This window comes from Solenopsis invicta, chromosome 5 (genome assembly GCF_016802725.1).
Source record: "Solenopsis invicta isolate M01_SB chromosome 5, UNIL_Sinv_3.0, whole genome shotgun sequence".
In the NCBI taxonomy this organism is placed as follows: Eukaryota; Metazoa; Arthropoda; class Insecta; order Hymenoptera; family Formicidae; genus Solenopsis; species Solenopsis invicta.
The window spans coordinates 17999214-18276965 of record NC_052668.1 but is presented as its reverse complement, the minus strand read 5'-3'; the positions used below and the strand labels follow the sequence as shown (position 1 = coordinate 18276965).

The window sequence follows — 277752 nt, the reverse complement described above, 5'->3', positions numbered from 1 at the left end:
CTTTACATTGTTTTTTACTTAATGGATATTTATTCTTTAGAGACCAAATGCATTCGCGTGAATTTTCACGAGCTTTTGTGAACACCGGCATTGTATTTATATTTACATATACACGGAAAGTTCTGCAGAAATTGTTATTATTTTGTTTTATGTAACGTAGTTATTACCGATGTCGACTCTCATGTTAAAACTTATTTTCTATGCGAATACGACCGGCAAACGCGGGAAAAGTTGAAACTTTTGTAAACGCGTTAATGTATTGTTCCATAAAGCTTTTTTGCGATTGAATTACGATATCTTGTCCTAAAAAGAGAAAACGGATTCCACTTGTAAAATTCTAATCGAATACGAGGAGTTACGAATTTTATTTTGAAAGTTAGTTATCGCCGCTACAATTCTATTATAATTACGGTTTTTAATAAATCAAGGATATACCGTTTTAGAGACTTCCGAATAAGCGATTCTTAAAAATTAACCGATATATTAATAAGGTGGGATCGATGTCGATTGGACAGATAACAGCAGTAACCGCGTCGTCGAAAGTGCGGTCGGATCATGTGGTGTGGATCAATTCGTCGTAAACGGAAGACCTTAATTCGCGGGAAAACTCATGAAAATAGAAAGACGAATAGCCCCGGGCGTTGGAGAGCGGGACAGAGGGTCAGGTAGATCGTCCGAAAAAGATAATCGGGGTGGGAAGCGGCGACGTTAAAACTTATCGGCGCCTTCTTTTATGCTCGCCGCCGATAGATGAGGCCGGAACGGCGTGAGAAGGTAGGATCGGGAAACCATCTACCCGTACTCTCGGCGGCCACGTGGAAACGGTTACGAGGGACGAAAAGCGGAGGACCGGAGCGGGAGGGCCCGATCATGACTCCACGGCGCGTTGAGGAATTATGGATACCATTATACGAGAAAGATTAGAGGTTCTCGTAATATTTTTATTACCTCATCTCACACGTGCGTTAGTCCGCGTCGTCGAGGGCGAGGCTGGCGGCTCACACAGGCAGGCAGGCAGGCCGGCACGTGCACAGACGAGACACAAATTGCCGCGCGGTAGATCGCGACTTGAGAGATGGAGGTAGCGCGGTCCCGCATTAAGAAGAGATCACGGACGATGAAGGAGACTATATGGATCCCAGAGAGGAATTTGAGACGCGGAAATCCGGCCTCTCTTATTATCCCGTTGTCAGAAACACGGTTAAATCGCGGCATCGTTTAAATAATTTATTATATACAAATTTTTCGTATTATTTAATTATTCTCACGTTATATGAAATTTTGGAAAAGAGCCTTTTAGGATTTTCTTTCTACAAAAATAATGATGGAAAAACCAAAGTTCATACGGTCGCATAACTGATAATCGCGTTGCAATGGCGTGCTAATAAAACTCATTTATGATTTAATTCACATCGATGAATATTATAAGGTTTTAACTATAAATAAAATGCATTTACGCGACGATCAATATTTCGGCCAATTATTTTAATTTGTTCATCATTGAGGTAAATGTAACTTTAGGAAAGAGGTCGTCGCGAATCGCGAAATAAATGTAATCGCTTGATTTGTAATAAAGACGTAATATTGACATGTAGCATTCGTGTGATGAGTTTAAAAGCCAAATAGCGCGGGTGCTGCGCGTAATTACGCTTTTCCGGATTCCGGTATTTATTACGCCCGTCTGTTCGTCGAAGCCCTTGAAACAGTGGGCGATTATTAATTTACCTAACGGAGCGCATGCAGCCGCACAACCGATGATCGCGTTGCAATAGCGTGCTAATAAAACGCATTTACGATTTAATTTACGCCGATGGATATTATACAGTTTTAACTACAAATAACACATTTACGTGTCATTACGCGATGAGACGAATATTTTGTCGAATTATTTTATTCAACGTCACTTCCCCGCGCAATCACGATTTACATTGAAACCAAGGAATGCGAATTAAATTGCAGATTCGTATTCCAACGTATAATGATCGAATTTTTCCGATGACCGACGGTGTCTGTCGATTAAACGGAAATATGTCATTACGGACGAATCATAAATTTAAAATTCATCTCGTCGCGCGGGATTTCATCCCGCTATTGCTGCGGCGAGAAAAATGCAAATCCGCTGTATTTTTCCGATTCGTCGCCAGTGATGTAGTATAATAAAGGCGTGATTCAGTCATCCTTCCGAATTCCTTACAGCCATTGCGATACCCCTCACGAACACAACGGGACACCAAATCGTTTCCATTCGGCGACGAGAGGAATCGGCTTACCCCGCGTACAATGGCAGGCGGCAAAACGATTTTCCTCCCGGAATCGTGAAAAGGAGCAAACCTCCATAACGGACTTACTACATCCGAACAATCCGACGCCGGTCTGAAAGGCTTTATATCCTTTTCATCGTCTCGCTGCACCTGATACCCGTGTCATATCCCTCGAATTTTGCACCACGACAGCTTCGCTCAGCAGCATACGTAATTGCCGCGGTCAGTGCTTCCCTTTAAAGCGCGCTGTAGCTTTATCTCCCTCTAATCCGCCCCTTAATTCGAATAAAAATCTGTCGTAACATTCAATTCATTTTACATTTCTTTCTTTAATTCCGCAATTGTGGAACTCACACACACACACACACACACACACACACACAGACACACACACACCCTATCTTAATAACCCTCTTCCGTTCCCAATTTCGGTTTCAAATTTATTGTATAGTCATATTGTTTGGGTCAATACGATAATAAAGTTTTAAAAAATAAAAAAATTTCATAGAAGAAAAAAGATGCGTTACAAAGTCATCCGGATCCATTTGGATCAAACAAATCCGAATAGATCAGGCTTAATTAACAATTGGATTGCTGATACTTCATGTCTTCACAGCTTGTATTAAATTTCCGATCGGTGCTACGGTGTGCATAATTTTTCGATTATTCTCACGTGATCTTGCAGGCGTCGGCACTTAATGCCAAAAGCGGAATATCGGGAATATTCGACGAGACCGATAATGTGCCTGATTTGAATTCGAACTAACTTTTCGCGCAGCGGCAATTACGGCCCCTTGATACAACCTTTATGCATATCGGTTATTATAGATCAATTAACATTGTTCCTGTCACATTTGTCTTGGGCTAATTCAATAAAGTAGACGGCTGCCGAGAACGAACGCAGTCAACCTGACGTACGAAACGCGAATAAGTGAAATATAACAGAAAACTCTCGATGTATGTCAAACTTGAACGCGTGAAGGATTGTTTTCGAAATATCTGTATTTCTTCGCGCACGTCCGATCGATTGTAAAAAGTGATATACATCCATTTAAACGGCTCGCTGGTTTTTACGAGTCCGTTGATTACGTTTCCGAAATAACGATTGCGAGCTTTCAAAATTACAATATTCGACGCGTCGTTATATCAGCGTACATAGTTTTGCGTGGGAGGTGCGTAATCAGTAATTACCAACGTAATTAATTACAAGCCTAATTGGCCGAATATCTCTCCAAGGGAACACAATGGCAGTGGGACATAACAATGAAACGATTATAGAATTACGTGGCAGGTGCCTTACGATAATACGTACGTCTCATTGTTGTCGTTAACAATGTAATTCGCGAATGTCGAAATAAAAAATGTGTTGCGAAAGGATATCCGAAGATCTGACATAGTTTTTTTTCTGATAAGTCCAGCAGAAATCGATGGGAAAGAAAAACACTCGGAAGACGCGATTTTCACGGACAAAAAAGGCGAACAAAACATTTGGAAGTTTTGCGAAACACGCGCCCGGACGTGGATTGCGTGAGGATAAGTCCGCAGGCAAGGGAGAAAATGAAGGAACTTACGACGAGAAATTTCAAATTCATTTCCGCCCCTTACGATCGCTCCAGGATTGTCCGTCCTCTAACCCTCTTTTTTTTCTCCTTGCACAGTAAACTTTATGGTATCTCGTCGGAGCTGCTCACTCCGCTTGTTTCCCTCAACATACGTTCATGTGAATATTTTAGAAAAAGAACGAGAAGAGTATGAAGCCAGCTGGACGATATTACGTTTGGCGTTTCGCTGTCACGTGGCACGCGACAAACGCAGTCCTTCACAAAATTGTAAAATCTGTCCATGAATACACGAAGCTCCGTTACAGAAAATTTACGTACACTAAGAAATTGGATCAATTTAACTTGCTTTATTTTCTAACAAGCAATTTTATGATCTCTGACGCATGAGTAATGACGTACGTCTAATTTTTGAGAAGCGTCCTATGTAAGTGCAATCTGAAGATTTCTAAAACGCGGGGAAGAAGATATCTAATAACAAAACTTTCTCTACATTCATGCGATGTTGGAGCCCGATATCGATCCGCAGTTCTCGCGGAAGGCACATTTGATGGCACTTGTTTGCATAACTGCGTTAAAGGGAGTATATTTTATTCCGGTCGCGGGGAAAAATAATGCGCGCGGATACCCCCGAGGCGCAGAGCCGGGACCGGGTGGTTCTCTCTAATCTAAATAATCAGAAATATTCTAACATTATTGAATTTACCGCCACCGAAGCTTCCGGTGGTAGACTTCTAGCCGCGCGCGGCAGCACGATAAAAGTGGAACAAACTTAACTTTCACCCCCGCCCATTTTCGCTACATGCGCTCGATGCATCACGAGGCTTGCATGCCTCGCTGATTCTGTTACGGTCCTTTTTTTTGTCCCCCGACTACAAGGGAGAGCACAAACTCTATTTACTCTTCATTACGGCCTAATGAGCGATACATTAACGAATTTCAACATGAGAGCGTAAACGAAGTTGTTTATACTTACGGCCTCAAAACTAGGTAGAGCGACCCGCGCGAGTATAACGAGGCATTATAATACTTTAGCAATTGCCCAAATCGGAATTGGTGAAACTTGATTTGCAGTAATATACCAATAATCATCAGCGACTGTTTACTCTCTTTCAATAATGTCAATTAATTCCCAATTTCTTCATTTTTAGATAACTTTATCCATAAGATACCTTCCAGAGAATACGGTTATTTCTATTAAAATTCTAGTACATTTTGTGTCGAAAGTTAGTAGTATAGAGAATAGCTAACCTTTAGATACGTGGTCAAAGATCTCAGTAAAGAAAACAAATTTTTAGTTAATTGACGAATATCTTTATCTGGAAGGTAATTATCGAGAAGTGTGAAGAAATTAGGCATAAGAGGGGGAATATCTTACTGATTAGAATCATTAAAAGACAGTGTACATATCACTGATTGATACACATAAAGAACAATGCTATCATAGGATCTAAAAATTTAGTTAGATACAGATCAGAAAATAATTCAGTGTTAAACTATCAAAATAATTCTACAAAGAGTTCAAGGATACTAATATTGTTGCAAAAAGTTGTGACATTCTAGCAAACAGCTTAAACGTCAAATATAAATTTTTCAATATAATTATTTTCAGATATCTATTTCAGCAAAATTGTTCTTTCCATGTATAGTTATAAGTATAGCACTGAAATTAGACTATTTTCAGTCGTTCAATGAATAATACATTCCGATTTAGAGAGTATACGGATTGCAATTCGTACTGCTTCGACAAAATCAGGAATATACTTTGTCTTGTGGAAAGCTTTGATACTCATCGAATGCTTATTCGATACAATGCGTTGTATTTACGCAAAATGCCGCAGATCGCGCGGACCGTTATTCTTTGTATGTATATCGAGGTGTCGTACGCATGTAGCACTAAACGTTCAGTGAGCTCGAAACAGATAATCCGGAATACCTCCCAAATAATTTCATTAACTATCCAGGAGAGCTATGTGCTTGGCGGAACGCATCGCAGATAGCGACAGTTTTAATAATCATCTGTTCATTAACTTCGTAATTCAAAGCTTAATAACTCAGCTGCACGTTTGCACAATTATAAACTGCGTTACAGACAAACGGGTGGTTTAATGAGTCCCTTTAATAGTAAAAAAATAAAAAAATAAATAATAAAGGATCTCGTTTCATGGATTCGGATAAAATTTTACGCGGTGTTGATAAAATTTCAAAATATTTGTAATGGATATAAAGAGGAACAATTTAAACTTTTGACCGAACATATTTGTAATATTTATATATCGGGCACAATTCTGTTAAATGCGAGTAAAATTGAAACGTTTGTCCGCAACGACGACAATGTCAATTTAAGCGCTCGTACGAAACGGACGATAAATTTCTGCCTGACATCGGGGAGATTAAGTTCCACTTTTATTTTAACATAAGCCGAATGAGATCTTTGACAGGCCGGTAGCCTTCAATTCCGCTCACGTTCGACGGCTGCATAAATTGTTTGATACCCAGACTTGTCACAAAACCGGAACATGTTTACGGCCATCAGTCTGACTAAGGCTTGATGAATGTGCTCAATTTTATCTCCACCACATGACCAATCATATTGATTGTGAGCGCCATTGATTGGCAAGCGAGATTCCAGTTGCACGCCACCGTTCCGCTTTCGCTGCTTCTCCAACAAACAATAGCTACAAATATCGCCATTTTGACTTTTGTGATATATGTAAGTGTACACGCGGACGCGTTACATCAAGTTACACCGATTATTACAAAAAAGTAAAAAAATGAGAAATTTTAATAAAGATTACAAAAAATATATAGACGAAGTAACGAATAAAAATAAAATCAAATTCCATAGTGAGGAACACATTGCATTATTCGTAGAAAACGATAATACCGATTTTTATAGTGCACAAACGCGCACCAGACAGGAAACTACACACGCAGGTTACGCGCTCGCTATCCAAACGAGGAAGGCATAAATTACGAATCGAATTCTCGCTCCGCTCCGCGCTTAAGGAAGGTAATGGAAATTTAATGTACTCTCCGCGCCGACAATAATAAATAACACGGTGATAAGGCGCGCGATAAGGGCGCCAATGAGCAATGTCGCCCTTTAGGTTAAGGGATGAAGACCAGCGTGGTGGATCCGGGGTGGTGGCGAGCGGTGGAAATCACGACGGGAAGTGCGGTTTTTCCCCGGTCGGTCGTTCGTCGATGCATCGGCTTCCCTCGCCCGAATGACACAAACCAAGATAACTCGAATAAATGTAAAAGCGAGTGCCCGAGTTTTCTCTAAGTGAAAATCGATGGGGTTTTATTGTGTGTTCGGGGAGCGTTCCAGGGCCGCAATTCGCGCGCCCTTACCTCACCCCTTTCACCGGCCGCGCACGGCAAGTCCTTCTCCGCCTCCTCTCTTCCTGTCTCGTATATACGCCGCTTTCTTGTCCGAGAATGCCGCCTTTGTGTCCAGACCCCGTCGTGCTCTAGAGCGATCGAAATCCTATAGCGCTCTCCCCCGCGGCTAGTTTATTATACGGTCACCCCGAGTTCGTATTTGCGTGATACAAACGAGTAATACGAAGTCGTTTCGCGCGAGGTTCGCGCTCCTGAAACTTCGGTAACTCCTTCGGCGAATTTTCTCCTCGGCTAATTAAAAAGCGAGATCTCCCCCCCCCGGGCTTACTTTATTCCTTCCTTAATCCTTTGATTTTCGATATTAAATCGCGCGATGCGGAACGGTGATACAAGGTATTTTGTAAGGTTTGCATTAAACTTCGGGAGAACTTTACGATAACTTTGCAGCCAACCTTGACGTTGCGAAAATTTCTACCCGTGATATAATTCCAAAGTTCTCTTTACCTAAGAGAGAAAATTATGTGTATTTATAATTTATATATAATGAGGAGATGTTCCCTCGTATCAAAATTATATATTATTTTACTTGATAACGCGAAGAATTAATACAATATTGAATATAAAAGACATTTCATTACTGTTATAATAATGGCTTGCAAGCATTAAAAATATAAAATACTATATAATAATTATTAATTTAAATACAAGTAATATATTAGTAATAATATACCTATTATTATATTAAATATTATAATATCTAATTATCTTAATATAATAATATAATATTTATAATATCTTAACTCTCCGTGATCTAACCAGGAAATTGAAAACTCGAGTGTATTTACAATTTTGAATTATTCTGCCTTAAATTTGGACACGTACAAAAAAAATGGAAAATGATTCGGATTAAACAATTGTGAAATCATATTCTGGAATGTTGGAACAGTATTCCAAAATTTTTTTTTATTTTTTAGAGCCCAAAAACCTTTTCGATAACATTATCAGACATTGTGACTCGGTTGAACTAGAAAAGCAACAAAAAACAAAAATTGTACCACGGAAAGTTACAATTTTTGCTATAAGAAAACGTTCTTTTCAAACAGTTAAACTTTTATATTATTTTTTCATACGTTTTTTATATGGTCGAGAGGTATGTACTGTTGCAACGAATGTTGCAACGAGTATCGGACGAAATCAGAACTCATCGATGAAGTCTAATAATGTCCGCGCTGTAAAATTATTTATTGAACGAAAAAGATCGGACAATAAAAGAGCGTAACAACGCGCGATTGCGGATCTGGCTCTTCAGAATATTGGAACGTCGGGATATTTTTCCGACCAAAGGAGTTCATGAAGGAAAAAAACGGAAAGAAGCGGAACGCCCTTCCGGCCCGTAAAAATTTTACGATGGCCACGTTGTTTCGTGTATTGGTCTTTATTTACCCGTAAAAGTTTCACAGTGTTATCACACTTCGCTGCTTGCCGAAGCGGGACGACCTGTGTCATTGGAAAGCGCCGGGCGCCGAGCCGCTTTTACGAACCTGACGCAGTTTTTCCTTCTTCTGAAAAAGAAATCCTAAAGCTTCGGCCATTCGATGGGCGAAGTTCTCTTATCGCCATTCGACCGCGCGCGAAGCGTATTTGCAGCGGCGGATAATTCAAAATTACTTTTAAAGCCGCTCGTGTATGGCTCTAAGCTAATCGATTTCGTCTGAGGCTAATTTTCTTCCGGTCGGGGCGAGTTGCATTGCGGTGCGAATAAGTGGCGTGCGAGCACCATCGAAAGGGACACGTACGTACAGCGTATTGCACGGACTGAAATGTGAGATAGAAATTTCTCAAATACCGAGATGCAACTGATCCTTTCGGACAATTGTAGAAATCGCGAATGTATGGCGAGTGTTCGTGCACAATGGAATATGTAGATATATACTATCGCTCATAAACTCGGGATGGCTCGCAATTTTCTCGCATCTCACAAAAAATTAAATATTTTAGTGAAAACAAATCGTAGAGAAGTTTCCAAAAATAAATTTTAAAAAAGAGAGATAGAGTTGTAAATTTATTTACAAGTTACACAAAATTGAAAGTTGATATTTTTTCAATATTTTTTTTTTTTTTTTTAAGTGCTCTAAGCTTGATAAAGTATGATCGAACAAAAATTAAGAAAAATATTTGAAAGCAAGCTTTCTATTTAAGCTTCAAAAAAATTTTGAAAAAATTAACGCGACGATTTTTTTACAATGATACCGAATTTAATAATAAATGATTGAAACATCGAACTACAATTTTAAACTTTGATTTGCATCCAAAATAGCAGCAAATGCGAAAGATAATGGAAAGTAGCTTCACTGATACGCATTTGGCAACTCTCCCCTAACGATACAATGTAGACCAAACAAATTTTCAATATCGCAAGCCTAAAAAGCATCGCGAAAACACGGTGACAAATCCAGTCCGTCATTTATACGTATTACGAGCAACGCCGTCGCATCTTTCCCCTTGCCGTCCGTCATTATTCGTTCGTGGACCACGCGTCTCGCGAAACTCGGCTTCCGGTTAACGAACAAAAACTCGCGGATACGTGCTCTCGTAGCTCCATCGCGCAGCGCGTGGCCGCGTATATATCTCCGCACGTATTCCGCGATACTACCGCATGCGGTGCAGAGAGCACCGCGCCGTATAAAATACTTCTTCCTTAGTTCATCAATTTCGTATAAAGCGCGAAGGAAGTTTCGGACGGGGAAAAGGTAACGGCGAAGTTCTGTGAAAGCGCGCGGCGGCCGTCAACGGATCGAGATGAAATATTCCGCGGGAGCATCGGCGGACGACAATACGGGCGAAATTTTACAGGACGCGCGCAACACGCGCGCGAATGGTAAAACGTATTTATATGCCCGCACGCTCTCGCGTCGTGCGCGTCTCTTTCTCGCGTTCATATGTAAATCACGATTCTCCGTCGAAGGAAACAACTTTTGGGAACGCCGGTGCACCGCGCTCGCTCGCTCTCTCTCTCTCTCTCTCTCGCAGACTTTCCAAGAAAGTCTGCCGTTCTGCAGGTTTGCGTCTGTGTGCGCGACGAAAGCCATTGTGCAATAATCAAATAAAGTCCGAATAGAACGCAAGTAGAATCTTGTCATACCGATGCTAGAAAGACGAGGAACACTGTTTCGCTATTACGGTAATGAAGTCTCGGTAATGAAGCAAAGACGAAATCACGTCGTGCCGGGTACTGGAGACAGACGTGTCCTTATTGTGCTCGTGCAATGCACGGGGCCACCATCCCCCGTTCGCGCGCGAGAAGGGCGCGATAAATCGCTCGCGGTATTCGCCCTCACGTGACCCATTTGCTTAACCCGGGGGATAATAATTTTATTAATGCTGTTAAGGTATCGCTTTGTCCCTCTGCGTGCGAGATGGCGATTTATCCCGTGGCTATTGTACGTTTCTTCCTCCCCGCCTCCCCCAGGCTTGTTTTTATCCTCCGCAATGGCGGCCGAAAATTTCGCTCGGACACGTAGTACTTTCCTTAATAGGACGCAATTTCCCTCGATGGGAAGAAGCGTTTCATAATTGACGAGTACTCACACTTTAACCCTCGTTACCCTCCGTTCCCCTTTTCTCTCTTTCTCTCTTTCTCTCTCCCTCTTTATCGCTTTTCTGCCTCATCACTCAAACTAATGCGTACACGCGCTGACGCTTCGTCCGTTCCGGCGGTAGTTTGGAAAATCTAAAAAGTCACGTTTCCGGCAGATAATCAAGCGGCACTTATTATCGTACGTTTAATTGCACAACGAAAAAACGTTTGCATCGTACTGTTGTTATTGCTTCGTAACTGGTAACATTTTACGTTGTTATTGCTCACGAGAGTTTGGCTAGACACATACAAGGTGTCCCCGTATTAAATATAAGTCTCCACAAATTAAGAAAAATATAAAATGTCTCTTTTTTTCCGCGAGTACAACAATGATTTGATACGTTTTAATATGTATCGTAATAATTGTGTTTATTAGATTAAACTGAGTAACGGTGGGGTCGCCTCGGATACGAGCAAGTCGCTGTTTAAAATTGCAACGAGGCAGACGAGCAAGTATCAGCGAGCTCATTCAAATTGGACGATATATGAGCCGCATAATGCGGGCGTTGCTACTCTGCAAAATTCTAAATTTATGCCTGTGGAAAAATTTACTGCGCCGTTTACGCGTCGTAAATGCAGGTGGAAGTAGGACATGGTTACCGCCTTTTAATCAAGCACGATTTTTATAACTTTATATACGTTTTGTTATAAATAACGCGAAACACGCTATTGGATACAAATATAGCCACTGCGCTTTATAAACTTGTAAAAAAAACCCAGAGCTCAAATAATTCTATTATGTATATTTTTATGTGTATTTCCAATTAATGTGCGCTACACGCATGTGGCTAAAATAAAAAAAAAAGCGCGACCATTTTCATCGAATAAATCATCCAAAATTTTACGACGAGACTTCTGACGGTTTAATTGATCTCTGCTCCGTGTATATCGACTGTGTTGGCTACACACATATACAGGTTGAGAACGTATATATATATATATATATATATATATAAAAGTACCGATATGCAAAAGGGCAAAAGTTCATAAAAGTGAATAATCTAATTTCAATGTTATACTTATTACTACTATAAGTGATACAAAACAGTTCACTGTGTGTTTTAGTGATAACACACTGTTTCAGGTCAGTGAAAATATATCCCTCTTAATCTTTAAAGAACCAGTATTTTTCCTTAAAAATTTTGAATTTTTTATTGTAAAATGTATGCATATAATATATAGAATCTACTATACATGTTGCGTAAGGTTTTCGAGTTTATTGCTGGCCACTATAATGACCATTCTAAGGGTTAATCGAAATTATTGAATTTATCACTGATGATCACAGTTATGAGTGCAGCACTAGATATTAGTAAGATTTCATTGATTTAGATTTAGAGGGGTGAAAGGTGACGTGCGACGCGAAGGTTCACGTTTGCGCGCGATAAACATAAAACAATCGTATTCGCATTAGGATCCCCCGTCCGGCGTATATACGCGAGCCTGTATACATGATTCAACGACGCCACGTTCATAATTCAGAAATATCCGTCCGGCGGAACGCCGGCCAGCCGCTGGTTTAAAACCGTCGGAAATGTATGCATGTTTTACCAGCACCGAGGAGTCGGGCGAACGTCAAAAAGAAAGGACGGGCGCCGGTAGCGTAGAAGATAGATGCGCGGTGGGGTTTCGGTAAAGGAGTGTATAACCCGGAGAGTAAGCATGGGAAAATTGCGGAAAACAGTTGAATGAAAGGTACAATAGGTTTCGTAGATTTTGCCCCGGCGAGATAATCTCGTCGGATTCTCTTGCAGAGAAACGAGGGCCATGATAATTGTTCGTTATCGACAGCATTGTTAAAATTGTATTAAAACTATATTTTTAAAAGTAGAGAAACGTTATCCCTTTCATAATCTCCTGGCTCCGCTCTTTCTCGCCGTGTCGTTCGTACCGTTTGCATTACGCTACGAGGGGGAAAAGTATGAAAAAGCAAAAAAGCAAAAAGGAAAAAGCAGAACAGCGGATATGGAGTATATTGATGGGAGTGTGCACGGTTCGCAGAGGAACAAAGCGGAAGACGGCGAATGCACCACCTCCCGCCCGGCCAGCGCCACTACGATCGGACCTCCGATATCCCGAGTCCGGATATACCGGTAATAGTACTGAAATTTCTGTTATAGACTGTACACGGGGCCGGCAACCCCTCTACGCGGAATATAAGAGGGTAGGTATAAAGTATCCGGCGCCACGTTTACGATGTGCTTCCTCCATTTCCACTCGATCTTTTTCGAATGTTCGGCGCACCGTGGCCCACGCTTTCAAGGATCTATTTGTCAAAGTTAGTTTGCGGTAAGCACGCGGCTGTCAAAATAGTTAACGGCATACAAGTAGCTTAGACTTTGGATCAAAGTCGCCTGATTTCGACGAGAGCAATCTTTCCCTACCCCTTCGCTCTAGTTTGTATACGGCGACTTCTTTTTATCGGCGTTATAATAATATAAATGCAAGTTGTATGTTTATTCACTAGATATTAAGGACGTTCTACGCGCGATGGCAATTACACGAGGTATTACAGGATAAGATACCTCAGAGTCGCTCTAAATTTAAAACCAGCTTAATGCAACGCTATTTACATGATGCGCAGTGCGAAATGCATACGTTAAAGTCGCCCTTTAAAATGAAAATTAGTGTATAAGTAACGGCCTCTGTCATCGTCGCGATAGAAGCCAGCGCAAATAAGGGCCCGGGAGAGATACGCAAAGTTATTACGAAGAGTTACTTCATGCGCGAAGTTAGTAAATTCACATTTACATTTCGCTGAATTGAGACTGCGGAATGTGCAGTCCCCCTCTCCATGACAGCACAGACACATACCTATACACATATATAAAATGATTATTCAAATGATTGAACTCGCGCTGTGCGTTATAATCTTCTCTCCCCCTTTCTCTCTTTCTCTCTCTCTCTCTCTCTTGAGACCCAACACTCGTGCAAACCTTTCTATTCTGCGAACAGATAGATCTATTGAAAGTCGCAGAATCCATGAACGACTTTAAGCTACATGGTACCTTGTAACGAATATCGTTTTTATTTTTTTTTCGGGTCATCCAATAAGCAGATTACTTCGCGATCGATGGTACCCGAGCAATAAAATTAAACGTGCAAACACGCGGCCACACGGACACCCAGCAATTCGATAGTCGCCCAAATTAATAAAAAAAAAATATACATTGTTACATGATTGACATGGCGCAATTCAATATCGCTCGGGCATATCGGCCGGCTCGTTGGGCATGTATAATTAATTGATCGCACTCGTCACCCAAAGAGGGTCGATTTTTAATAATCCGCACCATTTTGGCGACGACTGTACCGTCAGGGACAACCCGAAGACGCAGGAGTGACGCGTCAACGGCATGGCGAAATCGCACAGGGGAAATGTTCGTCGGAGAAGAGGCGAAGGGGATGTGATCGGCGACGACCGTCGGTCTCGTCGAGAAGAGTATCTCCGGCGCCACGGTTACGACGCGCGGCGTCTTTCTGTCTGCATCCCGCTGTAACCGGCGCCAACCGGACTCCCTCCCCGAGCTGCGAGTATCCCGAGGGGGCGGGTTGGGATTTGGACCCGCGGTCTCCTCCATCCCCTCGAGATTCCGTGCCGAGCGCGCACCCCTCCCGCTAACCCTCCCGTCCTCGTTGTATTTCCGCGCGAACTCCACACGCTCTCCCCCGCGCCCGCCGTAGCCAACGACGACATTGCTCCTTACCCTCTTCTACTTTGGTTCGGTTCTCGGTTCCGCTGTCCAAACACATTCAGACGGCAGTCGCCGTCGTCCCTGGCAAAACAAAATCTCGAACTCTCGCGAGCTGTATGATCGATCACGGCGACTCGAGCTCACTCGACCTTGTCGTAGGAGAAAAGGAGGAGAGATGAAATTTATAGTATTGAAAGTTTTTGAAAGAAGTCACCTGGAAAGAGCGCGAAATATTATCATATACGATCCATCTTATTCTTGTTATTTGTTATCAGACTTTACCGTATGTATATATTATATGATATAATAACATAATAATGTGGATTACGATGTGCAAACATTCTCGTCATCATTTTTCCAATTTTTTCTCTTACATTCATGACTCGTAATTAAAATTTGTCTTTTATATCACTACGTCCATTAATATTATTCCATTTTATTAATACGTTAAAGTTCCAGATAAGCCGACGCGGTCAGTAAATATTCCCGCGTATTCGACATTAAAAGTTTTAAACCGATCATCGGCATTAATGCATTGCCTTTATTTATTTTTGTTATTTTCCGTTATTTATAATATTAAATCCATTATTAATGATTTTAAGGAAATATCCGTTTTAAATATTAATCTTTTGCATGATTTATAGATATTTATTCCCAGTCTCTCTCCTAAGCATTATTTATTCCCAGCCTCTCCTGTATACATATGCCAAAAGGAGATAGTCATCTTCGTTCTGTGTCATCCTCGAGCACCAGGCGACAGTTTTCGGGGTCGGAGGGTGCGACCTGCCCGCCCGCGCCTATCGATCCGCGAATTCCGGCCGAAGAATCTGTTTACCCGAATTTCCACGTCGCCGAAATATTCCGTGTACGTGACCCCGCGTTCGCGCCGCTCCATATACGCGACGGCGGCGGCGGGTCGTTTCCTTTCGCGGAATCGGTGGTATCGAGGTCGAAAACAGGTCGTGAGTGACTCGGGCGGCGAGCAAGTTCCGCGAAAGTTTAGCGCGTCGAAGGACCCTCGAAGCCGCGGCGCGGGAGAGATTTTGACGTTTTCGCCATTATAAAACGCGATATAAAGTTTCCCGAGTAGATCGTTCATTTTCCCGCGACCGCGTGCTTCGGACTCCATTCTATTGTTATTTTTGCGTCTGCTCGTTGAAAAAGTGGCGGGCTGGACCGCGCGCGAGAACATCTCGTTCGAAAGATATTCCGGGGATCGGGCCACTGCGCTAAGCATGTTTACGTCAAAAGACGTGAGAGTAACCTGTTTTCGAGATTGCTCCTCGCAAAGAAACTCGCGCACACGAGTCCTTCCCCGATGCTTGCGCGCGACGCCCGATTCTTCCGATGAAAGATAGCAAAGTAGAAAAACATGTTTACCGCTTTCCGCAACTTTCACACGCGATATCGGTTATTTCGCCGGCGATATCGACACTGGGGCGCGTAGGAGACGCAGCGATAACGATGAAGTTGCAGAGATACGCCGCATAAATCGCACGGTACGACAATTGCGATCGTTATATCCCGGCATGCTTTCCTCACGATCGCGCCGTCTTTTGGCAAGCGATATATAATGTCGATCGTTCATTACGGAACGGCCCGAGCTTGGGAAAACGCGTATCGGTGATTAAAAGATCAGATACCGGCTCCACAGGATTGGATCGCGAGGAAGGGGCAATCTTGCGCTTAATCAGCAAACGAGACCCGGAAACGGGGAAATCGCAAGATCATCGAACCGAGATCAGCGCGACGAGTTTACGAGCAAAACCGGTCGTCGCGCGAAATCACGTACGTAGATACATACGTGTTCGTGTAGGTTGTGCCCCGATAGTATGCATAAAATAGATGTGTGTGTGTGCCTGTGTGTCCCCCGTAGTTACAATGCGGGAATTGCGGTTTACATAAGAGGACGTTAGAGTGAGGAGGGGAAGCTGCGGAAAGATGGCACGTAGGTACGCGGTAAGATTTAGCATTCGCGGTTCTCATGCCTGATTTGTACTAATATCTTATCAAGATGGTCCTCATACATTCCCCGAATTAATATAATAAACGTTGACATTGTAGGGTGCGAAAGCGTCTAGAGGATCGTGGTGGAGAAGTATAAATCATAATCTCAACAGCTAAGAACAAGACGGATGTCTGAAACGGTTTTTTTACTTTTAATTAAAATCTCGATTGTAACATGCTTTATCTTAATGAAAAAAAAAGATAGAATAAAAAGACTCACATAATTTGCTTTCCGATTTCGGGTAAGCCAAAGATGTAAAATATATGGAAACATGACGCAGCAATGCAGAAATAATTTTAGGCCATCAAAATAATTACGTAAAACGCTCAAGCTGGTCGCTGAAACGTTAAAACTGTTTGCAGCATTGTTCATCATGCCTGAACATTCTTCATAAATTATTTCGACAGTTTTCAGTGATTTGTATCAAACTAAATTTTTAGATACCTAAGTAAAATCGTATATTTCTACTTTATGAAACATAGCTTTGACAAAGAAATCGAATTTAACTCGAAATTTTAAGGCTCTGTATAAAAAGATTGCATTTAAAGGAATACGTGTGCTCTATGCAGAAGCCGATGGCAAACTTTCTCGGCGATAATCTTATCCATCCACTTAAACTGTTCGCGCATTTATGGGCGAGCCCGTACATTGTGCAGGCGATTGCCAGATTTCATTCTGGCGCACTCTCGACAATCGTATCCTTTCAATAAATCACAAAGGATTTCTCTATTGCGAGAGCTACTCGCCGCCTGACAGACTGTACTAGTATCAGTCACCTGCAATCGTGCCATTGTCTATTTAACTACCAGATCGATACGTAAGTAATGAGATACTATCCGTAATGAAGAGTTACACGGCTAATTAACATTCTGCCTTTCAACGAGCTCATATATAGAGGATTTTATCGATTTATTTAATTTAATGGATTATGCGGTTTTCGCTGCACAATTTTTTTTCGTAAATTAAAATTATGACGGGAGTTAATTAAAAAAGTAATAATAGAGAACTGTTTAACGCATAAAAATATTATCGTATGAAAAAAAATGTCTTACAAAACCTCGGGCTTACGTGAGCTGTTTAAAACTCGTTCAGCTGTTTGAAACTCGGTGCACGAAAGCCACCGGCTCATGCATCAAGTCAACTTCGATACATATAAAATCTGCGAGCGATTAAAATAACGTATCTCGATAGCGGGAACATAAAGTAACAGGAACGACCGTAAGGCAAATAAGAAAAAGCCTCGAGGAGAAAAAGAAAAGGAGGAAAGTTGAGAGTGAGGAAAGAGGAAAGACGGAGATGGGCTGATGGCTGGTGGAGGTGGTCGCACGCTACGATAATATTCCTTGTGCGAATTCCCACGAAACTCGACCCTCCTTATTCGCCTTAGTGAGATGTCAGACTCGAAAACAATGCGGCCCACGTACCGAAGCCGAGGAATCAAATGGCGCTGGAATACTAAACACGCCGGAATACTTACCTCTCCGGCCCGCATCCCCTGACTTCTCCGCCAAGCACGAGGAAGCGGCTTCTCGACCGCTCTCGTGCACGTACGACCATGTGACATGTGACTGACTCTCTTCGACGACCATCGTCCACGGTACGTGGCGGGATAAACGCTGTGAAGAAAATGTTCTAATCCTTTAAGTGCTAATCCAACAACGAGGGCGCAGGCAAATGCCCGAGTCCACGCTCCGGGATAATGTCTGACACTATGCAGAGTTCACTACTGACTCGTGAAGCAACGTCAGCTACGGCATCCGAGAAAGACGCGGCCTATATTTGGATATGCAATTGTTTCTTTTTTATATGACTTTTTTTACATGACAGAAGACATTTTCTATCTTGTTCTCACATTTTTTCGAAATCACTTTGAACCTTTTATTAAAACTTTTATTATTATTAAAACTTTTAGCAAACATTTTTTTTAAGCATTGGTACGAATTCAGTTACTTATAGGTACATATTGAACGTACATGACATTTTAAAATTAAAATTATGACAAAATGCAATGCAACCGCGAGATTCTTCTAAGAAAAATATTGACAAATAAATGTGCTTTTAAAAAAAAATGTGTTTTGTTAAATTACAGAATCGATTACTAGATTACATCTTTACGACAAAAATATCAATTTAACTGGAGAATAAAAAAAAATTTACTTGTTTGTTATTCTTCGACGGAGCTGCAGTACAATTACGACCTCTTGTTAGTACAGTACAGCCGACTATTGTTTGCACTTAAAGCCAAGGGCGTTGTAAACATCTTTAAATCGAAATCACACGCATGGTACGATATAGGCTCAGGCACGATGTAAAACACAAATGTAAAGCACAAATTTTCTAAAAGTTATTTATGCCTTTCATCGAGTTTACTCACTGTACTACTGTTTTTTTATTTCAAAGTTTAAGGAATTTGTTCATAATCCATAATCACTCGATTTCTTTATAAAGCTAAGAAGAAGCAGATAATATCCGACGCTGAAAATTTCACAATAGCGTAGGGTTTAACTTTCGAGATATGAAATGGTCGTATTTGGATTCTGATTGAAAAATATGCGCTCGCTGCGGACCAATAGATCGTTTTCTCTTGGCGAATGTTGCGCGGCTCGAAGCGGTGTCTCGAATATGATTGTTTCGTCGAATCTCAACGCCGCGCGCGTACGCAGTACGAACGCACGGCCAATTTATTCGGCGGGCACGTCAAAAAGAGCTCAATTAACGCAAACGCGGCGTGCGTGCGTACGCTATCGGTGTCCAGCATGTGAACAAAAATAACGAGTAAAAATAGCGTGCCCGATCTTTCCTCGCGGAACGGACGGATCTGATGCGCGGAATACGAAAAAATGCCAAACAAGCCAACAGAATGTTAAAAAAGAGAGGGAAAGATGGAAAGAAATAGTGAAAAAGAGAGAGAGAGAGAGAAAGATAGGGAAAAAGAGAAGGACAGAAGCGGCGAGTGCGATGGAGGAAATGCGGGAGTAAAAGGGTGGGCGAATAATTAGTTGAGAACTTGGTCGTCATTTCCGTTATTCCGTCATTTTCCGCCACTTCTATATCTGACGGGAAAGTCCCGTGGACGACATGCGCGTTCGCGGTGGGATTTAATGGAGAGTAGCGCGTAGCCGGGCCGTTCATTCGCGTTGCGACGAAATATGACAGTAACCAGCGTCAAACAGTGTAACGTCCGGTCCAATTACCGTCCGCTATGCTATGGTTCGTAAAATGTAGTAACTCAATATAGCGTACATGCGTGCCGCGTTTGTTGGCAGCGCGCAAATTTCGACGGACGGTCTTTCAGGCCATCGTATCGCTGTACCTCTTTGCGATAAAAATCGCTATCCGTGATATGATCTCCGGGAATTTTCAGCTTAATTCGCATCCGACAAAGCTGCGTGTTATCTAACGATAATGAAATTAAATTATGTGGCTTAAAGAATTATCGGATTAAAGAAGTATATAATAAACTCGTCAGTTGAAAATATAGCGCTAAAGTTTGCGTTTCTCGCGCAGGTATTTTTAAACGAATTTACATCAAGCCGAACTGTTTCAAATTGCTTAAAAGAGGCGTTTAAAGAAATACGCTAGAGACGACGTGAAAAGAAATCATCTGGGTAAAAATAGGAGAGAAACGTGAGCAGAGAGGACGAGGGTTGAGGGAGGTGAGGTAGGTACAGCGCGTGTACCACGGCGGAACGGAAGATAGGAAGAGGCCGGGCCGAGATAACTTGCAAAAATAATAATGGCCGTGAATACCGTATTACTCGTCCGCCGGCGTTTCTTCCCGTTATCGCGTATCGCTTCCGTGTTCGCGAGAAGGAGAGAGAGAAATACGAAAGAGTCAGAGAGAGAGAGAGAGAGAGAAAAGCAGGAGAATAAAACAGACGTAGAAAGACGCGAGAGAGAGAGAGAGAGAGAGAGAGAGAGAGTGGTGAGGAGAGCAAGGGAAAGGGGTGCAGGAGAAGCCGCTTTGCAGAGCGTGCAGTGGATTATATCCACCTTCGCAGCTATCGGCAAAGATATTTGCCGTAGGGTACCGCGCGCTCCATCATTAGAATCTACCCCCAGGTAGGTACCCTCGCGGCTCTTTGTGCCCACTGTGGGCGTACACTGCACCCCTCGATATCCGCCGGTAGATCGCCTTCCCAACTTGCCTGTTTCTCCCCTTCCCGCCTCATCGCCCATTTAAAAACCTTCTCGCCCGATTCCCGTGAGCGGTGTGAATAGAATTCTTCCTTATCAATGCTTTGAGATCTTGGCTTTGCCGATGGATATACATGTAAAGGGCGAAAGATGATGTCTCGGGTGATGATGACGGCGGTGGTGGTGACAGGGACCAGAGTGATTGTAAGTGACATAACTATAACACGGAAAGCGGCTTTGAGGGGTAAAATTAGATTTATTAAGGCTGCGAAACACATGATGTTGCGCGGTGACGTTTGAAAGACGCGGAGGCTCCTTCGAGAATACACATTCTCATAAATTATCTTCCACCATCCTGCGCGTGGAAAGTAGCGCCTATTTAACAGCTAACTTCCGTAGAAATTTATTTCGAACAAATCTCACGTAATAAATACGGAATGTCGTTTCCAATAAAAACGAGTAGTACGAAGCTAATCTGGACTAGAAGTCTGTTAAAGTTTGAAATTAAAAGAAAAATAACATGCAATCTATACATACTTCATCCGTTTGGAAATCATGGACTGAATCAGTCGAGGATGACAATTAATATGCTAAAGTAATTACAATATTACACCTGTGTACATTTAAAATAAACTTTCTAATGCAAATAAAACATTATCAGATTTGCTACATAATTAATGACTGCTGGTGCACCTGTCATGTTTGAATAATTGAGAATGTTAAATGTGAAACAGCCTTGCAGCCTTGCAAGTCATACGATATTTACGATAACATGTGCTTCCGTTTAATCTTGTTAAGTCTTGCATTTCGCGATGTCGCTCGTGACATTCTCGGTAAAACAATTTTGCTTTTCAATCCTTTTGGCACGGCTGTTGCCCCTGGTAGCGCCAAATGTTCCGGGGGACTATCGAAAGTGGATTTTGCCCGAGGGATCGCAACCCCGTGACGATGTCGCCCGTCGCAACAATTTCTGATAAATACTACAAGCGTCGCGGCTGACGCTTCGAATCGAAGGTGGTTCGGTGGAAGGATAAAAATGGGATAGATAAAGGCGGAAGCTTTCACGGCGTAAGTGCGAGCTCTTAGAAAATCGAGTGAGAAAGCTTCTTGTCGGCGATTGTTGTACCGTAGCGCAGCCTGAGATTTATTTAGAACGAGCGTTTAATCGAATCAGTTATTTCAAACATAAAAGGTATTGAGAGTTTTCAACTTTATCCGAATTTACTCATATGAAAGAAAAAAAACATTCTGGTTTGGAAAATATTTTTGTATCTTGCTGAAATTTAAAAAATATTTTTTAAAGAAGATTAGAGATATATAGTAGAATTATAGTAGTTATAGATATATAGCGCAATATCACTAGAATATATACACGTAATTCCTCGTTTATACTAAATAGAATATATTTTAGTTTTAATTCAATAGAAATGTTTTCTTTATGCATAATTGCATCGATAAAACAAGATCTCAGCGCGCGGCGTAATTTACAGGACGATTCGCGTAATAATTTACGAACAATAAATTTTGCACATTAAATTACAGCGTTTCCAATCGGGATAAGTATATACAAATGACAAATGACGAAAATTCACGTGGCGAGCACTCGGAAAATTTTCGATGACCGGAACGAGCGCGCCGGGAACGTTACTAAAGTGCTAAAGTAATGTTGATTAGTTTAATGGCTTTTGATTTAATGGCCGGTTGCAACCACAGGCGCAGCCGGTCGGCGTATATCGGTTCGGTAATCGGCTGTCGGATTGCATGCGACGTGCAGTACGAAGCAACGCCTGCCGCTAATACATCGGCGCAGCGCGACGCTTCGTTCGCAATTACAGCAGTACAAATATTTATTAGTTTATTTAAAAAGCGCGTTTCGCCCCGAAACCGAAAAGTGTCCCTGCCAATACGGCGCGGCGGCGTTCGCGTCCCTCGCCGATCCATTTCGAAACGCGCTTTTCGGCGCTTTCGCAAACAGCTCGCGCGCTGTTTACTCGTCATTATTCGATTTGTGTTTTGTTTCAATTTTGCCGGCGTTGTAAACGCGAGTGCTTTCAGGTAACGCAAACTTCAATTAGTGCGCTGTCGATCCTCGTGCGCCACGCCGCGCCGGCCACGTTGCATCGCGCCGCGTGCTACCGTTTTTAACGCGAAGGCCCCGCGAATCAAAATCGAAATTTGTGCAAAGTCGCGCGCCTCCCTCTCTATAAAGATTGGCACGTGCCAGCCAAGATGTTTCCGGTGTCTTCGCCTCGAGAGCGCATCCGCACCTTTCATCCCTCTCTCTTTCTTTCGCGTTCTTTTTTTATTTACCCTTTATTTGACGCTTGACACGCGACGCGCGTAATAGAATAACGGCCTCTCCGGCGACGGAAGTGGCGCGCGACGATCTCCTCTGACGGAAGACAAACTTCAATCAATGCCGCCGGAGACAAAAGACGTTCGAGAGCGAAAAGACGACGACGACGACGGCGACGGCGACAACGACGAAAACGATGGCGACGGCAACGGGCTGCTTCACGGATTTATCTCATAAGTGCCGTCGATTTCCCTCCGCTTTCAAACCTTTCCGCGAAATTTCGCCGAAACTCCGCGCCGAGGAAGATTGGCCGGTGACGCGTTTAGCTTACGATATATTTTATGGATATCGAGTGATTTCAGCGTACTTTCTCTGCACGCACTGCTATCGAACGAGAGCAGTCTCGACGGAAACTTCGCTCGAAGAAAATTCCCCTTTTTTCCCGTAGATTCACCGCGAGAATACTTCACGAGTTATTCATAAGAATTTCGATGTGCAAGAATAGTCGCTGACGAATTCAACGTAAATGCGAAACACAGTTGGCAGTACGGATGCCAATTGATCACTTAAATGTTTTAGAAACGATGTAGCACAGAAAAAATCTCGCGCAAATATAGATCTGTAATTCTTTAATTTCCTCTGCAAATGCCACGAGGTTGTCCATCGCGATTGTTTTTGTCCAAAAATTGTTTTTTTTTTTTCAGTACTTTTCTTCGATAAAATCGGAAACTTCAAAAATGCATTACGTGTATAATGTATTTTCGAACCTTCAAAATTGTGATGTACATTTAATCGAAAAGCTTATTTCCTATACGTTCCCGTTGCGAAACGTCTGCAGCACGCTCGCGATGATATTACTCTCTGCAATATTGTATTAAGACAAATTGCCAACACGTGATTTACTTGCTATTGGAGATCACGCTACACCGGATGAGAGAAACTTTTAATCTGATTACTTATTTGCAGCAAGAATACCGCGCGAGTATGATTCCTATCGCCTGGAATTTATCTCTAAACTTCCTATCTTGATTTACCACGGCTCGGCGTTTGCCGATAAAAAGCAATTGCCGTGCGAAAGGATTCATTTCGGACTTCTGGGCAAATTTTTGTCAGTTACGATTGCGCTCGCAACGGAACGCTCGACTTTTACGCGAAATATTTTCTCTTTCGCATTTTATCTAATTTCTTTTTTTTTCTGTTAGATAACTTCTTTTAACGGCAGTTTCTTCGCATGCAATAGCTCACTCCGCGTTACTTTCTAGGCCTTCTAAAGACTGAAACAGCAAGTGGAATTAAATATATGTGTATGAGTTTCAAGCAAGCTTTTAATTCAAGACCTGACTCTGGCAATCCTATACTTGCACAGCTGCCCGTCTTTAGAAATACAGAAGCGATAGAGGGTGCACACCGATTTCTTTCAAACTCTCTTTGCAGCGATAATGCGCGTCCGTTCCTCAGGGGCCCGGTACAATCACTTTCGGAACGTGTCCGGCGCATTCCTTTGCATGTCACGCGTTTCTCGTGGCAGCGCGCTCGTGGATCGCGCTCGTCGAAATGCGCTTCAACGCGACGCGACGGCATCTCAAACCGTTTTTCATCGGGCTCTTAATTCCACGATAGAATACGAGGGATGAAAGGAGCGGCAGCAGCATCAGCGGCGAGTCCATGAATGAGTCTTTGAATTTATTCCACGCACACGAGCACGTAGCCCACTTCGTGAATTTGCGACGTCCGCTTTTAGAAATCGAGCTTTCACGTGTCCCACATACGTTTGCCCACCCCTGCCCTCCCCTCTCATCCCTTAGTTGACGATGCAATCGAGATATGAAGGAGCTTGTATATTCCAATATTTTCTTTAATATTCTTTCCGTTTCTGCCGACCGACTTCGTCGATTTTACGGAGATGCAAAAAAAAAGAGAAGGAACTGTTACGATATTCCGAATAGAAAACATAAACGATCGTTACGATGATTTCATACTCGTTATTACGTCATAAAAAATGTAAAATGTGGGAAATAATAAAAAGCAGAAAGGAATAAAAAGTTAAGAATGGAGAGAAAGAAAATGATGAAAGAAAAAATAGGAAACGAGTTAGCAAAAAATTCAAGATAGAATAAAATCGATTTTTGATTAGTAACTGTACGATTGTAATTGACTGCGGGAGATTGATGTGCAAAATGTATCCAGATAAATTTGTTCGTGAAACGATGTAAACTATTTTTGTCGTCGCATGTCGATCGGCAAGAAAAACAATCCCCTGTCTATCGCAAAACGATTAAATATCCATATTTGGCGGTGGTGTATATGATGACGTTAACTCTCCGGCTTTATTTCGAATGTAGTATTTTATCGTAATGCTTGACGTTTACGTCGAGCGTGCTGGTTACAGGCAGACAAATAGTTGGTTGAACTGCGTGCACGTATGACAAATCTGTTTTTTTCCCCGAGTTATAAAAAAGTCGCCAAAATGTATGTCGGTCGGTAGTATAAAACTCCGATCGGCCGATTTTGTGGGCGTTCGCGGATATCGAATAATAAAAATATCGAATCGATAAAGTGAAATTAGACGTAATTTTATTTTATCATCAACGCCGGGCACAATTTAAATATACACAGTAACGGAGGATTTATTTGTTTCGTTTCGAAATATAACGCAATCTATAACACGTTACTTCTGTCAGTACTGTTACATTTCGTATCGTTACATTTTATATCCGATCGAATATATTTCATATCCTCCGAGCAGGAATTAATTACGTTTTTGTTAAGAAGTCGTCGAATGGAAATGCATCAACCGGTTCTGCGTAAACCTCGTTTTCCTCTATCCATTTCCTCTATCGCTGCGCCGAAAATCGCTTCGGGGCTCCAGCTTCGCTTTGATAACTTAAACGTTCGGCAGGCAGAGAGTTTGCTCCGAGTCTCCCGCTCTAAAAATTGCATGGGGCTTTTTTTTACCAGATTACTTAATTAATTCGTTCTAAATAAATCGCGAAAAAAATTAACGTATCGCGCGCTTAAAGGAACATATTGCACAATCGCGCGACTCTAAATCCGAGTAGAGTTGAATTCATCGGGGAACGACTGTCGGATCTATGTTAATTCCCGCGGTTACGCGAAACGTAAAGTTTAAGAGCCGCTTTACGCGGCTAAAATTATCTCTTTATTCCCCGAGAGATTTTAATAATGTTTTTGCACAGCGATCGCGCGATCGCGCGCTCGTCGTATCGCATCGCACGCGCCCTTCCTCTCGATCTCGTTTCCAAAGTGCAAACGCGGCCGGACGGCGACGATGCGTTTCCCGCGATTTACGCCCGGGGTAACGCGGACAGATCGGGCCATCAACCAGGGACGACGCATTAAAAACTTTAAAACTTGGCCCCTTATCATCCGGGTGTATTCCGGGCGCATAAACGCGCGCGGCGCGTCCGCGACGTGCGCGACTACTCTTTCCACTGCACCAGAGATCCCTCATAACTCCCCGCATTTGTGAGCGTGTGCTGGTGCATCCGCAGGTGCGCGAGTTGTGTACAGTACGTATATATATGTATATATGTATTTATATACACGAAAGAATTCTAGCCAGTGCCGAGGAGGAGAAGGGGGTGAGGGGTTAGATGGGTATTTTACGTTTGAGGGGTTAGTAAGCCCCTGATGTATTACTGGCTGAGCCTGCGGAGTCAGCGCTGCCGGTCCAACAAACCGGACAATCCGATTTTTTCCTCCTCTTCTTCTCTTTCTTGCTTTCTATCGGTCCCCGTGCCGCGCGCTGCATGGAAAGGGACTGGAAAAAAGGAACGGATAGACTTGAACTCGACTCGCGAAGATAGAAGAGGGCGATGTTCTCTTTTCTTTCTTCCTTTCTGTCGTCGCGCGCGCGTTTATCCGATTCAAGAAAAAGAGAAAGGACTCGACGACCTTTCGGGAAACGATACAAATTGTAATCCTCGTCGGATCGCGTTGGGATACTAATACCTACACGCTGTCTTAATGAAGTATAATGCTGATCGTACTAATTCTTCCAATAAAATCCCCTAAAATTTTCACCACAAGGGGAACGTCAATTTTTTTTCTTTATCGCGCGTTCGACATTCCGTAATAATTTCATTTTCCGATTATTAATCACACGTGAGATTGTAATGATTATTGTATGCCGTGTATTTTTATAATATATTGATTATTATGAAAATTACGCTGGGAGATTAATTATGTAACAAACATAACAATTATAATTTGACTGTAATGATTACCATGCGCTTTTGCATTGTGCGTAAAACTAACTAGTGTAGATCGTTACATTTCCACCTGAATATATTAACATGTATTAATGAAGAAATATTTTGTATTATTATTGGGCAATTACAATCATTCATTAGGATGTCCACGCGATTTTGGGGTAGAGTAGACATTCAAAATTCGATGTATATCGCGATGTAGTTACGATAATTAATTAATAGCAATTTAATATTTGACGTATATGATCATCTTTGCGGAACAAATCGTTTGTCCAACGAAGGTTATTTTATACATAACCTAATTATAATTGTAATTAACCTCCTTTCCGCGATCATAAGGACAATTAAAATTAACATTGTATCACGTATTTTTTTAATGCAATGTTTTTAATTAAAACTCGACGAGGAAATTACAAGCAAATAAGGGACACGGCAAAACAATTGGGTAAAGCAAACGATATTTTTGACACCCCATCAACGAGTAATAGTTTTCATAGTGTAATACATTTTAATTGAGAAAGATTTATAAATTTCATTGGCGTTCTAACCAGAAAATATACGGATTTTGTTGGCTGAAGTCATTTTAGCTGTAAACGTACCTTCTAAGATAATTAAACCCCAAATCTCATTTAATGAGAATCCACGCCTCTGCAATGCTACGGCAAGATGGCACTTTGGGGAAAACACACTTGCGGTTGCAGCAAGCGCTTACTTTTCTTAATTATATTGGTGTAATAATAACAATGCAATGTAACACGAAAAGCACATTGCGCGCGATTGTCTTATATAAATTTAAAAATATTACTCATATTTCATAAACGGTAGATATATTTCTTTTTTTTTTTCGAATAACAACGGTACCAATTTTCGACTCACTAAGAAGATCTGTACCAATATTGTTTAAGAGGGCAATTTTTGAAACGCGAGAATAATATAATTAGATTCTTTTTTCCTCGAGATGCACTTTGTCTCTCGCATTCCGAGCACTGGGAAGATTTTACGTATTCGAGCGCTACAACCGCGCCTCGCTGCTCGAATTAAATACCTTTCCCGAAGACGTAACTTGCAAAGGGCGACGCCACTTCGATACGAATTTGTCGAATCAAGAAGGAGCGCGATGGAACACAAAGGTTGCCGGAGCAACGAAGTGCTGGAACTCGCGCGGAGGACGTTACGTAGGTGCCATGTAAGTAGAAAGACTCATTATGTAGTCAGGACGCGCGAGAGACGTCTTCAAAGGCAGAACCCGGTTAGGTACTTCTGTGAATCACGGAAACCGAGGTCAGGCACCGTCTAACTCCGTCGGCAACCAGCGACAACAATAGTAGAGACACCACCCGGTTGTGGTTACCTTAGGCTCATTGTCACCCAACGGCCGGCACGACCAGGTAGTCGAACTTCCGTCGCGGAAAAGGAAGTTTGGTTTCGTAGTTCCGTGGCGAACTTTGTCCAGAATGCAACGGAGGAAGGTGCGCTTCCTTGTGCCGGCCGGTGAATCTCGACAATCTCGCAAATTGACGCGAAATCAACATCTGCCACGCAGAGAATTGCTAGGACTCAACTGTTGGAAATGTTGAATCCAAACCGCAAAAATAGAACGGTGCGAATAATTTAATTCGTTAATTCGAAAGTATCGAAATAATTTCAGATTTATTTCACTCCAATTGTAAATGACAACGCAACTTTCGCATTTTATACGAATGAACGTAAATTAAAAAAAATTTATATTCATCGCAATAGCTCCGGCAAGCCATGAGGGATAACACAGATGTCGGTCGCCGTCCGAGCGAGTGGTAGAAAATCCGCGCCGGCAGGTGAGACCAGCAGGACTGGCCGCCTTGAATTGGATATTGAAAGTCCGCGAAGTATTGCAATCAAGATCCGATTAATTGCGTTCCTTTGATTTATACGCGGCTCTCGGTCGAAGTTATATAAAGTTAATCCGGACAATTTTCGCAGAGAGAAAGCAAGAGAGAATGAAAGAGAGAGAGAGAGAGAGAGAGAGAGAGAGAGAGGAGTAGCGACAGTGCCGTCTGTAAGGGACGCGCGGGGCTGAAATGAGGCTCGAGTGGCGGGGGAGGGGGAAAAAAGGAGGAGGAGGAGGGCCTTTCAACTTTTTCCAGGTGCCTCAAAGAGAGTGCAGCTTTTCAAGGATTGGACGTCGATCGCGGAGGCCAGATTGCCGACTCGAAGAGAGACAGAGGCGGGCAGAAAGTCGCCTAGATGGAACAGCTTTCTTAAATTTCAGTTTACAAACGTCTCGTCGAAGGAGACGCGAGACAACTTCCTTTTTGCCTCGCGGACGCGACGAGAAAAACGTTTTCGTGGAGTACATAGCGAAAGGCGACGGTGTACCATGTCACGGTGGGGCGACACGCTAACTGGTTGAGAATTCTACTTACGCAAAGAGACAAATTTACTTTCAGAGACAATTTATTCCGTGGCACAGGCGCGTAAGGTTGACTTAAAACTAAGAATGTTGCTGAACGTCCCGGGCCCTCCTCTTCCGAGTGATCTCTTCTTTTGGAAAGACACTTTAGATACGTTCGTTTTTTTTTTGTTTAATTTAAAAGATTCAGCAAGTTTCACCGTCACTCACCGAACTCTTAGGCGTTGTCTGACGACGTTTAACGCGACGTCGCAGAACAAATTCCGAACACAAAGGACACTGTGAAACCAGCCGTGTAATTTCCGGCATTTACCACGACACGATGCTACTCGAGAAATCGCGCCGCGTATACGGAGCAGCAGGAATGTTAAATATTCCGTGGCTTGGCGCTGGACGCTACAGAGAGCGCGCTTGAAATTCAATATCGCGAAAACACGTCGCCAATATTATGATATTTCTAAATTCATAATACCGAGCGAATAACGTGGCAGAGGTTGACGTGGAACCTCAAGACCGGATGGCAAGAGGCTGCGCAGCTGGAGGAGAGGAGGGAACCCGGAGATCATGGTCGCATATTGAAAGATACCTCTAATACCAAGTCACGGCACTCGAAGGCTTCCCATAGGTGCGGCAAACATCCTGAATATACGTTTAATATCCACGTAGACGTTATTATAACGGGTGTCTCCAAAGTTCTAAGATAGATCTAATTTAAGTTTTGCATTAGCACGGAGGGGGTTGTATATCTATATGCAAGGATAATTACATGTCCAATTGGTCCAAGAGAGTTTAATTTAAATTTAAATGACGCTAGCTGATTTTCTCTTTCGAGAGTCATAGGACGGCAGAAAGAAATTATAATTACAATCGAAATTAAACTAACTTGTCTGCTTTCGAGAGCCACCGAAAAATTTAAATAAAGTAATATAATTCTTTCCCCTTTGTCTTTATTTCCTTTAATTATATAGCGAACTGTATAATCAATCAGAGCCGGATTCACCGAAAGAGAACTCAGATAGCGCTCCCCGCCGAGGGCGAAAGAACTCCCGTCAAAAGTCGCGACACGTCCTTCTCTCCCTTCGAGCGGTTAAATTCAATTTATCCGTCGTAGTACACGGGAGGAGACGAGGAAGGACCGTGGCTATTTCACCTGACAGATGCCTTTATAGCTGAAACGTGCCGCGATAATGTAACGCGCGGTGGTGGGTAATGGAACTTATGATATATCATGGCGACGAAGAGAAAACCGCGCGCGCGGCCGCGTATAGAGAAGATGATCCCACACTCGCCCGCTCTAACATCGTAATATTTTTCTGTGAAGAAGCGCGAAGAGGGCTTTTACTCAAGACTGCGCGTCGCGGTGTATATATGTATCTCTTACGTACATGTGTATATATATATATATATATATATATATATATATATATCCGCTGCACTAAATTAAAATATGTCAGCGATATCGCGGCCCTTCCGTAAGTACGTACTTATCGACATTACGAAGGTCGGCAAAGGTGAGATTATGCGCGACCCTTGTGGAAAAAAGAATTTCTCTTCGCTCTTGGCACATCCCTTTTTTATTTTCAAATTAGATCTCTCCTCGACGTAAACGTGCGAACGTGTATAACGTGTTGCTCGTTATAACACAGTAGATGTCTTCTATATTTCAGTCTCAAACTTCTACTTTTACTATTGGAAGATCGTTAAATATAAATTAATCTATTATAATATATCATGATTTTGTTATGATATGTCGGATCATAGTTAAATGCTCTGAAAATTCAAACTTTTAACTTTAATAACTGAAATTTTAATTTCAATTAGTCTCCAATTGCTGCGTCTCTAATCGGTTCATTTCATCTCTACGTCTTTTTTCGTATGCAATCAATTACAAAATACTGAATTATTAAAAAATTAATCTCGCGTTAATGTCGTAGCGTTGAATGCAAAATTGACGCCTAATTGAGGATCGTAATTTCTTTAATCGTTTAATGGATTAATACAGATATCCGTAATGGAATCTCTAAAAGCCCTTCGTGATAGTTCGCGACAACAGCGGCGAAATCGTTAAAAAGTATCCGGCGGACGTCGATCGGGAGATAATTTTACTGATCGCAGGAAGGATGCCGAGTATCCGTCGAGTTTCGCGGGTTAGGGTTGTGGGTTGGCGGAAAAAAAGGGGAGGGCGGTTTCCGAGCAGGGGAACACATCCACGGAACCGAGCCTAATGGGAAGTGGAAGCTTAATTACAGGTTGAGGCGGATATTAAGGGTATGCACGGCAGCGTGGTATAAACGTCGTGGCAGCTGCCGTGTGTGTCTATCGACCGAAATTGACTCGCGCACGACAGACGGAAGGAGATGAGAAGAGACGCGGACAAAGACCACGAAAGGGTGGAAAGGGATGGAAAAGGGGGAGGGAGAGAGGTCTGCAAAGATGGTCGCCAGTGTTGGGCGGCATTAAAACGCCATAATTCAAATTCTCCTGGCAGCTCTAAAATAAACCAATTAGGACGTTCCGTAAGCGGATATTAAGATTCTCATCCCAGATACATGCGGCCTCGTGCGGGCGGCGGTTAGGTGGTGCATCGTCTCTCCTTAAACCGCTCCCGTACACGTCAAAGGAGCCACGCGTGTACACACGCGCCGAATAACGCTGGACCGTTTATCGGGGACCGTATTCTCGCTGCTCTTCGCTCCTACGACGCTATCCCGCCACGAGAGCTGCTGAACCGCAATGGATGCGCCAGCGAGACTAAGATATTACAGGCATATCTCTATCGCGTAATCCAAGTATCAAGCGTAATGAACGCTTTGACGTACTGTACCGTAAAGCGATGAGCTATCCAACGATTAAGAAAACGGTAGGAGAGTAAGAGAATGCGTGACTGAAAGAAAAATAAGTACTCTTTCTCTCTTTCTTTCTGTGCGTCAGCGGAAACTGATCAAGATTTTGTCGAAAACAATAATTATGATAAAATTATAAATGCTTAATACACTGCAAAATATTAAAGTGCTAAACTCGAACACATTTTTAAAATATTTGTAAAATATTTTATGAAAGATTTTATAATTAATAAGGGAAAATTCGTGAAACATTTTTAAGAAAACGTTCAAGAATAACTTATTAACTTTTTATGAACCTATCTTACAAATACATCTTATGAACTTATTTCTGTGCTGGAATTGTTTAATTTTTAAAGTAAGTAAGAATAACTTGTTAACATTTTATGAACCTGTCTTATGAATACATCTTATAAATTTATTTCTGTGATTAAATTGTTTAATTTTTAAAGTATAAAGTAGTGTTCATATTAATGTGTATGTCCCTAATAAACTAAATTTAAGTCAAATTTAATACATTTCTTGAGTTGAAGTCTTAGTTGAAAAAATGACATATTAAGTGGGATGATACGGAAATTGTTTAAAAATAACTTTAATTGGATTTAATTCGACTCTACGAATTTAACAGTGTATAAACTCGGAATCTAATATTGTCGTTTTCAATCTCTTTATATTAAATTTATACTTAATATCAATATAAGGCAAAGTATGTCACAACCGCATAATATAATTACTTAAAGTTAATTTTGCTTTAATATCTAGGATCCAATTAACGAGAATAGCTCCTTCTCAGACAAGTAGCTACCCAGTAGCGACGGTTCTCCGGGACCTCTTTAGATTTTGCTTTGTGTACTTTGTGGTTCTGCCGGCCGCCCAGACAGGGGCTGGTGCATAAACGATATCGGCAAATCCGATCTGAGATCGTTCGAGTCACGCGACAGGCGGACTGCGCGGATTTCAGGAGATTCTACCACGTGACGCGGCAGTCATTTTATTTTCCATGCAAAGAAAATGCAAGCATAATCGCTCAAGCTCGCGATGCGCCGACATGCGATGATACCCCTCCGCGTTCTGACTTAGTTCGAAATTCTGTGCATGCGCTGAGAAGACAATGAATATTCAATGCAGCCAAAGACGGCGGAAAGCGATTCAATTATGCGGTTCGATAACCCACGCGCTATTAATTATCGAAAACGACCTATCGTCGAGACGTTTCGGCGCCGACAAATATTTTCACTCGTTGTGACTTTCGCGACGCGGAAGGCTGATATCTCCGTGAAGCCCTTTAATTCAACGTGACTCACGAAATTTCCAGTGACCATCGTCAACTTGGCGACAAGCCATCAGGCTCGAGTCCGAGTAGAGAAAAAACGCCGAGTGTGGGACAGAAATTAGGGGAGTGAAACGCGGAAGAGGATGATCGTGCCGCCTTGGCGCTGGCGTAAAGAGAGAATAGAGAAATGGGGCGGCGGTAGGGGAGGGGGGAGGGGATAAGAACAAGGATAAGGAAGCGGATAAAAATTACAGATCTGGGTCATATATTCGCCGTTGAGATGGTCTGCCAGTGACTTCTCCGCTCGGGAGAGGCTTGCCAGCCCCACTATTCCGCAGGAGTAGTAGCCGCATACGTCAGGCGGGCCTACATATGCCGTGTCCTCCACTGCCGCGTGCGAGAACCCGGATTGTCTTACCGTCACAGCCAGCCGTTGTTTGCTAAGTCCGCGTTCTCCCCCGGGTGAATAAAACACTCAATGCACATTCTGTATAGCGAGTATACGGCTATAGACCACCGGTTAAGAAATAATAATAATTTTTTAACTTTTTTTTGGCAACTCGATGGCTCAACCGCGACAGGTTTGAGAAAGTGGTTTTCTAACTGTTTTAATTTATATTGTCGCTGAAGATGATTCCGAAGTAAGTTTGATACTATTTATTCATACTAAACTATGCCTTTTATACCCGTTTGGAATGTAGATTAACTTTAATCTCGATTTAACTTGCTTTCTATCTTTTTTCTAATTCTTTTTCTAAAACTATAAAAATTAGATAGAAAGTAAATTAAACCGAGATTAAAGTTAATCTACATTGATGCAAACGGACCTTACATTGCAATTTGCGCTCTAATTATCGCGCCGCACTCTCAGCAGCCTTTGAAATTTGTTTACAGTGTCAAAAGTTGAACGTTATTCCACACATTTCTTTTTTTATTTCAATATAATATTTTTTTTTTTTTTTTCAATTTCTCTGATAATTCTATTTTTTGCTGAAATATTTTTTTCTTTCACCCTAGACTCGAATTACCAACGAAATATTTTATTGAAGTATCGATGGTTGCAAAACATGCAGGAATTATTATTATCCAAAAATGTCAACGGTATCAAATTCAGAAATTAACAATATTGCAAAAGGACCAGAAAGTTATATGCGATAACGTCGTGCCGGTTAGTTCGTAACATTTGTTTTCTAATATTTGCAGAAACTTATTCGCGCTCGAGTTAAATCGTAAATTATCAGTTACGCCACATTTCCGCAAAATTTAAATCAGCCGACAAGTTACTGTGGGCAAGAATTAATATCCTGTTTCACAGTGGAATATGAATAAATTTTCCGTTACGGAATTTAACGGGATCTGTATTGTTCTAGTGTGTCTAAGATTAATAAGCCGCATTTGTCATTCGCCTCCGTTCTTGGTGAAGCTTTTAAATTTCCGCCACCGGGCTCTCGCGTGTCTTTGTACTCATAGCAGTTTGCCGCGCCATCGCTCTCGAAATGGAACGGGGATCTGGATATGCATACCGCGAGTATGTTTCTTATGTTTTGGAAACTTGTAAAAGTGAACGTGACAGGTTGACGGTAAAATTCTCCGACGGGGCAACACGCGGATGGCAGACGGAAATGGATATATTTGCAGCATTGTCGGCCGTCGATACTATCTTGTAAGAAGGACAGACTTCCTCGCGGTACGCCTTTTATCTCCTTTGCCAATTTTATTTTCTATTGCCGTGCATGCACGTGCCGTGGATGCGCGCGTTACAGCGCATATCCAATAAGTATCAAAAATTCATTTCCATTCGGAGAACGGTCGACGCAGTCAACTGCGGTCCTCTTCAAACGTCTAAACGTCCCCTTCGATATCGCTTCTAACTTCCGGATGGAGAGTACGTTAACTAAAAATCGAATCGAATACCGATAACACAACTTTCTCGCGAACACGTAAGACCGCGATCGTATCGCGGTACCGGTTCCTAATTTCGCCCCCGTTAATGGCTTTTTAAATCTATATATCGCACCCCCGAAGTCGCGTAACCACGTACCGGCTGTATCTCGGACACCTTATATATCAAAGTCGTTATACGACGACCAGTAAGACCCTTCGGGACGCCTCTGAGTCCTCTCCGATAAGCGTGGCGAGTAATGAGTAATAGGCTGCTTATTTTCAAAGTTCCCTTCGCGAAGGGAAGGCGAGGCAAGGCGAGGCGAGCAAACGCCGTGAACACCGTACTGGCGTTAGGTGGAAAACGAGGGGAGGGGAAGGCCGCGATAGAGAAAAGCGGAGCGAGAGAGAGAGAGAGAGCGCGGCGGGGGTGGTTGGAAGTGCCAGTAGATAATACTATTAATTTACTTCCAAGAATCGTAAAATTACGATGAAACTTTAAATTGGATATTTTATCTGAGAATCTCACGCCGTGCGCCTCGCCGCCCGCCGCCCGCCGCCCGCCTTGCGCACACTCTTTTCCTTTCGCTTCGCCTCGCTTTCTCGCACCCGTCGGCTCCGACTATCTCTCTTTCCGCTCTTTCTCGATTTATCTATCTATCTATCTGTCTATCGCCATCTCTTTCCCACCCGCGCCGGGCTTATACTTCATCCCCTTGTTTTTCCCTTTCCTTTTTAGCTCGGCGCGCACGCCATTCAAGGGAACAACGTTTCCATTGAACGAGCTGACTAACCAATAGCTCTTATCTGGGATATATCGTTCGCGAGCTGTAATGTGTAACGAGTACTTTGCAACCCTCTTTCTCCCCATCCCCCCCCCGCGCGTGACGGCGCGTGAGAAGTAAGAAAATAATGTACTACGCACAAACGAAGTGCAACCGCGCGTGGTTGTTGCATCAATTAATTCGCTTTGCAACTTGTTACGCTTGCGGTACTGTGTACACTCTCCTGACTTTCGTATTATCCCGAGTGTTACAATTACAACCCCTTTCCACTCGACAATCGAAACCGGGAAGTGTTTCTTATCGTACGCGTACCGTAAAATATCCGAATCCACAGAGGAGGAGACCATAAAGCACGACACGTCGTTGGGGCCGGGTTAAGAGGCGGGTCGGGTCGACGAGATAATCGGTGAATTAACCATTCAAATCGGCGGAAACGAGCGGGCGTACAAATCGCGCCGCCGCAGAGTTAAGCTCCAATTCATCCATCGTTCGGCGCTTATTCCGCGGACCTCTCCAACCCCTCTCATCGACCCCCTCGCCCGCCGTTCGGGAGCTACGTGAGATCCGGCGTCACCGTGGAGCTTAAAGGGCTTTAAGGATTTGGGAGTGCGAAAGGCGTCCTTCTCCCTCTCCCTTTCTCTTTCCGTCCCTCTCATTCTCTCTCTCTCTCTCTCTTTCCCGGCAATCTCGCCTCCTTTTTATGTCCCCGCAAATTTACCATATTACCCGCAAACCAGGTTCACGTAATAAAATTTGTCGACCATAAAACACAATTTCGTCGACATAATAATGCAACGCGGTGCGCCTCCCTTCACGTGCCGGACCCGGTTCGCGATCGTACGCGCGTCGCAAAATTATACGATACGATCGTCTTTCCGGGAAAGTTGGCAAACGCGTCAAAGAGATAATTCAATCGATATAGAATCTAATATTGTATGCTCTGTTCTATTGTACTGTCTAAGTAACAGATGCAAATTAAATTAATCGAGAATATGTCGGTAGCACATTCCGCGCTGGAATTTCAGAACTGTAGGACACTGAGTGGCATCTCCATGTCTTTTTAATATCGCACATTAGAAATTTATGGAAACATGTTATGAGGAAGGCTTTGTGCTGCTTGATTTCAATTTTCTAAAGATCTATAAGAGCTCATTACTAATTTTTGAGTTAAAAGCCATTTTTTTATAAATACGATTAACACATACAGAATGGATATAAATAAAACGATTATTTTTATTCATAAATTTAAATATGCACAACGCAAAAAAAATAAAATATTTTATGTATGGAAAAATGGAACATTAATAAATAAATTTAATACATTAAAAATGTTTTTAAAAAGTGTTATAAATCATAATAAAACCTAGCCGAAACCTATGTTTCGTGCACTATACATTCGATAACATCGTTCGCTATTTGATTTATAAATGACATAACGTAATCAACGAAAGTTTGTAAACTGAAAACTTGTGCATCTTCTAGCTATACAGCTTCATTTTGCTCTGTACGAAGAGAATAATCGCTCCGTTTAATAACAATTAACATCTTGGATGAAACAGCAATTGAAATTATGCGCATTTAGTAAATTTACAATATGCAAATTATACACATTATTCAATCAAACTTTTCCTGTCTGATGCAAATCTTTCATCATATCGCGCGTACGCTATTTAACGGTAACAATTAAAATGTATTATTACATCAAAAGTATGCCTCGCTGGCTACCCGACAAGATCAGTGATTTCATTCTCGCGTCAATATCTGAATATGTTAACGCGATATTTATTATATCATTGTTCAATTATACAAGTTATAAATTATTTAATGGAGTAACGGGCGCAAAAGGAGAACTGTTTTTTCGCGATTGCTTTTCGCCGACGACGTTTTTACGCCAATCGAGCATTTTTTTCACTCAAATCCGATCTAACGACGCAGAATAAATACAATCAGCGTGACGAGACGTCCGTTCTAGCATTTCAGCTGGTCGCGGCACAACGAACATTCAGCGGTCACCTCCACACCCCCGAAATGAACCGCAGGCAAGTAAGCGACGCGCTCTCAGGCCCTCGCCTCCTCGCGGCACATTAACCTTAACGACCTTTTAGCGAGTTCTTTTTTCAAGCCGTCGGGAGGCGGGCGGATTTTTTCCTGCCAGTTCCTGAGATTGCCGTGTCGCCAGCTCAGCGCCTCTTAATGTTGGCTTTTTCATGTCCCTTTTTTATCCTTACTCTTCCCGCATGGTCTGCCCGTGGCTCGTTCTCGACCCGTTTCCCCTTCTCTCTCTTTTCGCTCCCCGGCCGAACGACATTTCGAGACACACTCGAATTTTGTTGTACTACTTTAGAGCTTTTTGTCGGCTTTATCCCGAAAGTGCACAGTGATTACGGAGCGTCTTCCGCGGAATAAACGAAATCGTGTCGTGTATGTGCCATTTGTCTCGGAAGATTTAAGGCGATCGTTCCTGGATAGATCTCTGCCGCGAAATATATCGTCCTGTTGGTTCTTCCCGAAAGGGTTGTTGATATGGCTCGTCCAGTACAGGGAGCGTAAATTACAATTTCAAATTATATTAGCCTCGAGCAAATAGTTCCGCTTCAGTTTGCATGGAGAATGAAAGATATATGGGTAGACTATAACTCGCTTATATACGAAGGTGGGGGAGGTCGATGTAATTTGTCGCGACGCGTTAAAACATCTATGAATTCTTGATGTTTAATATTTCTTCATATACCATTTCGGATGTGTCCCAGTCCTCTGACGAAGCAATTGCGGGTGGAGCGAGTCGTGGTTACCAGAAAATCCCGCGCTCAACGTGCAGCTATAACATTTTCTAAGACGATTCCGCCGTATAACGTCCCTGGTCTTTACAACCTTCCTCGCGAACCAGCTGAAATTTTTTCCCACCTTCCGGCTCCTCGGCTGGTCGGAATCTCGTTTGCAAGATACGCGCGCGGAATATCGAGGAACGTTTCGTCGAGGACGAGGACGGACTGCTCACGAGACCCGGGCTAGAGTTAACTCCGACACCGTGACTTACGACGATTTGGAGCAATCGTGTGCGAATGAACGAGAGCATGCTCCACACTCGGAAAAATTCTCGCGAGTATGCCAATTTGAGTTGGTACGCCAGCGGATTCTCAACTACAAGCATATGGGACGTCCCCGGAATTGGGGGAAAGCAATTATCGTTAGCAGAGATCCGGTTTGTCAAATCTAGTAGTCGATCTCTTTCGTCAGGACGTTCACCGAGATCGATAAATGGATCGGTAAATGAAAATAAAAAAAAGAGAGATCGTTCGCTCGTGCCGCTCGGAGGATGAGAATCGCGTTTACGACGCGGCACGATAAGACGGGGGATGGAAACAAACACGAGGAATTAAGCGGCGCGAATCGCATTCCGTGGTATTGCATGTGATGCGGAGTTGCGCAATGAGCGGGTTATCGCCGCATCTCCGTAAGTCCGCGCCGAGGGAGGATGGTTGGCGAGAGAAACGATACCGCGAAATCACGATTCCGGCGAGAGCGGACTCCGAAACATCCAAATCACGGAGCGAGAAACGGCGCGGCGGCGATAATGACGATAACGGCTGGAGACTGCGCGAAAATGTTAATAGCGAAAAATTAAGAACTAAAGTAAGAGGGTAGATGGGATAGATCGATTTAATCCCGCGGATTCGAAGGGGAGGCCGGAATTGAGAAAACTCTGGGCGCGAGACTGAAAATTGCGTATAGAAAAATTAAGCGCCAAGTAAAATGACGTAAAAAGCAGGAGGCGAGCGCAATTAATCTTCACCCCATCAAAATCGCCGCGCGATCTGTTGTATCGTAAAAATTGTTACGAAACTCACGTCTACGGGAAGAGCGAGTATCGCCGGGGAATCTTTATGAGCCATTCAATGCGCCCGTCTGAAACGAAAGAACAAAAGGCTCCGCGGCAACAATTTTGTTGCGAAAAATTGTTGCCGCGTTTTCTTCCCCGGATCAATGGTTCGATTAATCGATTTCTAGAGCCCGCGAATATGCGGAATATAGTTGCGGGGCGATATCCATCGTTCGCATAGCTCTGTACCGCTATAAAAAAAGAAAAATATACATACAGCGTGTCAAATTAATCCAGTTGCAATCGGTCGCGTGACATCCGTGTCACGCGTGTACGAAGAGTATAACTCAATTTCGATATGCGGCTTAAAAAAAATATATAATAACGACACGCAACGCTTGCACAGGACCGATCCTGTATAGACCGATTTATCGAGCCATCGATTTTTTATAAACCGGCACGATGTATATCCGGATTGATCACAGAACAATAACGCCGGAGTACAAAAAACACGATGTCCGGTGACAATGATGAACGTGGTAATGAAACGTAGAAAATACCGTGTAATTCGTAAATGACGTAAAATATTGTATGTTATAAATATGAAGAAATTCTATATTTTTATATTAAAAAAGATAATGTCTAGTTTACCAAATCGAAGCAATAAATTGTCAAATTAAAAAAAGAAAATACGTTGAAAATACGAAAAAATTGATGGTTGTTTTCTCAAAGTAACATCGATTGCCATGATATATGACACTACATGGGAGGAAAATGAATATTTCTTTGTTAACAAACGTACGTATTTTGCAGAATTACGTACAGAGAGAGTGAGAGAAAAAAGAGAGAAAGGGACAAAGAGAGTAATTGAGGAAATATAAAATATGAAATGCATTCGCTTTAATCTGCAACCCAAAAGCAATTTAATAAAATCTAAAATCTGGATTAATATATCACACATATAAATAAATGAGACGATTTTGATTATCTGGAATAATTACCGTTTTATAACGTTTGCTGTTTTGTTCAAGCCTATTTGGCCCAAAGCATATTTTACTTTTTATTTCACTTTAACTTGAAAAAAACCAATTCGAGAAACAATTTCATCATAATTTAAACATAATTTTTCTCTAGGTGTAGCTTCGCAGAGTTTTGTGCTTCTTCGCTAATGTGCCTAAAGAGAGGAAGATAAGACAAATAAGTATTAATCAACTAGACTAATTGCGATCCTAATTTAATCCCGTGGACAATAACCGGGCGCCCGGATAGCCGACTATTGACAGCGCCACGAGTACACAACAGCCTACACGAGTCACATCCGGTGGTCAAATGTTCCAATACACAGCGGTTTCTGTTACCTGCAACAAAATTGTGCGGTCGAAACGCAGCCGGTGAGCGGCGGAGCGAACGGCCAAAGAATTACGACGTTTTCCACGGTGGTAGCGAAGTGCAGCCATAGATAAAGCGTAGGGGGACCAAGTTGGTCCAACACCAACGTGCACGACAGGAGCGAGCGAGCAAGGGGGAGAGAGAGAGAGAGAGAGAGAAAGATCGCACAAAAAGGAAACCGAAATTCTGCAAAGTCGGCGTATTCCCCTATCTGCCAGCTCCGTCCTACCGTCGCGACCCCCCGTGTAAATTTTCCATGCGAACGCTGCTCGCGTAAACTCGCGCGCGAATAAATTCATTTGTTAAGAGAGAGAGAGAGAGAGAGAGAGAGAGAAAGAGAGAGAGAGAGAGAGAAAGAGAAAGGGGGTACATATACACCCCCGCCCGGATTCACTCCGCGCGGCCGCGCTATTCGGACGTTATCGGACGCAGCGCGTCGGAATTGCTTAACGAAACGGAATCGCCCGCGCGCGATTCGTCCACTCCATCCGCTTCGTTCACCCTTCCCGTGCGTTCATCCCTCGTCGACCCTTCTCCATCTCTCTTTCTCTCTCTCTTTTGGGGCACCCGACGCGTTGCAGAACGCGGCGAACCGCGTGGCGAACGCGCGCTACTACCATTCGACAACAAATTTTAATTATCATACCGCGGCCGAGCCCACCCGCCGCCGGTTAAATTAATCGCGACGCCGGGGCCACCGGAAAACCAACCAGGTCTGGGTAGCGTATCCGTACCATAGGTATACGGTACACCGCAACTTTGCAAACGCGTCCTCTTCAGTTGCGCCTTTAATAATACATCTCTCTCTTTCTTCCCCCTCCCCCCCCACCAATCTAATAAAAACGCGCTTTTCAAAATCTTCCTACCACTCGCTCAGTGTAGGTACGATGCTCTGAAAATGCCGCCGAGATGTATTCCGCATTAGACACTCTGCTTGCGAAGGACGAATTGCCACGATAAATTTTTCATCCCTCCGATTTTATTTATTCTTTAGCTTTCCTCGCGCTCTCTCTTCTCGTATCATTGCTGCTTTCAATCGCCCGCGGCGCGCTACTGATGGCGCTTACACAATAGCATGGAAATGGAACACGGCGTAGGCGAAAGAAATCTTAGAAATAACTCAATACTCGCGCGTTCACAGATGCGTATTTATCCATCGTAGCAGCAGCAGTAGTAGCAGCAGCAGCAACAGCAGCAGCAGCAACAGCAGCAGCAGCAACACGGATTCCGCGTTTAGAGTTCACAGACGGCGCGCTTCATTTGACGCAATCAGAGAGAGAAAGAAAGAGAGAGAGAGAGAAAGAGAGAGAGAGAGAGAGCCAGGACGAGGCTGTGTGATGCGTACCACTCCTCCTCTCCGTGAGCGGGTAAACATTGTTATTCATGGAACCGTGCCGTATTACAACGAACGAGTTCTGCCGGCGTGTCCTGTTGCGTCTCGAGCGTCGCGACGGACGACGGCCACGTACGCCGGATTATTAGATACGGAAATAAGAAGAGCGGAGTCGCGGGAAGGAGGACGATCCGAGAAGACGTCCGTCGTGTGACGCGCAGGTGAGTGCCTGGAAAAGGTGACGCTAAATCAAATTATTTACGTAGCGCGCGAGAGAGATCGAAGTCCGCTCCGTGATTTTATACGTGACTCTCGAGCGCGAGCTCTAATCCCGTGCTCCCCTCCGTGCACTTTGGCAAATCAACTTGGAATGACTTAAATTCCGCGCGTGCGGAGTCACCCTCATCGCGCGGAAGATTTGGAACTCAATAACTTTACCTTATTTTCTCTAATTTTATCTCCCATTCTCCTTCAAACTTTTTTTTTTCATTGGAGATTGGAGACAATTTTTTATCGGCGAAAATCTCGAGGAAGATTTCTCGGCGGGACCAAGTTGGTCAATAATGTTTATCCCGAAATTAATCCGTTTGCGCCGAGAACGAAGTCAAGGCGCGTCTCGTCCAAAGAGGCCGCGATAAAGCCTATGCATAAATTCGTTGTTCGGGTCCCATCCATATTTTATCCGTTCAATAATACGTTTTACGTTTTACTCAGAGAGAGAGAAAGAGAGAGAAGCCGAGTGGCTCGAAATATAACCCGTAACGAAGTTTTTCAAAGGGTTGCGCAATATTCATGGACATTCGGGCCGCAATCGGGGCACGTGCGAAGCTGTAAAGAGGCAAGAAGGGCGCAGCGGCGGAAGGAAGGTAAGATACCCGGTCCGGCTGGCTCTTTGTCGGGTATCCTGTCTATCCTGCCCCGGCAAGAAAAGCGAGTATCGCCTTCCGCGCAGAGCGGCACTCGGAATAACCAATCGGACCTCGCAATTAGAAACTCTCCACGGCTCGCGCTCGGTGAGAAGTGGAAGAAATTAAAGAAAAAAAAAGAAAGGAAACCTAAAGAAGGGGATCTCTCGCGCGTTGGCGGTCACCACCTTAACCAACCTCTTCTTCCTCCCAGGTTCTGAATTTCCAATGCAGATAACTATGAGAGCCACGCCCGCCGTCCCGCTTCCATCCGCTTTCTTAGAGAATAAGGAATAATCAAAAGGAGCGCGAAAAGAGAGGGGGAGGGGGATGGGGTCGCAGAGAGTAGAGTTTGAGCAAGAGCGATCGGCAACTCTCTGAACACGCGAATCAGTCGGCGAGGAAAAAAGGATCGACACGCGGGATCGGGAGAAACTTTAATGACATTTCTTATTTCCACAGTCGGACGGACGGTGCATCCCGTTCTGCAGGGCCTCTCGTCCTTATATCTCCTCGTCATCGACAGCGAAAGAGAGAAAGAGAGAAAACGGGGGCGAAGGAGCTCGTTTCGATCTCACCGCGCGCCTTGTTATCGTTCCCGAGTGATCTTTTACACACCGCGCACGCGGTTTCTTCACTTGCTCTATTTGCCCTGGAAGTTTACGCGCCTCCTTGTGATTAGTGCAATTTCTCGATACCGCGACCGCAATATCGATGTCTAGAGTTTGAGTAAATTGCGAGGTGCGAGCTGCGAATGCGCTGCGGCGCGATTCGATTGAGAAACTTTTAAGTTGTGTATATTTTTTATAGACGTTTTATGTGTACATGTACTTGTACATAAATATAAGTATACTGTGCATCAATATTTTTTTTTTAAAGTACAAATATTTCTTCAAACCGCGCCGATCATTATTTTAGACTATCGGTTTGTATTTGACTGTGGTCTAAGAACGATGTTTCCATGAAGAAAAATGCAAATTAATACGCGAAAGTCGCAGGAGGACGTCTTAAACGAGATTACGAAAGGCGAGACTGGGAAAATCCATGAGATTTGGCGAGAACCAAATCACAAAAGTAAAGACGGGACGAGGGATGATTAAGAATCACGAGCGAGGTCTATACATACAAAGTACTCCAGAAATCACGCGGTTTCTTTAAATTATGAATAGCAAAGTTGTATTTTAAGAAAGAGCGGCGATTACAAAAGACAAAAGTAAAATTTCTGGCTAACTACGCTTTAGAAATAAAGGCAGATAATTACATGAACTTTTCTGTCAATTCGATCCGAGTCACATTAATAGAATTTTTATTTGGAATTTAGTTGAGTATTGAAAATCGATCGAAAGAAAACTAAGAAAGTAATTTTTTATTTAGTATTTATCACAAAAATATTTTATTAAAACCCGAGGAATCTAAAAACAGAATATAACTTTGGGGTCACAGCGTATATAATTCAATCCATAATTAAAACAAGAGGCTAGCTGTTGAGAATGAATCGTTAGCTGGATCACAGCGTCTATTATACATATATAAACAGTAATTGAGAAAATAAAGATCTCCATTTGGTTATCAGATAAAGAATGAACGATCCGCGTGGAAAAACCGCAGCGTAGTAAAATAAACGAAGGTATGTAACAGTAACAACATGATCACAGCTGAATAAATAATGTAGGCGAGTTTGTGAATATAAAGCGTAGGAATTATTGAACGACTCAATCACTCGTGAAACTGGGATACAATTGCAGACTCAAAGGAAAATATATGAATCTGGAGGTAACTTTCATCATTATCGCGCAGCGAAAATTCCGAAGAAACTCTCTCTCTCTCTCTCTCCCTCTCCCTCTCCTTTATCTCTTTCTCTCTTTTGCACGATGCAATAAATGCAAAACTGAAGCCGTCATGTATTTTAGCTCGCGCTATAAGTATAGCGTGCACAGATTCCTGAGCGACTTTCACGGAAAAGTCAATATTTTCCTTTGCAGTTGCGCCTACCTCGAGGCTCCATGTGGGTAGGATCGTGTTTTATCTAGTCCTCCTTTCAGCGTGTTTGCATGGTGCGACATAGGAAATAACGAGAAGGGAAAAATCACGTGCAGCTATCGGGGGAAAAAAAAGAAATGAACCTGAGACATCGTAAATGAAAGCAAACGCATGGTAATGCGCCGACCGTATGATAATTCAACGAAAAATCTAGAAAAGAAAGATTGAGTGGATATTACTAACAAGAAAGATTGCAGGAGGAACATAATTATTGTATCATATAAATACTGTATTATTTTTATAAAATAAAAAATTAAGAAATCCAATTTAATTACGACATATGGTAATTCGTTATGGCAGGAATAATGTACATTGATATTGAACGTTTGTAGACAATATGATGATCTTGAAAACATTGCAGTGAAATAACGGCAATTGCTGGGATCACTGGCAGCGCCAGCTGACACTCGATGGCGAATAGAGTCAGAGAAAAAGACTTTGTCGACGTTAAAGTGATATTGAGTCGATCATCACGAGATTTGAGTCCGAGAAAAGCAGAACAGCGGGCAGAGAATGCGAGACAGAATGCGGGTATTAAACAAATATTGGATCCTTAGAGCAATTCACCAGGGCTTCCTTCCTGGTACTCTCTTTAAGAATCGGGAAAATATATCGAGTGTGCCGTGTTGATTAAACGAATTATACGATCAAATACGTATACCTCCTTCCCCCGGATGGAGTCACGCTATAAGGAACGTTCACCGTCGCTCGATAATTCCACGATAGAGTAAATAAACGTTTTGCAGTTACGGGGAATCAACCCACGACGCGGCGGCATAGCGCGACTGCAGTCTGGCCGTAAAAAAAAGAAAGAAAAAAAAGAGTTGATCCAATCGATCGGAGAACCGGCGTGGCGCGGCGAGGCTCGGCTCTACCGTTAAGATTCCAGAAAACCGCTCAAACTAACGTGAATGAGAAGCGAGTTCACGGCTCGTTCGGCTCCCAATCTCTCTCTTTTCTCGATCCTTGTCATCCTCATCCCTCGATGCTACGTCCTCGGCTAACCGTGGGTACCTAGGCAGAGCGGCGGGGACTCGACACATAATCGATATTCAATCACGTACGACGACATCTTCGGCGTTGCCCCAGTTCCGAAACAGGCTGCGGGTAGCGAAACGGTGCAGGTAGTTTCCAGCGTAAAAGAGGAAACGAAAAATCCAAGGGGAAGAGGAGGAAGAAGATGAAAAGAGAGAGAGAGAGAGAGAGAGAGAGACGAATGTGGGGGATAGGATAGTGAATTCTGAAATTCCAATATGTCTCATAGCTACCCTACGGCGTCTTCTCAATTTCCTCGTCGAGCTATTCGGCGATGAGGCCGCGCGGATCGGGCGGCTGGCGGGATCCTTCTAGGCGATGTGCGGAACCAAAATCGAAACGTCTTTACCGGGGAAGACGGGGGCGACTACTGTAAGCCGCAACGAGGAGAAGCCCGGTCACTTTAGCTACGCCGAAGCCGGGAGAGAGCGTCACTTTTCCATTCTACGTTTATCTCTACGGGGATAAAAGAGAACGGTGGAACTTAACCCTGGAATTAGCGGGGCTTTTTTCGCGAGCTAATTAACGCGAGGAAAGTTTGTTCCACGGAACGTATTCAGCGAGTACGTTTCTGCAGATTGTAACGTGAGACGTAAGAAATTGGGAGAGCGGAAAAGACGGAATTTCCTATTCTGTTTTTACAATATCGCGAGAACATGCACGGAAAGAATGATTTTGTTGAAAGAAAAATCTGAAAATATTTTATTGGATTCATTACAATAATTATATTGGACGTTTAAGCTGCTGGAATGACAAAGCAACTTTTTGCAACATTCATATTTATAAACTTGTTACATAGTTATTTCGAGATAATCCAATATAAAAATATATTTTTAGATCTGTCTCTAGTTAAATTTTTATATACTGAGTTATAAAACTGTTATTCTCGAGCGGCAGTCGGTCGGAATAAATTAACCTGGATATTTATAACGAAGAATATAATTAAGAAAAAGCAAAACTTCTCTCAAGACGGTGGCTTGAAGAAAGATACGATTAATGACAACAATGATTGCTGCGGTCGTTATTCATTTTATTAGGTAATTATTAGACGGATGCAGGTGAAGGGAATGAATGGATATTTCACCAGGCGCGTGTATTCTCTATAACTGCGGCATAAATTATATATACGTACAGCGCGCGAAAGTTATTGTCCGAGCGCGATATAACCAGCGTTAATTCGGGTGGCAAAAGTTCTAACACAGTATCGTTATGGTCTTACGCCGTACTCAGTACGTTAAATGGAACTCAGCCCTTTATGCTAACTAAATCTAACGCAACGTACAATTCACCGCCGGCAAACTCGTGCCCCCGTGCGCGCTCCATGTGTGCGGGGCACACATCGGTCACGTTCAGTTGAACAACTTTGCAACTGCTGAGTGATTTACTGCTGAACGCTCTCTCCCGCGGCGCATTTACTATTTCGCAACGTGTGTTCAATAAACGCGCGCTATTTTTTGTTCACCGCGCGAAAGGTGTCTTATAGCGGAGCGCGCGCGGCAGGGTTGACATTCGGTGTCGCGTCGGAACGTTCGGAGCTTGGCGTTTTAAATAAAAATCCCACTGCACCGTGAGATAAAAAAAAACAAAATAATTTCACGATTTTTAAAATCGAGAGAAAAAGAGCACGAAGAGCAATCCTTCGATTCTCCGACTGCGTTGCGTCTGATCTCTATCGTCCTGCTTTCGTAGATTATTGATAACTTTGGATGGTAATTAGTAAGATGAATTATATGAGAGCGCGCTGCGCATTACACAGTAATAATAATTACAGCAGTTACCAACGCAACGTCACTCAATGCAAACAATCCAACAAGTAAGCCGTGCACTTGCGCTATGTATATATGCCCGGCACGGCCCCCTAAACTATAGTACTTATAGCGCAACAGCAAGTTACGAACCGCTCGACAACAAACCAGTGGCTAGGTTGCCCCACTCTATTGATAGTTTCGGTTATCCCTAATCTCAACTCCTACAACTTCCCGCTGCCGACTGTCCAAACAGTTAAACAGTCTCGCCCGCTAATCCCGGAGATCAAATCATAGATTTCTTATCTCGCGTGTGCGGCTTTTTGACCGATCGATACCGACAGGCCGCCCCGTGCCTGTAAAACTGTTGCAAGCAGCAGAGGCTGCAACACCTTCGCGAAATACTTTCGAAACTTTATACTGAACTTCATATTGAAAAATCATGAAGAATCGCTTACGTGCGTCGCATTAAAATGGAGAGTGAATGGAAAATAAATAATTTACTCGAAAAATATAAAACTCTCTTTAAAAACAATTTTAAAAAGAATGAGAAGAAAGGACAGATAATGCAGTAAGCATAAATTAATATAAAAATCATGGATTTAAGGTATATCAACTTTATCAATCTATATTACGCATTAAGACTTGCATCTTATTCTCATTAACCCTTCTTTCTAATTAATCATTTTTTCGACGTTTGCGATATTTTCTCGGATTGTGAACCTTACTGCAAATTTAGAGCGTTCAGATTACGCATAAGTAATTCCGCGGAGAGAGATAAGGTAGACCGGAAATGCGTCCGTGAATAATTCGAATATCTTATCGGGCCGTTTTCTCATATCATACTCCAGCCGGAAACAAGAAACGGTCAGATAAATTTCACGATGTTCTGACAGTTACCCGGAGGGTAACGATGTCCCTTATCGAGGATTTCTAAACGATAGTAATCGACGTTTGCGGAACAGTCTTAATTAATTCCAGGTGGATCGACCTCCACATATATTACATCTACCCGATAGCTATCTACATTCATTCGCAGCGGAAACCGATGAGTAAGTTAGATGAGAATAATCCTATCACGTTTTCGTTCAATGAGAAGGGCGATCGCAATTAAAAGTTATAGATACGATGTGCATTAAATAATTCTCTAATGTTACTTATTTTCGATCGCAATTAAAAGTTATTGATACGATGAACATGAAATAATTCTGTAACGTTACTTATTTTCGTCGCAGAAATGTGATGAATTACGGGAAACCGATAACTGATACTGGAGAAATTGAATAAGTTACTAAAGTGAATGGATTAAATATTCTGAAACTATAATTAATATAATAATTGATGTATTTCTATATAAAATTAAAGAGATTTAGAATAATATATATTCTTGGAAAATATATATAGTATTATCAAATTTGTCTCTGACGTATAAAATCATAATTATTTATTAATAAACTAATCAATTTATTGTCACGAAATTTAAGATCCCAAATCTGGTACATTCGAAAGTAATAATATTACATAATGTATTATCAAAGAAGTCAGGCACTGACGCGCGAACATATTTCGCCAAACTTTCGGAACATGCGTACAATTATCCTAGCGGTACATAAACTTCTCGAACATCCACTCATGGACATTTTAATAGAGCCATTTACAGGTTTCAACAGAATGTTGCGGTAAGACCAAAGTACTCAAGGGACTTTGCGCATAATGCACCAGCGAAGTTTACCTATAAACCTTGGATGTTTTAACCACATTATTATCGTGGATTCCGGCTATTCTTGCGTAATATTAATTTTCTGGTAATATCTATAGTCGAACGGCGACGCTGAAGAAACTTTAGCTGATTATGTCAGACACTTGCACGATATCTATTCTCCAGAGTACCTTCATACACTCTGAAAGAGAAATGATGTTTCGTCAAGGGGTGGATTTTAAGAGACGTCTCTTTCTCGATTGTAAATTCAATTGTAGCCGGTGGAAGCGCGACTGCCTCGGGAACAGTACGTTCAATAAATCTGGACCCAATGTCAACTGTAACGGCGACCTGTCCTCGCGACGTCAAGGCGAGCCTTCGCGACTCGGTGCAAGAGTAACGGTCCTCCAACGCTGTTGGAACAAAAAAAAGGGGAGGGGGCAGAAGTGAGGGCGAAGAGAATAAAAAGGCAACGGAAGGCAACAAACACGGCGAAACCGGAACGGCAGAAAGGAGAAGCCGCAATAGCGCCGACAAAGCCGCGGTTTTCAATTTAGTGCTTCCACTTTGTATACAGTGCGGAAGGCCTGAAAAGAAACAGAAACGATAAAGAGGGCAAATGCACGGGGAGAGAAAGTGTCGGAGGCAAGGATGGGAATCGATGGAGAGAAAGAGAGAGAAAGAGAGAGGACGGTGGAAGGAGACAAAAGGAGTGAATTGGCGAGAGAGGAGAGGAAGAACACGAAAGAAGAGAGAAAGAGATTGGAGCTTGCAAGTCGACGGTGAAAGCTCGCAGCTTGAATAGTTTGCGCTTTACCCTGATTGCCGCGCCAAAGTTCCGGTCGCTTCCATCGCGTTTTGCACGGGTCATTGCCGCTTTCGTAGCTATTACTGCTCTTAACAATCATGTCGCTCGCTGACTTTTTCATTGACTCGTCAGCCAAATTCCGGAATCGCGGTGGGAATCTGTTGTGGCGGTCTATCGCCTCGAGTTTTGATTTAACGCGGCGGTGAAGAGTTTATTCTTTACAACGATCTCGTCACACAATGTGAAATTTCGATATTCACTGGATGAGTCGTATTTAAACTACACTCGGTGCGCGACTGCTTTATTTCGAATCGATGAAATCTCGACAAGTGTTCTTCTCTCCGTCAGCTACTTGGAATAGAAATGTTTCTTCTCTTGACTATGAGAAAGAGAGAGTGGGTGCAATTCTGTCTAAAGCGTCTGAAGTAACCCAAAGAAAAGTGTCGGATTGGGTGAATAAAGCACTCAAAATTGTTTAGATTAGATCACAATGTAAATTAATTTCCAACTCGTACAAACGTTATTCTCATTAATCTTCCGTTATCAGCATAGAGACTTGGCCGATTTCTGACAGTTTACTAAATTGAGTATGTCTTTATAAAGCGCAATCGAGTCGCGTCTCTCTGCTTTATGGAGTGGCACCTGAGTCGAGACAGGTAAAGAGACCCGAAGACGAAGATAAGATGAGCGGATGAAAAAGGCGAATGGAAAAGAAAAAGTTTGAGAATACGTCTTCCACGTGGTCTAACTTAATTTGAAGGCACAAAGAAACTTCCTCTACTCGGGAAATAGGTGAGGACGTGTTTTTCCATGAGAAAACCTTCGTCTGCCTCCGTCAACGCTTGCTGCTTTCTTCTCACCGAATTCTTTATCCATCCGATACACACACTCCAGGCGCGACTGCATGACTCGCTCTCAACGCTATCTAGCTTTTTCGACTTTTCTAGCTACATAAAATCGTTACACGTAACAGAATTCCGCGAATTGTGCGCTTTTATGGGCCGAACCATACCTGCTGTACACAACATCGATGTAACCTTTTTATCACTTATTTACAACAACGACACAACTAAAAAACTGTCATTTCTAAATTTGCAAAAACAGAATTCTGAAGAGAATTTAATATACTGAATGAAGAGTTAATGTACTTTTAATACTTTTAATCCTCTGCAATCGTAGACCGTTGTCTCCACCACTAAAGTCACATTTAAAAATTATATTAAGAAATTTTATTAATTACATTAGAAGTAGAATGATCAAGCAACATTTCTAATATATATTAATTATTTCGATTTTTTAGATTAATATTAAAAGATAGAACAGCAAAATTATCTTTTTCGTGTAGTGTTTAAAACATTTATAGTTTGTTCTAAAAACGGTTTGATTATTACTAGTAAAAATAATGCAGTTAGCAGAAATGAAAATTACTGGCGTTGCGTTTCGTTTCTTCCACCAGTAAAACCAATAGACAATTCCAAATAGTTCGAAACATTATAAAGATTTTATTAAACAAATTGTTATTTCTCTCAAAATTTCAAAATATTACACTTAATCCAGCGGTTATTAAAAATGTATTGTATATTATTCTTTTGTCTATATTCGCTCTCCTATTTTCTTTTTCTTTTATTCTTTCTCATTTCAAACTCTTTCTTTCCTTTCTTTGTTTTTCCTTCTTTTAAATTTTTTTCTTTTATAACCATTTTTTATAGAAATAAATTTTTTACTTTAATAAAAAGTTAATAAATTAATATTTATGTATAAATTAATATTTATTTTTAAAAATAACTAGTTACAGTTAAAAATTAAATCATTTAAAATTAACCAAATTAAGTTAAGTTGAAAGTTATTGATTTTATTATTTAACTTTTGATTGTTTAATTACCCTACCCTGCAAATGAATTATAAGAGTTTGTAATGCAGTGCGATGCAAGATCTCTAAAAGTTGTTGCGATAGTCTCGCGCAGCGAAAGAGATTTCGCTCGCCTAAAGCGCGCGTGTACGCCGGTTAAAGCCTCTCACTCGGGTCGTTGACCGCACGCGGTCACGTGAGACAGGCGCACGTGCTTGCCGTCTGGGCCGCCTCCCCACTCTTCTCGGCCGACGAAGAGTGGGGAGGCGGCCCAGACGGCAAGCACGTGCGCCTGTCTCACGTGACCGCGTGCGGTCAACGACCCGAGTGAGAGGCTTTAACCGGCGTGCACGCGCGCTTTAGGCGAGCGAAATCTCTTTCGCTACGCGAGACTATCGCAATGACTTTTAGGGAGATTTTGCGACGCAATGCATTACAAACTTTCATAATTCATTTGCAACATTAGTAATTAAAAATTAAAAGTTAAATAATAAAATTAATAACTTTTAACTTAACTTAGTTAATTTTAAATAAATTAATTTTTAACTTTAATTAGTTATTTTTGAAACACATGAACTTTAAGTTATTAACTTTTTACCAAAGTAACGTTGAAATGTCCGTAATTTTAAACCTGAAAACCTTTATGATGTTTCGGATTATATGAGATTATCTACTGGTTCTATTGAGGGAAGAAATGAAACACAACGCCAGTAATTTTCACTTCTGTCAATTATATTATTTTTACTTGTAATAAACAAACTTATTTTCGAACAGAGGGTAAATTTCATTTTCTGAGTTATGCCATTGTGACAAATGTCGTTGTCGTGCTAATCGTCATAAACGCTATTTTAACAGAGCAGCGAGATAGAAACATGAAAAGAAAGATGAAAAAAATTGCCAACTTAAAATCGACGTCAAGATGAAATGCGTACGGTGGCGTAACTTATGTTTGATCATGTTTTACAATGCACGATATAATACGTCTCGAACTCGAATGTACGAGTGAATATTAACTCTCCCTAACAAAGTCCACATCAGCCTTGCCGCGGTACTAATTAGCATGGCACGAAAAGGGTAATAGGACCGCGAAATTTTCCGCGACCATGCCGCCGAGCACGAACAAATACGGCGGCGTATAATATGCGCGAAAGTGCATTTTATGAATGTCACGCGACGCTATTTATTCTATAGATCTCAATAATGCTCGTTCTGCATATATAAGAATTTGATCTCAATTTATTTCCCCGCAATAATTAACATATAGCGTTAATAACTCCTCGAGCCACGGAGCATCCGATTCATTGCGATAAAGCAAAGGCCGCGAATATATATCGATGCAACTGCGTTTTAATTTCAGTAGGGCCTAAATGTCAATCCAATTTGAGTCTTTTAACTTTTTAGCGATCGTGGGAAATTCCGTGGGATTGATGAATAAATTCAGAGCGACATCTGAGCCGAATAAATTGCGACTAGCAAAGCTTCGCGTCATTAAAAAAAATGTGATGCTTTATTTAACATATTTTAACTTCGTTGTTTCATTTGTTGAAAAGAAGACCTGACTGTAGCTTACGTTATACGTAGTTAAAGGTGAGTACCAGGCGACTTTGAATCCGGCATTGTGAACGGATATTCCGTTCGCGACTTGTCTCTCTCGTTTTCGGAATGATTCCCACGTCCAGACGAGTTTTCCCCCTTCTCCCTGCTTTTCCGTTGCTCACGTCGGAGGGCCTGAAACCAGATAAAGTGCGAAAGAGCTCTCTCGTAACGAACCGTTAAACTGCTTCTTCGACTCGATAAGTCACCCTCTGAGATAAAGAGAGAAGATCAACCCCTCTGGTCGCATCGGCGCTATTATCCCTCGATCTTGCTCGAGACACTCGAGCCCTCGAGCTATCTGCGCGTCGCGTTTTGATTATCAAAGCCGTAACACTGACGACCAGTTAAGCGGTATCGCGTGAAATTTCGGACCCTTCTCTCCCTATAGAATATTATAGATACTCATCGATCGATCAAAATACATTCTATTTCACTTTTGAACGGAAATATTGCCTCTCTTTGTATCGGCAATTCACCGGACAGCACGAGTACGTGGGAGCAATCATTTCTCGTAATTTATCCACGTTAATACATGTAACTAATCTGTGTCAACGTTATGCAATAGTATGCCCGACATTGATTTATTTAACCGGCTTGACTGAAGCGGACTAATCCCACTTCCCGCCACTTCCCGCAAACGGATAAATTGTACGTTCGACAGATTATTTCGTCTAGTTCATTTAACAATTATGTACATCTCGTTCCTCTGCGGGTGCATTTCGTGCGAGACGAAATACCGGGCGCATTTATTCGGAATGCTGTGCGCGTTGCAATTTCTCCAGGTGAATCTCAGTCCGAGCAACACAAATGTCTCGAAGGAATCGAGAACGCGTATATGTACAAATGTATTCTAAGCTTGAGAGTCATTCATGTAAAGGATTAATGTAGGTACTCCGCGGAGACATCACAACGCGTTCGTGCTGCATAATGCAACATTCCTATGGAATTTCTCTTTTAAAGTCGGTTTTAATCCCCTTCTTTATTGAAAATACTTTCCTGATAAATATATGTATTTTTTTATCAATTCCAACAATTAAGCACTCGCTCAATTACAATTTTAAATATATCTTAACAATTTTACACATGTATACACAATCCAAATTGAAATATCCATTAAAGTAAAAAAAAAAAAACATTTTGTAAACCAATCAAAAAATAGTATTTCACGTTGCTTTACTGTAGTTAATTTTTTTTAAACTTCGCTAATCTTGAAATACAAAGATGATACGTATTAAGCTAGATCCCCCTCCTTCCCCACCAACGCAAAATTAATTTTAAACTATTTTAAAATTAAGAACTAATTAAATGCTAATTTGGACCTAGAGTCCGAAATTAGGTGCTCAAAGCGTTTAGCAAAAAATTAAAACAAAATTGGGTGGGGCTGGCTTAATATGAACTTTAGCTACAAATTAGCACCTAATTAGCACTTAATTTTAAAATAGCTTAAAATTAATTTTGCGTTAGTAAGGAGAGCAGGCTTAACGGGGATCTAAAGCTGGAGCAAATTAAATTGATAATCAATTCGATAACACTGATACTACGTGGTCGAATTGGTAAAGACATTTCTCTTGAATAACAAGAAAATCTAAATTCGTATCCCAGGTTTATATTTTTTGCAATGAGTTTTGCGGTATTTCAAAAATGTTTATTAGCATATATCTATTATCAAATTAATTCTCAATTTAATCTGTGATATTATTAAAGCTTCGGTTTAAGATTGTGCTTTTAAAATCAAAAAAATATTTGAAACAATCTAAACAGACGGAAAATCTATTGTGAGCCATCAATAATTCACATGACACGGAATGTGTTAATCGCATCACACACTAAAACAGCACGAATTCCCGCGCGTGTACGGCTAAAGCCCCAAAGTCTGAGGGATAACGCGAGACCGTTTCTCGAGCGAGAAACGCGTCTCGTTGCGTCAGCTCTCCCTGTTCTCTAGTACCGTGGGATTCTCCTTCGCTCCAGCAACAACAACAACAACAGTGGCGAGGGGAATCCCAGGTTGCAGATTGCGTCTGCGTTCTCAAAGTGTAAGCACCTACCTATCTTAGGTGTATTTTGCCGGCGCAATTGCGACCGTCTGAGCGTCCGTCTACCCGTATCACTGTTGTCCCGCGATGTACTCATCCTGGCGTCTGGACCAAGAGAAAAGCGAGAGAGTGAAGGCATATCGCCGCGAGACATAATAGAACGAAATCGAATAGAACGGAGACATCGCGCGTTCAAGATATCTCTTTGTATGTCTGATGACTTGACGGAGTCATCCTCTTTCCTCTCGCGCGCTCTTTGCCCCGTGCATCGTAAACTTAACAGTGACTAAATTGGCACTTGTAGTTGTTATCGCTTCGGTTTCTCTCGGATTCTACCTCCGATACTTTTCACAAGCCTCTTCAACGTATTTTGAGAAGTCTCTCGACTTGCCAATGCTTCGGCAATTTACGAAGGATAAATCTCTTGAAGAGAGAGAAGGAAACACGGGGGAAGATTAAAAGGGCACCACCGACCGGGAGGCACAGACCGAAGTCGACGAGGTTGACGAGGAAGCAACGCGCACGTGCCGTAAAAGATAGGAAAGGAAGATCCGAGAAAACCAGAGAGAAAAGTGGGAGATACTCGCCTCGCGCAGGAAAATACGTATCCGATGCCAACTAGCGCTGACTATCCCCGAGGGAACGAAGAACGACTCGTAAATACTGTGTTAACAGGGCGTACTTATAGGGAAGAAGAGAAGGAGTCCACTCCGTGGCGCGTTCCTTCGAATTACTCGACTGCGTACAGTTGCAGTCGCAAATCTGAATATATACCGTCTTGTCTGTTAGATGCCCGCAAGTACGACGCGGTGATTTGTAAAAATGTTCTTAGAAGCTGGAAAAAGAATTATTTTTAATGATCTCTTGAGCTACAATTGCAGCATATAAATTTAATAAGATTTTAAACAATCGAAGAATTTATTTAAAAGAAACTGGAAATATCTTTTGACATAATTTTCAATTTATTCAAAAATATTTATATTTAATGTAACATTAATACATATATTAATAATTTTTATAGATCTATTATACTAAATAGATATATATAGACTCTAAAATAGATAACTTGACAATTTTAATTATTTCTGTCGCTATAAAATTATAATCTGATTTCACAATGACAGCTCGAGTATGATATGCGATGAAGAATTTGTTTAGCTTGAATAAAACACTTTAATTTAATAAAATTCAGCTCGTTAAGTCAAATTTAATCAAATCTTTTCTAGGAACTCTCAACTCAATTGACATAATATCTGCAATTATCTTTGCAATATATTTACGACATGTTTAAATTTATCGATTTAATTAACGAATAACAATATAATAATGTAACAATAAATACAGCTTCTCCGGATGTGTTTTATATAAATACGAGATGTTGTATACAGATACAAAGAACGCGTCACGATTTAGACGTCTAGCTCGACCAAGCTGCATTCTTTAATTAAGTGCAACTGCACAGACACACGCGCGGCTGTTTTAGGTATCTCTGCAGGTGCAAAGCGCTTTAGGGTAACTCCGAGAAGACCGCAGGAACTCATTTCGCGGCAGCAACTTTATGGAGATCGATGCTTCGGAAATAAAAGCTCCGGTATAACAGGGGCCCGCTCTCTCCCTAGAGCCTGGCAGACTCGCTACCAAAGCGGGATGGAGTGCCATGGGATTTGCCTATTTCACTACCCGTCCACCTTTGTCTCTTCTTCTCTCTCTTCTCTCTTTCTCTTTCGCTCCTTTTCTTCTCCTGTTCCTCTCTCTCTCTCTCTCTCTCTCTCTCTCTCTCTCTCTCTCTCTCTCTCTCTCTCTCTCTCTCTCTCTCTCTCTCTCTCTCTCTGTGCCTGTTCAGTGTCCCTGTGAAAGTTTTACTGCAGTCTTGCTTCGTTTTGGGAACCATTCTCGATTCCTACGGCGCACAATCAAAGTTACCGATGAATATAAATGCCGGGGCTAAAAGCAGTCAACTCGATGTCGCGCGTTGACATTTCCGTTCGGCTCTTCGAGAAAGTCAACGACCTATCGTTTCCCTCTTTAACGAGACGACTTCTGCTTTCGTCGTAATGCACCGCTGAAATATTTCTTTATTTTGTAAATTGGCTTCATTAGATTAAAACAACCTCCATGCGTCGCAAAAAAAAGACTTTACTTCTGTAAAACGCGAGCGCGGCGTAGTCTAGAGCCTAATATAAAGTAAACTAAAAACACATTGTCTCTCTCCTTTTTTATTGCATTTATCGCATTTTATGGACCAATTTTATGTCTGAAAGGTTAGCGACGCGTATAAATGGCAGGACTAGGACGTAGTCAATTTGACGCCACTCTCCGGCAATAGACTTCTCTTTCGATTCTAAAGAAGCCATCGATCTTTCCGTACACTCGACGCCACCGCCGTTTGACCCGCCGCACTTGTTCAATATGTCATCGACCGAGAATCTCGGTAAATACAACACAATAAAAAATACAAGATTTTTTCGTGGCACTGGACATGACAAAGAAAAAAATTGATCAGAATAGTGTAGAGGCACTTTTAATTAAAAGTTAGATTTATAGTGTGTAGCATAATGATTATTATATTACATTACAGTATAATATAATCATTATTACATTATAACGTATGGCAAAGAACAAAAATTGAAATGTATTCTGATACTCTTTTTATCTACGATTATAAATTTCTTTTTCCATTTCTTCCAAAGATTTATTCTGTGCAAATTGAATTCAAAATTTTTAAAATATTTTACGTGCAAAGATTATTATAAAAATTTCTTTCTTCTACGAAACAAATTGTGATCGTAAAAGTTGAACATGACAGTGAAAACGAATGACGTAATATTTTATTTTCTATTCCGTTATAACTTAACGTAGCAACTATATTTACACTCAATATCGACATCACGATAACTGTGTTGTCATAAATCAGTGACGTACATACGTGCAAACTAAGAAATCTATGTGTCGAGAGAAAACAAAGTTGTGTACAATCCAGACTTGACAGTTCACTTAATAAGCAACTTTTCGTATTTTGCTTTAAGCAAGAAGTTTCAATAATCGTTAATGCTATATGCAAGATCAGAACACGTATGAGAACGTAACAATATTCGAAATGTTTTACTCAAAGTGGAAAACTCGCAAAAATTTTGAAGTTGCGATGGAGCTTCGAATTACCTCGAATTATTAACGCGCCCCGTCATGGCGAAATCCCTTCCGGAACGATTGAATCGCTCGGATGTCGGCGTGGACATCGTGCTGGGAAACGAGAAAGAGATAGGAGCGGTAGAGCGCATCAAGAACGTAACGGCGACAAATGACGTGTCGGCGAACTTGACTCTACGACAAATCGACTTGTCGCGGAATCCTATTGTTGCCTGCTGCATGTTTTCCCGAGCCTTTTCCCTTTTTGCCAGAAATCCGATCAGACCTCGTTCTACGTCGAACCTGAGCACTGGGGAATGCTTGCTTATTCCACGTTCCGTTCGATTACATTTCCGTTGACAAAAGTCTGCTGTATTTATATATCATCATTCGCCGACGAGAAAATTCCGGAGAATTTAGTGAAAAGGTTTTAATTTTGAATATTCTGAGTCGTTACATAAAGTTACATAAAAATGTGAGGTACATTGTTAAATATTAAAGAAAAAAAAATTTTTTTAATTTCATTGAATTAAATAATATTTTGTTATTTTTAACTTTCGTATGTGTGTTTTGAAATTTATTTTTTAACATACAGTTAAAAAATATAGTTTAAAGACCACATTTAATTAATCCATTTTTGTGGTTGAAACGTTTTGTTTCAAAATAAGCAACATTATATCGCATACCTAGTAAACAATAAATTAAACATGAGTTCATTTCTTGAATTAAATAGAATTTAATTTCATTGTCTTAGTTAATTAACGACATATTAAATAAGACACTGATGACATAGAGATGATTAAACAATTATCTCGTTACAATTTATAACAAATTTAACAATGTATGCTTCAAAATTAAAATGATTGCTACTTTTCCCGATTTTTAAATGCTCAATTATGATAAGCGTTATCGTCGACGTTCGCATTGACGAGCAAATCAAAATGTAATTAATGTGATTAAACGAGCGTGTCAGAAACGGATAGCTTAGTCATCGCCGGAAAATTGCACGGGAGGAGGATCTGCGTCAATCTCCGCTCGGGTCAAAAACGCGAAAGTTTTCCCAATCGAAGTCTCTCGCAAAACTGGTTAATTATCTCTCTGGTTTTAATCGAATTTCAACGCGAGCCCCCTCACGAAGAGCGCTAAGTAAACCTCGCTTATTCGACACTCGAGAATAAGTTTCAATATAAATTCTCTTTTCTACCCCTTGTGTGTATCCTCCCTGGCAGTCTCCGGGATCTGGTCCTTACGTTTCACGTTCGGCTGGTCCCTCCGCTGACCATGCTCTTTCTCACGAGGCTGCTCCACCTGCAGCCCGTACCCCGGAGCTTCCGGTCTAGAATTTCCGGCTTAAACTAAAAGCTAATAGCACAGACCAAAGACTCCGCTGTACTTTTATCTCCTTTGGCGCTAAACTTACCATTTTCCTGTGTATTTTCTCTCTGACTTCATGACAGATTGCAGGTTGGACCAGCGCTCACGGATGGGATTACCGCCTATCCTCGCGCGATCGAACTCGCTTCACACTATTGCCTGAGCACCCTCTGCGAGCTGCTGAGACATCTATTTGCGCCGCCGCCTTGGTTGTATTCAATACCTAGACAGATCGAGATCATTATCCTCTTACCTACAACACGTGGGTAATAAGCCTGATAATTAGGTGCTATCAAATTGCGATAAGCGAGATTACGATCCTTTGAGATATCTTTAATTACGAACTAATATATTACTTATTTTCTTAAATAAGTAATTTTGTGAACAGATTTTCTGTTCTGCTTATTGCTAAAGGAAAATTCTACTTTCCCTTCTCTCGGAGGTCATTCGGTATCTGACTGATATATTTTCTACCTCTCAAGTTTAGTCGTTAGCAACTGTTGCCCGATTGCTATTTAAGACGAACTTCGAACGATTCAATCAGTAAGACATTAATAGGTAATGTGACATCGAAGGCTACTTACGGTTGTAGGGGATAAAGTCGTCTCCGCGAGATCTATTCGACGGCAGGAGGCGGTGGGGGAGGGGGGAGAAAGGGAGGAAGAGAAATGGCCCAAGTTGTCGGTGACAGAAAGAGATGCGCCACCGTGTACTCGCAGGATCGCAGTCCTGAGAGACGGATTGAATATTCCAATGCACCGAGAGGCGATCAATAAATAGACGCGATTCCTAGAGAGCTATCCTACGGGGCCGGCCCTCCTATCCATTACCGATCCCTATTCAGAGCGAGGACGATGACGATTCCTCGAATGACGAGCCGGATGCACGGGGATCCCCCTGGCTGCTGTATTCGCCCGCCTATTAGTATTCAGGCGACGACGTGACGCGCCATGGTAATGACGAGAATGTAAGGCGGGTGCAAGAGGAATAGCCTCGACGCGTGTCAACAATATTCGGGAGGACCACGGTGTATATCGCGCGTTCGATTATTCTCACGAAATGGGACTCGCGAAAATCGGGTTTGTCGAATCACAAAGCAGAGAAAGATCCGCTCTCGTCTTAGTGCGAGGATCTTAGATATTCGAATCGTCGATCGCATTACAAATGCATTTCGCGCTCCATACAAATATTGAAAATTTTAAGGAAACTGGAATTCGATGTTTTGCAAAGGGAAGCGTCTATAAACAGCAGATATAAATTAAAGTTGCAAAGAGATCGCGAGAACTGTCTTGATTGCGGCGGCGACCGACCGTCGCGTCCGTCGCGTCGTCGCTGAAGTTATGCATATTTCGTACCTTTCGAGGGACGTTGATTTCGAGACGACCCGGATTCCTTTTCCTGAGTAGCTGAACTTCTCAGGGTAGATTGACTCCATGTACCGGCATGGGAAGACGACAGTTCGAGACTTCTTTCATCCGCAAACGAAGACGTCTCGGTAAACTTGCCCGCGGTCAGAGCCTTCTCCCGCTCACTCAACACGAAATGATCCAGGAGATTCAGATATTCCGTTTCCAATTTTGTGGACACCGACGACGAATACGTGCTGGTGTCGTTGACGTCGAAAAAATCCAGTAGATCGTTGCCAACGCCGTTCTCGTGTCGCGTCCTCGAGTCCGGCATATTTAATTGGATATAATTTAGCACCACCTCGCCCGGAGGGTAATTCACGCCGTACCGCTCTCTCAGGCTCTTCTCGAGAGTCTTATAACGATAAGAGTTGTAGTTGCACGTTATATCGACGACCGGCAGCTCGATTCGCGTCGCGACGAAGGTCGACGAGTGCTGCACCAGCGGAATCGTTTTTCTAGCGGGCTGTTGCTGCTGCTGCTGCTGCTGCTGCTGCCGGTCGGCAGACGCGACACGCGGCACGGCGGGTGACGAGAGGATAGTCCTTGTCGAGCATACCACCATTCTGGACTCGGAATTGGAGTTTAACAGGTCCGGCAACTTGGGGTAGTGCTGCTGCACTAGGTTGCGCCTGCACCAGGTTGCGTCATCGCTCGCGTTCTCCGTCAAGCGGCATGCCGCAAACAACTTCCAAGGGTGCTGCAGCTGCAAATTTCAAGTTCTGATGTCGGGATAAAGCACGCGCGATAAATAAACGTTTTCGAAAAGCGTGAAGGGAGTGAGAAGGGACGAGGAGACGAAACGAAGGGTGAACTTACATTGTAACTTCAATATTACGAGAGAGATACGGTCAAAATGATTAATGAACGTGCGTGACACTTTTTTTTTCAATTAGTCCCCCGCCTTTAATGCATCGTGTCCTTTTACACACACGGAGGGATTTGTTTCCCCGGTATTTAACCTACATACCCGCGGCGCAATAAATCATTACTGCCCTTAGACGAAAACAATTCGTAGGTGCAATTTACGATCAATTAATCTTGATCACGTACGACAAGCGTCTGCAGTTGTACGAGCAGCGGTAACATCAGGATCAAGCCCAAAATTATGGCGGAAACGCTTTCCATAGTTGTAGCTACCAAGAAATCTCTTTGCTCGCGAGATCTAGGTCGAAAGGGTCGTTTGCGTTACCAAGCCATTTGAAAGCGTGCATCTGGCCTATACGTCGAGCCGTCATCGCAGCAGTCAATTTTGATCGGTGTTCCAGGGGTCGTGATTGGAATACCGAGGCATGTTCAACTTTTGACGCACCGTGAAGTGCGACAAACTTATCGACACGTCGTGAACTAAGTAGTAAACGACTGTCGATCGTTCGTAAAACTGCTATGTTGTTATGCAATCGTATCTAAATGGCGAATTCGATTGGATGCACTAGTGCGCACTGCTGCACACTGTAAAGCTATCGCACACAAATCAATATGTGTTTGATATAAATATTTAATATAAATTGACGTAAAGATATGTTTAATATAAATATATAAACGGGTTAAATTGCGAAATTTTCAATATAAAAAAAAACTTTATTTGTATTACGTGTATATTTTATCATTCACACAACATACTTGCATTTTATTTTTACACTTGTTAGATCGCTATAAAGTGATTTTAATATGTACTAGTGCGCACTAGTGCAATCCAATTAAATTCACTATTTGTATAATCTGTAGTTACCGCAACGAGCGTCAGTCAATAAAAAAAGAAACTAAACCAATAAAAAATTAAACAATTTGTTAATATAATTACATACTTTCCTTATTAATATAAGAGGAAGTTACGGCCAAGTTACGAACATGAAAAGCTGATGTAATTTAAAAAATAATGGGAATTTAGTCTAAAAAGAAAAATATTGATTATTATTTTAATATTTTCTTAAACCGTCTGATTGTCCAGCAACTGGTGCGGTATAAACACGTTTACAATATTGTATAATATCGCCTATTGATGTAATCAAACCGAATTTAGAGCTAAGCACTGTCGAAGGATTGATCCAAAGGGCTGTCGCGCCGCAGGGAAAACCGCAAACTCTCCCTCACCGCGCTCTCCAATCGTTTTCTACAGAGCAAATCGCGAGCAGCAAATAACGAAGGCTCGTACCGCCGCTCTCGATGGAACGCGTGCGGAATCTGGGATTCCATTATAACATAATAACTCACAGGATTCGGCACACTGGAAGAATGGAACGACGCGCGCGGCGTCTCTATAATAGGATGCAATTTAGACGCGGTCGAGACAGACAACGCCGCGTCCTGCGAAGCGTAAATCACGGGCACGGCAGCAGGCTCCGCGGGGGGTTGCTGGGTTGCACGTGGGTGGAGTGGCACGAAGGGGGAGTGGAGAGCGGAAGTGCATATCTTAATTACAATATTCCCACGGGCGGAACACAGGGACCCTCGCCTGCGCTTCGCCGACCACCGTCTCCCACTTGCTCTGCCCCGTGCGTCCTCCCTCTTCGCCCCTTAGACTTACCCAGGCAGCTTGTAGGAATTTAATTAATTTGCCAGTGGCGAGCAGGCTTGCTCCTTGTCGCCACTCTGAAATATTGTATCCTTCCCACCCTTTAAAATCCGAGCCAGCCGTCGGGCGCACCACCCGCCACCTTCGTCGCCTTTGCCTCCTCGCGATCCGTGTGCGATTACCACGTTCGCTCGCTCGCTCCTTATCACTCCCTCGTTCTCCGCCTTTCTTTATTCTCTAACGGATGCGCGACGAATCGTGCCGAGTTACAGATCAGGTACGTTTGCGGCTTTATTAGTTACGGCCGGAAATGCTGAGACGCGAGAAAATGTGGTTGAGCTGGACGAAACTTTCGTTGTCCGTGTACCGTTTCTCGCTGGCCTCTCGGCACGAATAATAAGCGCAAGTTCCGTGCGAAAGAGAAGTTCCCAAAATGTTGCAAAAAACCAAATACTTGAGTAATTTGGAACTTTCTTCCAGAAAAACTCCGCGGAAATATGCCACACGGTCGACAAAGCGAAAACACTCTCAGTAGCCGATGCTGCTGGCAAACACTAAAGATTCTTCGCGCTGTTACCTAAACATTTCTCTCGCACAACAGTAGAGGAAAGGTAGTAGTATGGCACCTATTTACATTTTATTCGATAACTTTGTTAATAATTGATATTTTATATTGAAACGATTACATTCGTTAAAGTATTGTTTAATAGTTTTTAGACTCAAAGTTGTGAAATATTTATTACTTAGGACATGATTTATAAAAATGTGACACTACATAATAGGTGGAAGAGAAAACAGGTGAATCTCAAAAATAAATTTAAAAAATTGGTTTTGTTTAAAAAACGAAGTATTTTGTTAAATGTTATTTTATTTAAAAAACAGTATTTTGTTAGAGAATTATATATTTTTAATTTTCAATCGTTTAAAATTTTTCTGCGGTTATAAATATTAGAGATATCATTTTATTCTTGTTTGAACAACATGGATAAAATAATATTTTTATAGTTATAAACGCAGTTCTCTAGAGTGACAATTGATTTATTGAAGCAATTTTCGAAAATAAAAATCTCGCTTAAGTAGTCATATTAATAAAATGTTATGCTATCGAATAATTTTGCACAACTCAAAATATGTAGCCGAATAAAAAATTAAATAAAACGAATATTCGAATGTACACACATTCGTATGATAAACGTTTAAATTTAAAAACAATGAGAAAGTATAATTAAATGTTAAAATGTACCTTCAAAAAGTTTCAAAATACTGAAAGTAAAAATATTATAATAATTGCCAACTGTTGTATATTGGCATAACAATTCCATTACGTAACAGCAAGCTAAACAAATGATTTCATAAACAATCATTAAAATTCACCATCTAATAATGGAGATAATAGGGAGTAATCATAGTACTACCGTCTCCTCTATTAATTATAATAAGGGAATATATTTCTATATATTACATAATTAAATTTTCATCAAGGAAAACTTTGTCTTTACTTTAACGATAATTCTCTCACAGCACAAATGCATCCTATGTTGCATCCAGCCTCTTACAACAGCGTCGTTTGAATGTTTTCCGTTCACAACTTCCTGGACTCTCTCTCTCTCTCTCTCTCTCTCTCTCTCTCTCTCTACACCGGTTAGTACATAACATATATGTTTCCACAGATGTTTGGGGTTCCTTCGAAGTTCGAAGTTTCGCAGAGTACCGGATTTACCACAACTTCCCGATTCCCGGCAAGTTTTGGGTTTCTCACATCCCTTCGACGACGATAATCAGATGACGTTAAGAACTGTTGCGTCGCGGTGTGAAATTTCATGCCGCGCTTGTTCCAAATCTGGTGACATCTCCGATAGCACGAGTACACGTTCTTAATCTTTCTGATCAACTGGCGCAGCAAAATCGATATCCATATTTAATCGCGATGCGTAAATTAACTACAAATGCGATACAATTAAAGGATCCCGTATATTAGAGTTACAATGTTCTTCAATAGTGTCCAAAGGGATTAATTTTGAACCGAAGACGACGTTGCGATACATATATATATATAAAGACCGGCGGTCTAATCGATACTGCTTGTTAGTTCTGCCTCTACATCAGTAGGTACATATTTACTTGTGTATGACTTCGTGCTTGATGCACCCTTCGTATCGCGGTATGGTATTACGCTTCTATATGCCTAAATTGCCATGTACATGTTTAAGCTTCGTCGGATAGCATTGCGCGATATTGGAAATTACATTGACGCGATTCATGTTGATAGAATATAAACCCGAGTTCTATCACCTTCAATAGAATATATTACATGGCGTTACATTTTCGTGGAGCGCGCCTCCTGATGAGCTCTGTAAGATGTTACAAGAAGAGACGTAAATCTTTTAAACATCTGTTTTTTTTTAAATTATATAATATTTAAATTAAAAAGCATCATACATTATACTCATTCCGTTTGTATACTGGCAATTATTAACACGTCATCTATCTTACCTTCTTGACCATGTTAACGCGAACAAAAATTACGTGTCCGTCAGACCTTGGTAAAGCTATCGGCGCGAAGATTTTCGCCGAATAATTTATCATCGTTGCGCCGATCTGAGATCGCGGCGGGGAGATTAGGCCAGCGTTTAGTAGTTGGAGTGGCCCGGCGTGTTACGACGGCTCGAAAAAAATAATCGTTTAACTAGGTGAGATGTGTGCGGACGCGCCGACGGAACTGGGTTTAGGAGGTTGGCAGACGCGGAGAGCGCGCAAACCGACGACGAAAGATGGATGGCAGCAGAAAAAAGCAACTAAGCAGCGCGTCTACCGTTGAAAAGCTGAGAATCTTGATTCGACCATGAGAGCGCGAATGCTCGGGCTCTGCTCGTAAAAAGCCCCTCGCGAAAATCCTTTGGTCGCGCCATTAACGGTGATTTCTCCTAAGCTCCGCCGATCCTCATCCTTCGTATTCTCTCGTCGGCGTCAACTCCATTTCGACTCATCAGACCGTCATTCATCGATCACTCGAGACGCGGCTCTTCTCGCGACGTCAAAGGTCCACATTTACGTCGCGTTCGTTCGCATTTAGAAGTAAATTCACGGAAAAAAATTGATTAATTGATACGACAAAGTTGCAGCTTATTACACAAGTTTAACATTTATAATTTGAACAGATTTTGATAGTACTGTATAGAATTTATGTTTCAACTATTATAATTATTTTTAAACATCATTTTTTTGCTCATAAAATTTGTCCAGCAAATAAAAATAAATTCAAATAAATTAAAAATCGAAATTTATTTTAATTTATTCGAGTTCGCGGTTTAGAGTCCCGGAGTATTTTTGGATTCAAATGGACTCATATGGATTGTAATACAAAATGTGCTATTCGCCATTTTAAATTCGGATATATTCGTATCAATATTATATTATTTTTAGATTCGAATGGATTTGAAAAAACTGAAATGCGAATATATCGAAATAAATTTATTTTCGTTTTCTGAGCGAGTTCTAACTTTGCCATGTTTTTTTCATGTTTGATTGTTTCATTTTGTGCTCTAATTCTATCAATAGGTCATTGTTACTGAAATTGAAAGCAGTACCGAAGGCTTTACCGAAGAACTTTATTTCGAGATATTCATAGAAGCATCTCGCGTTTCAGTATGATAATAGCGATATTCTCTCTCCCTGTGTACATATAATCTACATTTCTCAGACATAGCTTCTTGCATACTTCATAAACGATGCGAGATGCATAAGGTGAACGTGATGCGCAGGAGGAGGATGGATGGAGATAATTTCCGATTGCATCGCGTAGGAAAGCCGAGTAGTGTCAATCGAGAGGCGGAACCACGCTGCTCGCTTAGTGAATTTTTATGACACTGTCACTGTCATAACCGTTCGCGACGCCGTAGAGAGATCCCGATCTGACTGCCAGGTCCACTCCAACTTGACCCACTAGCCCCGAATTCGCGGCGACGATGTTCGTCGCAGCTAGCATGGATCCGGAGACGAACGGCTGCCTCAGTAAGGGCGCGCCCACGACAATCACCTGCGTAATAAAAGTACGTGCATTTTCAGCAATGTAAAACGTTTTGCAGTAACACTTAATTCCTCTTCCTCTTCCTTCCCTGAGTGTTCTTAATTTAGCGTACAGAATCTCTTCACTGCAAGAAAGATGTTGGTAATAATAATTAAACTTTGGTGAAATAATTTCAAATAAATGTTTGATTAATATAACCAAATATTTAGTAATATTTATTAATTATATTAATAGTAAACAAACACAATAATAGCAAACTAATCGCATACAGCGCAAAATTACAAAAACATTGCAAAATATTATTAAATATTTGGTCATATTAATTGAATATTTAGTTGAAACTATTTCACCAAAGCGCGCGCTTGATAACTATCAGCTAAGCTTATTACTAAGAATATTACTATCAAACTCTTTTTTTCAGTGCCGTATCGCATTTTCTTTGACAATTTTCGGTGAGAAAGTAAACGATCGCGAATCCTCAAATCGAGCAAAGAATCCCGCGATAGATCTCTCTTTCTCTTTCCTCGTCCTTCTATCTCGCTAGGAGACTAATGGACCGAGGGAAAAAGCGCTCAAAAAGTAACTGGATTACCAACCTGCGGGCGGACTGTAACTGCTGCCGGCGCAGCTGCAGCAATCATGGATGGCGTTACGACGGCGACGGGACGCGCCGTTGCTGCAGCAGCGAGGGGTGCAGCTGCTGTGACAGCAGCGGTTTTAACAGTGATGCTGGGGTTCCGCTGCACAACCGCGTTAAAACCGGTGATAGGATCGGCCGTGTAGGAGACGATGCGCCGAGTACCGTCGGGCTCGATTAAGCTGTAACTTCCGTGAACTGTGTCGCCGTTGCGAGTCTCTTCCTGCGCCTTGTTGTCGCCTTCAAAAGTAGTAAGAGAGTACGCGTTTATAATACCCCGAGCGAAGTTCCGCGCGACGCGCTCACGGAAAAGCGCTCATTGTCCCGACCGATGTTTTAATTTAAGTTCCCCGGTGAAGTTCCTGAATTCTAACTCGATGGAGGCACCCGATGAACAGATACAACAAATAGCTGAATTAAGAGATATCGACGGGAATCCGCTCTGGGAATTTGAAACGTTCGGAAACGTCGTTTTGGCTTAACTTCCTCTTAATTAAGAAGTCTGACTTAAATCCGGACACACTTATCAAAGTAAGATCTAATTATATACTACTGTCGCTTGTAATTTTTAATTTCAGCAATTTTCATTCAGTGTAACAATTATTAACTTTTTTTATTATTTTTATTATATTTTATTTTTTATTATTTAAAATTGGCCCTTCTGACATCTTAAAACATACTTTTACTTATTATATATATATATATAGTACATTTTAGAAAAACAGAAAAATCAAATTAAAAACAATTTAAAAACTAATTTCACGTATTTAATTATTTTATATAATTTTTTTAAAAGTAAAATGTACATAATATATAACCATTATTTATACGTGAATAAATGTAGAATCCTTATTGAATTGCATCGTCTGTAAGACATAGATTCAATAGATGTTTTTGTGATGTCTTTTCAACGTTGAATCTACTTTGCGATGTTGCTGCAACATTCGCAAACTTGCAATTCAATGTTGCTGAGATGTTGATCTAACATTAGTATGCTGTATAGATTTGCTCCGCATCAAACGTTTATACATCTTGTGTACTTATTATTTTTGTCCTTTTCGTTATTCTTATATTAATTTTGCTGTCCTGTTCAAGTTTGATTTAACCCAAAACGCAATTTATTAAATTTTTTTTTTTAGTGTTTTAATATTTGTAATAATTTCGTCTATTAATGCAAGATTTCTTTTCTGTAAAAATTTATTATTTTTTATAGCTCTTTCATAAGACTGATCTAAATAATATGCTAGAAAACTCGAATAAAACAGTAGGATTAAATTGTATTTGGCTTTCATTTTCTCTCAAAAATTTATTGCACCATCCACAAAAATGTACGTATATGATGTGTAAATGTACGCGAGTGCCCGCATTGTATTGAGTTAGATTTCATGCAGAGTTTGCTAAGCCTAAATGACTGCGCGGATCAGTCATCCCTGTGGGATACGAATTATATTGCAAAGACGCACCAGTGAGACCATCTGCCACGCTATATTCAAAGCTATACCGAGGAGAATCATAGTTTTCGGCTCTGATAACCGTTGCAGCTGGCTGTTGCGCGACGGCTACTGCAGTTGCACCCGGACCAACGATCCCGGCGCGGACGACAACCAATAAGGCGGCGAAATAGCCGATAATCTGCGCATTCAGGAAGGAAATATCAAATATGATATCGACCAGGTAATTAAAGATGACGTCGGTGAAATTCTAATTAATTTAATGGGTGATTAGTTCAACCTGCAGAATTACTTACAACAAAATTTTCAACACTTATATTTCGTCGTTCCTAAGTCTTTTTTTTACATAACAAATAACAGAAAAATTAATAATTCTATCGTTTACAAAATGGTACAAAGTATTACTTGATAATTGCATTTTTTATCACCTAAATTGAAGAAATATTCAGTTAATATCAATTCAGACATTGCAATAAAATGCATAATAAAAAATTATATAAGATCTCATATATATATATATATATATATATATATATATATATATATATATATATATATATATATATGTATGATGATGATGATGATGTATGTATGTATGTATGTATGTATGTGTATTAATAAAACATCTGAATACCTTAAAAGCCCAAAGTATTTTTGTAAAAAATAAAAAAGTTAAGTCTTTTACACTTTTTATTAGCTTCTTGACTATAATCTCATTAAAAGACTTCAAGGCTTATTATTACAACTTGTAAAAAATCGACGCGAGAAATATAAGCGTAGCCCCAAGCAAATACAAAGTAATGATATAAGGATGTAAAGTTATTACTTTGTAAGACATGACGATCTCACCGCTGCTGGTATCTCGGTGCTCGTTAACGACTGCATGCTTTGCTGGCTTCGGGATAGTGGACTTTATACCAAATGAGTTTAGCCCGTCCCCGCCCTCCACGGATGCTGCATCTCACTCTCATCGAGGTCACTACGTGCATTACTATAAGGGATTATAGATACAGTGTAACGCGTGCATCGTATGCCAACGTGTGCGCAAGCCACCCGATATTACATACCAATGAAAATTCCAAAGTCGTATGAACTGAAGAGTACAAATATCTGATAAAAAAAGCTCTCTAGTAAATTTAAAATTCTTTCTCGAAAGAGAAATTAATATTTCTCTTCGGTAAAATTAAAATATCCGATATATCACGGGTCTCTGTCAGATGAGTTGAATTTTTTATGTTACATTTGACTTTGATATGCAGTGTCGATATCATTGCTACACGTGGAGTGATATCGATAGTCTATAGAAATTAATTAATTTTCGTACTACATAACGAGTAGTGGGAAGAAAAGGGAACAATTGAAAACTCATTACATTTATAATTTTAGACTGATAAGAATGTAGCAGAGAAAGTTGTTTGCATTCTAATTTTTCCAATAACTTGACTTTTTTAATTTTCTGTTGTTTCAGAAAAATAATTAAAACTATTATTTATACGACAAATTAGTCAAACTCAGAACTTTTTAAATATATATCATCCGTCCAAAATTAAAAATTTAATTTCGCAGGAGACACTTGTTGATTACGAATAACAAATTAATTTTGTGTGCATCTATTTTCTGTTTTTTATAATGGTATTCTAATTTTTTATAAATTAAATTCAAGAATAATATATGTACATAAACGCTTATTTTTTTATGATCAACACGAAATTTTAACGATCGCAAGAACTTAGGCTAATTGATCTGTAGCTATACCTCTTGATTTGAACTTTGATTCAATAAAGCTGTTCCTGCGCTAAGAGGATCATTTTGTAACACCGATGTGAATTAATAATTTGATTGTGATATTTGATAACAGAATCTGGTCTTTGTAAGTCGAGAGACTTTAGTCATTAAGCGGATAAATGGATGTCTGATTGAATACCAGTAACAACTTTATATAGGTCAAGTAAATCCAGTAGTAACTCGAGGATCCATTCGAAGAATCATATGCTCAGGCCGGTAACTCTATCTACATTGTACAAATCCATGATGCGTATAAATAGCCATATATTAGGATATTGAATGTCTGAGTTCTCAATCCATTAAGAAATGTCTGAATCGCGGTTGTATTTCGTGCAAGGAAAAGGAAAATATATTATGTAATAAAAGCAAAGTATTCGAAATTAGTATTTAAAAAATAATAAATTACAGACAAAACAATTACAGAAAAACATAAGCACTATTAAAATTCAAAGAAGTTCTGTAGTCTTATTTCTGAGTGTTCTGATCGAGAAAGCTACTAATAGAAAAATTAAATTTGAAAATTAGCAAATATTTTAGCGAAGAGATGAGATTCGCAGAGCTCTAATTTAAGATTTCGTAGAAATTCTTCAGAATCGACGAAGCGTCGGGGGTATATAGGTAGTCAAATAGAAGCATTCTAAGCGTTACAATTTCAAAAACTCCAAATTTATTATAAACTCTCTCGCTGTGTCTACACTTCGTAGCAGTTTGCGCTCAGATCATGATCCCTCAAAAAATGTCGCGTTCACTATTATATCAAGTTTCGCACGTTTTTCGTATCAACAATATGACGTATTTAATTTCTTTTTATTTTCTAAGGATGTTCCAAGGATTAGAACCAGTCTAATTATTTTCTACGTTCGATCATCGCAAATGTGGTGTGAGTCGATCATAATTTAAAAAGATATTTTGTGTACCGGATATAGAGTGCAATATGTTTACCATGGAGGTGTATTCGAAGAAGAATGGCCAGATATCGAGGCTATAGCTAGCACTATGCGAGCGCGATCTATTACTTTTTTTACCTTTATATATTACTTTTTTTGTGGTTCAAAATAGAATATCTGGTAACTAGATAATACACATCTATCTTGTGTATTATCAAAAGGTTCCAATGTCTGGTATCTATAACAATGTGCGATAATTATTAAAGTGTGTATCTGCCGATATCGCTATGCCATATGTCATTTTCTACGAAAAACATCGAATAACGACAGCGATTAAATTGGAAAAGGAAGGATATGAGAGAACACGACACAGAGCTGTATGGTGAAGAAAAACACCATTCTGATACTTTACATATCCTTTCGACAGTAATTTTCTCTTGCACATACCACACCAACATTCGTATATATTTGTGTCTCGTCCTCGGTTTTCAGAGTGAAAACATTTGTTCTAATTACACAATGGTCAGCGATACGACAGGCGCATGCGTCAATACGCATCCTAAAAGTGTAGACCCAGAGACGTTTGTAAAAAAAAAAAAACTGCACAAAACTCTCATTTAGATCTGCACACAAGTGTAGCTTCATAAATTACATGTCTACAAGCCACGCGCATGGTGTTGGCGCACCGTCTGGTTGAGATACTCGGTAAGTCTTCTCAGAGCAGCGTGCACAAAGCGTCGCTTCTTCTTCCTGAAATGTATCTGCTTGATATATTATACAATACGGCTGTCAGTTAACATCAAAGGAGTGAAATTGGCACCCATTATCCATCATTTCAAGAAAATTCTATCTTTCGCAAAATGGCTATGTATCTAAATAAGCTATGCTTAATTTAGGCATCGATAAGGAGGACGCAAGCGACAATAGGATCAGTGTCCTGATCGTGACACACGACTTCGATTAAAATATCAAGGTGAAAGGAAAGATTATACGCGCGCGCCAATGTTATATATATATATACACATTTTTTCTTTACATGATGCGCAGCGCCTAGAAATGAAAAATAGAAGTGAAACGGGTCAAGAGTATGTGTTTCTCATTAAAATATCATGTATGTTGTGTACGTGTGTCTGTTATATTTTCTTTTTATCACTGTGTATCTTCATCATCACCATCATTATCATTATTATTAGGATCGTACAGCACTTCTCGATATAAGTGAAAAAGAAACAAAAATTATACGTTGAGAAGTTGTTAATAAGATTAATCGCATTACGTAATATTTATAAGAGGCAGCGAGTCATCTCCATTACATTAATCGCATCTAAAAGTATATATGTAAAAAAAATGGAAATGTCTTTTTTTCAAAGTTTCTCTTTTCTACCCGTCACCTAACAGGCCACACTTCGCGCGCAATGGAATATATTTTACTTAACTATTCACACGTATAGTTTTCTCTTTTTTTTTTATTTAAACGCTGTTAGGTATGTTCCCCCGAACTCTTAAATCTCTCATTAGTCAATTATAATTAATAATTATATATTTTATATAATTATGTAATTATAATTATAATAATTATTTACTTATTAATTGATCATTAATCGATAAATCGATTCGCAAACACGTAACAAAAGCATATCGCACGTTAATCTTAGAGCGGGCGCGTATATATAGATGATTTCAGCCTTTTTACATATAACTTCATGGACGACAAACAATTATATAATTTTTTTGACGTATGAAATATGTATTTAACAGAATTTCATAGACATTATTTCATTTTTGAAAATAATATCTATGAAAAAAATTGCACTTTTTAAATACGACCGCTCGAGGATTAAATTTGTGCACCCTAAACTACGTTTGATTACTGTCGTATTTCTCCACAAAGCAACGAGATATTCCGTTTCGCAATAACATAAATATACCAAAATATTTTTGAAATATTAAGCAGATTTATAAAGATTGTAATCGATTGATATCTACAGTTTCACAAATCTAAGTTCGTCCAATTGGTATACAATATAAAAAAAAATTAAAAGAAATAAAAATTGATTTTCTTTAAATCCGATTTTTACAAGTATATAATTAATCGAATATATGTGGTGCAATTTGCGAAACGGATAACAAAAATGAGAATGTCGATTCACAATATTATAATCTAAAATCGCATACAAGATTTTTCTTTTTTAACAAATGCGAGTTAGACGTTAATTACGTCGTATGACGAAATACAATGAGTCAAGCAGAAAATATTAAATAATAAATTAATGTCTCCGTGTATACAATTTGCTCAAATATAGCTCAAAAATTTTTATCGAGAAAACCCTCGATGACTTACGCGGTGTATAAATCACGCAAAAACATGCGTGCAAAATGAGCAAACTATATTAAATTATATAAAAGTAATTACACAGGCATCTAGTTATATATATCAAATGTAAGCGTAATTATAATACATATAACGCTGTTTTCTTTTTTGTTACGCTAAAATCTTTTTAGTAATATTGTCCTTATCGAAAAAGTCGCGGCGAAGATATTGTTACATCTCACCTAAATATTTTCAATTGTACAGCATTACCCTGCACTTTCGGTAATACCAAGATTATGGTATTTATAACAATAATTTATTTCACTGTTATGTGTTATTATAAACTAGATAGACGCTTTAAGCACTTTCTAACGCGGGCACGAAATAAATAAATTTCCCCAACTTTGTAATTCCTTACCCTAAGAGAGTACGAAATACTCATTGGTATCCGTAATTTTAATGGCATTCGGACTTCATTGCGAAATTCAACGAAATGAATAAAAATCGTAACTTCTAGATTCGTCATTTGCCTTCTGTGAAATTTTGATCCAGTCAAATTTAACATTTATAAATTCCACGCACTCTTCTCGTTTGTCATACGATAGCAATAATCCATATCGTATGTTCCCTGTAATAACGTGCGGTCATTCTTAAATTTGCGGCGGGGATGTTTTATATTTATTCTCGTTCGAGCGTATAATACGCTGATTTTACAAGCTATATTGTATCCGTTAATAAGCTATTACAATCGGAACGGCGCGCGCTGATCAAGTGGAGTGGGTTTTGTCTTTCGCGTGCTCGAGGTCATTCCCGACACAGACGTGTCGGAAGCTCCGGAGGGTTTTCTCGATAACTTCGAAGATGGTGGTAGCGGTGTACTAGATCCGCTGGACGGTGTACGTATCCTGAAACAAACGATCATATGTGTAAGCAAACGCACGCGTGTAACAGAGCGCTTTTCTTCAACGCCAATAAAGCTCAAACAAATCGCAAATCGACATTAATATCTGTCTTTAGGCAATACCTTCAGCGAAATGAGGAGGAAAAGTAAACATTTCTGAATTAATATTAATGTTTACCTAGTTTGCTTAATGGCTGTTGGTATGTTAGTTGCTGAATTGGTACACAAGGAACTGCTCCTAGCATTGTGAAAGAAAACGTTAGTTGACAAGTTTACGTATAAAACTATTATAATTGAAACTTGCAATGGGTGTAGAGAAGCTAGCGTCAAGTAGTGATCATACATGAATATTTTAGTTTGCAAATTGAACTGCTGTTGATACAATAAATAAAATGAGAAGTTGCATTATTGGGCAAAGAAAAAAAGCGAGCTGTTTTTATCAAATAAAATAAAGCTGTGCAATAGAACATACAATTACAAGAGCAGATCTTAATAAAAGATAACATATAAACATAACAAACACGATGTTAAATCAGTAATGCTACCAGTTGCAAGAAGTTGTATAACGCTTGAAAAGTACAACATTCAACAAATGTGAGAAGAAACGGAAAACGGGTTACATTGTAAAAGAGCGCCAGTTCAGCCATACCCAGTGGAATCAGTAGAAATTGTAGAATGGTTGCTTTGTGTTGAATGAGTCGACATATTGCTGGTGGTCGACTGAGGAGATTTTATATCCACTCCCACATACACGGGTATCCTAGAGCGGCTAAGGCATTACCATCGAAATGTTATTTAATTGCACGACCAGTATTATATCGCGTGAGTGTACGATCATGGAATCTCTTTTCGCGTTACACGAGAATTGGATAAACGTAAACAGAAACGAAAAGGAAGAAAAAACAAGAAAGATCACAGGGATTGAAATAAAGTATAACGATGAAGAAAACACGCATAAATGTACCACCGTCACCATGACCAAAACCTCTTTTTAAAAAGCGACGTTCCACCACAAAATACTTCATAGCTTTCTACTTTGCATGTTGTTGCATTTTTCATTCAATTTTATAGTGATAAGGCGCATAACGTAAAATGAAAGCTGCAGAATTGCTATCCCGAACCAGTTTTACATAAAATTGCCGATTCGTTAATTTGCTTTACCTGATAGGTGTTCCGACACCAGTCAGGGTTGGAATGCTCGAAGCTCTATGGATTGAGCCAAACCTAAAAAATGTTGTTAATCGGATCTGTTAATGATTATGAAAATCTACCCGATCAATTAGTCGTGTAGATGTTTTGTTAACACGAGATGTAATAAGAGGTTCGATTAATCAATATGCGTCGTCGAGTCCATTAGACTTTGTTTCTTTATACTTGAATACCTCAATAGTATTTACGCGGTACATTATATTGTATATAAATACGATGAAATCGTAATGTAGGTAAAAAATAGAAAATAATAAAGTAAAACAAAATAAAAGGGAAGGAGCTAATAAAAAAACTAAGAAAAACAATCAATTCGTTCAGGATAAACATATCGAACATTCCTCGAACTTGCAATTAGTTTGACGTAAAGTGAAATATTATCGTTAATCTTTACTGAGTGTAATTGATATTGCACGCAATTGTGATTACATATATTTCTATTTAAGGCACACTAATGCGAGTTAGTTCACGATTTATATCAGAAATCTTTCGATGTGGGTTAGTGCATGTCGAGGGCTACAAACCTGGAAGGTACGCCACTGGCGGGGCTAATTAATCCTGTTGGAGTGCGAGGTCGAGAGCTCGAACCATTCATCGGTGTTGTAAGTTTCCTACCGGATATGCTGTTGTGTCTACTGGACGTCGGAGTATTACCAGAGCCGCCTACGACGGTCCTTCGCGGAATGCGACTTGGAGTAGAATCGTCTGTCGGATCAGATATATCTCATCAATCTTTCAGGCTTGTCCAAAAGTACAGTATCAGAAAATATAAAACAAAAGTTGGTACGTACCGTCCAACGACTGCGTTGATCCATATCGACTAGGTGGTTTACTTCCCTGTCTCGACGCAGGTCGGCTACTCGGTCTACTAGCTGGTCGGGAAGCAGGTCTTGATGCTGGCCTGCTGGATGGACGGCTACCACCTGTAAAGTATCACGTAGCATATAATTAATTATAAATTACTTCATGAGTAATAGTGTGTTCTGAGTTTTAATTCAAAAGCTTACCGGGCGTCAAAGTAGATTTATAAGGAGTGCTGGTTTTTCTAGCGGATATCCTGAAGGAACTTTCGTTGTCGCTGAGACTGTCGGGCGTGCCGGCACTCAAGGATGAGCGTGAGGCTCGCGATTGACCCATAGGTACGCTGCGAGCACTACGTTCTCTCACCTAGATGGTAAAAGCAAATTATCCGATGAAGTTTAGGTAAAGGCGTGCAAAAACAGAAGAAGCTATCATACATCCAATATGACTATCGAACAAGTACAGTTTTGTATTACGCGTTCTCTGCCGCCTAATTAACGAATTATTAGTAATTGCTAACATTAGCTGTGTGCAAGTTACGTCGCGCGCAATAAAATACTCTCTAAATATTTTTAAAGCTGCTCTAAAGAATAAAAAAAATCTGCTGCTTACAATTAGTCTTATCTTTCGTGATTTATTAATAAAAATAAATTCAAGCAGTATTAGACAAAGACATGTCTGCATTTATATAAATTAACTAGATACCAGTAAATTTTTAGTACATTGGTAATAGAAACAAAAATGTGCTTTCTCTAAAAGATATTCTACGAGAAAATGTACAAGAAGAGTTAATATAACATAAATAATTCTAGTCTTCGATTATTACTTTAACGTTGGCTCATTCTAAATACACAGATAAATGCAGCAGGTGTAAAATGTAGAAGCCTTTTCTTCTAGAAATTTAGATCGTTAAATTAGATCAGTAAATCTATTGTGTTATTATCGCGCAAGGTTTAATAAGCAACACAAACTTGTGCACAGCCGTGGACTAGTGAAGATATACCGATCTGCGGTCCATTACGCTCGTCAAAGCTGTTGAAATATCAAGATTAAATGATACGAATGTAAAATAAAACAGTTATCTGATAATAAGTCAAGCGAGAAGTGTCATGCAGAACTTACCACAAGAAGTTGGGAGAGATATAGTAGCTTATGGTGATTCGAGGTATCTCCGATCAGTGCCACTATGCACGCAGCAATACAGGACACGACATTCGTTATGCATGTTCAGTTAAACTGACTACGTATCTCTCGACGCGTTTTTTGTTTCGTAATATGAATAAACGTATCTACTATCGCGAGCTCATTTCCAAAAATTAAATTCAAATCCACAAAAATTTTGTAATCGTTGTCGACTGATCTTTCAAATACGAGACTGAAAGATGCACGTAAGAATCGAGAGATTAAAGCCTAATGCACAATGAGAAAAGCAATAAGAGGGAATAAGTAACAATTCAATATGTTGAATAGGGAAAATATAAAGTATTTCTTATTCAATATATTAAACTGTTTCTTATTGCCTGTTTCCCATTTCTTACTTCATTGTATCTGAGGCTCAATCTTCGGTAAAATAGTTTGTTGCTCGATATTTGCCTTACGCTCAAAAAATAAGATGAAAGACAAATCTAATCATGCTCGAAATTGAATACATCGCGTTGATCGTTCTCCAAGGGCGAGGGTCAGGGAGTTAAGAGGCGTCCAAATAATTTCAACAAAAAAAAAAAAAAAAATCAGGCACATTCGACGATCAACCAAGAAAAGAAAATCAATTCAATGCAGAGCAATGTGTTTGAATGACTACGACGAGGTGCTGCATTTCGCGGATGTAACGTGCTATGAATCTATCTCGAACGATACCAGACCGCAAAATGGATTTACAGTCAAGGCACGTAAGAGCTCTCCTCATCGTACGTTCCTTTGAGAAAAATGGGCAGGCGTGAGGCAGAGACAAAGTGACGCAAGATACGTGATAATGAATCGGAAACTAGAACTTTTCTTCTGAGCCTCAACACTCCTATCCATTCTCCTTCGCATTACTTGCTCTCTTCGTATACGACATATATTTTTCTGACATGCATTTATCAACTTCAGTACAGTCGGAAGCATTTGCGATACAGAGATATCATGAATAATCATATACTATGATTATTCATAATTATTGTTTACTTCCGACTGTATGCATCATCGGGAAATTTCCATAATGTACAAAAATAGCAGGAGGAGAAAAGCAAACGTAATGACAGTCCATGGAAACGCATAATGCATCCGTCGATCGACTCAACGTGTCACGGCCGCACTCAAAACCCAAATTCAAGTGTGTCACAGCATCACACGAACGGCAAGAGATAGAAAATTGAGATAAGTTTCGTTATTTACCCAATGATAAGAGGGGGCGTGCATGTGAAGGGGATACGAGCACGGAAGGTCCTCCTTTTGCCGCAAATTCTCAAATATCGGCATCAGCTGGCTCATAAACTCCTCCGCTATACCACAAATGAAAATCTTTAGCTTCCTCATGCAATGGTAATGGCCCCTTTCTCGGGAGGCTCACACGCCAACGAGTGAAAAATATTCCTGAAATGAACTAGCTCCGCGCTAAACAGACGTATGATTCTAATGTATGATCTCTCTAACGTATTTTTTTTCTTCTGAATGAACCGACTGATTCGGATCACAATATTAAATCAATAAAAAATATTTTTCAATCAAATATTTCATGTAACATTTGTTTTCACAGGATTTTTCAGGGATGAATGAATTGTATGGAGTTAGGAAGTCCATTCTCCTCTCGCTGTTGCGAAGCGACGAGGTCGGGAAGGATCTTTGCGGAGAGAAGATAGGTAAGAAATTTACGAAATCGCATCTCCTGAGGTCGAACGAAGAGTTTGAGACGAAGACACGACGGGTCTGGCTTTTAGTTGGTGTAATCAAACTGCTTTTTCGACAAAACCAACCAAGTGATGAGAGTAGACAAGCGTCATCTATTTCTAGCTGCCTCTACGTGTTTCAGACAATGCAACTGACTGGAAACTGCCATGCTCATGCGAACGTCAAACGGCTAGACTGTGACGGATGTCGAAAAATCGTATACTTACGCATGTATCGATGAGACCGTAAATCGACCGCCGATAGAATTGTCCAGATAAGAGCTATACGTGCAATTTAATTTTTTTATTACGATGCCAGGACGGCACCCAAGATCTATTATAAAAATTGACGAGTATTCTACGAGTTTACACTTTACAAATTAACGGCAGAGAAACAAGAGGCGCGGCGAAAATGAATACCGAGGGATTTTCCACAATTGGACCCTTGCTTACCTTGGTGATCGGTCCAGCATTGGTGGAGGACATTTGCGTACGTTGAAGCGTCGAGGTCGGACTCGGCTTGGACCGGAAGGCCGTCATAGTCTGGCTAACACCGTCCGCCAGTATAAATTGTTCCCGCAGCTCGATATTCGTTCTTCCCTTGGCTACAGTGTGTTGCGTGCACGCAGTTAAGGAAAAGGCGTTTCGGGGATGCAGGGTACGAGAGGAAGTGTGCCAGAGAGATGTTATTTTGTACAAGAAAACAGTCCGGAGACAGAAAGAACGGGAACGCGGATGAGATGAAATAACGAACGCGAGAATGATATGTTAGTTTAACGAAAAAAAAAATAAATAAATAAATAAAAGCGAAAACGAACGTGTAAATATCGGAACGGCAACATCCGGAACGAGAGTCATGAGTTATATGGAGCGAAAGGTGTAACGATGTATATATATATATATATATATATATTTTTACAGGTTTACAATATCAAGGCATGCGCGTCAATGAGCAGTGGCAATAATGGATAGGAGAAATAGTTTTAAGAGAGAAGAGAGAAAAAAAGGCGACAAAAATATTTCACGGTATGCGTGCGTGTATTTTGAATACATGTATGCATGAGTGCGTGTGTATGGTATATTCAAGTGTGTGTGGTTGTGTCATGGAAAAAAAAGAAAAGACAGCGTATTTAGAATATGATCCAAAAAAAGTTTTGGTATAAAAAAAATCCAGTATTTCACAGAGGTAGAAGCTTATTAAAACAGTCACTCGAACCAAGTTTTACGTTATCATAAACATTACATAAATAAAATTTATGAGGGACCACTAAATATTCTGCCATTGATTCGATTTTGTACAATACAATACTTAGAATATTCGCAAAATGTCCGATTTGTTACGGAATTTATTTTATAATAAATATATAAATATATAAAATATCATTTTTATATATATAATAAGTCGCTCATTATCGTACATTTTACAATATGTCTAAGAAATTAACGAATATAGAGAGCATCCTAGAATGTCTTTCTATTTATTAATAAAAAAATTTAATCGATGCTTATGATTATTTATACTACAACTTTGTATTCTCTTCATTATTTTACTTTTTATATTTTGTTCACTTATCTTTAAAAATATTTTTTAAATTTCAATTTTTAATTGCAGGAAAGTAAAACATTCCTAGAATTCTCTGTATATACATAAAAAAAAACTTTTTGAATTATACGCGCAACCATACCAAAAGAAACCAATGTATCTTGACTTAAATACATTTCAAAATGATAAATTCAAAAAAAGAGAAGAAACAATGAGAAAAGTTTTAATATATTCATATATATATAAAACTCATCTCTTATCATCTCTTAATAAGATCAATAATTGTAAAAACAATATCAAAATTCACTAAACATGCGCACATTGGTTATCTTCTAGCAAGGATATTAAAATTTCTACAGAAAATGGGGGAACTACAAAGAATACATTGAAATTGATTGCAAATCAATCAGTGAAATTACATTAAACACCCTACAAGGATAGAACATTTACATGGAAAATAATCATTAAGGAATAGACTGGTTAACGTAAAACCATCCACCAGAACTAAAAAACAAACAAAAAAAAAACAGAAAAATACAAGACAGGGGAAAGAAAGCGAAACGACTGCAGTATACTACATTCGTAATCCTGCGTCACTATGAACACATTTTTTTTTAAACACTGATGCTCGAAATTGTATCAAAGTAATGAGATTATTAACATTACGTATTAACTATAGCGTTAATTTCATCTGCGCAATCTATTTACCTTACCTAGACAGTAATTGCCAATATTCAATCGTTCCATATAATACAATCGTATGTAGACATACTCAACAAAAAGACAACACTTCGAGAAATTAGTCGAATAAGCTAAGGTCATGCATCATACACGCAGGGATATCATCTTCATGGTCTATACTGCAACAGTACTGCTACTAGCAAAGCATCTCTCGGGCATATCATAATTAAACGTTTAGCGCAATTGAAATTTTAAATGAGACATTTTAATTATAATTGAACGAGCGAGTTTCGTTCAGTGTATAGACCATGAACGAATTATGTGCACGTAAAACAGTTCTCACCGAGCGGACACCAACCCTCATGTTGTTCCGGTTTGTTAGGATCCGGTATTGGCATTAGAAAAACTTAACGAGTTAATTACGATTCGATAGGCGGAACCGATTAGAAAGAACGAGAGTTGTGTATATTCATTCATGCACCCCGAGTTAAAAATTTGTAATTTTAGGTCAACGGAAAAACACATTCGATAAATCAAACGTAAAACACAAACGTAAAAAATATACATGTGAAAATAAAACAAACGGAAATGTTTGTCACAGAGTTAGACGTATGGGATGTAAGAAGGAACGGTACGATGGACAGTAAGGAACATTGTTATGTTAACGTTAGTACATAGTCAACAAGATAGTTAGATATGCCTACTGTAATGTTACCTTCTATCTACTACTCATAAAATCGTACTATATCAGAAAAGGTTCTCTAAAGTAGAACTAATAATTATCTTAAGATTCCGAGATTGATGAATTTACCATTGGAAAAGGCGGAGAGAAAAAGAATAAAAGAAAAGTACAGAAAAATAGAAAAACGACAAATGGACATTATTTTTCACGCAATTCAATGATATGTGATTATATTAAATCAATTATCATGCATATTGTAAATAGCCTAAATATAAACGTAAAATAGTAACAAGGTACCGGATTAATTCTTTTTACTCGTCAATCGAAAGTCAATGAAGTAAACCAATATACCATATACCGGAAAAACGGTTACTAGATAAGCAAAAGCAATAAACAGCGAGTGTGTACATACTCTCAATTGTTCTTTTTAGATGTTAAATTAACAATAAGTTCCATTTAATGTCTGATTAATGGTAATGTTATGACACCTCAGGAGTCGAAATCGTACATATAATATACATATTATATAATCTTAATGTATATTTTGTTAGTTTTACTCTAGGATACAGAGTGTATGAATAGTTATATCAAATCGATGTTCAGATATGCTTTCATTAATGACAATGAATCTCTCAAATGGTACTATATTCCTACATTTAATGCAGCAAAGCAATGTTGATTAATATGAAGAGCGATGAAAACAGAACAAAACGTTAACACATCATTATAACAACAAATACTTAAGATTATTTCCGGATTATTAGAAATATCAAAATTAATCGGGAACGCAACGTTGCCTCTTGGGAAAAGGATAAAGAGGAGACAGTAGAAAATTTCTTTTCAAAGTCACTTCAATTGCTTGCAATTAAGGAATAGTTTGTCTTGCAAATACGTTTCGCATTAACCCAACAGTTATAAGTCGTTTTGATTAATTATTTTCTTTTGTCTTACTATTGATAGTAAAAAACTATTTGTAGATAGAGACTAGTATACGATTTATCTCAGCCTAATCTCGGATCTCCTACATATATCACGCAGATTAAAGGTTCGTGGTGATGAATACTTACCGCGACATGGATCGTTCTTCAAAAGGAATTCGTCTAACGCTACCCAGCCTCCACCGACACGTACCATGACGGTGGAGCGAAGGATTCGAACCAATCGCAACTTTTGGCTGTCACCGAACTGCAATTTCAGTAACAGTTGTTATGATTAAAGTCGTATACGATATGTTATTAATATTAATATGTGATTATAATTGAAATTAGGTATCACATGCTTCATTGAATCGTTTCTTTTACGTACCCTATATTTTCCTTCGCCAACTTGGAAAACACGGAATTTCTGGCGACAGGTACATAACATGACCAGTCGTTTAACTTCGTCGTGTATCTTGTCTGTATCGTTGTAGGTCCGTCGTTCTTCCCAGTCGGGTCGCAGAGCAGCGATGAATTCCTTCCAATCTATCAAGCCCTCGCCGTGACGATCGAAAAGATCAGCAACAGCACCCATTTCCAGACGAGAAGTCTCAAATTCTATGAATTAAATAGGAAATTTTTAAAAATACAAAAGTTCTTGTTCAGGAAAAAATAAGCAATGCAATAAGTACTGGTATTCATAATTCCTTGAATAAAGTCCTCCCTCGGTATAAGCCCATCATTATTCTTATCCATCTTTCTAAACAGATCTGTCAGTCTGGACTTCTTGTGATTCATGAATTTCAGGAACTGTAATTAAAAAGATAAATATTATGTATTTAAACAATTTTATAAATGACAAAAAAATGATTAAATTTTTATTTCTCTCGGACTAATCTGTGTCACAAATCTTACTCGTTTGCGCCAATCTTCCCAGCTAAAGTTAGCAACACGATCCAACTCTTGAATATAATTATATTTATCCTGCAGACGACGTTGTCGTTCCCACGCCAGCATCCAAACGTGACGCCACTTATCCCAGAGAAGCTTAACTCTCGGACTACGGAATTCCGGTTCGGCTCCTTTGCTGCTTGTAGAAAGAAAAATATATATGTATATTTGTACACGAAAAATATATATTTAACATGTAAGAAATACGAGATGTCATCTTGACTAAAACAATTAATTGAAATAAATAAAAAAAATTATAACGGCGAGGTATGATAATAATATTCACGAAAGTAAAGAAAAAAAATTAATAAATTCAAATGTAACTATCGCACTAAAAAACCCAAAATTTCACACTTTTAATACAAGACAGGGGTATTTTGTACACGAACAATAACAATTCGCCAAACCCAGTCACATTTCATCCCGCAAATAAAAACAAGGATCCCATTACCGAACATTAATGAATCGTATATATTGAGTCGTACAATAAGCGTAGTAATGTCTGTATGATTCAGATGAAAAATCATGGTACGGCGCAGAATGAACTGAAATAAGACAAGGCATAACGAACCTTCCTTTGGGTGGAAAGCGTGGACCGATGTGCGGCAATGTAAGATCTGGCGTTCTGTCACGACCTGGGCTGCCTCGGCTAAACAGGAACATGCGTGTCACATCACTCAAACATTCTCTACTAAATAAGGCATCTATAAAATGCTCTTCTTCGCATCTCAATACAGCACTCTAGTATATAGATTGTTTCTCAAATATAATAGATTATAAAAGTGTGAAACTAACGCAAATTTTTATTGAGCGTACGATTTTCATGTACATGTAAAAATTATATTGATAAATATCTATAAAATCAGTTTTATATCATGTTGAAAAAGACTTGTAATCTTCGATAAAATATCTTAAGCTATGTGTACGTATTATAATGTAACGTATAACACAAAACGCAAAAATATCTGATTGAGATTACACATTATTGTATCTTGATTTTAACACAGTGCATTGTGAACAATGGTAAATTTATGCATGTCATAGTCACAAGTGAAAAGCGAATGCGTTAAACACACTTAGCTAAATTCTTGTAGCTGTGAAATTATTGTGCAAATAAGAATTGTATGTGATGAGACTGTTGTGTTTTAAAAAATTATAAAATTGTAACAAATAAACACATACGTATTTCTACTGAAGATGTGCATATTAAATATGAGAATACTTACGAAAAGAATATGCGATTGAGATATAAATAGAAAATATTTACATGTTATGATGGATAACGCACCTTTGTTTATGAGGCTGAGGCTGCTCATGCTCATTATCCTGATAGAGATCCTTACTGAAATTCCATTGCAAAAGCAACATATCATGCGACAGTTAAATACAGTATATAAAATTCAAAACATAAAAGATGATATAAAAACTGCAAGCATCTAGCAAAGTGAAAAATTTAAATACAGTGGTCTGAAACAGGGTTCCTAAAATTGCAATGTGCATAGAGTGTGAAACTCATGAAATAAATCAAAATAATTAATACACAGATGCAAATGTAACACACATATGAACAGGATGCAAACAAGACTTAATGATTCGAAGCAAGCATAATAAAATACAATCCTACACATATTATCAGCAACCATCGTGTATTCATATTTCTTCATAAAAACGAAGAAAGTTTCAGTTGTTTCAATACATTAGCATTATACATATAAATTTTTGTCAATAAATACGTACGCAGGCGCTGGTGATCTGACTTTGGATATTTTTCTCGTGTCCTTTATCGGCTTAATTTGTCGGGCCTTGCATACACGATCAACTTCGTTTTGCCTTCGGCTGGTATTTTCCATGAACTCTCTATGATCTGCGATGAGCATTTCGAGTGTAGCTCTGTCATCGGGCAAGGGTTCCGCTTCCAAGGCATTCAAAGTGTTCTCCAATCCATTGAGCCAGGCTAATAATTCCTCGAGAAGATTATCAAGATCCTGCAAATGCACGCATTATATTAGTTTCGTTTACGAGATAAAATGTGATGTATATATGGCACAGTACAAACCTGTAGTCCCTGCATATGATTCTCCAGTCTTTGGTTTCTTTGATAGGCCCATGTTGCCACTTCCTCCCACCTAGACTGAATAATTGTGATCCAGTGTTTGATAACTGCAGCACCATCGGGATGCGCCTTTCCAAGAATAATGTGTGCCAATTCTAATGTGTTGTCTTTTTCAATTTCCTTGGTTTGTAACTCGCGGAGGAATCTCTGATGCTCCATTACTTGATTCCTGCTGTCCTGTTCATCTTCCGGTAGTGGTCCGGCGAATCGTAGTTTCATTTCCGCGTCACTCAACCATTCGAGCAAAACATGAACAGCTTTGTGAAGTCGTTCGGCTTCTCTAAGAGCTTCTTCTAATAATCTGGACTTCTTCATCGAGAGGCTGGTCACTCTGTCCCAGAGACTGTTCAATTCAGATAACTGCGATCTGATCATCGATGCGTCTTCGATAGAAGCTTTAGATTCTAGTTCACGACCGGTTTTGATGACGGAATCCATTTGTGAGGCGCGTGACTCCAGATCTCTCTCAAAGGTCTTGTGTTGCTCTACCAAATTGGTTACCGTGTCCAAATCGCCATGAAGTGGTCCAGGGTTGGCCAGATATTTCTCGGTCTTGCTCAACCATTCGAGTAGCGCCTGAATAGCATCCTTGAATTGTCCAGAGAATAGCAAGGCTTCTTCCAGTTTTCTTTGTCGATCCACACATTTACCGCAAACCGTGGTCCACTTGTTCTTTAACTCGTTCAAAAGTTCCCTCAAAGCAGGTTCATCGGTCTTTGGCGCCTTGTCCTTTAACATTTTGCCACTCTTCATGGTGTTATCGTATGTGCTTTGCTTAGCACTTAGTGCTTTTTGTACTTCGCGGTGTCTATTAAGACGCGATTTAATTCTGTCTGGATCATTACCGCCAAGTCCGTCGGCAGCGACCTCGTCCAACGTCTTTTCAGTATCGTCCAACCAGTTCATCAGATTCGACCAGCTATCGTGGAATTCTCTAGCTTCCTTGTAACCATGATCTAAAGCTCTCGTCCTTTCGGCCGATTTGGAAACTACTCGTTCCCATCTGTGTTGCACGCTCACAAGCAAATTTCTTATAAGAATCACATCTTGTTTTTGAGAGAAATATTTGAGATGAGTCCCTTTCTTGTCGAGATTCAGCATAGTTTCGCGATGGACACTGACGTCCTTCTGGAATGCTTTGTGTTCCTCAATTTGTTGAAGTATGGTTTCCATAACTCTCGAGACTGGTTTGAGATTCGTTAGAATCTTTTCGGCGTTAGTTAACCAATCAACGAAAGCTTGTAACGCGTCGTGGAATTCGGTGGCCTCCTTCAAGGCAATTTCCAACTTTATCTTCTTATCGCTGGCGCGCGCAAGTACATTATCCCACTTTTGTTTTAACGTTCGCAGATTGTGATTCAATCCACCAGCACTAGTCGAATCTGCTTTCTTCAAGTATTCTTGTCCCTGTTGCAGTACTGTTTCGACCTTTGGACGGTTTATTTCCAGTTCATTGTACACCTCCATGAAACGTTCCAATTGTTCGGATGCGGTCTCGGGCAATCCACCAACAGGCTTGGAGGCAACTATCATGTTATCCACGTCGCCCAACCACGACAGCAAGTCCTGTATTTCAGCGGTAAAGGATTGAGCTTCTCGTAAAGCATCTTCGAGTTCTCGTTGGCGATCAGCAGCACGTTGAAGCAAATCTCGCCAACGGCGATTCAAAGTGCCCAGTTTGTCGGCTGTAGTAGACGCTTCCGCAGTACCTTTACCATCCTCAATTAATTGTCGCCCAGCATCGTTCAGAGTGTCGACACTCGTCTGATGAGCTTGTATATCATTCACTAAAACTTTCAGCTTGGCTAGCTCGACTTCGATCACTTGTGGATCACCCGCTACTGGTCTGAGATTATCCAACGTTTTATCAGTTTTATCGATCCATACCAATAGTTCGTCCAAAGCGTGCTGGAATTGACCAAGTCGCAATAACGAATTCTCCAATAATCGCTGCCTCTCCACCATGCCTCTCAGTAATCCGTCCCAGCGTTTGTTCACTGCACCAAGCGGTTCCTTGATGGCTGTCGCTTGTTCGGAGGAAGTTCTTTCTGTTAATTCGGCCGCTTGCCTAGATACGAAAAGATGATAATGTTAAAAACATTATTTTTCTCAATGTTATGCAAAAACGTATGTTGCTATATATATATTTGAACCACACAACATTGAACCACATCTACAGGGAGGACGGGTTGTAGAAAAATTTCCATAAGTTTAACTACCGGAGGAATTAATATCAACTGGATATTAATCACTGCCGTTTCCACATTATTTCCATCAAAATATAAATTATATTATCATCTACGAATTTCATAGTTGATCACTCGATTTACCTGCTACATGCGGCTGAATAATTCGTCTTGAGGTAATATAAAGAGGAAGGATCCGATTAAATGTGTGACGTAATTTGTTAAGGGGCAGCAAGATTATTAAACTAAATTGGGGAGTAAACACGTTCAGAATAACTTAAAGCCATGCTCTAACTACCAGCGACAACACAGAGAGATGGACTTGCCTTGTCAGACTCCTATGTTCGGGAACCGGCGCAGAGAAAAACAAAAGACGGGATTAGATTTTACGTTTTATCGAACATATCGCTCATCGCAAATAATTCTCGAACAGGAGTTGCACAAAGGGGACAATGCTGCGCACTGAACTCTTTGTAATATCATATAAATTCAATTTTTAACTTGAAAACTAAATTATCACCTGTTCAACGCTTCGACCTTCACCATGTGCGGATCCACCTCGGCCTTGAAGTTGGCTAGCTGCTTGATCTGCTTCTTCACCTCGTCGATGTCACTGCCAAGAGGGCCCATGTCCGCGAATCTGTCTTCGGCCTCTTGTAAAAACTCCAATAAGTTCTGTAGCGTCTCATGAAATTCCATCGCTTTCTCCATGGCATCAATCAGATTCTCCTCGCGTCTGGCATACAGAGCTGTGACATTGTCCCAAGCCTGATCCAAATCTTCGATATGTTTCCGCACTTCAGGCTTGTCCGGCTCGCCGCACAAGCCCATCAATTCGTGTCCCGATGTTCGGACCTGCTCGACATCCGGCTTGGTCTGATCGATCTCTTGTCGAATTTCTTGCAACGCCATTTGCTGTTGTTGAATAGCAGCTGGTTGAGCCGCTGGTGGTGCCTGTCCAGCCAAGGCATCCTGCAATTCTCTCAGAGTGGCCATAACTCCGTTCAATTCAGCCCAGAATTTCTCGGCGACAGCCAAAGTGTCGTCCAAGGTGCGACCGCGATCGGTCGTAGCTTTCTGTACGTCAGTCCATAATTTGTTAAGTTTATCCAGTTTGCGTTTAATGTCCTTCACTGCCGGATCGGCCCTGTTGCCAGCCTTGCTAATCACATCGTTTGCGGCTTTCTTAACGGCCGCGTAAGCCTCATCTCTCTGAGCAAGATCATCTGCTAAAGCGGCGTTCTCTTCCATCTGGTCACGTAAACGAGGCGGATGGGCACTGATGGGTTCGGCGCCATTCACCTGATCAGCGGTAGAAGATAATGCGCGCAGCATACCTTCAAGTTTATCGGAGAACAGAGAAGATTCCTGCAGTGCTTGTTCCAATGCTTGTTGCCGACCTCTCAGCTCAGCTCTCAGTGCAGCATAGCGAGCATTATCATTATCCAGGATGTCCTGCACTTTTATACCTTCTTCCTCGTTGCATAATTTGATAAGTGCCTCACCGGTCTTGTTGAGTTTTTCAACTAAAGGTTTATGCTCATTAATGCTCTGCAAGAGAAGCTCGTTTTTGTCTTGTTGCGCTGCTATCAAGTCGGGTCGTAAGGCGGGCATGGGTAACATAGCGACTTGTTGTTCAGCCTCTTCGAGCCAACTGACCAGACCAGCGTGGGTATCGCGAAGATGTTCCGCTAACGGTAGAGCTTGTTCAAGAGCTCCTAATCTATCAGTTGATAATGCTGATACAATTTCCATCGTTTCGCGTAAATCCTCCATCTTGTCTCTGATGGTAGATGTATCTTCATGCTGAGCATTCTCACGTATCACCTTTTTCGCAGTCGAAATAACATCACGGACTCTACCTTTCTGACTGGATATATCATCATTAAGGGCTTTATGTTCTTTCAATTGTACTCTAATAATTTCAGGTTCGCTACTAGGTGGCTCAGCCTCTCGAAGTTGATTGTCCACTTCTCTGAACCAGTCGAGCAAATCGTCGATATCGCCGATCACTTCCAAGGATCGCTGTTTGCTCAATTGAATTCTTTCTGCCTTTCTTTGAATCTGTTCGGCAATCGCATCGAATCGTCTGTTGTCCCTAGTCACGAGACCTTCGATAGTCGCAGCACCTTCTCCTGGCGACATTTGACATAGCTGCGGACCCACAGCGTTAATCTTGTCCAAGACAGGTCTGTATTCTGATATATCCATCTCGAGTCGGATAATTTCTTCTTCGCGAGGTTCAGCACACTGCAAAGCAGTCTCTGCGCCTTGCATCCAATCCATCAAACGATTGTGATTATCATGGAATTGTTGCACCAGTGGTAAGGATTCTTGGGCGTGTTTCAAAAGATCCGAACCGCGCGTGACGAGATCGTTATACCGTCGTTGCAGAGAATCCAATTTGTCCTTCAGTTGAAGCGCTTCATCGCTCGAGATGTGTTTCATTAACTCTAGACCGGAATCTACAGTACTATCAACTTTTGTTTGTTGCGTGGATACTTCTTCTGTAAGATCTGCAAGGTCTTCCATTTGCTGTAAGAGTTTCTCTGTATGTACAGCCAAGATGCGATATTTTGACAATCGGAATTCCATATTCTCCATCCAAGCCTGTAGATCTTGGTACGTAAGAACAAGATGACGTAAGCCTTGCCTTGAACGTTGTAATAAGCTACCGAGAGCCTCGGATCGTTCAACCAAAGCCGCGTATCTGTCTGCCGCATCTTGAAGCTTATCTGCCAACGTGGCTGCCTCATCTTCGCCTACCAACGACATAAGTTGGCTGGCAATCTCCGTGAGTTCGCTGAAGTCTGGAGTCTTCGATATAATGTCCTCATGCAGTATGTCATGCTCCTTGATACGCTGTTGTATCTTTTCTTCATCGGTAGGAACTAACTCCATATCCCTCACTTTTTTCTCCGTCTTATCCAACCAGATGGCAAGTGGTACTAATTTATCTTGGAATTGTTTTGCCACCGCCATTGCTTGCTCAAGAGCGTCCATTCTTTCTGCGGCGCTCTCCGTCAAGTTATCAAATCTGCCTATTAAATCATTTAATTGTTTCTCGATAGCCTTACGCTCCTTCGGGTCCGCATCGGCAGCTACCTCTCTTCCCATGTTGTATAAAGACGTCATAGAATTTTGTCGGTCCAGTAACATCTTCTTCAGGAATTTTTGCTCTTGCAGTTGCGCCTTCACGACTTTGTAATCTGAGGAAGGTGGTTTTTGATTTGAAACCATTTCTTCTGTATCAGTCAGCCATTTCGCTAAACCATCCAACGCCTCTTGGAACTTGCCCGATTGTAGTAACCCAACATCCAACTTGCGATCACGCTCGTTCAGCTAAAAATAAATAATTATTAATTAAATAAAATAATTTATCACATTAACCCTTGTGTAAATATATCAAACACATATGTATGGGACATTCCACGTGAAAAGAGTTTCACCTAAAAATAAACTGTTTGAGATTTTTAAAATGATAATGAAAACATATTAATGAACATGTTGTATAAGATAGATGATAAAAAGATAAGCATTATATGCCTTGCATAAAAGATATTAAAAACTATCATTTAAGTTAAAAAAATTTTTCTTTTTTTAACATTTGTAACTAAAATTAAAACATTTTTAGAGACATGATTTTTTTAGAATTTTTTCAATATTTTCAGATAAAAACGTTAATTTTAGTGAGAAAAATTTAATAGTATTAAAAAAATAATTTTTTAGTTTTAAGGAAAGAAATAAACAATTATATCCATTTTTTTAAATTTGAAAAAATTCTCACAATTACTTCAAAACATGTAAAATATCATACTATAAAGCAAATTTTGGGATTGCAATGAGATCACAAAATTTGCTTTATGGTACAATATTTTACATGTATTGAAATATTTTTGAAAATTTTTTCAGATTTTTAAGAATGGATATAATTAGGTGGACTCCTTCTACGTGAAATGCCCCATATGTTCCTTAACATTTAGATATAAATTAAATGCTTACCCTGTCTTTTAAGTCGTTCCACTTTTCATTCATTTTATCAACATCTTTTTCGATATTATTAGTATTGACATCTCGTCCTGCAGTTTGTATAAGACCTTGACCGAGCGCGTTGCATTCATCAACGGCGTGCGCCAATGGTTCAATCTTCTTAATTTTAAGAGCCCTGAAGTCCTCCTGCTGAGCTTTAATTGAGTCTACTTCAGATCCAACGGGTTTAAACCTTCTGACGTGTTCATTTGCGTCATTGATACCCTCCATAACGTCCGCGTGCAATTGATAAAACTCTTGTAACTTGTTTAAGGTGGAAGTAAGTTCGTCTTCTCTGGTACGCGCGCGCTCATCCAGTTTGCCAATTTGTCGTTTAAATCCGCCAACCTGATCTCTTGTTGCTACAGCATCAGCAGCAAAGCCATAATCGACCAAACGTTCGCCACGATTCTCCAAATCGCCAATATCTGCATAGAGTTTATTAATTCTGCTAACAATCTTAGCGGTATCCTCCAATTGTCCTCGTACAATCTTAATTTCTCTACCAGGGGCTTTCATGGAATCTAGATCTTTTTCGAGAGCGGACAGATGTTGGCTAATCAATTTCGCTTGATCATTAAATTGCGCGACTGCAGTCGCTGCACTTTGCAATTCATTGCATCTGTCATCCAGTTTCGCTTGCAGATCATTAATGCGATCAGTAACATTGTCAATCTCGTCTTGTAAATGGGTTGCATCGACGCCTTGCTCGCCGGCCTTATTCACGAGATCGTTAGCCTGTTGTCTCACACATTGCAAAGGTTTTTTCAAGCTCGTTGTTTCCTCTCGCAAGTTCTACAAATTACATAATTAATATATATTTTATATTAACCGTAGCGTTCATTTTATAAGAGTACAATAAATCTAATTACCTTTATTCTATCGAGAAGTTTTGGATCTTTGGCCGCTCCGCCGAGAGCATCATGTGAAGCTAATTTATCTTCACAACGTTGTAAACAATGTTGCAAATCGCGTAAGTTCTCATTGAAGTCCATTAAATGACGAGCGGTATCTTCCAAAGACTGTGTTCTAGACAGTAAGTCTGCAAGAAATAATTAAATAATATTACGTATTGTGTAATATTATAATACACACTTAAATATAATTAACTGTAATAAACTATAATATCATAATAGATTTGAACACATACCATTGTTTAATTTATCCCATCTAGTTTTCATAGCACTAAGCTCATTCTTCACGTTTTGTTTGTCGATATCGCAAGCTCCGACAAATGTCTCGCCTAGCATCTTATTATTTTCGTATTCTCCAGAGTGCTTCCACACTTCATTTCTGAACGATGACAATTCCTTCAGTTGCTTCTCGATGTCCTTGCGTCTAAAGGAAGTAGGAATCAAACTATCCAACTTATCCTCAGCTTGTCGAAGCCATGGAAGAAATACGTCTTGAGCTTTGTAGTATTTCTTGCAATGCTCCGCGCAGGTCTGCAAGCGGGTGTGCCTTTCGACAGTATCCTTCTTCAAACGATCCCACTGTGACTGCATCTTGTCCAAATCACGTTGAAGCGAGCGGTTTTCAACTTTCTGAGATCGTGAAAGTATATCGCGTCCTTTGTTCAACAGCATTATGACTTCGTGCTCTTTACCCATCACATTACGATAAACAGGCTAAAAATTATATTTTGTTTTTGTCAATAAAATGAAATTAAGAAAATAAAAATATATATATAAAAAAAGAAAGAAATAATAATATATACCTCATGATGATCAAGTTGTTGTTGCAAGATTTCTCTGTCAGCAGACACTAGCAACTTTTCAGACATGTTTCCAAGTTCATCCGCGAGCCATCCTAAAGTTCTGCTGCAGGAGGCCTCAAATTGTCTTCCGTCTCGCAGATTACCTTCGATCTCTGCTTTCCTATGATCCAACTTCTTCTGTAAATTATTGTACATCTTGCCAACTGTGGCAAGTTTTCCTTGAATTTCGGATCTTGACGCTGGATCACTCAAAACCTCGCACAACTGTGCACCGGCCATTTCCACATCTGCTAACAAAGGTCTCTGACCTTCCAGTTGTCTTTCCAGATTCTCGATCTTACGAAGCTGTTCTTCGGGATCTTTTTCTAAACTCAACTCATCCAAATTATCTGAGATTCCTTGTAGAGCGTCTCGCAGCCGATTAAGACTAGCATCGAATTCACGACTAGTATCAACGGCATCACCCAAACTTTGAGCTCTTTCATCCAATCTTCCCATTTGATCTGCCCATCTCTGTAAGATGTTCTGCAATTTTGCATTTATCTTCTGTCCATCTATCGAATCTATGGATATCGTGATAAGGATACTTTCTCCAACTTGTACCAAATGATCCAATTGCGGTTGCTGAGTTCTAAACTCTTCTCGTAAAACCTGCACTTGTTGCACTTGACTCGCGACCATACGAGGATCGGCCGAAATTGGTCCCAAAGCGCCCAGCATACGCTCTTTAGCACCAAGCCAAGAGTTAAGGCCGTCATATGTATCATAGAAGTCTTTAATGTCTTCTAAGAATTTGATTCGGTCTTTACATCTATCAGAAATCGATCTCCATCTACTGGCAACATCTTCCATCTCATCATTCAATCTATCTACACCATACGCTCCTTTCTTACGTCTAACCAAATCACGAACTTGCGTTCGAGTACTGTCCAGTAGAGATTGTTTCTCGTACATCTCTTCAACGAGAGCTTTAACTTGCTTAGCCGTTTTATCCGCATCATCTTTAGTTGCAGGCATACTTTCTTTAGGCAACTGTCGTTGAATCTGATACAAAAAATTTTATGTATTATGCTCTAATATATCAAATATAATAAAAAATGTAACATTACTTTAAAATTATTACCTTATCCAAGAATTGAGAGAGTACTTTCAAATGGTCTAAATGTTTCTTCAATTCCTCCCTGATATTATCCAACTCCGTTTGGCGGTCCGACAGTCTGACACCAAGTAATCCGTATCTATGATTAATTTCTGAAAGCTGCTGTTGAACGGGCGATAATTCCTCTAGATGGAAACCATCTTGGCTCGAACGGCGGCTACTGAATCCACTGCTACCACCTGGGGAGACCGGACTTTGAACTGCGTAGGATTTAGTGGGTGACGGCGAGCGACCGTCTTGTGACATTCGCAGTACTACAAAAAAAATGACAAAAAAATGATCAAAAATAGCAAAAATGGCAATGATTGTGTGCTGAAAAATATATAATGTGAAAGATATATGAGCTAGTTGTTATAAATAATAAGTTTATGTAAACTGATAACAATTGGTTCACAAAAAACCAATGTGCATAGTTCACATAATCGTGCTATCAAAAAATATTGCATTTATAAAAAATCGCATATATAACAATAGCAAATATAATACCTGGTCTCTTCGTTGGACTACGTCGACGGGTTGGACTTTCGCCGCGTTCCTTCATCAAACTGTCATAAGCAATACCGAGATCATTGATCTTATCGACCGTGTTACCGTAGTCGCGATATTCCTTCTGTATGGGTTTCAATTCCTCCAGCTGTACTTTCAATTTTTCCAAATCTACGGCGACTGACTCGAGCCCTTGCACCTTGTTCTCCGTACGAGTAAGCCAATCGAATACTTGATCTCGCAGTTTCTCATAAGCCGTATGTTGTTCCGCCCTCGATTTACACAATCGTTGTTTCTCATCAAGCAGATTATTCAGTTCTTTCCATTGAGACTCGAGCGCCTTGATCTTATCTCTGATCGTGCCCGCTTCGGTTATATCCTTCTTGGAGATTAGATTCTTTCCGTTACGTATAAGATCCTCAAAGCTTCCGCGCTGATCCTCGCGCATGTCTATCAGTTGAGCCATCTTGGCCTCGTACTCCGACATGTCGAGCTTGTTCAAATCCCTTGAGTCGAGAATTTCCATCATATGCGCGTACCAACTCTCGAACTTGGCTACATCTCCAAGGAACTCGTTAAGGGCTTGCGCAATTTCGTCCAAGAATTCACCGCGCCTCAAAGATTTGTCCATCAGTTTCTCAAATCTGCTTTGCACATCTTTCAGTTTGCTCTCGATACGTTTGGCAATATGAACGTTGCTCGAATTAAGGAGAAGATCCTGAGCATTTCTTGTGATGGTTTCTACGCTCAAACGATGACTATCCAAGTCCGCTTGAAGTAATCGCTGTTCTCTTTGTTGTTCTTCCAAACGTTCCTTTTGCAAACTTGCCGGACGTTGCAGTGATCTGTAAAATATAATTTGTTCAAGTACAATGAAAATAAAGATATACTTAAAATAGTACAAAATAATTCAGAAATAATAATTGTATCTCTCTTATACTTACTTAAATTGACTTTCAACATTGTTCAGCCATGCAACCAAACTGTCCAATGCATCTTGCACTCCTTGACTTCTCACTAAAGCTGTGTCAAGTTCTTGACATTTGTCAGCTAAAGCATTACACAGTTGTTTGTACTTGTCTTCTAATGCTTTCACGGGTTCTTCAAGTTCGTTAGCCTCATTGATCGTCAATTGGCCTTCCAACGAATGTAACAGAGCTTCAAGACTGTGTTTAGCATTGTCAATTAGACGCGCATTAGCGAGGAATTCATTGTTCAATGCCTTGGCTTTGCTTAATTGATCCTCTACTTGTTTCGGCTCCGCGGCAACTGGTTCGGAGATAACTCTGTGTACTTTTGGCTCGACATCTCTCAACCAGGCCTTAGCTTTATTTAAAGAATCATGATAATCTCTCTGTTTGCCGCCGACTCCTGACAATCTGTCAGACAAAAGATTTGCTCGGGATAGTAAATCTTTGTATCGAGCTGTCGCAGAGGATACTTCGGCACGTATTGGCGAATCTTGGCTAGCTGTGGGCTCTTTGTGTGGCAATCTTTGTGGCAAACTGGTCCTAAAGTCATTAAGAACTTGGAGATACTCCTTACTCTCATCAACAAACTTCTGTGCGGCCATTGTAATAAATCTCAAATCTGCTTGATGAGCGATGACATCGCTTATAAAATCACGAGTCGTATCTGTGCTACTGCTGAGCTTGTTCAAATCGGTCAAGGAACGCTCCTTATCCTCGAGCACGCTTCTAGCTTTATCCAACCAAATCGAGAACGTCGTGAGTTCATTCCTTTAAAAGAGCAAGTCAATTAAATGCGAAAAATATTAAATCATTAGCTATTACATGAGAAATACTAACTTGAACTTCGTTAATTCATCTCTGGCACCAATGAGACGTTTCACTAATTTGTCAGTGCGATCTAATGCTTTGTCGAATCGTGTCTTTAGAGATCGACCGTTCTTTTCCAACGTAGACACTTCATCGCTAGATAAAACGTTGCTGCCGGTCAAGACGACTTGTCGAATCTGATCTAGGCAGGATGAGACGGGTCGACTGTGCGATTCAAGATCTTCCTTTATTTCCTGCAAGTAACATTATATTTCATATGTAACAAGTTAAATGTATAAAAAAGCGTATTTACATAAACTTAGATTAATATAAAATACGATTATGTGAGTGTTCTTTATTGCTTACTTTCATGATCATTATTTGTTTTCTTAACTGCTCTACATCTTCTTTAACGGTATCTTGATCCGCCAGTTTATCCTCAATTTCGGAGATCCATTGCAGAAGCTTAGACAACGTCTCATCACAGAGCTTGTATTTCTCCTCCACCGCTTGCTAAAATAAAGTTGCAGAAAAAAAAATTATTTTTATCTACTCGTGCAGTCTATAACTCTACATCTAAAATGTGCTAAAAAAAAACTAAAGTAAATCATAAGAAGAATATCGTCATCTCACCAATGACGACATAGGCATCGTATTAATTAAAGATTAAAGAAACGTAGGTAAGCTTACGACATATCTCACGCATGCAAACACAGGCACACTTTTAACGTACAGGTAAAATACAGTATTAAATGGTAGCTTTAATTTATCTGCAAGAACTGCATATCTCTCGTATCGGATTTTTTCATATGCAGTTTAAAGCATAAACGATAACAGTATGAAGATAACATAATAAAACACGTTCCAACAAGCAAATAAATTAAAACGCACAATGACGGAGTAACGATCGTGTGTGATGATGATATACTGCATATAATAATGCGTATAAATGTATGATGCAGTAATGTACAACGTGGAGAAACTCCCGCTAACTCATGCTAGCGGAAAACATAGGTTCGTGATAAGTAAACATAATCATACCTGAAAAAAAGGAAAACATTTAAATGTATAATAATTATCATAACTCTGAATATTAAAAACTAGTTGGATTAAACGCATATTAATAATTGATAAAATTAAGACAAGATATATTATACATTTGTTAATTTCATGTGTTAATCATTTCAAATTTTTCGCGAATCGGTAAATAAAACCAACTGAGGCTCCAATAAGTTTTCCCTTATATTATTTATTACAAAAGAATCTTTCAATTGTTGAGAATTATTAGAAAGTGCTGATGCAGTGCTTACAATTATTGCGTTGGTCTTGATTACCGTCAAGCATTTCACGTTATTTAACATTACATTAAAAATGATATAGACAACGGTATCAATCGATCACTAGGTATTATCCTACTATTATCTTAGATTTTAAAATACAATTCTGTTATTTCTTTTACATATAATGACTTGATTATTATCAAATTTTATTTTTTATCTACTAATGCCTTTAATTTATTTGCCACAATCGTCTGTCACTTACATCCTGATTAAGCCAATGGTCTATGAAGGATGATGAAAGGTAGAGAGAGCAACACGATATGATTATGGTTGCATGTCCTTTCAGCCAAATCCTTCTTCTCAGATAAGCGTTAATTTTGAATGAAATATGAAGAAAAAATGCCAATTTGCAATTTTTTTTATTACGTACGTACATGCATTAATATGCTCAGCAAATGATATATTTTTTTCCAATCAAAGAAAATCATTAGCGCATTCCATTGGATCAGATAAATTATGTGACCCAACTAAGAAATTACTGTATTTTATAATCTTTTTGAGTTATTTTAATATCTTTTTGAAATAAATAACATAAACGTAATTTTTGGATCGCGCTGCAAGACAGTGAAAGTTTTATCACAAAAAGTAAGATAAGCGAGTTATAAATTATTATATTAATGATAAAATTATAGAATAACGATAAAATTATAAATTAATGCTACTTAATTTATTAAAAGGGGATTAGCGTTGTTGATGCGACAAAACTTGACTTGGGATTAATGACATTCTGCGTGATTAAGGAGATTGTTTATAATGCGATGTTCGATATTGTCCGATAGTCTGCAGATCGCCGATTGTAAATGACGAGCCCGAGGAAACGCGATGTCCAATTAGTGTCGTTCGTGATGATGGCCGACCTTTATTGAACCCACATTAAGGTAATGAAGGAAGGTAAGCACGAAGATAAGTATGGTGTATTAAATAATGTGTAAGGAGGGTCCGAGGTAAATTGTTTGAAGCGAGCATTCCGATAAAAGGAAGCACGGGGATGATTCCTCTATGAAGTAGAGGGAGAAAGAGAGACAAGACCAGAATGAGAACGATTTTAATTCATGACCATGCACATTACGCGTATTATTCCTCTCAATCCTCGACCGAGATGTAATAAAAATGTCATGCGAGTCAAAAACGAAGACTTTGACGTCCGTGCGGGGACCGTCATGCCAGCAAGCGGCTCTTCTCGCGAATGATAATGGTATAAAAATTTACGTTCAGTTCAGGCAAGGCAAGATAAAACGGAGAGAGAATCGCACGACAATAAAACGTAATGTCGATTCGTGTGACAGCGTAATGATAATCACATCCAACTCTCGGAGGAAGCTGTTATTAGAAAATCGTGAGTGGAAACAGTAGCAAACGTAAACTCGGGTGTGAGAAAAATTGGAGAAACCCAAACAGTAAGAGAAAAAAAAAATAAAATAAAACGAACGGAGGACAATGAGTCAATTGGTGCGGGAGTCGCGGGGGTGTGTAAAAGGTATCATTCTGGCTGGTCCTACTTACCCTGGCTTCAGCGGCGAGTATATAACCCCGCTCCAAGGCTCTCACGAAGTCGATACTCTTGCCATCAGTGTCCTCGACTAATCTGCCTCCTATGGAATCTACCTTCCCACTACTCACTGCTTCTAACAGACTCGCGATATTACCCGTGAATGGATCTTTGATTACGGTGGTGGACGGATCAATTAGACCCGAATCGATTGTATCCGCCAGCGTGAGGCGCCTACGATCTAGCACGGAAGTGACAACGAAGGGATCGTAAAAACCGCCCGTGGTCGGATTGTAAAGACCGAACTGCAGCGCTTCGATAAACGAAATGCCGTTCTTCGAGGTGATTAACAGGCCGGTTTCCAGGGCTTTCGACAAGCTGTATAACTTAGACGTGGCAGTGTCCAACACATTGCCCTTCTCCGCGTCCATCATGCCCTTGCGGAACGCTTCCGGTAATTTTACAAGTTTCTTCTTTTGCGAGTCTTTAATCAACGCCGAGTCCGAGTCTACGATACCGAGACCGACCGCCTCCTTGAGAGTCAATTGTTCATTCGAGATCGGATCTGTGAATTTGCCTAATTCCAGCGACAGATACTCTTTCTCGACTGCCTCTTCAAAAGTAACAGGTTCTCTAACAAATACGGTAATGTCACCAAAACGCACGAAACGCGGTTCCCTTTTGCTTCCATTGTTCAATTCAATCGTACCTCTGACGGAGGGATCAACAACTCCGTCCGCAATCGCTCTTGCCGTCGCTATGAATCGACCGGTTCTAGGATCTCTTACAACCGACGTGTTCGAATCAATCAATTGATAGTTGATAGCTTCTTCTAAAGTGCATTCTTTGACATTTTTGTCACCAAATCCGGTTTTAGAAGCCTCTAAGGGTGATCTATGTGCTATTTGTTGCGCCAGAGGCTTGTCGATCGTGACTAATAGGCCTCTTTCTAAAGCTACATCAATATTAAAAGCCCGTGTCGTTTTGGGATCTAATATTCTTCCCCGAGACACATCGACCGTCCCATCCTCGATGCCCGTCAACATTGGTTTAATCTGTCCGGTCGTCGCATCTTTCAAGGCGGTAGTATCGGGATCTATGAGACCGCAGTTAATCGCCTGAAGTAGGTCGTAATACTCGTTAATGATGGGATTAGCAAATTTGCCGCTATCACCGCGATAAAGGTGACATTTAACTGTCTCCTCGATCGAAAGAGGCGTTTTCGACGTGACGATGAAGCCTTTCTTCGCCGCTTCTTGTAGATTAATTGCCTTGTCAAGCTCACAAATGATATACATGCCGCGAATGTCATCGACGATACCTGAAGAGATTGCTTCAGCCAACGGCATGTATCTATTAGACTTGGTGCACTTAACGATCGATGTCAGAGGATTTATTAGATCTACTTGGCATGCTTCAGCTAGTGTTAGCTTGCGGTTGTTGGTCGGATGTACGAATTTGCCTGAAGAAACGTCATACATGTTCATTAATATTGCCTCGTATAGGCCAAATCCCATGCTCTCTATGTCGACGATAAGACCGAGCTGCAATGCGACCGATAATGAGACCGAACCACTGGTGCCCGGTTCCTTAAACATACCGGTACGCCGGTCGATTACGCCAGCGCGACATGTCTCCGCCAATGATAACAAACGTTCGCCACGTTTGTCCCAATAGCATGGTAACGTAGGGCTGATTACACATTTCCTCATCGCTTCATGCAACGTTACGGCTCTACCCGTACTGGGATCAATAATTTTGCCTGTGTTATCATCGTATAATCCTTGATGAATGGCACGTTGCAGAGAAACGGCGGCTCTATTGTCAACAATGAGGCCAGATTCAAAAGCGTCCCTCAGAGATATGTTTCTGTTACCCTTGCTGGGATCTTTGAGGTAACCAGTAGTGCCGTCCATATAATCCGATTGTATAGCCTCCATTAGTGTCATTGTTTTCCAGATGCTGGACCTCGTATCTTTGACAGTAACCGAATCAGCATCTATTAAATTCTTTTGAATAGCTTCTAATACTGTCAAATAAATGCCTGTTTGTGGATCTAAAAATTTATTAGTCTTTTCATCGAGAATTCCTTTTGAAATTGCTTCGCTGAAACTCATGGGTCTTCTTGTTTCGAGAAGCAAACCACGTTCCAACGCTTCCTGAAAATCTATAGGCGGTCCTCGAGCATGACTAACTGTACCGGACTTAGGATCAACTATGGACGTTTTAATAGCTTTATTGAATGTCATCACGTCACCGTTGGGATCTCGTACAATCGCGGTTGTGGTATCTATCACGCCCATTTTAATCGCGCGGTCAGTAGGAAGCTTTTCCTGAGTGTCAGGTATTGTAAATTGTCCGGTCTTCGGATCGTACAAGCCTTTAAAGACGGCATCTGGTAGAGATATTTTTCGTTTCGCTGGCACTATGAAACCGCGATCCAATGCGTCGGTTAATAAAAGAGGTGCACTGGTACACGGATCCACTGCCGTACTAGTCTTCGCATTAATAAAACCGAGCTTAATAGCATCGCCCAGAGATATAATATCGTTGTTTCTTGGATCTTTAATGGACGGACTATCCTTGCTAATAAAACCTTTGTCGATTGCTTCCTCTAAAGTACAATTATTACCATCAATATTAAAAGTGCCGGATTTTGGATCGTAAATTTGAAGAGCTAAAGCTTCTTGTAGCGTATGTGGTTTCACGGTACTTAAAATGTATCCTTTCTCAAAAGCGACGTCTAATGTCATAGAATGCGGATAGGTCAATGTTCCTTTTACTAAATCTATCAACTTGCTTTCCTCTGCTTCGTTGAGAGGAATAACGTTATCTTTTCTATCATCTTTTACTACTGTAGTGGAACCATTAACATAACCGATGGCCAATGCATTTTTCAACGTTAAATTTTCACCCGTCATAGGATTTAAAACTAAACCAGTTTTCGGTGAATAGTATTCTTTAACAATCGCATCAATTAGCGTAGGTATGAATGGTGTTGTGATAATCAAACCTTTATCAAGCGCAACATCTAAGGGTAAAAGCTCTCCCGCTTTTGTGTCGTGCAAACGACCTGTATTTGAAATCAACAAGTTCATCGTCAACGCGTCATCCAATGAAACAGACGAGCCGGCTTTCGTATCCACGATCTCGGTGATAAAAGCATCGACGACGCTTCTATGGACACCCTCTTCGACATCTATCAATTGTTTAGTCAGAGGATCTTGTATTTTTCCAGTCTCAGTATCATAATGACGTTGCCTAATAATGGCTGCCAATGAAATCGGTTTGCGAGAAATGGGCACAATTAGACCTCGTAGAAACGCACTTGCGATATCGATCTCCGTTCTCGTTTCTGTATTGATGACAATATCTTTGCGAAGATCCACGATGCCAGTCTCCAGTGCCTCAGAAAACGGTACGATCTCGTCCGTAATCGGATTTCTCACGCCGAGTACATCAGCGTCGATGAGACCCGTGTTAATAGCTTCGTTCATAGACAACGTTTCTCCTGTTTTCGGATCTCGAATCGTTCCTGTGATAGGATTACACATGCCGGTGTCGATAGCTTCTTGCAAACCTAGAGTTTGAGATTCTGCGAATTGTTCTCTCTCTGTTTCGTCCTCCGGCTCTTCTTTAATCCATTCCAAGCGAACCGCCTCGAAAAATGGTATCTTCTTACCGGTCTTCGGATCAACCATATAAGCAATATTTCTATCTACGAGAGGCCGACTAATAGCCTCGCGCAATTTAACGTACGAGTCTGTTTTGGATGACAGATCCTTGACAAGTACTTGATCAGGATCAAAAACGTTCAGATTTAGCACCAGATCGTTAAAAGAAGTGACAGTACCTGTTTCCGGGTCTAAAAATTTCTCTATTACAGGATCGAAAACTCCGAGTTCCGCAAGAACTTGAGGCGTTAAATCTTTTGTAATGGTTATCGGAATGTGTCTCGGTATTTCCTCATCTGTAATTCTCTTCAATTGATTATCGTCCTCCATTTCTATTTCTGTAATTTGAACCTCTCCCATCATTCCTGTATCTGAAAGCGCTTGTTTCTGCATTTCCATCATACTTAATGTTTTATTTTTAATTTGAACTTGACTTGAAATAATTGTTGCAGGCGGACTTGATTCCTCCTTCGCTGAGACGGATAATTTCATCGGTACAGATGCACTCGGTTTTGTCTCTTTAGACTTACGACTTGAAATTGCATCAACAACTGCTTTTCCAGCCAAGACTGGTGCGGCTACGACTGCCAAGAGACCCATTTTCGTAGCTTCCGCTATGCTAATCGGGCGATTCTTTTGATCTCGCATGGTCTTCATTTTTCCAGTGACGGGATCGAGCAAACCTTTTTCGACTGCTTCTCTAGTGGTAATAGATTCTTTGGTTTTAACATTATAAAGCACGGAATCAGGTTCAATTAGGCCTACTTTCATCGCTTCCGTCAAATTGTACGGTTCATTCGTCTCGGGATCTTTAAACGTCCCAGATTCTTCGTCATAAATTTGCTCAATCGCTTCTAATATAGTTAAACTGTTATTAAGCGATTTCTTGAGTGTTTCAGATTCGCTCTTGTTAGATGAAGTATCGAGGATTCCTTCCTCGACAGCCTTAGCGATAGGCATTGTAGTACCAGTGCAAGGATCAGTATAAATTCCTTTTTTCATATCTACGAGTCCTTTCTCCACCGCGTTATCAAAGGACATTTTGATGTCTTTTGTCGTAAATTCCTGCTTAGTTTCAGATTCATCCTTAATAATGCCTCTTTGTCGAGCCTCTTCGATGGTAATAATATTGCCGGTATTAATATCTTGTACTTGCGTTGCACTCTTCAGCGCATAACCTGGCAAAAGCTCAACGGTCTTGGTCGTGATAGAGTGATACGACGTAATCGTCTCAGTGATAGCTGTATTTTCACCATGAGTCGGTGATTTAATAATAAGCAAACCAGATTCAACAGCCTCGGCAATCGGAATCGGAGTTCCTGTAGTGGGATGGAAAAAGACAGCGTTGTCTCTGTCGATCAATCCTGATTCCAAAGCCTTCGTTATTTCGATACTATCAGGGACAACTGGATACGGTAATGCCATGATAAAGTCTTCTTTTATAGCGTCCTCCAATGGTAGATGCTCTCCGGTAATTGGATGACGTATTTCTTTCTTATTGATGTCTATCAATCCACGTTTTAGCGCAACAGGGAATGTCATTCCCGCCGGCGGTATGTTGAAAGATTTAGCCGGTTCCTTCAACTCGAACACTTTGTTCTCTATTGCGTTGACTAGATTCACGCTACCGCCCTGTGTTTTAACCAATGATTTTTCCGCATCGATAGTGTCGTTCGCAATAGCAGACTGTAATGTTTCTGTACGGCCATCAATGGTGAACATCACATTAGATAGCGGATCTACTATTTCGCAAACTATGGCTTCATTAAGATTAAGATGCGCGCCTGTTTCTGGGTGGACGATTTTACCTTCCAAAGGATCCAGCAAGCCTTGACTGTACAAACTATGCACGGACAAGCTTTTCGCCAAAGGTACCATTATGTGTGCGTTCTCTGGATCCAAAATTCCGCGATCGATAGCCTGTTTGATACTGAGCACGTCGCCCCTTTGCGAATCCACGATTTGTCCCTGATTGGCATCTATTCGGTTATCGCGAATTGCTTCCGAAAGAGTGATTGGCTCTCCTTTCTCGTTGCACATTTTCGTCGCGAAGGTATTCGCCGTTTCTACGTCGATGAGACCGCTCTTTAACGCTTCCTCGACTTTTACTATCCTCTTTGGCATCTTTTGCAGAACAATAGGTCTCGCCTCTCGCTCGGGACTTTGTGATACCGTTCTCGCTTTACCAATCGTTACTTGATATTTTGGTTCGACAGTCACACGCGATCTGGTCTTTGTGCTCAAACTCTCGCCATCCGGAACGTCAATTGACGAATCAATCAAAGTTGTACTCTTAGTATTCTCTTTTGGTACGCAAATTTTTCCAGGTTCATCATGTAAGATGTATTTTGCGATATTTTTTTCATTTTCTTCGGGTGTGCCACTTGCAGATTCAATTGGTGAAATTGCATTGTCGTCCATCGGAATGATGCCACGTTCAATAGCGACTTCTCTCGGCACTTTCTTGCCGGTTACTGGATCTTTGACCATCGTTCTTTGTACTGCTTCTATGGCGGCCGCGGTCGCTGCAAGAGGTGCACCGAGAACGGCTATCACTCCAAACTTTGCTGCGTCAACCAATGATATCTTTCTGCTATCATCAATTTTATATTCGCGTTTGTTAATATTGAGAATACCGCGATTAATAGCCTCTGTCATGCTAATGTCTTTACCCGTTGTTGGATCCTTGACGATTACGACAGCAGGCGGTATTGTTCCTTCGGAAACTGCGGTTAAAAGATTGGCGGATTTGCCAGTTTTCGTAGAAATCACCAGGGCTGTTCCTGGATCATAAATCACTCCCTGAGTTACTTGCACTGGATCTGGCATAGACATTTCGTCGCTAGTTTTTATCTCCATTTGCTGAGAAGGATCGCCCAAGTGTGTCAACTCCACTTTGTCGGGCTTACCTGAAACCCTCGTGATCTGAAGAAGCCTTTGATTAGTATTATCGCAGTCCATACTCGGCCCGCCTTCCAATATGATCAATCCATTCGCAATCGCTTCTCTCATCGAGATCTTTTGCGGATAACAGTAGTGACCTGTGGAATCCAAAATATTCTTCTCCAAGCTTCGCACCAAGGACACTTTTCTTCCGTGAGGATCAATAACAAAGCCAGAACTCGGATTAATAATTTGCAGCTTAATGCACTCTTCGAAAGAGACCAATCTGTCAGTACTTGGAATTATAAAAAGACCTGTAGCAGGATCAAATAATTTTCTATCGATAGCTTCGGCGAGTGTCCAGCCATCCGTTGGCAATTCAAATACTCGTTTATCTGTATAAACACGTTCGTTTTCCATGAATTTCGTAATCTCAGATGTGCGACTCGCAGTTGGTGTAACTGGCGTGATTACTTCTGTTTCTATATCTTTTTCATCACGCAAAGGTAATTTAAGATCGTGACTTACTGCATGTGTTTCGTCGAACGAACTTGTTTTCGATGTTATTTCTGACGTCCATTTAGTCGATTCGCAAACTTTTGTCGATGACGAGATCTCTTTAAACATTGAATCTCGCGTAGAAGAATCAGTCGTCGTCGATGGTGCGATCGTCATCGTAACCGAAGACGACTCTTTCGTCGGCGTGGATGATGCTCGCGGAGTAATTTCTTTAGTAATAATAGTAGTAACTGTGCCAATCGCTCTAGGTGGCGATTCGCTTCTTCTACTTCTAGGTACTTCACCGATACTTGTCGTTAAAGTGCTTTCAAATGTTGTTTGAGATGAATCCGGAGTACGCTCTCGCGAGTGCACAACACGTTGACGAACGTCATCTCCGAGCAAGTTTTGCTCAAAGGCATCTTCAATGGACATCGTTACTCCCGAATCAGGATCTTTAAATTCATTTCTACTTTCGTCGATCAAGCCGCTGCATAACGCTTCATCGTAACTAATCTTGTAATCTCTTGTAACAACCTCGCCAGTTTGCAGAGTCGTTACGTATCTTTTGACGGTCTTTGTAACTGTCTGCGTAGTGACCGCAATATTTAGCAAACTAGTGAGCAGAGCGGCACCGTCGGGAGTAATGAGTCCTCGTTTAATCGCTTCCTCCAAAGGCACTATTCTCTTGGTACGCGGATCCAATAATTGACCAGACTTCGGATCTAACAATCCAAGCAGCACGGCTTCCAAAACGCTTGTCTCACGTCCATTCTCGATAATGCCGATGCCGCGATTCAGCATCTCTAATACTTCCGGCCTGATATAACCTTGTTCCTCCGCTTCGCTCAGCGAAACGGTTTTCCCGGTGTTCAAGTCGATCGTGAAGGTACCGCCGGACTTTGAACTGATCAAACCTTTCAGCAATGCCGCGTTAAGACTGATGTACTCGCCGGAAACCGGATCCTTGAAGCCGTCGATATCGAAGATACTCTTTTGGGTAACCGATGTAATCAGGCCTTTTTCGACAGCCTGAGGAATAGGAAACTCTTCGGCCTTCAACATGTCGCGATACGTACCGTCGACCTTTATTATTCCACTGGTTAAGGCATCGGCTAGAGTAACCATTTCGCCGGTTCGAGTATCTACTACGGACTTGACGTTTTCAGAGTCTAAAACGCCACGGGCTATAGCCTCCAGTATCGTTAATTTGCTACGGTGTGCCGGACTGACTATCTTGCCTTTGTCGTCGATGATTTCCAGATCGCAACAGTCCTTGAGCGTCATTGGTTTGATGATCAGCTGCCGACGACGAGCTTCCTTAAACGGCAGCTTTTCCATCGACATACCGTGCATGTATCTGCCGCTCTTGGCATTCACTACACCGCGGTTCATGGCCTCGGTCACCGTTAGCTTGCTATCGTTCCTCGTGTCTACAATCTCTTTTACATTCGGATCAATAATACCCTTGTCAACAGCCTCGTCCAACAAATAAGACTCGCCGGTAATCCTATCGATGACGCGGCCGGTCCGATCATCCACGAGACCCTGTGATATTGCGTCAGAAAGCGCAGTGGCATTACGAGTCACCCTAACGGTCACATCCACCTTAGTAAGATAACCGCGCGAATACGCTTCCTCGATTGAAATTCGCTCGCCGTTCTCAGCGATGACCTCTCCTGTGATCGGATCCAACAAGCCCTCTCTCATCGCATCGACAACGCTAAATCCCGTGGTGGCGGCGTTATTTCCGCCACCATCGTCGCGACGTGCTGTCGTTACCTTAACTCGGTCCGCAATGTCGGCTCGCTCGGCGTCGCAGAGCTCCCGCTGGATCGCCTCAAGTAGAGATACCCGACGACCCTCCTCGTTCACCCCGCATGGACCTAACAGCCGATCGGCCAGCGCCGCGTCGATGATACCGTCGCGAGCGGCCTCCTCAATCGACACGCTCGTCCTGCCGTCGCTCGACGTCACTATCCTACCGTTCCTAACGTCGAGAATCCTGAGCCGAATCGCCTCGCCCACGGTCAGGATCTCGCCGGTGCTCGGATCTACGATACCCCTAACGTCAATCACATTCTCCGTCCCGATAACACCCCCGTCGTCGACTCGCGGTACCCTCCCAAGATCCCTAAACTCGCTACTAAATCCGCCGTCCACGACGGACGAGAATTCGTGCTGCTGCTGATGTCGCCTGTTGGAGCTCGTCGTATCGCTCTCGAACGAGCGCTTGAGCATGGTACCACCGGCGCCGATAGGTGGAACAGCCCCCGGGCTGGTGGTTTCGCCATTAGGACGATACCCGGCCTGCTCCGCATTGTAACTTCGCTTTGAGATTTCGCTTGAGTAAGTCGTCTCGGTGGACTCATGCCTCTCGGAGGTGTATCTGCGTCAAGAGCCATCGAGAAGCGTGAACATCTGACCGAAACGTACCTCACGCGCATCGCGAGAAAAAGTTTAAATCAATTTCTTAAAAACGGATGTGAGATCATTGGAGAATAAGCTCCTATCGTGGGATACTGTGTAGCGGATGAAGGTAGTTTTTCTACTGTGCAAATAGACGGTACTTCCTGACGCAAGTCATACTCACTGCGACTGGGTATAGTGTGTAGTCGTGGATGTATAACGCTCCTCGCTAGTAGTGCTTTCATATATGTTGAACTCCGTGCGGAATGTCCGCAGCGGCCTTTGTTCTTGAAGAACACGCTGAAAGTAAATAATTTTGCGGCATGCATAAAACATGTCTAGTTATGCACATCTAATTTTAAGAATATTTGCTATATATCTTTATTTCTATACCGAACATGTTCAGAATGCGCGGAATTTAATTTAGCAATTCCGCAGTCTCAATTTTTCTCCAATAAAAACACAATAAAATACTAACGACGTTTTATAAAAATAAAAATTCCTACTTTAAATCAAATTTTGTTAAGACAAAATTTTTGATAATTGCATCTGCTATTCGTGAAAGCTGTTTATGCAAAAATGTCAGTCGCAGTCCTTTCAAATACATTGGGTACATCTGGGTCAACCTGTCGATCTGCGATTCTTGAAGCCGATTAACGATCGCGTCATCCACGCTGTAATCGTTCACTTTGCACATGCATTGAAATGAGTCAGCCCGCGCGACGGTGCATAAGTTTACCTGCAGCGAGACCAGCGTATAATTGGACCACGTGCCGCGCCGCGCTCTCTCAGCCGAGACGGGGATTCTTAAATATAGCATTGCTCACGCACGCGCCGACGTATCGCTCTTACGCAAAAATTTTATCCGGCAACGCACGCCTTGCTTTTAATTACCTAATTCCAAACGAGAAACATCGCATAGCAAAACGCATAATTTTGGACGTGATACTCCTTGCCTTAAGGCCTTAGGCGTCCGCGGGTCTACGTCACCTGCTTATGTCATCACCACGAAAACGGATGCTGTCCTTCTTATTGTCAATTCATGAACTCAACAAGACGTGAGAAAACACGTGTAACTTGACGTGAAACGAAAAACAAGTTGGGGAAGACATTCAAATCTCAATAAATTCATAATTCAGTTATGTAGAAACATTATGGAAAAATTATATTTATACATACATAAATTTTAATGCGAGATAATCGAGAATTTACGTCGAAGATCTGTAAAAATATTTACACAAAGTCAGGAAAGAATTTTACGAAGTCGCCGCTGCTGTGCGAATAAATTGAAGAAGATTGAGTTGATGTCAAAATTGCTTCAATAAAAAAATTGTGATTTATTGCAATCTATATGAATACGTCTCTCAAGCTTAATAAAATAGCTTCAATCTATCTGATGACTAACAGCATTAATTTATGTTTCATGGCAGGAGCAATTTATGTCAAAAAAAATTAACGAATAACACGAGAAATATTAATAGCGATCGTGAAGCAACCCGTGACCAATTTACCTGCATCATAAAACTATCGATCGAAGGAAGTACATTTGATTGATGTGATCGCCGACCTTCAGGCAATCGATCGTGTTGTCTACCAGTTGTATGATTACATTAGTAAAAAATTAATTTACTTGCTTTCATTATTGCGCGGTTCGCACATCTAAAAGCAATCGGGAAGTCGTTCAACTTGGCTTGATAATATACACACGGTATGTTTCTAACGCTGTATCTTACTGTCAGATAATTCTGTCGTCGTTTAATCGTGATGCACGCATGCGTTCTCGTGCAGAGTCGTTTAAAAGCATTTACGATGTTGCGGTAAACGAAAATCAAATAAAGAATGACGATCGTTTTATCTTCAGATTGTCAATATAATGTTCGAGATCCAAGCAAGTGAAGATTAAAACACGATATTCTAAGCTGTCAGGTGTGTAAAAAGATCCAACATTTTTGATATACGGAAATAAATTCCATACAATCTAGAAGACCGCCGCTCTCTTTCTCTCTCTTCTCACTTTCGAGTACGCTGACCAGTTTCTGGGTCGCTCTGTGCACGTGTTAAAATAAGAATCCGGTATTAGGCACGCCGGGGAGTTTAAAGAGCACGCGCCACCCTGGGAAAAATGACAATGCAGTTGGCAGTGCAACACGCGAAACGCGCGTCTACATTATTATTCTTGCAGTTCATGTAAACGTTTCTGACCGCGAAAATCGATTTTCAGTGAAATCGCGTTATCGATAAGAAATCGACGAGTGACGCAACGTTTTACCTTGCCTGTAATCAATCGTGTCGCAACGGTGAACCGATAAGAGCATAACCAGAAATGACCAAGTTGAACGCCAATAAAAGGTTTGATGAACGTTACATTTTATATATATAAGAGAACGTATTAATACACATATCAAAACAAATAAAAAAATAATCTCAAATATTTCTATTCTTGCTTAATTTTGTAATAAAAACTAATCATTCGGTATTCAATCCGTAATACGTGCCCGTAAAGGTGTAAACATTTATAACTCCGATGGTTTATCTTACTAATATAAGCATACGCACGCGTATATTTGCGTTCCACGATAAAATCTGAGCGCGAATATAGACGTCGGCGATAAAGCAGAAGTTCATGAATGTGAATGTCAGCAATAAAGTAGATTCGTGATCACACAACAAACACCAGCCGCGAGATATTCACTTATTCAAATTCACGTAAGAATATCCGAGTTAAGTATTCACAAGTGGGCAGCGGTCTTTCGATTGCTTTCGACGGAAATAGAACCGCAAAAGTATTTTGTCCAGATGTACCCAGAGCATCGTAAAAAATAAGTAATGCTCATCGAAAGAGAATTCTTCAAAAGTAATCCCATTCCTGAAAGGACTTGCTGAACGAACACAAGATTGTACATTCAAAGTTTAGAAAATAATTTCTCTCGCATTGATGTAAAACAAATGTGTTTATAAAAAAACAAATTATTAAGTAAAGAACGGTTCAAACGTGTCAAATTCTAGATGGATATCAAAAGTGCAGGGAATCTGCAGCTGATCCGTCGACTTTTTTAAGAACAATAGAAGACAATAAACCTTCAGAAAGTCACAATTATGTCTCGATTCGTTTTGGCATATGTTAATTAACAGCTTTAGAACCTTGCCACGTTCTACCACAATTAATTTAATTATGTAAAACCTTCATACATTAAGTAATAATTTAAAAATAATAAAAAATAAATTTGAAACGTTCATCCTGCTGTAACCATTTGTTAGCTTCGAACGTATGAAAGTCGAGGGACAACTTGCACAGTTGCTGCTGCAAACGTGTGACTAGGATCGATATTCCAAGAACTGGCGATAAAACTATTTCGTAATGAACCTCTTGTCGATTTGTCACACGCTTCTAACACACGTTCGAAACCGTCGGCGTTTGATTTCACTGACGGATACCGGCATATCCCGATTCCGGAACACGCGACGTCCCTTCTCGCCGGTCTTTCCGTACCTTTCGCACAATCATCGTGATCGCTCATTAGAGCTAGTCGGAGCGAAATCGCTATCGCGCTCACGACGCAACAACGACGATGACGACGTCTCTAATCGTTCGCGCAACCGGCAAGCATGCTCGACGAGCGGCAGCCGTGCAACCGACAGTTCCTCACTGCGACGACTCGCCTCTCTCTCTCCCGATGACGCCGACCCTCGGAGGAGACGCGACTGGCGGCGCCGACGCACCGTCGGTCCAGTGGCGCGTTTAAGCGTGGGCGCTTAACTGGCAGTTCGTTCCGGTTCGTTCTGAGACCCCGGGATTCTCTTTCCGAATCGCAAAAAAAAATCGACCTCGATTCAACGAGCCGCATTCTGAACGGCCGTCATTAAGTTTCATTACGTAATCAACTGCGCCTTCATTTCACTTTCGAGGACAAACATCTTTCGCATTTTCGGCAATTACCAGCTGACTGTCGCGAATCCGTCGTAGATCGTTTAACATTTCTGGTCACACACGTGTGCTCCTCGAAGTCGTAAATATATTGCGAAGATTATATCGCGACGGTGAACGATGCATTAAGAATTAAGGATATTACTGATGGCCTCATTCCTCGATTAATCTTGACTGACGCTCGTGTAGAAACAGAAATTTGAAATTTATTTATCAGTAAATACGCACATTGTTTTTGTCTTTATTCGTAAATTTAAATTGAGGATTTTAATTAAGACTACGAGGCGTCCATTAAAATAAAGTGCTAATGAGAAAATATCGTGGAGGCGAAACTCGCGAGCTTTATTTACTAAGAATCATGGTAAAATTAATTGAAATGTATGTAATAAAATTAAGCGTGCAAGATTTAACAGACGCGCATTCGTTCTCATTTTTCAACTCAAATTAACATAACTGGCTGACACGCTGGGGGGCCTCAACAGGTGTAAACGCGCCACTGCTTTTTCATTCCGTATTCGCGCCGACACATCGTGCGGTTCTATCGATCCCCGGCACGAGACCGACACGATGAGCGGGAAAGATGAAAAGCCGTCGGATTTAATCGGAGGCGAAAGTCGGTCGCGTGTCAAAACGGCTGTTTCGTTCAATCACGACTGAGGAATGACTTCGAAGAACCGACGTGATACCGCGTGATCTCGACGACGACGACGACGACGACGACGACGACGACGATGATCAAACCGGTCGCAATAAAAAAAAAGAAACAAAAAAAGTATGTCCACACACACCTTCCGGCGTGTACGCGATACCCGAGGCGCGTAATATGGTACCGAGAAAAATAGTCGCTATTTCTGACGTCGTCGTCATTCGGAATATAATTATACCTGCGGGAGATGTGGGCACATACGGATTCTCGACATGAGAGAGCGCCCGTTCATCGCCGCTCATTAATTTCAGCTTGTGTCACGCACGCGGTTTGCCGAGGCCGAGGAATCTCGATCAAGTCACTTCTCGAAGGATATAATACGCCTCCCTCGTTCCGTATTAAAAAGCCCACGCATGCCTCTCAGACAAATCAACTAATTGTCACACAAGTACTACTTTCGAGGAGCATATCGAAACTTTTATTTTTACTTATCTCGTGTATATTTATCTCATCAAATTTTATTTATCGTCATCTTTAGCGTTGTTACTATTGCTCTTATTTCAGAATATTAACGTTAACATTCTCTTTTACCGCGAGAATCAATGCTTCCGTCCCGAATGCTTTCATCCCGAAAGACTTTGACGCAATAAATTACCTTCGCGTGATTAGGAATAGTTCGAATTCGTTATCGAGCGATGAGCCGTTTGCCTAACGTCGAAGTGTTACGATCGAGGGTCTAATAGCGAATCCACTTCGCGGATTCTCGACGTTCGCCATCAGCAATGCAAATTACAGGCCTTGCCATGGTTCAGTATAAATTCAGGTTTCGACACGGTACTCGTGGCGAAGGTTAAACCTAATCTAAAATATCTGGCAGCCACTTCGCCTACGGCCCTTCAAGCTGCCTCGATTGCTCAATAATAGTCATAGAAAAATTATGCGTGCCGGATTATGTTGAAATCCTCTTGGAGAACAACTTCAACGATTTAATCTATTCACAATAATGCGACAATTTCTTTAAAAAAATATTGGACGACGTATCAAGAGGGTACGTACACTTAGAGCAACAAAAGTCACTTTTTTAAATTTTTAAAAAAGTATAAGGTCTTTTAAGACAAGTTTTTTTTATTAAAAAAAATATATATGTTAAAAATATTGTATAATACATTTTTTAAATAAAAAAACTTTGTTTTAAAAAACCTAATTAAAAAGTAATTCTTACTTTTATAGTTCTAGATGTATGTAGCCCCTTATAAATCGTTATTTTCCGTTTCTTTCTAAAAAATCCAAGGTTTTGTTATAAAAACGTAGCCTACTCTTAAAGACGGTCTCGATCGCAGAAGAAATAAAATGCAAAACTCACCTGTAGGGAAGTGTCCTCGGGATGTAGTAGTGCCAGCTGCTTGACTCGCTCCTCAAGAAGTTTCACGAGGGTCGTGTATCTCCGGTTCAAGGTATCTAGATCGCGCGCAACATTATCGACCGTAATAACGGAATCTCTCCGCGGCCTCTTCACCGATGCGTCCAACGAGGGGCAGATATCTTCCAATTGTTCTTTGAACGCTCGGAGCCTTTGCCCGTAGATCTAGGGGTTTCCGGTTAGTCCGTTATGGTTAGTGTAATTAGATCGGTGTGTGTGTGCGGCAATTACCGTTAGCGATTCCGAAAGCGACAGCGAGAGACGAGGCGTTGAAATCGCCGTGCGCGGGTGACTTGCTATCTTTGCGAACTTTTGACAACCCAATGTGGTACTTACGGTAAACAGGTGCGTTAATGGTAGCTGCCGGTTACTCCCATGGGTACGTTAATCTAAACGCGTTTTGAATAATTTTCGGGGCTACTTCGTAGTCCGCGTCGAGGATAATTGACGATTAATAAAATCACACTGCAATTAATTATTGGTAAACAGCAGGAATATATACCGAAATGTAATCACAAATACCAGTTATGCGAATTTCCCTACGTATTAATCGGTCAGACTCCACCTCGCTGCTGCGCATGCTATACCTCACTGGGTTATCTGCGATTCCAGCGGTTCGGGGGAAACATCAATCATATTGTGTTAAGCGCCTAAGCGATATGCGATATCTAGGGTTTACAAAAAATCGGCACTAAATCGCCGCTAAACGAGGTCGTGCAGCTCATTCAACCGTGCTTCTGATGTAACAGTGTTAACGAGGTTGTCGTTAAAAGTTAAAAAGAAGAGAAAGGCCAGTGATATTGCAAATGCGCGCTGCCTGTAGATCTTTTCGTCTCCGCTGTTACATAAGTGAGTATATTTACTTAATGAATAGCAGTTAAGATGGTTTGTGCCGTTTAATGGCACGGGGCCCGGACGCAAATAGAGAATTTTACCGCTAGAAAATTGACGTGTGACATCGCCGAGAAGACGGTGGAAAAAGACGGCAGCAGAAATTCGACTGTAAAAGGAACTTGTTTATGTTTATATACAGCAGATGTGACGCGTCTCGGTGCGTCTTGCAACTGCTCGTTCGATACTCCAGAAAAAGTGGCCGCCTCCGACGGAACGCTAAACGAAAAGGATCGTCGCGCAATTATAATTTCTGAAAATCTCGAGTCGCGTAGACTGTGATGAAACCTGTATGTATGTAAGACACACGCAGAACTCCATTCATGCAAACATTCATACCGTAAGCTAAAAGGCTACCTAATAAGGCTTACTAGCACCGAATTATACATTACAATCAACACCTCACCTTTCCTTCACGAATCAGTCTACCGCCCGTAATATTCACCGCCTCGATTGCCGACGTGTGATCCAACACCTTGCTCAACAGATTCTAAAGCCATAAAAATTTGAGACTTTAACGCTCTCATTGAACGTGAAAAATACAAAATCGTTCAAATCGTTCACGCTACCTTCGTATTTTCCAGATCTAATTTTTGGTAGGAATCGTCGACGAAGTCCACCTCATTCTGATAAGAATTCTGATATTGCTGTGCCAATCCGTAGGCCGTTTCAGCGCTGCGCAGTATGTCGACCAGCTGTCCACAGACGTTCGTCCATCGTGCGTTTAGTTTGTTGACTTCAGCGTCCAATCTGTCCATGTCGCCGTGCGGGCCACGATGATTCGGTCTCGATTTTTCCACGAGACGCCTGGCATTATGCGCATCTTCGTTCATTTGATCTACCAACACTTGTTGCTGCGCGATAGCGTTTTGAAGAACCATCAGATCCTCCAACACGCTTTGCAAGCCTTTCACGTCCGATGGTAACTCGCCAAAAGAGGCCAATTTAATTTCAAATTCGGAAATCACTGCCGTGTTTTCCTCAAGGCTGGACAACAAAATCTCAATGCATTTCAAACGCTCGACATACAAGCTGCTTAGGTTCCACAGATGACCCCATTTGCTCGTGATATTATCGAGTTTATTTCTCATCGCTGGAGTCTTCAGGGTGATTCCACGGAATGTTTGTTGCATTTGTTCCACATCTGGTGCCAAGAGTTGCAAATTCTGCTCGAAGTCTTTATGCTGCAACACCATGTGTTCTAAGCTGTCGAGATCTCTCGGTAAAGGTGCAGCTATGCGCGTGTTCAATATTCGCTCGGCCTCGTCGAGTGCCTGCTGAAGCGAAGACGCTTGATCGTTGAAAATACGTCCGGCATTCTTTGATTCTTCCTCGGCTCTGGCGCGCTTTTCGAAATCGTCGAACAATCGATTAACGTCTGCCATCTCTCGTTTCAATCTCCTGAGTTGCGGATCCGCCGGATCGCCCTCGGATAGCAACTTGTCCGCATCTTCGTTCAACGCTTTTCTGATGGTGGTACGTTGATCCTGTCCCATCGCCAAGAAATATGGTAGATCCCAACCTTTGACCACCTTGATAGTCGCGAATATCATGTTTTGCCTTAGTCTCAATTGTTTTCGTTGCCAGAGAGCAACACTTCTGTCATACTGTCGTCTCAATCTTTCCGCAGCATCCAGTGCTTCCTTGTCAGGAGGTTGCAGCGCGAAGCAGACACCCGGCACAGGAGATTCCACTCCCTGCGTGTTCTTGACGCGCCACCTAACTCTGCCGGAATTATCATACAACGTGCACTGTTCTCCCTTCTCGATGGATATCTATAACGATGATATAGAAATATATATATTTAAATGCAATTCCACTTTTCTTTTTCTTAAAAAAATATGTAAATAATACTTACATCGACTTGCTTGTAGGTACAGATACAAGTGACTTGTAATGGTCGCATGACAGGCTGTTTGCGTTGCTTCATGGGGACGATGTCCTTTGCCCTCTCTACAAGTCTCTGCACGTGATCACCGTAATTATTAAGTTCCTCGCGTAACTCTTGCATGTCCTTCATAAGTCGCTCTCCTTCGTCTAATGAAAAATCGGATTGCGAGAAAGTGGTATTCAGCATTTCGTCCCGTTTGGAGATCCACTGTTCGGCTTGCTGAATGTCTTTAAAGAATTGTTGGTTTTGCGCGGCATCTCTTAGATGCACCTCGAGGCAGTGAGTAAGTTGCAGTAACCAGGCCCAATGAGTTTGCATAACGGACATGTGATTTTCGATTGTTTTCGTTGCAGGATGTTGTTGAAGAACTAACGCCTCACCGCGATCTTGCACTGCCAAAAATTGTATCTCGCGTTTCTCCATATCACTCATTAAAGACTGCAAATAAATAATATTTTGTTATTTATACGTATAGAATATTAAATCAAAATTTGTATTAAAAATTGAAATAAAAAACAACATCTAACAAAATTAAACGTTAAATCAGAATAAAAAGTATATAAACATTTTTGTTAAATATTTTACCTCTATACCAGATCCATATGTTTGCTTTACAAAAACAAAACAAAAAGAATTTCTAATTAATTCAATTCAAAGGAGCCATTATATATTACAAAGATAGAGAAAGTCTAACTACATTGTATTCATGTATAGATAGTTTATATATAGATCTTAAAATCGTAAAAATCGAGGATTTTCATTACTTCTATAAAAAAAAGAGCAACTTGATAACCAACCCCGAAATATTGTTCGATGCTCTTCACATTGAGGTTCTTATCGCTCCAATCGCGCGTGACTTCTATATCTTCCTTTGCGTGCAACCAAGCTAACTCGCCGTTAGCCGATTGTATGAAATCATGCAGGGTATCCAAATCAGAAAGCCTCTTATGCGATACGGCAAGAAGCTCAGCATAGAGCTTCTGCAGAGTGCTAAGATGCTGACTGTACAACGTGAGTTCCTCGCCATGGAAATTGTTCTTCGCTTGCACGCACTTGTCAACTTTGGCTTGGAATTGATTGATGTTCTTGTGCTCTGGCTGAAATTGCTCCACTTCCTTTTGCACACTGATCAAGTCCGATCCGTAATCCGCTTCTTGTAGTTGCTTCAATTTGCTCTTACACCAATCTATGCAGTCGTGCAACGCGCGGAAGTGTGGGTTTGTATCAACCAATCGTGTTTCGTGGACGGTAGTGCGGTGTTTCGTGACAACGCGTTCCTCTACAGGGAAGGAAACTAGAGAGAGCGGTTGTACCAGACGCCTATGCAGGAGAGATCGCAGCACGACCCATCTTTGATGCAATTTCTGCACTCTGAAGCGCAAATAAACATACATTTTGTAGACAAATACCATAAATTTTTATTATTTCCTCTTAAAGTCGCGTTAATATTGTGTTAACGTGCCATTAACTATTTAGTTATTTAAAAATATATTGTTATTTAAAAATATATAAAATGCGCTAAACTTTAAACATGTTTCAAGGTATTTGGAAAGTCGCTGAATATACGTGAATAACTTGATTTTCGAAAGCCTGCCACTGTGACGATGGAAAGCGCGCTAATATTTCACTCATTAGCGAAGACATGAGTAGAAACAACGTAATTATGCACACGAGAACAGAGGAGGCACGCACGTTAATTCTTAATTGCGTATCGATATTCTAGATTATGAATTTTTACAATTCATTATAACTCAGAAAATAAAAATCAATATTGTTACCTTTTGTGAAGTTCGGGAGCCTGACTATATCTACCCTCCGTAAGAGTGTGTACATCAGTGAATATATTCTGTATCTGCGTTTCCGTGTTGCGTATATCTTGTTCCAGTAGATCCACCCCGTGCTTCGCCTCCAGAGGATGAAGGCGATCGAGCCTACGTGCCTCATCCTCTACACGTCTCTCGAGTTCCTCCAGTCTGTTGTCGGTCGTTTTCATCTCGCGATGCACTTTCTCGGCGAGTCGTTGTAGTCGCTCGAGTCTGTCAACGTACAAAGACACATTCAGAAATGTATGCTTATATACGTACATACGCAGAAAAAAAATTCGTATCAAATTAACGATTTATTGTTTCATATATAAGCAAGAATATAAAATCTTGGAAGAATTTATATTCTTGAATAAAAAGAAAATTTTTCTCTTTATGTAAGCAAATGTGTCTATTTAAGAATATAAATTCTTCCAACAAAATTTTATATTCTTGCTTATATATGAAACAATGAATTTTGTTGATTTTAAACTAATTTTTTTCTGTGTACGCGTTATATACAAATACATTCAATTCATATTACGCTAATCGGACCTACCGTTTAATTTCGTCTATGATAGCCTGCTCGCGCTCCTGATGCAACATCATCATGCGATTCCAGTTCTTATCGATAACGTCAATATGTAATTCCGGCTCTATGTCCACTTCGCCCACCGCTTCAAAGTACTTTTGCAGGTCTCGGAAAATGTGTGTCAATTTCTGTTTGTCCCTGTATCGTAGCGGCACCTCCTCGTTCTTGAACTTCGTACTATCCGCCGCCAGTTTTTTCATCTCGATCAGGGTCGGCGGGAAGGAACGCTCTTGCATGAGAGCCATCTTCTCGCGAATCCACATATGAAGCGAGCTCGCAAGCTCGCGATATTCCGCGGACCGTCTTTGCGCCTCGGCATCGTATAGAGGGTGAATGGCCGGCGGCTCCGGGAACACGTCGTAGAGCGAAGAAATGTACGTTATCAAAGACTTCTCGTCCGGTTCGGGGGTATCAACATCTGCGTAGGACAGAAGAATCTTTGCGTAACCCACCACGTGCAAGTGTAATAAATTATTTGACTAATCTTCTTGAAGTTTATTATTAAACTCTAAATTCATTTTTTAATTTAGAATTTAACAATAAACTACCTTAAAGAGTGATTTTGCTCATCAATGCTAATAAACTAATGGCAATTGAAAAACAAAAATATGGATGTTGTTTACTTCAACTAAAAAAATCCCAAAAAATAACGAGTCATATCGAATTATGGATACATTATCCGTGGATACGTTTCGCTTTTCCTTGCAACCTGATACCAATGTCAGATACTTGCCAGTCGCAAGTATAGAAAGCATAATTACGACGACTACCGATGGCGCGACGTTACGGTGTACGAACCGAGACCGGAAGCGATTCTGGTCAGGTAACCGTGACCAGAAAGAACGCGCGCACCGCCACCATACTCGAACCCACGGGAACTGTACTTCACGCATCGGACATACATAAACAAGAGAAACACAGGTAGGACTGTACACGTGAAAGGCGTCTTTGTAAGATCAAACCGCAAGAGCGATCCCAAGATAACGCGATGATAAAAAAAAAACCGACACGAACGCATCTCGGTATTCTTCTGCTTCGAATTCACAGATACACGACACGCGATCAGACCAACCAACGATCAGACGGCCGGCGGCCAGTCGTGGATCAATGTCAAACGGTTTTAAAGACAATTAAGGCATTTCAGTGCGACACGCTTGAACGGATTAATAATCGGTCGTTACCTTCTGGATCGAGAAGCCTCGTAACACCGTACTCGCGCTCGGCGACGAAGAAGACCCGATCGAGCCGTTCTCGCGGCTGGCTCGAACGCGCGGATCTCCAGTCGACCAGGTCTGGCCGATTCCTGTGGAGAAGAGCGCTGAAAGCCAGACCGTCCCTCCAGGAACAGGTAAAATCGGTCACCCGTACACCGGGATATCGGGCGGTTGATCGTCGGGCCCATCGTAGCAAGGCCTCGCGTGCCGTTACATTCGGTTCCTGACCGACCACTATGTCCGAAATCTAGAAAAACAGAAAGAAAGTTGGATAAGCTCTTTTTTTCTTTTAAGTAAGATACACAATGAAATTTCTTAAAAATATACGACACAGAAATAGGTATTTTGGTTCGCCCTTCGATACATTATTTCATGAGGTTTTGGACGTTGCTGTTGCAACAGATAGCGAGGGTAGTTACGGTATAATGTACGCTGCAATAATCATTTCAAACTAAAATAAGAAGTTCTTGAAGAATAGTCTTTAGAACCTTTCATTAGTAACACTCGGCAAACACTGCTACATTCGAAAGCAACGTGTACCGGTTTCATTTGAAATTATCAAGCATAAAATTGTGCGCGTTACATAATGCGTATTTGCAACCTTCCATAGTTCTATTTTCTTGGTTGAACGTTAATGGAAACTGAAAGCTGCAACCTTTCAAGAACTATTGACATTTTGCTTAGCCGGCCGGCGCCGGGGGAGCATTGGTCACGGCATCGATTTTAATTTATCATTTATTATTACATTTTAATCTTTTCTCTTTTTCATTATTGTTTTAATCACTATCGTAACATTCGTTTCATTTCAGTAATGCGAAGATTTGCATCGGTCATTAAGAAAATAATCTTAAAAACAATTGCGCCATATACATGTGTCTTCTTTTCTGTATTAGGATAAGAAAGGATAAGAAATCGAGTTCTCACGTCACAAAACGTGTTATCTTATCTCATACAGATACATGTACATCCTATATCGCACCGGTAAAGATCTTCTTCCTGTATTTTCCAGCTAACACACGCTCAGATTATCGAGAATTACGCGCCGTTGTTACCTAACGTATTTATTACGTTTACGTCAAGTTCAGTGAACCAACAAAGTCATTTTGCTTTATACTTTAATGTATAAAAAAAATAACGATCGATAAAATTGTCTATAACCGCGATAATTCCTCAGCTATGAATAAAATCATTCAAGAGAAGATACGCTATTTTAATAACAGCATCATACATCTCACACAAACCTTTTCTGTTTCGAGATATGACGCGAATTCCGATGAGCTTTTTTTTTCCTATTTTTAGCCACGTTTCATTAACATCTTACGTCCATTTCTACCAATATAGATTAAGTTTGATCCCGGTTTAACTTACTTTTTTCAATTCTAAGAATTAGAAAAAAGTAAAGAATAAGTAAAATCAAAATTTTAGAAAAAAAAATACAGAATAAGAGTTTAATCAAAATTAAAGTGAATCTACATGGTAGAAATAAACATTGCTTTTCTTCCAATTTTAATATACTCCAAATTCAGTGATTAATGCAAGTCTCACAGCACCATAGTGTTCGTAAAGTACTTCGTACTTGAGTTCTAGATGTTCAACGATGAAAGCACTTCACCGCCTGGCTGGCTACCAAACTCGCTCAAGTAGTAAAATAATAGAGACAAATTATACCACTGGCAGTAGACTTGACATTGGCAACGACGCTTAAATCGAGATCGCTACCATTTGAGATCGTTGCCATTGGCATTGATTAAAGCCGTCGTTAGTATTTGGGTCATCGCGCGTTTTCTCGCGCTTGCGTGCGAGATATGCGCTATTTGGATTTGCCGGCCCGTGCCGTCTGTTTTCCCAACCTACGCAATTCTCGCAGCAACAGGTTGCAAGAAGGATGCACCGGCATAAAGCGATCACCACATCACCACACGATTTGATTTATCAAATGCCAGGCGAAGTATACCGAAGCACACGTCCAACGAGAGCATTGTCGGCGATATGACGTGGTTCCAGGTTCCTTCGAGAACATTTGGCGAACCTCGTCTGTCACGATTGAGTAACGTCGAAAGCGGTATCGACAAATAAGTACAAACCGCTTTTTCGCCTTCGAGTTTCATTCTCTCGTGTCGCCGGTTAACGCGACAGTACACGCAGCTTGACTGCAACGCAAGAAAAATACTATCTCCTTCGCGGATTAATTGCAGGGGCGAAATAGCGGATTAAGTGGAACGGTAATAGAGCTAGCGGACTGCGAGACCGAAGCGAGCGTATCGTATCCGCTCTAATCCTAATTAAGGCGATGCATCCGTTGTGATGGGAGAGAGAAAGAGAGAGAGAAAGCGCTTCTTTCGGATAAGCGTTTAAGTCAAACGCTCCCCCGACGAGTTTTAACAAAGCAAATGTTTCTCCCACTTGTGAAATGTTCGTCACCATACTTGGCTTATTTTCAGCTATGAATACATACGCCAATCTTCCAAGATAAATAAGCTCAATCTGTCAATTAGTCAATTCGCAATATTAACCTTCTTTTAATACATGTTAGCGATGGAATTATCCTGCAATTTTTCGCGCATTTTTTTTTTTTTCTTACCCGCACTGTTTTCGGTTTCGTCGGGACGTGCCGGGTTACGGTCGTCGTCGAACTAGCGTCCTGCAGATACCTAGGCTGGGCGCGTTTCGTAAGGTCCTCGGCAACACTACGCTCCTCGCCGCGCGTCAAAGTCGTGGTCTTGCGGACGATGCGAGTGACGATGCGCTTCGTGCCGTTCTCACCGCGTCTCGACGTTTTCGTCGATTCGATCGACGAACCTGAGGCAGCGCGACCGAGCGATACAGAACGTCGATCGAGAGAGAGAGAGAGAAAGAGAGAGAAACCGTTGATCCGAGCAACGGTTCCGTGTTATCGAACTCGGAAAAGGATTCGTCTGACGATACGCTGATTTGAAAACCGCGCTGTTCGAGCTATTCGCCGCGAACGTTCACATCTAATTGCCGTTTTCTCTGTGAGCGCGCCAAGACGTAACATTGTCTTTACACGCGTGTCTCAACTACCAACAAGGAAACATTAGCCATTTAACTTCGCAGAATATGGCAAACTGCAACTGAATTTAGTACGAGTGAGGTGGAAGAGTCTCTTTAAGTCACGATGACGCAACGGTTTATTATACCTCGCTGAGAAAGGACAACCAGCGCCGGAGAAACACTCGGAGGGAAACCGTTGGCTATTGATGCCAGCAACACCGGCGCACCAATGCAACTCAAAATCGGCAGCGCGTAATTACAATTTGTGTAAATTTCTTAGGTCATGGGTTATATCTATTACGTAAGACTGTTTGAATATTTTCTTATCTCCGAGGCAAGTGTTACGTGAAGACGTGGGAGACGCGTTTCGCAATTTCTCATTGTCTTCGTAAAGACCAATTAAACTGAAGATCGCGATCTCCCCCGAAGAGATAAGTTTCCAGCTAATTAGTAATTAGTACTCGCAAAATCATCGCAAAATTCCCCGGCAGTCAACGTGTCAACTTCTCTACCTCGTGGAACCGTCAAAGCGGACCACTCTCTCTCTCCTGACGACCCCGGGCGTTCACGGATCACGGCGCGATCGTCAGTGCGAATCCTTTCCCCGCTATCTCCTCGATTTCGATTTACTACCTAAGACCTCGGTCGACAATCGGCGTTTCGTGTATACAGCTTGCAGATCGTCGGCAGACCGCGATCCCGTTGGGCTAGGTGAAACGCCATCACGATCGTCGTCTTCCCTCGTGCCTTGCACGAACAGCCTGCCCCCCTTGCTGAACCGATAGAGCGACATTTTTCTGGAACACGAGGCGCGTATCGCCTGTTCCTCCTTTCCGCTCGTTGCCCGCGGAGGTCACTCTCCGATCGAACGTTCAAACCGCGACTCGTCCGCGTGCTGCAACGTTTGTTCATTTACATACGTGGCACACACGCTCACATACACTGCGTCGCCGCACAACAAACAGCTCGCTCTGCTCGTATTCTTCTCGAAAATACCACAACGGCTTGCCGCGTTTCGCGTATTCAATCCGCGTTCGCTGCGCACGCTTAATCAAATGAAACCGCCTGACTTGCTCGTATTTGCCCAGCGCGAGAACTTGCGTTCAATGTAAACATCACGCGTGACAATGTTTAGTATGATAATAACGAAATCATGAACTCGTATATTTTCATCGTGTATTTAATTCCAAGTACAATTCACGTGATTTAGAATTTGTTTGTTCAATGTAACCACGAGGTTCAACGTTCGAGATTCAAGTGTTGACATGAGATGAAAATTGAACAGTAAATTGAGCGCGCGACAGGAATGAAAATTGATTCATTTTGACGTTTCGTTTTGAGACTGAGGAAAGATCGATACAGTCATCTGTCTGAACGGTACCGAAAGATCCGAGCTACAATTGACGTGTTTTCAACGCTGTACTCTCCATTAAGTCAGCCAGAACATCTGGATCTATCCATCCGGGCCATTCGACTGTCGTGAAAATCTATCCGCAGCTGCGCTGGCTTCTTAAATGGTGCCTCGCCGGTAAGCCCCGGCGAAGTGAAACACCGCGCTAACTGTAGCTCGTTCACGCCGGCACGTTAACCAGAGCCAGACGCCGGTCGCCGCGAAGCGGAACTACGCGCTGCAGTTAGAGAAGACTATTGCACGGCGAGCCGTTGGGTGCGAGAGAGCATTTGCGCGAGAATGCATTTGCGGCAAAGAGCGTGCGGCGACGATGTGACAGCTAGCAAGCGCTTGTCAACACGCACTCGACGACGACGACGACGACGACGTCGCGGTCACCATCGCGACGATTGACGGGACGATGTTTCCTAGATTCTCTCCGCGTCGCGAACAGACAGCCCGAGCCGACCGCGTGCGACGAAATCACGAGCACTAATGAGAGTAAAGACGACAACAACGACGACGGCGACGATCGAGAATAGTGATTTAACTGACGACGGACGAGCAACTATGCGCGACACGATCGCCGGACGATCGCCGCGTAGCATCCGGCCGTCGTGGCGAGAGTAGGCCAACGAAATGCGCACAGGTGAGAGACGTTTCCCCTCCTCTTGCACTTGCGTTCTCCCTCCTACCGTTCATCAACCACCCACCTGGCGTTACCGTGCGCTTCACCGCACCTCATCGCGACGCGCCGCTATGTACGGTGTGATGCTTTAACGACGCGTCTACGATTCCCTCCTTCTCTTTTCCTCTCTTACCCACCAATTCAGAAAAAAACAAAATCTTATCTACGTTTGCATCTGTTATTCATTAGATTCTCATATTAAATTGCTGCAGAAGAATTGCTTTTTGACATTTGCTTATCTATAAAATTTTTTCGGTTTTATTATCAGACATTTTCGAAAACTTCGAAGAATGTCTCGTCAATGTGCACGTGTCCTCGAAGAGGCGAAAGGAGGGAGTTACGGAGTAGAGCACTGATGCGCTCCGCTGTACATCGCGAGCCGTGATCGAAATCGATCGCGCATGCGTCCTTGGATCGATCGAGTTCGCGCGCCGGTGGGGCCCTGGTATTACGATCACTGGGGACCCCGCGAGGCTTCTTCTTCCTTCTCCTCCTCCTCCGGACGTCATCGTCGTCATCGTCGCCGCGTGTCCTTCCTCCTTTTCCTTTTCTAGAGATTTTGCGTTCCGCCGCCGGCACGAGATTGTGCACGCGGGAATACACGTATAATGCACAAATACCCATATCTTAACGCGTCCCACGACATTCCGCTCGTCAGGGTCTCGAACGGTACCGTGCATAATTCACGCGTGAGCGGTGGCGTATGGTTATCCAGATATCAAGGTCGCGCTGTGATCGGGCACGCAACCTTGGTAAAGACCGACATTCCTCGGACGGGCCTAAAAAGGAAACGGAGCAATCGCAGGGTTCTCAGTGACGTCACCAACGTCACTCGTGTTTCACTTTCCAAGCGAAAATGATGGGCGCCACGACAAGATGATAAGCGCCGTAACGATAACGATAAGAACATACGAAATTCGTAAGAAACAACACGAGAACACAACATCAAATGCTGTACTGTAAAGGACAATTTCGATGAAATACAGACCTGAAAATATTTGTTACGTCTTTACAAAATTTATATTGGATGTTTAAAGTTGATATTGCTGGACTATCAAAACTTTTTGCATCAGATCATCATGCTTGAACCTCTCACATAATTATTTTGATAGTTCAACTTAAAATTATTTTCTGATCTGTATCTACCTAAATTTTTAGATAGTAAAACTGTTTTTTTCGTATCCGAATTAAAAGATGATAATTATTAATGTAATTTGTAGCTCTGTATAGATCCATGTTTTAATTTGATAAAAGAGATAAATGCACTGGATTCTGCAATTTTTTTTTTTTTTTTTTTTTCAAAATATAGCATGCTCTCAGAGGAAAATTCCAGAAAATTAAAACGCCAGTTTATATTAATTTCTATATAGAATAAGCAATTATTCCAGAGATATGCGGAAACAGAATTTGCTCCTACGAAACGCATGAGATATCATTTGCATCAGCTGCATTAATGGTACACGTAGGACTTCTAACGAATAAACAATCTCCTCGTTAGTGGAAAGGCGTGGGTACGGTTTGGGACGTCTATTCCGAGTCCAGTATCGATAAATATTTAGGAATGTAACGAGCGAGGTCTTCATGTTAATAAGCTGTTTGCGAGCTGAAATGTCACGCAACGTTGATCGTAAATCGGCATAGAAACGAGCATCGATACGCTTTTGATTCTCGTGGACCAAACGTGGTAACGTCGATCCGAATGAGATAATTACGTGGTAGCACGATCCTTTTACGCTTGTCCGAGGGCGATCTAGATAATAGAATGATGGAAAATCGATGTCGTAACCGCCGCCGATAAAAAAAAACGACTTCCACGATAATTTACTTCCTCGTTAACGAGATACGCACGCGAGATTCTACGATTATCGTCCAGCTCGATCGCCGACGATTCCGTCATTTTCGGGAATGAATCGCGATCGTATCGTCTGCTACAGAATGAAACAAAAACATTTGAACGACGAGTATAAACGACGGGAAGAAAAAGCGACCCACTTATACGATTCTTTATTCTTTTCCTGCCTTCCTGCGAAGTGTGCCCTGTATCTGTCGTTTCAAGATACGCGACATATAAATTGCTAGTAAATTAGATCGTGAAAATACTATGCTAATGCCCTTAGTAATATATGTTCTAAGCTAATGCCTATTTCCGCCAACGCAGATTAACTTTGATTTCAGTTTAACTTACTCTTTATCTTTCTTTGGTTCTAAAAATTGGAAAAGGATAGAGTAAATTGAATTAAGATCAAAGTTAAACTACATTGGTGAAAATGGACATAAATTATTTACGTCGGACTTCTAGGGGTATTCGGTTATTATCAATCATTTGACAGTTCAGTCAGGACGATTAAAAACAAATGTGGGAGCCAGAATAGGAATTCTCAGACGGTGAAGTGCACGGACGATTCCGACCGATATGGCGCACAATCGTGCCTTCATTGCGAATTCATACGCGTGCCGGCACTTAAAGAAACAGGCCGATGGCCGCTGACGAGTCCTCGGAAGAAAAAGATCCGAGAGAAAATGAAAGGCAGCGAAGCTAGTGTGCCACAAGAGAAGAAAGTGAAATCATGAAATTGTGCTTTCAAGACAACATCCTAACGTTCGTGATCTATTAAATTGCTGTAATGAAGATGGTCTCTTATTAGCATATTGGCTCGTGTTAAAAGTACGCCAAGTATTCTATCTCAATCAAATATATTAAATAGAAATTCTTTGGTAACGTACCAATTGTGCTGAGGAATTTAATTTCTCTTTAAGTCACGTCAAGTCATTGCGATGTACCCAGTGCGTTAATTAAATCGCGGTGCAGATATTATAATTACGGTACAGCCCGTGGCGCTGAGTTTAAGCTAACTGCACGCCGCAGATCACCAGGCGGATATGAAGTCATCGCACCCGAGGCTACTTGATTCGCTCCGTCGTGGCGCTTCCGCCGTCGTGGGTACGCTAATTCGTTGCCTTTGGTGCAAAGACGGAATACAATCCGGCCGCTGTAACGTACACGTTATATCGCGCCACCGGAGCTTACGGGTATCTCTTTCGTACAATGGAATAAGAAAGTGACAGCGAACGAATACAATGAGCAATTTCTCTCCGACGATAATGATAGAAAAGGCTTATAAATAAGCAAGCGAGGTATTTAAATTTAAACAAACCTATTGTATGTGGGTGTACGCCTAAAAAAAGGCTTAAAAAAAGGTATATAACATTAATGTTATTTCTGCGTATTGAACACCAGCTTTCTCGCTCGACGTCGGGACAAGGTAGCATGCAATTAAAGGCCGTGTCAATCGAGCGTGCACGATTGATCGGTATAAAAAGTTTGAACAGCGTCACGACGAATGCCGGTTTTTGCGAAAACGGCAACCATCAATGGCAACGATTCCGGACGAGGAGCCTTTCCCTTTGCCGCCGTGCGAAAGAGAGTGAAAACTCGTAACCAGCACGTATCAAAACCTGTACTTACGGACGGACTCTCAATGGTTTCGCGCAGGTGATGTCATTCGTAATAGCGTCATCACTCGACGTGTCCGTAAGCCGCGTAAAAGAGCGCAACGAAGCGACAACCAAATTTTATTCTGATCATAAACTTTTTTCATTCTTGAAAGAAAAAATTAAAAGAAATTAATTTAATATAAAAATCTTTATCAAATAATTGTTGAATAAATGTGAATTAATAATTGTTATTTTTATATTTTTTCTAAAATAAAAAGCAATTAATATATATTTTTAGACAAAGTGCATTAATAAAGCACAAAAGAATAATATTGTCAAGACGCAATAAAGTGGGTAACATCTAATGATAAAATTACGATTTGTGTGTGACAAAAGAGAAAATTTATGACGGACTTATAGATTTATAAATTCCTCGAGGCGACAATTAACAAAGACCTTCGATTGGAAACGCGCGTTTACCCTGCGGAGCTTAATATTGTAATTCAATGTTTTTAAAACGATCGTTTTAACGCCGATTCCACCTACGCAGCTTGTGTGCTGCGAAACAAAAACATAAGCACAATTCTATGCACGGGATTCTTGCGTAAGAATTATGTTTTGAATTAAATGTTTCCTTCATAAAAATTTCCTAGCTATATACACATAATTACGTACAGCAATATTGCATCGAAACGTGTCGCTGCGCAGATTGGAGGTCGCAGCGTAGACGAGCATGTGAAAATTAGCAAGGCGAGCCGTTAATATTCATGATACAAAGTTTATCCCGACATCTGTCTCTGATAAAAACGTTCTAGGATATTGGCACGTGGCCAAGGAGAAATCACGTGAACATAATAAGTCTCCATTTTTTTCTTGGTTGCAAGAATATTTCGTAACGTTAATTAGGAAATGTTGCAACTAATACCAGTCGTTAGTTGCGTTGAATCGATTTTATCATGAAACATATTTACCGCTCTGTTTAAGAAAGAAATTCTGAACAATAAAGGGCAAAAAATATTTTGTTCTCGAAACTTAAAATCATTCATATTCAAAAATATACCTCTCTAAATATTTAATATTTATACGTTTAAACATATCAATATTCAAGTGTACATAAAATAGAATTATTTAAATAAAATTAGAAACAGACACAACAGAGTAATTTGAATAGATACATAAATAAGATTTTTATTTTCTGCCCTCGCGAACGAAGTCTCCCAAAGAATTGAGCATTTCACTAAGACAAAAAATTCACGTAAATTTTTAAGTGAAACAGATAATTAAATAATTTCCAAATATTTTGAATACGTAGTATAAGTGTGAATTTTATTCCCATCCTTTATGAATAAAGTAATTATGATCGAGTGCGAGCATTCAGGTGGGAACCAAGTGGAAAACTGAGCTCTCATTCATTCGCTCCATAAAATTCCTTTTTTTTTAATTAAGGGACATAAATAAAAAATGAGTTATAACTTTCGCTATTTCTCGCCCCATTTGTATCAAACATATGTACGAGTCTTGTTCTCATTTTCATTATTTCTATTCTCATTTTCCTTATTGTTTCTTAAGATTAATTAAACCTTTTCAATTTTCTTCAAACGTCTGTTGTACCATCATTAAAACCGCACGTATGTGGGTGTATGATATATAAATGTATATGAGTATCTGTAGTGTGTTACGTTCAAATCTGTGGATTGGCTAAGTTCAAATGACTGCGCGGCTCAGCCATCCGTGTGGGAGCTACGATTCCACAGGTGTAACTACCTGTACGAGCCATCTGTGTTTAACGAAGCGATCGTCTTAGTAAGTTTCGTCGGTAAAGAAGAAAATAATGCAGCTGCGATTTTCCGATTGCAATAAGACCTTTTGCATTTACGCGTAACCACTTTGGTTCCCAAATGTCATCTGCACCCTCGCGCAGGATGACGGGCAGTCATTTAAGGGGTGTAAAGCGGTCGCACACACTTACCTTGCGTCGCCAGCTCTGCGGCGCAAAAGAAAAGAAGAAAATTCACTATTAGACTGGGCTAAACTACAAAAGTCTTATACTTAATATTAAGTACACGTTCGACTCGTTATACTTAATCAACTCTGCACGAATCTGTCCGAAACGACGCCGCTAACGATGCAAACTAAAAATTCCCTGTCTCTTACCGATGTACCCTCGCGTGCTTTCTCGAGTGTCAAAGTTTCCCTTCTTACGCTCGTCACGAACTGAACTCTGATTATCAAAAAACCCGTACATTTCTGAGGTATATTTTTAACGATTCGCGAAAGAGACGAAATATTACCGCAAAATTCTGAACTGATCATCCACGTTGTATCTTTCCGATTTTACCGATTATGAGGAGGGAGAAAACTATGGAGATGAATTAAAGAAAGCCGCAAATTAGAAGAAATAAAGAATCGCAGATGCAAATGATCGTTCCTCATAATTTAAATTTACATCTGGAATTTCTATATAAATCTTCCTGTGCGCTGTCGGCAGACGCCACAGAGGGGAGCAAACACTAGCAGTCTTTATACGATCGCGTAACTCGCGTTACTCGGTTCGCGCCTTCGCTCGACTTTTTGCGACTGTTCAAAAAGAAGCGCGTGCGATCTCTCTCTTTCTCGCTGATATGTATGCACGTCCGATGGGGCGACACGACAACGCAGCGCGTTCGAGACCAATGAAAAGAAATATTCATGAATGAATATATAGTACATAGAAGCCGCGTTTCGAGAATCGCGCAAGCGAATCCCGAGATTCGCCGATATCACGCGTGCCAGAAGATACGGACAATCGACATCAATCGTAGCATATCCTCCTTCGTCGTTTACGTTCAATAACAGTAGAGAAACTAGAGCCTATACTTACAATTATTACTTAACTTTGTATAAAAAAAAACATCTATTTTGTAACTCTTAACGCTATCGTTACGCAGATATATATGAAAAAAGTTGCGCACCAACACAATGTATATTGAGGAAAAAAAATTAGTTAACCTGACTAAACCCTTCAGCTTAATCAAATTTGTTCAATTCAAGCATTTATGTATTTAAGTTAAATATACGAATGCTTGAACTGAATTAATTCAACTTAAATACACAAATACTTAAATTGAAGAAACCTAATCAAGTTGAAAAGCTTAGTTAAATCAACAATCACAAATTTAATTAAATTAACATTTTTTTCCTCAGTGTAACAATATCGAACTGTCGTTAAGAGTCACAGGCGATGTACAAAATAAAGTTTGATATCACGAGATATAAACGATTCAATATTTGCATTTTGATTAAAGTACCAACAGCTAAAAGTGCTAAAAAGCGGGACGTAAAATCTAGCATTAAATTTCAATAAAATTTATTTTGCAAGTTTTGTAGAATACACCGTAATATCCTATCTCACGTTATTAAATGAAAACTGCATTATAATGAAGAATTATTAAACAGAATATCTCTTGTTTTAATTATCACATAAAGTTATGAATAGAGAAGCTCTGTGAAAAGATTAACTGGTTTATTTAAGAATATAAGAACAAATATTAATATTTACTGACGTGTTCCATTTTGTTAAGTAAATTAGATCGCGGAAAACACGCGAAACAACTCGCGATACTACCACCCGCGATACTACCACCTACCGACTCGAATCTCACTGAACGAATGATAACGCGGCGACCTTGCGTGAACACAATGCCGCAGTAACAAACATCAAGGCAATGGAATTATTTTTCTCTCGCGATATTTAATAATTTAATATTCATAAAATGAAATCACAAATATTCTTTTTATATTTTGAACAATAATCCGTTGCCACATTCTGTACTTCGTTTTGCGGATTAATTATCATCGATTAATAATAATTAATTTTGTTCGAGCGTTGCGAAAATAAAAAGTTTCGAAATAAAAATAGGATTTCTGAAGAATCGATTTTAAACCGCGAGAAACAAAGCTCAGATTGTCTCGAGACAAACTTCATCTAATTTCCTCAAGTTAAATCGCAAATGCAAATATGATGTAACAAATATCAAGTTAACTTCTCCAAGATGTCTTTATTAAGCCGTATCATGTCTCAAGGTTAGTTACAGAGTCAAGTTCTTTAGCAGAAGCTATAAATACGGGCCTAAGTGAACTGCGGACGATTAAGATATCGATCGAGACTTTCGAACGCAAAGCGGCGGGGGCCGATTTGTAGACTTGAGTGAAATTAATAAATTATACCTCTTTACGCTAAATAACATGTGCGAGGTGTCCCTGTCCTTCTAGATTGAGCAGATTTCGTGCCGTGCGGAACTCTCGACTGGTCTGAGCGCGAGGCGAGTCGGCCGCGGCGCGACGTCCTCGCTTTCGCTTTTCTTTGGCAATGCACGTGATTCCGTACGAGCTATACGTATGTACATTCGTTACCGGCACCTACCACAACGTTACATCGAGAGATATACGAGCTCTAAAAATAGCGCGGGACACAACGCGCCGGCGAGATGTGACCTATCGCGGTATGCGAGACGCCTGATTAGAATGCACGCTGATCGCGTCGCTTAAACGCTCGACCCTTTTATGCATTACGGAATCGATGGAACGTCCATCGCCGACGGAAATGACGGAATTCGTGCCGAGATCTTCCAGTCGCGAGATCGAAGAGAGACGAGAGACGACGAGAGACGACGAAAGACGACGAGAGACTTTTCCGCAAAAGCTCCCGCAGCAAAGCGGGAGCTCGACGCGTATAAATATCACGTTGTTAGAACCGGGAAGTCGTCCGAGTTCATCGACATTCTATATAATAGTCAACCTGTCAAGTTTTATGACACAGGCCACTGGCCGACGAGATACGAAGTGCAACGGACCGAGAAACGGTTTGCGCCGCGCGCGCGCCGTAAAACACCTTCACGAAGGATTTACCGCGCTACGGTGGGCATCGGCGCGACGACGTAAATTGGGCGGAAGAAAGGCTCGATTACGAAATCAGCGATTAATTCTGCGAACAAATTATCCGTCTCATAATTGGAAGAATGCAAAGCCCGCTCCAAGTGCCGCGCGAAAGGGACAGCTTCAAACGCAACTTTCAACGTTTCCCGGCTGACGTGGCACTCCGCCACGCGTTGCGAAATCGCGCGACGCGGAATAATACCGAGCTGGTGAAAACGTAAAGGAAAAAGCTCGCTTAAACTTCCAGCTCGCTTCTCCCACCGTATATTCCGCTCCGCGGCCAAAGTGACCAAGTAGTCATTTCCAACACGACGAAAGTACTGCCGCGCCCAGTAGAATCAACGTATTCCGTTAGTCAAACGGTACGCGCATGAGTACACAAATGCAAAATACTTTCGACGTGACGCCAGCCGCGCGTGTCGCGACGACGTGTCGTTGCAGCCGATTGTAAAAAGATTAATGGATATTCCTGATATCCCATTACCGCGTAAGAGTTAAGATCACGGTGCCAGAAATAACGGACTATTTTAGAGGAAGAATAAATTGCTCAGAAGCACTTTGAAGAAATTCAACTTCTCTTCAAAGATCTGACTCAATACGCGTGTCTAATGTAAATATAATGTAGGATAACTCCGCCCGGAGATTTATGCCGCAAAAATCAGGAAAAATAGGAGTGGAGATAACTTGCTTGCAACCGCTCTGCTTTTATGTTTTTTTACTCTTAATATTGATGAAACCATAATAAATTGAATCAATTTGTCAATGTTGAGTGGCGCAGCGATGTATTAAAACTTACGTAAAAGGATTACTCTCTCTATAGGAAGTGTAAAAGGTTCATTAATTATTTCATGATACCCAAGTGTAGAGAATAAAAAATGGAGTATACGAAAATATTTAGCCCTTATATTCTTCGTCCAATTTGATTATTCCATGATCATAAATTCCCCTTTTGATTTACGGCAAAAATGCAAGGATTTTTTCAAGTTTTTTCCAAATATTAAAAAATTAATATTTCGTATTTCTAATTCTTTTATAGTAATAAACAGTATAAATTAATTTTTTTTGGTACAGTTCATTTTCTTTAAATATAGTAATTCACTTGATAAATGAATTTTTTACTAGGTGCGGCGCGTATACCGGAGTTACCCTATTTAAAGCTGTTCAATTTCACTGATTAAAAGTAATCAAACATCTTTCGATAGTAGAACTAAATTATGAGAAAGTGTGTTTTCTCGAACGCTCTGCATATATTTCACTTTCTATCGAGCTTCATAGCTGACTGGTGCATCGTATAGTCCGATGGACACATTACAGTAAATTGCGATGGGCGGTTTCCATCATGCTGACATTGCAGCCGTTTCATTTGCGTTATACAAGCCGTGCTATAGATACTAAATATCAGAAAATAAGCTGGAAAAAAACTGACAATTATTGTAACAAGGTAGTAATAACTTGGAACACTGATGTTTTAAAAACGTCAGTTCAAAGAAGAAAAAATTCATCAATCTCACCGTCTCAACGAAAAACTGAATTCTTAAACTTAGAAAAATGTAAGACTTGCCCTCCTGTCTAATTTCACGTAGATCCCAACAAAATTTAAATTCGTCGAAACTTAAATGTCAAAAAGTAAGCAATACAGGGAACTGAGAGAATGTGACAAGCATGACAATGATGGTTCCGTAATTCAATCTTCGTCATGGAAAAGTCGACTCCGAAAGTCGAAAAGGAGTACGCGACTTCCGGGACTCCCCGAATACCAAACGGAGCACGTAAAACACAGCGTATGCTGCGCGACGTATAAATTTACGACACTGCGGTATGTACTCGCACGCTACTGGCAAATTCGACATAAACGCGTGGGGTGCCGTGTGCCGCTGACGCCTCGGTCGATTCGAAAGGCGAACCACGGCTCTCGTTTGAGGTTCATCGTTAACTCGGAGGATCGCGTTTATCATCACGTCTCGCAAAATAGCCGTGCCACTTACCTGGAAGTGTAAGATAATGGTCCATATCAGGCCAAGCGTGAGCTTCGGGTTACCGTCCACGATGTCCTCCGCCCGGATGTTGACCAGCTTGATTTTCTTGTATCGTAAAAAATCGAGGGCCATCTGCACGTTCTGCAGCATGTGAAAGCGCATTCGTCCCCTCTCCCGCGGCTGGAAAACGCGATCGGTTTATCGTTAATTACGTTCGATCGGGGACAATTAGCGCTGTTTCATCCAATTGTCGCTCAGAGCCCAACCCTAGAACTGAACTCAGTCACTCTGTTCTCAACCAAGTACTGAGCAGCTCATATAAAATCAACAAAACTAATGGTACAAAGGCCAATAAATAAAGCGATCATGTGCCAATTTAAAAGATATCTTTAATGCCTTCTCGAAGCAGCTGGGACTAGAGATGAAAAAATTGAGTGTTTTTGAATTCGAATTTACGTTTATTGGTCTTTATATCGCAAGTTTTGTTAACTAACTCGAATTTAGCACCCACACAAAAAAACAGAAAACAGACTCGCGATAAACGAAGATAAATTGGCAGTAAATTGAACTTATTTAACCTTTTAAGAAAATACATGACTGGTTGGACGTCTTCAATATCTTTTTTTTCTCAAGACATAATAATGGAGAGTAAATTTCGAAAGATCGCCCCGAGAGCATCGCGAAAGGCAAGTACTCACAAAGGGCTCGCCGGTGAGCACTTCCAGCAAGGAGATGAGATTGTGGCCGTCGCGTAGATCCTCGAACAGGTCCCCGACATGTCTGCTCGCCTGCAACAAATTCCAAAAGGGGCGAGTTAATTGCCGCTTTTCATATCGAGTCGAGTACACATCTGGCGACGCAAAAAAAAAACATCAAAACGACTGACGTAGAAAAAAATCCAGGGAGCCAAGTGGAAAAATAAGAATGCATAAGGGTATAGTCCATCGGCTATGATGTATTCAAGCAGTTACCATGAATAGAAAATGAAAAAGAAGCCGCAGGAATGTCGAGAGTACGCATAATGTAAATAGCGAAAGCGTGGATGTGAGTCAAACGTGCCATAAGCCACAAGTATCGTAAGCGGAATCTGTAGCTGCTGTTTGCGCGTAACGTAATAAAGACATGCGACATTCGCGGATCGCGCTCGAAATTCTACAATTCTGATGCATACGTCATGTCGCGGCAATCCGGCTAGTACAAAAACAAAAAAAAAAACAAAAAAAAAGAGCGACGGCAATTAAACAGGAACGGTACAAAATCATCGAGAGACATCTGAAATCCCAGTTGTTTTCCCGACATCCGAATCCGATTACGCGCACGAATAAACATGCTGATTTACAGACCGGTTTTAAAAACATACATTAGGCTCAGGCGCATTCGTTTACCATATCGGTCGACCAATGGTCAACTCGAGCATGCACCGCGAACGTACGTCATCTCACGCAGGTGTTAGTCAGACAATGACGCGTTAATAACATGGAAAAACGATCGTTACGAGAGGTACGCCTCCACGCGGTTATCGGGACGACGATCGAGCGCGATGCACCGCATTCCTTTCGCGCGATGCACGCAATTCCTTAAATTCGCAACATTGCGGAGGCTGAGGGACTACAGTGTAAACAAAGCGATTGATCATGCATGTCGTCGCGGCTGATAAATGACGAATGAGAGCTATGAACTTACGGTGGGGGAACAGCATGGTTGGTTGTTCACAAGGACGCACACGTGTAGGCACGTGTAAGTCTGAAAAAGATAGCGATGAGAACCGTCACCGTGGATTAGTAAGGAGAGCTCGCGTGGTCACAGGCGGATAATGAATTTTTCGAAGGGCTCGAAGCTAATAATTTTTAGGGGTTCGATCGAGTATGAATGTTAAAAAGAACGCGTTTCCTTTTTTTATCGTAACATTCTTTATTTTCAATATATCAATTGTTCCAAATTGAAAATATCTTTGTGATGCAAAATTGAAGTATTTTAAAAACTCTTGAAATATTTTCCAAATTAATCGAATTTCATAAAAATTTCTACACAGATTTGTTAAATAAGAATTATCCGCCCCTGCATGCGAGGGTGTGCACTCGCGTGCATCACACACGCATGCACTCTCGCGTGCGTCGCGTGTCCTGCACAGCCAGGTGAGTAAATGTCAAGCGATTGACAGAACAGCGCGTGATCCGCCTCCCATCCGCCTTTCGTAACCGTGACTAATTGCAACAAGTCGCGTCTACGCGTCTTAAAGGATGATTTCGACGCGTTCTATTTCACGACATTGCGACACTCTTCTTCCTTTCTCTATCGTATGTGAATAAGATTAATAGCGATACGCCCATTTATCGAAAAAGTCGACGATTATATCATACGTGTCGTAAAAGAACCATCGTCGTAAAATCCTATAAACATTGACACGATTCAACCGTGAATGCGTGCACCATAAAAAGACGTTGTAAAAATGGCACTTAAGCGGTGGCTTTAAAATCCTAATAAAAACCAGGTCGCACCAAAATATATAAGCGTAGATTTTTAAAACGTCGTAGAAACTTAAAGAAATCACTTATATAAATATTCAACCATTATATAGCATGTAAATATCATTTAATATATAACTATATTAAAATATTTTATTAATCGCAGCGTAACAAATTTTTCCGAACGTAGTTCGCAAACTTATTTTCCTATCTTGTGTAATAAATTAATTCGTTAATAATAAACCGTAACAATTGCGTTACTGCAATCTGTATACTCTTCCCATTAAGTCGCAAAATAACAAACCACGATGGACAACCGCTCGCCAACTGTTGGCAAACTCCGTTTACTTAGAAATAATAAACAACCGACTTCGGCAGTTTTAAGATCCTATAACTGAAAGTATTTCCGCACAAACTTCTTTCATCTGAACTAGTCAAATACGTTCAAACTTTGGAAAATTTATTAAAAAAAAAAAAGCAACACGTGATAAACCCGAAATATATGTAAAATAAGACAATTATTATTACTGTTTTTAATAACAGACAAATTGCATTTATAAAATTTATAAAATCGATTAATAAAATTATTTCAAAAAAAAAAGTAAAAGTGTCGAAATATATCGAAAACTATTACAGTCACTGTCTTTACACACGTGAAATATCTTCTGACGCTAAAATTAGCTCCCGTAGATAGACTGCTTCGTAATTAGTGTTCAATTGCCTTGCACAATATGATTGATTGCGAGCATGTCGTCACATTGACTGTGATTAGTCGCCTCGTGTGGCAAGGCAGTCGAAATCCCTCGCATTTCTGAAGTCACGAGTGAAGGGTCAAATATGCGGTAAAGGGCAAGACGAGAACATTATTGCCCGGTATGTCTGGTTCTGTCGCGTGACGCGACTCCGTAATTCCTGACGTGCCATTTCGGCATGAACGCCACTTTGTCATAAAAGCATCAAAGAGGCACACGGGAGAATAAGAATAACAGATGGGACACGTAACGGTACGATGAACGTTTTTACGACGGTAATGAACGTAATTATCCCGCCCGTTGCGAACTACGTTCGTAATTAATATGTACGCGTTAAGAAGTCTTTAAGAGAAATGCGCGAGTCGTTGCGGATAATAACCGCAAAAGACTAACACATCGTCGTTATTATTATTGAGGTAACAATCCTCATTATTCCAATTTTGTCATTTATATTCAGAAAAATTAATTTCGCATAACGCTCATTTCAGAAATGAACAACATAACTCTCTAAATTCTTTCAAGTGGAATCTCATTCTTTAGAATGAGATTTCACTCTAAAAAAGTAAGATTTGCTCCAAAAAATTTAGAGAGAATGTTTCATCCCGAGTCAATATCACGATGAATTAATATATTGCACGTTTCCCCTTCTATCCTAAAATACATACCTTGACGTATTTCCAGTGCTGCAGAAAACACAAAAAAGCAAGGCATCGATGTAATTACAATAATGATTTACATATAATTAGCTCAATCGTGTGGGAGGACACGGTACGTTGACTACAGCGATTCGTTCTTGGTCTTATCGTTACACATTAAGGCGGTAACGTGTGATTATCATAATTATTGTTTCGATAAAAACGTGGCTCGTACACTAATTTAAATAACATTTGATCGAATAATAGATTTTGCGCGGAAAAATTTTATTGGCTTCGTTATTGCGGATCGTTGGACTACGCTCACCACTCTCTCGGCCTCGGTTTGCGCAGATCGTCCACTTCCGGTATACGTGATTCCGCGAATGCTGTACAAAGTCCCACAGCAACGAAATTACTATCTACGAACAGCGATTCGTACAGTTTGTTGCGTTTTGACCAGAATACAGTTAGAGAACAATTAAAAAACAGTTACAGACATTGGTTGTAGAGAAAATAACTTTCATAATATGAATTTTTCGAAAAAAATACAAAACGTTCGATAAATCTACACAGTTAACTATGCAACTTACTAAATTATATAAATATAATAAGATATAATTATAATATTCTTTCCTTACACTTATTCATTAATTAAAATATAGAATTACTTGATTTTATGAGTAACAGTGTGCCTCAGCATCCAGAACTTTTCAATTTACTTAAAGATTTTGAAGTATAACACGACAAGCAGTAGCAAATACAAAAAGCCGAGAATGCAAACGGCGCCAGTGATATCGACGTATTGCAGTTACGTAAGCGCTGCGGATGTGTGCCGTGGATCAGAGATATGGAGAACGAACGCTAAAAACAGCTGTAAAACGTTCTTTTCTCCCCCTATGACGCACCCTTTCTTCAGGCTCTCCCGTGCATCGAACCGGCTGGTCGCGCGGCAGCAGCGGTGGCGGCGGCGCCCCGAAAAAGTTAAACGCTACCTACCTCACCTGCCCTAAAGCCCCACCTCTACCACCGGGCGAGAGGTGGTAAATCGGGAACGGCACTCTCGAGAAGAGGGTTTCCGAATAAGGTCAGGCTCGCAAGACCAAACGTGGGCGCGCGAAACCAACCGACCGTGGGTCGATACAGGTAACCGGTAATCGCGTAACGCGTAAATATCGTCGTTATTTTTATGGTACCCCCCATGTCGCGAAATTGGTCATTTCGAGGAGGTTTCGAGACGCGCCGATGAATTCAGTTCCCCAAACTCGGCAGAATCTCCCGAACCACTAAATGTTTTCTCAGCTATATATTCTTCGGTTGGTCCAAAGTCAATCTTTCTTCAGCAAATCTCGAGGCGCGAATAGCTTAAATATTTAGCAACTAAAAGTAAATATTAATAAGCATATTACTATGTAAAGGTCTTTCGATAGTTGAACTCGCGTGTCGCGAAGGCGAGGCTTGAGCAAATAATTGGCGAACGCATAAGTTTGCAATACCTTGACCCTGTAGTCTTATTCGTTGCACTGAGAGAGGCCGCCTGCACCCGATCGCACGTATCAACAATAGAACGTTATGTCGAGTTACAAAGGTGCACGTGATACGCGAGCCAACGTGGAAGGCCGCGATCATTAAAACGCCATTCACACAGAGCGCGCTTGATGCTTGTACGTATTATTCTTCATTCAATGAGAACTCACATTTGCTTTTTTTTTATTGCAACACCTCCCTCAATTGCCAATTTTAGCTAAAGAAAGATTCATTTCTAAATTTGACGAACTCACAAAAGGTGCTAAATCTGAAATATTATTTTTCCTACGTCTTTTTAAGCAAAACAATTTTTCATGAACGTTATTTTTTCAAGACTTATAGTCCCTGAATAGCTTCTCGAAAGTTATTATTATTATAGCTTTATTCAAGTGCAAAATAGATATTTGCATTTATGTACATTTGAGTAGTTATATCTTTAGAGTGACATTTCAAAGGCGAGGCATCAGCAATGCTAATGCTGTTTATAAAAATTAATACTCTAACCAATAAATCAATAACTAAAAATAATAAAAAAATTCAACGATTTTCATTCTAAACCGTTTTGCGCAAGTGTCAAAACTCTCTCGCTATCGAAGTTCTGAAAACCGTCAGTTCTGCACGGAGATGATCCCGTTTTATCCGACGAAAGAAGCGCGCAGCGAGAGTGAGGAATGAGAAACGGTGGGCAGGAAACGGCACGACAGAACGATGCCAGCTTACGATAATTATACGTCGACGGGACAACTCCACCCGTATACGGCCGTGATTCGAACCATTCCCGGAGCCGCCGACCCGGTCTGCCTCGCGGCTCGATACAACTCGACTCAACTCGAGTCGACTTGGTGCGGCTCCACCGTGACGGATGAATCATTGTCTGTATTAAGTCCTGACTGACATACGCGCGGTGCATACCGCCGAACGAAAGCAGGCACGGTCCCTCTCTCTCTCCATGTGTCATGATTTTCTCTCACTTAAGCGTAATTGATGAGTTAATTGAATATTTATGCATGCACATAGATGATGCGTGCACAAGCAGCTTCGTTCGAATTTATCGGCGAAAATATGTGCGAGTATATCTTTTTAGTACACCCAGGAGAAAATTTATGTTTAAATTAATAAAATCGTTTCTTTAACTTGGTTTTATAAGTTGAAGTGAAAATACGTTTGAGAAAAATAAAAATTTATTCGATTTCAAGAAATGACGTTATTAGTCTTTTTAAAGGTAAATTATTTATTCAAATTATTTATTTAATTTAAGCAAATTATTTAATTAAAAAAAGTACTGACAGAAATAATTTAGTTGCTCTACTTTTAAAAATATACTTCTTTCATTTAAAAAAAAATTTGTTTTGCACAACCATAATACTTTTTTAATTCTAATGAAAGAAATCAAAAATTTTTTTCAAATCAAAGAAACTTTTTTTTTAACCATATTAATATACAAATTTCTTTCGAGTCAAATATTTTGTTACTCAAAGAAACTCTTTTCTAGGTGTGTAATTAAGCATTTTAATTAAACCTCGTAAAAATTGCAATATTAAAAATCAAAGTTAAATCTTAAAAATTTGAAAAACTCAATGCGGAACAATAATTCTAATTTTTCTAACACTCGTAATGTAAAATACTAAATAGAAATAACAATAATTACGAAGCATCTTGTATAATGTAATGCTAATATACAATCTCGCTTACATAAACAAATAATTAGAAATAATTTGCTTATTAATTATCTCAAGACGTCATTCGATAAAATATCCATCGTTAGCTATTATTAAATCTTATCAGTAAACTTGCAACGTGGCAATTAACGATCTCTGTACCTAACGATGTCTTCTCTATCAATTTTTATCTGCAACGACCGATCTTAAAAACATTTAGCAAGAACTTAACATTTAACAGTGATTCATAAGTAACGTGGCTAACGTGGCACGAAATTACGAGATAATAAGATGCTTCATACATATTTTATCACCACGTGAGAAAATGATCTATCTCAGCGCATCGCCGAAAGCGCGAATGTTCACGGGTTAACGTTTCTCAGCATTGTTCGGCGGTATGCAAATATTCACCGCGAAATCCCGGCACTGCAAATGCCTGTCAAATGCGAGTGTGCGGTTCCCTTATGGCGGAGAATTTCCGAGCCACATGGAGGCATAGCTCGCGGTTACTCACGCTCGGCGAAGACGTGCACAACTCAACGGACGAGCGGGCGGTCCCTTATCGAGAAACGTTTGACCGCGTTCTTATCCCGGACATAGTACAACGCGTCGTCCGCTGCGGCAGCGGCGGCATGCCAAGAATCAAAGCTCATCGGTATTTTTGCTGTCGCGATGCGATCGGTATCTCTTAGCTTTCGCTACTCAACGATAATCCTTATCAATTAACGGCGCGGTATCTTTACTTCGCGACCGCGAGAGCGGTGACTCGAAGCGGAGAGATAGAGCCAAGTGTTCACATCATGTTTTTTTCCGCATGGCATACGGCACAGCGGAATAATAATCGAGTAAAGTCTTTCGGGGGCCCGAAGACAAAGTTCCGCCGTGTCATCGATTCGCGATTTTTTTCTTCAATCGTCGCCCACATATCACGGCTCGGGCCCCGCTGCCTTCTATAGTCGTGCACGCTCCTCACGCGAGCGCGACAAGGTACTTTCGACCCACGTGCGTGCCACATACGCAACACGGGGGCCGCGATATCGGGACCGTGATTGCGTAACGAGAGTCTGCTTATTTTTACGATATTCGCTCGCTCGCGCGCGCACACGCGAGCGAGAGACGCCTACTTGTTACGGCATTAAAAGCGGGAAAAGGCGCGACAAGCCTGAGGCCTGGATCCTTTCGAAAGTTCGTATTCCGCGCGGAACTCGCGCGTCGTCCTCTATTGCGTATTTGCGACGCGAACCTCGATTGCCGCCGCGCTACTAACGCGTTTCCTACTTCCAGCGACTTGACGCTTTCGCGGCGGTGCGTTTGCCGCTGGCCATTGTTCGCCGGCGATCGTTTCGACTGAACGGCGCGACTCGCTGGTCGATTACGCCGCTGTCTTTTCGCGCAATTTCGCAGATTTATGCGCTTCGCGGAGTACTCGCCGACGCATAAATTTGTCTTTTCCGATTGAATAAAAATAATCCAAATAGAAATATATTTTCTCTCGCGCCGTGCCTTCCGCAGATCGCGATTTACGTGCATCGTAAATCCTTCGGCACCGCAACGATTTACTGCTTTGTGCGTGAAATGACAATCCGCCTCCGTGAGTAGCTTCGTCACAGTTTTACACGGGGCATGCGACGAGGAGCTCACGAATGGATTGAAGAAACACGCATTACGCGTCACCGCGCACGAATTTGAGACTTTGTTTACCGAAAGAATGAACGTGAAGCTATAACGATAAGACCAAGGTAAAAGATACCCCACCTAGTCAAGTTTCAAATCTAATATACAATTCGAGCCTGTATAATCGCTGTACAAAGGGTTTCAGCATCCTCTTAATTATGGATCTGTTTCAGATCAATTATATATTTCAAAATCCATAATTACGAGGATGCTGAAACACTGATGATTAATCTTCTACTCATAAAAAAAAGTCCCAATTAAAAACATCAAAAAATTATGAAACTTTGGCAATACGTAATAAAATATTTTTTCTTGCTTCCTAAAAATTATTTTATTATTAATAATTACGTTTGCAATTACATTTACAAATAAGTTTTCCAATCAATAAATCTCATTAAAAGAAATAAATTTTTACCGTAAATTTTGTCTTTTTTCTTTTTGTTTATAAAAAAAACAAAAACGAAAAATGGATCACAATTTTCAGAGGTTGATTTTAAATGAATTCGGGCAGCAAAAAAAAACAGTTTTTAGATACCAAGGTATTCTCAATGTATATATCGCCAAAGTTTTTTTAGTATTTTTTAGTATTTTCAAGTTGGGGCTCTTTTCTTATAAGGAATGGGTCCCAACACCCAGAAAAGAGTTTCTTTAATTTGAAGAAATCTTTTAGTTGACTTGGTTGTAAAAAAAAAAGTATTTTCATTTCAATTTAAAAAAAAACATAAGTTAAAGAAACGATTTCATCTATTTAAAAATCTATTTACTTTTCTCTGGGTGTTGTTCTCGTTTCAAAATACTTACTACATAGGACTAAAATAATAAAACTCTTACATATAATTCATAATTGCATTGGAACACCTATGATTCATTTCAGACTACTTGTTTTTCTGATAGAAAAAAATCTTTGCATGTATATCAGTGCCATCGAGCTAATTAAAACGATGGCGTGAGTAAAACGAGAATTGACTCGCGCGAATTGAGAAAACGCCGCAGGACAATAAAACTAACGCGAGAATCCGAGAAGCAGTCTCACCTTTTTCAAATGCTTGTTCACCCACTTCGTGAAGGTCTTCTTCTGTATAGCGTCTCGTTCGTCTGCAAACACACAAAAAGAGAAGAAATATCAGAAACGTGAAGTTTCCTTCGTCGGCTGCTGCGTTAGCTTAAGCAGTGCAAACGCCACTTCGCAGTGATGCATTATGCACCTGTATCCGTAGTAGTCAATGTAAATATAAAACATTCCCAGTAACATTAGCGTAATTATCAATAATTCGAGTCATATTCCATTACCATAATTGCCACTATTTATGCAACGAGCGCAGCCTTGCTCGATGTCACGCTGCACAAACGTAGCGCACGCACTGTAGACAACGGTAGCCAGGTCGCCGCGTCTATTGTCATCAGAGCAACGATATAGATTACCGTGACAATTGAATTTCGCAACTCGTTGCACTGATATAGGTGTAGCTGTTACATTAACGCGGCAATGTAACGTTATGCGTACGGCTCGTAGCGTGACAGCGAGAGCATAATGACGCAACACCGCCTTTAAGGATGGTCGAGGTCAGTATAACGAAATCAAAGTCGCAGGCAACCGGATCAGGTCAAGTTGGATGAGGTCAAGCAGGTAGACAGGTAGATAGGTAGGCACGAGCGAGCGAGAGAGTGAGCGAGCGGACGGAAGGTCGGTCGGCTTGGCAAGCTGCTCGATCGGTTGGCATGCGAGACACACAAAAGTCCGGACCAATAAATCGCGTGAATCAAATCCAAGTCCACTTTGCGCGATCCGCGATACGAAATGGAAACTTGTATTTTCTTTTTTTTTTAATCGAATGATATAAATAAAATTATGAATAAGATTTTGATCTACTAAACATCTCGTGGTGTTAATCGGATGTCGAACATGCTCCTCGTGAAATTATCATTCAAGACCTTCCGTTTTGTCATCGACGTGACGCAACGGCCGAGACCGCAAGGACGTCAAGCCGGGGATTTCTTACGAATTAATGATGTATTTTTGTAGCGTGATCGCGGTTATTGTGGCATGAATACGTTATTTTAAATAACACTCCCGAAGCCTTGCGGAACGAATGATTTGTATTCGGTGGTTGGACTCGAGATGTCGAAACGCATACGAATTGACTGTTAACTGAATAATAATGAAGGCATCTTACATGCATAACTAGAGCACATGATTCTAAAAGCTCAACTCTGCGGTAAGTGGAAGAGCATAAAAAGTAGCGCGCATACGTGATTAATTAGACATCAATGCATAAATCATTTATCGGCGTTCAGAGTAATCGCCGGGAATTAGCGTAGAGATTTATCGAAGCTTGTAATTTACAATCTAGCCGTGATTAATAACGCGAACTTAGCACCTCATATCCCATGAAAAGTTAACGCCACTCAAGCGGCGGTATCGTCGACCGATGCATGTTTAAAAGGTCGGCAAGCCGGTGATGAGTGTCAGCCTAACACCGCCAGACGATGCAAAATGAGAGGTAAAGAAAGAGATATGTTCGGGGGAGCACTTCTCTAGATTTAGAAATATCTCGAGTGGCCCGCCCTGTAAACGCTCACATTTTCCGAGTGCGCCTGCCGCTCTCGTAAAGAGAATCGCGATCAAATGTTTTAATGAACGCGCATGACGCGTTCAACGACTCCTGTGTGATACGCGCAGCGGAACTATTAACACGTGAAAGAGAACGCGATATAATATTAGATTAGAGAAAAAGGTGGTGGATGGCCATCCATTTACATTTTATGCAATAACTTATCTTATATTTTCTCCATTCTTGGTATTGTAAGATGCACATTTAGCAAAATACATACAAATTCATATTATGATAAAGATGATGCGATAGTTCGCATTAGCTGCGTTATGTAAAGTGCATGGCCCAAATTTCGAAGAATTTTTTCAGAATGGCATAGAGCCATCTCGCGTGACAAGTATATGTATCGGAAACATGGTTCAGTACGAACCTGCGGAAAGTTCATTAATGTCTTGTATCCACGCACCTGCGCGTGGCTTAACAAACTTTACCAACTTCGCGGCTTACGCTAAAATCAGACATTCCATTCCACTCTGCGAACCGAGCATTTGTTCTTGGTAGATTATCTCGCCTCGTTGTTGGGCCCAACTTTGGCCCAGTTCTAACGCCTTGCCAACAATTCGAAACTGCATTCGAATAACGGTGGCCTAGGCACCAATTAACGAGTAATATGCAAAGAACCTCGCATTTCGCGACCTGATTTTTAATGACAAATTTTCTTGTAAAGTCAAAATCGACCTTGCTTTAATTAAAGACTTAAATAAAAAAAACTTAATAATTATTTAGAAGAAAAATCGAGCACATGAAACGCCCTTTATCATATTTGTTTGTTAATTATAATATACACCGTATTTTTCTTGAAAAAATTATAAAACAATTGTATGCATACAAAAAAAGAAAAACACAAGAATACTTCGCTTAAAATAACAAAAATAGAGAAATTTTGCATCTGCATTTATACGTATTATTATTTCTACGACAATCAATTTATATTTTCAACGCTATGTTTGAATAAGCTTTTTAACGTTTCAAGTTTAACTGACAAAGTTGAAGACAGAATTGATTGAGAGATAATCGAATCTGTTACATCTCGTGGAACAAGTTTCAACGTAATCAATCAGTTAAATCAGTTGTGTTGGTAAGGGTAAATACTATTGCAATCTTTTCAGTAACTATTCCTCGATAGAATAAGATCTCGATAAAAAAAAATGTCTTGATTGTGACTGACCAAATCATCAGAGAGATCGCATACAGAACGCAAAAGTGTCAGTTCTTTACAGTTAACACTTTGGACATTTAGGGAAGAGTCAGTTCAAACTCGCGAAAAGCGACTTTCAATCTCTAACAGTCGTGCCACAGTCGGCCTATTACTGATCACGAGCTAAAGTAATTCCGGAGAATCCAATTCCCAATGTCATAAGTACAGAGATAGCTTCGCGTGAATTGTCAGTCGTTAATTGACGTGACCTTAATGGCTCGTCTTCGTCAATTTACGCCAATGAACAATCAATTTTACGATCAAATCTAAAAACTTAATCATTATTGATAAAAAATTATGAGACGAAAATATATGTGCTATTCAATTAAAATTATTTCAAAAGATAAATGATAACTGCATTTCCTAAATCTTCTATATAATAGATAAATTGCTACATAATTACTAACTTAATTATACTTGTATTTGAATTACATAATTATGAATTGTGATATAAGGACTTATTTCTTCCAAAATGAATACCAGTTTTCCGCGATAAAGATAAATACGTTTAATATATATTTTATTCCTCTTTCAAATCTTCCAATACAGAGACGTAGACGCATCGGTGAAGAAGAAGAGAGGCATGAACTAATCCCAAAGAAATGCGCATACATATATACATATATTGATACACGTTTTCTTCAGTAAATCCTTGTTAGCGGATACGAATGCTGGAATGTGGAAGCTCTGAGAACAGCAACTGACATTGCAGGGGCTAAAGATAAACGTCAATGAATGTATTCATTGACATTTATTCTTTTCGGAAATTCTCGACATTAATTTAAGCGATACCCTCTCGGCATTTAGGGTGGTGCTAGATAACATTGTCCACTTATCAAATTCTTCAACGAATCCACGACTGGCGGATCATTAGAATATTTGGAGGATAACTTTACTGTTTATCGCGAAAATTATATGTGATGTATGGTTTTAATCATAGTATTTTTAATCAAAATTACTAAGATTTATTTTTTAATAAGTGCTTCAATTTAAAAATCGAATTTGAAGAACCCACCACGTGTAAATTAATTTGCAAATAAGAATTATTTTAATTCGCATTTCTGCCAATCGATGTACGTTACTCCATTTTATACGAATGCAATTGAATAATTCGTGGAACGAACATATCGTTCGAAGGAACCTTTATGGAAGCTACGAAAGAGAGCTCTACTCGCGATTGTGATTGACATCTTTAGCTGCTACAACTCGTGTATCTCATTCGTGAGCAACAACGCGAGCGGATTTTACACTTTCATTATTAATCATCGCGCTCAAGTTCCCCGGTGAGTTTGTACGAGAGGAGATCGTAACGCGCGCACAAGAGACTCTCGATTTCATAATGCGCGTCCTTCGCTCCATCGGCTCCATCGTCAAAAGAAACCCGAGGAGACGAAGTGCGGGATACGATAGGAAAGCAACAGCAACGTTGATAACGACGTAACGGCGCGGCGTCACGGAATAGATTACTCTCCGACCGGACGCGGTGCCGGTAATTACGATTAAATTAGCGATCAATCCCGGCGGCGGCGAACGACACGACGCTGACGTCATGCGTACGAGCCTTCCGGCCGTTTACTTTTGCGCTAAGTGAAAAGCAGCACTAACTGGGCGTATACGCGAGCCGCAACACGCAATCCGAGAGTGGGCAGAGATTATGAAAAGCGACGGCCATTGTTTATTGTTTGTCTACTTGGTGCAATTGTAAAATGTGGTGGTGGGCCGCGCGCGTGGAACACCGGATCCGCGTGACTTCGCGAATCATCGCGAACGGCGACGCGTCGAAATTCTGAGATTTTTCTCCGGGGGTGGAGGATGGAGGTGGTTGAGAGGCACTAAGCGGACAAACGATAAAAGAGCACCGCTACTTTTCTTTATCTGTCTACTTATGTTGTGTATACAGACGATAGTTTGGATATTCCGGCGCGCTCTGCTAAAAAGGTGAGGCAAGGAAAGCGACACTCACAACTCAAACATTTATTAAACAAACGTTATGAGCGTAACTCAAACCTTTTAGGCGCGTATATCGCGCCTGTTACAAAGCGATCGATGGAACAAATTTTAATTGCCAAGTTAGTAAACACCCAATATCACATCGTGAGTGAGTAAATTTGCAATCTGCAAACTGCAAGCAAACGCATCGCATATTTGGACGTACGATTGGAGATGCAATCATTATGTATAAACGCGGTTAAACTGTAGTTATTATAAAATGAATATATAATATTAATTTGCAAATAATGTATCAGTTTTCAGTGGAAAGGACGCGACAATATTATGGAGTATATTCGATTCGTTATATCATAAATTGATACATTTTATGTTTTCTGCCGACAAAACATCATCATGAATATTCATGAGTATTCAAAAACCAGCTTTGAATTATAGCTGTTTATAGACATCGTTTCGTATAATTATATAGCCGTTTTTGAAGTATCCGCTCTTAAATCGGGTGAGAATGTCAAAATTAACATGTTGCGAAGGTCATTGCGATAAAAATTCCAAGGATTTAAAGATGTTTTGACTACGAGCTAAAAGTTAATGGAATTTAAAAACTCTGAAGGCTCCTCCTTAGGCTTCTTAGGTTTGTTCTTTTCTTTTTACCCAATCAATCGTCAACAAAAAAATTTTAATCGCGAATACTCGATTTTGGCTCTAAAAGTCACAAAAAAAGCACAAAAAGTCAAAAGGGAGAGGGAGAGTAAAAACAAGTGAGCTTTCACGAAAAATCTTCCAGCATCCGCATGCCAACTCTCTGCCAGTCTCTCTTTCTTCACCTACCGTGCGCCTCAATGAACATCGCCCAGCAGCCCCAGAAAGCCTGAGTGTTGCCGGCGCGATGTTCCACGAGCTCGCCATTGCATCCCGGAGCCTCCTCCGGAAATCCGTTCGCATTCTGACCTTTAAATTTGGAGAGCGACTCCTCGTAACCGTGCTGGGAACGCTGCTCGCGCTGATGCTCGGCGACAGTATCCGCCGGATCGAAACCGAGCCGATCCTTGTAGTAAGCCTGGGTCGACATCCTGTCCTTCTCCGGGCCCCGGGCCGTCCCAGCGAAGTAGAGGGTGCAGGTTTCAACGTTCATGCCCGGCTCACGCGCGAACTATCATGACACACTTCACGACACGAGAACGCGGAACCGACACCGTTCTCCGCCGCCCTGACACCAGCCGGCGGCAGGGCTCGATTAGTTCGCTTATTCCGCGTTTAAATCACGTTCACCATTCGACGTCTGCGTTCGTAGAAATCGCGGTCTCTCCAAGGTGTGCCTGGACACGCTTGTTCGTTGGCTCCCAGTCGCGCGAATATATCTCTCTCACATTTTCGCAAATTTTCTTTATCTTTTACTTTCTCTCTCGAGTCGGAGTGGAGCTCTTTCGAGTTTTTCAACTCGATCGTTCGTTGAATAATTTCGCGTTTTTATCGACAACGTGGCGGAATGCGCGTCGCGCGAATTCCCGTGGCATCTACCGATTATCCGTCGTTGTGTTTACCACGACGTGCACCAGCTTCGGCTGGAACGCGATCGGTTTTCTCGGACCCTCCCGTCGTTCGGGGAATCGGCCAAGGATTCCCTCACCTTCGAATTCCAATCGGCTGCGCGCCGCGTATGCAAATGCGAGAGTCGTTTTATATTGCCCTCGACCTCTTATATGGCACTTTGTGAATTCTCAAAAAACGCCCGAGACTCGTCGTCGTTGTCGTCGTCGTCGTTGTACTCCTGTCAGTGACAACACGAGGATGGAAAACCTGTGCAACGATAATGCGCAATGTGCGAATAAGATGTTCGAACGTCGAAGGAAGAAACTCGATAAGTGATTCTACGAAAGTGAAACGCGACCGGAGAGAAACCTCGACAATTTTAGGACTAAAAATTTTATTTTTGAAAAATTAACACCAAAATCATACTAACTCCACATTCTTAAAAATTTAATTTAATTTTTAAATTGTAATTATTATGCACAAAGGAAGGATTGAGAATTAATGCTCCAGCCGCCTTCGATTCGCGAAAGAGTCAGGGAATTATACGCTATTTTACAATAAGATAAAAACGTAATTGTAAGTGGCTATTAAGTATCGTAAGGCACAGTTGTTCGTTCATTTCCATCAACGTAAATTAACTTTAATCTCGGTTTTTCTTCGTAAAACTAAAAAAAAAAAAATAAAGAGGAAGTTAAACTGAAATTAAAGCTAATTAGCAGTGGAAGAGATGAACATACAACTGCGATTTGCAACCACTGCTGCGCGACTACGACTACACTATTGTGGAAAACGGTCGTAAAAAAAAGCAGCGGAAAGAATGAGGTGATGACGTGGTAAGAATAAAAAGGACGATCGATCGATATTTCCGCGTTAGATTAGAAATCAACAGCCTTGGTGCACGCCTAAGTAAGGAACTTGGAAACTCGCCGATCACGGTTACGCCCGGCCACCGGATTAACTTCACCGCGTGTTCATCTTCGTAATCGATCGTCTAGATATTAGACTAACGACTAGAATAGGATAACCGTGGTAACGGTAATAAAACGTGATTAAGCACGATTAATTTGTGATTTATCTAACCGACTACTTCGCAATCTCTTTTATGCCAAAAGTTTTAACAGCAAATTCTGCACCCAGAGAAATATTTAAATTGATGAAATCGTTTCTTTAACTTGTTATTATTTTTAAGTTGGAGTAAAAACAAAAATTTATTTGATTTCAAGAAATGGATGTTATTAGCATTTTTTAAAATAAATTTCTTGTTTAATTTAAACAAGTAATTCAAAAAAAGTACTGACAGAAATGGAAGAAATTATTTAGTTGTTTTGGTTTCAAAAATACATTTCTTTTAAAAAAAGATTTGCGTTGTACAACCAAAAAATGTCTTCAAATCAAAGAAAGTTTTCTTTAACCGTATAGCAGTGCACAGATTTCTTTGATTCAAATTTTTTATTACTCGATGAAACCTTTCTCTGCGTGTAATTGCTTGCCTTTGTGCAAAGATAAAAGAATAAGTCGCAGAGTTTATGAACAAAACTCTGATTTTAAATAAATTTTGTCAGCAGAACACTGCACAATTTACGTTACTCGATCAACCGCTTTTGTACTAATTTCTTCACTCGGTGAGAAATCAAACTCAAACTGTTGGGTGAGATAAACCGAGAGAGATAAATACTCCAGTTTTCCAAATTTTCATAGCACTGTAATGCCTACGAAACGCACTTACGGGGCTGAAGCTCGCACGATGTTCGACGATCTTGGTCGTGACACACCGAGCAAAAAGCGAAAAGCGAAAAGTGGACGGACGGATGGACGGGCGGATTGGACAGATCGAGCGACCTTTTCAAACTGACGATCCGCGAGGCGCGTGGAGACTGAGCGCCGACGCACACGCCTGGCATCGGCGGAGGCCTTAAGGCGACGATGGAAGCGCGCCTAACCGCGAGATCGAACTCCCCGCATATGGTAAACGGAGAATGGGTACGTGGGTGCCCGTCGCCGTCGTGTGGTCGGTGCGTGTGTCAGGAAGGTCCGTCATGGACCAATTCGCCGACGCGGCGGCGGGGGCTGCCAACAGACGCGATTATTGCACTACCGTTCGGTAGACATCACGTCACACATATCGCGCTCTCTCCTCCCATCCACTCTCACTCCCCATTATGTATTATTTTTCTTTCACTCTACTCTTTTCACTTTGTATTTTCTGTTACTTGTTTTCTTTCGTTTTTATACTATTACCGATTATTTTGTATTATATACTTCTTACTGTCTAACATTTTTATTTTGTTGATTAATTTGTATTTCTATATTATTTTTTTTAACAGATCTATTTTTCTTTGTAGACTTTCTCACGTTTTCCTTTCTGCTTATTTATTTATTTTTTTTTTTTTTCCTATCAACTTGTTCGTTCTTAGAGCGCTTGCTTTAGAACGCCAATAAACGCTCTCCATCTATCTGTCCATCTGCCTCACTCCATCTCTCGCTCTGAATAAAATTTAAAAAGAGCTCAAGGAAGAAAAACCAGAACTAAATGCCTAAGACGATGGGAATTGCGTGCACGGAATACGAAAGGTACGTCGTCGCGACGATGCAAGGCGCGAGGCGCATACGCGATCGGGCGCTGCGCGCACGATCGGATGCACTACGCACGTACGCACGCCGAAGCCGGTCGTCACTCTTGCCCGCACGAAATTAGAAACGGAAAGAAAACAGAGTGACGCGGTCGCCACGCGACATGCGGTTAGGCGAGGTCATTCCGCGACACGCCGCCGGTCGTCATTACACGCAACAAGAACCGAAGATCCCTCCGTCGATGTGCCTTTTGCCTCTCGGCACCGTTAAATATAATCACGGGGAAACAAAAACGGTAAAAGAAAAAAACAAAAAAAAACTGGCACCTGAAAAACCCGAATCCGTACTCGATACGAGAGCAATTAGTTTTTTCGACGCGAATAAAAATCCGCGGAGCCGAATTTCGCCACTCGTCTTCTTGGATTCGATTTAAAGTAACTAACGGTATACATCTCTTCCGTTCTGAATTCAATTTAAGCTGTAGCACCGAGGAGAATGCATCTTTCGCTGCTCGTTGACCCGTGAATGTGGCTTTAATTGATCCCGTACCCGCGCCTAATGGACGAGCCCTTGTTAATTCATTAAACGCCGAATGGCGTACGAGAGACGACGGCCGGGGTCTCTTCTCGCTCTTAATGTCGCCGGGTGCTGAATCATGCGTTCCGAGAAAACTTTACTCTCTCGCATCCTCGAGTGCACACACACGTGTGCCTTATATGAGCATAGTCCACTCGCAAACAGCGCGTCATGCTTATATTGCCAGCGTAGTTATGCCAAAAACGCTGATCGCACACGCACACAAGTTCGGGAACCGAGATCCATCAATAAGGGACACTGCGACAGACGCTGGAGAAATTGTTCGAAGGGACGCGCATTAATATCTAACGTCATGCGCAGACACACAACTACGGGGTATTAACCGGCAAGTTAAATGACGGAGCGAAACTACGGCATTACGGCTGCTTGCAATCGCTTATGCGCGTTATTACTTGCTTATGTGCATATGCGAATATCGCAATAGCTAGAAGTGGTCTCTATGGAGCTGGAACTGCTAGAATGTCTCCTCGCGTGTCCTCTGTGTAAGCGAGTTTTACGATGTTAATGCGGGGTTGCCAGCGAAACAGAAAAAAAAATATTCCCTGACTTTTCCCAGTTTTTCCAGTTACTTTTGGAAAAATTTCTTGACTAAAGACAAAAAAAAAGATATTAAATTTCTTATTAATTAAATAAATTTTTTTAATATATAAAAAATGATATAAAATAAAATTTTTTATTATTTTTAACGCATTTTGAAAGCATTTGTAAAACAAAAACTTTATTGCACTTTCGAGAGGAACATTTATCTTTTCTATTTGTATGTGAAACATTTAATAACTGAAAGAAATAAAATTTAAAAATTTAGAATTGGTTTACAGTAATTTAATTTTATCTTGAGTTAATAAATTTCTTTACGTCCTGATTTTTCCTTGACCGCCAACAACCCTACAATGGCACTACAGTTGAAGACGTAAAGATTGAAAATTGCATTCGGCAGAAGATTGATCAAAAAATACGAGGGAAGGAGGGACGTTCCCTCGTGAGAGCAAAGAGGAACCGGGCGACGGAGAGGAAGGCACGCGCTCGTATCGCGAGCGGCATAACGCGGGCTACACGGAGGCCGGCTCGGCGGCATTCTTGCGCCAAGTCGCATAACGGGTCCGCAGTCGATCTCGGCCCATTACTCCCGGAGCCCAGCGAGGTTACTCCCTCCGCGATCAACCTTGAAGGGGACTGCGGAGGCCCGCCGAGACTAATCGAGTCGCGCGACCCGCGTTGAAGATTACGAAAAAGTACCCACGCGCTTATCCTTTTGATTTCATATTTTCTGCGTGCATGATTGATCGGCGTATAGATTTTCGTAGGACGTGGATCGGCCGATTCGTACCCTTGAAAGGGCGTCGGCTCGAACGATGATGTTACACAGTCGCATGATAGGTGAGAGAGACTAGGCGGCGAGAACGATTAAGGTAATGAGAAACCGAGGATCGATTTCAAACAAGGTAGGCGGGAGGCTGACAGAGAACAAACACGTCTCTCTTCCTGAAGCGTCACTTCGGCGTTCGAACGTGACGATGCGTGAATAAAAAATTCCATCGTTATCATAAATACACAATATAAAAAAATATTTATTTCCCCACTTGAGCCCGCAGATCGATTCAAACTTCACTTTGATCTAAAGAACCTGTCTGAAGATCGTGCTCAAGAAGAGTGCAGAACAATCGAAGGTGATACCTTCGATCGCGATCGGCCCTTAAAAGGCTGCGCGAGTTGTGGAGTATGTACGTGGGCTAGAGCGCGAGATAACGATACGAAAGTGTTCGCACGGATGTCACGAGCTATACCGAGAGAGAAAGAGCAAGTTGCGAGTCTCCGCCGCGCCGGCGGAGGCGTAATCTGCGCGTACACGAACGTGCCCCGCGTTCGATCACAATGCAATCCCCGCCGACGTCGAGCAACATGGGTGGAATCACGTTTATTCTTACCACGAAGTGCACCAGCTAACAAGTGTACAAATAAAGGGTGATCGGACAAACCGTGAGAATTAGCGATAAATAAAAGATGTACAGCCAAACGAACTTAAGGAGATTCTTTAAGGACGATCGTCACGTTTTCCACGTTTTTCACCCTGAGAGAAAACGAAATAATTTTGACAACTAGAAATTCGACAACTCGGAAATTTAAGTACATGTCACTGGTTTTACGTAGTATTAAGTACCAAAGTAATATTGAACATTTAAAAAATGTAGTTACTGCAACAGTGAAATAACGACTGAACTATATTACACATAAATTATGACAATAGCATTTTTCTAATTAAGGCAATTGTTTTTTTAAATAAAACAATACCATAATAATTATTTACTACACACTTTGGCATCAATATAGAAAAAAATTCCTAAATTTTAATATTTATTCGAATGGTACTAATGAAATATTTACTCTATAAGAAAAAATGATACTTAAATTAGTGGTCCTTGTACCAAATAAATATATATTTACATTTAGTAAATATTTCATTAATACTATTCGAATAAATATTGATTAAAATTTAATAATTTTTCCGTCAATATTGAAGCGCTATTTGGTCTCAAATTTCTTAGTTGCTGATTCGACTTTTTTTTCTCCGAGTACACCAAGAAGAAAAATACTACTACTCACTCATTTGAGTGTGCATTATACTAAAATTCTCTGTATGGACTCGTCATAGGATCGCTATCCTTGCCACAAACAACAATAAAACTCCTATTACTGTAGAAAGTGAATTCTACCTAACGTTACCAAGAATGGAAGACTCGTTTGGAGTCTAGTTTGAATAGGAAGGGACCGGTTGGCGCGGTATATTAAGCCCGAAATCGAACCGGGCCCCACCTGTATTTGCCTAGACGTGCACGCCCACAATCGAATCGCACCTCTTCGCAATGTTTACTGACGACATGATCCGACGCAAATTCGTTGCCGCCGATTGACCGTATAAGGATATTTAGTCATTGCAGCCGTCTTCAATGTTGTTTCACCCCTTCCACTAGAGTGTCATTTACTAAGAGACGATGAGTTCACGTTCGTCAAGGGGCAAATGAGAAAACAGTCAAGAATGATTTCATCCTATCGAATACAAACCAGTCGCTCCTGAGAACAAGAGAGAGACGTCATTTACTATAATTCGCATTCGGCGTAAAACACGACGCAATGCGTAAAAAAAATAAATTTATTGACGATAAAATAACGCAGAAAGGAAAAGCAAGCCTCACAAAACACTGACGAGCAAGAATGAGATTTGGTGATGAGTAATTCCTTTTCAATAAAGGAATAATGATAATTGTACAGGAAACAACTGCCATATACATGTAACCTTCTATACAAATTGATTCTCAAATAAATCAAGAAATATTTTCTTCTCGCAAATTTAATAAATAATTTTCATTAAATTGAGAAGAAAAAGTATCGAGTAAAAAATAGTATCTTCGAATTAAGAATAAGAAATTTAAATTTAATAGTAAAAATTCCAAAAATTTCCCCGAGTACCAATGAAATCCCATAATTTTCAAGGGTAAAAACGAAATCTCCTGAGAATTCAGATTTACTCGGTTTTTCCCGGCAGTACACACCCTCGTAAATGTCTAGCGTAAAAAGATATATTGATCACTCTTACATTAGCGGCGCAAAACAAGATATTTACGTCTCCGGTTGGTGTTATGTACTTGAGACTCATTTCCACCGCCGGAGTACCTTAGAGAATAATTAAGCCTCGAGAATTACTCACGATTATTTATGTACTCTGATCTTTGTCGAGTAAATTTGCCGAGCAAATTAACGGCGGATACTGGGCACTAGGCAGCGCCAATTCAAGTAAAAGTTTCGCGATCCAACCAAATTAAGAAGTCGCGAACGACTCGCAGGAGCCGACGACGCGTGAGTAAACGCGCCACCGCGGCGTTATATGTGCTCTCGCGCACGTCTCCGCCTCGACCAGTTTTGTCGTGCGGCTTGTAGACTCGCCGCTACTCCTCGCTCCTCTCGGCGTCTATTACATAATCGTCGCGTTCGATAAAAACGACTTTCTTCTTCTTATCCCCATAGCGGTCTGCCTCGCCCGGCGCGGGAAAACTGTTCGGGCGGCATCCGACACATCGTCCGAAGTGTCGAGACGAGAGAGAAGAAAGAGCCCGTTGGGATTTACGTGAAACTTTTAAGTATTTCCGATGGTGATCGAGTACCTCTTTAACATTATCTCGATGTCCGTGTTTGCGCCGCTTATTAAGCATACTAGGCAAATTACTTATATTTTTACCTCGCGGTATCTAGCTATCTCGTATTTATCCGGCTTACGTAGTATCGATAATAACAGATAAACACGCAACGTTTTTAACTGATAACCCACAACATAACGCTATTATGATCCTACAGTAGTAAGAACAAAGGTTTGATTATTTACACTTTAAAAATATTAAATTTTCCGACAAGTCACGATCGATTTTTCTGAAAACTTCAGGGAAGTCTGATTAGACCGATGTACATACAAATGAAAAAAGTCTAGTAATCAAACTTGGATGATAGTTACTAAACCTTGATGAACTAATTTCAATTAAATACTCAGTTAATATAACCAAATATTTAGTAATATTCACTAACTATTTAATAACTGATTGATGGTTAGTGGTTACTATTGATATAATTACTACATATTTGATAATATTAATCAAACATTTAATTGAAATTATTTCACCGAAGCTAGATTATTATCACTAAATTTTTTTTTAGTGTAAAAATAAAGTCGAGTGACAAATTTTATATATGTGAACAAAATTTCCACAAAAAAATTTAATATAAACACTTGAATAGTTTTAACGGTCACAGTTAAATCTTAGTGCTAATATTTTGTGTGTGATTTTATATACAAGTTCACGAAACTTTCTAACTTTTTGCTCTAAAGACAACAATCTTCTAATCTTTTTAGATGTCAAATTAATCGATATTTAACAACAACAAGAACAACATTTTGATTTCTCTAAAACCGTTAATAGAAAAATTATAAAAAAAAAATCAGAATTATCTCTACACTATTAGTAAAAATAGAGCAAAATAGAGAAACATTTTTCACACAAATAGAATTAATTCGGGGTTGAAAAGGTCAAAGAATACATCGTTTCTATCATTATTTCTAAATGTGATAAAATCTACATAAGCATACGCATGTACGATGTATAAACCATGCGGCAATTTAAAGGTCTACATCACGATTCTCATGTCAATGAAGCATTTTGAATCGATAAGAGGTATGCGTCGAGCAATAATGACAAACGAATAGAAAATTCACCGTATGAGAAGAGAGGCGTACGTATTCATTGATATCGAATATACGTATTATCGATCGAGAGAGAGAGAGAGAGAGAGAAAGAGAATGAGAAAGCAGAAGGGTAGAGGGAGTGTCGGAACTGCCGTGATTACCAGGCAGTATGACTCAAACAGACGCCTAACGTTGCCTGCAAGCCGTTCAAGTTATTTTCGTGATTAGTATTTCGATATAGTCAGTCGGATGTTGTCACGCAAATTAGCGAGACTTAAAGATTAAAATCGGAACAATGTATCTCGACAAATGTCGTTTACTTAATTTCTCGACATGCTTGACCGTGCGATTACATTTTCATCATGGAGAACAACTACATAAAAAGAATCGAGTACTTCCGCATATTCACAGCACAGGACTAATCGAAGCGGCATTTCGATAAATCTACGGATCTTCATAAATCGCAAAAAATTATCGGTTCTCTCCGTATGAATCACGTGTGAATCACGAACAGAATCCTCGCGCTACGACAGTGTGTCTCAAATACCGCTAAACACCCGTATCGCGTTTATCGCGGCTGATAACGCACAATTGATTCGCTCGAAGCTCGGAAAACGTTAACGCGTTTACAAGCACGTCCGGGGAAACGGCAAGGATTCTGCGTCGTCGTCGTCGTCGTCGTCATCATTACCGTCGCTCACTCCGAGCCGCTATGCGTACCTACTAGACTAGAATAATGTCACTGACACCCGCGTACGAGCAACACACCGAGGCTTGGAAATGCGAACGAGCGGGCTGCTGCTCGCTCGCTCTCCGCGTCGTTCGGCGCCCGCGCACAGTTCACTACTCCTCGTGATGCGGAGGAAACACGCGCGACACGGCGACGACCGGGCGCGCTTCGAAACGTGGCACTGCGAATTCTTCTGTCTCTCTCTTTCTTTCTCACAAACATGCGTATATGTATACACCGTGCGTCGGCGACAACGATGACGGAGGCGCGTTGACGAAGTCGCCGTGTATCCGGAGCGGAGAGTCGCGTCGCGAGTCAGGTGCTGCAGAGCGACAAGGAGCGTACACGCGATAGATGGAGAAAGAGACGGAGAGCCAAACGCAAGGACGGAGGTGGCAGCGACGAGAGGAGCGGACAGGGACACGCGTTAAAGTGGGAGAGAAAAAGAGAGACTCGGGGAGAGGGTACAGAGGCATAAAGACGGAAGGATAGAGAAGAGAAGAAAGACAGAGACAGAGAAAGAAAGAGAGAGAGAGAGAGAGAGAGAGAAAGAGAGAAGAGAGCACACTGAGAATTGGAGAGGACGCGGTATGTCGCTCCGCCGTGCAGGCCACGTCGCCTCGGAACGCAGACTGCCGACGCCTGGACAACTGCCGCCCACCCGGCGGCCGGCTCTCCCGAGAGACAGAGAGACAGAAGGAGAGAGAAAGAGGAGAGAGACAGAGAGCCAAGAAACGGGCCTGTCCCCTCTCTGCCTTCCCGCCGCGCCGACGACGACGACCGTTCTCACCGCTCTCCCTCTAGCCGCCGACCCATCGGGTTCCCCGATCGCAATCCTGCTTGCTCGCTTGCTCCTTGCGGAAGACGAAGGAAGGAGGGAGTGTGAGACATAGATCAGAGGAGAGGGAGAGGAGAATCCGGGTGGAAGGTAAGGGAGGACGAGGAACGCACCTCCTCGCACCGATATCGTCGTCCCGTGGAGGATAGGCTACACGCCGAAGGAGCCAGTAAGGCAGGTCACGGACCAGCAGGGGTACACACACGAGGTGTGAGTTTACGGAAGTGGTGTTTTGTTCATACGTTCCCCTCGTTCTTTTCTCCGCGTCAGGTCAGGATATATATATTACTGCATTCTCTCGCCTCGATTGTACACGTACATTGGAAAATTCGTCTTAAATTTAACGTACGTATATCGCGCTTGTTTCAATCGGACCACTCAAATTTTTGTGTTAATTTAACACAAGATGAATATGTTAATAAGTAACATAAATACTATGTAAAACATTAACACACAAAATGTATAGGCATTTTGTATGTTGCAACACTTCGATACAATCTGGAAACAGAGCGTGAAAACATTTCTTCGATAAAATTAACATTTATGGTATGCTGGCATGTACGTTTTATTCATTTATCTTGGACCTGTATTCAGTCATAAATAATCTTTAATCTAAATAAAAGAAAAAAAAATGAATAAATGTGTAAATAAGTGTAATTAATTAATTACGCTTTCAATCAAAGATTGAAAGTTATTTACGACTATGAATATCAGCCTAAGACTTTAGATATGTTTTAAAATTATTTTATGTTACTTTCAACTTGATTAAATTTCTTCAGCTCAACTTTAACTTAAATACATAAATACTTGAACTGAAAAGGTTTAATCAAGTTGACAATTTTTTTTTCCTCAATGTACATTTTCGTATATTTTGGACAACGTTATCACGATGTCGATTCGAAAAGACATGCGAAAAACGCTTCACTGAAAGCTATTCAAAGGAGCAGTGTATTTGTATCATAACGGGCGTCATCATTGAGGCATTCACGCCCGATTATTTGGCCTCTAACGATGCTCTAGAGTTCGATCCGGAGAAGCACTCGCGATCAAGTGGAAGACACGTAGGGCCACCAATACTATTTAGAGCACCGGCAATCTTTCATGTACCCCACCCAGTAACAAACGCGTACCCAGACCATTCTATGGACGAATCGAGTGAGAGAAAGAGAAAGAGAGCTCTGGTCAAATTTTCCCGGTGGGGTCACGCGTTATTTCTCGCAGCCACGTAACCCTCGCCAATATGCGTGTCTAGGGACGCTTAAATTGATCAGCTATTCATACCTTGATGCAACGCGGAATGGATGTATGGTCGTCGCAACGTGTAGGATAAATTACTACCAGGAATTCATGCGTATTAACCTTCCATTCGCGAAATGAACTCGAACCCTGTACCACCGAGTTTTTACCTTGATTAAATGTTATTATCGTTATTAATTAATGTAATTGAAATTCGTTATAAATTAGAAAAAAATGTTACTTTTAAAATTTCTCGGAAACACCACTCAGTATTGAATTAAATTGCACTCGTTTAAATAAGCAGACACGATTACAGCGCTAATAAGCTCAAGTGTCTTCAAGTCTTTGGATTTGTCGTCAACCGTTCAACCAATGTCATCGACCACGATCATGGCTTTATTGTAATTTAACTCGCGTTTTACGTAGCTGGCAGCAACTTTAACTGGCATTCCTAACTGTACAACGATGGAGACCAAGATTACTCCAAATATATAAGTACGTCGCTTCTCATATAAAATCAGTGTTACACTGGACGCTGATTTAATCGTTGCTAATCTTATTAAATATACTACATTAGTATTTTCAAAAATTATGCGGTATCTACGTAACTTACGTGAGTGCTTAAAATACATTTGAGTTTATTGAAACATAAAGTATTGTGCAAGTGACATTGTACGTTAGATACTGTAACATCAACTTTCTAAAAAATGAGGCAGAAATTAAAAAAAGTTTCACAAGGTAAGCTTGTTTCTCTAAATTACACTAAAAAAAAAAATTGAAATATTCAGAAGCAAATACTACTCGTCACATTTCCTTCGATATTTATTAATTATAAAAGTTTGATTGTGGTAACAGAATATACATTTCTATAAAATATATCTCCTCTCTGTAAAATATATTTTGTCTTATTGATCATAGATTTTCGAAATAAATGTATTCATATCGCGAACGAGACGAGTTCAGACATACGCAACGTGCAAAATCAACCATCGCAAGCTCGAGATCGACGTGCGATTCGCAGAGCACATGCGTGCAAATTATCAACATTGCGCTGCCAACGATGACACGTTATTCTCGCACGTGTCTTATCATAAATCACAAGTAAAGAAAAATAAATCTTGAAACTCATAACTTAGATAAATAAAAGATAATTATATAATTATAGATAAAAAATAATTGATTGCAACGTTTCATACTCTAGATTTGCTTGTCAGAAACATAAGATTAATTCTAAAATAATTTCTTCAAAGCGACTTATCAGTGACCTGATTCATGAAAGAGTTCAAGAGTATCAACGGTCACTATATGATAATAATATTAAGGTGTGGTAAAGCGGTGACGGTAGTATCGATGAGATGGGTGCAACGTTCTCGTGATGTTCCAATATCTCTTGCTGGTAAAGTAGAACCAGTCCGTGTTAATTAACAATTGCATTACAAAAAATTGCAATGTAAATTCAATATAACGTATAATTTATATGTAAATTGCAATCTCTTTGTTTCCGAGTTAACAAAAGAAGAATAATCGCAAATAGGATCTCACGTCTATAAGTCGAACTAACTGGCCTAACCTCTGGCCTCCTTATAACGGTATCCAGAGCAAAATTTTTCACTGGTTTAATATAACCTTATATTATTGCAGTTTAATATAACCTTATATTATTATATCATGCTACGTTTATCTTGTATCAAATTAAGATAAGCGAAGATGATTTTTCTATTTGTCTATATAAAAATGATTTCTAGTAAAAGTTTCAACGTTCGACAAAATCGAACTTTTCAAATTTAACTTCAAATTTAATTCAACTTCAATTTCAAAGTTAAAGTTATTTCAAGATAGTTGATTGGTCAATTGAAAAGCGACGCATTAGAAAACGTTAGCCAGAGAAGCACATCGCATGGTTTGTGATTTTTTCCGTGTTGCAATTGTTATGTAAGATTAATTACAACGTACATGTCAATGAGCCAGTCAGGATGAGCACCCCGGTGTTTCATTAGGTATATCGCGGTTATATGGTATATTTACATAGCACTGACACCACACAAGGGAACATGTGCAGACTCAACTCGAGCGAGCGGCATTCTAAAGTATCATTTGCATCTCGAAAGTACACAGAGACGAAAAGTGTTTGAAGACGTTCCAAAATATTTGACATTAATAACATCCAAACGTTTATAACGTTTAAATATTTAAATAACGTCTCAGATTTTTAGGAATGTTCTGTTTCCAAGGATTTTATATAAATAAAATGATATAAAAATATCATTAATAATTTGAAATTCAAAATTGACAATGCTAAATATCTGGAAAAAAAAACGCTGTCTTTCTCTCTCGCTCGGGAATATTATGCAAGATTGCTTGAGAACGCTAAAAGCTTTCATACGAGGCAATGAACCTAGTTCACATTAACTCGTTACATTTTTCCGCCTATACGCCTACATACGGCTCGCAACGCGACGTTACGCGACGTGTGCTCGGATGCGAAATATTCTAACGGTGTGCTGCGAATGAAGCGGTAGTTAGTACCGAGTAGGTGGTGGTGGTGTTGTTGACTATATACTTTTGTTTCTTGCTTTTGGCAGAAGAGAGAGAGAAAGAGGACGGAAAATGTCAGAACATTCGCGGCGCGGTCTTTAGATCTCCCACGAGAATTGTGAAGTTAAAACGCGAAAAGCGACTTCAGTGGGTAGTAGTCATTGTCCATGGTTAAATTTACATTAAGCCCGAGCGGCATAAGCGCACCGCCGCATGGTCACGAACACGTCTCGCACTCAAGTTTAGTCTGCACGCCCCGATGGAGTTTGCACGTCTAAACAGCCGACGTTCTACGTTTACGCGTTGACATATGGGCCCACATGTGGTTTTATGTGAAAATACTTGACGAGCAATTCGGAATCACATTCTTAATTCATTAAAAGCCACAATTATAATATAAAAATTACATTGAACACAACGAGTCAAGCTAGATACACTGAAAAAAAGTATCTTCCGAACAAATCATTTCCTTTGATTTTAATATTAGTTAATGTAAAATAATATGTTTTTTAACCAAGAAAATGTTTCATAAAAAATATTTATTTAAAATTAAAAAAATGTTTTCATTGTAATAGTTGCTATTCTATTTTTACAAATTTGAAAGTTGACAATGGACTTTAATAAACTTCCAATTTACAAAGTTACAATTGCAAACGTTTGGCCATATATTAGACCTACATTAAAATATATACGATGAGTTGGCAGTAGTAGAAGTTTCTGAATAAATAGATGTTTAATACAATCACGTTGTAAGTCTATTACAATCACTACAAATAAACTTCAAAACTTGTGAGAATAGTAAATACTACCTAGCTTGTTGTAGCCAATTTTTAAAATTTAAATTAGTAAGACATTTTCATTGTTTGTTTACTGCAATACAAAAGCTTCTAATTTCATCGTTAAACGCCGCTTAGTAATAAAATTATTGAAACGCCTTTTTCAAAGTGCCTTTACGCCGCAAGACTCGGAACGGCCTTCTGTACTCTCACAGGGAAAGTCGTCCAACTGGCAATAATTAAAAGTGGAAGGCGCATCGCCTCTAGGTAGATAGACTCTAAGCAGAGAGGCGAACGAAGAGGCAGCTGATGGCATATAGCCGGGCATCGAACCGTGACCCGAGCACCTGTTGCCGCCTCCACGGCCGTGGCTCAATGTGAACTGACCTAACTTGTCCCTACTTCCTATAGTCCGCGGGAGATAGAGCGATTCGACCAGCCCAACCAGTAGACAAAAACGATGCCGCTGTCAACGGCTTGAGAAATCAATCCGTGAAAACTTGGCTGAGCTATACATTAAACATTAGAGAATAGTCAGGGTTGTTTAGAGAAACAGGAAAACAATATTCCCTTGAACTTTTCTCGATTTTCTCGGTCACTTTTTAGAAAAATTCCTGGATTGAAGCCAAAAAGAAGCATTAATAAAAACAAAGAAAAATTATAGAAATTCTTTTTTTAGAGCATGGCTACGTGAACCGTAGCCTTGAAATCTCGCCCATTGTTCGCACATTGCTTATTGAGATTTAATTATTTCACTAAAACATTATGTTCTACTTTCACCATTTTTAATGATTTCTACTTGATGATTTTTAAATTCTCTGATTTTTCTCTGGAATCACCAACAACCTTGACCGTTATTAAATACTTGAAAAATATTTTGAATCTTCATGCAGCATTTTCCAACCAATTTTCTCATCTTTTATAAAATCGAGAATTAGGACGAAAGATATAGCAAATATTTTTCAGATAATACTCGAAATCGTATCTTTCTCTATTTGATAAAGAAATAAAAACAACTTTACAAATTAAATTGATAAATTGTGTTCGCAATAAAAATTTTCTACATCTTCGAACTAAAGCAAATTTTAGTCGGGAAGAATTTGATAGATGATATACGGCGCTATGACTAGACACTTTGTGATATTCAATTACGCAACAATGGACAGGTAGTTCCTGGATCGCATCACCGTCGTACAAATAGACGGCCACGAAACGTGCTACTGCGAAACGCGCGTTGACTACCTTATGACTAATAGCGCATAACAAACTTAAATGGCCACGGGTCATTAATACTTAACGAATAGATGGGTATGTGATACATAGGATCTCAATGCATCTTACGTTAGCTACCGACTTACACACGCGTGCCTCGCAAATTAAATTGTGACATACAATCACGATAAGAGAAACCTAATGTCATTTGCAAAAGAATCTACAGATCTAAAGAAATTCTTTTCTACCTATGACTATGTAAATTCTTCCTCACTCATGCCTCATCGTTATTCAGTACTATTTTTGTACATCCGGGCGTCTCGAATAATGAAGTCGGAAGAATAATTGACACCCACGCGCCACCACGCACGTCCGAGACAGATGATAATCAAGGAAGACCGAACGCGTCGCGACGCGAGGCACCGAAAAGAAAAGAGAAGAAAAGAAACTGCGGCGTCCGTGGAAGAAAAATTATCGCGGTAAGACGATCTCTGACGCGCAACTCGATATTTACAGAATGCACTCTCGGGTTTCTGCTCTCGTTGGCTCCTCGTTGAAGGACGAGCTCGACGTTGTCGCAAAGTACGGAAACGCGATGGTCATTATGTTGGAATCTCACAATATTTCGTTTTTTTTTATTTTACCAAGATTTACGTGTTTTTGACAAGCGTTGACTTGTCTAATTATTTTTGAATACCAAGATTTATTGATTTACATGTATATACTATTGACAACGGAAACGCGTAAATCCAGCGATTTTTTGTGATACCTGAATTTTTTTCATAATTATCCCATTAATGCTTTTGGATTAAAATGAAATTAAAATATTATTTTGTGTTGTTCAAATATCGATTAATTTGACATCTGATCAGATCTAAAGATTGTTGTAAGGGTAACGACGAATGCGAAAGGATTAACTGCACACCAATATAAATGGAATGTAGGTCATCATTATTCAAAAGTACACAAAAAAACAATGTTCTTGTTAACAATTGCCGAAGGAAAAAAACGGAAAAAAACGAAAATACTGCACGTTACATCATAATTTTTATTGTCACGAGATGTAGCGAATTTCATATATTAAGTTCTTGGCAGAATTTTTATTTGTCTAGATCGCTGTCTGAGGATCGTTAGTCTCGCAAATTAGGGCGATCAGCAGACAGGCCTCGCGTTATCGCATTAATTTCAACAGTCGAAAGGTAACGCCCAGAACCTTTGTGCACCGCACCGGCTGACCATTGTGTTAGAATAGCAGACCGTTAACACGCATTTCGTTCATTATCCATATTCTTTTTTTTTTTTTTACGTGACCCCAATTATCTCCTAAATGAACGTCAGAAAGCTAATCGTACAATTCGGTACACGGAGTGCTCGCATGTTCACCGCATGCTCACGAGGGTCACCATTGATCGACACAATCTCCGTCAATCAAAAACAACGTGACAGCGAATTAAATAATCAGAGTAACAGTGCGCACCGAAAAATAATCCTATCAATGCAGGGTTAGAAAAAATTATTTTGAAAAAAAGCTTAGTAAAATTTTTTCGAGTCTTTTGAGTATTGATTTTTTTTTTTAGGGTTTTATGTGTTCTATATTTTTTTTATAGTCCATACACACACTAATGATTAACAAAATTTACTGTTCAATTGATAATTCAATTATAAATCAATTTCAATTTATTTAATTTAGTAATTAATATAAAACACATCTATAAAAAGAGCAACCTATGCCAAATCAGATCGACCAGCCTTTTCATTTATTAAGCTATTATTAAGTTTTAATTAAATCTTTGGGTGGGATTTTTAAGTGAATTATTTTTTTAATGGGTTCAACCCTGTAAATGTCATTCCTACATTATTATAATTTTGTATTATCGTAAATGTTACGTCAACCATTATCATGCGTATCCTACATAGAAAGTGATAAAAATCTAGACACGGTAAATGCCATTCAAATAATCAGGCTCTGCGTCAAAAGGGAGTGCACTTTTATCTAGTTAAGTGCACTTCTATCAGATGTCCGTCTCTCTCATTCGCAAACGGTAAATGACTGACAAAGATTCGACGAACGATAACGTTCTGCTGACAACGAGATACGTTGTCTCTGTGTGTACAAAGAGATCGTAAAGTTCGTGGGAGAGGAATTTACATGCGAACGATACGGCCAATGATCGGGTGTCGACGTCCCAGCGCGGCATCAGATTACATTAAAATGCATAATAAATTTAGAATAGGCAGTAATTAAATTATTTCGTATCCAAGAACGAGTATTAAAAGAATTTATATTCATCTACGATGACTCACCGATGTATTACAAAAATAGTTGAACGAGCAACAATAAATTTTAATATTACTTTTATAATTTAATTATATCATGTAATGCTTATCACATTTTGAAGCTTACAATTAGTGACACGCCCAGCAACAATTTCCGAAGGTCTTTCTTTTCTCTCCACATTTTCGAGCCTCAATAACATCAACAATTGATCATCTCATCGAAGACCGGATAAGCCACGTGGGTTCGACGCCGGCAGAGTCGAACACATTCGCGGATGTTTACGATACACCGAGCCCAAGTTGGCAGTCGGTTTTGTCGCCCCGAGAGCAAGATACATGTCTGAACAACGCTTTGCACTGTGTTACAGCCGAGAAGAGCCGGACGCGACCATGCACTTGCTAATGCGCCTCTATATTTATCGTCGAAAAGTAAATAACCACCGGCTGAAATAGCCGCGTGTCAACGTTGTTAACATTCTGACCCTACGAAAGCGCGCCCGCAGACGAGAAGGCGAGCGCATTAAGATGAATCAGCGACATCGGGCAGCGTCTCCAAATCTCGCAGACTCACCGCGCATTTGCGCCGCATGAATTCACGAATGCGAGTTCACGCTGCTAGAGAAGCGAGTCGAGCAGCAAGCTACGGACTCGAGTGCGTACTCGGATTACGCGTTATACCTGAGTAGCAATCGTGTGATTTTTTCCGGGGAAGAAATGTGAAAATTTTTACTGTCGGAGTTAATGGAGAAACTTTTTTACTTTGTACCCGGTCTAAAGAAAAAGTTACCGATTACCAGCAAATTTTCGAATGTACTAGCTAAAGCAGCAATCGCTGCTGCTACTGTCATTCTAAAGATCTTTCCCGAAGAAATTAAATTGCGAATTTCATATGGTAAAAAAAATCTTGATAATATCCAAGCTTATTTAATTATTTTCGTTCGTTATAGAAGCACGAATAAATCAAAAGTATGAACCAAGATAGAACACAAAGTCATAAGAACATTATAATGATATCATTATGACTTGTTATTACTTAATGCCCGATTTCTTCACCTCTAGATAACTTTCTCCACGAAATATCTCTCAGAAAATATGATAATTTCCAGCATATTTTGTGTCGAAAGTTAGCAGTATGAAAAATAGCTATCCATTAAATACGTAACTAGAGTTGTTTTTTTTTTTTAGTTAAACTGTACTAGTTCAGAGTTTATCTTTCTTCTTCCAACGTAAAGGAAAAAAGATAAAACTGTAAACTAATGCAGCCAGTTCAGCTAACAAAAAGAACACGCCTTAGAGGTTCCAACAGTGACAAAAACGATTTTTTAGTCAATTGATGAATATCTTTATCTAGAAGATGGTTATAGAAAGATGTTGAGAAATCGAGCATAAGTCAACAAACGTTAGCCTTATGACATCATTATGATGTCACCGAGTAACAAACGAGTGGCTTCTGATATCATTACAACTTCTACGTACTACTTCGAGAACCTGCTACGCAATTCGGCGTTAATCGCGCGTAAATTTTACAAAATCAAAGTTTTCTCTGTTGCATTTCTCGTGCCATGGAGGCACACACATGATTATTAGAACGCTGCGGAGCGTTCGCTCGAGTATCCCGGGATATCCCCAAGAGTCATCCACCGTAGGCATGCAATTAAGGCTACAAGCAGCGGTCGATGTACGACGTTGCGGTACTACTCACCAGCGATTCGCAACACGGCCCGGTCGGCAGGATCGAGCTGCAGGATGCTCAGGGGCTTGTCCTTCGCCCATTCCTTGAGGCTGCCGTCCAGCTCGAACTCCATGATCCCTGCAGCCCAAGCCGTCCGATTGCTTCTCTTACACCATACTCGGGTCCCGCGCCGCATGCGTGTCTCTCTCTCTCTCTCTCTTTCCGCTGCTTTCCGTACGGCACCACGTCTCGCGATGGCAATGTCCTTTACACACCGCTACCACCACGACGCTGCGTCAACAACAACTCGCGGCCGTTTGTCGACATCATTGTTTACATCACTGCGCGACGCGATACCGAACACCATGAGACGCGAGAGGGTCCATCCGCCACACGTGCGCTTCGACGCACGTGCGTCCACTGCGAAGAAAAACGTAACACTCTCACACCGCCGTCCCCTCCTCCTCGCCTTCTCTCCTTCCCGCGTCTTCGCGCCCGCGCGGATCGCGTTTGTTTGTTTGTTTCATCCGAAACGAATCGCGCGGTTGCTGCGAACCGCGCGACGAAACATGAGACTCGGAAGGAAAAACGGAACTACGGAACCACGATGACACGCGCAGCACGGCGACCGACGTTCGGTCGACCACGCTTCGCTACTAGAGCGTTCGGCTCACCCTCTGTTCTAGATCGCGCGGGACTCTGACTCGGGAAGGGGATGGGAGTAGTCGCGATAGAGAAAATTCACGAGGGTTGTGGGGTCACGTATTATTTATCACGCGAGCGAAACGTGCTCGTTGAAGCCGCTGTATACACGCTGAAGGGCGTCTGAAACCGCCGCGCGGCTTCCGAGAACTCTAGCTACCTAGGGGACGAAATGAAAATAATGCTGGCGGCTATCTTGAGATCGCGACACGACCTTGACGAACCGACGGCGACACGTGCGGATGAGTGAAGTCGTATTTCGATCATTTTCTATATTACACTTATTGAAATATAACGTTGCTTCGTGAACGTTGCTTCCAAATGAATCTGTCAACATTTTTTTGCAGACCGTAGAGAAAAGTTGCATCCAAATTTGTTAACTTATCCATGTATGTTATTGTATTTACATTTAATCTTTTTGTTTAATTAACATAGCTATTGAATTAACAAGATGCTTCCAATTAGATTAAGCTGCTCGCTCAACGGTATTTTTTCTCTTGGCGACTTTCCTCTAAGAATCGCTCTTTCCGTCCGACGCGTTGTGTCATCCCGACTGTTAAAGCATGTAGTTTGTAGCAACCATGTGAATTTATACCATTTTCCAGCGTATCATATACATGGTACTTCTCTGAACCGCTATGAAAATACTAGCCGGTCGTTTGTCGTGAGCTTATCCGTACATTGACCCGCGATCTTTACAAATGTGGCCAAAGCTATCGACTTCTCTATTCGCATTTATACCGGGCATCGACAGAGCTTCCGGAATTCATTGCTCGCGCGCGCATGATGTACCGTTAGATTATATTTCAAACAATCAAAAGCCGGCGTGAGTTTAAATTGTATCAAACGCGGGGCATTAACAAGGCCGCTATAAAGGCGCGCTCGCCCACGAGAAAAATCCGCGATGAATGGAAGAGAGGCGGCAACGCGCACGATGAAACCGTAATTAAGAAGCGGAACACGCCAACTCTCTGGGGAAGCTCTCCTCTCCCGTTTCTTCACTCTCTTTCCTCTTTGCCGAACCACGCTTTCGACGGCGCGCGACGCGGATATCCGTTCCACTTACACAAGCTTCGAACGGCTTCGATTCGCGCTCGAAATAATGCTCGGCTCGAACGAATAAATTGGGCGAGCGATTCGCAAACGAGGCGCGACGAGAAACGACGAGCGAAATGTCGCGACGCGATGGATATTTTCGTGTCTCTCCTTCGGACGACGGGTTAAAAAGTTCATTCGGCTGAAAAGAAAATGACGGGCTCGCGTCGGGTAAAGCGTGACACAAATTCACGAGATCGTATCTGGGAAATTCGCGTTTCCTCTCCTGCTGCGTGCAATTAATGCCGCTTCCGGTTAAAATCTAACGAAAAAGCCGTCGGCGGTTTACAATAGTAAACCTTACTCAAAGAAACTCCCGACGCGTCGAGATCTGGTTTTACGAGCGAGCCATTAAAGATCTCTCTCTCTCTCTCTCTCTCTCTCTCTCTCTCTCTCTCTCTCTCTCTCTCTCTCACTCTCTCAGGGTGCTCCGTGTCGTTATAACCGGTCGCCGACGAAAGCTCGCATCTGCCGCGTGACTACACCGCCTTGTCGAAAAACGCCACCAACGACGAACGGCGATACGCGCGAGATAAAAGACGGTCGTCTCGCGTGTTCTTCTCGTAGATATTATGACTTTCAAATTATTCTGACAGTCGTATTCTCATCGCGTACCTGACCTGCGAGGGCGGCTTTCATTTTCAACGTCGAACGCGATTTGCATGCCGACTAAACGGGAATCGAGTTTAACCTTAAACACGGTGGGATCAAGAGAAAATACACCGGTCCGTTTACGATTTCTAATCACATTCGGTACCATCAGGCACATTTTTATCTCTTTTTAAGAATAGAATATAACAGAATGTATGACAAGTTTAATTCTAGAATACGATCTTTTCGTGTTTTACAAATTATTCTTCTAAATATACCTTCTTTTATCTCATATGTTTCATAAAGCACGTGACAAACGTTATTCTATAGACAATCAAAATATATTTAACATAAAATGTAATAATTATTTGTGGAAATTTATTATCGCGATAAGAAGTCGGACTAAATACATTTTAATTTAATAGATAAAACGTCTGCTCCGAATCAGTATTTTGCAATGCGTATTTCTTCAATAAATTTAGTATATTTTTTGATATGCATTTCTTCCAGAAAGAATTATTCGTTATTTTATTCGAGAAAAATATCTTTCAGCTCTTTTAATTTAAATAAAAAATAGTTGAAATTTTTACAATATTAATTAATATATTTTCTGACGTGTATTTCTTAATAAATTAAATATATTTTTCGACGTATATTTCTTCCATAAAGAATTATTCTATAAGAAAAATATCTTCCTTCGTTAACTCTTCTAATTTAATGGATAAATTTCTACAATAATTTAATATATTTTTCTATAAAGAATTATTTGAAAAATTAATTATTCTTTCAAACATCTTTCTCTGTCAATTTTTCTGACGAATAAAACCGAATAGATTCGTTATAATGAATTTTCGAGATATGCATTTCGAGATATGTCATAACTCTGTAGTTTTACGAGCCTTTCCTCGGGAAAATGAGTACCTACGAGTTTAGCTGCATTATTAAACGCGCAGCACACATCGATCGATCGACGAGCGCCACTCGTTCGCCTGCGATACAACCGATTCCTTTTCTTTTCGCAAAATTCTATTTCGCCTCGAAATGTTACATAGGTCGAGGGTTACCGCGGCGATAAATTTTCGACGGAAGGTCGAGAAGTCTGAAAAGTGAAACCGTAAACCGGTATCGATCCGAAACTTTCCGAGTCGCTAGCGTGGTATTTCGAAAACGCGATACGTACGCAATCGGCTGGATTTAATTAATTAGAAATCCGGCGCGACTCCTCGACGACGACAACGGCAGATTACCGGAGTCCTCTATTTTTTTTTTCCAAGTATCTCTTTTCGCCCGTTTATCACCGCGCTATCACGTTACACTTCCCACACTTTCAAGGTCCGTCGGTTGCGTAAATCGAAAATATCGCGCGGCGTGTTGTACCTGGCGCTTAGTCACTGGCAGCCTACATTTCCCCGCGAGCTCGTTAAAGCGAGCACGAAATCAACACACGGAAAACACACACGTGGCTGTGTACGAGCGCGTTCTCGCAAGAGCGCTAAGATTAGTCATATTCGCTTCTATCAACGTTTTACATCTTTCCCCCTTTGTCCCGCGTACTCTCCGAATGTGCTGCAACCAGATGTAATTAAAAGCGCGAGGAATGGAGAAAATATCGATCGAAACGTCGGCTTTCTAAACTCGATCCTCGCCATCGACTTTTCGGGAAACTCGCGCACTTTCTTCTCACTCACTTCCGCACTTTCGCGAAGACACAGCCGCGAATATCACGCGCGTACGTATGTACATGCTACTTGCGCTATCGAGACGAATACGCGACGCAAGATCGCGATATCGTTGGCACAAGTGCGCCCCCCGCCGCGTAGCAAAATTGTAATCAGCTCAATTACAGATTCGGAGATCGAGTGGGACATATTCGCTGCGCGCCTCGCGCCTCGTTCCTCCTCGTCGTCGTCGTCGTCGTCGACGTAATCGTGAGACACGTCGTCAACGTCGTCTCGCGTCGTGGCGCCGCGGTTTTCGAGCCAGCTAACCTAGTCGCACGCCAAGTGTAACGAGGATTCTACTTCCGGCGTTCTCGCGGAGCGGAGCGCCGTTCCCTCCCGCGCACCGCGTCCGCCAACGCTCGGAGCGTTAACTGCAGGCGGTGATAGAGCCACGCGACGGCGACGATCTACGCGTGCCACGCGCAAAAAGAGTGAGAGAAAGAGAAAGAGAGAGAGAGAGAGATGGAAGAGCGCGGACGTGAGACAGAGAAAGAGAGAGAAAAGGGGGGCTTACGCTCTGAAAATAATCCGTCGCACCTCCCGCGCGTCGTCCTTGCCTCCTGGTGATAGTGGTGCACCGCTTCCTCACGGTGGCATCGTCCGCGAGCACGACGCCGGCGGCGTCGAATCAGATCCGACGGGGACCGAGCAACGGCGAGGGCGAGGGCAGGGTTGGGGGGGAGACGGATGACGAATCTGCTCGCCGGCGATCGTCCGTTCGGACGGAAAACGAGCGAAAATCGATGTTTTCCAACGACGCGGAGGAGGAACGACGGATGCCCCTCGCGCGCGCGACGGCGACGCGACACCTCGTCGCACACACTCCGCGCACTCCCGTTCCCGTGGTTCCCGGCGAGAGAGAGCGCGCGTCCGCTCGGCACGGACGGGATTAACGCTCCCGGCGATTAACGCACCGAGACACGCGAACGCACCACCGCGTAGTCGCGAGCGTGCACGCACCCCGCATTATCACCTTATCACGCCACGATTTTCGCGTCACGAATGCGCGAGTCCGGTTGCATACGGACGACGGACGACGCGCCTAGCAGACGACATTTTGCCTGTGTGCGCGAGCCCGCCCGAGGCGCGCCGGAAACGGCCGAGGCCAACGGGGCGGCTCGGACGCCCCGCGAATATTCAATTCGAATCTTCCACCGCCACGAGGAAGTTCAATCGATATTTCAGTGCCCACCTTGAACGGTTTGCACGATCCGCGTGACTGGCTTCAGGCATCGAGCATGTAACTTTTTCCCGGGATTACGTTGTGTTTATGTGTAAAATGTAAATAGTTTACACGACGCTTAAACAACGTAAACTATGTAAACTACGTATATAAAATGTCATCTCTGCAAACTGTAAACTGTGGATCATAAATTTGAATCTGATATGTAATATAATGAAAATTTAATATATAATTTTCTTTAACTTTTTAATTTTTAATAATATATATTCAATATCATATATTTTTGTTATTAATATATTAAAATCAGATATACTAACAATTTTTAAATTTAATTACTTTTTTCTATATTGTGCTTTGTATTATCTAATTTACAATAGTTTATATATTTTACAGGTTTGCATTGTTCACATAAAAAAAATTCGTGAAAGAGAAATTGTGAAAAATTATATTTCCTTTTTTATTTTTAATATTATATATTTTTACTTTACCAATACTAAAGTTAAATTATATTAATATCTTTATAATTATTAACATACTTAATTTTCTATTTTGATTTATTCAATTTATAATAATTTATATTGTTTGTATTGTTTACATAAAAAAGATTTTTTTATGTAAATATAACATAAACGTAAATAATGTGTAAATAATTCGTGTAGATGTGATCTTGAAATTTTAGGACAAAAAATAATAAAATATCAATTACTAATGAATTTATTGAAGCATTTCATTAATTTTTTTTCAGGGATTAAAGTTCATGAAGAAATTTTTTACTTTACTTCTAAAACAAAAACGAAAAGCGAAAAATTCCTTTATTGACTACGATGACAAAAATTGTAGGAAAAAGTTGCATGACCGATACCTAGAAATCTGATTACAATTTACATATCATATATTTTAATATATTTCAATTTTATATTCTGTCTAATTATTTTAATCAAATTTATTCTAATTTATTTTAGTCCAATCTACCAGATCATTCACATTTAATGAACATTTTAAAACGTTTAATCGATATGTTTTTGTGATATATGAGAAACGTTTATTAAATATTTACAATGTCTAATACTTCACGTTTATTAACTCATTGAAATGTCTTGTACAAAAACAGTATTTTAGTAAAAAAAATCATTAATATAAACGTTGCAAAACCTTATAAAACGTTAATAGATAGTTTTAATAGATAGTTTAATAGGTAGTAGAAAAACATATCAAATTTTAATTTTAATGTTTGTTTTTCAATTTGGAATTAATTTTCAACGTTTAATAAACGTATTTTGAACCTGTGTCACTTGAGTAAATATCTTATAAAATGTCTATTCCGTGCTTTATATTTTTATACGACGTAAAAAATCTCGCGGTTTCTTTCTCCAAGTGAAATAACAAAAAATAAAATAGATTACTTTTTAAATCTACTTACTATAAATTTATTTCAAGCGACAACGAGTTTTTATTTCACTTTTCAATGTCAAAAACTTGAACTGTCTTGCCTCCTTTCAGCACTATCGTTAAAACACGCTCGTTAATCTTCGCGGATTTGCTTCAAGTTCGTCGGTCACGCATACATCTCGCGCGAGAACTACTTCCTCAAATTAATATATACCTGTCGCGCGTAATCGGCGTGCGACGTAACCGGCGCAGTAGTTAGCTTTAACTAGACGCTCGCATTTTTACGCGACCTCTCGCTCGCGCGCGCTCTCGACGGGCGTGACGTCACGAGCTATATGGTAGCGCGAAGCAGATCCCCGTTGATCAAAGTGTATACACGGCGAGATTCTCTGAGCCGCGCGATGGAAGATTACTTCGTCTCTTTTAGATCACAGATCTTTCCTAACGGAAAAAATGTAAGAAATGCTACCAAAAATTAGACTTGCGACGCGTCTCGACGACGAAAGGTGCGAGATGCACGGATGGATTTCGGGCGCACAGAGGCATCGCATCGGCGTACAGCACGGGCGATTACTTTATTGCGCGTCGCAAACGGCATCACCGATAAATCGACGACCGTGATTTTACCTTACCCAATCATCAGGCGCGCACGAGATTCATGGATGGCGAACGGATGCGAGAGATACGGAGCGATTCGAAAGCGGCTCCGCGCACCACCATGACACCTCCCACTACAGTACAGTCGCAATTCGGAAATTCTCGAACGGCGATATTTCGATTCTCGAAACGATAGTCAAATCGCGATAATTAGACTCGCGCGCTTTTGGCGCACTTATGCACGTAATATGAAATATGTATATTTTTTTGTACAATTAAAAAGTGAATTTTAAAAGTTAATTTGAAAAGTGAAAAGTGAAGCATTATTCATATTAAATTAAAAATTTATAATTTTTTAAAGTTGGATTACTCATAACAATTATAATATGATCATTAAATAAATTTAATGTTTTATGTATGTATTTCAGAAATAATTAAAGTTAAAAATTAATTCATTTAAAATTAATGAAGTTATTAATTAAAAATTATTAACATTTTAATTTTATTAAACTTTTAACTTTTTAAGTAGTTACTATCCAACTCTGTACAAGTACTTATATCATATGTCAAATATTAAGGATGATTGATACGAATTATTCGGAACAATATGACTATAACACTTGCGAAATCTCTTTAATGGGAAACAAAGAGAGGGATCTTTCGATCCCCTCCTTACGAAAATGATAAATGTAATTGCAAAGGTGCCGATTAATCTCTTTTCGATGTCCGGAAACAACTTGATTAAAAGGTAAGGGATAGATTACAAGCAGTTACAATATCTGAAGTGTTTTCTCGATGTCCACATTATCGCAATATCGACGTAAAAGCCAACGTTTATCTGCACTCGAGAAAAACGTTCGGCAATTAGCGAAGATCGGCGTTCAGCAAACGCTCGGCAAGGTGCGATATGAGTGATTGCGAGCGCACTTACGCGCCTTGCATGTTAATATTAATGGAACGTGAGATCACTCCTATAAGTGGGGACGTTAATTTTTCACGTCGTGGCCGCGACGGTTCCCCGACCGGTTAACTCCGCTGTCACCGGCGGCAACCTTCAAAACCTTTTGCCGGTTGATGTCACCGCTGTAATAAAACCGGTGATACTATCGATAAATCTGCCGTTTCCTCCGAAGTATTGAAACGAGAACGTTTGGGTATATTCGACGCGAGAAACGTGTCATTATCATGCGGAATACATTATCTCGACGATCGAGTCGATCGGCGCGACAGCAGAGCCGCTTTTAAATTCGTGACGTAACATTCGGCTTGACATCGATGTCACGCCGATCTGGATGAAAACGCAATAAAAAAACGATGTAATTATATAATCATGTATATGTAATAAAATTACAAAGGTCGAACTGAATACATTATGCTACATATATATTGCGCAATGACTAGTTTCCATTTATAGCCGGCAAGGATAATTGTTGTTACGCCATGTAAATTGTTACATAGCGTAACAATGATTTGCCATCGTCACTTTCTTTAATCGCCCCTCTCGTCGCGATATAATAAGGACGGAACTGGATTTATATTTATTTATATACATTTTTTCTACTCGTCCACTAAATAGCAGACGATTTTTCCAAGCGTTTTAACTAAACGTGCTGAATCTTGACGCTTTTCTGCGCCTCTTTAACCTTCTTGTTGTCAGTACTGGACTTTCCGGTAACTTTCCAAACGAGTTCCAAGTTCTCGCGAGTCGCGTTGATCTCTTTCTGCAATCGTCCGATCGTCTCCTCCTTCTGCTTCAGCAGGTGCTTGAAGCGTTGCAACTCGCGATGGTACTCGTCCTTCATCCGGTGCACTCCAAGTTGCTGCACCTTCATATTTTTCTCCGCCAGCGCTAATTGCTGCTTAGCACCTTCATGTACGATCTGACGATAATAAGTAATCACATTTATAAAATCAATGAAAAATTAAGCATGTAACTTCTTTTTATTAAATTACCTTTAGTTGGTCCTTCAGGTGACCCACTCGCTGAGTGATAGTATCGCCAAGCAAATGAATGCTGGCATTCTCATTTTCCGTTTCGTGTAAAAGTTTAACCAACTTATCTCGTTCAGCAGCCATTCTTTCATATTCGCTGAACAACTCTTCGCAGTATAGTGTAGTTTTCCTTAATTGCTTCTTAAAGGAGTCCCGAGATATTTGCATGGAATGCGTGATTTTTTGAAAATGCTCCAGTTTTCGCTGCATACGTCTAAAAAGAGAAAAGAAATGGAATAAAAGTTCAAATCACAATTACAGGTTATAGTTTGCAATGTATTGATATGAAACTTACTTCAAACGCTTCTCAAAGCTCTTATTTAACCCTTTCAATTGATTTCTCTCTATCGTAACTACATCCAGTTGTGTTTTATTTTGCCCATAAGATTCATCTAATTCTTTAATGCGAGCGGATAATTTTTCCTTTTCAGTTTCATACTGACGCTTCAATTTCTCAAACAGTTCTCGACATTCTTCGACGGCAGCGTTATGAACATGAGTTATGAACATGAATAGGCATTGTTTTGGTGTTATCGTTTTGCAACTTTTCATATTCTTTGTGAAGAATATCGTATTTCCCTTGAACATTACTCAATTCAGTCTTGGAAGCGAGACACTCTTCGTGAAGTCTGTTATTGTCAAACGACATTGCTTCCACTTTCTGCTCGTATAACGAGTGGATCTCGTGTATCTTTTGCTTCTGATGAGCAGTCTGTCTCGTGTAACACTCGTTCAATTCCTTGAGCAAGTCAGCGTCCTCGGACATCATCTTGATCTCTTCCGCGTACCTGTTACACTGGAAAACTTTTTACTACAATAATTTGTAAGGCGCACGACGATCTTCTTTTATAAATAAAATACCTGTGATTTCCATTTCTCTATTTCGTTCTGCATATATTCATTCTCCATGATGACCTCTTTGCACCTGGTGCTAAAATTCGCGATGTCCTCCTCGTACTTATTTACAAGCTCCTGTTTCTCCGATAGACTCTCCTGGTAGGCGTCTAAAAGTGGACCTAGCGCGTGTGTATTGACCGAACCCCATGAGTCCGATAACGTTTTGATGTCCGTCGGTCTTTTAGAGTCTAATATGTCATTAACATTTTTTGATAGAACACTTAATCCGGACTCCTTCAACTTATCCTGATACCTTTCGAGCTCCGCGTTCAATCGATATATCACGTTCTTAAGAAGCAGCACATCTTCGTTCAGCTGAACATTTTCAGCTTTGCATTTCTGGTTAAATGTTAGAAGACTGGAATTAGTTTTCTCTATTTTTTGCAAAGCATCTGCAAATTTCTTGTGATGCGTATGCAGCTGATGGTATTCCGTTTCACGTTCTGCTAAAAGAGCATTTACTCTCTCGTATTCCTGTTGCAGGCTGTCGTGATTTTTCAACAACCTGTGGTACTTGTTGCAAATTCTCGACATTAAAGAATCCTTTTCTTGTAATTCAGCAATAATCTCTGAAATTGTACAAGATATTTTCTTAGTAATTTTACAAATATTATTTATATTGTAATAAATATATTGCCAGCACACACAAAAACTTACCAGGACTTACGTTAGAACTTTCCAACCTCATTGTTAACATTCGGTTCTCTTCAACTAATCTATCAATCTTCTTTTGAACGCTATGCTTGCTACTTCTTTTAGGCAACGCGATGCCGTTGCCATTTCCATTTTTATCCGCCGATTCCTCGAGCTCACCGTTGACTCTCGAGTGACGTCTAGCTCGATGGAAACGTCTACATCGTAGCGGCTTATGTACAGGCTCCAATTCATTGTCCACGAATGAAATCTTACGACTGCTGCGCTACGATAGAATCGAATGTAAGAGAACAAAGAATACCTTTACGTCGGAATACACCTTTTTATCTTCACGAAGAGACGTGAAAACATTTGAGACACTTGCACAACCTACCTTTTCTTTGATATGTTTATCGGCACTGTGGTCGCGATTCGGCATCGCCCGCAGCTGCTCCGGAAATAAACACGTGGCAGACAGCTGAGTAAAATTTTAAATAGCCATCTGCATATGCGAATCTGACGTTACCGGCATAAACACGTGACGTTTCGATTCGCATTGACTCGAAGTGAGCTTTGAGAAGCTCACGGTTTGATTGTGTTTTGATCACAGCCATGTCTTCGACCGCCATGGCAACCGGCGACGGCGACGGCTGTGTTCCGAATGTTCCGATATACGTACACCTGCTAGCACTGAAAATCTATAGTATATGTAACGTAAACTATAGATTTCCAGTACTGGCAGCGTATATTGGAACACAGTCGACGACGACGACTGGCAGCTGGTAAACGCGAGCTCCGCAACGGTCCTCTGCTTTTCTAGATAATGCTGAACGCGTAAACTTCACTGAAGTTTTCGGTTAGCGGTCAGATGGCTGCAAACGCAAGAGTTCTCTGATTAAGCCTCTCTGGTCAAGCTGACAGAAATGACCGTCGCGCCAATCAATGAAAGCCCGCGGTACAGACATGTGCGCGCGTATGCATATTTCATTCAAGTTCATTCAACGTGATGCCTCTACTGAAAGCGTAGATCGGGAACAAGAAGAGAGAGAGAATTGTCATTTATAACAAAATTGCTCTAACTACCTATAACATATGTTCCGTTTATTCTTGCACAAACTTATAGCTACGCGGCGGATTTCATAACTTGCAAAACTATATGCAACAAGCGTGCAATATGCATGTTGTGCTAATGCTCGACTGCAAAATTGAACAATTAATATTTCTTTAAAAATGTAAAACATTTTACTTTTCTAGTAAACAATTTTTTTGAGATTTTGCTTTATTTAATTTTTTTAAAATTTCTTAAAATTTAAAAATTTTTCAGAATTTCTATATAATTTAAAATTATACAGAATTTTTTCAGAATTCCCAAATTACAAAAATGCTTTTTAAAAAATTTCTCAAATTTTTTATATGAATTTAAATACTTTTCAAAAGAGTTGAAAAAATGTACATTCTTTCAGGATTATGATCCACTGTTTCGTTCAACGCGTCAACTATTCTCAATTTAGATTTGTAATATTTACAAGATCCACGGAAGTTCTGAATTGCAATAATATGCGATGAAATTGATTCGCTTATTGACTTCAGCAAATAGCATAACTCATTCTTGTCTAGCCTGTCTCTATACATTTACTCGAACTTACAATATATGATGACAACCGCAATGCGGTTCTTTATAGACGACAACCTATTTCTGAGTTAATCGTAATGTCACTTTATTACACGGCGATTTGGTAGCAAATCTGATTTCGATTGCCAAAGAGACATGTCTACATACAAATCGAGAAGCTAGCAAAATAGCAAGTACTACATATGTATGTTTCAAAGGAAACCATCTTGGTTGCGCAATGTCGTCGGTAACAACTGCGTCGCAATAATTTATTCCTGGAATACTCTTAAGTGATACTTGGCCACAAACGACTTTTAATTATCATTATTATTTCCGACATAATTTCAGCGCAAATGCTTTTAGTACCTGTCTCGTTTCAGGCGAGATTAAAACCGCTAATTTAAAAATGTTATTTTACGGTAAAACCTCGTATGACATCCGTGACGCAAACTGAATGTAACGATAAATTTAAAAAAATATTATTTTTATATACAATGCATCTTTCTTTCTTATTATGTATCCGTAATAATAAAGGAAATATACATAGATGTAACGAATTGTCTTTTACAGTTGGATTACTCCTGCTGAAGCTGTCGTTCTGTTTTATAATGTCAAACGGCTTGTTTCATCAAAGCTGTAACTATTCTCAATATGTAAAACCCGGTAGCATCTATTACATATACAATTTTGACTATCCTAACGTTTCCTACGGTCGACAACATTGCAAGTGGATTGCGGAAAGTAATTATCGCATCAGATTAACTTGCAAGAATTTCAACATACCGTGGGTAAGATTCATATCTCGTAAGAATCGAACGTAATTATTGAAAGATATTTATTGCCAGAACCGTCGATTCAAGTCCGCCAAGTGAATTTTCTGAGCTTCGAATTGTTAAAGAGCAATATCATAACTAATTATTCATTATTGATTAAAATTACATATAATTAAAAATAATTACATTAATTACCAAATTACAAACAATTACTAAATTTTTTACGATTTAGAATATACTTTTTTGCAGAATTTTAGATGCGCCTTAGACAAGCTAACTGTATATGTGAATGATTCTGCGTCTCAATCCTATTGCGGCAACGAGACATTTAGCATAGAATCGACAGGAGAGTTCATGACCATTGAATTATCAACGTCATTCTGGTCGTCGGGAGTCAAGTTCCTGTGCGAACTGCAAGCGGTCGACGAAATAGAGAATGACAATTGCAGATGCGGATGGAAAAAGCCGGTACGTGCCAAATACGAATGAAATGGAACATAAAAAAATTCAACGTGCACGTATGTAGAAATTTCTATGAACTTTTTGTCCCGACTATTAATTATTCATCACAGACGAAAATAGTGGGAGGTATGGAAACTGGTGTCAACGAATACCCCATGATGGCTGGTCTCGTCGATTATTTTGAAAGAGACGTATTTTGCGGAGCGACTATCGTATCCGAAAGATACGTATTGACTGCAGCACATTGCTTGACGGATAGAAACATAAGTACCATGGCTGTAGTCGTGGGAGATCACGATCTCAGCACGGGTAAAAATATATTTCTTCAAAAACCTTGAAGATTTTTTCCAACAAATTTTTCTTAGAATAAACAGTTTCACTTTTTTTTATATATAAATCGATCTTATTAGTATTTTGATATTTAAGCAAAGTAAATATAAATTAAATACCTATTTATAGAATTAAACTGTAAAATACAACACACATATGCTTACGTAGATCTTAACTAGATATCCCGAGTAATCTTTACAAGATTGTTAAAACTCACGTATTCGTAAAAAAAAGGTTTCGCGTATCTCGTCCCTTCAGCGCTCGTATTAATTATGATAATATTGATAATTACAACCTAATTAATATTACAGGTACAGATACAAATGCCTCGCGCGTCTTCACCGTGTCCAGATTTGACATACATCCTTTTTACGACAGCGAAACTTTAGAAAACGATATAGCTGTAGTAATGGTGAATTCTGTCATAAGTTTCAGCGAAGAAGTTGGACCGGCTTGCCTTCCGTTTCAACACCAATCTGATTCCTTTGCAGGAAGTTACGTGGATTTATTGGGTGAGGCAATATTATCATAGCAGCAATTAATTGTCTAAATAATTTAACGTGTTTTCAAAATATATTACAAGTTTTCATTGTTTTGTGTAAGTGGTGCAAACTGCAAGTTGCACAATAATCTTGTGATCTGCGATTTATACAAATCGACTTTTATTATATTGTTCGGTTTGATCGAAGCAGGCTGGGGAACGACACAATTCGGAGGAATGAAGTCACAAACGTTACAGAAAGTCACTGTAACCGTGATGACGTACCGAGAATGTCGTCGACAATATCCGAATGCCTCGTACAGTCAATTATGCACTTATGGGGAAGGAAAAGATGCGTGTCAGGTAGCGTAGGATATTCTGCGGAAGTTATTGAGTACAGAAAAAAAAATTTTACGTTCGTGTCTACAATTTTTATTACAGTTTGACAGCGGTGGTCCCGCTCTTTGGCAAAATCCTACGACGAAGCGAGAGGTTCTCATAGGTATCATCAGTTCCGGATTTGGTTGCGGCAATGATAAACCAGGGATTAACACGCGTGTCGGCACATACATAGATTGGATCTTATATGTAACGCCGGGTGAGTGCATAAAGTGTACAACGCATCGCGTATGCGTCATTGTATCATTGAGAGCGCATTTATCTTATGATGCTTATTTATGTCTCTGTTTACAGGTACGAATTACTGCATGTCCGAATAAGAAGTTTGTAAATAGAAATGTATAAAGACTTTACAATCTATTATTTTTAGATATTTATTGCGCGCTATTTATATTCTTTTTTATATATTTTTATACAGACTTTTTTTTTAATTTTCATGTAATTTTGAAGTGCGCCAATTAGCACGGTGCTTTTGTGTATGAATCATATTTTACTTGACTTATACAATATTAACGATACGAACTAAAATATATTCCTGATTTATCTTGAACGTTGTACATGAAAATGCACTTCATCTGCATTAATAAAAATCCTGTAATTAATATCGATCTGAAGTACGTACTTAATAATTAATAACAGAGAGCATGTGAAAGGACTCCGAGCGAATTTATATTTTATACAACAATATATATTTTGACGTGTGCGCGTATGCTAATGTATACACGATGTTTCAAAATAATTGTATTTATTTATTCATTGGAAAATAGCGAAATGTCAATTGTGCACGGTGGTTGAAATGCGCCATTATTTCGCTCGCGAGGTACTTGTGCACACTTATGAGAACTTTGATTGTCCTTAATAGAAATTTCCATGGTGTAAAAGGATCAACATTGACGGATCGTAAACAATGTCTCATTATTAATAAATTCCTGAATGAGGATGTGACGTGAGACTGTCTATGGGAGGGAATGGTCTATGGTAAGCGTCCACTTACATCGACCAATGTAGTAGTACCACATTAGCTTACTTGCCATAGCGTAGTGTGTACTGAAGATTTATATCGTACTCTCTTACTACGAGGGGTACAGAAATAAAATGTATAAATATAAATAAAAAAATAACATAAAACCGATAAAACTGCAGACTGAGGGAAATGATCGAAGAATATCGATTTTTTGCCGTAGAAGTCAATTCATGTGTTATATCATCTTATTTCACTTACTTGTGTCAAGATGAACAATATTCGTATCTTTCCATACATGTTATATATTTAAAAATATATACTGTTGTATCAACGTTATGCCGAGTGTCCTCGCGGAACAAATCTTTTACAAACGTATGTCGGTATTAGTAATAATGGTTTTATGATCATGGCATTTATCAAACAAATTGATTTCTTCGATATGTATCGCAGTAATGCATCCTTGACATAGTTGTTGACCCAATGATAGTACGCAAATAGATGTATTCTTCTCATTGGGATGGAATTCTGATATGAAAAATTGTTTATGAAAAAATATGTTTTTTCCCTTACGGAAAGAATTAAATAATTTATATTATCAGATGAAAGGGAATTATTCACAAAATTAATTTTAGGATAAAAACTAGATAGTTTAATCGATCCAATTTCACATATCTTTTCAAACGTGACAAAGAAATTGAATTAACAACATTTTCTCTCTCTTATTCTCCTTTTTATAAAAAAAATTAAGTTAGAATGATCAACGTCAAATATCGAATATTTCGTCGTGAGAACTGCGAATAGGCTCGCTACCGGTTTGGGGTACGCATAATCCGCGTTTATTCCCAAGGGACGCGGTACTATTCAGAATAATAGTACGAAAATGCTTCAGACCGACGCGCAGAAAGAAGATGAATGACCATTGTGAGGTTTGTATAACCACTTTGGTATGCTAGATGAATAGTAAAGGTACGAGCGTAGGTACTTTTATTTTGCGCACGAAAGATGTGCACAAAAAAACGAGATCGCCAATCTTCGCTAGTTCTTCATTTCTAACACGTTTAAATTCTTGCGGTGATAAAGGATAAATCAGAATTTTTGCAAACAGGAAAAGAGACACGTGCGTCATTCGTGGTGAGGTGATAAAAGATAAATCAGAATTTTTGCAAATGGAAAAAGAGACCTGTGCGTCATTCGCGGTGCGGCGACCACCATGCTTCGGTTGTTCGCTTTTAGCATAGTGCATTGGACAGCAAGGACATATATTGCTCATTATGTGCACGCATCATTATGTATTGTATAACGATGTTCCGCAAACAGTCTTTATTTTAACTATTTGAATTATTTACAATAACGAATGCTGTTGAAGTATATATAATGTAATTATTAACGTGAAACTAGAGAACATTATTAAAAGGTGTAACGTGTGAAACATAGACACCGTCATTATAAGCATAAACTTGCAAATGGAAATTATCAAATATCACATGTGTAATATAATACGGATTTCATCTCATTATTTTATTTATCTTATTTTATTTGATGTACTCTTCAATCTTAAAGTATAGTACTTGCAAAAAAAATTGTTTTCTCTATTTATTACAACGAGAACAACAGTTCTGCTAAACATTTTGTTACACTGAGAGAAAAAAGTTCCTAAATTTTAATAAATATTTATTCGAATAATACTAATGAAATATAATTAAATTAAATTTGTGATTTTTGTAGTAAAAAAAAATATATATTTACATTTAGTAAATATTTCATTAGTATATATAATTATTTGAATAAATAATTATAAAAATTTAGTAATTTTTCCCTCAGTGTAGATATAGATCTGAAAACAATTTTGTTAAAGCATCAAAATAATTAAGAAAGGCGCTGAAATTGATGTCTAGGAGGTTAAAATTTTTTATAGCATTGTTCATCATGATTGAGCGTCCTGCAATTATTATTTTGATGGTCCAACAAAATTATCTTCGGATTTGTATATAACTAAATTTTTAGATATTTTGGCAAAATCATTTTTTCCGTGGAGGTATATAATATATACTTTCACGGAATATACTACATACGAGACGGATACTTTTCGACGTACTTCTTTCTTAGTACTTTGACTGTCCGAACTGATTTGTTGGCGGAAAATTGTTGCCAAGGTTTTTACATATTATGCAAGCAGCGCTCGCGACGTTGGTGCGCCATAATCGCAGGTGTATCGGCAGAAAAGAAAGATAGGCGTTATATCGGATTTCCAGTCGACTCAACGTTCAATATTCAAAGAAGCATAACTAAGCGGATTTGCTGAAATTCTTTCTGAGATATTTTTTCAAACATTTTGCACCTCTACTGAAATTTTTGATAATATGTACGTCCTACGCGAAGATGGAGATTTACTCGACGCAGACTATCCAAAGCAGAACGTTGCGAAGGTCGTTGCATCGCACTGTCGTGCATCTGGTTATGAGCATGCCTATCAATTTTATTCGATTCAAATCAGGTAAACGGTGATATACAGAGCGACAGATAGTGAAGAACTCGAGAACAAGGTCAAAAGGTACGCGATCGCTTACGTAATCCGGCTACTGACTGACCCGTCTCTATGCACATTGCACGTATATAGCAAACTCGAGCAGATCCCGCGAAACGTTTTGTTTTCTAGAGATAGTATAGTAACTATAGCACCGAATGACGTCACAGAGCATTCGCGACCGCCTTTAGTCACCAACGTCAAGAGCTTGCCAAGAATCTGAAAAATCCTGCCAAGAAAAAATAAAGGGCAAATATCTTTCTGATGACAAAATATAAAATACATTTTTTTATTATTTCTTGCGATAAATGCAAATATCCGAAAAGGAAAAGTAAATTTGTTTTGTTCTTAACCTTCATCTTCGATTAATTTCGAGAGATATTTGGAGATGAAGTTGACTTTGCCAAGGATTTCGAAGTGCCTGAGCAATTATCTCAGCAAAAATTGGTTTTTTTTCATTAATCGAAGGGGATGAAGTGGCTTAATATCAAGATGCTGACGGGCGTTCGAGAGGCCTAGATATGAAGATGTTGAAAAAGCTTTCGGATCGAAGCGGCTACGATGGAAACGATGACGCATGAGAAGCTGCGCGGCCGCCGAACTGTCTCTACTACCCCTTGGTGGAATAACAATCCGATCGATGACGCCGGTTTGTCAGTTTAAACTACCCTCGTCGTCCCAGAGAAAACCCGCGAATTTCGAACAAGGTTTCGTATCGAAACGTGCGTCACTGAAATGTAAGCATTGAAGAAAAACATTTTCATCATCTTAGAGTGCTAAAAGATCAATGGAAATGTACGCACAAAACAATTAGCGCAACGTTTCAATAAAGTGTTATGACGCAAATAGCGGATAGCAGGTTTATCTCTAAATTTACATTGACGTCATTCTTCGTCATCCCTCATAGCGATCTTCGTTGAGAAAAACAAATGAAATTATCATGCAAAGTGTTAACGATTGATAAGAATTAATCCGAGGAGGGGGGGGGGTGCATAATTAATCTTCACCAAAGTCATTACTTTTTTACTAATTTCGAGGCGTGTGATCGAACATATAAATCATGTGACGTTTATATTACATCTGATATTTCGTGAAAAAAAAATTGCATTTGAAATATTTAAGGAGTCTGAAATATTTCCACCCCATTTTATGCGAACCGTTACCTCTTCTGCTCGATAATATAATAAGATAACAACGCTCGCGCTACCCGGCTCTTCACCGTTTAAAAGGGGTCGGTCGGCCGGCGTATGCGCGTACGTACACAATTACCGCGGCCAATCGGGGGACCGGACCACCGGTAGAACGAACCTTCGTCGTATTGTACAGACGTCGATGTCGCTCCAGAGGTTCCCGTTCCGTAGGTCCGTTCCCTCCGCGCACGTCGTCGCGCACCAGCGTCGGCTCAGTCCGATATCGACGTTCGTACGAGGCGCATATTCACCGAGCCAACGCCGCGCGGTGCAAAATTTTACGCGGGCTCCTACCGTCCGCGCTCTTCTCGCATTTTCTGCTGACGAAACGTAAAGCAACGAAACGCAAACGGGAAAAGAGACACTGGCTAGACGCGGTGGAGCGAGGAGTGGTATCAAATGCCTCGGAAGTCTCGCTCTTCAACGGCACCCGCGTGTCCGCAGCAACGTCAGTCCAACCCGTCCGAAGATATATCACCGAGTTTAAATAATAAGTCCGCCGATAATAAGCTCTCCGAAATCTTGTATTGAATCTGAAACAACGACAACAACGACGACGACGGCGACGACGGTGGCGGAGGTGGCAGCGGCAGCGGTAGCAACGACGACGACGTCGACGACGACGACGACGACGAGGAGGAGGAGAGGCAAAACGCTGACGTCTTCCTCGCGCGCAGGGTCGAGCCGAGGAAGACCAACTATGATGCTGGACTCGTGACTTCCAACTACATTGATCCGTAAACGGCAGCGACTTAAAGGAATCCGACTCTGACGAAACGGAAGACTGCTGACGCTGATTTCGACCGAAGCTGAAGAGGCACTTGTTTAAGGGCTGACAAGAGAACACCCTCTAAAACCGAGCTACTCTACTTTAAACTCCAAACATCGTGTCATCCCTGCTTCAAGAAACCAGAAACTAGAGCCTCTCGTCCCTCTTTCTTTCATCCCTTATTCTCTCTCTCTCTCTCTATCTCTCTGTCTACCTTTCACTCTTTTCTCTCCTTCTTTCTACCGCTGTCCCTCATTTCGGCATCTCGCTTCCGCGCGGAGGATCGATCGATATTTCGTCCCGACGGCGGCTATTAACGACACGCGTACTTTCATTCGCCCCTCCTCTCTCACACTTCGTTTTTTTCACGCTACGATTGCTTCCGAATGTAACGTTAGGTGCGCCAATCCCCTTGCAACCCGCCCCATCGCTTCTTCCATCAATGTCAGAGAACGCGTGCTGAAATTTGGCGTATTCTCCAAACCGTCAATATCTTAACAATATCCTTCAACAGCGAGGACTGTAACACGTGACTTGTACGAAAGCCCACGGAGTTCCCTCGTAACAACGCGTTGGCCGGCGCTCGATTTTTATCGGGTCACCTACGTGCCACCCACCCCGTTTCGCGGATCCTATGACGTATACTTCCTCGTACCTCGCACCCTTACCATCCTGCCACAGCCCGTTTCTACGCGGTTGCATATGCGTCCGCAAACAGTCAATAAGGAGTACCGTCGGGACACCCACGTATCAGAAAGAAACGAACGGAACTCGCATAGAAAACCATTCTTATCACGGCAGAGAAGGAGTGTAGGCGTAATATTAAGGAACGAATTGTTGCCGGTTGCACTTCGAGAAGGGAAAGATCGATCGCAGTATTTTTTCGAATATAGTGCGGACGCTGTTGACATTACGTATACATAGTGAAGATAATTCTTGTTGCTATTGTTATTGTTATTGTTGTTGACATTGTTGTTATCCCCGTTATTGCTGTACGCCCGCTGCCCATCCACTCCCGCTGAAGTCGACGAACGTCGCGGAGGTGGTAGTGGTAGTGGTATCGGTGAGGGGTTCGTAAACTCGCGGATGCAAAGATACGTGTTTTTGCCAAATCGTGTCGATAATTGAATACAGGAGAAGATCCGGAGTTCTCGTATATACACGGGGAAAGGGAAATAAACGAGCGGCAGGAAGTGGAGAAGTGGTACGTCGGGGTCGCGGATGAGTTTGGCAAACAAACACGAGGAGTGTGTTAAAGATCTCAATTAAGTACGCTACCCACCGGGAGGAGAGTGATCGATTCTTTGTGTACACATCGAGACCGACAGGAGAATGGTAGTCGAGGCCGGAAGAAATGGGCACGAGTTGGCTCCGTTGAACAACCACCGCCAAGTCCACAACGTGACGATCGTGGCGGCCGGAAGTCAAAATGTTACCGTCGGTCAGGAGACGAAGGAGGAAAACAGGGCGGCATGGAGCGGGAAAATGCAATTCTTCCTCAGTATTATCGGGTACAGCGTCGGTCTGGGCAATATCTGGAGGTTTCCTTATCTGTGCCAACAGAACGGAGGCGGTGAGTGTAAAATAAAATCGATAGCGAGGGATAATTGCGACGCGCGCGGATACGACGTGTCATCGTTTTAAACGTACGATATAACATTTAGACAAATGGAAATTTATTCATAAATGCGGAGCGGATAACATGACTGTTTTAACGTATATATGCTCGCTCGAACGTTGTTATTAGTAAACCGTGTGTTTTTATTTTTATGACCTTCGTGCAATAGACGACACCTCGGGGGTGTTCTTGAACCATATGCGTGTCAACGGATAGCTAGGTAAACTCCAATTTCCCACGTGTATGAGCACACCTAATAATATCTGCATATATTATACGGAGATATACGTATCTCTTATACAGCAACCACGTTGATGCAGTCTCGAGATAGCAACAACGCTTTTTTACGCACATGCACTATAGAATAAAATCACAGTGATTATATTACTTACGAGATTGGTTCAATATCAAAGAAAGTGATAATAAATTAAAAATATTACTGGTAAAAAGTTGTCTTATAAAATTACGAATTTTATGATTGTCGAGGCTGTTGAGTTCTTGTTTATTTTGTTACGCATTAATAAGACACGGAGTTCTTGAAAACTTGATAGCGTTCGACGTAAAGAAACATAAATTTTCTTTTCTATCGTTTTTCTTTCAAGAATTCGGCTTTCTGTACGCGGGTCAGAGCGTTTCCGGAGATGCACGGGAAAGAATTTGAATGAGCGTCAGTCAGGTTTGCGAAAGGTGTAAAGTGACACAATTTATTTCGAATTATTTACACAGAGTTGCTCGATACGCGATGGGTGTTGACGCATGTCAATGTGCATAAAGTTGCATGCAGTATTGGAAATAGTTTTTGCAACTTACGACCGCGTCGTCAGTCTCTACGGCGTCAGGCATAGAGCGAAAAAGAGCAAGGACAAGGCTGCTCGATATGAGGGCAGTGGAGTCGGTATAAGCGCATGGCTATACTAGTCAACGACTATTTTCAGGTATCCCGCAGTTCCACGCCGGGGTTAAATATAACTGCTACGAAATATTTCGCGTGCTCCCGTCCTTAGAAGCGGTCTTTTCCTTAGCATCGATCAACTTCAGCGGCTAATAAACTCCGCAGATATTACAAAACTTTCGTAATTTATCTTATTTTATCTCGAATCAGCCGAAGATACATCTTTTTTCCCACTTCTCCTTGGAATTTCATCCAATATATTAATATAAACGATAAAATACTTCCTGGTATCTCAGCGATCTGTAAAATTAACATGTGATAACGCTCGGCGGCGTATTGTAATTCATAACGAATAGTTTAGCCGCATCCAATTCTTTCAATTTTCATTAACTTTTCATAGTCAACTTTCGTTCGTATCTATTTGACCCATTTCTATTTTAAGTTACGCGGCACCTCTGGCGTGAATTCTGATAATTTTAAATTTTACAACTCTTTATTGTTTTTATAAACAAATATTTTATCGTCTCTCTTTATAACGAGGCTCTCTCCCCAGATTTTTGTAATAGGTCATGATTCTGCTTTAATTAACCACACCTCATTATTCTTCGTTTCATCGGAAGGCGATAGCGCATTTGCTTTACGCCGCTCTAGCGTATCATCTTTTTATTAAATGCCTTTTTTGCGTGGAAAAGTACACATAACGAAAGGTATACTTGCACAAGAGTCTATAGACTCTTCCGTGGTGCATAAGTAGAAGTTAATCAATCCTCCCGGGAGAAAACACAATCGTCGCATTTCCAATCACATTATTTACGTATGCTGCAGAAATATTTATAGTCTGCTTATTGTTATTACGCGTATTCAACGTTAAAAATGTCGCATCGCGATTGGTGAAATGAAATGCAGCGAACTCACTTCGCGAAGGAGACACATATTTTATTCATCGAGATAAAGTTAGTTCAAGGCTACACCTAATTTAATTCAACGTAACGTGAAAGGTCGACCAACTGCAAATAGGCATATCAGGCGTATGCAACGTCAATTTTCGTTTGGTACCACGTGAAATATGAGCGCGCAGTAACATTGCACGTGATGTTGTAATCCCGAAGGATTTTACGGACGCGAATTTTTCGAATGACAAAATACTATTGATTAGCTCGTGGAATTTCGCTCCTCTAGCTGAAATTATTTTAAGATTGCAATTTCGAGAGGAAAGGGGGGGGGGCGTAGCCCTTCTTATCAATCACGAACGGACAAAGCACGAACGGACAAAGCGGCTATTTAACATAAGTCTATTTTTGCGGAGGTAGGTCACGAGGCGCGCACGGGTAGGCCCTCGCGTGATTATGATGCCGGAGTTTATACACGCCGAAATCATATCGGTTACCATCCAACACAATTGCGCAGATCAAGTTTCCAATTGTCAGATTATCGTGCCGCTCCAACAACGTCTATCTCATCGCTCTAGGGTAATACCTTTGCCCGAAAGTACCAGGCACCTCACTTACGATCGAGATCCAAAATTAAATAGCGCTGTAATTTCGTTAGATTCAATTCCGGACGCAAATGCACGCGAAGAGGCTCGGTTCTAACCGATCGCGTACTTATTTATTTTTTTTTTTTTTTTAACACAGATTTAAGAGAAAGAAAATTCTTCTATTTAAAAAAGTAGAAGCATTTGAATTTGTTTTATTTTTAATAGTAAATATAATAAATTCAAAAAACCTGTAATTTTTTTGTTGAATCAATAACAGATGCGCTAATTGCATTGATTAAACTATTAACTATAACATCGACTATTACTGGCGCGAGAAACCATATGTATAATTATCACTGCGATTGAGTTTCATGTGATTTTTTTCAGTCGTAGGTACGCACACCTTCAGGCTAAACGAGTCTTTGACTCGGCTTTCAATGGAAATTTCCTCGTTGCGCCGCATCCGCGTCCGCGTCCGCCTCGCCGAACGCCCATTGATCGATCCATACCACTGTGTAACAGAAAGCACGCGACGACCTAACATCTGCCGCGCTGTGGTTCGCGGCTCTAATGTAATAGCGGCTTTAAACAGAGAGAGCTCTGGATTACGGGCCATTTAGGTGTTAAATGACGCATCAATTACCACAACATCGTATTAGCACAAAGCTCCGTGAGAACGCTGAGAGAACACAATCGCGATCGCGATCGCAATCGTGATCGATATGCGTCCGTTCCAGTTCCCCCGTCTACTTATCAAATTTTCAATCTCCGTTTCCGTTAATAATAAATCAAATCAAATATCAACATCAAAATTTAAAACGCTACAATATGGAATAAAAATTCATTCGCTGGATTTAAAGGAGTTATCCTTATTCTTCCGTTGCTTCGTATAACTTCGTCGCATATGCGTATAAAGAAATGCGTATCTTAACGTTTTCCAACCTACACAACCTCAGTTCTAGTTTGTGTATGAATACCAAAAAAATCGTCGAAGTGGTAGAGTGGTTGAGCGGGTTAGGACTTAGGTTGCTCGATCAATACAAGGCGCTCCAGCTCTTTCTACGACCGCGAAACTAGGCATCTAAAGGCAAAGGGAGAATAGGCCTTGTTAGGGACCGGGGATGCATAAAAGCGGATGAAACGATATATAGAAAATTAGTAAAGTAGAAAATAATTTAGACGAAATATCTATTTAATTCTATTAATAAACAAACTGAGAGACATGCTGCTATTGAAAAATTATTTTGTGTAATAAAAAAATTATATAATATATTTATATACAATTAAAGTTTGATTTTCTAATAAAATTTCGATATTAAATATAATGTCGAAGTTAAACAAGAATATTTACACGTGTGTATGTACATTTCAGGTGCCTTCCTCCTTCCTTTTTTCGTGATGCTCATCTTGGAGGGTATACCCCTCTTCCTGATCGAGCTGGGTCTCGGACAACGTATGCGGCAGGGCGCCCTGGGCGTTTGGAACACAATACACCCTTGGCTAGGAGGTATAGGAATCGCGTCGTGTATAGTGACGTTTTTCGTTTCGCTTTACTACAACGTAATTATTACCTGGTGCGTCTACTACCTCTTCAACTCGCTCGAGGTAAGCAGATCGATAAAGTTCGTAGCATCGGTTCGTAGCCCCAATTGACGCTACAGTAATCTGCGTCGAGACGTTTTAAGTGACTCTCCCTGTCTCTTCGCTATTTCACAGTTTAGATTTAAATAGGTAATGAAAGACGTCGCTTACGGTGAAACACGGTATTTAAAATCTGCCAATACTTCCAATAAAATTCACATCTCTATTAAAAATATCGACGACTCAATTAGATAAAAAATTAAAAGATTAATTGTAAGAAATTGTAAGAAAAATTACAAATAAAAAACTTTATCATATATTGAAAAGAAGTTGTTAAATTAACTAAATTCTTCAACTCGATTAAATTTCTTCAATTCAAGTATTCGTCTATATTTAACTCAAATACATAAAATATTTGAACTTTAAGCATTTATACATTTAACTTAAATACATAAATACTTGAAGAAATTTAATCAAGTTGAAAATTTTAGTCAAATTAACAACTTTTTTCTCAGTGCAAGAATATTGATGCCCAAATGTAACTAGTAGCAACGTCTTTGTAATGACAAAATATAAATTAATATTTTCCATGAATTTGCAGACTATTAATGACATCTTTGTCTTTTTTTTCATGTTTCAATTAGGCTATCACGATTAAATTTGGTGTAAGTATCAATTTTTTGTATATAATGAGCAATATTGCGTTGTATCGCTGTAGTTACACACATTAAGTTACATAAATTTCATAAAAGAGTAAAATGTAAATCTCGTCACAATGACGGTGTTTCAATTCAACGTTCAAAGTGCCGCTCTAGCTTTTACAGCGCAATAACAGTATGCCCGTTAAAGCGTACATCGATGATCTATTTGCATATTCTGACGTAATTTAGGAATCACTGCCGTGGGCAAAATGCCCGGAATTGGATGGAAAGCCGGTCGAGGAATGTGTCAGGAGTTCGGAAACCGAATATTTTTGGTACAGGACTACTTTGGATGCAGCACCGTCCATTGAGGACGGCCAAGGTCTCAAATGGTGGATCGTACTCTGTCTCTTGCTCAGCTGGATCGTCGTGTTTTTCATCGTTATGAAGGGAATACAGTCGTCCGGCAAGGTAAAAATAGATTTATATTGATAAATCAGAACCAATTTCCTCAATCGATATTAGAATTAATCGTGCTGCCACTTTTCCGTCAACGCGGTGACAAATCATTTTTTCTTCCAGGTGGTATACTTTACGTCCATGTTTCCGTATCTCGTGCTAACCATCTTCTTCATCCGCGGGATAACATTGAAAGGTGCGGGCGCCGGACTGGCGCACATGTACACGCCAAAGGTGAAGATCGATTCCGACCGGAGTTGACCTTACGAGAAGAAAGCGTTACGGACAAGCAATTTGCCAAGTATTAAAGTTAACATTTACTTTACTTTCTTCGTTCTAGGTCGAGAAATTGGCTGAACCAATGGTCTGGCTTGATGCGGCGACTCAGGTCTTCTATAGCTTCGGACTGGCGTTCGGCTCCCTGATCGCGTTCGGCAGCTACAACACTCCCAACAACAACTGCGTGAGGGACGTGATCCTGGTGAGCGTGTGCAACGCGTTTACTGCCATTTACGCGAGCGTTGTCATTTTCGCCATTTTGGGGTTCAAGGCAATGTCAAACGTGGACAAGTGCGTTGTCAGGTAATGCGACCGCTAGAGCGGCCATCGTTTCCTAAATTCGCCATCGCGAAGAGGGTAGTGAGAAAAAAACGTCCACGGCTGCGGAGATGTGTCTTTAAACGACCATGATAGCTGTTGCCACTTGTTCAAGATAGAAGATATGCGTGTCGTCGCTTTATAGTACTATCAATGTATAATGATACAAAAGTACTAATTAAATTAAATTGTAAAAAATGTTACATTAATAATGTATAATAACTTGTATGCTAATAATATTGTTGAAATTAAACTGCCAAAATTAATTACATTAATAATGTACTTATATCACAATTTAATTTAATTAAATTGCAAGTGTCAGACGAGTCAATGGCTGAGCATTTAGAAATGGGAGGGATCAAGTCATAATGGGGAGGGACGAAATATACTGATCGTTGGCGAACAATAGAGGGACACGGAAGATATATATTAAATCGCTTTTATTTTAGCGCGAAGGATACCCTGATACAACATGGATTGCTGGGTAATTCGACCCCATTCGAGTTCGAACAATACGAAAAATTTATGAACACCTTCAACTCTTCAAGCATAAACATCACAATGAAAGAATGCAGTCTCAGCACCGAATTGGACAAAGTGAGCAATGATAATCTCACAAATTCCGTTGAGCGTATGATGAAATAATTAAGCGACAATCCTCTTTCACATAGGCTGCCGAGGGCACCGGATTGGCTTTCATCATATTCACGCAGGCGATCGTAGAATTACCAGGCGCGCCGTTTTGGTCTTGCATTTTCTTCATGATGCTTCTCGCCCTCGGCCTGGGCTCGCAAATCGGATTACTCGAGGGTATGCTGTGCGTAATCTTCGACATAGATCTCTTCAAGAGAATAAAGAAGCAATACATGACAGGTGAGCGCAATCTATTGATTGATATATATGTCGAAACGTCATTGATAAAAAAAAATATCCGTTTTAATCACGACTTGCGCAGGAGTTGTCTGCATCATATGCTTTTTCGTGGGGCTCATCTTCTGTACTGGCGCTGGAGAGTATTGGCTGAAGATGTTCGACAGTTTCGCCGGTACCATCGGTCTCGTTATAGTCGCCCTGATGGAAATGATCTCCGTGGTCTACATATACGGTCACGAAAAGTGAGTTGAATTAATCCGCGACTGCGACATTTATCTTTTATGAGATTGATTAACGGATTAATTGCACGAATGCTGTGCAGATTTACGAAGGACATCGAAGAGATGACCGGATATAAACCTGGGCTTTATTGGCAAATCACGTGGCGATTTCTCGCTCCCTTAATAATGGCGGGCATCCTTCTGTTTAGCGTCGGTTCCATGTTCATCACGAAACCGCAATATTCGGCATGGAATGCGACAACGGTAAGATTACATTGTAAAAAAGTTTCTTCCGGACAAATCATTTCCTTTGATTTAAATAAATATTAGTATAAAATGATTTATTTTTAAACTCTGGAAATATTTTTTAATCGCGGAAATGATGTTAAAAGATAATATTTATTTAAAAATAAAATTTTTTTCGATATACGTACACATAATTTAAAGTATGTATTTAAAATATATATTTATTAATATTAAAAATCTTATCGTTATAGTAATGTTTTCGCTTAATTTTCAGGGTGAGGCAAAAAAAACGGATTATCCTGGCTGGGTGCTGGGCATCGCCGGCATTATTATTTTGGCGGGTATTGCTCCGATTCCGATCGTTTACATTTTACGTCGTTTCCAATTGGTGAAACTCGACGTGGACATACATCAAGGCAGTATTCGACGTATCGACACTACCGTTTCTACTAAGGAGATGATGGGCGACGTTGATGTAAGTACAACTTATTATTGGGATCGTAGACATTTCTACATGTATTTACATGTAGAAATCCAATTAGTTACTTTGGAAGTTGTGTAGTAAAAAGAAGTTGTTCGCGGAGTAAAATATTATCCGCGAAAATAGCGTTTGTGGCTTGCGATCGTGATGGAATGTATGTAAAATTCGTGACAGATAGTCCACTCTGACTGGACGAATTTCACATATAAATAAACGCACATTATCTCTTCCCCTTGAAGCTAATTGTTTTGGACAAGATTAGCGTTATTCCTTTCCTTAAAATAATTGTTTCGAACAAGTAGCGTTGTACCTCTGTGAGATAACTCCTACCCAAACGGAATAGCTTAATTAGCGCACCACGGGCTAACGAGTGTCATGCCATTTGATCATCAGCGTGGCCTCGCGCGATTAAAACAGACTTGTAAATCGCGGTGTTGCTCATGTCAATTCCTCCTAGTCGTTGCGTAAGCTGTTCCTCATGGTGAGCCAATTAAGCGTGCGTGCGTGACACACTTTGGGTAACTCACAATTGAACGTACGATCTGCAGTTGTAGGTAAGCATCAATTGAGTCTGTGGTAACGTCGATTACTCGATATCCCCGTAGCTACGTTACACGTGAGTTCGCAGTATCAACTTTTGAGAATGCATCCTCTGAATGTTACTCCTAGTGCATTCATCGTACACGATGTACATACATCGTAAACATCGTGATTCTAATTTCTGTCTTCTGATTTTCTGTCTCTCTTTTCTTTGATAAATTATTATTCGTCGAGTTTAAAATCGCAATTAACTGCACGATTTAATAATGAAAGAATACTATTCCGACATTTCTAAAAAAATCTCTGATATGCTCTTCGAGTTAAAATGTATCATCATCATTATCATCAGCATAGAATGCATGATTAGATCTTTCAAGTCCTTGTAAAATAAGATGAAAGAATATTCGAACAAAAAAAACGAGATAATATTAGAAATCTTTCCCAGAACTATTTTTCACAAAAAAAAAATCTGAGATTGATGTTGACAGGAGGTATTCTAAATTTAAAATACGTGTGTATTTGTAAAACGTCCTCTTAAATATTATACATTTAATACAGCTTTAAATCATATTCCCAAAATCAGTAAAATTTATAATCAGCACAGATTACAAAAATTAGTTTTGCAATTTGGACAGTAATAAAATGATAATGGTATTTTTATATTAAAGTGTTGTCACAAAAAATTATGAAATATATACACATCGTTAATGCAATAAATCAGCATGCTTGTGCTTTCGGTAAGTATGTGTCCCGTCCCGAAATTTAGCCTGATTAGCATGTCAAACATGACAACCCACATTCTCATTCAGGGCTCACGTCACGCTTCACCAGGAATGAAGCTTCACCAGAAACGCTCGAGTATGTGTAGGACAGTACGATTGATCGGTTGAGAATTAAAAGTGGTCTGTCAACTATCAAATTTCGTATTCGATAAAAGATTCTAAGAACCTTGCCCAGCTTAACCTTTTCGCCATGCGGAAATAAGAAAGCAAACAGCTTAAAAGTAGAGGTTATTTACGACTCCTCGATAGCGAGCTAAAAATTTATAACTTGCGGGAGAATCAGAAACTCATAAATAGCTTCTGCTTAGAAGTACGTGCTATTTGTTTTTTCGATTCTTACGCGGTGATGAATGCGAACGGAAGTTGAACAGATGCGAAATCTGGATCACTTGTGATACTGAACCTTTCGATTTTTTTCAAGTGAAATAGCTCCTCTTTTTACATGCGGTTTTCAGAATTGAAAAGATGACTCTTACTACTAACGAATCTGTAAACTGCGATTAAAAAGAGTAATTATTTTGATGTTGAACTTTTATTCCAAAAATTCAGATTGTGGCCTATAATTCTCTTAGCTGATTTATCGCACTTTAGAAAACATTTAACACGTGAATTTCTTAATTTTCAGCTTGACGAATATCACGATCGGCTCGAGGACTTCCCGGAAGAAGACGAAGACGTTAACAGCGACGATGATACAAACGCCGCACCGACTATGAGTAAATTAGCTAACAAAGCAATGAAGGGTAGGGCCTTCAAAATGGAAGTAATGAACTTTTAAAAACGTATAATCAGCGAGACCTCTTCCGTTTGTTCGTGAGTTGTACGATAATAACAGATATCAGATTATATATATATAAAGACCCAAAAAGATTTGCTAAATTATCTCTAGAATTTGCGAGATAAATTTATGCTCTCTATTATTATATAAAAAAGTATACACACTAATAAAATAGTTATTTTGTCTTACAGTCACATGTAAACATTCACGAAAAATAGATTTTAACAAAGAATAATATATATACATATAAATATAATTATATATATTTATGTTTATAATTACATTATAACTCATAATGTATATATTATGTATATATTATTATCTTGCTACCTTATCTCTGATTTGAAAAATAGTTTTGCTATAAAGACTCAGTTTATTCAAGTTCTGGATAAGATTTAAATTTTATTTTAAGTCTTTAATTTCTATGTAAAGATTTTACAAATTTAGTCTTTATATATCTATAATTATTGATACCTCTCAGGGCGCTGTGCGTCTTTAAAATTGAACATATCGAGCAAATGAACAACAAATGAATAGCGACCAATGTTATTTAATACTCTTTTTAATGTATCTGGAGCATTACGAATGAATGCATCAAACGCGAATCAAACATCAACAATGTATATTCAACACGATTTATATCTCTTTTAAAATTTAATGAGGAAAGTTCGCGTCCTCTCATTGTTCATTTGCTCGAACGATAGGGTACGTCGATCGTTCTTCTCGTACATTATATACGTAAATCTGCGTTAAATGGATCTAGGGTAAACCGCGAATTCACTGTAAATCGAGCTCAATCTGTCGGATCGCGACACCACCAAAAGCAATATGTAATACGGAAATACATTTTAGAGGTGTGGCGCAAAAGAGCGACCAACTGCGTAGCGACGGTTCAGTGTTCAAACTTTACCGTCGCGCATCGACACTTCCAGGTAAAATCGCGAATTATCAGGTGAATCACGATAGCGTAACGCGTATAGCGGGCAAAAAAATAGCGAAGAGAATAGAATGTTCTGGCTTTTTAGTATCGTGTGATATGGAGACGATCGGACGTGGGATCCTGGATTTCGTCCGTGTCAATTCAATTTTAATTAAATGCGATTTTTTTAAATAGATCGGTAGTTTGATCTACGAAGGATGAGAGAGAGAGAGAGAGAGAGAGAGAGAGAGAGAGAGAGATGGTCGAAGAGACTAGACAATAAAATTTAACGTAGTCGAATTGTTAGCCCAACGTAGACGATTTGTTTACTGCTTTCTACATCGTCCCGGTGTAATGTGTACTTTTGATTCCTCCGAGGTTCTACCTTATGCATGTCATGACTGTTCAGAGCTGATCGATCTTGTTTTCGAAGATATTCCATAAGTAATATTTACTAAACAAAATTACTTTTTTCATTAATTTCTGGATTGTTAATTCTTACATTCTTTTCACTATAATTAACACATTTTAAAAAAAGAAAATTATTTCTTTCTTTTATAAGTACATAATATGTGTCATTTGAGTATAATATTTCAGTTTGGAAAGCATAAATTTTCTTATACGTCTGTATAATATAAAATAATATGCTATTAAAAGTATATGTATACATTATGTATACATTTTACATTTTTAATTTAAAACATTAATTAGTTTAGTATCTCGTATAAAAGAATGGAAAAAGGAAATACGATCGATTAAATCAATGTTAGCTAACGATACGTTCGGCGCTCAGTTCGGCAAACGATTACGTCAAACACGTGTAAATTACGTTTTTAATTGATAATTGGTTAAATTACATTACGCAAGAAAGTAATTATCCATATTAGTTTTAAAATTGTCATGAAAGTAATGTAGTTTTCATTTTTACTCAAATACGCGGTCATTAACACTAGGCTATCATTAATTTAAATGTTGTAGGAAACGTCGTAGAAGCGATGTCTTAGATTCTGTATTGCTAATTTCGCCAGAAAAGAAAAAAACCGAGAATTCGCGCGGTGCCATTAAGACATTTCGATAAGATATATTACCGATGCAGGACATGCTGGTAGAATTAAACTTGGCATCGTGTTGCACGAGATATCCCGCGCTCGTTTCTCGCGAATGCGCGCGGGAGTCTTCCGCTATTGCAAGAATGACAGATCTCTTTCTTTCGAGAAGAGCAGTCCCTCGCGCGGGGCACTCAGCATCGTTTGGCTGGTCCAGCTATTTTGGGTACGGAAATATTATACACATATACCGATTTTCCGCGCTAGGACGGATGATCAACGTGGTGGTCGGTATGCCAAGTCCCATCCTCCGAGTCCTCGCCCTTGTGAGACAATGTGATGACATATTGATGTTAAGAAAAACGTCGGTCGAATAAACGTAATGTCAATAATAATTAAACAGAAAAAAAAATGCGATCCGGAAGTCACGCGTGCGAATTCCTGTGCGTGGTGTTCCCTCATTCTCGTAGAGACGCGAACCAAGCACGGGAAGGCGCGCCACCATTGATCATCCTCTATCTTACTTATATTGTACATACTTTAAACTGCGATCGATTAATCGCAGCGTTAAATCAGCGGGAACGAGTACGCAGTACCGGGGACTAATTCGCCGAGAGAAGGTCAAATTAGTGATCGGCGCTGTGCAAACGAGCGCGTCACAGCTTGCGCCGAGATTGCAAGGAAGATGGTACGCGAAATGTAAAATAAGAGCGATCGGGAGATCATTATATTAATGACATTACGAATTCGATGAAACGAATGCGTAACGCGTGTGTGCCATTATTGTAAATAATAACTCGTGTGGCGTGATGTCACAAATCGCATCTAAATTGATACCTCGTGAGATACCTATTTTTTGAATCGCTTAGAATATAATGTCGACATACATCCGTTACCGATTTACTTTCTTCCCTATCTCCTATGTGAAAGTACATTGTCCTTCGCTTCGTGTACGAAGGACGTAAGTTTATAGGAACTATGTCAGAAGGTGACATATATAAATCGTTGCGCAAATTATTCTTTTTTTCTACAAATATAAGTTGTACGATAAGCGATAGTTATGCACACCGTTCCGAAGAAATTTACGAGATAACGTTAACTAAATGTAAAACGCGTGACGCAACAAAAGCGGATTTTCGTTAAGCGCCATAATTTCAAATTTGTTTAAATTTTAAGATTATACCGTCCGAGATCGTCCCTACGATCATCCCCGGTGTAAAAAAGTCGCATCATTTTTGTATTATTAATTTTATTTTTTATAGCTTTAAACAGCGCGCGCTATACGTAATATTTATTATTTTGATGATTGAGTAAATTTTTTTAATTTAATTCATTATTTTTTTATTATAATTAGAAAGATACAAAACTAATTAATAAATAACATAACACGTGATTAATTACTATTTGGATTTATCTAGATAGTAATTAATTACGATGCAACTTATATGATTGCAAATGAAAATATTGGAATGAGGAATTAGCAGAAGAAATGTTACTTTTCCTCATTATAAAGAAAAACGTTAAATTCTATTTGATTAAACCTTTTCTTTGATCAAAAAGTTTTTGTTCGTTATGCAAAAGAAGAGATATTTTTTTCTGCTTCGGAAAGCCTCGAGGAAACCTTTTTTTTATTTTAAGAAACTGAGAAGTATTTTTGTATATTGCTTTAAATCAAAGTAATTAATACAGCGTACATTGATTATTAGCACAGAGTAGGGTATCTCAGACCCCACAATTTAAACTTAACTTTTTAATTCTCGTTTGAGCAGAATGAACAAAAAATTAAAATTAATCTTGATACAATAATTTCCTATGTTTTTATGTTCCTAAATATTCTTTCATTAGAAAACTAATGAAAGTAATTAGGTCCAACATTAGGTTCAAGATAACCACTAGAAAAAACATCTGAAAAGAAATTTGTATGTGTGTGTATGAGTGAGAGAGAAAGATCATCACTATAATTGTGTCAACTTCTTCCACGTCACTCGTTAAGAATTAAGGATTTGCAATCGTCAATGCGACATTCCTTCTTCTCGAATCGAACTCTCCGCGCATATATGTAAACTTAAATTGTAAACAAAACCATCTTCGACAATTTAACAATTGAGGAATTTAAATACAACGGTTCTTGGCCTATCTTCTTATCAAAACATTCAAATGGCACCGTAAACACAGAGAACACACGCTTGTCCTCTCGTTTCAGTATTTATTCGAGTTTCGCTTTATGTCCGACGCGCTCGGTAATTCCTCGAAGTGATATATGTACATATAGTTATAAATGATATAATTAATGTTGGATAGTTCTATCTGGAGATCTTATAATCAGAGTGACCATAAGATAGCCACTTGGTTTACCCAATTTCGAGAGAGAGAAAGACAAGACAAAAATAAAAAAAAGATTAAAGAGAAACAGCTAGTATTCTCTCTCTCTCACATAATCTTGATCACCTTATGGTCAAACTCTGATTATAGGTCTCTAGGTCTGTCTTAGGTTGCTGAAGTTCAGTTAACGTGCACACTCCTCATCGGAAAAGTAAGAGTCTCTATCCTGCGAAATTTCCCTAAGTTACATGTAACTATTAAGAAAACGCGCGAGTGTAACGTATTTCGTTTATTAGGTTTATACGTAATGATAACAACTTTAGTTAGACGAGATCGATTTCGATAGTAAACGAGTACTTCCGATTATATTTAATTGCTCGACACACTATGTATGTTTTTTTTTTATAGTGCGCGGATGCTCAAATTGTAATTTGTCCTCAAACTTGAGCATTATCGACTAAATACTTTTAGCGACTGATACTTTAGACGTTTACTAGGACACAGTGTACACAGGATTCAAAGCGTTTAAATAAAAAGCTTATTTATTGCCGAAAAATGCGTTGTCTTCTAGTATCTGTTTTACAAAAAAAAAAGATGGTGTTGAATCAACAGCGTCAATCTAATTGAAAATATCTTGTTAATTCAATAATAGTATTAATGAAACAAAAGATTAAAAGTAAATACAATAACAAAAATAGTTGAGTAAATAAAATTAGTAATAGCCCGTAATTTTATGTTTAATTAAATCAAACTGCGTTTTAATTCATATTACAATATTCTTTTCAGTGTACTCTTTCTCTAAAGATATAGAACTGCATCCCAGCAAATCGACGTCATTCTAATGGCATCTTTTACGATGATACCAAAATAACGTTAGTTAACTAGCTGAAGTATGGATGTTGCATAAGGTTCACGCTTCATAAGGCATGCATGAACTTTTAATTCGCGGCAAATTAAAAGCTCATGCATTTCTTAAGAAACTCGAACATGCGATTCTACGAGGCTTCGGTGGAGAAACAATTAGACTCGTTAAAAATTGTTAAATTTTTGAACCTTAAATGTGGGAGACTTTTATAATAAAATTTATATAACACGATTTACTTGATTTCGCGATTCGGTTTAAATTAATTGTGTGTGTACGTACATCTATATTTTATCAGATATCACTTCAGAATGATTTAGTATGGCTCCGGTATATATATAGGTATATAGATATTTCGTATCTTTTCATTACATACGTGCAAATAGTAATCTTGATTATCGCTGCGATACCGTATTTAGCATGATAGTGTCGCTGTTTACGAGGTATAATACGATCATCGAGTCCTCCCACGCAACATATACGGCAAAATCTTATCTGTATAGTGAATTACCGAGTCACATAACGTCAGCTATTTAGTAGAATGCACTAGAGTGTACGGTGCGCACCGAGTCTTACATCACGCGAGTAGCTGCATGCTTTTTTTCTTCTTCAGAAATGGCTACCCGAGGTAAAAACTTCGATAGTATAAGTCATCGTTCGGAAAGCGACGGGAGTATCTTCAAAATGACGGACTCCGACGGAGGCTCTACGGTTTGTGCGAACAAAACGGAAAATCATCACAGTAACGACAAATCGTGGAAAGAATCGTCAGAGTTTCTCGTCAAGTATCGTAATCGCATTTATGATATTTCTAATTTTCTGAATTATCATCCCGGTGGGAAAAACACGCTCAGCCGTCTCAAGGATCAAGTCTTAGATGGAGAGCTAGCAAAAAATCCTCATTCCAAATCTGCATATTACCTTCTCGAAGAATTTGCTGTGAAACAACAAGAGAGATACAACGAATGCGAAGTAAGTAATTTATAAATAAAAAAATAACAAATAATATTTATATTATTAAAAAAAAAATTATTTGCAAGTATGTATCATATTTACACATCTCGATGTTAAAATCGTTAAGAATTATTTTAAACAGCCATTTCTTTTTACTTTGTGTACTTTGCTTCAGATTTCAATAAATACAATTTTATTTGTAATTTTATGTGCCGTTTGAATTCTTTAACATATATTTTATATTACGTATTTTAATTTTTTTCTGATATTTTTTTACACGCACATAAAACTGTAAATAGAATTCTATCTAGAAGCGGTCACATTAATTGCGATAAAAAATAATTATGAACAAAAATGAACTTTGTAGTCATGTATAAAATAAAATGATATTCGCTTCGACTACACGATTTGCACGTAACACATGTTCGATTTATCTAGTAGGATTGGTTTATCTCGAAGTTTATCTCAGTTCTACGAAACCGTACATACACGACATATAGATAAAAAAATATTGAGATAAGTCGATATAGAATCATAAAAGTGATATCATCTATATTTTTACGATTTTCATAAATAAAAAATATAAAATATATATAATACATATATAAAAAAAAATATATATATATATAATAGGCTAAAAATATTGAATAAGTAAACAATGAGCCTTTAAAAAAAGTCGTCGCCTATTACAACAATTGTGTTTTATTTTAGAATCTGATTGACTGGAACGCACCGATCTTATGGCAAGTGGGTTTTATGGGCGACCGATATTGGGAGTGGGTTAATCTGCCAGTTAACAGACCTATTCGCTATTTCGAATCGGAAATTTTAGAGATGTTATCGATTACGCCATGGTATATCTTGCCGATTGTTTGGTTGCCTATAGCTACGTATTTCCTTTACATGGGTTGCGTCTCAAAAATTTCGACAAACATTGGTAATTCGTACACTATATTTACAGTAAAGAAATAGTAAATATGCACGAAAATTCCTATGTACATGTGCCATATATACTTCATCGTAAAATGCATATTTTCTTTTAGCAATCACAGCACAAAACATTTTACCATCTATTGTTTTGGGACTATTTATCTGGACCGTTGTGGAATACTTTGTTCATCGAAAAGTATTTCACTTTGAACCACCGCATAATTCAAAAGTATTAATTACTCTACATTTCTTGTTCCATGGAAGTCACCATAAAGTGAGAATCCTTACCTGATATTTTAAACTTAAAATTGAAATATGTATTTTATCAAATATATATTAAAGTTTATATCAATAGGCACCATTGGATGAACGAAGACTTGTATTTCCACCAACATTCAGTTTATTTGTGGCACTAATCGTTTGGAACCTTTATAAGCTAATATTTCCTCAGGCAATAGTTCACCTGGTCGCCGCTGGTACTATGATAGGTACTGTATTTATATATTTGTTTAAGGATTAATTACTTGTTTTGAATATTAAAAGCACTTTGTTGTTAGTACATAAGTAATTAATTTCATACCAATCAAATACATAAATATAATAAAAATAAATGTGGCATAAAATTTTTTAAAAGCATTATATCTAGATATATTGAAACAAATTATTTCAAACATCTGTAAAATATATTTTACAGGCTATTTAAGTTACGATTTAATACACTATTACTTGCACAATGGAGCACCTACAGCAGGATCATATCTATATACGATGAAAAGAAGACACAATTATCATCACTTTGTACATCATGATCAAGGTAACTAACATCCAAACTGATATTAATATATTTAATAAAAAATTAATCGTCATTTCTTGTAGGATTTGGTGTTACCAGTGAACTATGGGATCGATTACTTAAAACGGATCTAATTCTGCGAAAATTAAACGAACCTTTGAAATGGTAAAATAACTTGAAGAAAATACATTTATTGATAGTATTCATTCATTTAATATTTTTATTATATAAATAGTAATAATTTATTATTGAAATAATCATAATTTTAATAAGTACAGAATATTATTTTTATATAAGTCATGTTACACTTTCAAACTTAACCACAGGCATGGTTTAAGTACATTTCTTAAATCTTTAATGTTCATTTCCACCAATGCACATTAATTTTGATCTTTGTTTAACTTTTTATCTTTTTCTAGTTTCAGATAGAGATAAAGAGTAAGTTAAACTGAGATCAAATTAATCTACATTTGAAATGCACATGAGAGAGATTCATTAAACTTTTTATAACATATTTAAGTGATTAAATAATAAGTCTTTTAAATAACTATAATCAGTCACAAAGTAAAATATTGACAAACTTGTATTTTGATAACTTTGTTATCATGATAAATTTACATTTATTCTGACTGAATAAATGTATCAAACAATGCTTTAAACCAGCAAAGTTGTTGATTTCTTAAGTACATAACTCATGGTATGCATCCATGATTGCTACAAATTCATTTATATCCCTTTCAACGCCTAATATCACATACGAGGTCAACAGAAAAATATATATACCATTATTGAGATCTCAAAGCATGTCTGCATGATGACTGTTTAGTCAACGTTAAATACATTATACCTGAGTGGAAAATTCACAAGGGACTTGTATTGCCACTATATCTGGATTAAATCGTTAATTAAATGTGTAATCATCACTGCGCCTCAGCCTTGACATTTTTCCTACCCATACTTAATTGCGAAAATGTACTTTTATTAGCAGGAGGATTCAGCTTGGATGACAAATGCACAAACGCCTCAAACAGAGCTGATCTATCCATGATATTTACCTCGTAATGCTTAACCTTCTCTCTGGTGCACCAGTTGGTGGCTTTGCTCACAGTGTTCTCCAAATTATTCATCACGGTATCGGTTTTCGTAGTCCGATTACCAATCACAATCACAGTTATCTCCTTCTTGTCCTTATTCTTATCGATGTCCTTCTTCAGAGGGAAAAGAACATCGAGAGATTCGGGTTTGCCAGTATCGTACACCAGGACGTAACCGTCGGCGAAGCCGAGATAATGTCGCGGAAGCTGCTGATTGTTTACATTGCTCTGCAGAGATTCAAGCCCGGCTGTGTCGTAGAATCTGATCTTTTCCTTTGTGCCCCGATCAGTTTCAATGTTGGCGACATAGATGTCCTCGATTGTGGGATGAATTTCCTGCAATTGATTATCAAATATACATATATCGCGATCCTCATATACAGCGTCCCACGAGCGTGAGAGATCTAACGGTACGATATAACCTAAAACGCGTACCGTCTTCGCGTCGACATTTCCATATATGAGCTGCTCCAGCAGGGCGGTCTTACCAACGCCTTTCATCCCGCAAACGACTACCCTCGTAGTCTTCCCCATGCCTGGATCTTCGTTATATATCAATTTTCTCACGTGGTGATGACATCAGAAGCGTTTGACATTTTTGACAACCAGACGATGGTCGTCAATGGTCGTCCGTCGTCCCTAGTCGTCCCGTGCAAGGCACAAGGCTACCAACTCCATGACGGCAATTAGGCGGGAATCGAGTGGAGGGGCGCTGCCCGCGGCACGACGGCCGAGCGCGCGTACACAAATTTTAAATTTTTCCTATGCTAACGGCTTATGCGCGATTTAGTGAGTCGCAATTTATGCGAGCGCAATTAGGACGAGACGCAAATACTGAAATGTGGGGGCGAATAAACAGTAAATTGACTCACCGTTCGCTGATCGCTCCGTCCAGCTCCGTCTCGTAGTCTCAACTGGTCTCAACCGCCGCTTTCGAAGATCCAAGATCCTCCTCCTCTCGATTCATACTTGGCACAAACGCGCGACACTTGGTTCGTTTTCGGCACCCCGGGTACTCACGCCCGTCGAAAACTCGAGATACGGGATGCGGGGCAACGGAGAAGACGCGATTGAACGCGCGACGCGACTTCGTGCCATCCCGACCGATCATTGTCGTCTGAGCGACACGAAGGATCCAAGATTCTCCTCACAACGATTCGTCTTGATTCATACTTGGCACGAACGCGCGAGCCTTCGTTTTCAGAACTCTCCAAACCCTACTTCTGGTGCTCACGCGCGCGTCGAAAACTCGAAATAAGAGGCAGCGGAGAAGCTGCGAAACACGATTGAACGCGACCCGACTTCGCACCATGCATTCGACACGACGGATGTCGCTACGAAGGCCGACACTTCACTTTCGGCAGTCCACGACACTCTCGAAACACTCGCTCGCATCAAACAATCGTACGGGATGACGAGGGTACGAGTTGAAATGCGCTGCGACGCACCATAACCTTCCGCCGTGCTCCCTAACCGACCGACTGCTGGCACTGCGTACTGCGTAGCGGCGTGACTGGCGCGTGATCACACTCACGCGCATGCGCGCCACTGCGCCGTTACCGCCGCTGCTACGCAGTGCCAGCAGTCGGTCGGTTAGAGAGCACGGTCGAACGTCGTGGCGCGTCGCGGAGCATTTCAACTCGCATCCTCGTCGTCCCGTACGAGTTTTTGACGCGAGCGAGTGTTTCGAGAGTTTCGTAGAATGTCGGAAGTGAAGTGAATTGTCGGGTGTTCGTGCCATCATTCGTCGTCAGTTGGATGCGATGTATTGTGCGAAGCTGTGTCGCGTATAATCGTGTTTTGCATCTTCTCCGCTGCCTCATATCCCGGAGTTTCCGACGCAGAAAGATTATTGCAAGGAGTAAGGTCCGGGGATGGATGCCACCGCGATATCTAATTGGTAAGTAAAACCTACGTTTACGCTCCATCGTAATTACTCGGTCATCCGAAAATGTACATACGGCAAAAGCGATACCGCGCCGCGGCGGTACAGATACATAGAGACGCGCACTGCTGCGGGGCATGGCGTCACTTTTGACGCGTGAAGTTGACCGCGCGTCGCGCGAGAGAGACAAAGCCACTTGGCGCTATATTAATTGCATACGTGCGTCCTTTCCAGAACGGTGGCGGACACGGTACGGATCGGCGCCGGAACGAGTGATATTGCGGATCCTTTAAACGGGTGAGCGAAACTTATCTCGCATTGATATTTATTGCCAATTCGATCATTGCGTCATGTAGATTCGGTGGCCGTATGTAGCGCGTCCGCGGCGCGCGGCACGGCGTCGATTTTGAAGCATAAAGTTGATCCGTGCGCGCCAAAACGAAGCCGGCTCGCCATCTTGATGAGCATTTTCATCTGATTGCAGAACGGCGCAGACCGGAGCGCGGAACCGAGTGGCGTCACATACTGACTTGATTCTTGTAAATGATTAGGCCGTCCATGATTTTAGTATAATGTCGCGAGTGTTTTTCGTGAATGTGCAACAGGAAGAGGAGAAGGAGGAAGAGGCCTGATAATCCAAATATTCTGAGAGGAGGAGGAGGCCTGGGAGAGGTATCAGGCCTCAGCGGAGCAACCTTGGGGTAAATATAATTTCTTATTTATATAAAATTAATAATCTTTTCTCCTTTTCAATTTTATTTCAATAAATTGAAAAATACTGAAAGAAAAATCATAAAATTTTATACAAATAAATTGAATTTTGTAAAGTACTTTTCAAATATAATTATATTTCTAATCATAATATTACTACTCATATAATATTTCTAAATTTAATTAAAAGTCGAATTTTAAAAGTATGATGTGCGTATAAAAATTAACTTTTGAAATATTAATTATTTTGAGCATAATTTTAATTATCTTTTATGTGTTTATATTACAGTATCGTCGCAGCATCGTGGCTGATTAACTCCGCTCGTTGCGCATCAGGACGGTGAGTAACGAATTTTTTATAATATGATAACAAATCTATGAAATTTATTTTAAAATATATTCATATATTTGTTCTTAAAATATATTTATACATACCAACAAAATAGTAGTAGAGATAGATGTGGCTTTTCACAGATTTGTTGTCCTAAAATGAATAGACTAAATCAGACTAGGCTGAATAGTTAAAACTGCTGGAGTATTGTGCTTATGGAAATATTTCCTCGTAACTACACAATTATTGTTTCAAACCATGAAGGCAATATAATAAATTTGGGATATTAATAAAAAGTGCATCTTTTCTATTGTACTTTGTATAAAGAATTTTTATTAAATAACATCAATAATTCGTATAATTAACGTTTTATGTACATTGATATTTATTAATCCATGACAATCTAGTATAAATTAATCTCAAAAAATAAATAAATAAATAAATACTTAACGACGATTAACAATAATGATCACAAACGATATTTTTTTCTCCGAAATTGTTCGAAGCGCAAAGAAATGAAAATTGATGAAATAAATACGTAGTATAAAGAGACATAAGGCTTCTCTTTTCTAGAATCATCATGGACGTTTACAGGTCTTATTCTTTTTAGTTTCTTTCTCTGCAATTTCTTACAGTTTTGTTAGAATTTTGCATCATTTTTGTTTTGTATTAAATACAAATAATGTAAGAAAGTGCAGCTAAAAAGAACAAATATTGTTTATAGCCTTTTTTTACTGAACATCATTTTCCGATGTACTTTGCTAAATTGCTCAGAACATTATAGAAATTGAAGTACGATCATAAATAATACCCGTAAAGTTGTTATCAGACTATCAATCACTTTTATTTAATATGGTATTAACGATTAATGAATTTTTATGAATGTGTCTACTTAAGTGTACATTATCGTTTTATGTGCACTGTTAACATTTCAGTCTGTAACAACTACAACTGGATATAGCGTAAAGTCTTATCGATTGGATACTTAAGGACGTTTTGTGATCGGCAATTCGTATCATACTTGGATCAAAATCGATCATATTTCGTTGCGTAAATTTTGAGTATTTTCAATATTTCTGTATAATAATTAATTAGAATAAAATTAAAAATTATTTCTGTTATTTTTGAGCAATTCGAGATTTATCTCCGAGAAGCAATTTTTCGTATTTTGCATGATTTTACATGCAAAGTTCATAATAAATTTTTGTGCGCGAAACAAATAGATTTTTCAAAACTTCTATATAACAACAATTGTAACAGTTTTACACAAAACAGCCTATTCTGTTTTAGAACTATATAAAATTTATATTTCACAGTTTCATCGTTTTCAATTCGACTCGAAAATAATGAATGAATATGAATTAAAAATTAATATACACTTAAGTTCCCTTTGAATAACCAGAACATTAAAGGGAATATTTATGAAATTCAGAATTATTGTGAATATACGTATCGCGAATATACGTATAAACTGTTAGTTGGCCTACAAATTATTAATTTTTGAATATTTCGATAAGACTATCTTTGAGTGTGCTTTTTATGCGTAAGTTTTTGTAATTTTGCTTTTAATCCATGTGGATTTAATTTTACTCTTACGACTTCGGATTTGTTATACTTTTTGCGAATTTCCTCGATTCGTTCCTTTCGTATTCGCTGCTGTTCCCTCTTCCAGATATCCTGCAAAATGCGATTCGTAATTTGCTTGCTCAATAATTTTGAATATTGTGAATTATACCTTAAAGTCTCTACAGAAACTAAGCCACAAATTGAAGAAGTCATAAGGTTCCGCAGTTTCCAGGGTTGAGCCTTTGGGAACAAACTGATAGAATTTCATCACAGCTTTGAATTTGTTTTTAGCTTCCAGGAACTCTTCTTTTTCACTCGCTAAATCGGTTTTCGCCTTTTTTACAAACGAGTCTACTTTCTTCTTGAATATTTTGGACATAGATGGATCCGCTTCCACGATTGTAATGCACATTTGTGCGCATGCTGAAGCAAATTAATTTTATCTATCTTATTTATTTGCATAAGTAAAGCTGAATCCAAAAAAAGCAAATAAATACAAGAAAACATTGCTTCAATGAATGCAACAATGTTTGCTAGTTTTTCGATTGCTTAATCTAAATTTTAATTTATATAGAAATAATAAAATTATATTCTATCATTTAAAAACTTAATTTTTCCTTAATTAAAAGTATGATAGTAACTTGTATGTATATTAATCGCTATAAAATCGAATTAGAGATATAAAGATTATTGAATATTTCAGATAAGAAATCTGATATTTACGGATGTGATTATGTCAGTTTCTTTTATCTATCAAATTTTTTAGCAAGATAATACTTTACAAATGAAAAATATGAATTTTTATTGTTATAATATCAGTAGTATTACACGTAATGCCACTCACCCCGTAATTCCTTGTCCAGTCTATCAAGTTCCTTATTAATGTCGTCAAACTTGATCGTGGAGGCGGCTTCTACGTCAGCCGGTTCAGGCACAGGTAAAGGCAAGAGCTCTTCGAAGTTATGGCCCTTTTCCTGGGACAATTTCGCATTGACAACGTAGTGTAACAGGGTGATGCCAGGTACGTTAGACTTCACGTCCTTCAGTTTGCCGAGAATCTCCAGACCAAAACCGTCGGCCTGGCCGCGCAACATATTTCCGCCATTCATGTAATTGCCCAAAGTCAGGATGATGGCCATCACTTTCTTCAAAGGCTCGGAATTGAGCAGAAAGTCGCAAGTAGTTCGCACGTTGTTCAATTTATACGAGACCGACGATATCGCGTCTTGAAATTCCGACTGCAGCATCAGGCAGGCTATCCTTTCGGAGAAGTGATTTATGCCGGACAGTCGTTTAAGAAATAATTCAGGTTGATCGAGAGGAACGTCCGGATACATTGCTTCGTGAGTTGCAATTTCTTCTATTTCCTTTTGCGTTGGTTTCTACAAATCAAAAGATATCAAAATAACTCGGAATTCGCGGAAATTAATGTATTCAGATATGAAAGAAGAAAAGTGGATTTCATGTGAATTTCATATTCTGCGTATTTAATTATATTTTTATCTCATGATTTGCTTACGATTTCGTATATCTGCTGCAACGCTTCCAGACTGATCACGCTCGTATCTAAGTTATAGGCCGCATTCTCGATCTCGCTAAAATCAATGTGCAGACTTTTTTCAAGAATTCCAACCATTTTTGAACGCTTTGGGTCCAATATTTTCGCAGGTTGGATCTTTGAACTTTTTTTGGGCGTTCCCTCGTTTGACTTGGTCAGATTCCTCTCTCTCACCTGTCGCGAAAATAAATCAGCGAACTCTTTCATATTTATATTCTCTTCCTCCGTAAGTTCCAACCACAGGGGCGCCTAAATAAAACAACGTAAAAATAACTACGCTTGAAGAGAAATCACAATTTTATGTCAATAGCAAATTTTATCACAATATAGTCTTTGTATTTTTTTGCTTACCTGGGGTGACAAATCTGAAGAGTCTACTGAAGTTTGACTGGTCGCAGTAACTGGTACCAAAATCCTCGTCCAGTAAAGTGGTTTCATAGGCACATCAGGATTTAAAGCTTGCTTTCTCATAACTATAAAAGTGAAACACTTGTGTTACGCGGTGCAAATATCGGAATCCCGAAGTCGAAAAGAGTGTACAGTGTACTCTCGATTAATTGAAAGGATTATCGGGAGTACTCTGTACTTTTGAGATTGTGGTACCTACTAGCTCTACTAGGCGGGTTCCAGCCTCCAACCGGTGGGGCAGGTAGAGGACAAGGTCCTGCTGCCCCTGGGGGTGGCGGCGGTGCCATAGGCGGTGGTGGAGGACCTGCACCTGAACCTCCGATAGGAGGTGGAGGTGGTGGAGGTATGCCACCCTGCATACCTGGTAGCGGTGGCGGCGGTGGTGGACCAGTTGTAGAATTCATTCCAGGTAACGGAGGCGGCGGTGGCGGTATTGCGCTAGTATCACCTGCTAGTGATGGTGGTGGTGGTGGTGGTGGAGGCGGCGGCGGTGGTATCCCGCACGTGTTTAACATTGGCGTAGGTGGAGGAGGCGGTGGCGGAGGTACGGTCATTTTCGTAGTCGAAGACATTTCGCACGTTGCACTTGGTGGCGGCGGCGGAGGGGGTATACCACTCTCAACGCTGTACACTGGTTCGAGCAAAAATGAGGGAGGAAGTGGCGGCGGAGGCGGTGGAGGTATCATGTTTTGTAGAGGAGACGGCGGAGGTATCGCGTCTATGATAGCTTGCATAGGTGGAGGTGGAGGAATAGGTATCATCGTACTCGTGGTACGCGACATCGGTGTGGATGGTGGCGGAGACGGAGCAGGCGGCGGAGATGGAAATGTACTCAGAGTACTTTGCGTCGACATGGCTGCAGGACACGATGGTGGTGTCGGTATTCCGGAAACGTCCGTCAATTTTGTCGACAATGATGAAACTGTCCTTTTGCCGTCACATACTACCGAATCGGTGGCAATCGTGAACGGAGACGGCGGCGGCGGAGGCGGTGGGATAAAAGACGTCGTTATCAAGGTAGATGTATTTTTCGAGAATACCTCCAGTGGTAATGGAGGTGGATACGACGCCAGATTTCCATTAGGCGCATTTGCTTGATTGCTGTGCGATAAGCACGACCGATCGACCTTGTCGATCGACATTGAGGAAAGTACGAGAGTCATCTTGTCTTGATCGAAATTTGTGTCACTTCTGTTCGTTTCACTGGCATTTCCATCAACAGGTGATAAGCTTCTCGGTGAGGTCTGAGTAGACTGAACCTTGGTGTTTACTTGTCGGTCTATCGATATCTCGCGCAATCGTTTGATCTCATCTTTCAGCTTCTTCACCTCTTCTTCGTACAAATGTGTATCTTTAAGCATGAGATGTTCACAGCAAACTGGGCTTGATTTAGTTCGAGTTGACTGAAATTCATCTGCCAGTGCACAGGTGCCTGTCCGATCTATCTGATTAAAACAAAACATTCCAAAAGTAAGTAATCGCGACAGATGCATCGATCGTGCTGTGTATCAAAATAAAGAGCAGGATCTTACCAGGGACGTAAAGTTCTTCCTCGCGTCTTTATCTGGTAACGCAGACGTTAGAGAGATTGGCAGTTCTCGTTCTGAAAATTCCATTAATATAACGCGATATGAATCTTTTATTATTGAAATCGATGAGAGAAATTACAGGATATTTTCGCTCTCTTGACTATGACTTGACGAATTCTTCCCAAGTATTAAACAAATTACTGTGAACAAGCAACTATTTTCTCTTAACTTTAAGCTTTATATGAGCAGAGCATTAGCGATACACTTATATCTTTATGAACTCGTAATCCGTCCTAATTAATGATGCATGTTGTGAAAGCAACGGCGTGACTCTTTATCAACGTGTAGTTCTTATCTCGTTTTGTATTCAAGATGACTCTTTTATATATATATATATATATATATATATATATATATATTTATATATATATATACGTTATCTTCTAATCACTTTATCACTAATGCAAATTCTAGAGAATATTATATATAATAAAAATCATGTCAATAAACAACGTATGACGAATGTGGAACTTTGGACATTTCGCTTTTTATAACAGCAACATCGCGGATGCGAAAGGAGAACCTACTTTTCAATTAAGGTCGTTCGGGAAGTCGTCGATGTCATCTACACTTATCATCGATTAAGAAGATTACACTGTTTTAGTCCAATATCTGTTACACGTGCGAATGCAAACCCATTTTCGCCTCGATCACTCTTCGATTTCACGTTTATTCCAATTAGAATTGCCAATTAGGACTTCACTTTTTTGTTCCACGATTTTATTTCGGCCTCTCCGAATATTTTGCCTCGCCGTTCCGCAAGGAACTGATGCCACATCTCGCTTGCGAGCACGTAACACGAGAAATCCAAACCGAACCCTGCGAACCGCCCCATCGATAAGACTTATCGGCAAGCGAGCGTATTTGATTCGCGCGTATATCACTTCGGTATAAACACACGGCTACGAATGATACGGGTTATTTGGTAACCGTTTAAAAACACGTAATCGACGCCGCAAATGATGAAAAAGCCTGATTATCCTTATCGTCACGTTCTAGTTAATTGCCGATCATGGTTGTGACGATTATCGTTATCCACCGGTCTTACGACACTCGGCGATTTTTTTGCGAACATCTCCCGCGCATGGCATTGCGTCACTGTGAGGTAAAAAGTAATACCGCCGTATTTACCCTTCGTAAAACGTTATCGCGCGCCTTCTCTTCCGTCACAAGATAAGATTCGCGTTAGACTCGCAATCGTCAGTGCGTGATAGATTCTAGGTCGTACGCTGACCTGTATGTACAAAATTCTATTCTATCTTGGGAGCACTTCGTCATTTTTATGCCCCAGATTTTGCGAGAGCCGAAAACGTCTACGTGTTGCGAGTTCTCCGCTTTCCGTTATTTCTCTCGAGTAAAGGTTGGTGATAAAATAAACTGTGACACATGTCTTCTCTTCGAAGAATGTCTTGATCGTTTCCCTCACCTTCGAATTGCTTGTGGCGATCCGTTTTCTGGCAGGTAAAACTTTTGGAACTTCTTCTTTTCTTAGCACTATTTCGATCCAGAGTCAAGCTAGCCACTCTTCTGAGCATTCTGAGTTTGCGTGTCGGCGGAAACTCTATGTTGCAGACGCTGTGTCGCCTTTGTGGAGTTCTCGGACTCATTTCCGATGTCACCTTCTTCTCGCTCGACGTTACGCCTAAAAACAAAATATTTTTATTTGAGATGTCGATGAAATCGAGGACGAGTGAGTCATGTTGACTTAGGTCCAACGCACACATCACATTTGCTGTATAAATATCACCTATACAAAGTACAATATCTACACAGACTATTATACGTGTTTTACACAATTTACCATTGACTTCCTCAATTATTTAATAGTTTATTAATTGCTAAGCAAAAACTGCTAAGGCAAAACCACTAAGATGTTTCAAATCAATAACAAAATTTATAAAATTATTCTCACCTCGGGGACTCATCACCGCGAGATGGATTTTCTTGTGCTTTGTGATCGTAAACGGAGCCTTCTCTCCCTTGCTGTCGATCGTCTCCAAGTTCGGTTTACGCTTCACCACTTCCGGTCTCGTGGTAGCCGTGACCGGACTCATGGTGAGCTCGCCGGGATCGGTGAAGACACTGTCGCTCGAGGATTCCTGGCTGGGTGGCGTCGGCATTTCCGTAACGACCAGGCCCTTGTTAGCTAAGCGCCACGAATCGGTCACCAGCAGTGGAGGCAGCTGGATCGTTTGTGGCGTCGTCGGGGTCTGAGCCGGTGTCGTCGTTGACATCGTGGTACTTGAGCGGAAAGACTCCGTCGTTGTCACGCATGGCTTCGTTGTTGTTGCAGTATCCTTGCGACATTCAGGCTCTACACTTTCCTGCGTGTCCTAATTACAAAACGATTTTACATTACGACTGTTACTCAAGTCGGAAATGGATATAGCATGACATTCTTTTTTTTATAGCCTATTGCCTATTTAATTGATGATATTCCAATTTTTTCCAGTTTTATATTTTTTTTCGAGTAATTACAGACGAATCGTATTTTTATCTTTATTTTAGAGTATGTATTTCAACACTAAACTCTATACGGAACGTCTCGCAGAACTTCGTTTTAGAAAAGCTCCTCGTCCAATCGATAATTTATCGCTAATCTGTCTTGAGAGAAAGAGGCGGTACCAGGGTACAAAATACCTTGGGTATTTGAGGTAACACCAATATCGGTGCTGGTGGTGGTGGTGGCGCCTGTCTCTTGCCCGGCGTGTGCACCTTCTCGAAGCTAATCTTGGTCGGCTCGCGAGGTTCATCGCGTCTTTCCGGAACTTTCGGCGGTTGGTCTCGCTTCTCCTTCTTCGGAGGTTGGTCCTCGGTCGTCTCGAGCTCGACGTCCGTTGACGTGGACGTAGACGTCGGCACTGGCGGGGCGGCCTCCTTCTTCTTTTGCTTCTTCTTGCTGTCGCTTTGTAGATTACCCATCGTGCTGGGCAACGCTTGTGGCGGCAGGTCTTCTAGATTGCTCCAGGAGTAGAGCAGTCGGATGTTGTTGACCCAGAGATGGAAGAAATCTGACAGCTTTGATCGCGGCGACCGCGCCTGGGCCGCGGCTGCGCCTTGACCATGGCGGGCCTGCATCCGTGGTCGATAGTCGGGAGCTGCGACACCCGCGATCACGGCGTCGTTGTTCAGATACTCTCGCCGCGCGTCGACCGCTACGAAAGCAAAGAGCTCTATCAACACCTCGCAAATTTGTTCGACGACTTGAATTCAATAACGCACATCTGAGATCACTTGTCTCAACTTGAGCAAGTTAACTTATTCTTAGGTTTAATTAACCAGCGGTAACTTTAACTAATTAAATTTTTTGTCAATTAAATCTCAAATAAAGTAGTTTCCTTAATCTTATATTAGGATTGATTAAAAATTAATCAATTAAAAGGAAGCAAAGAGTTAATTCAGATTAACTGGTTTACCCTACACTCTGTAGTTCACCCGGATTACATAAGATCTTAGAATCGAAGATATTGTAAATGATAAATAGTGACCTACCACAAATTGATCGCAACTTACAAAACATGCATAAGTAAAAAGTAACAATCTATATTTTTATGTCGTATTAATGTTGAGCGTGATATTTGATACTGATTAATTAAACGTCAAAGTTAGATTAGCACTAAATGAGCGACGAGAGAATACGGATCTTGAATGTTGAAAATAGTGCTCAGGGAAAGTGAATAAAAAGGAAAACGTGAATTGGCGTTCGAATAAAATTGACCCTGAATTACCTCGATAGGTAGATATTTCTCAGATATCGTGCGTAACCGGTTATTGACAGTGTCAATATTAATAACCTTATGTCACACGCGGTAACCAAGCGATACGGCGTGTGCTGTCGCTTGAACGCTAACTGAATATGCCCATATAACAGGGCATCGATCTGTTATTACTAGGGCATGTATACACGTTGGTGTCATTGGCAACTATTATTATCTTGGGATTGATCGCGTAATTTTACCATGAGAGAGAAAAAAAAACTGAAAGCGAAAACTTTTACACGGATTTGCGTCGCCGCCATTATTGTTGTTATAACGTGCTAATTTCTTTCTCGACGTAGATATGAGATAGCACGAAATTTTCTGGTACACGGAGAAAAAATGTTATTAACTTGATTAAAATTTTCAACTTGATTCAATTTCTTTAATTTAAGTTATGTATTTTAATTAAATATATAAATATATTTGAACTGACAAAATTTAATCAAATTAACAATTTTTTTCTCAGAGTGTAGTACTTAAAATAATAAAACATAAAGAATCCACTCACAATCACAACATAATATATTCTTTAACGAAATCAAATGTATATTTATCAATCGATATTATAAAACTGGTATGTCGAACGAAACAAAATTACATCGATACGTACGAATATGTATGGGCAAAGTCCGAAACATAGAATTCGGTTGAAACCTGGACATTTTCGACGATAATTTCTTGAAGGAAGCAAGATTTTTCGCACCTTCACAAAATTTTTCGTTCGCAGCGTTTCGAATCGTAGAAGAGGCATCGCAAAACTAGGCATCGCAAAACTAGATGTACAATTAAACGTTTGGATTACAATCATAATTCAAATATTCCTTGGTACAGCACTTTTATTTTTAATTTTTTCGTAGTCAATAAACTATTTCACCTTCTTTTTGTTCATCTCGATATTACTGGTATACATTCTTTCTTGAAGTTACATCTAATACTCTTCGTCGTGTCGCGTGTTATCAGTCATCGCACCGGAATATAAGTGAACAAATCTTTCTTCTCCTCGTAAAAAATACGTGTAACATATACTTCTGAAGCACTAAAAACGAGATTACGAGTGCGGAATCGGTAATTTAATGTGCCACGTGGCGATAACGTCGGACTAGATACACGACTAGAGTGTGGTGCCACCGGTACCTATTCGCGCTGTTGCCTTTTATTATTACGTCTCGGAAAATCAATTTCGGGGGATACTTCAAGGACAAGAAATAATACAGGCATTCTTTCGCATAATAACTCAGGACAATTCTGGTTGAAAATTGCTATTTACGGCGCCTTTAGTAAATACGCTTAGTCAAGTGAATCAACTATATATAATATATAATTATAATCATACAAATTTTTTAAATATTTTACTAATGATCTCGCGCACAATTTTATCTTTACAATTAACTATATCAAAGTATTTATTACAAGTTTATATAAAAATTCTGATTTTCGTCGAAATAAATAATACAAATTTAATTATTGGATATATAATTAATCGTTTCAGAAAGAACAGAGATATTTATTCTAAATTAATATAAAAATTCCGATTCTTTATTTTATTTTACACTCAAAACAAATAATACAAATTTAATTACTGTATGTCTGAACACGTAGAAATAATACATCAGATAATATACGAGAGAGAGAGAGAGAGAGAGAGAGAGAGAGATCACGCAAATATTCCATTAAAAGGATTAAAGGGAATTTAACGATTGAATCTTGTCCGTCAATATTATTTATAACATCTCCGGTGTTCGTGGTTCAACTGAGAACGCGGGAAAGCTCGACGGTGTTGCTAACGTTATATAGCATTAGCCTCGTAACATTATTACGATCATAACAAATTAAAATCACTGTCAGGATCCCAAAGTTTACGAGCATGCTCGGTAGAGCCTCGCGCGTCAGATCGGCTTTTTCGCAACGCGAGAAGCGCACCGCGTAATTCGGCGCGATAGAGAGGAGCGTCGTGCGCGTTGCGCGCCCTAGTGCGTGTGCCCTCTTACCTGATTTTCTCGCGTTTCGACAGCATCGCCGGCGTATCGCGCGTTGCACCGTTGCGGTTCGCGCGTGCCACTGGAAACTCGCATTTCGCCTCTTATTGATTGTTCTCCGCGGTGTACCGCCCTGTGCATTTTTCACCGGCCGCTCGCGTCGCGACTGTAAAATATCGCCTTGGTTTCCGAGGGAAACAAGAGGGATATCGCGCAGGGTGAAAAGCCTTAGAGCGTTTTATCGGGCGCAAAGTGGGAGAGAGCTTGAACGGCGCAAGCTCGCGCCATCAAGCGCCACGAGAGTAGGTCGATGTCTCGATGCAGAGGTCGACGAAGGTAACGAAGGCCACCTCTCGATAGTCCGCGCTCCTCGTGATATAAATCGCACGCGGGAATCCGGGACCCGATTTTCCATAAATTTCGGCTCGTCTGACGTCCTTGCACGAAATATAGCGATGCAAACGTTCAAGATACTCTGCAAATGTTAAAAGATACAGAAATAAGAAAGAAATCAGAACTCTGAAAAATGTACATAAAAATTTATGCTGAAAAATATTATTAGGCACCAAGATTAATTTTAATAAAAAAAAATTTTCTCTTACTTGTTTTTCACACATTGCTCTAATTTCAATTGTTATTATTTAAAAGATTAAAATAAACTTTTCTTTTTTCTTTTGTTGCAACTTTCGTTCCCACCAAAACAAATGTAGCTCTGGAAAATCCTGACAGGTATTATGGCATTGTTCGGAATGCATTCCGATCAGAATTATTCCATTTTCCCTAGAAAACACAATAGAAATGTAGGGAATAATTGAATAATTCTGCAGCAGAATCCATTCCAAATAAGGCATGTATTATGGAACTCGGGCATGTATTATGAAACTTCGAAATAGATTCCGATGGAAATTATTCAATTATTTCTTAAATTTTTATAAGTTTTTTTGTTTTTTTTTAAAATAATGACTGTAATGCTGTGTATAACGATAAAGGAAAAACAATATACGATACACTAAAAAGAAAAGTTTGTTGAGAAACTAAAATATTTACTCTTATCAGCATTTAATCAAATATTGAAGTTAGTTTAATTATTAATTTAAAAAATTTTAATAGTTGACATGAGTGAATAAATTATACCTTTTTTAGAACAACTAAATGATTGCTGAACCAAATATTTTATGTTTGAAAACAAATTTCTTTTTTGAATAGTAAAAAGTTAAAAAATTCAACAAAACATAGAAAATTGCACAGCCAATAGGTAAACAATCATGTATCCAAAGAAAAATTTCTTCGAGTCAAAAAATATTTGTATGGATCAATGAAAATTTGTGTATTGTTACGAGATTAAAAAAAGTTTTTTTAATTTTGAAGAAATGTTTTAGTTGTTAGAACTAGACAAAACAGGCGCTCGCTACAAAGCTTCTAATATTATATAATTTCATACAAATTACAAATTGAATATTATATTGTTAATTTCTCAATATACGTAGTCAAAATACGTGATCTCCGCAATGACAGCCGTTTACGTAAGCGCAGAATGAAATTCAATCAATATATCGGAAAAGCGACAATAAACTTCGAAATTTTGAGTACCGATGCAATGCACTTTTTCAGATATATATACATATATATATACATACATACATACACACACACACACACACACACACATATATATATACATACCCACACACATATATATATATATATATATAGAGGATGATTAAAGGAATAGTTTGATTCTGCAATACATACGGTATATCTTTTTTTTTTAATAAAAAATTATATATTAAAATCAGAAGAATTAAATTGTCTCTTACATTTTTATCAGTACTTTCCTCGAATTAAATAATTATTTGTTCAAATTAAATAAATTTGTTTCAAAAAAATAGGCTAACGTTACACCTCAAAATCAAATAAAATCTTTTCCTCATAGGTATTTTCACTTCAACTTACAAAAACTAAGTTAAAGTTAAAGAAACAATTCCATCAAATTAAACGTAACTTTTCTCTGGATGTTCCTCTTGAAAATGTAATCCTTTCTAGGGAAAACGGAATAATTTCAAGCAGTTTCAAAATACGTGCTCTGATGGCTTGATACGAGGAAGTAAGATCGAAATGGGAAGCATAAAAAAAAAACGCGGTAGATCGTCGCTTCATCGTTTATTTTATATTGCAACATAAAATTTGTACAAATAATAATTCATTATAATATCATAACTATGATGGGTATTAATTAATATACGGATCTCTCTCTTTCTCTCTCGTGCAACGCGTGCACGTGACGCGATGTTACGCACGCTATTAATTAATATTGCGAGTGCAGCCGCGCGTAGGCACGTGGCACGCGGTACGTATCGGATCATCACGAAAGCCCGGGCAATCTTCGCGAAATCGATCCCGCCGGCAGAGAAGCCGACGGAGTCTCCTCGTGAAGATCCGATGTCGTCCTAACTGGCATCCGGCACTCGTAGGCATTCCGCTCCTTCATTCCCGTGTTTTCCCCGGATACACGCGCTTCTTTGCGCTTCCGGACACGCGAGCACGCGGACGACTTGCAAAAAAACAAACGAGATAAACCGACCTCGTCTCTCGTTTCACATCTCGGGAGCTGACGCTATTTAATAGTTTAGAGAAACGTACGTCCTCGTATATTTACAGCTACTTCGGCGAGCGACGTTATTCGAGGGAAACTCTACAACTTAGCTCTGCTCGTCTTCGTTACAATCATCTTCTTACAACGTAACATTTTCTTTTTTTTCTTTTTCTTATCGTTATTTTTTTTTTAACCATTACACACGCATGACCCGCACTTTAACACACATACACATCCTCACTCTATATCTCTCTTTCTCTCGCTATGTACTATATGTACAAAACCTCAGGGTAATTCTCGTTCTCCTCGCGCGTAAGGTAGCGAAAATCGATCGAACACGGTCTTGTTGGCGTTCCGGAAAATTTATTAACCCTACATACGCGTGTTTAACATACATGTACCCTCTACGATTTTTCGTTGTGCAAAAATATGTCGACTACTTTTTCTCCGTTCCTTTTTCTCCCGTTTGCCTGCCCGTCCTGCTATTCCGCACAGCCCGCCTCTCTCTCTCTCTCTCTCCTCGTATATCGCGGCTAAGAATTTACGTGGCATTCCAAACCAAAGGGGGAGGGGGCGAATGCACAGTCGAGTGGATGCATCCCTTGAGTAATTGTGCCGAAACGAATAGATTCCGTTTATCTCGAATGCACCGGCGTCTCGAGACGTGCGACACAGACGTGCGTAACGTCTAACGTTAACGCGCTTAACTTTCGTTTCTATGAAAGACATGGAAGTAGGAGATTTTCAGCGTGTTTTCTTCGTTTTTTTTTTTTATACATCGGTCATCGGTGAACTAGTAGAGTTAAAGAGCGCATTGATTAAAAAGTGTAGTACAGCGCGAGCAAGTGGAAGGAATGTATATATGTAAATCTAATAACAAACGCTAAATGCAAACTGAATCAGATAAATTGAGACGAAAAGAGATTACGGGAAAAAGATAGAGCGCTTATAATTAGTAAAATGTAGTAAATTAGTAAATTGCACAAACTAAACGATGCAAAAGACTGAATAAGGAAGAGAGAAAAAGAAAAAGAGGTCAAATATTTTTTTTACGTATAAAACGGAATATTTCGATATTGGATAGCGTATTAGCGTCAGTAAAGCGAATTCTCTCGCAGAAGATATGTCAGAGAGGAAAATCGGGACGAATAGTAAAGGGAAAATAAAAGATATCACTGTCGAGCGGGAAATAATGGCTTGACCGACCCCCACGCTTGATAAATACCGTATTTCGTATTTCATTAGCGAAGTAATCAGAAGAAGATTACGTCCAACAAGACTCGTTACGATCGCGTTGTATGTGCAACACGACATTGTTTTCGGTGGAATATACTTAAGGTATTTACGTGTTCTCTCTCTCTCCTAATTGCGCCTACGTCGTGGTACACGAGACTATAATGGCCAACACTGAGCCGACAGTTTGTTGTACGTCGATCCGCAATAGCGGACGCAATCGCAATCGCAACGGTTGAGACGCGACCGTCTCTCCAGCCGCGATATCTCCAAGAATTGCATTACGAGCAAATGAGATCACAAAACGATATGCGAACGAACGCGCGGCCAAGTCGCCGCGTTCACCGTCCCTCGCGGGGACTCACTTAGAAGATGCGACAAAACGGAGGTAGGATCGGATAAACGCGCGGAGAAACGCGGCCAGTAATCTGGCGAAAAAAACCCATACAGCACGGAATGTTGAAAGAACATTCCTGAGATATTGCAATGTTGAATGCTAAAGTGTGAATATTTTTTTAATATTGAATCTATATTGATTTCTCTACATTGATCGTTAATGTTGTTGCAACATTGAAACGACATTGATTAAATTATTATCGATATCTTTTTTTATCAAAAATAAAAAGTTTTGTAAGGACTGAATTTTATAAAATATGTATACAAGTAAATAAATAATATGATAGAATTGTAAAAATAATTTTTAATAAGAATATATAAATTTAATTTATTATTAAAAGCAAACCTAATTACAGAAAACAATTCTCAATTTTGTAGATTCAAAATTATTTTTTTACTGTTAAAAAATTGAATAAAATAAATGTGTAAAACTTCTAAATATATTGTTGGAAAAAGAACCTAAATTTTAAAAATACCTAATGTTAATTTTCTCCTTATTTAAACTTTGTCCTTTTGACCCTTTAAATTATATTTTTATCTACAGTACATTTCAGAAAGACAGGATTAATTTTAAACAATAAAAATCAATATATTTTAAATTTAGATTTTTCCCAATAAGTTATAAACTAATTTTACACATTTAATTTATTTAAAATTATTTTAAAAAATGTAAACTAAACTATAACATATATGAAATCTACATTGCTTACGTCGGATAAATGTAGAATCAATGTTGAATTGCAATGTCTGTAAAACATAGAACATTCAATGGACATTGAACGTTTCTGTGGTGTTTTTTCATCGTTGAATTTACATTTCATGATATTGCTGCAACATTCGCAATCTTGCAATAAGATGTTGATTCAACATTAGTGTGCTGTATGAGAAAGCGGCATGGCACTCGGACCGGATGACGCTCGTTTTGTCCGAGGGTGGAAACGCGCGACTGAGACGCGGACACATATTTTACAATCTATCATGCTACAGAATGTTCGTAAAGATCTACGGGACAAAAAGTGGAACATACACTGACACGTAATATAATGTCATAATCGATCATCTTAATACGGTCAGCAATATGTGTTGCACCCCATTCTGTTATATTTTCACGTCTGTCGCGCGAGCGAGGGGAAACGGAACTTTGCCAGTGCGTTCGATCGACGATACAAAAATAATAATAATAATAAAGAAAAAGAAATATACGTATACATATAAAAATGAAAGGAAGAAGGTAAAGGGGATAAAAATTCAACAAAAGGCGCCGCGTACGTAATGTCTACACGCCGCGTACAACTATAAAACGGACTGACGCGTAGAATACGTACGAACGTAAGTAAAAAAAAAAATGTTTGTGTGTGTGTTTGTGTGTACATTTAGTGTCTATCGTTAGTCCGAAGTGTCGCGGGCTGAAACAGCGAAATTCGTTGTCGTCGAGATTTCGTTTCGGCTCCTCGTCCAACTCGTGACTCGCGGTGCGGCGCGAATACAATAATTGTAGATCATCTCGCGGACTCTATCTTCTTACGTTTTGTGTTAAGTACCTCAGGGGAAACTCGTTTGATTATTTACAGCTGAAAATAAACGCTTAATGCGCCGTCGCCCTCCCGGACAAGGCGACACTCCGAAAAACAGATCTGAGGGATGTCCGGGAGACCGAGACATCCCTTAGACGCTCAGTTTACAGACTGCTCGGATTGTCCGGGTTGTTCCGTCACGAGGTAGATAACGTCGAAATGATCGTCTCGCCGATTTCAGCTCGATGGCCGATAGCGCGACGCGGCCCATCTCAATCAATAAAACTATTCCCCGCGAAAGAATACAATCTCTTACTTGTAAACGCTACGCTTAGTACTTACAAAACCGGGTGGCGTTAATCACCGCCCGGTGGATATATTTATATAATAACTCCGGATCGGCGCGGCATACAACAAACCGCGATGTTGCTTTGTCGCTTCGAAGAGACGGCGCGTCATCCTCACACACTCGTGTATATAAAAGTATAAAATGCATCGAACGCCGCGTCGAGTCTTTACCTTTCGACGTAGTCGGACAGCTTCTGCGCGAAAGTCATTGACTCGCAACATTTTCTGTCGACCTGTGCCCTCATTCTTGAAATATCTTCCCGATTTTATTTACGACGTCCTTTCTCGCGTGAGGGACCGGAAATTGATGTGTCCTGGTACTTTAACACCGTATTCGGAGAACGCTTCGTGGATACACGTCATACGAGGAGTGCACGCGTTTATAAACGCTTTTATAAATACGCTTGATGAAAGGAGGGTATCCACACAGTGACGCAGAGAGCGAATATAAATGCAATAAAATAACGAGCGTCATGATAATCGATAAAATTTAATAAAACAATGTTGTATGATAATGTCGCACGCGGAAATATTCTCTCACAGGCCGCGTCGAGATTGACTAATTAAACGAACAACGATTAACGCATTGAATCCGGAATGGCAGTTAATCGTCTGAATCAACAACATTGTAAAATATTGATAAAATTGCCGAATTCAAAGCGTTGGCAGTAAAATAATCAATCTCGAGCGGTTTAAAGCCAGGCGAGTCTAAACGCTGCGTTTTTCACTTGATAAAATTCGACTTTCCCGGGAAATATTCGAGACAGGGATCAACGTTCAACAACAAAAGTACATACGTATGTTTTAAACAATAAAAATTTCTTAGAGAATTTTAATCGTCTACAGTCAGATAGCGAAAGTCGATAAATAAAATGGAGAACGAGACGCATCGCGCAGAATGCCACCGGCCTCCCTCCTTGTCGATAGTTGGTAATTCCTCTGATGGTGACCGTATCCTTGACCGTCCTCCGGTACTCCTGGCTCAATCACCAGCACTCGCGCGAGTATATCACCGATATCACTGCCTGTAATCATTGCACTCGAGTACGGCCACTTTCACAATTGTTCCGACAGAATGATCACTCTGAGCGTCTGGACGTTATCGTTGTCGAGAAGTTTGTTGGACCCTTTGAACGATACCTCGTCCTCTTCGAGACTCTCGACGGTCGTGTGCTCGCATCCTTCCGCCTCGGCCCTCTCTTCCCCCGGCGGATCGTCCTCTCGTTCCGCGCCTCCTCTCACGTGCAGCGATTCGCGGGGCGTTTTGATTGCGTTGGCCGCCGAGTCCGAGTCGATCGACGCAGGACCAGCGTTGTCTTTTGTGCATCCTACCTGCGACTGGTCGCGTGTAATTGGACTCTGCGACGGATCGCCAGGTTTTGCGGAAGTGGAACCAGCGGCAGTGAGTTCAGGAGATAACCTTTGATTCCGCGCTCCGCGGACCGAATCCATCGAGTCCGCGCAACGGCTCGTCAACGGAGACTTTCTCGAGGCGTCGTTTCGAAGACGGCGCAGGGAAAGACCGGGCGAGTACGGCAAGTGCGGTAGCCTCTCCGTGGCTTTGAAAACGTCAAGTTGAGCTCGCGGGCTTCCGCTTGCTAGCATCTTGAAATCCGCAGAACGAGCTCTCGCGTCGACCTCGTCCGGGCAGGCTTGACCCTCCAAGGATGATGGCCGTTCCAGAAGACAACCACCCTCGAATACACGAGGATTCACATCAGCGTCCACCTTTAACGTTTCCCCTCGCGACACCCCCGCGGCCTCGTCGAGCATATTCGTCGGCGCGCCGTCGTTGTGATCCTCCGGCTGATCGGCGGCTTCGGGGACAGCCTCCAGGAGGCCCAAACGATCGATTCGTAAGGACGCGCCGCGCGCGGCTACGTCCTCCGCACCGGTGAGCACGCAAGGACGCGGACACGTGACGGGATCCGTCTCCGCGATTTCCAGCAATCCGGACTTGTCGATTCGCCGGACCATCACCGGCGCGCCGTCCAGATCGCCATACGACGACGTTAACGCGTGACGATTCCTCGCGTAATACTCCTCCGTCGCGGGCAACAACGACGACGGGCCACGTCCTAAAGCTACGTCGTATGTCGCGCGATGTGGAAAGTGGTGCGGCGGACGCGTCGGAAGACCCATTTGCGCGGTCGTCGTCGCGGCCGTCGCGATCGGCGGCACGGAAGGATTCTCAAGGACGATCTCCATATGGTGACGGTGGCGATGGCGGTGGTAGATGTGATGCGGACGATGCTGCGCCGCCACCGTATGGCAAACGGAGGGGGCCTGCTGCTATAGCCAGGTGGTACGCGTGTTTCCGGCTCGTGAGCCGGTAGGCAGGTCTCAAACGATTATTTCCCGGATGATCCTACGCCTGTTCGGCGTGGAGTAGCCGGACTCGAGGCTCTCGTCGTACGAGAGACTGGGCTGTTGCGGCGGCTTCGTGTCCTCGTCGTAATTCTCCTGGTACGGCAAACCCGACACGTCGTAAGGCGAATCTGTCGGAGATACGGCAGACGATTAATACGAGGGCGGAATTGCGAGATTGCGGAAGAAGAGGGCAATGAACGAACGGGGGAAGGAGGAGGACGAAACGAGGCCTCTCCGTGGGTGGAGGAGGCACCGCGAAACAATGTAGTGTAGCCGCGGAAGATCGATGTAACGTACGATATAATCTATAACGCTGCAACCCGGCACGCACACCGGCAATATAGGGACTGTCATTAGAAGCTAGGCGAACTGGACGAAGCTGAGAGTCACGTGAAACGATCGTAAGGCTAATACTGACCGACGTGTTTCTGAGACTTGACGACGGTGGCGAAAGGCTCCGTGCAGAACTGCTGCCTGCTCAGATTATGACTTTCCCTGTAATCCTCTCGCTGCGGAAGATAATGAGGGTGCGTGGGGTAATCGGACTCCGTGGTACCGTATCCAGCAAGGTCGTACGGCTGGTTAACACCGTTTGCCGCGGCGGATTTCATCTGCCATATCGAGTCCTGCGAATTGACGGAACCGCCGTTGTTGGAATTCGAGTAACTGTTGTCCATGTAGCCCATGTTCACGCCTGGAGAAAAATCGAACGGAAACATGTGTAATGCTTTTGCATACTTTAAGACGTTTTTACATAGTAATGCGGGAAAACTATTTTCAGCGACAATTTACCATTGATATTGTGATTAGGTTGATGATAGCCGTATCCAGATTGCGAATAAGCGGGCGTCTTTGAATCTTCCAAAGCCAAGGCGTGATCCAGGCTGTGCTCCAACGCTTTGTTCTCGGCATAATACGGTGGCGGTGGTTGAGTTTGTTGGCCGTTACCTGCCACAAGGCTCGGCCGGACGCTACGAAATAAAGGAAAGAATTCAATAAGCCCTGCTTTTCTTCAAAGCTTCTTTGCGAGAAGCAACGCATTGTTTAGTCTACGTGTAGTATTTCTCGTTAGCAAGCATTCATTTCGAATACTTACGCGTTCGAGTCCATTTCGTAATCTTTCGCCTTCGTCGCGTGTTTCCGTCGACATCGACAAAACAGTAGCAGTAAGGCCGCGAAGAGTAGAAAAACTGCTCCGCTCACTATCAGAGCGATTAAAGTCGGCGTTCCGAGAGAACCGGCTTGTGCGATGTAAGAGGGTCCAACTGGTGAAAAATAGAAAAAGAAATGTCCTGAATTGACGAAAATTCTCAACAAAAATACAATTTATAAAACAAGCCAACTGTTTCTGTATTTAACTAAAATTATACAAAATAAATATCGAAAGAAAAACACTGCTATTAAATTACTATTACTTTTTCAAAATATACGGCTTAATAATAATTGATCATTGTTAATAAACTAGGGAAAATATAAACGTTAAGTAGCACACGTCCATTAAACTGAAAAATATAACTGTTTTCCAAATTTATTATTGACGAGATATTTATAAACTGCAAAAAGAAATAATTTTCGACTAATGGATTTTTGTTGATCTTCATGAAAATTTTTATTAGTCAAAAATTCTTTTTTTTTTCACAATAAAAATCAATTCAACATAATTTAAATTATTATCAGACTTTTTCAAAATTCCATTATATTTTTTTCCATTATTAATAATTTGACCTAATTTATGAGTTAATATGATAAAGTTGTAACTCTATAAACAATTTACTCATATTATTATTTTAATTAATCAAAATTAAACAGCAAATCAAATAATCGAATTAATTATATATTGTAATAATTATATTCTAAAGCTTATTAATGATGCAATTTCTTGATTAAAAAACTAAATATTTTGAAATAAATAATTTTAAAATTTATACATATTTCTATTTTCTCTTTTCACTTTATCGTATAACTATAAAACAAACTTACTTTCGGCTTCCGCGTACTCGCCACATTTCTGTCGGTCAGCTTTGAGGCACAACCTAACTCTCAGTCGGGGTTCCGAATCGGCCGCTTCGGGATCGTCCAATATTCCCTCTCTTTGAGTAGGTGCACTTCCAAGAACTTCGAGGGTCCACTCATCGACAATTCGCCATGAACTATCCGAACCTCCGTCGTACTTCTCGATAGATGCCACCAATGCCAAGCACGTGGCACCCACGTTAATAGCGAGCGTGCTACTTTCCGGATCGAAACTGACCCTAAGCGGCGTGGGTATCTTGGCCACCGCCGTGGTGGCGGTCACTTCATCAGAATAGTCGGAATGGTTCTTGGTGTTGTAGACCTTCACCTTGAAAGTGTAGGTCTGATGTTGCTCCAGATTGCTCACGTTACACGGGTTCGATCGCCGACAATCGAGTTCGAGCCATTGACCGGCTGGTCCTCGAGGAGGCGCGCAGTCTGGCGCGACTATCTCGTCTCCACCGGCCACTCTTCTGTACGAAACAAAGTACTTTGTGATGGGTAGGCCACCGTCGAAACCCAACTGCCACAAAAGAGTGACGTATGTGGGCCCGATTTCCATGGCGGTGATGTTGGTTGGTCTCTCTGGTGCTCCCTTAGGCTGCAACCTGATGGTGGACATAACGCTACCTTGAGCGTTAGCGGCACGACAAGTATAATCACCGTAATCGGATTCGCGGATGTTGCTCATTCTCAGGACGGACGTGTACGCGTCGTAGTTGTCGCTCGTGGTGGTGATTTCGTAATGACCGTCACTGGAAGAGCCCTGAAGAGTCGCGGCGTTAGTACCAAAGCTCCATTGAAATTCGGGTTTTGGCCATGCTTGAACCTTGCAGGCCACCTCGGCGGTCTCTCGGAGATTGTAAGCCACTTTGCCGTGCTGATGGAGAACTATGGGCTCGTGCTCTACCTTGAGCATCATCGTGGACTCGACTTTCTTCACCTCATTCACGAAGACGCAGGTGTACTTGCCGCGATCGCCCGCCACGATTTCGTCGGTCTGCGGACGAGCGTGACCCAGAAAACTCAGCGTGGAATTTACGGTTATTACGCTACCATGGCCCTCCGACGCCGTCGTAATTACTTTGTAGAGCCTCTCGTCGGCCGTTAATTCTTGATCGTCCTTCAGCCAGCGCACGCTAGGCCGCGGTTTGCCCTGCGCTACGCAGGATACTTGAAACGACGACTCGCCGACTCTGCGATAAGCAAGAAGACGTTACATTATTAGGACGGAAGATATATCTTGTTTCAGCCGCTAATTCATTTGCCGAGCATAGTTCACGGAAGAACTATGTAGAAGAAAGCAAACGTAAAGTCCGCAGACTTTCTACAATTACGTCAACGACGTTTAATACAACTTGAAAATTAAAGGGCAAAGTAGATGAAGAAAATACGTTGCAGAATAAAATCATTTGTAAAAAGGAAATTGTGCTCGGGAAAACAAATTGTTATTTTTCTTTGAGTGAAACATTCAAAGTGCGTAGCAAATACATGTATTTAAAAAAAATACTTATTTAAAAAAAAAATCTTTCCAAAAACTTTTTAAAGCTATAAAAAAGCCAAAGAATACCTAAAAAGCAAACACAATAACTATTCGTCGCAGTTTGCAAACAATAAAAAAATTGTTTTAATATTAAATTGAATTTTTTCCTAGTTTGAAAAGCGAAATTAAATAAAAATTCTATACATGATTTCTCTCACTTACTTCCTCGTGACATGAGGCTTCGTGACATGAGGCTGCAGCTTGGTGAGAATTTTCGGCGGTTGGTGAACAGTGAGGTTTACGGACGCGGCGTCACCGATGCCGATTTCGTTTATCGCGTGGCACTTGTAGGTGCCCTCGCTACCGAGATGCACCGAGTCGATCTCGTACTTCGGACCGGATGGTGCCGGCATCAGGATCAAGCCACCGTCGCCCTCCTTCCACCATTTGTATTGCGGCTCGGGATAGCCGGCCGGACTGGCCATGCACGTTAGTATCACTCGCGAACCCTCGACGGCGACCGGCGAGTCCGGAGTCACTCTGGCCGGGCCGGGCTTGTGTCGCACTCGGATCGTCACGGTAGCGAAGGCCGAATGATTCCTGCGTTCACCGCCACTGGGATAAATAGTATTCACCGCGCGACACGTGTAGTTGCCGGCGTGTTCCGCGGTAACACGGGTCAGTCGTAGGATCGAACCTGGCTGTCTAAACTCCGGTCGACCATCTCGCAGCCATTCGATCACGGACGGGGTTGGATTAGCGGACACGTTGCAGTGGACGGTCACACTGTCCTCCACATCGGCCACTCTAACGGTGTCACCCTCGATGGACACTGTGGGGGGATAGAGCACGTCCAGAACGAGAGAGGCCTCGGTACGCCTGCCGAGCCCATTGTCCGCCTGGCAAGTATACCTGCCGACGTCCTGCAGCGTCACCTTGGGTATCACATGCTCGAAGTTCGTGGCGATGAAGCTTCCGTCCCGCCACCAGCGTACCATGCCGACTCTCGGCTTCGAATCTACGTGGCATTTGAGGGTCGCGGTGCCGTTCACCTCGACCTTGAGCGGGTTCTCTGGACCGACGGACACGCGTGGGAAGTAGTTGACGTCGAGCGTCACCGAAGCGTCCAGGGTTTCGCCTTCGCGCATCGCTCGGTTTCTCACGACGCATCGGAAGCTCGCCCGGTCATCCTCCCGCGTGGGTTCGACTATCAGAGTCCTGCCGGTGTGCAGGAGCGTAGAGCTATTGCCGCGATACCACCTTACTTCCGGCTCGGGACTGCCGCCGTAGGTGTTGCACTGAAGCTCCAGCCTCTGGCCCTCCGTGGCCGGTGCGGAGGTCGGTGATATCGTCGGCGGGCCCGGCGCCCTCAGCACCGTCAGGGTAATGTACTTTCTGTGAAGATCGATGCCGGTGCTACTGACCTTCACTCTGCACTCGTACTTGCCGTTGTCGCGTTCATAGGACACGTTCTTGATCTGTAGATCGTAACGGCCTTGCTGCAGGTCCATAAACACCTTGTAGTTCGGCGACAGCGAGCGGTTCTCGATCGCCGCGTTATCGAGATTGTTGTTCGTATGAGTTAGCCAGAAGCACGTAACGTTTTCCCGCGGCGGCGGAAATCGGCACTGCAACTGCACTGTCGAGCCCTCGTGCGTATCCATCTGCGTTTCGTCGAAACGCGCTCTGACAGGTGCTAGAACAAAAAGAATATATTCGTTAAAGTAAGGACTGAAACGGATACACCGACTACGAAACTCGAATTTCAAAGCCCCAAAGTTTTAGAAGAAAAAAAAAAAAAAAACCACGAATCATAGTACCCGTTTTTAACGCATTTTACATAGACAGTATACATTTTTTGCATGCTACCTATAGGCGGTGACAATATTAACGAACGATCGATCGGTCGTCACGGTAACCCGATAACCCGGTGACCCGATGAGGAAATCGACCGCGAGGGAGACACTCGATGTATAAGAATCGATCGGTCTCTCTATCGACGCGCTTTACAGCCTCGCCCGTACACACATTTTCCATTAAGACGGAATAAATTCCGCGAACGCGTACAGCAGCGTCGAACGCCGTGCTGCGTGGGACCGCGATAATGGCGATACAAATTACCTGTCGGGAGTCAACCTAGTTTTTGGGTTCACCGACTCCCCGTTGAGAGTTCGCCTTTTACGCAATTAACGCCACGAGCTGCGTGCCGTTTCGCCAAGCGTTGACAATACCGATTGCCGACGTACCGTGCGTACCGAGCATGATTAAAGCAAGTGAGGGAATAATACGCCGGCATTTAGCAACGCGAAAAGCGTCGGATATTCGTGCCGTGTCGCATTTACGAAATAATGAACAGGCGAAAACGGTTCGTCGCCAGCTACGGTTAGTCGCACTGCGAGCTGCGTGAATTCCTGTCTTTACGACGACGACGACGACGACTACGACTACGACGACGACGACGGCAGCGGCAGCGGTGGTAGTACCGTTAGAGAGTATCCGGAACGTTGGCACTCTGTGCGGAGAAATTGGTTTACCCTCGCCCGTGTTTTCACCGTAAACTACCCAATTAAAGCGCGAAGGATGACGATCATAAAGATTAATTTTGGCGAGAGAAACGCGAAAAAATTGAGAGAATTTTTATTACTCGAAAATAACTTTTATTAATTCGCCCATTACAAAGGCATGCGTTCAACTTTAATGCCCGCGTATGTCTGTAGAGAGATACCATTGTACCGTGTACTTCGACGAGCATTGAACGAGTTCAGTTCTATTTCTCTCTCTCTCTCTCTTCTCTTGCCCCCCCTCTCTCTCTCTCTCTCATATGCACACTCTGTTCTCTAAAATTTCGCTGGCTAAAATACATTTCATAAAAAATCTATTACGCACAAAGCTGTTGCACACGAATAACCAATATGGACTACAACTGTAATTTTGAAATGGAAGATAAAAAATGTCATAGTGCACAAAAGCAATAACTATGGGAAAAAAATTTTATATTTACATGTGAATTTCATATTACAAATAGTTGTTAAATGGTCTCCATTTTGAAACAACATTTGTTTTGTGCGCGTAATTGCAAATTGAAGCCTGATTGTGATATCTTTACAGAAGAAATAAAAATATATGTATCAGCATTCCAATGCTGTGTGTACGTTTTACGGCAAACGGTGAAAACAACACGTCATTCCCATCCACTTCTCCATCGCATCGTTACGTTTGTTCAGTGAATATAAATGGCAAAAATTACCGAATATGAATTTTTGGTGATATTTTATATAAATTAAAAATGAGGCGTACATAGAATTCGTACATAGAATTCATACACAGTTTTAATTAAAAAATGTAATCATAATCGAGAGTGAGAACAATGGCACGAAATAAAAGGGGTATTGTTTCAAAAATTTAAGTGATAATTCTATAATTATAATTATAATTATTTCCGTCCAAGATTCTTCGATAAATATTTAACTTACAATTAAACAAATAAAGATGAATAAAATTACGCGTTTTCTTCGGGCTCTCGATTTGTTCGCAATTCGCAAAAATATAGTCATTACAATCGACGAAAAAATTAATCGAGAGGAAATTGCATAATAGTTTCAAAATATTTTTCATATTCGTGTCAGTAATTTTTGTACGTTATACAGACGGTTTTATCATTATAAAAATCGATTTTCACACATGACACAGCATCATGGCGTTTCGTTATCGTAACGAAACATCGAATGTCGACACAAATCATTGCGAAAATCGAATACCACAGCGCGGTGACGTTGAAAACTAATAGTGCTGCACTGTCGTGACCACCAAATGTCGAGATATTTACGGGGTGGATTCCCCTGACGTTGGTCACCGTTAACCAAAATTAACTAAACATCCTTTCTAAATCATAATCGACGATTGTGTGACGCGAAAAAGAACGCGTGGGCAGCGAGGTGTGTGCAGGGGAAACGGCAAACGTTTATCTATTCGACTGCTCCTATAAAGGAGACCTCATGATATTCAACAATGAAGCTTATGACGTACGTTGCGGCGTACGTCTTGTCACGGTTTCGTATATTCAAATGGAAACCCTATAAGCCAGTTGGGTTCGTCCGTACATCTGCCTGTCGGACTCTCACTCTGCCCTGCCATCCACGAGCCTTAGAGCCATTCAAACCGGAATTTTCCAGTTCGCAAATAAGTATACTCAATATATCAATGCTAATAATTGCAAATAAAGTAGAAACTTGGCGTATTCAGAATTACAAAGCAAAAAGGATGGACAAGATCAAGAAATGAAAATTCCTCCAAATAACTTCAAAGTAAAAAGGCATGCGGGATAACGAGGAGGACAAGCTTATTTTATCAGTTTGTGTCGAGCAAAGAGGATCGAGTAACGGATGTTTAAATTCGCTTCCGCGAATCTTTTAGTTGGAATCTTTATATCAGAAATTCTTTGACGAGTTCGCCGTTCGGCGAAATAAATCTCTTGACCTCCTACGATTTCTAAGGTGCAAAGTGAAACCCACTTCGCGCGCGGCAATGCATTCGCGGAACACACGTTCGCATTATACCGTACTGTGCTCGGCCACATCGAGGAGGCACCGTCGAATGGTGGAAGCGGCCACGTTTCTCGCGGCGAACGTATCCTCTCGTCATTGGGTCGCGTAACGGTAAAACCGCCGGTCGACTCGACTCGTCAACGCTATTGAGGATCGTCCTCTTCCGCCGCGCGCCATTTTGCGTTTGGAAATGTTGGAGCACATCCTGCCTCCTCCTCCTCCTCCTCCTCTCTCTCTCTCTCTCTCTCGCCACGCTCGTATTTCGCGCTGCGACGTTTACCTTGCACCTTTTCGATTTATTCGTCTACGATCCATTTGATCCTCCGTTCATTCGTTCATTTACCTGTCCACCGATCCGTACCGTCTGTCATTCGGCGAATTCGCTCGTATGTCCATTCGCCGCGACGTGCATTGTGTCCTGTTATTTTGCCTCGATCTTCCTCGCATCGTTTCCACAAAACTTTTCTTCTCTCTCTCTCTCTCTCTCTCTCTCTCTCTCTCTCTCTCTCTCCCCTCGTCGACATTCCCTCTGATACGTAGGTATCCCGATTCGCGGTTTTTTTCGAAAACACCATTACATTACATTTTTTACGGGTGAATGAGTTTCAGCTGCACCTTGCAATTTTTAATCGCGTTCAAAGAACAGAAGCTTTAAAAAATTTTGTAGTAAACAAATGCTACCAAAGTGAATCGATATACAAAAAGATCCCCTCGAATCTCCATTTCGCGGTAAAAAAATATATATAAAAATAAGACTTAATTGGTGGCGAGCAATATCGAGCTATGACGTAAAAAGTAAAAAATTGTATTGAATTTTTTCGATCTTTACAAGAAATACTTAACAGAAATGGTGTTGTATTAAATATCATTAGCACTATTATGCTGAATGCTGCAGCTTGAAATAATGGCGGTCTACCTCCAAAATAGAACGTCGCGGTTTTGATTATTAACCAGTAATGGATTATTATTGGCGAAGCATTGATCGCTAGCGGTAACGTTAAACCCGTTTAACGGTATCGGCAGTTTTTCCTTGGCTTTTTAAAAGTTGTGAAGGCTGAGGAAGAAAAATGAAAGAAGTTGGATAGGATATGAAAGATCAAGAGAGAAAGTTCCGTAAAATTTAATCATCTTTCGGATTTAACGTTGTTCTTTGAAAAATCAATATGATCTATAATGTCGAGGTAAAAACGCTTCGAACTGATATAAATGTCTAATGGCTGGTGTTTGCGAAAAAATGAAACTTTTTCGCTCGGCGGTCCAGATGGCAAAACTGGTTTTTCGTTTCTTTCCATATTGATGCTTTGCCAAGCTTTCCAGGAAATTATGCCTTTATATATGATTTCTACCTCGCCTCTCTCTCTCTCTTGCAAACGTTGCGTCGATATGTCGCAAGTGTCGCTACGATTTGTCGTCGTAAGACGCTTTCAGACCGACTTTAAACCGTTACGTTGTATGCTCCGCGAACGAGTGAGTTATGTTGCCTGACAAAATCAACTTTCCTCGCCAGGTTATTCCGCTCTGTTCTACATTTCCTTCAAAGAGACTCTTACTTTTGCTTAAATCCATTTCTAACCAAGTTTCGTCGAAAGTACTCGCTCTCGGGGTCTTTGCGTGCGCTACGCGTTGCGTGCACCGATTTCCTCGCGACAAGATACGGCCGTTTAAAAATGGCGCATTAATCTTTTTTACCGTACCAGGATCGATCTAAGAAGTAGAGCAAAAACTCACAAAGAGTGGCGGCGCACTTGCCATTCGTCACTTCTCGCAGTCGCGGTTATCGGCCTTTTTAATCATTTCCCGTTTCCCGTACAGCAGAACGTCTTGTGCTATCGATATTAAATGCCTGCTCGCAATCGGAAATTTTTCGCAATCGGAAACTGGTATCGTTGCGAGGGAAAACTTGGTGAATTCTTTATTCTTATGAAAACCGCATCGTTGCTTTCGGTCGTTTTCAATTCTCTAAATCACAATTGATGTCTGCGGTTGAAACTGGATAGGTCCAAAGTACCCCGTATATTCGCCAAGGTTTCTGCTTATACCGCGATTATGCGTGACGCGAGAAACGGGGTGGATAGAACCCCGGCGCCAACCCCTATAATATATCTTATTGTGCGCTTCTTTCGCCTACCCGCCAATCCCGTCCCCTCTTCATCATTCCGGTCTTCCCAGAATCGTCTTTCTCGTTATCATCCCTTTGTAACTTTACTCCGCGGCTTTCCGCCTTTTTGTCAATTGGCGGATCTAAATTAACGTTTTTCCCCTATTCCCAAAGGGAAGTCTACTTCGCTAAAACTTTCTCCTATAACGAATGTTTAACCGCGAGATACGGTCGCATGTTGCGCGCTTGTTGTCGAATCGAATAACGACGCGTTCGCCTTGCTCTCCTCTTGAAGGCAAAACGAACTACGTTATACGTTAGATACCTGTGTGCATAGTTCATCCAATTTCTACGCGAGTATCATCTGCTATTTACCTGTACAGCAATATTATCAACGTACGCGTACTTCGCTCTTGTGTAGTTGTGCAAACATAAAAGAATTATCTCGATATTTTGCCGTGCGTCGAATATCGTAATACTGCTGACGGAAATATTCTGATATCGCTCTGTCCAGCATCGATATAATAAAGGATAATACCAAATAGCAGTCGTGCGTTCTCTTTCATCGTGCTTCGCCGTCCAGATGGTATAAAGGATACGTTTAAATTTTATCAATTTGGCCGCGGTAACGGCGACGTTATAACGAGTCATTCTATTAGTTCAGTTGTTACAGCAGCAACAGCAGCGGCGGCAGCAGCAGCAGCAGCACTTGTTATGCGTCATATCGCACGACCGCGGCGCAGATTCTGCGCGACACAGAATTCGTCGAGTATTGCAAACAATTTGCGCGGCGCGTGACGCTCGGCGGCGGAAACAACAAACTTTCGACAAATTAATGGCCCGATAGACGCAAAGCTATATCCATGGTAATCGATATTTATGGCTGCGTGCACCGGCACAAATGAACAAAGCCGGCCGCGTATATCACCTGAGGGCTGGGAGTAATTAAGACAGCGCGTAATGCATAACGGATAATTCGCGCGACATTTAGACGGGGGCGACGAACGGCTTCGTCGTTTCACGCCTCGGGATGAACGCGTCCCTCTGCGTCCGGAAACTTTACGCGCGCGCGTGTATTGGTCGCACACACCGCGTGATCCACAATTACCGTACGGTTCCCGAACTACAGACACTGTTACGTGCCGCAACACGTTTCTATTCTTAAACCCTTTACGCCTTTCTTTTTGCTTAAACTAGCACTAGCACCCTAATAAAACTTGATCCCGCTATATGTTTAAACTTTAATGACTCATTTACTTCTTTTTTTATCTAAGTCTCTTTTCTAAATCTCCACAATCGATTGTTAGCTCTACGCTGAGAGAAAAAATATGTTACATCAAAAAAATTATTTACTCGCAATCAAATAAAAAATTTTTGAATTGAAATATTTATGTAAATAAAATGAAGAAATAATGTTTATTCAAGTAATTTCTTCTTGCAATTCTAGAAAATTAGACTAGTTTTATATTCAAGATAATCAGATTTTTAAATATGAGAAAATAATTTAATTAAGTTTAATAATATTATTGGTTTATCTGTCAAATCATTATTTAAATGTAAAAAATATAAAAACAGAATTATATACTTAAGACTGGTATGTCTATTTATTTAAAAATATTTTTACTCAAACAGAACAAACAAATACTTGTATCAAAAAATATATTTTTTCATTTAAAAAAATGTTCTCTCAGTGTATGCAAACAAATCTTTGTATCACGTACCGAATCTAACATTTTTTTCTTTCATGTTAAAAAAATTTCATTTATTATAATTGGTATTTTCGGTATCAGAATGCGCCGGGTTATTGATTATTGTTTAACGAAAATTCTACCTCTCTCATTGGAGCAAAAATTCCGCTTGATTTGAGAAATAGTCAGTTCTCCGTCTCTGTAGAGCAAACTTTCACCTCGCACCACTACTCTAAATAAAGTATCAGTAAGAGGACAGTTGTCTACTTTCTTTTCACTAAAATATTATATCGCGTCGTGCACGTGGCGACACGAGAAATCGAAAAAGAAGAGAGAAAAACGTAGGTTGTACTATTTCCAGTATACTTACGACATCTTTTTAATTGACCGCTCGTTGCCCAAGTCATTATCACGAAATGTTATCCTAGAGGTTATCTACTATTAAAAAGGCAAATACTCTCTCTCTCTTTCTTCCATGGGTCTGAGACACCCCGTATAGTGTGGCATAACGAGGTTACGCGCAATATGGACTTGCGTAAATACAGCTTAGTCATGCAGGTAACACACAACAATCGTACCGATCTCTCGTAGGTGTTCGATCGTGTACATACACGGCGCGCACACCTTTACCCTCCGGTGTGCCAATTGCGAAACTGTTAATGCTGCATAATGCAAGATGTGGCGACATACAATGTGTCGTGTACGTAATAGATTTTTTCGGAAGCACCCAGTCCAGCCCCGTCCTCCGTAAGGAAATTGCTCCCGTCTCTCGGGAGAGAATGATAATGGGACACAAAAGAATTATGATACAGATAAAAATGTTAAATTTACGATAGTTAGGGAATTAACGAAAAAATGCGATGGAGGAATGCTCGGATTGCATTACTGTTCAATTTGCGCAGCACGTTCGCATCTGCATTCATATATTCAGAATTAATTCCTTTTTCAAGTGGCTGAAAATTTGCCAAAAAACGGAGCGGTGCTATTTCCGAGCTCGAAACGTTAAATTTCGAAATTAATCTCGGAAGGAACATGCAGCATATTAGTTTGAAATCAGGCCGCACAAAGTTCAAATGACTCGATATAGTAGTCTGCGTGTAACATGAACATCTCCCTAGTTTCGGCGTCACGAGGTAGAGTATGAATTTCCAAGACGCGTTGCTCTATTTTAAAGCAACACAGCTCGATATTCCGGGCGACACTTTGTGCAATATTAAGAGGACACAGGATTAGCCAATTGGCGTAAGTAAAAGCGGTCGTGAGCATCGATCGGCTATCGTGGCAGCCTCTGGGCAGAGCAATTTCGACGTGAAGGCAATTTCTGCGACGTGTTACTCCGGCGGACTGCGAAAAAGTTGTAGAAATCATTATCTCGTGGCAGGCGATAAAGGAAGCGATCTACAAGAACGCGCAGATAGAACTTCGGATAACGGACGTTTACGTGACTTACAGCGATCTTACGAGCGTTATCCGCCAGCCAGCGTGGAAAAGGAAGAAGAGGAGTTTAATATCTTTCGTATTTAGCTTAAAGCACAATACGAGGCGGGCTTGCGCGTTATGCTTTTGTATTTTTCTCCTTGGTCGGGTCTGCGCGCTTTTGTGCTCCTCGTAAGAATGAAATTACATCACAAGTTATTTGCTTCGCATTTGCCTTTTTACTGCTTTTTATCATATCGATAATTCGAACTGCGAGTTTCTCAAATATCAAGACTTTTACCATTAGTTTTTCGCATTTTCGCATCATATTCGTCGCGTTAAATCACCTCTGTAAAAATTAGTCAGAAATTCTCGAGCGGCTTTAAACGCTTGAAATTTCGTTCTGGTCGAGCAAAACGTATTCTACTTGTTAACGGAAACTGCTCCACGTTCAAAATTTGCCTGTCCCGTGTAGGAAGTGAAATTCAACACGTTGTCGAAGGAATGCCACGTGGTGTCGTGTTTCGAACGCAATCCTACTGTGATTTACTGTCGCGCAGTTAAAACCGTGGCGAATGTTGAAACGTTTCCTGCGCCGGGAGTTGCCGCGCCAGATTGACTGTAGAAAATCACGAGAGAGTGATGGAAAAAAATTTTAATAATAACGACGCGACTCTCTCGTTTCGCAATTAGCGCGCAAAACTCGACGTACGTTTTCACCTGACTGTATATCGTTACGGATAATTTTATTCTAATTGTATATGTTTGCTATTTAATATATTAGTTGCATTTTCCAATCCGATAATTAAATAAACGTTAACGCGAATGAAACAAACACAATTTCCAAGATACTTAACACAGTGGCTGCGAAAAGTTTTCGGCCAACAGGTAATTTTATTGCATTGCTCAAAATAAAGAATCTTTACTCTCTAAATCTGAATCAGTGGATATTCAATGATTATCAGTGAATAATTCTCATCATCAGTCCCAAGTATGCCACTGGTAATCAATAATTATCCAAACTGAAGAATTAATCAATTTATTGTGTATTTATTAGTATTTATAAATGTGTTTATTAATACACTGATCAATAAAAACTTTTCAATGATTACCAGTTACTTTTCATTAATTTTTAAGTTAAAGTAATCACTGCAATTTATCAGTTCTAATTATGCCACAAATTAGATTGTCCACTGATTGAGATTTGGAGAGTACACGGAAACAATAATTTTATTGTATTTAAAAATTTAGCTAGATACAGATCAGAATAATTTGATATTGAACTATCAAAATAATTATGTAGGACGTTCAAGCGCGATGATACTGCCGCAAAAAGTTTTGATATTCTAACAACCAGCTTAAACGTCTAATATAAATCTTTTAATGTTCAACATAATTGTTTTCAGATCTGCAGTACTTAGGCAAAACTGCTCTTTTCATATATAAATGAAGAAATAATCTACTATTTAAGTATCTGATACAGTTTAATCCAATAGCTAAAATATCTTAAATTGATTATAACAAAAATCTTATTAGTTTTAATGTTAATATAAATTGGATCAATTAGCCAGAAATTTTGAACAGCCACAGTAGATCAATAAAATATCGACGATCGAAATTAAATTTCCCTTCCCCTGTGCGTTTCAATTCCATCCGAAGCGACATGGCGGTGAATTTAAACCGTCGAGTTTTAATACACTCGAACCCTTTCTAAATTTATCTTCTTGCAGCCCGGGAACTCGCGAAAACGGCGTCAGCCTCCCGAGCTCGCGACCCGCAGCCCTGCAGTTTGGTTGCAGTAAATCACGCGAAAAACAGACGGAGAGAGACGAAAACGTCTCTCAGCGCGTTGGTGGGAGACGCGCGCGGAAACCGCGACGCTCGAGGAAAACCGGCGCGACATGTTGCAACGTCGGTACGGTGCAACGGCGGTACGGCGTTGCGCCGGTTGCTTTCGGCGTGCTCCAATTAAATCTCGCAACGCGAGAGGAAAGAAAAGACGCGCTCGACTTCGGGCGGTGGTAGCGAAGACGCCGCGCCGCGCGATACTTCGGCGGTGCATTGCGCTAATAAGGAAGCGCGGCATGATGTACGCTCGGTGTACTGTTTTCCGGACAGATTTACGGTCCGGCGGACAAAAGATCGGGACGGGCGCGGAGGAGCGAGAAGAGAACCCCGCGAGGACAACAAGAAGAAGAGGAGTACTTCGCTGCTCGAAGTAAGCTCACTGCCGTACCGTTACTCGCGACGACGAGACAAAGGAGAGAATCGCGCTCCTCGCCAAATGTCGACGCGACTGTCAACGTCTCCTCTCTCTTTCTTTCTCTCTCGCTCTCTCCCGGTCGCTGCCACGTCGTGCAATCGACGTAATCTACATACGCGTCGCCGCTAAAGTGAGAAAAGATGTTTCGTCACTTTGCGACTTTACACCTGAGCTTACATTACGTGCGAGACGTGCGAGCAAAAAGATGCTCGCCGCCGCTGCAGCAGCAGCAGCAGCAGCAGCAGTCGAGGGAATGTTTTCCTCCGTCTTTTGAATTTATTTTCGCGTCACCTCGCCGTGGAAAAAAAAATGTATACAAATCAGCTGTACGAGCGCAGTTTTCGCGTGTCAGACGATGAAAGACATGCATTTCGCAGGGAACAAGTTAAAATGCATAAAATATCATTCGGATAAAAGTAAACAGCTTTTAACCGCCTGATATAAATACGACAGAGGGAGGAAAAAGAAAACAGAGAGAGAGAGAGAGAGAAACAACGTAGAATAATTACTTCGTGGATTTCATTTTACTTATACGAGAATTCCGTTAACGGAGAGCCGCGCCCGCGCGCTGAAAATTTCGAGCGCGCGTTCGCCGCGGCGAAGTTGCTTGAAATTCTCACAGTCATTTCTCGCACCGATGGAAACCACCGTTGTGCGGGGGGCCAAGGACCGCGATGAATTTTCCGCTAGGAATATTATTCTCGCCTGCAGGCGGAGGACCGCGCGCACGACGGTTATACGACGAGAAGCGCAAAACACAACGAACGCGATCGACAACGACGGCAATTCGGGGACTTTCGAAATACTTACAAATATCTGGAATAGCCATTGCCCGGCGTCGGACACACCATGGGGATGTGTTTGCACAAGCGACGAAAAGTATAATAAGAGCCAGGGAAAACAAATTAGCGTTATCGGCAGCGATCGAAATGACGAATTACACGGTTTAGAGGAGGGTGGGAGGATGGCGGTACAGGGGAAACCGACCTTTTGCCTACTCACGCTACCACCGCCTAGAACATTATCGTCAACGAATCTGTCACACAAAATGCGGCAGTCGTGTTACAGAGTTTGCTCATTGCGTTAATTGCATTAAATCATTATTGGATATTTGAGCGGAAAGGCGAGGGGCGTGTAAACCGCCGACCAAAAATATGTACACTAATTTGGTAATGCTTCGTTATTAGATAATAATTCCCAACAGTAATACGGCCAGTAATACAAATTAACAGCGCCGATTATACAGTTTTCAAGCAATTTCTGTAACCCGGATAGTTTACCGTACGGATATTATTTAATATCGATCTTTGAGCTATTTGTGAAATCGCGGAGGATAAATTGAGAGTATTCCCGCGAAATTCCGAAGCGTTTCACAATTTAATCGCGTCGTCGCGAAAAATTCTTGTTCGCAATTATAATTCGTGCTCGCTACACAGTGGAAAACATTTTCTATTTATATTAAAATTTTTGTATTAAATCCAAATATTAATTTAAAGTAACGTGATTATGTTATAAACATTTTGTGTTACATTAATATTTAACACTTCTTAGTTAAATAACACAATTTGAACGAATAAACAAATAACATAAAATCTAAAATAAATGTACGTATCAACATATAAATATGTATGAATGTTAATTTTACTGGAGAAATGTTTCCACATTTTGTTTCCAAACTGTATCGAAATGTTACATGTTTTGTGTTAATTTTTTTTACATAATATCTATGTTACATTCTAACATATTCATCTTGTATTAAATCGATACAAAAATTTAAGTGAACCGTTTGGGACATGCAATATACATTAAATTTAACACACATTTTCCAACCGTTTACGGCGTTATTTCAGCGAAAGAGAAAAAGAGAGCCTATCATTGTTAATATTAAAGTCGGGAAGGAGGGTAAGGAGAGGCTCTGCGGAACGTCTCCTATACGCAACATTGTAATATTGTAAACCTCATTAACGCGCGACGGTTTTGTCGGAACTGATACATCCACGATAAATCGCGGCGAGTCTGGTAACAACGAGCCGTAATCGCGAAGCGAGGAAAGTCGGAGCGGTCGTACGATCTCGATCAGTGATTACGGTCGGTTTAAGCTCGTTTACGTACGCAGAGGGGCGATAAGCGATTGCCCGGGCGGGCACGGCAATTTTTTCGCATTAATATGCCCGCTAATGAATGCACGCGATATATACTTTTTTATTCAAGACGTCGCCTCGCATGCGGCACGCGACGGATTAATGTCGTTGCCGGGGCGCGTCTGTGTGTGCGCAGCACGATTCGCTCCAGATTATTAATACTACTCGTCGCCGTTCCCGAATCCTTACGTTTCGGCGGTTTTACGCGGCCCCTCCATAAATCAGCCAGTCCGCCACGGTATTTCGGACCGCAACCGATACGGGGGAGATCGTTAACGATTAGGATTAATCTCGTGAATTACCTTCAGATCCGTGCGTACGAGTGTATAGTTCGAGTGAGGCAAAGTTCCGCATATATATTTATATTATACTATATAAAAGCTTTAATTTTTTAATGGAATATTTCGCTTCTCCTCCCGGAACATTATGAGTCGGTGGAAATAAAGTTTAGCATAAAAGTTTTAATTTTCTTCGTCATAGAAGTACAGGAAGACTAGGGCATAAAATAATTGGATTTTAAGTTTCGAGCTTCTTTCGCGAAACTTTCCGTGTGTATTTCGGAGCTAGGGGGAGGAAAAAAAAATACCTTGTACCGATATAGCCCTTCATAGCGCGACCCATATAATGCATATTACTCATGTAACATGTTTATCAGAAATATATTTCTCTCTGTGTGCGTGCATATGCGCAGAGTGCCACGATACAAATATAAAATTATTTTGATTTAATTATATGGTGATATATATAAATATATTCTTAATTGAACGCAATAATAAAATAAACGAGTAACCAACTGTCACGCTGATCGTACGTCGCCTCGAATACAGTGCGTAATACATGATACAGGATGCGTGTGTCGCAACATCCTGCAGTATTAATCGCGAAACGTGCCGATCGGCCTCTAATGCGAGGCCAAAGAGCCGCGAAACGAGCACGAACGAATGTCGGCGTTGCGCGCAGTAAATACTCAAGAGGTATGTTATTCCTCGATGTAATCAACGCCATTGGCAGAACTCGCCATTTGTTTATACTAACTTTGTACCAGTGCTTCTCAAACGCCTGCCTCGAAGATCCATAGCATTTTCCGGAAAGATCTTATCTTCTTAACTCTTCGCAAACACCGCTGAATTTTACTGCTTAAACTTATTATCACTAAGGGAACGTTATATTTTTTAAAGGATTTGAGCCAAAAAAAATCGGAAAAAATTCTGATATACTTTTTCAATATTTAAAAATTTTTGCGCGATTTTACAGTTGTTTGATTAACCCTTTCAGGTCTGGGATTAAAAAAAAAAATTATTCGAAATGATGAGTTTAGTAAATAACAATGCTTTAAAAGTTTGTTTTTGTGTCATAAACCTGAAAACAATTACTTATACAGAGCTCGATGCTACACTCTTCACATTCAAATCGAAATTTTTTGTTCGCAATTTTTTTTGCTCTTGTATTACAAACAATACACCTTTTTTTTGTTCTGTTGGATGTGTTTTATCTTTTTCAATATAAAAAGGAAAACCATTAGACGTAAAGAATTAGATAATCGAGATCTACCAATTACAGATTTATTCTTTGAATCATGTTTTTCAATGACATCTTCAATTAGTTGTAACTTGAAGTCAGAAAACGATGGATTTAGAAGATTTCTAATTTTGAATAAAAATATTGAAAATGGAAATTTTTTCAAATTCTATTAAACGACTATATAAGCGAACGCGACCTAAAAAGTCGAAAATTGCGAGTATGGAAATATGATGACATACATAAAAATGTAGATTTTAAAATTAAAATGATACTTTGTGCATTACAAAATTAATTAGTTCTCGAGATATTCGAGTTACTATGTATAACGCGCCAGTTCTTAACCGGTTAAAAACATTTCTTACTGTTTTCGCATGTGACTGAATTCAAAGTCGAATAATTTAAGATTAAAAAAATTGCTTGGGCGTTGAAAGACCCACGATGTTTGCCAAGAATTGACGTGGTACAAACATAAACGTTTCATTCATTTATTCATTCATTGATGGGGGTGTTGTCACCACGCAGCACATTGTGGAATTTTGCGTAAAACTATGTTAGCGATAAGCTCAAAAGAAAATCTGCATTAATTGTTTCTGCATTAAAGTCAACGGAGCGCGCGAAAGATTAAATTTATATTTAAATCGCACGGCATTGGATCGCTCGACAACCGCTTCCCTTTATCTTGAGCTTTAAAAAACTCAGTACGGGGGCGATACAGAATCGAACAGGATATCGGGGAACAAAGGAAGAAGGATATCGAAATTCTCGCTGCAGTTCTGTTGTCTCTCCCGTGCTATCCGCCTATTACGTCTCGCCACAATGTGACCGTGCCTTTAGGTGTTTCCTCGCGCGGAAAATATATAAGAAATTTCCTTCGTACCGCTGTCGTTCTCTTGTAAGGTAAATTCTCGCTTCGGCAATACCGCACAGCCTCTGTATGGTATCTCTCGGCGGGCGGCGCCTCTGCGGGGCGACTTGCACATATTCATCTCACTTCGTCGAGACGCGTGCCACTAATGGATTTTAGTTATTTAAAAAACTCGAGTTTGTATGACTGCGCTTGTATATTCTGCCGCTTGTCTGCGAGGACGAACGCAACGAGGCGCGGAAAAACTTTACGTGACTAGTGCCGATTTGGCCGCCCACAGGCATAAAACACGAGGGTTCTTCAAAGGTGTTGCCTCCTTTCACGATATTAACGAATATCTTCTTTTCCTTCGTTTCTCTTTTTTTTTGTTTGCCACCTAAATTCCCGATACAATGAGCATGAAGAGTTTCTAGCCTGCGATGCATTAAATGAAATGAATTTTAACCGAAATGGGATCAGACAGCTTTGTCGAAAATCTTTCGCGTTGAAAATTTATTTATTATTTATCTTCATGATGTAATATTCGAGGATATATAATATAAATAAATACTAATATAAATTATTGTTTGTTTCACGCTAACAAAATATATGTATAATAATTATTAACAACGTAAAGTATTCATATCGTTGAAATATTTAAACGAGAGTATTATGTGCTGCTACATGATATGAAGTGATACGATAGCGTAGTATGAAATTAAAACTACATTGTATTACATGCATTATATGCTATGAAGTATATAGGGCGAATGCATAGTTAATGGAAGAAAATCTAATAGAATCTTAAAATATATTACGTAAAATTTATTTATGTCATATTTAGCATTAAATTAAACGTGAGAATCGAACGATTAAATCAAATGTACGATGAAAAAACTTTTTAATATTTAAAAAAGCTGTCTTCCTTCGATTAGTTATTTGCAAAATCTCCTTTATTGATTCCAAATATGTGGAACGGTTGTTCGGTTCTCACGTTTAATATCAAAAAATTTCCGATTGTTGCGCGTAACAAAGAGTTTGCCATAATATTCAATTTTTCAAACTAGTTGTAGTTAAAATTTGCCTAGTTTCTCTCGTTTTCAACTTTAAAAGCAGTACCAGCTAGCACGCTCATCGGTTTTCGAAATCGACATTTCACGATAGATTTTTTCATTTTTAACACTGATCACATATCAACTGGTCTCGCGGCCATAAAAATGCATACAGTTATTTCACCAGACCAGTTAACGATTAAACATCTCGTTGATCAGCATAAAATTACTTTCCTGTTTTCAAACGGTATTCGCTCGAAGAACACGTCTTTAAGGATGTATGTGCCATATCTCAAAACATTAGCAAAAAATATAAAAATTTCACGTTTTCCAGTATTATTATCTGTGTCAAATTTGAGCACAATTTATTTATTGATTTAAGGCCGGTATTCATAGTCATAAATAACTTTCAATCTTTGATTGAAAAAAAAAATGAATGAATTTATGAATGAATCTGTAATTAATTACGCTTTCAATCAAAGGTTGAAATTTATGACTGTGAATACCGACGTAAAAGTTATTTACTTTTTTGTTTACACTTGATTCCTATATAAAATCGCATTTTACAGCATTAGTGAGAGGGAAGTAGCACTACCAATTAAATCAACATTTTTACATACTCTAATAAAACTCTAAGCTTGTTTCGCGATCAAAATTTTTTGTTATTGATTAGGAAAAAAAAAACATCTAGAAAAGCCTTCAGTTTTGAAATGTCGATAACTTTTAACTCGTATCGTATCAAAACATCCTTAAATCACTTCATCGTTCGTTTGTCAGAATAACATTCACCATGTCACATCCTTCATAACAATTCGTTAAAAAAAAATATATCCTTCGAATGCCAGTCTTACTCGAAAAAGCAATGACATCTCGTGACCTATAATCAATCGGCGTGTCCTTTTGACATGTGTACGTTTGCTCTCGCGACACCCCGTACATGTCCACGCCCAGTAGCGCCTGCGGGCACGACATAACAAAAGCGAAACGCGTTAATGTCTGCGGCGTGGCAATAACAATACGTCGCCGGAGCGGCACGGCGCGGCACGGCGCGGCCAGCAGCGGTGCCGAACCTTATTTCACCGCGTCGAATATCATTGCCGCGGGCATTTCTGCACCGCGTGCGACCACGCGATATTGGTTCTCGTACGTCCGGGCAATATGACGATGAGAGACGCAGTCGTAACGCATACGAAAAAAGCATACCCCGAACGCAACGAAGAAAGCACACACCGACCCGATCAGAGCGACGCGGCCCTCTCTTTCTCTCACCCTCGCTTTCGATGCTTAAAAGCGATCGTATACCGGCAACGCTCATCGGCTTTCGGGGATCGACGGACCATCGGCCAGATGGTAGTATAAAGCAAGACGTATAGAGTGTCATAGAGCGAGTCGCTTGCTTTCTATCAATCATAGATGCTGTAAGCTATTTCGAGGACGTGGATTAACGATTTTTTCAAAACATTTTATATATCTGGATTAAATAAAAAAAAAGAAAAAAATGAGATACTGTAAATAATCAAGAGAAGGGTAGCTTTTTCCATTTAAATATTAAAAAAACTTTTATATTATTGGATTTAGTTGTTCGATTCTAATGTTTGATTTGATGCTAAAAAAGTGAAAAGGAGAAAGTAGGATTTTATTTAAATATAATCGGAAAAAGACGGTTTTGTTCGCTATAGAAAAAATTTTCTCGTATATTTAGTTTGGTCGTTCGGTTCCCACATTTAATGTAATAAATGTGCTAAAAAATTTGCGATTGCGCGCGACAAAGAGTGGTTTGGTTTAATATCCAATCTTTTAAAGTACACTCCGCACGGAAAATGCGAGGTTTTCCCAGCGCGCTCCCGTACGTGCCGTATGACAAAGTCCGGGATACTTTTTTTTTCGCCCGCTGCGGAAAGCAAACGCAGATGTTGAAGCAGCCTACTCAATACTGCAGTATTCGACCTTTGCGATATCTTCTCGCGCGAAACGTACGGTGAAAGTTGGGAAAACTGCCTAGCTTCTGAAGTTACGGCCGTTCTCTCTCTCTCTCTCTCTCGTCGGATCGACCAACTATCGGTGTACGCGCGCGATGTGCGAAACGATTTGAAAACGGGTCGGATACGGGATATTTCTCTCTTTCTCTTTTTTCGCATCGCAACAGCCCTCGGCCCCCGGGCGCGGACGAAATAATGCTTCGTACGTGCGTGCGCGTTTACCTCCGACAAATGCGCTCTCGCCCGACATCCATTCCTGTTTCCTGCCTTCCTTCCGTCCGGTAATATAAAGAATTAATTCGACGACCGTTTCTCCGTTCTCGAGATACGAGAAACGCTACGGGCAGCCGGCGGCCGGCCAGTGTGGATCGGCGTAGATCCTCGTTGCAGTGAAATTATTTGACTAGCAGTGTGTGGCGCGGGATCAGAGAGGTAACCGTGGGTAGGTATACGCGTACGGGTGCGGTGGAACTGCAGTAATGCGAAAAGCGGGCGGAATACCGAGAATCCACCCCGCTGCGATGAGTAACACAGCGAGAACTGCGTTATAACGGCAGGAGCCTCCGGCGATCTTTACGGCAACGTTTCCTTAATCAGCAACGATCGCCGCTTATCGTTCCTAATCCCGATTGCGCAAAACCGTTTGTCTTCTTCGTATTAGAGAAGCACCGAAGAGCCATTAATTTGAACTGTCACATCGGAATGGAAAAAAAGAACCGTCATCCGTCGTAATTTTCATTTTTATATTCGGCGCATTAAAAATCTGGAGAAAAAAAGAGAGATTATCTTCGAATTAAAATTCCATTAAAGTAAAATTTACCTGCGGCCGTCCTTCCCACTCTTTCGAGGATTGGGAAATAAAGATGGATAAAGGCACAATAAAAGGGGGACGATATCTCGCGTAATCGCCGCGTACGGAGAGTAAATAATTTTTGATCTGGCGGCCGCGTCCCGCCGTTCGCGGCGAATATAATTCAGGGTTACTTCCGCGACGACAAGAAATAAGAGGTCGTTTACAAAAGCCATTAATCGCTTATGTTTCGCCCCCGCGTGCGCGCCAAGAGATACGTCGGCACCCTCCTGTGTGCCATTAACACCGAGACGCTCGTAATCTTCTTTTCGTAATGCAACAACGGAGTGGTAACGGCGCTCGCGCACCTGCGTTGCAAGGGAGGTGGCGGACGCGTTAAAGAAATGCGCGTCGCGCCGCGAAAAGCGTCGTCCAAATTTATCGAGTGGACAGACAGTTTAGAAGCTCGGCAGGGAGGGAAAAGGCAGCGGGCAATGAGAGTAGGGAAATTTATTAGGTCCGCCGCAAAGACGTCGATCGATTACCTCGGTGCCACGTTGCTTTAAATAAACGCTTGTCGTAAACGTCCGCCGATCTACCTGTAACCGACTGTCTTCAACCGAATAGCTCTTTCCAAGATCCTTCTTTCCTTAATTAATACTCGGCGAGACATTTATCTGATAAACTTCTTCTTCTCCGTCTCCCTCTCTTTCCCTCTTCCACTTTGTTTTCTTTTTTAGATGTTATTTTGAAGACACTTGTGCAAACTAGCCTGCGTGACCGACGCGATTAAATCTATCATGTTTTATTTTCAGACGAAACGCAGGTAAATGTACTCTAAACGCAAAACATTCCCCGTTCCCCCTTCCCTCCCTCGATTAAATGTATCACCGGTGTTAAGAAGGAGCATCGCGATTTCCAATCCCGGTTACCACTATCCCGGCCGATTAGCGGTTAATTACTTTCCGATAATTCCGCGGTGCGATAATGTTTGGCTCGAATCGCGAATCTTCGTGGGAAACAGCCGTTCACGGGGAACGGTGATTAGAAAACACGGGGGTTCGTTAACGCGGCGAGGCGCGGCGGCTCCCGTGCGCGACCCTCCGAGGGCCGATGAGCCCCTGCAGTCGATCCGCTCGGAGTGCCGCTGCCGCCGCGCGCCACCCTCGATCTTTGTTGTCGGCTACAACGCGCGCAACAACGTAATCGGCCGTAACTGCGCCGCGCTCCGATGCAACGCCCCTGCACCTAATTATGCCTCTCTTCTCTCCCCCACTCTCGCACCCCTCCCTCCCCTCTAATTAAAGCGCTGTGTGCGCCCACGCGAATTGTGCCCGGTTGTAACAAAAGGGACTGTAGTTCGATTGTTTGTGTATCCGACCAGACAACACTTTGACGCGAGCACGAATCGGAATCTTAGCCCGCGGCTGTTACGCACCGTTGCGATTTAACGCGAGAAAAAGTTTACCTCGGGTGAGGCACGACGCGTAACCTTGGGCGTATGCAAATTATCACTCTCCCCCCCCCCTTTCCTCTCGCTCCCTTTCTTCTCTTTCCCCGTTACAACGTTGTGAGTTCTCGTTGCGCTCGCTACCGCGGTAGCGAGCGCAACGATGAGGCGAGGGAGAGAGAGAGAGAGAGCCAAGCGATTAAAGCGGAAACCAGCGGCTGTTTAGGTTGCCGCGCGTTTGACATGCCACAAAGGGCCGATCTGTGTAACACCATCTTACATCAGTGCACAGCGCAGCGGTGCATCTGCATTTCTGGTACCCACGAGCGTTGTATACGTGTGCAAACTTTCCGCCCTCCATCCTTCACGGAGTTTAATCGCTCTGGTCTTAAACGAAAATTTATATGCCCACTTAACCTTTCGTCTGATTTTTAATTTTTCGATAGTTAACGGCGACAATTAACTGGAATCCATATTTCACCTTGCGGAGTAGCCTACATACGCGGCTTTCGAATATACTCGAGCACGAATAAAGTGAAACTGACTGAGAAAGCGGCTTAGAGGTCCCAGAGGAGGAAAGATACACGTCCGAGAGTTAAGAACGTTGATGCAATATTAACATGCGATTTTGCACCGCTACATAATATCGATGAAGACACAGGTTAAAGGTAATGTTTCGAAGATTTATCAACATGAACATTTAATCTCGTCAAAAGTGCGCAACTTCTCACGTACAGAAGATCAACTCGAAAAGAAATGCGTAAATAGAGAAACAGATAGGCAGATAAATAGAGGATATCTACTATGCCAGTAGACACATCTTCCGATACCGTGAAAGTTTCTCTTCGCTCTAACTCTGGTACGCTACTGGGTAAATTTTTAACTAATTGCTAATTCAAGTTTAGTCCATTTTAGTCAATTTTTATTATTAAAACGTTGATAACTTAAAATTAAGTTTAACAAAATTTTAAAAAATTAAGATGGTGTTAGTTCAATTATTTTAACACCTTTCAACTTGTAAAGTTTGCAAGGTGCACTGAGAAGAAAATTCAGTAATAATAATCGTAGTTTTTTATGCAATATGAAATTATTTCAATTAAATATATTTGATTAATAAGACCAAATATTTAGTAATATAACTATATTGCTAATTATTGTATTATTATTGATCATTAAACGGTATCATTTAACTAAATATTATTGGATATATTAACTAAATATTTAATCGAAATTATTTCATCAAAGCTCAATAACTATCATCTAGGCTTGATTATTATTATCGAATTCTTTCTTCAGTGTTAAACACTGACACAAATGGGTAAAAAGTTCTTAATTTTGTACTGAGAGAAAAGCGGCATTTGTGACTATAATTTCATAGTACAACAATTACAAAATAATTAGGACATTCATTTTCATAGTTATTACTGCTACAATGTTAGTGATAACAAACTTGTGTTTATAATTTTACCAAGTGCGAAAAAAATTTTAATATAAATTATAATAATTTCAAATATTAGTCTTTCGTAATGTAACTTTTTTTTTCACTGCTTTCCTAGTCTAACCGGATACTTGATTATGTTTGTGAAAAAGGTTTTTAAACATTAAAAAATCTGAAAAAATTCTGATATTCTCTTCCAACATTTCAGAATACAATAATTTCACTATTATTTGATCTAAAATATTTTTTTGAATGAATTTGAAGCAGAATAATTCACAATTAAAAATTCAACTAGGTCTTTAAATCCCCGGAGGGTTGATAGAGCAAAATACGGATGGAAAATATAAAATAAACGTTTTTGTATAGTAACTCATAATTATAAATATAATAATCTTTTTAACATTTGCTCACTATTTACGTTGTAATAAGAACTAATAGCTGTAATTTGCATGATTAGAACAACTATAAATATACAGCTCGCACCAAAAATGACTTTAAATTATAGTAAAATTATGGTAATTGCAACCACTTTTTTCTTCTCGGTGTGTGGGTGAATTTTCATCTAGAGTAGCGTTAATGTAAAAAAATGAGTAGCATTCCAGGGCTAATGACAATGCGTATACTTTGCCGATTAAATCCTCGAGATTTACGTGGTCGAGGAGAAATTATTATTAATTCTCGGTCGCGTAATACTCGACGGAGACCAGTCGCGCTGATGCCACTTGGCAGCGCGTTTCCGAGGCAGTCTTCCATGAAACTACTTGCCGCTGAAGATCGGCAGCGTGACCGTATACCCCGCGACTTGTCCTTGGATTACGTATTTTTCTATCTACTTTTATAACACGGCCAATGGTATCTGGGAATTTGCCGAGAGAGAGAGAGAGAGAGAGAGAGAGAGAGAGAGAGAGAGAGTCTTTCTTTAATCGTCAATTCGACCGGAATGAGGTTGCTTGTGCGGCAGGCGATCTAGATTATCGCCGAAAGTCGCCCCCGGCACCGCTCGCTTTCCAGAGCGTCGATTTTAACGCCGATTTTACAGTCTAACCCCGTCCCACATCCCAGCGCACCGCGTGAAGAAAGGCGAAAGAAGTAGCGAAAACTTGGCAAAAAAAAAGCGTTCTTTGTGTTCTTGACGATATTTCTGTCGCGCGTCGCACGTTTCCCAATCGATCCGCAGCCGATGTGGTTATACCATCAGATTTCTTCAACGCAGTAGTCGCCTCGGTTAATGATTAGGAGATATACGTCCCTTCCGTGCTACTTCGCAACTCTTTGCTCATGATTTTTATATCTAGCCTATTCCCCTGCGCGCGGTCTACGTTACATTTTGCTTCTGTCTCCATCGATTGCAAGTTCGAAGTTGGTGCTAGTTTCGTTTCAGCGGCAACAAAGAAATTCTCGATATCCTCCGACAGTTTCCGCGGAAACGGTAATGTCATCGGCGTACCTGGTAGGTAGGTTCGCGTTTTAATCACCGCTCCTCCCTCGCTCACCGTTGTACGAGTATACCCTCACTCTTTTAGTCTTCGTTGCATTCCCGTCGTCTATACACATCGACTCAACGGCGAAAACCGAAGAAGAGTCATGCGATCCATCTAAGAATGATAGTATTTCGCTTTAAGCAACCTGAGAGGAAATGTCGAGGATGCAGCAGCAGCAGCAGCAGCAGCATCTCGATCAGCGACAAAGCCCAATCGGCTGACTGCTGATGCATCGCGGGCGACAGCGTGCCGTTGCACAATTCGCGGCCTACGCAATCTACGTACGCGAATCCGGTTTCATTCCTCGACATCTCCTCTCTCTCTCTCTCTTTCTCTCTCGTCTCCTGCAAACGTGTTGTGCCGCGTTGCAGAATCATCAATTTATCCGATATTTATATGGGAAGTGGTTGCGGCGCCGGGATCGACCATACCCGCGGTGTCGTGAATCGTTCATTAATTAACTGCCACCCCTGGGTTTCGATAGAATTAGTTTTTAATCATAGCGTCCGCGCGCTGCGTTCGTTAGGAGAGATGCTCCTCGTTTGCGCGGCGGATACTCACCGGTGCAGAGCAGCAATAGGTTCATTATCGCGATCCGCGTGCGGTGGCTGATGATTCTCGGCTTTCTATCCATGGCTACCTGCCGGAGCGAGAGGCGGAGTTTTCACGGAGTAACTTCACACGCGCGGGATAGTAATTTCACACTGTTTTTCCTCTCGCACACTCGCCGTTCGTTGGCAGCACGCAGAAACACACGTCGACCGAAAAAGCGGAGCGATGCGGCGAGGAACAAACGCACTTGTCAATAATGTATCACGTGTACATATAGATATATTTTTTTTTTTCCTTTATCACGCAGCCTCCTCCACCTCCACCTGCTTCTCACAGGCTCACGATACCACACGCACGCACATCCGAATAATCACGGGCGAATTCACTGCAGGAATGTCGCACCGGCGACGGCGACGGCGACGGCGACGGCGACGGTAAAGGCGCACGCCGCATCGTTTCTTCACTCACGCACACACCGAGTTCCTCTCCGAGATTCTCTCCTCTCCTTTCCACTCCTCTCCACTCTTTTCTCCGGAGGTCGTCGTCGGTCGCTACCGTCCGGAACTGTCCGTCGTCCGCGAGCGGGTACAACACGCTGGTGACGGTACGACCGGCGGCGGTCTTACGCCAGCGTTGACTCCGCGGCCCGACGATGCATCAGGCGAAAGACACGGCGACGCGCTCCTCGCGGCCGATTCGCGCGCGATCATCGCTCAACTGCGCGAACGGGGATGAGACTCCATTCCCGCACGGGGCGGTGGATGTGTATCCGTGTGTGTTGTGCGATACGCCGTGGTACGTATGCGTGAGCCGCGTGCACCTGACGGTATTAATGGCTTTCTGCGGTCGGAGATTTAAATCGGGATTCTCTTCGTCCTCTTCCTCCTCCTCCGTCACCGCCTCCTCCTGCTCCTCCTCCTCCTCCTTCTCCTCTTCCTCTTCGTCCCTTCGAACCGAAGATGGTTCCGTCGAACAAAACTATTTCTTTTTCTCTCTCTTTTTTTTTCTTTTTCACTGCGGGTCACCGTCCCGGCGGCAACAACAAACGATCTAGTTTCCTTTTACGAGCCCGCTTTTACGGAAAACTAGAGAAAGTCCCGTATACCAGGTTGACGCGAGGCCGAAACTGGGAAACTGTCGCGAGTTCGTCGGCACCGCCAGTGCGTCTCTCGACAGTCGCACGGCAACTGAGCCTGTGATCTCATCGCGCCTTTTGCTACCCCCACTTCGAGATCTTCGTTCCCCCTACCAGTGGATCACTCGAGCCGCCACGCATAGTGTGCCGCGTCGTACTACAACCGTCCGTGGCGGCGGAGTGCAACGGCGGCAGCGGCGGCGGCGATGGAGGCGGTGGTGGTAACCGGCCAGAGCCGGATGCACGCCTGCAGGTGCAAGAGGCGCTAACTCTCGAAGACTCGTCCGCGCGAGAGAACTCGCTTACTCGTGCCAGGGTTTCTCAATTCGACGCGGGAAATTTCGAGACTTTGCTGATTCTCCGTGATTCTCTCCTCGGACGTTGAAACGCGGCACGGTGTGGAGCGATGAAGGAAAGCGGAAATTTGAAGCGGGCGCGGACAGGCGGGGGGGCGCGGGACGTTACTATCGCGCTTTACGACTTCTTTCTAAAGCCCCGTTGTTATTTAGTATTCTGTAGCGTTTTAATCTCGTTATGGCATAAAGTGGCTTTAAATAAGGGTCTCGGGGAAATGCGGTCTCCGCTGCGCATATATGGTCCCTCTTGAGATATGCACCGGCGAGTCAAGTACTTGGATGACACTAGGAACTACTTCAACTCGCTGGTAATAGTGCATTCTGGCTATCTCGAGAGAGAGAGAGAGAGAGAGAAAAAGAGAAAGAAAGAAGCAAACGAGAGAGGAAAAGAGAAAGAGAGAGTGCACTACGTTTTGCGCTCTTAAAATGACGCTGAAATTTAATGAAGGCGGTAAATTTTTCTAAGCCCCCTACACGACCGGTTACATTTCACGAAACATACTTCTCGAGAGGTCAAACAGTACCGAGAGATTGTAAAATTACACAGCGCTGCATATTGCGCACAGAAATGTGAAAAGTTATACTTACGACCTGATATCAAAGTATAACAATTAATTGATTGAATTTAATAATTTCCCTTTACAGCTCTGCACCCTATGCAATATAAATTTATTCTACAAATGTATTCCTCGATAGAAACGTTAATGCTATTATAATTTAATTCTGCTCATTCCACAATCAATGTACATCAATATGCAAGTAATCCAATACGAATCTCTATTAAATTAAAAAAATACCCAACTACTCACGTCCGAGGGAACGCTTGACGTAGCCAAGTTTTAATAAAAGTGTCGTCAATTAAAAATATCGTTTGATATAAGCACTGCAGAAAATTGCACGATGAATGAAATATACGTAACGCGCTAGCAATAGCGACGTCTACATTTGGGCATGGTAATTTTGGCAGAAGGCAATTTTGTTAAAATTTACATAATTCTCTAATTTAAGTCTGCTAATCGGCACCCATATGGTTGCGTTGGGACTGAACGAGTTTAATTATTTTAATTACTTAATAGACGTTCCGGCCAATTTTGCTTAATATGCGTATGGAGTTGAGCGACATAAGGGTAATAAGACTCACCTTCCTGTACTTAAATGTGAGCTTCTAAAAAAATGTCTTCCCAGCTCCGTCGATTTATTCGTCGATGCATTTCCCTTCGTCTTCCTCATTTACTATTATCCCCTTTTTGCAATATCATTAGAATTATATCCATTAATACTATTATAATCGAATTACATTAATGCTATTATTGTATAATTAAATCGTGATAGCATTAGCGTGTGCCTGGTGTATTTATTACTATTTTACATGTTGTGCACGAGATATTCTCTAAGAAAATATTGTTAAATCCCAGAAATACGTAACGAGGGTAACTTTAGTTATTTCGCTTTATCTGATCGTAAGCATATTTTTTTCAATTTTTCCGTCGCCGAATACTAAGTAACACAATTTTACAATCAGCAGTTTTTCATCAAAATCATGTAAAAATAAACTTACGTATGTGTGCGATTTTACAGAATTTGATATAAATCTTAAGTAAACTCTTCTCTTACACGCAAAACCCATTCGCGGTGCAAGATCCGTTTCGTGCCCTGGGCATGAACGTAGCACGAGCCAACCCTGCCGACGGCGGCGGCGGTTAAATGGTGGGGAGATGCGGCGGAGCGCGGAAGGGTGTCGGTGAACGTTGGGCCCCCATCTCGTGCGGGGTCGAGGGCGCAGGAGCGAGAAAAGAGGGTATAGGGCGGCGGGGATGAGGGTAGAGGTGCACGACGGCAGTTTGCCCCCACCGATCCCTACGGCAGGTGGTTCTTTCTCCCGCGGGCTTCTCCACTCGAGGGACCACCAAGCATTTTCGGCCGACCGACCGCCTGTACCATCGTCGGAGAAGCGCGCGGCGCGAACCTGCTGCTGCTGCTGCGAGCGCATACGGCGCGGCTGCTCCTGCTCTTGCTGCTGCACACCCCCCGATCGGAGAAGTGCAGTCAGGTTTTTTAATGGATCGCGCGCGGCCGTAATAACGCACAGCCCACGACGACGTTCCGACGAGCTCGTGCGTTCTCCTTCTGTCGGTTGCAAATTCACAGCTTCCAGTAATCCGTCCCGTCTGATCGGCGACGTGAAGAGATTGCAACGTTTCTTAATAAAAAAAAAAAAACTTTTGCTCCTTGCCAATCCTTTCACGTCGCTCCAATCCGTCGTCTTCTCTAAGTAGGATTTCTCTCTTCCTTTCAGAAAGGAGGATCTTTAACGTCTTTCCCCCTTTTTTTTATTCATGTGGAGCTTATTTTGATATTCGCGAAATATCAAGCGTCGACTTTAAAATATGTATCGATGCGGTGAAACGGCAATATTTCGATATTACCGCCGGCGTAGTTAGCATTTTTGCGTGTCCAGTCGCAATTCCGGTGCGATAGGTGTATCGCAGGAAACTCGAAAGAGTTTTATAAATATAGCTGGGCTCGTTTGCCGATTCTATGCATTAATCTCCCGCTTTTTTCTCCCCTCCCCCTACTCCTCCCCCTGTTAAATAAAAGCGTCTCTTTATGGAAGACTCCACTGGTATGATTTGCATAGATTCGCAATTCGGAGGAAAGATAGCGCCAACACACCGAGGTTGGGTTTGGGGGCCAACCAAATGGGTTCTTCGTACATACGCACACGTACACGCAACGTGTATGCATGTATTATGTTTGTATTGCAGCTTATTTCGTTGTCGATTGTAGCCGCGGAATTCGGACGTGCGCGATAGCATAAATTAGCGTTTGATGCACTGGGGTCTCGCCGTTGGTAAATGATAAACCGTCGCGGAGATTAAAACTGTATTTTGCATTGGCTGGCGCGGGCTCATCATAGAATGTCGATCACGCTGGCCCAGTTGCCAGTAGTCGCGATCATGTAAATTGAACTTCGATCCGATAAATTTCGGACGTGTCGGAACAATCTTAATGGACGAATAATGACGGGGATGGCGGCGATAAAAATGCCGCTTCATCGCGCCGCAGAAAACAACATTATTATAAAACGATGTGCACTTTGGCGAGCGCGTGGATGAACGCGCGGGAGATGGATCGAACGCGCGCGGCGGATCTCGTGCCGTCGTGCGCTGTCAAACGTTCAAAATATTCCCCCGCTCGGTCCGCGCGCAGCCACCGACAATCCCATTTTACGTTGCGCCACGTCCCCCGGAAGAATGCACCCGTGGAATGCGGAGGACGCGTTTATTACGTAACGCCGCGCGTTTATTAGGGTCGTGGAGGGTTTGAGAGAGCGCGTCGCGCGGCACAGCGTGGCGTCGCGTCGCGTGTCGTCGACACTTTTTCAGTCGATCATCGCGCCAAGACTGTGTGGGGCGAAGTTTAATCTTTCTTTCGGCTTACAAATGAGTTCTTATTTATCTTGGGCGAACAAAGAACGTGTAATTTGGCCCTCGAAAGGAAGGTCAAGATAACGGTCGGGATGCTGCTATTCTCCACGCTGCGCCGTCGCCGCCGCCGCCGCCGCAGGAATTGGTATTTCGTTGAAAACACGAGCACGTTAACGCCCTCGTACAACCTCCGGGATGCTCACCTGCCCTTCTCGCCTACCTGACCAGCCTCCTCATCCTGCCCGAATCAATTCTCAGGCGTCGTCTCGCGCGGTCGAGACGGCCGAGCTTTCTCTTTGTTTCGTGAAACACTGTCGGATTGAAAACGATGGAAAGGGCTTGGGGGGGAAGTATTAGCGCACGGATTTCCCCTACGAGGGTTACGTCGCGCAAAGCATTGCAATCATGTTCACACCGACACGCATCGGCATGCGCTGTCCACAAATATGTGCAAAGTACTATCCGACGCTGGCGAGCGTGTGTATTCGCACGCGCTCAGGTGTGCGTGTTATACATATATCTATATGTGTGTCCGTGTGTACTGGTAACATTATCGCCAACAAATATTTGCTCCCTGTCGCGGGGTCGATAAACATCAAAGAAAAGTTGCCGAAAAATTGGAAACTCAGTTTGCGTACAATGCGAGAGGTAAACTTTTGTATTCTTACTGTCGCTTCTCCCGTTACTTTAAAAGATTGTATCGAGGCACGTTTATGACTCGAGCCTGAAAACAGTGTCAAAGCTCTGCTATACACTCGCGCAACTTTATTTTCGCCCGGCTGTGTTACACCGCGAACATTTCCGCGCTGGTAAATCGCGTTGTAATTCTTTCAATTTCGTCAGTCTCCTCGCTCTCGATATAAGGATATATAATATCGAATTTCCCCAAAACTACTGGTAGCGGCGTCGAGGAGCTTGACGTCTCGTTACTAATGGAGTAAATCCGGTATGACAACGTGGGATATTCTTGGCAACGAAATTTATCTCCGAAACGTTGCCAGCAATTATGTCAGTTACGTTGCGGTACCGCGGACGGCCGCTTGAGAGACTTTCGTATTTTTATTTACAGTTTCGTTTATGCTCTCGACAGCCCCGACATCGCGACAGTCCGAGGGGAAAGTGTCACTTTTAACAAAAGCTTTATGAAATTAGAAGCGCGGCAAGCACGATCCCGCGGCGAGGGCGTGCACGAGAGCTAGCTCGCAGGCGTAATCAATCAATCCAGGCCGAATATTAAATGGTCGATTTCGGCAAACGATCGATGATAAAATATGCATCCTGGCCATTCGCGGGGCGGCGCCGGCGTATTGTTTATTCGATCAATTAACTAACAAATCGAATTCGATACCGTCGTTACGTCGATATTGGGCTCGTTCCCAGTGGATTTTTTTAAAATCAGACTGACGAAGAGTAAATTTTCATAATGTGAGTCCTCAATCCTGCGTCCATTAGCGGATTTCCACATAATGCTAGCACGTTCATTATAAAATTCCAATAATTAAAATTTTTAATTTTTTACCATTTCACATAATTAAAAGCGATGCTCCTTATATACGCAAATAATTTCTAATTAACAATAATTAACACTGTATAACACCCGAGTGTCACTCCAAGATTCGATCTAAGACAAACAATATATTATATAACAATATATGAGAAAACTACTTTCTGATGACATAAATATTACAACACGATATGTCGTTGCTCCGAGTGCTATCTGTTATTCAAGCACTTTGCATTACATTTTGCATATACCGAAGTCGGTTTAGATCCTAATCCGCCTAATGGAAAATGTATTGTTCGTGATGATCGAAATCTGAAGCCCGGGCTTAATCTGAACGGACGGTGGGGGCGTATCGTTCCGAATCCTCGCGATCAACGCCCGGTAATTAGTTGCGTACATAGAAAGTCAATCGCGGCCGATTATGCGCGCATTGACGCGTGACGGAGTGCGTGCGCGACGAGCCTGCATTTATTTATTCGTTCGTTCGTTCGTTCGTTCGTTCGTTCGTTCAACGATGCACCCCATTTTCGGTCTTCCGAATGACACGAGCGAGCTCGGTCGTGATTCGAGGTAGCGAAGCGAGATCGAATTCGAGGGTTGATGGCAGCGCGATGGAGGAGAGATCGCGCCGGTACAGCAGAAGCCAGCCGAAACTCTCGCTGTTGCAATTCGCTCAAATTGAGCCGTCCAATTTGTTCGGATTGTCATGCTAAAGCGGGTCGGGAGCGACGAAAGAACGAGCGAAGAGGAAAGGAAAGAACGGCTCGTAGCACCGTCCGTCGCAGTTTCCCACCATTGTTATGTCGTCCTCGCCCTCGCGCTCGCGCGCACTCGCTCGAAGGCCAAATTTGTGTGCGGATGCAACACGCGCTCTCGTATCTCCTCGCGGTCTGACCGATCGACATGCGCAACGGGAATAAGGCGGAATACGTAAGGCGGAAGTTGCGTGTCCAACTGCCGGCGAGCAGTCGTCCGACGACGATAACGCCGTCGCCGCGCGCCCCGGCTCTCACCGTTCCATGCATGTAAAGAAACAATTGTAAAGAAGTTACAAATGAATAAAGAAAGTTTCGCACATGCGCGCAGATTAAGTGCCTCTCATTAAGACTTTCGCGATAATTTGCCTTGTTTGTAAGTTATGCGCGATCCGAATGTCGATAGCCGGCTACAATCTGGCGGGAATCCAGCCACCGCGACGCAACGCGCCGGTACGTCGAGCGGCTGTCTGCGTGCGCTACAATTGACCCGCGCTACAACCGTCAATAATCGGCGATAAATTGGAAAATGTTCACGGGGGAAAGTTGGGGCGGCGTTATCGCCACTTGAAGTTACGCTAATACCCCGTCCAATGAACAATTTTGATTTTCGTTCGGGAACGGCTGACGCGCTTCAATTTTTGAGCCCCGCCAAACGTGGCGATCGCGCCATTACGTGTCATTTGTTTTCCCGATGCTTCAGCCCGAAATTCGCATCGCGCTCTGATTTCGTCGGTGATTAAATACCGTGCAGAAAAAAAAGCGTGGCCTTCGCGCATTCACCTACGCCTACGCGCTCTTGCACTCGATCGCGGAACCGGTTGCACGCGTTGCGTCGGGAGACACGCTGCGTAATATCTGGACGACGCGGCGCGGCGCGGCGCGGTTTCGAGCCCATTTGCAACCGCAAGGGATTAGTACATTTCGCGCGTGAAATACGTTGACGCCGACTTATCCTCTTTGCTTGTACGATCCAGCATAAGACTTTAAAACCACGGCGCGTGTACTCGTTTCGACTCTAATTCTACGTAAAGCTACTCCATTAAAGAATAAACAATTTATCTGTCACGATTAATTAATTGACAAAATTTTGACGTAGAGAATACATTATTTACGCTCGTTTGCATCAACGTACATAAATTTTTAAAAAATTTCTATTTTCCTCAAATTATTAAGTATTTTTACTTTAATTTAAAAAAACCAATTTAAAAGAACCAATTTCATCAATTTATACGTAACTTTTTTCTAGATGTAGATCCGCCAGTTTGTGTATGTGTGTGTGAATATAAAATTTTGATAAATTTGGAATTAGCAGTTCCAAAAACCTTTGTACCTAAATACACAACGCATAAATCTTTCAAGTTACCGTAAAAATGGGTTTATTATGAGTAAAAATTTAAACTTTTTCAACTTTGCGTTATAAAGAATTAAAAATTGAACCTTAAAAAAAATTGTAAAAAATCGTATTCCGTTCCTTAGATTTTTTATTAAAAAAGAGTATTCATTTAAAATAGTGTATTCATTTAAAATAGTTTATCTACAAATGAATTTATAATAATATAAATAAAGTAGCATTTTTGATGTATTAATTTATTTATAACAAAAACGTTAACAATATTGAACGAATGAGAGTGGAAAATCATGGAGAGTGAAGATTGAATCTTTAGATAAAAAACAACAAAAGTCCAGTGTTATTGATGAATACTGTATGACGTAATTCAAAAAAGAAAATAAAAGATGTCTCATATATGATACGTTATGACTGAAAGGATTAACTTACTTTCTATCTTCTTCTAGTTCTACCCTGAGAGAAAAAATTATTAAAATTTAATAAAAATTTGTTTGAATATTTGCAATAAAATATTTATTAAATGCAAATAAATATTTGTTTACTGAAGGAATCACTAACGTAATTTAACTATGATTTTTTTTTATTGAATAAATATTTATGTGCCGTAAGTAAATGTTTCATTGCAAGTACTCAAATAAATTTTTTTCTCAGTGTAAGAATTAAAACATTAACACATAGGTACGTATCGCTTTACATTTTTGAACAATGAATCGAACAATGATTTAATATGTCGCGTTGGATACGATTACGGCGGAACAGGTTCTATTCGATTTGGCAGAGCTTGCGAATATATTTGCAGTAGAAAGATTTAGAGAGAGAATTTCATACGTAGCTTTGTAACTTTGCGCTTCGCTGGATGATCCCCTGCATATTTACGATTGTATAAAGATTCCGTTCGAGATATTTTGCGGTCTTGCGACTGTGCGTCGGTAGGAGGATTTGAAGAGAGGGGAAGGGATTCGCCGGTTAGAGAGAAATCGCACAATCGTGTCTTTATTTCTTCGAGACCGAGGTCGCGTTCGCGGTGACGATAGAGCGATAACCGCGACGCGCACTCCACCCGAGAGTGCCAATGCAACCGCGACACACAAATACATCCCGGATACAGTATTCGACTTCGTTATTGTCGTCATCGTCAACGGTTCGTTACCCCCTTGAGTCCTTTTGACCCGTCGACGTACGCATCGCACGATTCCGCTTCTCCTTCCTCCGTCTCTGTCCTCTTTCCTTCGCGAGAGAAGGAGAAAACCTGAAGACTGTCTCTACTACGTCTTGTCTCTCCGTTGACTCTTGCCCCCTTTCCCCTTTCGTATCCATTTGGCCACACGCGCGAGAGCTCGACGTTTACCGTTTTTCGCCGGTTACCCCCCTCCTACCACGATCGATAGTTCCGATACATCATCTGCCTGGAAATAAAATCCAGGAAATAAGATTGTCAATATGTCACATATTTGCGCTATATTTTCAAGACATCGCGCAGATTCGACAAGGAAGGAAGAAAGGAAGGAAGGAAGGAAGGAAGGAAGGCAGGCAGGCGCGGCGATGACGTTACGATTTGAGAAATTTAATCTGTTATTATTAACTGGTTTGGCTGATAATGCATGATGGAAGAGAGGGAGGGCGTGGTTGTATGGAGATGCAAGAAAGCCGCGGAAGAAATTCACCGCGACGATATTACATAAACTGATATTATAAAAGTCCGTCGAGAATTACTGGTAAGAATATTGAAAGTTATATCGAAGATTCGCGCCGCGCGGCGAAAGCTGAAGCTCGGCTCGGAGAGCAAATTTATTTTGTTATTTATAATAAATTCCTAGATATCGCGCAAACTCGCCGTATTTTTCGCCGTATGGATATTTTGATGATGGAGAGTCTCCATGTAGGTTAACATATATTACATGCAAAGCGGCTAGCGCTGCCGTACCTCGAACGTT

At 40.8% G+C, this 277752-nt stretch overlaps 10 protein-coding genes and 1 long non-coding RNA gene across 61 annotated transcripts; 4 read left to right on the top strand and 7 right to left on the bottom strand.

The window, feature by feature from the left end:
- Positions 1-60137: 60137 nt before the first annotated feature.
- On the bottom strand, positions 60138-63934 carry LOC105205753. The gene is made up of 3 exons (XM_039449251.1): positions 63541-63934; positions 62452-63208; positions 60138-61319 (listed from the first exon to the last, which is right to left on the bottom strand). Exons 1-3 carry the CDS (start codon positions 63628-63630, stop codon positions 61249-61251), a joined length of 918 nt encoding a protein of 305 aa, XP_039305185.1. The 5' UTR covers positions 63631-63934; the 3' UTR covers positions 60138-61248.
- Positions 63935-68475: 4541 nt separating this feature from the next.
- Positions 68476-73420, bottom strand: LOC105196668 (larval cuticle protein A2B-like). Its single transcript, XM_026131840.2, has 4 exons — positions 71959-73420; positions 71145-71313; positions 69641-69921; positions 68476-69053 (listed from the first exon to the last, which is right to left on the bottom strand). Exons 1-4 carry the CDS (start codon positions 71968-71970, stop codon positions 68865-68867), a joined length of 651 nt encoding a protein of 216 aa, XP_025987625.1. The 5' UTR covers positions 71971-73420; the 3' UTR covers positions 68476-68864.
- A 1064-nt stretch (positions 73421-74484) lies between these two features.
- Positions 74485-183049, bottom strand: LOC105205754 (microtubule-actin cross-linking factor 1). Of its 50 annotated transcripts, none has more exons than XM_039449402.1 (48): positions 182603-183049; positions 175921-176310; positions 155518-156486; positions 149963-150024; positions 144104-144121; positions 141905-141964; positions 140920-141009; positions 140231-140401; positions 135301-135315; positions 124774-125053; positions 123560-124010; positions 122977-123234; positions 121996-122569; positions 121784-121807; positions 121166-121636; positions 119877-121082; positions 119714-119797; positions 118360-118581; positions 112610-112725; positions 102976-112405; positions 100499-100645; positions 100163-100386; positions 99299-100093; positions 98355-99199; positions 97833-98122; positions 96710-97753; positions 96143-96620; positions 95865-96034; positions 94966-95787; positions 91484-94305; positions 91290-91301; positions 88721-90845; positions 88402-88649; positions 87953-88006; positions 87236-87313; positions 86629-86800; positions 86406-86523; positions 86102-86331; positions 85864-85981; positions 84458-84520; positions 82344-82495; positions 79230-79389; positions 79014-79145; positions 78747-78927; positions 78178-78240; positions 77666-77785; positions 77195-77254; positions 76858-77020 (listed from the first exon to the last, which is right to left on the bottom strand). In XM_039449402.1, the coding sequence occupies exons 3-48, from the start codon at positions 155819-155821 to the stop codon at positions 76858-76860; spliced, it is 25722 nt and encodes an 8573-aa protein (XP_039305336.1). In that variant the 5' UTR covers positions 155822-156486; positions 175921-176310; positions 182603-183049. The 50 variants fall into 50 exon arrangements, 48 of the variants coding, with proteins under 48 accessions (XP_039305347.1, XP_039305369.1, XP_039305344.1 ...); XM_039449398.1 differs by lacking the exon at positions 182603-183049 and adding an exon at positions 180514-180992; XM_039449413.1 differs by lacking the exon at positions 182603-183049 and having other exon boundaries at positions 74485-77020; positions 97833-98047; positions 175921-178799.
- LOC120357815 lies at positions 81506-83014 on the top strand. The gene is made up of 2 exons (XR_005574817.1): positions 81506-81863; positions 82034-83014. It is a non-coding gene; the product is annotated as an uncharacterized LOC120357815 (long non-coding RNA).
- On the top strand, positions 166978-191345 carry LOC105205859 (venom serine protease 34). Its single transcript, XM_039449445.1, has 8 exons — positions 166978-168156; positions 188873-189090; positions 189325-189543; positions 189648-189846; positions 190179-190379; positions 190560-190711; positions 190790-190946; positions 191042-191345. The coding sequence occupies exons 1-8, from the start codon at positions 168126-168128 to the stop codon at positions 191065-191067; spliced, it is 1203 nt and encodes a 400-aa protein (XP_039305379.1). The 5' UTR covers positions 166978-168125; the 3' UTR covers positions 191068-191345.
- Positions 184484-187907, bottom strand: LOC105205755 (protein Cep89 homolog). Its single transcript, XM_011175256.3, is given in 7 exon segments — positions 184484-185048; positions 185122-185374; positions 185456-185670; positions 185672-185956; positions 186022-186626; positions 186715-186976; positions 187085-187907. Coding segments are annotated over 7 exon segments (1944 nt in total). The 5' UTR covers positions 187130-187907; the 3' UTR covers positions 184484-184769.
- A 6110-nt stretch (positions 191346-197455) lies between the features above and the next one.
- On the top strand, positions 197456-212223 carry LOC105205756 (sodium- and chloride-dependent transporter XTRP3). 2 transcript variants are annotated; one of them, XR_003268336.2, is made up of 13 exons: positions 197456-197767; positions 201554-201786; positions 202407-202427; positions 202653-202874; positions 202986-203096; positions 203203-203444; positions 203909-204056; positions 204131-204332; positions 204415-204574; positions 204655-204817; positions 205074-205274; positions 205829-205896; positions 207228-212223. XR_003268336.2 is itself a non-coding variant. In XM_011175257.3 (12 exons), exons 1-12 carry the CDS (start codon positions 197527-197529, stop codon positions 207378-207380), a joined length of 2097 nt encoding a protein of 698 aa, XP_011173559.1. In that variant the 5' UTR covers positions 197456-197526; the 3' UTR covers positions 207381-212223. The 2 variants fall into 2 exon arrangements, 1 of the variants encoding a protein (XP_011173559.1); XM_011175257.3 differs by lacking the exon at positions 205829-205896.
- Positions 212224-212562: 339 nt separating this feature from the next.
- Positions 212563-215869, top strand: LOC105205758 (dihydroceramide fatty acyl 2-hydroxylase FAH1). The gene is made up of 6 exons (XM_026131839.2): positions 212563-213501; positions 214195-214420; positions 214527-214687; positions 214769-214901; positions 215108-215227; positions 215290-215869. Exons 1-6 carry the CDS (start codon positions 213145-213147, stop codon positions 215373-215375), a joined length of 1083 nt encoding a protein of 360 aa, XP_025987624.1. The 5' UTR covers positions 212563-213144; the 3' UTR covers positions 215376-215869.
- On the bottom strand, positions 215413-216975 carry LOC105205757 (NF-kappa-B inhibitor-interacting Ras-like protein). Its single transcript, XM_011175258.3, has 2 exons — positions 216736-216975; positions 215413-216636 (listed from the first exon to the last, which is right to left on the bottom strand). Exons 1-2 carry the CDS (start codon positions 216832-216834, stop codon positions 216127-216129), a joined length of 609 nt encoding a protein of 202 aa, XP_011173560.1. The 5' UTR covers positions 216835-216975; the 3' UTR covers positions 215413-216126.
- Positions 216976-219530: 2555 nt separating this feature from the next.
- LOC105205759 (formin-2) lies at positions 219531-230561 on the bottom strand. Its single transcript, XM_011175260.3, has 12 exons — positions 228981-230561; positions 228717-228864; positions 226989-227503; positions 226261-226681; positions 225775-225990; positions 224292-224362; positions 222959-224204; positions 222703-222824; positions 222313-222600; positions 221638-222175; positions 220963-221216; positions 219531-220904 (listed from the first exon to the last, which is right to left on the bottom strand). The coding sequence occupies exons 1-12, from the start codon at positions 229014-229016 to the stop codon at positions 220746-220748; spliced, it is 4014 nt and encodes a 1337-aa protein (XP_011173562.2). The 5' UTR covers positions 229017-230561; the 3' UTR covers positions 219531-220745.
- A 7869-nt stretch (positions 230562-238430) lies between these two features.
- Positions 238431-268485, bottom strand: LOC105205861 (hemicentin-2). The gene is made up of 7 exons (XM_026131928.2): positions 267299-268485; positions 242255-243728; positions 240517-241745; positions 239633-239801; positions 239329-239507; positions 238955-239230; positions 238431-238664 (listed from the first exon to the last, which is right to left on the bottom strand). The coding sequence occupies exons 1-7, from the start codon at positions 267369-267371 to the stop codon at positions 238510-238512; spliced, it is 3555 nt and encodes a 1184-aa protein (XP_025987713.2). The 5' UTR covers positions 267372-268485; the 3' UTR covers positions 238431-238509.
- Between the last annotated feature and the right edge of the window lie 9267 nt (positions 268486-277752).

Excerpts from the sequence above, each read along its gene's own strand:
- LOC105205861 (XM_026131928.2), bottom strand. The coding sequence starts at position 267,371 with ATGGATAGAAAGCCGAGAATCATCAGCCACCGCACGCGGATCGCGATA. Across the intron at positions 239,802-240,516 it reads CGAGTACGCGGAAGCCGAAA|TTGGACCCTCTTACATCGCA; the intron begins GTAAGTTTGTTT and ends ATTTTTCACCAG. Across the intron at positions 238,665-238,954 it reads CAAGTCTCAGAAACACGTCG|ATTCGCCTTACGACGTGTCG; the intron begins GTCAGTATTAGC and ends TATCTCCGACAG.
- LOC105205758 (XM_026131839.2), top strand. The coding sequence starts at position 213,145 with ATGGCTACCCGAGGTAAAAACTTCGATAGTATAAGTCATCGTTCGGAA. Across the intron at positions 214,902-215,107 it reads CGCCGCTGGTACTATGATAG|GCTATTTAAGTTACGATTTA; the intron begins GTACTGTATTTA and ends TATATTTTACAG. Across the intron at positions 215,228-215,289 it reads CTTTGTACATCATGATCAAG|GATTTGGTGTTACCAGTGAA; the intron begins GTAACTAACATC and ends CATTTCTTGTAG.
- LOC105205756 (XM_011175257.3), top strand. The coding sequence starts at position 197,527 with ATGGTAGTCGAGGCCGGAAGAAATGGGCACGAGTTGGCTCCGTTGAAC. Across the intron at positions 202,428-202,652 it reads CTATCACGATTAAATTTGGT|GAATCACTGCCGTGGGCAAA; the intron begins GTAAGTATCAAT and ends GACGTAATTTAG. Across the intron at positions 203,097-203,202 it reads CGCACATGTACACGCCAAAG|GTCGAGAAATTGGCTGAACC; the intron begins GTGAAGATCGAT and ends TCTTCGTTCTAG.
- LOC105205754 (XM_039449402.1), bottom strand. The coding sequence starts at position 155,821 with ATGAACGTTGAAACCTGCACCCTCTACTTCGCTGGGACGGCCCGGGGC. Across the intron at positions 123,235-123,559 it reads ATCATAGACGAAATTAAACG|ACTCGAGCGACTACAACGAC; the intron begins GTAGGTCCGATT and ends GTACGTTGACAG. Across the intron at positions 86,801-87,235 it reads CGCTTTCCACCCAAAGGAAG|CAAAGGAGCCGAACCGGAAT; the intron begins GTTCGTTATGCC and ends TTCTACAAGCAG.
- LOC105205859 (XM_039449445.1), top strand. The coding sequence starts at position 168,126 with ATGAGGCAGAAATTAAAAAAAGTTTCACAAG. Across the intron at positions 190,380-190,559 it reads AAGTTACGTGGATTTATTGG|GCTGGGGAACGACACAATTC; the intron begins GTGAGGCAATAT and ends TGATCGAAGCAG. Across the intron at positions 190,947-191,041 it reads GATCTTATATGTAACGCCGG|GTACGAATTACTGCATGTCC; the intron begins GTGAGTGCATAA and ends CTCTGTTTACAG.
- LOC105205753 (XM_039449251.1), bottom strand. The coding sequence starts at position 63,630 with ATGGAAAGCGTTTCCGCCATAATTTTGGGCTTGATCCTGATGTTACCG. Across the intron at positions 63,209-63,540 it reads TTGTCGTACGTGATCAAGAT|CTGCAGCACCCTTGGAAGTT; the intron begins TAATTGATCGTA and ends TGAAATTTGCAG. Across the intron at positions 61,320-62,451 it reads AAATCAACGTCCCTCGAAAG|GTATTGAATACAACCAAGGC; the intron begins GTACGAAATATG and ends CGATCTGTCTAG.
- LOC105205759 (XM_011175260.3), bottom strand. The coding sequence starts at position 229,016 with ATGTATACCAGTAATATCGAGATGAACAAAAAGAAG. Across the intron at positions 227,504-228,716 it reads GACTTTGCCCATACATATTC|CGGTCGACGCGCGGCGAGAG; the intron begins GTACGTATCGAT and ends TTGCTTTCGTAG. Across the intron at positions 226,682-226,988 it reads TGTTACCTCAAATACCCAAG|GACACGCAGGAAAGTGTAGA; the intron begins GTATTTTGTACC and ends TTTTGTAATTAG.
- LOC105196668 (XM_026131840.2), bottom strand. Across the intron at positions 69,922-71,144 it reads CGTGGCAGATGGTCTCACTG|GCGACAACAAGGCGCAGGAA; the intron begins GTGCGTCTTTGC and ends CTACTTTTGAAG. Across the intron at positions 69,054-69,640 it reads CAGTTACAGTCCGCCCGCAG|GTGATTGTCGTGGGCGCGCC; the intron begins GTTGGTAATCCA and ends TTTATTACGCAG.
- LOC105205757 (XM_011175258.3), bottom strand. The coding sequence starts at position 216,834 with ATGGGGAAGACTACGAGGGTAGTCGTTTGCGGGATGAAAGGCGTTGGT. Across the intron at positions 216,637-216,735 it reads GAAATGTCGACGCGAAGACG|GAAATTCATCCCACAATCGA; the intron begins GTACGCGTTTTA and ends AATCAATTGCAG.